Raw genomic sequence first — 278,486 nt, 5'->3', positions numbered from 1 at the left:
TTGTGTGCCTATCCAATGGAGTGTGAGCAATCTACCAGCAAAGTGGAGTGACTCTCCCCTACACCTCTCAGCAGCGATCAACTTCCAATAACTCCCCCAACAGGGGAGGGATTTGGAGGCCCCTCCCTGATCCATGCAAGAATTTTGACTTTATCTTGTGCAGGTCATACGCAGGTAACCACAGTGAATTGCTATAGCCAAGTCAGATCATGTCCAGAAACATAGCACACACATCTACCTGATCTGCCATTCTTTAGCACTCCTCTCCCCAAAATTTTCGTGAGACCTGGACAGTGGAAGATGAATATAGAGGACCCCTTCACTACCGAGCATTCGCAGTTATTCATAGTCACACTCTGAAGGGTTATGAGGGTCTTCCTTAACCACTACCCACTGCAAAATGAAGCTTCTGAAAGCAGCACAAAACTGTAGGCTGACACACAGGCATACAGAGCGCAGGTGGACAGCGTGACCATTCAGCAAAACAACAATCATCTTAGAACCAGACCCAGGGGGAACCAGAAACCCAAACTCTTTATTATTATTATTATTATTATTATTATTATTATTATTATTATTATTATGTGTTTTAAACTTTATACATCAGCCAAGGGTTCCCCTGTTCTCCCCCCTCCTGCCCGCAAGCCTCACCTTCCCCCCAGCCCCTCCCCTCCATTCCCATCTCCTGCAGGATCAAGGCACCCCTGGGGATTCATTTAAACCTGGTGGATTCAGTACAGGCAGGTCGTGTCACCTCCTTCCAGACTAAGCAAAGTGTCCCTGTGTAAGCCCAAGGTTTCAAACAGACAGCTCATGCACTAAGGATAGATCCTGGTCCCACACACTGGGTGCCTCCCAAACAGATCAAGCTATTCAATTGGCTCACTTATCCAGAGGGCCTGATACGAGCTGGGGGCTCCACAGCCATTGGTTCATAATTCATGTGCTTCCATTCATTTGGCTATTTGTCCCTGTGCTTTTTGCAATCTTGGATTCAACAATTCACGCTCTTGCAGACCCTCCTCTTTCTCGACAGTTGGACACCTGGAGCTCCACCTGGCGCCTGGCTGAGGATCTCTGCATCCACTTCCATCAGTTATTGGATGAGAGATCCAAAACGACTGTTAGGGTGTTTGGCCATCTGATCACCAGACTAGGTCAGGTCAGGCTTTCTCTCCACCATTGCCAACAGACTACAGAGGATATATCATTGTGGATTTCTGGGGACCTCTCCAGCACTCTGCCTATTCCTGGTCTCATGTGGTCTTCATTTATCATGGTCTGTTATTCTTCATTCTCCCTTTTTGTTCTTGATCAGCTGGGATCTCCTGCTCCTCTAAGCTTCTTTCCCTCAAATCTTGCCCTTCATTCTCCCACTGTCGTCCAGGTTGTTCATGTAGATCTCATCCAATTCTCTGTCATGGGTGATACTTGGGTCTTTCCTAGGGTCCCGTTTCTAGGTAGCCTCCCTGGGTTGTGTAACAGTCTAGTCATCTTTGTTTTAATCTAGTATCCTCCTATGAGTGAGTACATATCATGTTTGTCCTTCTGAGTCTTGGTTACCTCACTCAGGATGATTTTTTCTAGATCCATCCATTTGCCTGCAAACTTCATGATGTCATTGTTTTTCTCTGCTGAGTAGTACTCCATTGTGTATATGTACCATATTTTCTTTATCCATTCTTCAGTTGAAGGGCATCTAGGTTATTTCCAGGTTCTGGCTATTACAAACAATGCTGATACGAACATAGCTGAGCAAATGCCCTTGTGGTATGATTGAGCATTCCTTCGGTATATGCCCAAGAGTGCTATAGCTGGGTCTTGGGGGAGATGGATTCCCAATTTCTAAGGAAGCACCATATTGATTTCCAAAGTGGCTGTACAAGCTTGCATTCCCACCAGCAGTGGAGGAGAGTTCCCTTGCTCCACATCCTCTCCAGCATAAGCTGTCTTCTGTGCTTTTGATCTTAGCCATTCTGACAGGTGTAAGGTGGTATCTCAGAGTTGTTTTGATTTGCATTTCCCGGATAATTAGGGATGTTGAGCAATTCCTTAAATGTCTTTCAGCCATTTGAACTTCCTCTGTGGAGAATTCTCTGTTTAGTTCTATAGCCCATTTCTTATTGGAACTGTTGGGCATGTTGAATGTCTAATTTTCTTGAGTTCTTTTATATTCTGGATATCAGCCATCGTTCAGATGTGGGGTTGGTGAAGACCTTTTCCCATTCTGTAGGCTGTCGCTTTGTCTTGTTGACCTTGTCCTTTCTCTACAAAAGCTTCTCAGTTTCAAAACAGTCCCATTGATTGATTGTTTCTCTCAGTGTCTGTGCTACTGGTGTTATATTTAGAAAGTGATTTCCGGTGCCAATGCGTTCAAGAGTACTTCCTACTTTCTCTACTATCAGGTTCAGAGTAGTTGGTTTTAAGTTAAGGTTTTTAATCCACTTGGATTTAAGTTTTGTGCACGGTGTCAAGATAATCTCGGCTGGGAAATGACTAATTCTAGCTCATTTTCTGACTGGGTATTGCGCCATTTGTTTACAGCTTTCACTTCATCCTGAAGCATCCTGAACAGCATTGGCCTTCCACTTCAAAACTTTGTGTTTCAATACTTACCATCACTTAAACATACTTATTTTGAAAATGGATTCCGAGAAAGTCCTCTAAAGAATGTCCACCTAATCTATCGTAACACGCTCTCATATAACCACGTCTCCCCTACCAATCAGCAGCCTCCCCCGACAGCCCACACTGACTCTGTTTCCCTCCTTGTCCACGCCATCCCTCTTTCCTCTGGTGGCTAGCTGCTCTCATTTTCCCATCCTTCAAAAACGCCCCCAAATCCCACCTCATCTCAGCATCTGTCCCCCTGCAAACTACCATAGCAGGGGACAACACGGAGACCCATTTGTTGTTGTTGTTGTTGTTTACTTTTAAAGAATTTCAATCCATTTTCCACTTTGCATACAGAAGTCATGTTTTAATTAACATTTTCACTTATTCTTTGAGAATTCCATATAGATGATCAATATATATTGATCCTACCCATCACCCCTCATTTTGCCACTCCAACTCCCCCCAAATCTGCTCAACATGACCCCTTCCCAAATTCATGTCTTCCTTTTTTAAGTCCCACTGAGTCCAATTAGTGCTGCCCATATGCACATAGTGTGGGGCCATCCACTAGAGCATTGGGAATCCAAAAGGGCCACACCCCCAAAGAAAAAACGACTCTCCCTCCCCAGCAGCCAACATCTGCTAACAGCTCCTCAGCTAGGAAGAGGACCTCGGCATCCCTTTCTCATCTGTGATGGAATTTTAACCTAAAACTTTTTTTTTACACTCAGTCTGAACTAGTTTTTATAGTCCTGGCCTTTTGATCTGGGTTTTAGACATAGTAAATTTTGCTCATCATAATACTATAGTGATTGTGTGGACAAACATTTAGGCTTAAACTCTGGGCTACACACTGGATCTGGAAGGTTCCTGGACCCTGTATGTGAAAGACTGAGTCCTAGACTTCGTAATAAGTAGTTGGAAGTAGTGGATCCTTCAAGATGTGAGCTTAGTGGATGGAAGTCAGGCTACCTGGGGTGGGAGCCAGGTGACAAGCTCTTGAAAGGGATATTTTGACTCATTCATTCCTCACTCCCTCTTCCCTTACATATCTTATTTCTCTCTCTTTCTCTCCTCCTCCCCTTGTCTCCATCCTGGCTGCTTGAAGGTATATAGGGGCCTTCTCCCACATGTTCCCACCATGATATGCTGAGCTAACACAAGCCCAAAGTGACAAGGTCTAATGACTAGGACAGGAAATGCTGAAACTTAAACCACAACCTCAAAGCTTTGTCCTTTATTGGGCTGATTACCCCAGATAATGTGTTATAGCAGCTTATGACTAACTAGTACACCCTGGACTTTGGACACATCAGATACCACACTGAAAGGTTTTTTTAAAGTGCCCTTTGATATATGAAGACAATAACAAACAAGAAAGGTAAGGCAGGGCCAGATAAATGTCCTCACACTACCCCTAGGATTTTAAGTCTTACGATTCTCACTCAACCCACTCTCCTTTACTTAGTGTTACTACAAAATGATGATAATAGTCTATCTTTGGATATTGCATTTAAACCTTCGACTCAGTATTTATTTTTTTTAAAAAGTCTTCCAAAATACATTTTATCATAGCTATACATTTCACATAGGTGTTTGTGCTGAATCTGATCTTTTTTATTGGATAAGAGAATTTCAGCTTTGCTCCATCATAATAGTGCACAGGCCTATGGAAAACTATAGATAACTACACCTTTACTTAGAATTAATTCCTTGTGGTAAGTTCCCTGTAATAGAATTACTATATCAAAGCATGTGAGTGCTTTATGAGTTATGATACACATTGTCAATATGAAATGATATGCACCAATAACATTGTTTCTAACAATACAAAGATGATTCCAAGCCATAACAACCTATCAGTGAATGGTGTGCTGTTTGCTTTCTTATAACAGTGAAATCAAATGTTGCTTACTCCTTTATCTAGTGTAAGATTGCTCATATTGTCCTTTGTACATATATTTCTTAGCAATCTGCTTTAATTCTGATTTGTTTGTAGACTTCTTCAGAACATGCTGATAAGCCTTGCATTGGACAAACTGCCTATGTTAGACCTAAATTCATTAATTTAATCATATTCATTATATCAGCAAACATGTGATGATAATTCACAGTATTTCATTCTGTTGTCACTGAGGACACTCAAACAGAAAGGACATGGCTTGATGACACTCATAAACTGATGGTTAGTCATGGAGGACTGATCAAAACTGCAGAAGATCAAGAGCAGAGGAAGACTGTGTCTGGGAGACATTTTCTGCATGGTGACAATGGGATGTTCACTGAACACTGAGTTCTGCCATGGGCTTAACATTCCTAGAAAGAAGAAAGAGAGGGGGGGGAATGGGGGAAGAAGGAGGAGGACAAGGAGGAACCTCGGGAGGGAGGGAATAAGGGAGGGAGGGAGAGAGGGAGAAAGAGAGGGAAGGAAGGAAGGAAGGAAGGAAGGAAGGAAGGAAGGAAGGAAGGAAGGAAGGAAGGGGATGGATCATGGGACTTCACCTGAGATACAGCCTACCATACCCTCTTGTCTCCCAACTACTCAGGGTCATTGAGAGAGCTGGAGTGTAAGGATCTAGGTGGTAGAAGGCTAGCTGACAGTGGGGGCTTCAGAAACGCAGCTGTTGTGTGGCACTGTCTGAGATGGACATCGTCTGAGATGGACCGATGTTTTTCGTGTCTCTCCAGTAGATACACTACAGATCTCAGGAGGCAGAGCAAAGATCATCACTAAAGACTGCCTGTCAGAAAGCTCCAAGGTTCTCTTAAACTCATACAACACCGAATGGCAGAATAGAGGCCCACAGGCCAGGTGTTTCAAGGATTGTGTTTTGCTTCTCCCCAAATACCATCCTGTGTCCCTTCCTTGTAAATTTCATCAAATTGAAAAAGGAAAACAGGTGGGTTGCTCATACAGAGGGGTCCTTTTGTTTAAGGAGACAGACTAAAGTAAGACAGAAGTCCTCAAATAAAACTAGAAAGAAATACAAGGCCTCACCATCACGATCAATTGTAGACTGGAAACCCTAGTAACAGAGGGACTCAGGTTGCCCCAATCTTTGTAGTTTCTGGACAGACCAACCAAGATCAGGCCAATGCCGGGGCGCCACAAGCAAACCACAGAAACTCCTGCCAGCCAGATCAGTCACATCCGACCCTACCATGGGTCCAAACATGTGCAGCCAGCCTAAAAGACAGAGTGCCGAGGAAGGGGCAAAGAATCAAAAAGAAAGGTGGCAAGCCAGAGGTAGCACTTAAAATAATTTGCCATGAGTGTGATGGACACAAGGAAACATAACAGATATGAGAACCTAGCTGTGGGGAAAGGCAAAGAAAAGCAAGTTGGCAGAAAATAAACACCGTCTAAAAGCACAACAAAACATTTTTTAGAGTTTGTTTTACCTAGAATTAATGACAGGAAAACCCCATAAATGTGGCACAGAATGTTTAATGCCCCATTGAAGGCCAACATTCTGCCATTCATCTGTCCTTTCAGGTGTATTATTTCTAGCCCCCAGGATGAAAAGAAAAATTGCTGCCCATAGCTTTTATAGTACTTAAAAATACATATTTCCATGGCTTTATAGCCAGAGATTCTGCTTTCTTCCAGAACCCACAATAACTAATCATGTTACTGCTACCAAGTGTAGGACTCCAGATTAATGCTTGGCTGACAGGAGTGCTTGCCTCCATCCTATGAGTGATCCTTGCTTTAACGACCCTTAGAGTTAGTGATTTCTCCTAAATATTTATTTCTCCCTTAGGGAATGATTTCTCTAAGAACTTGCTCTCTGCCCAGCATATTCACAACTCTTGATCTGTTTTTCTTCTATTTGTCCACTTAGAGTTTTTGCTGGAATCAATTTTACTAATTTCCTTCTGAAAATTAGCAAGGCAGAGTAAATCTTTCCTGTCTTGCCTGCATTTCCCTCTGCTTTCTTGGTTTTTCCTCTAGATGTTAGGTCACCAGAGGAGCCTAGTCCTAGCCTTGCACAGCTTTCTCTCCAGAATGACTCTTCAGTTAAAGCAATGCTAAGATGTAAGAGAGGATCAAAAAGAAGGGAAGAGAGGAGAGGAAGGGAGGAGGGAAAAAGGAAGAAAGGGAAGGAAGAAGGGAGGAAAAACTAAAACAAAATTTGTATTCAAATGTTGCAATCAATAGCTATGCACCCACCATTTCTCTAAATGATGCCCCCTTGACATTTGTAATCCATTTTTCGTAATAAAAGACATTATCACCATAGTACTTGGATCTCTCCTGCCTACCATCAAATTGACTGTTAGGTAAAAGCGTCCAGTGTTGTCAGCCATCTTGGAAGATCCACATCCAATCTGTTGAACTAATGTAACTGTGGTCCAAGTCCAGTTTCAAAGCTGGCAAGGCTGTCCAGGAGCATAGGTGAGTTACTCAAACCTCAGCACCTACAAGTGTCTTCTCTGAAAACTAAACATGCTAGACCAGATCATCTCTGAGAGCCTTCAGACTATATTCCATGTGTATACAGTTTCTCAAGTTGATGATTCATTCCCATTTTACTTTATGAGAACACAATATCCACCCACTGTCCCGGGAATGAACCTCACAATTGAAAAGGTAATAAAAATCAATTAAAGTTTAAAAACTAAAAGCTTTACTAGCCGAACAATCTGTTTCCAGAACCCCAAACCTAGAGATTCGCTTTGAGGCATTCTGTGGCCTTGTTTCCTCATTGGCTGATCTGATGGCAGCCAGCTTGTTAACTGACTTTTATCCTTTGTTTTCACAACAACCTTGAGACTCCTTAGAGCAAATTGCAATGGGCAAAGCATACTTTCTAACTGGCAGCCAGGAAGTCCAGATCACAGCCCAAGAGGAAAGGCCAGCTCCTTAATTCCAGGCTGATGCTGGGGCAGAAGTCACGCCGAGGCTAAGTGACTTATGCAATTATGTGAAGCTAGCCAGCATCCGAGACAGGATCCTGGACTTGCCGCTTCTCCCAGCCGCTCTCCTTCTCTGGCTGTTTTCAGTCTGGCATGATCCACAGATAAAGGAAACTGTGGTTTTCGCATCATGGCGGAAGCTATTTTTCTACCGTGGATAATAAAAGCAGAGTGACCCAATTTGTCGCTTCCAGAGGCTCCCATTCCAGCCCGCATTGTTTATTTCTTGGGCTTTCAACAGGTTTTACTCGCAGATGTCAGTTTTTAACACGTTTGCACAGTTCTGCATTTCATTGCAGGACTCTCTGTCAGAACTGTTTCCCCCCCCCCCCCCCCCCTGTTGAAAAAGAAAACTGTGTCTCGAAGCCAGTCCAACCTACAGTTTAAAAGCTGGCAGGGGCTGTCTTCCTTTTCTCCCTTGGGAGGATTAATTTGCTTCTTTTTTATTCTCAATGTTTTATGATTCCAAATAAAGGATATAATGGTGCCATTGAGAGTTGGGAAACTGTGGAAGATAAATAGTCTATGTGGGAACTGCTTAAAATGAGAATCGGAGTTTTCGAAGGAGGCAGGAGCAGAGACGGTTTTTATCATGTGAGTGAGGCCTATTAATGATAAAGGAAATTTCCTCCTTCTAATGAGTCTCGCCTTTATAGACCAGAGGGAGGACGGAGGGCTGCATTTGTGTCATAAATGTAAAGAAGCTGAAATCGCACTCCCAGGAATGTAGTGTGTTCAATTTCAAAGTTGGGGGAGCAGCCATTTTTAAATGTGTAGTTATTTCTGGACACACAAGATGGAGTGTAGGGTTTTCATCTTGGTTTCATTGCCTGAACCTTTAAGCAATATGCTAAAGCCATTGCAGAAACCTGAATGACCATGGGGAAGTCATTTGAATAAATTCTTTTGGTCATGTTCACCTTGATTAGTTTCTGCCTTGGTAGAAGCCACCTGTGGGATGATCCATTTGAACCGGAGCTCCAAGAGCTCAATTCATCATCAAAGGACTTTTATTAAGGGCCCACTGGAACTTTAGAAAGTAAACTGGCCAAAAGTTACTAACCTCCAAGAGCTCATAATTAAGACCAGTGAAGTAGACATTTACCATCAAGACACTGTGTGCAAAGCACTGTGGGAGGCAGAGCCAACTCAGTCATGATTCCTACTGTCCTGGGGCTCCCTGTCAGTGAGAAAAAAGAGAACATATGCCTTACCTTGTCTATGTTAGTACTATGAGGCCAGGACCCCAGCACTGGTTCATTCTACCAGCAAATGTCTATAGCTCCAGATACATTTGAACTCAAGAGACTTAAACCAAATGATTTATTCATATCTGATTATTTCAGCCCCACTTAAATACTCAATGTTATCCTTTGTACTTTGGACATTGTACCATAGGCGTGACCTTCAGAGCCCTAAAGATGGCCCTTCTTAGTTCTGTGACCTCATCTCCTATGTGTACCCTGGATACATTCCTTCCACCACCTCTGGACTTCTCCTGTCCCTCAGCTTCACTTGCACACTACCTGCCACCTCTCCAAATAGAACAGCTACCTCGAAGCCAAGTGTCCCACTCACCATTTTGATCATTGTTAGCCCCTTAGGGAGCCTTCCTTCACCACCCAGTCTAAATCTCTCCACCATGACTCTGGTTCCCATCACCTTATCTCACTTCCTTTATAGCATAAAGCCCTCTTAGAAGGTATCACCCACATTCATTTACTTTCACTTCGTCTGTCCCCTTCCTGCCCTACCCCTCAAATGTAAAGTCCACAACAGAGAATTTTCAGAGTGGCTAATTGCAGCATCCACGGGACCAGGGCAAGTCCAAGTACTTGGTTATTGTGAAGCAAAAGAGAGGATTAAAAGAAGAAAAAGGTAAGTCCTTTTAGCAATGTGGGAGACACGAGGTGGTGACCAAAGGCACAAAGGTGAGGCTAGTGTAAACAAAACATTGGGCTACTTGGAGGAAGCCAATGGAGATATGATTTAGGGGTAGACTGTGGTCCTCATAGCTACACTTCTCTTTCTACATTTTGGAGACTAAATTTTGGAGACAATGTAAGTTTAATGGGGTAAAAGGCATCACCTCCAGGTCCCTCCAAGTTTGCACTATTTGTTTTTCTTTTTTAACTTATTTTTTAATTTAATTTTTTTCATACAATGTATTTTGCTAGTTTATAAATTCTTTTTGCAGTACTGGCAATTGAACTTAGGACCTCATGTATGCTAGGCAAGCATTCTACCAGTGTGCTATGTCACTATATCCCCAGCTCAAAGTTTATACTACTGATAAAACCCATGTATCTCATCATGAGGTTTTCTGACACATTCAGAAGCCTGTGCCAAATATAGGTCCCTCTAGTCCCAAATCTCTAGGGCCATGTTTTACAATATTGTCACAGGAGAAAGAGACCTTTCATATTAATGGAAAGCCCTGTAACAATCCTGCCATCCTAAGTGTGGACTATCAGATGTAACTCTACAGTGTGTGGTTTCTGTCCTCTGCACTGTATTGGACAAGCCCATCGCTAAGTGCATCCTAAAATGTCAGCCACCACATTTGAGGGCAGCCAGCCATCTCTGGTGGGCCCTCCAAAGGTGGGGATGTTATCAGAAGACCATCGAAGAGCACTTAATGGACCTCCACTCCTAAATAAACACCAGAGGGGGACATGGGGCAAAGCCTACGACCTGGTTGTTTGTGTGTTCCTGTCAGCCTAGTTCATTTCACGGGCCTGTAATTTTGCATTGACTTCCTGCAGCATGAGATTGCACAGATCTGTCTTTGTGGGCACTGGTGGCTAGGATGGAAATGGTTTAATGAATCTCAAGTCAGATTCTGTATATAAAGTCCACATTGCTGGGAGATGGCCAGGCCTCTGCTCAGCACAAGACAATTTATCTTCCTTGGGTTAGACCCTGAACTTCTGCTCCCTCACCCGCCTTTCACACCAATAACAATGTTATCTCATTCCCTAAAGGGCCCTCAGGTCTGATTTGAGGCCCTTTAAAGCCCAGAGCTGAGAGTGTGAATGACACTTTAATTGTACTGGTTGTGATGAGGGGCCAGATTAACTCTTGTAGGGAAATGTGAACAATTTCATAAAGACAGATGACATCAAGAAGAAGGTGCTATTATTGCCTTCGACACTGAAATTCAAATGCCTGCCTGGAACCCCAAAACACTGCATTGGGTCACCCCAGCCCCTCAGCCAGAGTATCTTAGAGAGACCCAACTTGTTTCCCAGGCACTCACTGATGTCTGCCACTTCTCCAAACCTTATTTGGCTTGAGTCTTTATAGTTATCAAACGTTCATGACTCTCTGATGTGGGAAAGCCTGTCTGTGTCTTAGAATTCAGAAGAGGAACCCAGAGTCTGCTGATGTCCTTCCAATCCAGTAAGCCTAAGCTCTAAGGGGTGCTTTATTTACTATATCTCATTTATCTTCCCTGTCTACTACCAAATCCTTTTCCTACTTCCCAAGAAGTGATGAAACAGCTTCTTCTCATTGTATATACTTAAGGTGAACAGCATGTTGCTTTGACTTATGAAGTCCCACAGCAAACCCCAGCTTCTTACTTAGTAAGTTGTCCTACAGATGCGGTGAACACGGCTTGCATTCTCTAGTCTCTCAACTTGTTTTTCCACCATCTCTAGCAGGAATTCACATTTTCATATAACCTCTCTCATATTCAGATACCAAATTATATTATTTTTAATGAGCTTTCACTTCATAGGGACCCTCCTTAGGGAGAAAAATGGGTAGTCCCCACTTCTAGTAGGAATTCTAACTGCCTAGATGTGTAGCTTCATGTCTTACAGGAAAGAGTCTTCATTTGCTCAAATGAGCTTGGCCTAAAGTTTAGTTTTACTTTGCCTCTCTTTGCCATAGAAAGAGTGAAAACTTTAATGTGTAAGAAGTAGACCTGCCTAGATATCAAGATATCAATTACCTACATCCACAATCTAAGCATCACTTTATCTCCATTGCTAAGATAGGAATGTTTCTCACACCATAAAGAGTATATAGCATATAATAAAAGTCATTTTTTCAGGAGGTGAAAGGAATGGTAGGGGTTCAAACTCACCAAAGGACATTTTAGCCATTTAAAGCAGATGCCCGGCTACTTCTAGCCAACTCTACAAGTTAGGAAAAAAATAATAATAAAGTCAAATCTTATGTTTATGTGAAACTAATTTCTAGATGTTAATTTGGTAGTTGTGTAGGTCAGTGCACAAATGCTTCCTTAGATTAGAAAAAGATTAGGGTACAGATTTTAATTAATTTCTTAAAATACATTTCATGATGTTACCAAGTTCTTGTGTCTGATAACTTCTGTGATCTGGTAAGTTTAGAAAACTAACGTAAATAATGTGCAACAAGCTTCCCTTCTTGATTGCCAGTCTACACTAATGTGCCTGGTGAATTCTAAGGTAAATTTTCCTTGACATCTGTGATCATGAAAACCCTTCCTTAGAGGACCTTCACCAAGAGCATCAAGGCCCCAGAACAAGCTTACAAAATGCTGGCCCCAGCAAAGGGACCACAGAAACTGCCCATGAGACTCAAATGGCTGGCTGTGGGCCATAGGTACAAAAGAAGCTGTTTTGTGGTCTACACTAGGCTCACCTGGCTCACCAGGAGACACTGAGACAAAGTCCTTTCTCACGCTGAGGTGTTTAGCTGCTGGGTCTTGCTGGGTCTCCAGTGGGGGCCTCACAGTATGTTCATGTTACTCTTTCCCTCTTTTCACAGTAAGCCTTAGGTGTGGGGGAACAAAGATGTGAAGATAACATTGTATTCTCTTGCAGAAGAACATTATCCTCTGCAGAAGAACAGAGGTGTGGACAGAAAGACTGGGAGCTGCTGCTTTAACCAAGATTTGCACTAAGGAAATGTGGCAAATGAGAGTGGGTTCCCAGACTTGAAAAGCAAGAGACGCTTCAGAAGCTTCAAGTGCCAAGGTGGTCCGGACAGTGCAGTGGCCCCACACCAATGGAAGTTCTCTCCAAGATGCATTCTTTAAATTGTGATGTTTGTAGCATATGTGTGTGTGTTTCTGTGTGTGTACTTGTACACGAATATGTGTGTGGGCATGTAGATGATGATATCAGTGTCTTTATTGCTCCTCATGTTACTTCTTTATTATTTCTTTTATTTTTTGAGATTATAAAACAATTACATCCTTTTCTCCCTTCCCCTTTCCCCCTCCAAAGCCTTCTCTATATCCCTCCTGGCTCTCTTTCAAATTCATGGCCTCTTTTTTCAGTAATTGTTGCTACATTCATATATGTAGAGATACAGATTCCTAAGTACATAAATACAACCTGCTCATACTGTGTGATATTACTTATAGGTATGTTTTTAGGTCTGACCATTTGGTATTGGATAACCAATTGGTGTGCTCTTCATTTTGAGACAAGTTCTTTTATAACACCTAAGTCTTATCAAATGGCTAGACTTACTGTTCATCAAGCATCAAAGGTCCCATCTCCCCCTGTCCACCCCACTGTTAGAGTTTCAGACATGGATTACCATGCCTTGAGCTTTATGTAAGTGCTGGGCCATGTCCACAGCACAGAAGGCACATGTTTGGCACTAGGTGGGTACACTTTCCATTGTCACCATAAATTGGGAACAGATTTGCTCAGAACAGCTGGTGGGTTTACTAATGTCATCCCTGGTAGAAGCCAGAGTGTAGTGAAACATTATATAATGCACAGACAAACCCCCAGCACCAAAATCTCTCCATAGTAAACCATGCTGATCAGGGCTAAGAAACCCTCCCCAGGAAAGCACAGAGGCATGGCGACATCTGCAAGTTTCTAATGATACTTTCTAAAGCTGGAAAGACCATCTCCTTCCCTGTGCAGTCCCAGGGCATGTATCAGCCAGCGAATCACTCTGGGTGATTAAAACACTAAAGGACATTATGTCCTTCCATTCTGGAGCCTCCAGTCTGAGAGGAGCATATTGGCAACACCATTTCCTTCAGGAGCCTTGTCTCATGTGATTCCAGGTATCCTGAATGAGAAATGTCCTTCTTATCTGCTTGGATTTGAACACTTGGTCTCCAGTTGCTGGCACTGTTTGGGGATGTTACAGAAACTTTAAGAAGTACAGCCTTGCTGGGCAAAGTGTACCTCTATGGACAAGCTGGGGAGAGGGGTGGTTATAATTTTGCCCTACTTTTACCTGCTCTCTCTGTTTCTTGTGTGCCCCGAGAAATGGTCTCTCAGCTTTCTGCTCCTACCACTGTGCTTTCCCCCATTTTAACGGCTATATAGCCCTCTGAGGTCATAAGCCCAAGTGAACTTTCTTTTTCAAGCTGCTTTTGGTCCTGGTATTTGATCCCAGCACTGGAGAAGTAACTAATCCACAAACCATCCCTTGGCACTTGAAAGTGTAACTCAAATCTATGTCTCCACCTCCACTGGCTCTTGACTTATTTACCTCTTCCTCCATATCTATAGCTCTTCCTCCTCTGTCTCTTTAAGATGATCTGATTTCATTGAAAGCTCACTTGGTTATTTCAGGATGATCTCCACTCAAAATCCCTGCAAATATTTTTCTAAGTAATGTCGTATTCACAAACACTGACAGGTAGTATTTGAACACACTGTTTCTCGGACCACAACTCAAAGCATAGCAGCAGAGGTATTCACACAGCAGCACAGAGAATCACGCATAGAGAGTGGGAAGGGCCTCTACATAGGTGATAATTCCTACAGTTGTCCTTGGTACTTCTCATTCTCACTTCACTGAGGCAACAAGATGAAATGTTGGGGACATTTCATGTGGGAACTAAAAAATATCTGTGCACAGACTATGTATCTATAAGCTATAAGCAATGCCAACAGAAGAAACCAAGCATGGGAGAGTCAACAAAAACCTCACTTATTTGCATGCTACCCCTTGAGTTCAGTTGTAGATGTCTACTCAGGGCAAAGCCCCCACCTGGACTGTTGGTGGAAAGTCTCATTTTCCTGGGACTGAAGTGAAAGTTGAAAACCTCTCTAAGAACTTCTGGAGGCCACAAAGTACCTCAGTTGGAGCCCAGTCCTCAAAATAAGGAACACTGGGCTTCTGTTTTTAAATTGGGCCCATCACTTTAAATTATCCCTACTTCTTGTCATGACACAACCTTGAAAGCCTGCTGCTCAGACGTGGTTGCATCAAAGCCTCAGTGGTGTGAGATGAGGCATATTTTAAAATGACAGACCTGAGAAAGAAGCCTTCAGTCCTCTAAATGAAGATATTATGAAGAGGGAAATGAATCTCAGAGTACCCTGCAATCCTATGTTTCTCAATAAATTTCCTGTGATAAATTCTCCCCATGTCTAAAGCTCTAATTTGGGGGAAAGTATAAGTATCATGCAACCATAGTGGAGAAAAAAATTGAAATATGAACCAAAGAGGACCTGGGACCAGTGATGCCTTTGAAAGTGACTACGAGGTCCTGTTACCAAAGCAAGCATGGTTACTAAGGAGGGGAGATAAATGGACAATTAAACAAGTGGCTTCCACTGACCTCAAGTTGCTGAAGATGGGCTTTCCCATATCACACAGATACTCTGCTGCCCTGGTGTTTGAAAGGTTGGAAGGCAGGTGGGAAGGCTTTCTGCCCTGAATGGCTTTCAATGTAATAATACTTAATACTATATTTTGAAATTGTTTCCTCTTTTTCTAAATATTTTTTGGGACCATAACCCATTTGTACATGAAATTGGTTGAAAGTGACATTTTGAAAAGTCCAGCAAACATTGCAGCAGACTCTGTTTTCAAGGAATATGAAATTGGGCTCTGTCTGACACCTTGAATGTTCTTGTGAAAATAGAAGGTCACATCTTAGAGGGTTATTTTTGATAGGTTTTCATAAAAATAAAGTAAAATAAACAGACCTCTCCAGGAAAACAGCCTTTTTGTATGCTGGTTGCCATGGAAACACTGGCAATTGTACTTTTTTATGGCATGGTCTTTCCCATGTAGTTTAAAGTCTGGTTGATGAAGCTCAGTTGAGGATCCTGGGCACTGAGAAAATGCTCTTCATCTTCACCAAGCACACACATGACAGATACTGAAGGAGCACCTCTTCTACAAGCACAGGCATCGAAGAGAAGGCATCGAAGTACGCAGGTTGTAGAAAGAAGGCCCCAGTTTTTCATGAGTCATACTGTTGTCATTATTCTTTTTACATAATTCTCCTACTTCGAAAATTCCTTAATTGGATGGAGGAAAAGGAAGAGAGGGAACAATGTAATTATAATCTCAAACATAAAAGAAATTTTTTTTAAAAGAGATCAAGCTTGCATTTATAATCTTGCCCACAAAAGAATTCCACTAACACTTTCTGCTCTTCAGGAGGACAGAGCTTAGCCACTGACCCTTCACTGTGACTTTCTTCTGAAAAACAACAAGTCAAGAGCCCAACCATAACCCTATGGAGGACACCCCTAATAAACACCAGAATTGAAGGTTGCCATGGGCTGAGATAAGCCATTGTGCCCTCCTATGTTCCTTGACACAGTGTGAGACATGAGTTCCTCACATTTACACACTTCTTCCTCCAAACACTCAATCCAATCCAATCATGGAGTTGAGGTGGGGAGATAAACCCTAATTGATGGTCATACTACAAAATATTTTATTAATAATCTTCCAAAGCTGTCAAGATCATAAAAACTAAGAAAATGTAAGACATTCATAGGTCAAAGGAGACATGGTCATGAATAAATTCATTACTTAGATTTTATCTTGTAATATAAAAAGCTACAAAAAAAAAAAAAAAACCTAATTCCCTGACAATAAAAACTGTAGTTCACTCATCAATCTTATACCAATATGAACCATTCAGTCTGGACCAATGAACTGTGCTCTCCTTTATGAAAGAAATGGAAAAACTAATCAAGTTATACATTAGTCAAGTCTCTACTGAGCATATCCAAATCTCAACAATTTAAAAGAAGAAAACATGAAAGCAATCTTATATATGCTGCAGACGAACTGTCACTTTGGACAAGTATGCCATGTTCCTCAACCTCAGTTTCTAATGCAGCAAAATGGTGACAAGCATACTTCCCTCAAAGGGCTCTTGTCAGTATAGGATGATGTGAAAGGGAACAGACGTATAAAGGGGTTAGATATCAGCCATTGTACAACAAAATTATGAAGCTTTCCTGGTTCTTCTGGGGATGGTTTCTTGACAGCATCACAATTCTTTTGATATCTCCATATAATATTCTTTGTCTTTCTTTTATAACTTATGGGCCTTAATGGCTCACATTCTATAATGATGCCTGGTCATAGAATATCCTCCAATAATTTGTGATAATAAATAAATGTCTAAAACATTAAGGAAAAGCATCAATAGTACATCATCTGAGCTGAACATACATACACAAAGTATTGCAATCTGGTCTGTGGAGGAGAGTAACTACTAAACCTTGAAGATGCTGATGAGCACCAAAGAGAAGGGTCTAGAGAACGACCACAGGAAGCTCATGGGACTTGGTCATAATATAAAATTTTTCTTAATACAAGAATGTTCATGGGCTTCTTCTTGTCAATCCAAGAGTCAGTGAGCATCTATTCTGATTATAACTGTTCCCAGCCTCTCCTGAGAAAGGACAGTCTCAGCTTGGCTTGATCAATGGTTTTGGAGGATGGGATAAGAAAATTAACAAAAGAGAAATTGAACCAAAGTATAAGAAGGAATTGTAAGTTGGGCCATTCTAAAGAGTAAAAATGATAGCAGAGAGATTGTGGGGTCCAGGTGGGGAGCAAGAGCCCATGCCATAAGAGGTCTTCAGAGCCATAAGAAAGAATCTAAACTTCTCCAGAGAACTAGTGAAGCCACTGAAGAGATCATTAGATCAGTTACACAGGGAGTGTTATAAACCGGTTTTTTTAGAAAATAATTAATGTGGGAATAAGTCTTCCTCAAGACCCAGTTATACCACTCTTGGGCATATACCCAAGGAATGCTCAATCTTACCACAAGGATACATGCTCAACTATGTTCATATCAGCATTATTGTAATAGCAGGAACCTGGAAACAACCTAGATGCCCCTCAACTGAAGAATGGATAAAAAAAAATATGGCACATATACACAATGGAGTACTACTCAGCAGTAAAAAGCAATGATATCATGAAATTTGCAGGCAAATGGATGGATCTAGAAAATATCATCTTGAGTTAGGTAACCCAGACTCATAAAACATAATATGTACTCAATCAAAAATGGACACTAAATGGGAGGGAAAGGATGGCCAGAATGCAATCCACAACTCCAGAGAGGCTAGCTAATAGGGAAAGACCCTAGGAGGGACACATGGATGACCCTGTGAAGGAGAAGTAGATGAGATCTACATGAGTGGACTGGGTTTGTGTGGGGGTGGCAGAGGGCGAGGAGTGGGGGATGAGAACATAAGGAATGGGAGGTTCAAGCTGGAACAGGGACAGAGTGGGAAGGCAGGGAGGAAGATACCATTATAGATGAGGACATCATGGGAATAGGAAGAGGCAGGGTGCTGGGGAGGCTCTCAGGAATCTACAAGGTTGACCCCACTTTGGTCTGCTGGCAATGGTCCAGAGGGTGCCTGGACCAGTCTACTCTGGTGACCAGCCTAGCAAATAACCTAGCTGTCATCAGAGAGCCTTTGTCCACTGGACTGATAGAGGCAGATACAGAGATCCACAGCCACGCACTAGGTTCAGCTCTGGGAATCCAATTGATAAGAGAGGAGAGATACTGCAGGTGAGGGATGTCAAGATCATGATGGGAGGACATGCAGAGATGATCGGCCACACTAGTGGAAGCTCATGAACTGTGGACTGGTGGCTGTGGAGCCCCCATGGGACTGGACTAGGCCCTCTGGATATGGAAGACGGTTGTTTGGCTCGAACTGTTTGGGGGGCACCCAGCCAGGGGGATCAGGATCTGTCCCTGGTCTATGGACAGGCTTCTGGAATCCGGTGCCTGGGGTATGATACCTTGCACAGCCTTGGTGCAGTGGGAAGGGGCTTGGACCTGCCGAGGCTCAGTGTGCTGGGCTCTGCTGACTCCCCATGGGAGACCTCAATTTGGGGGATGTGGAGATGCAGGGTGGCTTGGGAAAGAGGGCTGGGGGAGAAGGGAGGAGGGGATATCTGTGGACAGAATGTGGAGTGGGTAGAAAATTTCTTAATAAAGAAAAAAGAAAATAATAATGAAAACCTAGAGTTTCTACCTTATGTCTCCCCTAAGTGTGAGGCTTGTAGAATATTGAGGAGGACAGGTGTTAGTGGAGTCATTATGCTCATGAATATACTACAAACGTCAAAACAAACGCCGTAAGAAAGGAACTGGAGCTGTGGTTACTCTGCATGCTCTAAACCAGATACGTGGGACAAACTTCCCTGGCTTGCTGTAATTGAAATGAGAGGTGGAGATATCCTGGTGTCTGCCAGGAATTGTGCTGTTTATCAAGGTACGGGGATTCTATCACACTTTTTCTTTTTAAACATAACAGAGGAGGTGGTGGAAGGTCATTGTATACCTAAAAACAAACACTCATAAAGCTGGGTTTCTAGTTCTTAAACCGCCTTCCTGCCTACTTCTACTATGTGAGCTCCACCAGAATGTCCTTATTAACGATTGAGTACCTTATGTTTTTTTTCCTCAAATTGGGAAATTCCAGGTTTAAGTTAGTGAGAAACTTTATTTTCCAAAGATCAACTGGTAGGTGCCAGCCCTGCCATCACAGTGGCATTGAAATTCTGGTCACCATTCAATGATTTGACCCTGAAGACAAGTGAAACTGAGAAGTTCTCCAACCCTGAAATAACTGGGCCCCACTTTCCTCAGACCTGAGGTACCAGGTATTTTTCCATGTAGAATTGGCCTGGAAATGCAAAGGGAAAGTTCATACAGGGACAGTGTCTGCTTGGCCTGACTATGTAGGGCTGTTTGCCTTAACCATACATTTTTTATTGTCCAGTTAAGTTTTGAGTAATTCTGTTGATGTGACTTTCAGCCCTTCCCATGGGCTGTGACTCATTCCACCATCAAATTAACAGCTTTTTTGGAAAATGTGTTTTCATGACTTGGCCAAAAATTTCCATGGCTTAATTTCATCCCTTGTTTCCCACAGAAACTCTTTGAACAAGTCCCATGATTGTACAAACGAGAAGAGTCTTTATTTCCAGCCATGGCAAATGCCTGACCAACCTATCACTTTCAACTCTACTCAGCACCATGCTTTCAGGCCTTTACCTAACCCTCCTGTTGACCATCAGCTCTCCCAGCAGGGATCTACTTCATGGGATCCTGAAGCCTCTGATACATTACGTTATTGAAAGTCACCTAGAAAAAGTAAAATATGCTCAAGCTGCATGTTATGATGCCTGGAAATTTAACTAAACTGATTTCCCCCTTGCTTCCTTTGTTTAAAAGTTGATGATTTTAAACTAAAGGACTTTCTGTTATCTTCTACCTACAAAGCTGAAGAGCCCAATGCACAAAAATCAATATGAAACAAAGTACAAGTTTGTCTGTAAAGTTCATACCTGGAGCATATGTAAAGCAGTGTTTACTGAGTATACTGGGAAGCAAAATCTTGACCACTAAATGAGAAAGATGTGTGCAATGTCCTAATCAACTGCTTCTTCAACACTATATAACAAGCGAGCCAGGAGCAAGAGACTAGCACCAATATGCATTATTATACTTGAATAAATGTGTCAGCTGCACTTGGCTTCAAGTCACAGGTAAGTTTCAGATTTACCCAGTTTGTCTCTCATTTTTATGGAGCATGGTTTCTTCACAGTCATCACTAGAACCAAGAGCTAAAACAATCTACAGGAGTACAATTAAGCCTCTGCTTACAGACCATCCTCTTATATTCTTTTGGCCAAACTATGCCACATGGAGAAGCTCAACGTCAAAGGGACTGATATACTTACCCCATCCACAGGAGAAGAGCAGTAAATATTTCTGAAAAATCATTTAAACCATTACATATAGCTTTCCTTCTTTGACTGCTGACCTGAAGATAAACCAATTTCTAGAAGGTACATTGTAAAGGAAAAATTAGCTTTAGAAGAGAGCTGGGGATACAGCTCAATGGGAGAGTAATTACCTAGAATGTACAGATCACTGGGTTCAATCTTCAATTGCAAATAATAATAATTTAATAATAATAATAATAATAATAATAATAATAAATAGAGGTCACTTATCTGCCTTAGCTTCTTCAGACAGTTAGTAATGAAATTCTCTGGACTGAGTAATTGATAAACAACATGAATTTATATAGAAGTCCAGCAACAAAGGAGAGCAGACTCAGTGCATGATGAACACTTTCCCTCTGCTTCCAATATGGTACACTGTTCCTGCTTCTTCACGGGCAGTGTGGTAAAACAGCTCCTGTGAACCCTTTAGTAAAGATGCTCTTCTCATTCATAAGGAGCCTTATAGTCACTACTTTCTAAAGTCCCAATCTTGTAATACATTGAATATTTAGGTTCTAACACATAAATTTGATGGGACACCATTATTCATACCATAGCATTACCTATATGACAGTTTTCATGAGACTACAAGTAATTGAACAGCTATGGATAATTACATAATATAACGTTGATGAATGTTGACTATATACCAGGAAATATTTTTTATTCTTTTTCATTCATTATTTTTTATAATAATTTATAAGCTATCTTATAAATACCCTGTCCTGAAGCTTACCTTATACAGAATACCCTGGACAGAATTAATTCTAAAGAGAACATCTATCTCATTTATACCATCCAAAACATGTTGTTATAAAATATTTCATCATTATTGATCAATGTAACTATCATTTGTTAAATTTTTCCAAGACCTAGGTTTTCCAGCAAAGTCTAAATGAAGTATGATTACCCACTTAAGAAGAGTACTCAAAAAAATAAAAATTAGGAAAGATTAAGTGATAGTTCAGAGTGGTGTTAATATGAACTCAGATATGCCACAGGCCAAAGTCGATGTCTTCTCAATATATAATATGCCCTTGGGTATAAATGAGAAAGGAAAGAAAACTGGAATGAGAGGAAGAGGAAGAAAGGATGAGACTATGAATTTACAAAAGCATAAAAATTGAGCAATATATGAAACAAATCTATATGATACACAGCACTTTCAAATAGAAACCAAGGAAATCAAATTTTATTTTCCAACTTTTGAGTAGTATGTGTGTAGATGTTGTGATTTGAAGTGAAATGTGTCCCATAAACTCACTTATTTGAACACAAGGACCCCAGTTGGTGGTGCTGTTCAGGAAGGCTAGGAGCCTTTAAGAGGTGGAGCCTTCATTGAGAAAGCTGATCACTGGGGGCAGGTCTTGAGGCTTTATGGCATGGCTACACTTCCTGTTCACCTTCTGCTTCTGAGTATGAATGCAATGTGACCAATCAGCTTCCTGTTCCTGACACCACTCCTTCTGGGACAACTGCCAAGTCTTCCCATGATAGATTGTAACCCTCCTGGAACTGTAAGCCAATTAAGCCCTTCCTGCCTGCTTAGTCACATTTCTTTTGCTGTGATAAGACACCATGACCAGGGTAACTTAGAGAAGAAAGAGGTTTACAATTTCCAAAGGTTAGAGTCCATGACCATCATGGCAGGAAGCATGGCAGCAAGCATGGCTCTGGAGCAGAAGCTGAGAGCTTACATCTTGATCTGCAAATGTGAAGCAGACAGAGAGTAAGATACTGGGAATGGTAGGAGTCTTTGAAAACTCAAAACCTGCCCCTAGTACCACACCTCCTCCAACAAGGCCACACTTCCCAATCCTTCACAAACAGTTCCATCAAGTGGGAACCAAGCATTCCAACTATGGGCCTGTGGAGGGTATTCTCATTCAAACTATCACAGTCCCCGAAGTTGTGTGGGTTGTTGTTGTTTTTTTCCTCAGAGTATCACAACAGGAAAGCAAACTAAGGCTATAGATTCTTTCGTTCACTGTCCATGCAAGACCCCATGTTAACACAGATCTCTAAGAGGCAGGAAGGTAGCTTCTGTCTGTGCCCACAGCTGACAAATAAGCTTATCCAACTAACCATTTTGTACAAATAGCCTCGGATGCTTTGTCACAAGCCCAGTGCACAAGAACCATACAATTTTGTCCCAGGGTACTTCTTCTCTACCTGCCCTAGGCCCTCAGCACACATTAGTCTTGAGCATGCCCTTCCTCCAGGCTCTGTGTGTCTGTCTGCTTGACCTTTTCTCTACTTGGAATTCATCACTTCCTCTCATCCCAACTTGAAGGACTTCTTGCTCATCTTCTAATGTCTAAAAGAATTGCCTTATATGGCTTAGATCTTAAATGCCCCCTCCTCAAACACGAGTTGAAGGTTGGATGCCAGCCTGTGACACTGATGAAATGTGATAGAACATTGAAAGGTGAAGGACAAGCTATCCTTGGGAAGAAGTGAACATGCTTTTGGTATACCCAGAGGAAGAAACAGGAAATACTGAGAACTTTTTTCTTACCTGCCTAAATTATTCTAATTCTTTCTTAAGCCTTATCTTCTCAATACATGCCTCTACCAGGCTTACATACCTTCCCAAATCTAATATATATATATATATATATATATCCTGACTATCAGGTCAAAGCTACTTTGAAGCCACTCACAAGACCTTGTGCTTGAAGATACTGACCAAAGTTAAGTTACAGTGGCTACTGGTACTAAATCTAATCAGCCGACTGTAGGATGCACAGAAGCTCTTATCTTCTCTTACTCCCACCTCATCACCATAATTGTCAAGCCCCGAGGCAGAATGCAAATCCAATCCATGCCTCACATCATTAGTACCCCATCCCTACTCCAAATTCCTACTAAAGCTTCCTGCTTCCTCTGCTACCTCCCAAAAGCCAAAGTTATAATTGTTTAGTATAAATTAGGATATATCATTTCTCTACTCAAAACCTCAAATGGCATCCAACAGGTTTAGCTTAAATGCAAATCCATATAGTTTCCACTAGGGTCTGGGATGTACAGGCCTGCCTCCTCCTCTCATTTCCCTCTACCTGACAGGGAACACTGGGTTCTGCAACCCTGCCCTTCAATATATTCCTTTCATATATCACACTTGTCTCTAACTCAAGGTCTTTGTACTTGATAATTCTTCTGCCTTTGCTTTCCCAGTCTGCTTCTCAAAGAGGGTTCTCCAATGCTCTAGTGAAAGTGGAAATAATTACATACATGTATAAACACATGAGCACACAAACACATAGTCATATAGACATAAACATATACATATTCATGCATACATACAAATTAACACCTCATATATACCATAAAAACATGCACATTCATATGCACATAAAAAGATAAGTATCCATAGATACATGTGTAAATTCACACAGACATACACACATGTGTACACAAACACACAGCAACATGCACTTATCTACACATATAACATGGGAATTCATAGATGCATATTCGTAGGAATACATCAATAGACGCAGACACACATATCTAAACCATCATAAACATAAAGTTAAGAGTTAGTTAAGCAGTTCCAGGCCAGTTCCTGTTAAACATTCGATATTTAATTTGTTCTCCAAAACTGTATTATCTACTATAGTTTCTCAAGTTCCACATTTCTCTGGAAAGTCTTGTCTCAGTTTAAGAGGTAGGAGAATATTAAGAAGAAAGGTCATTTTTCATTGTTTTGAAGCAGTCTAGAGAGTTGCATCTTTAGCCCAATGCTAAGATTTTTATTTAGTTCTCTGGTCTCTCCCAGAAATGAGAGCTCATGTTGACAGCCTGAATCCTACAACAGCTGAAAACCCAAGGCTTGATTTGAGGCACCTGAGAGCCAGCACTGCGATTCTTACAAACATTACAGGTCTTCTGGAGCCTATGAATCACCTCCATTTAAACTCAAAAGCCCCAGGACACGGTTCCTGGGGACCATAAACCCTGTGATACCAGCCATAACAGCTCCCCTGGCAAGAAGAAGCTTTACATCCTGAGGCCCATAAAGGACCTTGCCTGACTCTTAATATCAATTGGAGCTACATGTGCCTGTGAAAGAAGCACAGGCCTGGAGCCCGGAGAGCCTCAACCCGCCTGGCAAATGCTGCAGATTTGCCAGTCCCTGAAAGCTTCCCCTATCCCTCCCTGGGGTCGCGATACAAAATCCTACCACAAGATCCTATGAAAACTGAAAAGCCAGAAAGGTTCACCACACCTTCCTCAGAACACTGTCCTCAGTAGAGCCTGGGGCAAACTATGATACAGCCTGGCCTTGACGGGAACAAGGAACGAGAGGTACATCAACCCTGCCACATACGAACATAGCTTCCTCCTAAGGAAATTCAAGTTTATATCAAAATGTTTTGTGTTATAGACATTTTATCATTCAATAAAGTTACATTGTGCTACATTTACTATCTAGTAAATATATGGAAGATGAGGATGAGAGCGACTTCATGTATTTATAATAAAAACAAGTCAATTCTCAGATTTGTGTCATTTCACAAATCTTCCAGAGAAATCCTTTATAAGCTGTATCTCATTCTTTCCCAGAGTATTTCCAAAGTTTTTCCTGAAATACAACTAACCCCGAATTTTCCTCAGGAAAAAAATTCTCTCCTAGTTATTTTTAATTCACTGACATATTAATTGGATTATTAATGGAGTAGATACTATCCCACTATGTTTTCTACCCTCTGGTGATTCCTATTCTATGTTCAGGTTGAATTTTACATTCCCTGTAAGATAAAGAACATGTGGTGTTTGTCTTTCAGCGTCTAACTTGCTTCATTTAGCATAATGTCATTTATTTCCACCCATTTTGCTGTAAATGACTGGATTTCATTCTGCTCTCTGGCTGAATAAATTTCTGTTACCAAACAGATCACTTCAGCATATTGGGGCATGTAAACCATATGACAAGTGTGGGAGTGATATATAGAAGATGTTTAGTAACTGTTCGTCAGAGAACTAATGCAAAGTTGGAGTGGACACAGCTTCTGGTTTGACCTAGACAGCATCAGTTCCGAGCTATTGTCCTGGGAAAATTATTAAGAGTGTCTTTTTTTTTTTCCTTCACTACAAACACACCAGACAAAGAGCAAAGTGTGTGTTTATCTCAGCCAATGCTTTCATTTGAAGGAGAACTTGTGCTTCACAGAGGAGGCATTCAAAGTCTCACGCGTTGAGCCTTCTTTGTACTGGGCTCTTCATAGAGAAGAGAAAGGCCTGCTTGTAGCATAGATTCCTAACACATTCCTAACACTTGCAGATTACACAGACCTTAAAATTGCTAGTACTCTCCCTTACTTAAGTACTGTGTGTGTGTGTGTGTGTGTGTGTGTGTGTGTGTGTGTGTGTGTCTGTATTCCCATATTAATTAATTTAAAAGAAGACATATGGGGTAAGTCTTAAGTCAGAATATTCAAACCTCAAACCAACAGGATACCTAAGATACTGCAGAGGTGCCCCTCACCCTTGAGGCTTTCCTTCCTGTGACCTCATCCTATTATCAATTTGAACATTGAAACTTTTGCTTATACTTCAGAGCTCAAGAATGGATCAGGGTAACACCCTGGCCAGGAAGCCCAGTCCTGCCATACTCATTTGCCAGCTGATTGCCAACAAATAAGTAACCACCAGCATCTTTCCTCCAAATTAACTCCTCCTATATCCCTCCCCCATGTAGATGGCAGATCTATATGCCAGTTGTCATAGATTGTCATCACTCTTATTCCAAATGTTAGCTCTGGTCTCTCTTCTGTATGTGCTCAGATTAGAGTTGATGATGAGATGTCCCCCGAAAACAGTGATTTCTACCTTCTTCTGTGCTATCTTGACTCCTAGAGGCCATCCTCCTAACCAACAGAATACCAAAAATATGGTGGACTGCCACTTCCATGCATAGAGCACATGAGAGTCTGACTTCTATCTTGCTGGTGGACTCTCCTCTTTGCTAGTTTTGATGAAGCAAATCACCTATGGAAAGGCTCTCACAGCAACGGATGAAATCTGGCTTTAGGACAAAAGCCAATCTGAAACAGATGTCCAGTCTACAGTAACTTGCGAATTATTGAATCTTGCCAACAGTCACATGAATTAGGACTTGCATGCTTCCTCGGGTGAGCTTTCAGATAAGACTTCAGCCCTGACTGACTCTGATTGCAGCCCCATAATAAAACCCGAGGATACTGCTAATCCATGTTTGAATCTGACCCACAGAAACTATGAAGCAATACATTTCTGTAACTGGCTACAGAGAAAGTGATAGCTAACACAGACCTCGAAGGCAGACCGGCCAGAATGAAACACCTGAGCACATAGTCCTCTGACTCAAACTTTTCTTTCAGGGTCACAAGAAGGAGGAAAAAGGCACTCTCAGAGTGCCTACTACATGTAGCATTCCATATGTTCTTGTTTCATCCACACAGTGACTTATCAAATTCAGAATTATTAATCTCCCTTTATAGGCAGTAAAACTGAAGATTAAGTAACTGATTCAAAATGACAAAGCTAAGCCAAAACTAAGTCAAACTGGGAACAAAAGCTTCAAAACTCTGTTGCACTGTGCATCTGCAAAATCCAACAATGCTGACAGAGAACAAGGGAAGAAATCCCCAGGCCATGAGAGTGAGAACAGGTGGTCCCAGATCCAAGAAAAGTGGGGAGGTCTGCAAAGTAAGGTGAAGAAGAAAACTGGAATGTTTCTGCTGGATCTGACCTCTGGGGTTCTCTTGGTGTCCTTGGGAAATTGGAAGCACAGCAAAGATAAATTTGTTTATCATAAATCCTGGGGCTCTGAACATTGCAGAGAAATGTTTGAAACCCACAGATAAAATTCCATAGGCAGGATTCCATGGGTTGTCCTAAAGCCACACAGCTCTGAATAACTGCCTAAATCAGACCTTCTTAAAACACAGGTCCGTCCACTTACACTGCCCATCTCAGTGTAGGCACCCCTTCATAGCAAAGTCCCACATAGTCCTCCCTTCCCATTCAATGCACACTCTGGCAAAAGTTTGCACCTCCTGAAAGTTTCCCATTAACCTTGTAAATCCCCTCCATTCCAGGAGCTGCATGCATTGGCCTTCAAACACCAAAGGGGAGACAGGGAAAGCTCACGGGAACCCTGCAAGGAGGTTGAGGTGATACAGGCCTGTTCTTAGAGAGGAGCCCTTTGATAAATGAGCCATGCGTCTTTGAGAGAGAGAAAACAGCCAAGAAGTCAACTTCTTCCTCCCCTCAGATTTATGAATTTTCCAGCTAGAGGCAAAAGCATCACTCAGTCGTGATGGAAGTGCAGAAGGGTGAGAAGGCTCGTGAAAAGACCAGAGATTCCCTTGGCGTGGAAGTATGTCTGTTTTATGTAACATACGTGGTCTGTGTTCTAGAGAGCTCATTGCATAGGAAACCCATTTAATTGTCCTCATAAAATAAATACTTCCTTTGCATTAAAAATGCAAAAAAAAAGGATGGATATGCTCCTTGCCTGGATTGCATGAAACCAAGGTTAAAAGTTCCAGTATGATTTTTGCTAGTAGAAAATAACTTTGATTCCTTAGCCCAGAGTTCAGATTTTTCTTGAAAAAAAGTAAACATAAAAATTGAGTGTATTTGCAATATTTGGGTTGCCATGGACTATTGGGCTAAGGTACTTAGTGCATAAGGGTGTTTCTAGTCATTCAAGGCAAAATGGGCTGCAAAACCATTCTGGAAGATAACTACACCAGAGCCATAATTGTTTGCAGAACTTAGCAATGTGTGTTCTGGATGACGCTCTGCATAAATGTCTTGTGATTCATGCACTCCGTGATATTCTCTGTTTAGTACTTATTGGCTGGTGTAGTTGTCATTCCAGAAAAGCTGTTAAACAATGTTGTGATTGTGGAAGGAAGAACAAGGGCCAAAAGACATCGACATCTTAGCTGTGAGGAAAGAAACACACAAAAGGAAGTGAGCAGCATCTCAATGTGCTGTGTGTCTCAGGATATACACTGCAGCCTAATGTGATGTGTGTAAAGAGATGCTCAGCCTTATCCGGACAACCTCATTCATCAATCAGCATTTGCTGACTAGGAAGTACTGACTTGGGGTCTGACAGCATCACTTCAACATAGAGTCTTCTTAGCCTTCTATAAAATAGGACTGATACTAAATGTTTTTCTAAATCCATGTATTTGTTCCACTCATCATTCACTTATTTTGACCACTTTAATTTCCAAGGCATTTGGTACAATGTTAACTGCATCAACAGCCCTACCTGCCCTTAGGAAACTCTTAATCAAGGAGATAAGACATGCACATGGAAAAAAAAATCACAATTTTGCCAAAAGGACTGCCATATTAAGAAGTAGCAAACTGCTGGGGGGGGGGGGGTGGCACACACCTTTAATCCCAGTACTTGAGAGGCAGAGCCCGGCGAATCTCTGTGAGTTCAAGGCCAGCCTGGGCTACCAAATGAGTTCCAGGAAAGGCACAAAGCTACACAGAGAAACCCTGTCTCAGAAAAACCAAAAAAAGTAGCAAACTAGAGAAAATGGCATCACCAAGCTGCCAAAACTTTAGTCACATTAGCACCTTTCTTGCAAAGCACAATATGACACAGTAAATCCCTTCCTGTCAGCCCTAATTCTAGTATATCAGTCTTCCTACTGCTCTATGCTGCTAGACTTAAGGTTTTTGTTCGTTTTTAAGTTATTCTCTCTGGTGATATTTTCTTTTGGTGGTGGTGGTGGTAGTGTGTATGTGATATATATATATATGGTATATGCACACATACGTGAGCTTGTAAGTACAGAGGCCAGAGGAGGACATTAAGTGACCTGTACTGTTACTTAGTCCCCTGAGATCTTATCTGTCACTGGACCTGGAGTTTGCTTTTTTCTGACTATGCTGGTATCTAACCAGCTCCAGTGATGTCTCTTTCTCTACCCACACAGTACAGGAGTTACAGGCATATACAGCCACACCTGGCTCATTATGTAAGTGTTGGGGATATTAATTCAGAGCCTCACACTTGTTCAGCAAGCACTGTTACCCACTGAACCATCTTCCCAGTCCCTATTGTGACTCCAACTCTTTGTAGATCCTTCTTAAAGAAGGAATAATGTATATAAAGGATATGTTAATAACTTAGAGAAGTTGGTATAAATATGTGCTTGTAAAAGGTAGTGGAGTATTGGTGATAATCAAATAAAGGACGGGGCTGGGAGAAGGTTAGTCAAAATAAAGTGTTCATGAAGAAACTTCATGGGAACCTATGATCTTTTTTTAACTAAATATTTTTTTTATTTTCAAATTTTTATTCATTTTTACATAGCAACCACAGATCCCCGGCTCATTCCTCCTCTCGCTCCCACTACCCCCACCAAACTCCCACCCCCAACCCATCCTTCATCTCCTTCTCTGAAAGGGTAAGTTCTCCCATGGGGGAGAAAGCAAAGCCTGATACATTCAGGTGAGGCCGGACCCAGCCCCTCCCCTCTGCCTCAAGGGTGAGCAAGGTGTCCGACCATAGGTAATGGGATCTAGAAAGCCAGGTCATGCAGCAGGGATAGATCCTGATCACACTGCCAGAAGTCCCTCAAACAGACCCAGCTACACAACTGTCTCCCATATGCAGAGGGTCTAGTCCAGTCCCATGCAGGTTCCACAGCTGTCGGTCTAAAGTTCTTGAGTTCCTATGAGCTTGGTTCAGTTGTCTTTGTAGATTTTCTCATTATGATCTTGATCCCCTTGCTCACATAATTCCTTTTCCTTCTCTTCGACTGGACTCCCAGAGTTCAGTCTGGTATTTGGTTATGGATCTCTGCATCTGCTTCCATCAGTTATTGGATGAAGGCTGTATGATGACAGTTAGGGTATTCACCAATCTGTTCAGGCACCCTCACCACTATTGCTAGTAGTCTAATCTAGGGTCATCCTTGTGGATCACTGGGAATTTCCCTAGCAACAAGTTTCTCCCTTACCCCATAATGTCTCCCTCTATCAAGATATCTCTTTCATTGCTCTCCTACTCCATTCCTCCCCCAGCTCAACCATCTCATTTCCTCATGTTCTCATTATTGCCACCCCTCATACCCAGTTTACTCATGGAGATCTCCTGTTTCCCCTTCCCAAGGTCATCCGTACATCCCTCTTAGGGTCCTCCTTGTTTCCTAGCTTCTCTGGAGCTGTGGTTTGTAGTCTGTGTTTGTAGCTGATTATCCTTTGCTTTATATCTAGTATCCACTTATGAGTAAGTATGTACCATATTTGTCTTTCTGAATCTGGGTCACCTCACTTGGGATGATATTTTCTAGTTCCATTCACTTGCCTGCAAATTTCATGGTGTCATTGTTTTTTATAGCTGAGTAATACTCCATTGTATAAATGTACCACATTTTCTTTATCAACTCTTTGGTTGAGGGGCACCTAGGTTGCTTCCAGGTTCTGGCTATTATGAATAATGCTGCTATGAACATAGTTGAACAAGTGTCCTTGTGGTGTGATTGAGCATCCCTGGGGTATATGCCCAAGAGTAGTATCATTGGGTCTTGAGGTAGATTGACTCCCAATTTTCTGAGAAGTTGTCATACTGATTTCCAGAGTAGTTATACAAGTTTGCACTCCCACCAACAGTGGAGGAGTGTTCCCCTTGAGGAACCCATTATCTTAAGACTCAAGTACAAGAATATAAGGGAGGGATAGTAGAACAACACACATGGTATGAAAAATGGGACGTTTGATATGAGAGGTTTAAGTGAGGATGAGGAAGGAGACTGAAAAAGATGGGTGAGAGTGTGGATTAACCAAAACTAAGGATGTGTGATAAAGCCTTATAAAACCCCACTAATTTGTATGATAATTTACAAAATGTTTTTTTGAGGAATTTGAGCATAGGTATCCTGCACAGGTGAACAATTCTGCTGCCAGAAGAATGGGTTACTAAGAAAATCTCAGTGTCAGGCACTGGTTACCTCCCAAGCTCTTGATCAGGGGAGCCCCAAAGGTACCCAAAATAATACAGAGTATTGTCAATGCTCTTTGTTACACACCATAATAGATGGTAAGACCATATAACTAATGACACCATCCACTTTGCTTTCAGAACATAGAGAAATCAATATTGAGATGACAGCATTGTTGAGAACTCCCTTCCTGATGGCTAGTTTTCATAGTATTGGAAGGTATTATGCAGGTTGATAGAGGAGAAAAGACATCAGTGGAAATACTCAACATTGGACTCTGTGCTATACTACCAACCCTCCAGGTAAGATGTACCTACTGGTACAAAAGTGGCAAGAATGTTTACAGGGAAACTGACTGCTCTCTTGAATGAACTTGAAGTCTGATCTGTACTGCAAACACAGTCAAAATCCATGTCTAAGGAAGTCATAGACTCCAAGGAAGAACTTTTGTACAGGGTGATACCAAATAAGTTGTTTACATCAAATCCTGATTTCATAGTTTAAATATGTGTGGTACTTAGTGACTTAGACCTATCATATTGCTATAACAAAATAACATAGATGATGGCTTATGAACAACATAAATATAATACTCACAGTCTGGAGATTAGGATGTCTAAAAGTAAGATGCTGACAGAATCTGGAACTGGAGACAGACTGTTCCTCATAGATGACATTTTCCTGTTGTGTCCATATGTGACAGAAAGGTCAAGGGAGCTATCTGGAGTCTCTGTTATAAGGATCTGAATCCCATTCAGGAAGAATCCATCTTATGATCTAATCACCTCTAAAGGGCTCTACCTCCTAATGCTTAGGGGAAAAGTGATTTCAACAAGTGAATTAGTAAAGTCACATTCATTTATGTCTGTGGAACTCTCTGGCCATGTTTTATCATCTATAGAATTGAGATTCTGAAGAATCAATTCCCAGGATTATGGAGAAACTCAGTAGACGTGCATGTAGAGCAGCTGGCACAGGCCCTACAGAAGAATAGTCCCTCAGAAAAGGTGACTTCTTTTCATTCCGAAATGAGGATACCTAACTAATCCCATCCTCCTTTAGGAAGGGGGAGAAAAACATCTGTGAAAAGAAAATTAAGCAACATCAGGAAAGAGTGAGTACATCTGTATAAGAACCCATTCCTGCTTCTGTAGGTATAATGGAATAATCCATGCCTGCATGCCAGGCAATTAAGTGGCCAGGCCCCCCACCCTCAACCCCCAGACATCCATCTCTGCTTTAGACATGGTGGTGTATATTAAACTTTTAGTATGCTTGGATACATAATTCTAAAGATAAATAAGATTGAACTAATGGTGAAAAGTATAACATTTTAAGTCAAGTTTTGAATGTTTTTCCTAACAGAGCATTTGTGTGCCTCCCTCTCTGTACCTACATATGATCTTGAACCATTGACTCAATTTTTTAAAAAAAGACATAATGGAAAGAAATCCAGTGATAATTGGCAGCAAGAGAAATTTTATTCCCCCTGCCCTTTGCACAGGCATAGAGCCATCAAAGTGTTATTTCATAAAATTTAATTTTTGAGTTTTGAATGATTTACAGTGAAGCAGGGTGTATAAATCAGAATGGTAACCATTGCCATGAATAGACATGTATGTTTTTCCAAAACGTCTAAGTAAAATACTTTGAAACACACTAAAAGACCTGCACAGTTCTCCAAAGGCAGCCATAATTGAAGTTAAACATGCTTGTTTGGGCTGAGAGAGATTTACTGACACCTCCTCCCTCCATCCCCTTGAAATAAAGTGATCAAATTACCATCATCTCTTCTTATGAAAGGAGTTAATCACACCAGTATGCCAAACTGAGCATCTAGCCTTGTCTCCTGTGTTTGTAAAATTTTTCTGATGTTTTTGGGTGTGTCTTTAATTAGATGTGGTTCTTGTACGTTAGGATGTCCAGAGTCACTGCATGAAAGTCCTGTATATTCTACTAACAGAATCTCCCCTTTTCTTCTCTTCCATGTGGCTGGTCCATGTGTTACTGCTGCCTACTCTCTAGTCTCTCCCCCATTCCACTCTTACCAAGACCACGGGTGGACCCTCTGACTGTCCTCTTGACTCCACATGGGGAGTGTACAAGTGAGATACCCCAAATGTAACTTGCATCAAAAGCCTTCTTTCTTTAAACCCTCCCATTGCATAAGCTCTTCCACTGTGGCTCACAGAGCCCCCACCAGCCCACCCACTCAGAACCCTCATCTTCCTCAGTATTTCCTCTTCAATTCTCCCCGTTCTACAAACATATTGCTTTCTATGTGTCCACTAATACAAAACCTGAGTAAAATTCTAAAACTATCAATAGAGACAGATTGAGTTCATATTCTACATCAAAATTATAGATGGTATAATTATCATCATACTAAATGCCTTTATCTGTGGTGGCTAGGGGTTACACATATGTTTATCTTTTCCCATACTAGTCTACCTCTCTGGAATTTATGTTGTTTTAGAACTTAATTTACCTTACTTCAAAAGATTTCATGATACTAGATAATAGACTTAGATATATTCTACAAAATCCCATGGATAAAGAAAGGACTTTCAGATGCAAATTCACAGATAACACCAAGGTTTGTGTCTTTGACTTTGTGCAGGCAGAAATCTGTATTCTACATTGTAGCATTTACACACAGTGACTAGCCAATCAAAAAGTTTATTGAGTATCTGCTCTGAGAGCTCTGTCCTCAAACTCACACACACTAGGAACTCTTGGGACATGGGCCAATGCAGACAATCCACTGCTGAAAGAGTGTAGCCATCAGGAAGCTTAGAAATCATTTGAGTCAAGAATCTGGTGATATTAAGAATAATGACCCAAAGCTTGTGGGAATAACCAACCAATATCTGACTTGAGTTAAGGCCTACTCCATGAGATGGAGCCCATACGTAACATGCTTGTGTGGGCAAAAACCTGAGATTGGATAGGCTATGGGCCTAGGAGAAAACCAAATACATTTGTTCTGCTAATGGAATATAGCAATTAAATGATTCCTAATGACATTCTGCTATACCTGTAGATCGGTATCTTGGTCAGCCCTCACCAGAGAAGCTTCTTTGTACTGTAGATGGGAAATAACATAGAGACTCACAACAGGAGAATGTGTAGAGAGTGAGACTTTGGAGCACGCAGTCATAAATGGGATGTCTTCAGAAAAACCTGTCCCCTCAAAGTTCAGGGACCTACATAGAAAAGGAGACAGAAAAACTACAAGAGACAGTAGTGGTAGATGCTTTCAAGGAAACAGTGTCCTCCAAACACAACAGGACTAATAAACATATAGACTCAGTGACTCACATATGGGCTTCTGAGAACACACAAGTCCTACACAGGTTCAAAGACAAAATCTCAGCAATGAGAAGGGAATGTGGACACAAAGTCCCACCCCTTACCAGGAAGCCATTTGCAATTGATGCCTATTGGGAAAGAGGGAAACCAATTTTCTCCAGTGGAGTGTCACTGGGTATATCAAGCACACGCCAGGGCAGACCCCATGTACAGGAGTAGTTGGCCAGCACAAAATAGATTCCATACTGGGTGAAGTTTTTGTTGTTGTTTTGATTTTGGGGTGTTTTGTTTTTGGTGTGCTTGTTGTCTTCTATTTTTAGTTTGTTTTAATTTTTTCTTTTCTTTCCACTTTTGAGAAAGAAGGGGAAGAATACAAAATCAGGTGGATAGGGAGGTGTGAAAGATCTGGGAAGAGTTTGAAGGAAAAAAAATTGATCAAAATATATCTATGGAAAAAGATTAATTTTTTAAAGAAAGCAATGCTCAAAATTTAAAATCTCTTCAACCATATTATAAATGCCATAGAGACAAATGTCACAGTTTAAATCTCAAATGTGTCCTCACAGTCCATGTGCTACATGAAGTGGTCCCCAGTGCCCCAGTGTTCACAGGTAATTGGATAATGCCAGCATTAACTTATCCATGATAGATTCATAGCTAAGCGAACTGTTAGGAACTTCTGTGTACATCTTTGAATAGGTCCCTGAAATAGTGGACACTGTAGAAGTGTACCTTCATTGGAAGACATAGGTCACTGGAGGATTATACTTGATGGGGTTATCTTGTCCTTCCTCCCCCTTACTCCTCTCTCTCCTATCCTTCTCAATTCTCTCTCTCCTCCTGTCCTTCTCCCTTTCCTCTTCCTTTCTGCATTCCTGTTCCTTAATTCTTTCTTTCTCTTCCTCCCTGTCTTAGTTAGGGCTTTATTGCTGTAAAGAGACACCATGACCACAGCAACTCTTATAAAAGAAGACATTTATTTAGGGTTGGCTTACAATTTCAGAGGTTTAGTCCATTATCATCATGGCAAGAAGAATGGCAGCATGCAGGCAGACATGGTGCTGGAGAAGGAGCTGAGAGTTCTACATCTGGATCTGTAGAGAGTAGGAAGAGAAAGCCACTGGACCTGGCTTGAGCATAGATGAGACCTCAAAGCCTATCTCCACAGTGGCACACTTCCTCCAACAAGGTCACACCTGTGCCAAAAAGGCCATACCTCTTAGTAGTGCCACTCCCTATAGGCCAATTATTCAAAGACATGAGTTTATGGGGGCCATATATATTCAAACCACCACACTCCCTTTCATGTTTCTTCTTCTCCTCTCTCCCCTGCCTCCACTCCCTCCCTCCTTCCCTACCTCCTTTCCTATCCCCATTACCACAATGCTACACCATATACTTCTGCCACATGATGGATGTTCAGCCTCATCACACACCAGAAACAGCAAAGTGAGTGACCATGGACTGACTGGCACCTCTACAATCTTGAGACCACATAAATCTTTCTTGCTGTTATTTGACTTTTGCAAATATTTTGTCACAAGAATGGGAAGCTGGTTAACAAAGCAGGAACCATAGCTATCCATCTTATCTGTCTGACAAATGTCCAGGCAGCAGCAGGGATGGAGTCAGTCCCAACCTCTTGAAGTTACATTGTGATGGGAAGAAAATTTATTATTTGTAGGAGAGGGAGATACTTGATTCTGAGAACTCAAATAGAGGACTCCAAGGGATAGGGTGGTCTCTTTGAGTAGGATACCAAGAAATACTTCCAGTCGTCTACATAAGTCAGGAATATATGAGCCAGCATGTGCCATTGCAGGGAAGAGCCTTACCAGCAAATGTATGGTTGAGGCCAAGTCCCCAAAGCAGGAACAGCATTGGGGCATGAGAAGAGCAAAAGTATCTTCCATGTGACTAACAACATAAAGGAGCTACTTGAGACATGGGAGGGCAGATTATGGAAGGTCTTATCCATCACAGCAGGGAGTTTGTCTCCTTTCTGAGTGTAGTAAAGAGCCATCAGGGCTTTTGAAGAAGGATTATGCGCTAATACAGCTTTTCCGAAACTCCATGGTTAAAAGTGCTTGCTCTTTTAGAGGACTGGAGTTTGGTTCTGAGTAGCCATCAGGGAGTTCAAAAGCATCTGTAACTCTAACTTCATGGTATCCAACACTCACTTCTGGCTTCCACAGGTACACACACACACACACACACACACACGCACACACACACACACGTACACACGCGCACACACACACACACGTACACACACGCGCACACACACACACACACGTACACACACGCACACACACACACACACATACACACGCGCACACACACACACACACACATGCACACGCGCGCACACACACACACACACACACACACACGCGCACACACACACACGCGCGCGCACACACGCACACACGCACACACACACACACACACACACACACACACACACATACACACACTTTTAAAAAGTTAATTCTTTTTGGCTGCATTAGGGTAGGGGATTAGAAAACAGAAAAATACCACTACGAGGCCATGACTAAGATGGTGAGCATTCTAGATAGGATGGTCCTCTTGAGAGAAGAGAAGGACATGGCTGCCAGAACAGAGGTGGATCTGCCAAGATCAGCAATGGGCTAGGCATGAAGAGAGTGAGAACCAAGGCTGACTGGCATAGAGTTTATTCACAGGTGAGTTCTTAGGGCCCTGCTTGGTCCTGATCCTGGACCCTGGACAATCAGCACCTGGCAATTGTGAGTTAACTGATCCAGAAATGCCAGGAAAAATGAGTAGGGTGCTCCTGACAAGCATGGTTGGTAGAAAAAAAATTGACCCACTTCCTGAATTCTAGCTAGACATTCTCTAGGGGACATTAGTGGAGAGGACAAGATGTCAGGCAGGCAGAGTACAGCAACACTGTGAGCTGGAGAGGCTTGAATTTAAGACCTAGTTCTGGCATTAGCTCTCTGTGTTATTTTGCAAGCCTGTATGAGCCTTAGTTTCTCTACCTATAAAATGGAGTTTATTATACCAATTTACGCACCTGCCCTTGCTTGCTGTGCTCTAACTGTGTAATCGTGGGCAAGCCAGTTGAGAATAATTCTGAGACTCAATTTCTTCTCCCATATAATGGAACCACTTGAGACCAAACAAACCACTGTGCTTACCTAGAGCCATAAGTCCATTTTCAGAGTCCTAAGTGTCCATGCTCTGAGTGCCAAGCTCACACGTGGTGGGGCCATATTCCATTGATGTCTATAAAAATGTGAACAGAAATGATTTAAAGATGCCAGCAAGGAAAGGCTGAAGATGCCCAGATGGTCTTTCTGCACTAGCAGTATGAGGAGGAAGCACTGCATTATGGGTGCTGTGGCCCTAATTGAGGATGACAGCTAGATAAATGTACTTACAGATGCAAAACCCAGAGCTTTCTGGTTTGCGCCGGATCCTGTTCTAAATGCCCCACACCTGAGGCCCCCTGGGTAGGCCAGCAGGCAGGGAAGAAGGAACATGAGAGCATTCAGGGCCAAAGGACCAGATATAAATCCCAGAGAGACTGCCTTCCTTAAGTCCAGGGAATACCAGTCAGTTTATACCTCATCATCTCACCCTGCGGGTCTGGTTAAAGGTTTGACCTGTGCCTCCTCTCCCATTCCAAAATCTTGTCCTGTTCCCTCTTAACTTGATTTACTCTATTGCTCCAGCTGCTGACTTTGGCAGCTTTTCCAGCTCTCCACCGACCACTGAGCATGGGCACCATCCTGAATGACTTCCACTGGGCCACGAGGCAAGGGTTCCCGCTAAAAGCTCCAGAGTGCCCGCTCCCATAAATGGCCCTGGAAAAACACACTGCCCCCAGCCCCACCTCTTCTCACTTTCAACATCCAGGCACACTTTGGGGCACAGCATGAAAGGCTGGGCTAAAAGGGACTTGCATTTTTACACTGTATTTGAGTTAGCTGTTTTATCTGGATGTGGACCTGAACAGGGAAATGAGGGGGAGAGAGAGGGGCTTTATGAACTCAAAACCAGAATAGACCATTTAAGCTGGGCTGAGTGAAGTCACTGAATGTGCCCTGGAAAATACTTTCAAGGCATTTTATAAATTTTGCACCCAAAAAACTGCCCAGGCCAAATTGAATGAGCAGCCTTCAGATACTTAAATCCTCCATTTTTCCTGAGGTTTTCCTGACAGTGTAGGGACTTGAGAAAACAATGAGAATGTGTCCTCAAAAGCTACATGAACATGTGAAAGCTCACACTCTCTACAAATCACACACACACACACACACACACACACACACACACACACACACACACTTCTGTCTGCTGAAGTCTTCCCTCAATAATAAGGTGGGCTTGTCCCCACCTCCCATATGGCTGTCCCTGTCTCTGACTCCTCTGTGTATTGCATCCATGTCCCTCCTGCCACATAGTTCTTTCCCTCTTGACTAAGACTGCTGGACCATGCCACAGGAGTAGCCTGGCCTTTGCACTTGCTAGCTACATAGTCCTTATCGAACAGTAGAAACTCCCTACACCTCAGCCTTCTGTACTGTAAAGTACAAGTAACATTTCTCTCTTACAGATATATGAAAATTAAAAATATAAAATGAATTTAAAGCTCTTAGGACTGTGCTCAGTAAGTTCTAGGTGTTGGGAGTGAAAGTTAGTGGTGTGTGGTTTTGCCTAGTCATATAAACGTATGGGATTGCAGTTTATTTTCAATTGTATCACAAGCTTCTTAACACAAAACATACATGGAGATATAGATTCATATAGTCAACTCCCATATACCTTACTATCCTATATATGGGCCCACATATAAGTTCAGACAGTTAATACTCATTTATCTTACTATCCTTGCCAGAAATGATACACACACACACACACACACACACACACACACACACACACACACACATAAGCCAGGCACTGTGTTTGTTATTTTAAATGTTTGTGATGTTCAAGTCCATGTATCCAACATGGTTAGCCCGTAGTACACACCAATCATTCAAACACCAATCTAGACATTCTGTAAACATGATTTCCCACTACAGCCAGTTGCTTTTTATGAAAAGGAAGTTATGAAAACTAATACTGGCTTTGTTGATTGAAAGGTCTTCAAAAGTAGATCTGCGATTTCCCAGAAACAACTTCAGCAATTGACTGTGGTATCCTCTCCTGCCCACGATGTCCAGCATCTCTTGCCTGATGACCAGTCCTGCATTTTAGGCTTGGCTAGCTAAACTTACAACACTGCAGGTCAATTCTTCTCTTTGCAATGAGTGTCTATCTCTTTCTCTCAGCATTTGTATATGTGTATTCCACATAAAACATATATAGTATGGACATACACATGATACATACATTATATATGCAGGGATTTCTGCTGGATAGGTTTCTAAAATGAGTGGAACCTGACATAATATTACTACATTATTTTAGCATGTCTATAAAATAGTATACATGTGATGGTTAATATTATGTGACCATTAATTTTATATAGCTTGATCTCACTGTCATATATGTGGTCACACATTATTCAAGACATGGTAAGAGAGGGTGTTTTTGGAAGAAATTAACATTTAAATCAGTAGACACTAATTCAAGTATCTCTAATGTAGAAGGGCTTCATCTAACCAGTTGAAGGCCTGAATATCACAAAATACTGACCTCAAGAATCCTCAAATCAATGGGAATTTTGCTGCATTGGGGCTTCTTACTACAACATGAGCTATTTCCTGGGTCTCTGGTATGATAGTCTTTAGCCTTAAACCTCACAATTAGCTTTTTTTTCTCAGTCTTCAGCCATCTACCTAGCATCCACCATGAAGACCTTGGATTTTCCAATCTTCAAAGTTGCATGGGGAAATTACTTAAACATTTTTCCCTTCCCATCATCTTGGTTCTGTTTCCCCACAGAACCCTAACCTCCATGCAGTAGTCAAACAGATTTGCTGTTGAGATTGCTAACAGAACAGTAGCTCTTTGTATTTGTACTAGCACAGACATTGGTATCAATGATAGTGCAAGATTATTTCACATCAGTCTTTGTATAAAATCAGGATTAGGGTTAATGTCCTCACCTGAGCGCGCGTGTGCGCGCGCGCGCGCGCGCACACACACACACACACACACACACACACAAAACACTCACAAACACATAAAAACACTCACAAACACACACACAAAGACCCCAAGGTTCACACCTAGAAATCATTTAATGAATTTGAGAGGGTGGAAAATTTGAGTATAGTGGAGGACATACAAAGTCCAGTTTCCTTGCATCATGGAAAATTGAAGAAGACAGACACTTCAGGGACTTTCTTTCCAACAGAGCATGTTCACAAGTGCAAAGCAAGCCCATTAAAATGGTCTCCATTGGAGCAAACAGAAGTCCATGAAGCAGGTACACAAGAGATTCATCCCCCATGTGCTGAAGGTCAGGTTTTAAAAGGATAAATGCTCCAGCAGGGGACATCTGAAATGCAGAGGTTACAGAGGGGCTTTTTGGTAGGTAGACAGTGATGACCAGCCTGAAGTATGGCTGTGTTCATTCATTAGCAATAAACAGCCACAGGAGGCCCCTCCTGTGATAACACAGGGAAGGACACTGTTCACCTTCATTTTCTTAGTTTGCCTTCTTGAGTCAGAAACTTCCCCTTTATGTCAACAAAGTTTATGAGAATATTTAATTTATTATACACCATCTGAAGACCCAAGAGAAAACACCAAGATGAATTTTTCCATGAAATAACTACATCCCAGCTATCAAATTAAATTGAATATGCGCTGAAAAGACAAATAAATCATATTATGATTAATTATGACCTTGGTCACTGTCCCTCCTGCATGGAAGGACAGCCAGGAAAGAGCAAGCTGTTGGCTCTGGTTATGTATTAGGCCTATGATTTTTTTTTTCTTCTCTGATCACAAAATGTGCTGGGCTTCTTCAAACTCAGTTCCTAAGAGTGATTCTTCCAAGAGCATGAGTTGCTCTGCTCCTATTTCTTTATCTGGAGGACATACAATTTTTGAGGAGTCAGTTGTTTTAGATTAAGACTGTCAGTCAAACATTATCTAAGCTTGGTGATGCAAGACAAAACAAAATGCAGATCAGAAAACAATAATTAGCTGTATTCTATTCCCTAGGAAATAGGGAGCCAGGCATTTAGAACAGTGATCTGTTCTTTGCTGGAAGGCTAATTTAACTGGACATTCTATATTTACCTGGGAACGCTCTCCGGAGTGCTTCAACTTGGTCTCTGCTGGTCTTCCAGTTACTCCATTCTAATAGTTCCCCTACACACTTGCACACATTCCCACATATCCCAAGTCCTTTGTTCTCCTGACTTCTTTTGCATTTTCAGGTGGACTGTGTCTACCTTTAGCACCCATAATCACTCATTTCTGTGCGACAGGGAATATAAGAAATGCTTGGTGTTTTGTTGCAGGAAATACTCAGAAAGCAACATAGTATAGTGCCTTTGTATGCTTCCTACTTCCTCCAAGTTCATCTATGCCTTCATGCCCCATCACCTCAAAGGTTAGACCAAATTCAAAGATGCTTTCAGATGCTGAGGTCCTGTCTGGCTTGGGTGAAAGTCCCTATTTCACTGTGATGGTTGTTGGTGACTGTCAATTCGACAGGCTCTGAAATCAACTAGAAAACAAAGCTCTAGGCATGCCTGTGAGGGAATATCTAGGTTAGGTTAACTGAGGTTGGACTCAGCACCTTCACTGTGGGTAGCATCACCCCATGGGCTGGCATCCTGGAGTGGACAAACAGGGAGCTGAGCACCAACATCCATTACTCTCCACTTTCTGAATGGAGATGCAATGCCTCAAACTTCTATCACCATAACTTCCCCACCAAGAAGGCCTGTGCCTGCAAACTGAGAGCAAAACTAAGCCCTTTCTCCTTGTTCTGCTTTTGCCTGGTACTTGTCACAATGCGCAAGTACCTAATACAGGGACCAGAATTTGTCATTTCCCTGCATCTGAGGATGTGCTTTTGAAAGGGATGAGATTGATGTTTAAACTGTGAGACAGAGTGACCATGTATCTCCCAAAACTGGAAAGGAACTATTCAAAACGCCTCCTGAGCCATCTCCCTGCTTTAGCTATTGACCTCTATAATTTACTCATCTGTAAAATAGCAACTTCAGTCCAGAATCTTCTTGTGGTTTCTACACATAGCAAATCAAAGTAGAGTTTAACCATCCCCCATCCCCCTGTAGCCTTGACTCTCCCCAGCACACAGCCAGCATTCTGTTTCTGCTTCTCTGTTCAGTCATTTCCTACTGACTAGAAGTCTCTTCTTCCAGAAACTTCCCTGGATAGTTATTCTACTTTTCAGCAGAATTTGAAGGTCTTGTTGGCCTCCTGTGGCCCCCTCCTCCCCCTTTCCTTTTGTTGTAGCACCAAATCCTTCTAAACTTTTATGAAATCCACTTCTTTATTATATGTCATCTGGAGTCCCTGTCATTACCCATCCTGAGAGAAACAGTTTTGGGATATTTTCTCCTAAACACAAAGGGAAGCAGGGCTTACAGTTGGCACTCCATAAACATGGAAGAAGGGAGAAGCCCAGAGATCTGAAGAGTAATGAGAATTTCTCAACCTCCATGAGGCTACAGGCCTATAGGGGGTGTGAGTGTCTAGGTCTTAAGCAGAGCTGGGCTGACTCCTATGCTTAGGTGGGACATTGAATCAGTAGAGCCAAGGAACATGTGGCTCACTAGAGGCAATCACAGCATACACCAGGTTCTCAATACTGCGCCCTCCAGAGATGACACCTAAAGTGTTCTGAAACTCTAGAGAAGAGTAAACAGAGACCCAGCAATGGCTGAGTAGACCTGAATTCCCGATCAGAATATAAGATGGAGTCTTAGAGCAAATTATGATTAAGTTATAGAAATTAGAGGTCAGTATTTCTTTTCTAAAACAGTTTCCCCTCCTCCTACTCTTTCTAGTTCCTCCTCACTTCCCCTCTCACCCACACCCTTTCTGAAATTTCTTAGAAAACAAACAGGCATTTAAGGAATAATAACAATATAATAAGATAAATAAAAAACAAACAAATCAGTATATGACAAAATGATCAAACACACATTCACATTCAGAGGAAGCCCATAAAAACCCAAAACCAGAAGCCATAATATTTGTGCAAAGGACCTGTAAAGTTAAAAAAAAAAAAAAAGGCCCAGACTTAACACTGGACAATGAAGCAAAGAACTTCCAAAGATGCTGAGTTCCCTTGTGCTGGTCATGGGGCCTACACTTAAGAGTAGTTGTTTCCCCCAGTGAGACTCCCTTGGAGAGAACTAATCATTTGCAAGTGGCTACCAATTAGAGATAGCTTCTGGGTTAGTAATGGGAGAATGTGTCCATTTCTCCTTTTAGCTCTGGTAGAGACCCATGCAGGCCCTGAGCATGCTGCCACAGTCTCTATGAGTTCAGATGTGCACCAGCCCTGTTGTATCTAGAAGACCTTGACTCCTTGGTGTCCTCCATCCTCTTTGGTTCTTATTGTCTTTCTGCCTCCTCTTACCTCTAATTCCCTGAGCCCTAAGGATAGTGATTTTTATGGAGTCCTATTTAGGGCTGAGTCTTCCAAGGTCTCTCTCACTTCTCATATATTATCTGGCTGTGGGTCTCTGCATTTGTTCCTATTTGCTACAAGAGGAAGTTTCTGTGATGATGGCTAAGCAAACGCTTTCCTATGAGTATAACAGAATGTTGTTAGGAATTATTTTCATGCTATGTTCCTCTAGCTGCTAGTGGTTTTCAACCTTCCTAATGCTATGACCCTTTAATATAGTTCCTCATGTTGTGGTAACCCCAACCATAAAATTATTTTTGTTGCTACTTCATAACTGTATTTTTACTACCGCTGTGAATCATTATGTAAACACATGATATGCAGGATATCTAGCATGCAACCCCTGTGAAAGGGTCGTTAGACTCTCAAAGGGGTTATGACTCACAGGTTGAAGACTACTAGATACTAGCAGAATAGCAGTATTTTGTTTTCTCCTAAGTCCCTGGCCTATCTAGTCTCAAGTGGGCTTTAACTTAAATCAAGTAGTGGTCAGTTATTCTCCCAAGCTTTGTACCACTTTTGCACCAGCATACATTGTAAGCAGTCACTCTTGTAAATCCAGTAGTGGACTAAGCCTCTGAAACTGTAAGCAAGGCCCCAATTAAATGCTTTCTTCTTTAAGAGTAAAAGTTGCCTTGGTCATGGTATTTCTTCACAGCAAGAAAAGAGTGAATAAGACAGTACCTTCCAGTACAGTGAATACTAGTCCATAGGGGAGAAGGCTCTAAAGAGGTACCATTTTGATTTCTACAAGTTCAAGGAATTATGTAGGTGTTGTCTTCAGCAATAGGGCCTAACTGTCAATTTGTGGAGAGTCACCAATAACTTTGGCAAAATGTTTGTTTGTTTGGGGGTTCCCATGAGATAGATCTCTTTGGCTAAGAACCTGATTAGATGTAACCCATTCCCAGTACTGGAAGCTTCATTTGGTGGTGAGAAATGTTCATTTGGGTCTCTGTCTTCCTGATTATTTGGTGATTTCATTTAGATTGCTTCCATATATGTATATACTATAAGAAGCTTCTTGTTGCAAGATATTTGATTACATTGTACAGATATGCCACTGTAATTGGTTTAATAAAAAGTTAAATGGCCAATAGCTAGGCAGGAGGTATGTATATCAAGGACTTCTGGAAAGAGAGAGCTCTGGGAAGAAGAAAGGTAGAGTCATCAGACAAATGGAAAGGAAGCAGGACAGGAATTGCAGAGTAAAGGTAATGAAGCCACATAAAAGAATGAAGATTAAAAGATGTGGGTTAATTTAAGTTATAAGAGCTGGTGGGACGAGCCTAAACTATAGGCCAAGCTTTTATAATTAGTAATAAGTCTCTGTGCCATTTTTTTGTGAGCTAGCAGCCCAAAAATAATCTGTCTACAGCTTCTACTGTATTAGGCTTCCAGATTACCTCTCAAATGGCTCTTAATTTTAACTGTCTCTCCCCATATACCCTCTTTTGCCTTCCTTCCCCTCCTCATTTGATCCTCACATTCCAGTCCTTTCTCATCCATCCATAAATATCTATTCTACTTCCCAGTCCTAGGAAGATACAACTTTAGAGAGAGACACTAGTCCCTTACTCTCCACCTAACCTCTATGGTAATACAGACTGTGGCTTGCTTTTATCAATGACTTAACAGCTACCATCTACATATAAGCAAATACATACCATATTTGTCTTTCTGGGTCTGATTTTTACCACTCAGGATATTATTTTTCTAGTTCCATCCATTTACCTGTGATTTTATTTTTTTAACAGTTGAGAAATACCCCACTGTGTAAATGTACCATGTCTTCTTTATCCATTCATCCATTGACAGACATCTATAGTTTTAATTTCTGGCTATTGTGAGTAGAACAGTAATGAACATGGTTGAGCAAGTGTCTCTATGGTATCTGTATGCATTCTATGGGTATATGTCTAAGAGTAGTATAGCTGGATCTTGAGGTAGATTGGTTCCCATCTTTCTGATGAACTGCCACACTGATTTCCATAGTGGTTGTGTAAGTTTGAAGTCCCACCAGCAATGGACTTGTTTTCCCCTTATTCCACCCCTTCAACAGCATAAGCATTCACTTGTTTTCTTCATCTTAGTCATTCTGATTGATGTAAGATGAAATCTCAAAGAAGTTTTGATTTGCATTTCTCTGGTGGCAAAGAATGGTGAACATGTCCTTAAGTGAGTCTCAGTCATTTGAGTTTCTTCTTTGAGAATTCCCTGTTGAGATCTGTATACCATTTTTAATTGGGTTATTGTTTTCTTGATTTACATCTTTTTTATTTATCTATATATTTTGGGTTTTAGCCCACTATTGGATGTGTAGCTGGTAAAAGTTTTCTCCCATTCTGTAGGCTGCCAGCTGTCTAAGTGACAGTATCCTTTGTCGTGCAGAAGCTTCTCAGTTTCATGAAGACCCATTTATTATTTGTTGATCTTAGTGCCTATATTAATGATGTTCTGTTCAGAAAGTCTTTTGCTGTGCCAATGAGTTCAAGGCTATTCCCCACTTTTTCTTCTATCAGTACCAGGTACATTTGTACCTGGTTTTACATTGATGTCTTTGATCCATTTGAAGCTGAGGTTTGTGCAGTGTGATAAGTACAGATCTGTCTGGACTCTTCTACATGCAGCCATCCAGTTTGGCAAGTACTATTTGACGAACATGCTGTCTTTTCCCAGTGTGTATTTCTGGCTTCTTTATAAAAAAAAATTAGGTGTCCATAGATGTGTGGACTTACTTCTGGATCTTCAATTTTTATTCTCTTGACTAGCTTGTCTGTTTTTGTGCCAATACCATGCATGCTGATTTTATTAAATATAGCTCTGGGTAGAACCTAAAGTCAGAGATGGTGATACTTCCAGCAGTTCCTTTATCACTCAGGAGTATTTTAGCTATCTTGGGTTTTTTGTTTTGTCTTGTTTGGTTTTGTTTTGTTTGTATTTCTATATGAAGCTGAAAATTGTCCTTTAAAGATCTGTGAGGAATTTTGCTGAAATTTTACTGGTGATTGCATTGAACCAGTAGGCTGCTTGTGGTAGATTAGCCATTTTACTAAATTAATCCTACTGATCATGAGCATGTAAGATCTTTCCACCTTCTGATATCTTCTTCAATGTCTTAAAGTTTCTTTTTTCAATTAAATGTTTTTAAATGATTATTTGTGGATTTCACATCATGCATCCTGATCTCACTCATCTCCCCATCCCTTTCCATCTGCCCTCAATTCTTCCAACCACACCCCCACACTTTAAAAGAAAAGAGAAAAAGAAAAATCTCATTGTGGAAGCTGTAGTGTGACACAGTAAATCACACAGTATACCCTTTAGTCCAAATATCATTACTTGCAAGTGTTCATTGCAGTTAGTCACTGGTCTAGTTTGAGATCTCTGGGTTTTGCTACACTGTAGATGCTGGGCTCTCAATGGGGCTCTTCTTGGATACCCTGTTGTTGTCCTATGTTATGGAGATCCTGAAACTTTGGGTCTTCAAGGCTAGCCTCTGCATGTGCTCCAGCAGATTATAGATGGGGTGGATGATGGGATGGGTCAACTCATAGCCCTGGTTGTGGGTCAGGATGGTAACTGGGTTGGTCAGCTCGCCAATTCTCCCTCATCTGTAGCATGAATCTTAAAAGGTCTTATTAATAAAATCAAACCTGGGCCAGGTATTGGGGTGAATGCTGGAAGATCAAAGAAGCAGAACAAGCCACAGCTACCTCATCTCGCCAGTTCCTTAGCTAATCCTGTTTCCTCAGACTGGAAGCATCTGTGTCCTCAACCAAATGGGTCTCAGCTGAACTGTGCTGCTCAAAGCCTAAAAGCTTAATCAGCCAAATGCTTCTAGTTTCTGGTCTTCATGCCTTATATATCGTTCTGCTTTCTGCCATCACTCCCTGGGATTAAAGGCATTTGTCACCACGCCTGGCTGTTTCCAATGTGGCCTTGAACTCACAGAGATCCAGAGGGCATGAGTGCCACCATTTTCTAGCCTCTGTATCTAGTGGCTGTCTGGTCTCTGACCCCAGATAAGTTTATTAGGGTGCACAATATTTGGGGGAACAATACCACCACACTCATCTTCAGTACCACCCCAGCTAGCTCACCCTAGGTACTAAGCAGAAAGGGACAGGCCCGATTCTGCTACTTTCATGTCCTCAGAGCTGGCTCACCCACACCTACACACCACCAAAGCTCTACTGTGTTGGGCAGTCAAGGTTTATGGGCCACTCTGCAGAGTGCCACAGCTGGTGAGAGGTAGGGCCAGCTCTCTCACTCTTATGACCTCAGGGACAACTTTCCCATCTGCCACAAGCCATGAGGTATGTGTGGGGGTGCCTTTTCTCCCTTGCCCATGCTACCATATGGTAGATGGGGGGGCAGATCTCTCATGCTTATGTTCTCATGGCCAGTTCACCAATGCCCCCATCAACAGGGTCAGCTCTACTGTGTTGCCCAGGCAAAGTGCAGGGCCTACTCTCCCAAATGCTGTATCTGGTAAGGGACAGGGTTAGCTCTCTCACCTGCCACAGATGGCAAGTGGCAAAGGGGGAGGGCATCTTTTACTTGTCCTTGTCATCACATAGCAGATGAGAGAGGTGCAGGACCCACTCTTCCACTCTCAGGACCTCAAGGGTAGGCTCACCTGAAACCCACCAGCAGGGTCAGTGCTACTATGCTGCCCAGGCAAGGTGTAGGGCCTGCTTTCCTAAGTGCTGCAGTCGGTGAGATGTCAGGCCAGTTCACAGGTTCTTATGACCTCAGGGCTAGTTCTCTCACCTATTACAAGTGGTAAGGGATGAGGTATTAGAGTGAGGAGGGCATCTCCCCCTTGCTCTCAACCACCATATGGCAGATGAGGGATGGAGCCAGATCTCTCCAGCTCACTTGTGTTCTCTAGGCTGGCTAACCCATGACCTGTCAGCAGGGTAGGCTCTACTGTATTGCCCAGGTGAGACGCAGGGCCTGCTTTCTCAAGTGCTACATCTGGTGAGGAGGAGGGTCAGCTATCTTATCCACCACAGGTGGTAAGGTATGAGGTGGAGGATATCTTTCCCTTGCCCTTGTCACCACATGGCAGATGAGGGGTACAGGGCCCACTCTCCCACTCTCAGGACCTCAGGGCAGGCTCACCTAATGCACTGTCAACAGGGTCAGCTCTACTGTGCTACCTAAGTGAGGTGCAGAGCCTGCTCTCAGGGTCAGCTCTACTGTGCTACCTAGGTGAGGTGCAAAGCCTGCTCTCTTCAATGCTGCAATTAGTGAGGGGCTGGATCAGCTCTCATGCCTGCCAAAGATGGTGAGGGGCAAGAAGGGGAGGGCATCTTTCCACGCCCATGGTACCACATGATAGATGAGGCGGGGCAGGACCAGCTCTCCCATTCTCACACCCTCAGAGCCAGCTTGCCCTCACACCTGCCGACAGTCAGGTCTGTCACGCTGCCCAGATGAGGTGCAGAGACCTGCTTTCTCTAGTGCTGTACTGGGTGAAGGGCAGGATCAGTAATCCCTAGTGTTGCAGCCAGTGAGGGGCAGGTCCAATTCTGTGCAGCCCCATTCTCTCAGCCCTTGATGGTAACAGGAGCCACAGAAACCATCACAAACCATGGCTACAGCAGACCCACAGATACAGACATAGCCCTTGACAGCAGCTCAGGCTCATATATCACTGTAGCAAGCAAGCCACCAACCTCAGCCCACTCCTCACTGCCAATACTGTCGATGTTGGCCATGGGCTTGCTGTAAATTGCCGCCTTTATTTTCTTGAAGTATGTCCTTTGTATCCCTAATCTCTACAGAAATTTTATCACAATGGGGTGTTGGATTTTTTTTTCAAAAGGCTTTTCTGCATTAATGAGGTGATCAGCTCTAGAACAAAAAGAAGAAACAACACTCAAAAGGAGTAAATGGCAAGAAACAATCCAACTCAGGGCAGAAATCAATAAACTAGAAACAAACAAAAAACAATACAAGAATCAGTGATACAGAGTTAGTTTAGAAAAACTTTTAGAAAGTCAGTAAGATTGGCAAACCCTTAGCCAAATTAGCTACAAGGCAGAGAGAGAAGATTCAATACACAAAACTAGAGATGAAAGAGAGAGCATAGCAACAAACACAGAGAAATCCAGAGAATCATAAGGACATAAATAAAAACCTGTACCCTACCAAATTGGAAAATCTGAAAGAAATACATCATCTTCTCAATACATAGTTACCGAAGTTAAATCAAGATCAGATAAGCAATTTAAACAGACCTACAATCCCTAGTGAAATAGATGCAGCCATTAAGTCTTCAAACCAAACAAAGCCCAGTACCAGATGATTTTGTACAGAATTCTACCAGACTTGCAAAGATAAGTTAGGGCCAATACTCCTTATATTATTTCACAAAATAGAAAGAGAAGGAACATTGCCCAGTTTGTTTTATAAGGCCACAGTTACCCTGATGCCAAATCCACAAAAAGACCCAACAAACAGAATTATTGATCAATTTCCCTTATGAACAGAGATGCTAAAATTCTCAATAAAATACTTGCAACTGAATCCAAAAACACATCAAAAAGACCATCCATGATGATGAAATAGTCTTCATTCCAGAGGTACAAGAATGATTCAAGATATATAAATCAATAAATATAATCCATCATATAAGCAGACTGAAAGACAAAGGTCAAAATTCTAATTAGCAATGTTGGTGTCATCAAAATTATGTATCTGTTGAGAATTATATGACTATTAAATAGTAAAAATAATATACTTCTGGTATTCTCTTTGTCACTAAAGTGATCCTTGAAAGTCACCTCTCTGGACATGTTATATCTCAGTTATAAGATCACTGGGGGGGGGGGGGGGTTAGCTCAGTGGTAGAGTGCTTGCCTAGCAAGCACAAGGCCCTGGGTTTGGTCCTCAGCTCCAGAAAAAAAAAAATTACTGAGATTGTTCTGTTATTCTAAAGTGACAAATATCCACCCAATCTCAAAGTTCTGAAATGATGAAGATTATTGTTAATCACACTAATTTCAGCAGTCGGGTTCTAGTCATGTCACCAGGAGCCAGGCTAATGGGACAGATTCTTTCTGTTGTTTCTGGAGCCAGGAGATGTGGAGGGCCTCTCAGTGACACAGCACATCCTGCCCCAGAGATAACGGGGTTTTTTTGTTTTGTTTTTTGTTTGTTTGTTTTTTTTTTTAGTTTTTCAAGACAGGTTTTCTCTGTGTAGTTTGGTGCCTGTCTTTGATCTCACTCTGTAGCCCAGGCTGGCCTCGAACTCACAGAGATGCACCTGGCTCTGCCTCCCAAGTGCTGGGATTAAAGGTGTGTGCCACTACAACCCAGCCAACATAGACTGTTTCTTATGGTTCATGCTGGAATTGTCAGAAAACGACATCAAGCAATAATGATAAAGAACAATTATTAGAAGAGGAAAAGACAGAAAATATTTGAATTCTATTGGCTAGGACTGATGGTGAAATGGAGTCATACAGCATGATGGCAGCATACCTGAAAACCCTGTTTTAATACTCTGATATCTTGACAATGTGTTGGGCACACGTGACTTTTTTTTTTTTTTTTTTTTAATCTGGAGCTGAGTACTAAACCCCGGGCCTTGCACTTGCTAGGCAAGCGCTCTACCACTGAGCTAAATCCCCAACCTGGGGCACATGTGACTTAGTCTGTGCTCAGTCTCTAACTCAGTGCCTACAAGGCAAATATTAAAGAATGTTGTTGACTGGAATTCACTGACTATTTACTGTACAGATGTCAGTCCTTTCCCTCCAACAGTTAGTGGGGGAAGAATGTAAACACACAAAATTTCAGCCCAGCCCTAGTCCCATGCTCAATGTCATCAGTATTTTTCCCCAGTTTGGAGCTGTTGAATTCTCTCAACCAAGTAGCACATAAACAAATTTTCATCTTGATGATTACTTTCTTCTGCCCTGTAATCTTTACTAGCATTTAATAAAAGAATATTGGCATATGTAATTAATCATAGTAATATTAGCTCTTCAAAATATTAATCATCTCAAAGCACAAATAGAAACACCTAAATTCATATGACCATTCTTTTTCTTTGGCAAGGCATGCATTTTTCTTTCCCTCCCTACCCCTCCCCACCATGTGTATGTGTGAATAAAGGATTGTATATATTTCTTTTTAGTAGTTTTATATTAGAAATCAACAATTAATTTGCTCTTTGGCAATGATTTTGATGCATACATTCAAGAAACAAGTTAAAGAAACAACATTATTATCCACCTAAAATATGTCAAACCATGTGGCAGATATAAGGATACAGATATTTCTTGTATAGTGGAAGTTTCCTGAAATGTAACCAATATCCATATAGTGATCATCAGTATTTATGAATGTTCCTATGTCCTAGAAAACAACCATACAGCCTTTAGTGAACTTACATCCTAAAGGAAGACCAAGAGGTAGGCAGTACATATTGTAAAAATATACATGTCAGCTTTCTATCTGTTCCTGTTGAGTCCTACTGCTATGAAGAAGATACAGTGTGGTAGGGAATGAGTCTCTAGGGAAGGGAAAGTTGGCAATGAGTTTGCTAGTAGTAGTCCAGCAGCCTGTCCAATAAGAAACTTCCTGGAAAGAAGAGATTGCCATGGAAAAAGTTAAGGAATCAAGCAGAGGAACCAGAAAGTACAGATGAAAACATGAATGAAAAGTCTCTATTTAAAAATTCATTCTGAAAGTATCCTAGTCGACAAAGGGGATATCCAGAACCAGGAAATTTAGAAGCAAGTATCAACAGATCTTTGGTCATGCTAAGTTTAAGTGGCTATTAAAGTTCTAGGTAGAGAGGCTGGAGAGAGAGATCAACAATTAAGAGCTTGTAGTTTTCTTATAGAGGACCTAAGTTCTGTTCCCAACACCCATATCAAACAGTGCATGACTGCCAAGAACTCCAGATCCAGTGAATATGACATGCCTTTGACTTCTTTGGGCACATTCACATACACAGACACACACATGTGCACACAAACAGTAAAAATATTTTTAATTCAGGCATAAACATAAAATAGTGATTGTATGTCAAACCTCTAGTCTAAAGAAGAATTCAGACTAGAGATACAAAGCTGAGAGTCATTTACAAACCATGTCAGAATGAAATGTATTTTTCAGGGACCCTTGAGTGGCCTCCTTGGAGTACATGCTGGCCAAATGTTTCATGAGTCTGATCGTGAAAGAGATGTTGCAGTTAATTCTCTTGGACATGTTACTGCCAAGTTAGATGTTCCACTGTTCCAAATAGTAAACTCAGAACCTGTGAGGAGAAATGTGAAAGGTGGTGTGTATTATCCTACCATGGAGATGTGTGAATTTCTAAAAGGGAAAAATTCAATTATCTGAAGGTGAAGTCCTGTTAGGATAAGTTATATTCTGTTTTAATCACAATCAACATTTGAATGTAAGTGGCTTAAAGAAACAGCTAGTATGTTGTACAATGAGGGTCAGCAGAGAGTTCAGCTCAGTGGAGTCATCTGGAGATTGGGCTAACCAATCAGCCACCATCTCAGAAGTCAAGGGTTTATGGGGGTCTTCTACAGCAAGTGAGTATTCCATCCATTCTTCCTCTGGCAACCCATAAGGTCCTCCCAAGTCACATGGGATTAAGGAGCATAATCCTATCATGCCCATCCCCATGCATTTCTGCCTCTTGCCCTTGTGGTTTTTATAACATTCAGTATTCAGGATGGAGAAAACAGGGATAAATAATTCTTGTTACATAATTCATCACACTCAGCAACAATCCTACCAATGAGCTTCTACCCTTCCATTTTGTACATGCAGAAATGGAAAGCACAGAGACAATCAGGGGCCATGGCAAAGGTCCCACAATGTGTAGACACAAGAGCCAAGATGTCAGAACAGGCATGACTCCAAAGCCATTCTTATTCTTTCCACAACACTACACTGTCATTTATGACCACCTACTTTCCCTTTAAAATGAGCAGGCATTTCATCCTTGCCACAAACACACACCCAAATCAGAGAGTGGACACTTTGTTGGGATATTATGTTTGAATCAGAGAACAGGAATAAGTGCAGCAAATGTTAAATTGGCTCAATTGTCTTTGGCATCTTTTCTTCTGTTAGAGAAAAGAAGAAAAATAAAACAAGAGGAGAGAAGGGACCTCCGAGATCGCTAGGGAAACTGGTGCTTATTTTTAAAGAGTCTGCAGAAATTGGGACATGTGTTAGCCTGCCCAGCCTGAATTTTAGGTCTCATTGTGTTGACTCCATAGCAACCACAAATCGGTTTTCACTTGACCATTCCTAGTTCTATTTGTAAGATATGTATTAGAGAGACTACAATATGATTATGGGATGTTTCTCCAAATAGCCAGAAGGGCAGTAATCTGCATTTCCTGGTATGGGCAGAGTACTTCCTAGTTTATGTTTCAAGTTTATAAGTTTGGGCTTCCTTCATGCAAAATCTTGCACAAGATTATCTTTGGGATAGGAAAGCAGATGTATTTTCCCTGCTGCTTCAGGAATCTGACTTAAACTTTCTATAAGTCAAGGCACTGGATTAAGTGTGTCATGCTTATTTGTCAAAGGCATTACCTTATTACATCTAATCTACATTCCTAATTTCAGCCTGAATCCTGAGAGACATCTGACTCATTGGGCCTGGAACTGCCCTGGTGTCATCTGCTTTCTAAACAAAAGTTCCATTTTTCATGGCTCAAAGATGCTAAATTCTGAAATTTTCCACTATGATGTGTCCTATCAGGTGTTTGAGCAAAGAGAAATAATTGCAATGAGTGGCAACCCCAAGAGGTCTTTCCAGTTAGCAGTGCTCAGCTGAGGTCAAACCTAAACACTACAAGCAACTCATCCCATCTTAAAAAAGAAGACATTTTGGATGCCCAACATGGAGAAGCAGGAGCCTATAATGGAGAAGTGACAGACTTGAGCTGTTCGCTTTATGTTTAGCAACACCAGGCCCAAACTCCAATTCTTTTTGTATGGTAAATACATCCAGCCTGGGAAAGGGGATCAAACTGATAGTTAGTTCCTAGTTGTAAAAGGTCAACACATGGCCTTAGTCCTTAACTCTCTCTGCTTAGGTTTCTTCCTCTAGAAGATTGCATAGAAATATTTACTCCATGGACCTACCTGGCTGAATCATAAGAGGAGACTGTTTTCATGGGACACCTCATATCTCTGATATCCCAGCAACAGGTGAATGTAATAGCTGTGTACCCATGAGTCTACTTGCTTTACCAGGCATATGATCTCATAAATGGGCTTCTACCTAGACCCTTTGTGTATCACAGCTGGCACCAGGCATATATTAGGCAGTCCGATATTTGGTAAAGGAACTAATCATTTGTATGATGCATAGAAATTGTCCAGGACAATCATTTTGTATATCTTTACAGCTTTATCTCATTTCTAACTTAAAATCTTAAGAATCTTCTATACTTTATAATTCTGCACTAGATACCAGCTATAAAACTCTATCTGTGAAACAGATAGAAGCTTTTTTAACAGTGAAAAGTATATAGAGGCCACAAATTCATAGACATTTTAAATAGGTAAATAATGTTATTTTTATTTATTCAAGGTAATTAGAATTCATATTTATAAATTAAGTAACTGTTACATGAGTAGTAAATAAATACCAGTGACCCCTCCACTCACTCATCTACAGCTCCCCCTATCTGAAGGTCACCTTTCCTACTCCTTCAACCCACTGATAGATTCACATTAAGGTAGCCTCCCAAGTGGCATTGTCTATGTCAGAGGGACCTTCTCCAGATAGCCATAGAAGTCTCCTTCTATGTACCATACTTGATTCATTGTTGTGCATTCTTTGCATTCTACACAAATCACTCAGCTGGGACTCAAGTAGCAAACTACCTTCTCAATGTCTCCATCAAGGAAGTCTGTGCCCTCCACTTGATGCCCACTGGCTCAGAATAGTCAAAAGATTATATTAGTACATGCTCTCTAGGGCTCTAGGGAGTAAGACTTAGAACTGACAAAAAGGTGGTGACTGATTGCCAATGCCTATCATGGAAACAGATTATGAGAATAGGAAATTGTCCTGGTTCTCTTTGAATGATGACTAGCCTAGAGTGGAATTCAAAGTGGTGAATAAAGTGTTAACATCGACCATAATCTCCAAGCCTGAGATAGCCCTTATACATGTGCCCATAGACACATGTACACAGCACACACTCATACACACATACACATGCATACACACATATTCACAGTAGTCTCAGAAGCAGCTCATCCTACATTTTTATACACTGAGAATTATACATCCTTATTTTATACATTGAGAAACTGAGATGGGAAACTCCTTTGTTAACAACCAAAGGACATTCCAATTAAACTAGAGGTCAAGGAAATAACTCAATCACTGTCACCAAGTAGGAAACAAAAGAGGTATGTGGTGGGGGAGGGTGTCAAGAGGGCTCTGTAGTAAATAGTTAATGGCAAAAGTTTGAGGGTTTAAAAGGGTATAAGGGTTTTTTTGGGTTTTTTTTTGTTTTATTTTGTTTTGTTTTCATCAGAATAACATGGCAAGAATAGCAATTGGGATAGCAGGCCCTGAGAGCCTCTCACCTTACACACCAGTGTTCTAACAGATTTCCTCTTCATCCAGGCGCTGAGCACCATGGTCAGCCTCCCATCCAAAATCTTCAAATGTGGGGAAAATACTTGGCTGACCAAGCAAGCTGTGTAAGCTATTGTGAGTTGTGCTAAGTGGGTGACCACAGTGACAGGCGGGGGCAGAGCTGGCTGGGGAGCCACCCTGAACTGCCTGCTGAGCAGACACTTGACACATTCAACCCGAATCCTGCTGCTTGCTCTCTGAGTGAGACATTTGGTCTCCTGGTTTGAAAATGAAGTACTCACTCTCATGAGAACCTGGCCCTGCCCTCCCTGTAACTCGATACTCCCACATCTCCACCTTCAGATTCATTCCTGGCTTTGCCTGGTGCAGCATCTTAGCTATGAGAACTTGTGATTTGTACTAGATTTAAAATAAATTGTTTCCTAAAGAGTAAATAACTCTAAAGGAAAATAAAATCTCTGAAATGAAGTCACTTTTAAGTATTCCTCAATTCCCTTTTTTTTCCCTCTCAAGTATCAAGATTAGCCAAGATGCACACCAATAGATTAATTAAAACTAATAATGGTTCATGGCCCCAAACACTGTCAAAATTTTTATAAACACCCAGTTATTTAAGCTCCATGTCAGGCCCATGAGTTGGTTTTTAGTACCCTACCCAGTTCTTACAGATGAGAACAAAAACTCAGAGAAGTAAGTGACATGTCCAGGGTTATCTACAGCCAGACTGCAGTCAGGAAGTGAGACACCTGTGTAGGAAATTTAAGGAGGCATTCACTCTCAGAATTGTGTAAGTACAGGGTTATCACCTAGAAGTGTGAATGCCCCCTTAAATTTTCCATAAGCTTCTCTTACCCCATTTTAGTCTGGTGCCACAGCAGTAGCAAAACTGAGCTTCCCCTTGGCACCGAAGCTCCAGCTCAATGCCACCTGTCCTCCTATAGGATCAAAAAAGTCTACCCATGATGTCTTGCTCCAAAAGGAGCACAAGTATCTTTAATACCTAAGATTGTGGGTGAGTTGCTCCAGCCATCTGAGTCCAATAGGGAAACATGGAGGTGTTGTGTGTGCACATCTTCACACATGCCCACACACAACAGCACACAAATAAACATACACATACCCCTTCTGCTAGAAGGCATCAGCTGTCAATCATGTTAGATATCTCAGCACAATCCAATATACTACAAGAAAAATGTCATTGCATCTGCCCCAAATATAAAGCAAGAAAGTGCTAGAACTCAATCAGTTTTAAGCCTAAGTTACTGACCCTCTTGTGTGAGAAAAGAAAATATAGAACCAACTTCACATAAATGTAGAAAACAGAACCAAAGCCATGACAGAGTTGCATGACCAGTTTCCTAGCCCCAGCTCCACTCTGCCCTGGATTGAACTGTAAAGGGCAAGGTAGACGATGTTCCTCAGAGCAGTAGGCATGATTTCACTGAAGTTCAACATCATTTCTGTTGGGCAGAAAGGAGAAACCAGCTTAGGCCCCTAGTAAACAGCACACTTCCCCCAACTTAAGGGAGCAGAGGGTGGTATGTGGGAATTCCACAGAGCCTGAGTTTGTCAAAATTACTCCAATTATAAGACATATTACCCAAAATAGCTCTTTTCCCTTGCCATCCACAATTTCCCATTGTAATTTTCATTTTCATCCAAAGACCATTTAAACCAAAAGGAAAATGAGATACTTACTGAGAAAATGGGTATCATCCAGATGTTGGACAAGATGCCAGGCCTGTGTGTCCTGATGAGTTGAGTTGGTGTTATCAGACATCTGTTGGAAGCTGCTGAAGACAGTAAAGGGATGGGAAGATATCAAAAGAGGAACATGAGAAAAAGAAAGCTGTGGTATATACACATTTGGAGAAATTCAAAGATTATTCTGGAAAACCTAAGACAACAAACCTTTAAATTCTAATACCTTTTTGTTTCAGTCTAAGAAAGCAAAATTATGGTCTTTCAGTCTAGGGTGTGGCTGAGTTGTAGAATGCTTGAGAAATATTTGTGAGGCCATGGGTTTCATCCCTAGCATCAGAAAAACAGTGACAACATCATAAAGTAGAGTGTGTGCATTCAAGAGTCAGAGGCAAGCTGATCACATTGAATCAGCATTCAAGAAGTAGAAAGCAAAGAGGAAGTAGGGCTAAGCTATGAAACCACAAGGTTTGCCCTCCAGTGATTCACTTTTCCCAACAAGGCTTTACCTCTTTGATATTTGACAACTGTCCCAGTATCACTAGCTAGAGACCAAGTGTTCAAACACAAGGTGAAGCTCCATCCTAAGTATTGTATTTTCTTCTTCTGCAATGTAGCAACAGAAAATGGTGGGATTCCCAAGGTACATAAGGTAACATTTCATCACTTTAATCCATAAAAACTCATTAGAGTATCGAGTTTCCAGATTTCACCTGGGAACTGTTTAGAAAACAAGGTCCCTACTGGTCCAGACCAAATCAATCAGTCTGTATTTCAGCAGGGCCACATCCAGCACAGTAAAAGCTAAAACTTGGCATTCCTAGAAGAGAAGAACAATGACCAAGCAGACACCAAGATTCACATGGACACTCTGGTGTTGTGTGTGTTTGTTTGTTTGGTTGGTTCTTTGTCTTTTGTTTTTTTACAGTGAAAGGAAAACAACTTTATTTTATGGGTTGCTATGTTTAAAGGGCAGAGTGTGGTCAATGCAAGTATCAGTTCTTATAAAGAGCTTTAGAGGTAAGGTCATAGAGCCTGAACATATTTCCCCCAAAAGGCATCTACAGGTATTTTCTTCTGAAGGCAGGTTAATCTATAGAGACAAGTGAATGCCAAGGGGAGGATTAACCGGTTCACTGTCACCCTTGAAAACTTTACAGACACTCAGTGTAGCAACACACCAGGACTCCCAGGTGCACGTTAAAGTCTAAGACACACCATCGTGACACTAAAGCTTAGGGACAGAAAGTAAAGAGACATTAAAAATAATAACCACACTACTGGCACCAAGGCATAACTGACAGTATGCTTAGCACATGCTGTGGGGTTTTCCACAACTTCTCTGTTGATCTTTACAGCAACCTAAAAGGAATGCATTATCATCTCCATTTTACAAATGAGAAAAATGACCCTCAGGAAAGATCAGTAGCTCAACTATGACTCAGTAATAAATGGCAAAGTCAAGATGTTCAAAACCAAAGCCTTAGCTGCTAAATGACACTACCTGTAATTGTGCTTTGAAATGTTCTTAAGGTAAAGAATCTATGAACTCTGGAATTGCTTGGATTTAGGGATGTGCTTCTGGACATTGTATACATCAACCCTCTAGAGACTCTCAAAAAAAAACCATAATTGTCTGTCTCTCCCATATTATAGGCCACAAGGTAATAAATATACTATAACCTATTAAATAAAATGTGAACAAAGAGAAAAATCATTTCAACGTATCAGTCCACTAGAAACTTGGGTATATAAGTTCATTAAACAGTTATATCAGGGTTAGCACTATTAGAACTTAAGCTCATGAACACAAAGCCCTTGCTTCTATCTCAGATCCTATGAGCCCAAGACAGGAAAAATATTCCTTACAGGTTATATGTTCTATTTGCAGTTAAGAATAACTGCACAAAACTCAAGTCCAAGTAGATCTCAGACCTCAACATAAACCCAGACACACTGAGCCTGATATAAGAGAAAGTAGGAAATAACTTGAACACATTGGCATAGGAGACAACTTACTGAACAGATTACCAATAACCCAGACACTAAGATCAATAATTAACAAATGGGACCTCATGAAACAGAAAAGCTTCTGGAAGGCAAAGGATACTGTTAATAGTACAAAAAGATAGCCCAAAGAATAGGAAAAGAATTCCAGCAATTCCACATCCAATAGAGGGTTAATATCCAAAATATATAAAGAACTCAAGAAACTAGACATCAACAAACTAAATAATCCAATTTAAAAATGGATATAGATCTAAACAGAGAGTTCTCAACAGAGGAATCTCAAATGGCCAAGAGACACTTAAAGAAATGTTCAACATCCTTAGCCATCAAATGCAAATCAAAAGGACTCTGAGATTCCATGTTACACCTGTCAAAATAACTAAGATCAAAAACACAAGTGACAACTCATCCTGGAGAAGATGTGGAGTAAGGGGAACACTCCTCCATTGCTGGTAGGAATGCAAACTTTGGAAATCAATATGGCAGGTTCTCAGAAAATTGGGAATTGATCTTCCTCAAGACCCAGCTATATCATTCCTTGGCATGTACCCAAAGGACACTCTATCCTATCACAAGGATACTTGTTCAACTATGTTTATAGCAGGTTTTTTCATAATAGCCAGAAACGAGAAACAACCTAGATGTCCCTAACCGAGGAATGGATAAAGAAAATTTGATACAATTACACAATGGAGTATTACTCAGCTATTAAAAATAATGACATCATGAAATTTGCAGGCAAATGGATGGAACTATAAAACATCATCCTGAGTGAGGTAACTCAAGTCCAGAAAAAACAAACATGGTATGTACTCACTTATAAGTGGATATTAGCTGTAAAGTAAAAGATAATCATGCTATGGTCCACAAGCCTAGAGAGGCTAAAGTAACAAGGAGGGCTTAAGAGGGAGACAAGGATCTCCCTGGGACGGGGAAATAAAATAGATTTTCCTGGTGGACTGGGGATGGGTAGGGTTGGGATCAAGAGAGATCAGCTTGGGGGAGGGTGAAAATACTGGGAGAAACAACTGGAATTGGGGAGTATTTCAGGGGTGAAGTGACAACTTAGTACAGTGGGAACTCCATGGAATCTACTAGAGTAACCCTAGCAAAGACTCCTAGTAATGGGGGACACAAGACCTGAACCAGCCATCTTCTGTAACCATGCAAGGCCTCAAGAGGAAGCAATGGGACACCAACCCAGCCATAAAATATTCAGCCCACAGTTTGTCCTGTCTGCAGAGTGTTCTGGGATTGGAGCCTAGCAGAATCATCTTCAAAGGGACCAGAGAGACTTCATCCAGCAACTGATGACAGCAAATGCAGAATCCCACAACCAAACATCAGGCGGAGCTCAGGGAGTCCTGTAAGGGGAGGAGGGTGAAGAGGAAGGATCAGAGGAACCACAGGGGTCAGGGACACAAAGAGAACACAGCTCAGAAAATCAATTGGTCAGGACTCTTGAGGGTTTGTAGAGATCAGGGAGCTTGTAGGGGTCTAACCTAGGTCCTCTGCTTATATGTTGTGGCTGAGTATCTTGGTGTTCTTGTGAGATTCCTAACAGTGGAGACAGGGTCTGTCTCTGACTCCTTTGCCTGCTTGTGGGACCCTTTTCCTCCTACTGGGTTGCCTCATCCAGCCTTGAGGTCATGGCATGAACCTGGTCTTACTGTAGCATATTAGGCTGTGTTTGGTTGATATCCCTGGGAGGCCTGCTCTTTTCTGAGGTAAGACAGAGGGAGAATAGAACTGGGGTAGAGGGGAAATAGAGGGAGAGCCTGGGAGAGGGGGGGAGAGAGGAGAAACAGCGATTGTGATTTAATATGTGAGATAATCATGATGATGATGATGATGATGATGATGATGATGATGATGATGATGATAGTATAAAGAATAAGTTCCTGTTGTCCTATGTTTGTTTGACCCATCTACACTGGATGTGCTTGATCACATGTAGGTGGGAGGTATGTGGACAGGAAATAGGCCAGAATATACACTTGACCCTGATTGGATATAGGCAGGAAGTACATCAGGATATATGCTTGCACCTGATGGGACCTGGTGTGAAATGTGGTGGTGCCGTAGTTTTGTCTTTTTTAAGCCCCAGTAAAATGCATTTCCTGTGAATTGCAAAAGGGTCCTAGCCAGAGCCCATCCTCTTGGTCAGTATTTAATTAAGCTTGCCTCAAATTTGGCGTAAGATTGTGGTAAAGGTTTATTCTTGACCAATGAGGTTAACATAACAATGTCTTAAATACAATCCCAAAGACACAAGCAGCAAACACAAACTATACATGTGGGATTGCACAAAAGACTATACATCCTGTCTTAAAGTCACATTCAGCACTGTCTAAGAGGCCAAGGATCCTGTGAAGTTCACTAGGCAGCAACCTAACTGAAACAATGAGCTTCAGGTTCAGTGAGAGTGAGAGACCTGTCTCAAGTATAAATAAATAAAAATGGAATGTGATTAAGGAAAGAATTCAACATCAACCTCTATCCTCTACTTCCATATCTATGTCCACACTAGTACACATGCATGTGTATACACAGATGCATACATCCATCCAGACTAACAAGTGTCTACACCATATCAACACATACAATTTAATAAGATAAAATAAAAAGCTAACATGTAACTCAGCATAGTGCTATATACATAGAAAGGTCTAAAGATGCCTTTGGTCTTGATAGAAGTAATGATGCTGACTACCAGTGGTCCTGCCTGATGGAAGTGAGGACACAGAAAGTTCTAGCTCTAAGCCTCTTGACTAAGGCACAGGCATAAAGATGGCACAATGGAGCAAATGTTTATGTTACCCTAAAACTCCTATGTTGAAGTCCTAACATCAATGTGATTATATTTAGAGCTGAGATCTTTACTTGATCATAAAGGTACAGCCTAAGTGATCAGGGTAAGTTTCCTTATTAGAAGAATCACCAATTGAATATTTATACATTCCCCTCTCTCCCTCTCTCCCTCTCCCTCCCCCTCCCCAATTCCACTATTCCCTTCTCCTCAAAAGCATACAGTAAGAGCATACAGCAGTCAAAAATCCACAAGGAAGCCCTTACCAGGAATCAAACTGGCACCTCCAGATTATGAAAAATATATCATGTTACTCTTCTTTAGTGGGTTTTGTGTCATCCCAGGCTGACTAAATACATAGCAACCCAAGGCATAGAACCCAACAAGGAGAACCCAGAGTGTCACCTCCCTCCATCACCCATGCCTCTCATACAGAACAGAAAGGGGAGTGCACTATAGAGCAGTGGAATAAAACCTGGGTGCTTCCCTCGTGAAAGCCAAAACCCACTTTTATGGGCTTCAAGTCATCCTCTCCATATTCATGGTCTACTGAGGTTTAAGATAAAAGTACAAAGGGCAGATTCTTATTGGCCAGAGATCAAAACCAAATGCAAGGCATTTGCCAGTTCTGATCTCTGCCTAGTCTGAGAATTCTTTCCTACCTCCCCTAAGAGAACCTTCTTCTTTGTCTTTTGTGTCCTAGCCACACCCTAGTGGAACTTCAGCTGTTGCAATTTTATTCACTTTTGTCAAAGCTGCAAATGTCAGGGTAGAAGCCCATGCTTATAAGAAATGTGCCCTCTTTTCATAGAATTCAACATAATTTCTACTCTGAACCCATATTCACATCATGAGGCTCATATAGAAATCTCAGTCCCTCTCCACCAGATGTCTTAGGCACAGCTTAGGCTTGACCATAAAGCCAAAGCTTGGTAAGGCTGGAAGCTGAAAGGCAACTAGCCTTGACTGTCATCTGACACACCCCTTCTGTTGGCATGCCCAGCACCTAGAATGAATAGGTGGTCCCTGCAGGTCCCTTCTGATTCTATCATGTGTCCCAAAGGGTGATGTCTGTGCAGGACCCTAGCTCAAATTCACTTCAGAATCACCCCAGATCCATCTACCCAAGTATTCCATGTAGATGTTTCCACTTGACTCATGAAGCTTTTGCCAGGCATGTTCTCCCAGCCCATCTCTGTGCATGCACATGGTTCAGCAGCTCTTACTTCTCCAGCTAAAGCATTGCAAGCCAAGGCCAGGTTCCCTGGCCCAGGAAAGTGAGTGCTCCCAGAGTGCTCACATGGCTAATCACTTAAAACTGAGTCTTCATTGTATCAGCGGTGACCCCTGAACATCTGGTTCAGACATCTCCCCTCCTCCCTCCAGCACAGTCTGAAACGTTCTACCAAATGTTTCAAGAGGGGAAAAAAATTACACCCTAAGTGGTGTTGCAGCTGGCCAGCGATCCAACTCTGTGGACAGACACCCAAGGACAATTCCACATGCAGCAGAGATCTGATTTCAGTGTGTTTGATTCCATGATTCAAAGCTAAACCCCCATCCTACCTTCTCCCTCACAGTCACCCTAGGAGGAGGAGAACCCCACCACCACCACACACACACACTCACACACTCAGTCACATGCAACTAAACCAAAACAAGCAGACTATAGCCCTAGAAACAAACACCAGTGTCCAGAGCTGAGTTGGGGACAATGTATAACTTCCCTGTGGCCGTCCACCAGCACCCTGTTCCATTTGTCTGTTCATTTCTCAAAAGGGCATTATTGGGGTTCACACTGAGTGCTAGGTTTTGCAAGGGAGAACTTCAGAGACAACCTTGGAGATCACCTCTCATAGGCCTCTCTTGTTCAAGATTAGTCTCCAGAGAAGAGGTGTGACCTTGGTACCCTCGCACCTACTTTAGCAATCTATAGCCAGGACTAGACTCTGTCTTTGCTACTTGTTTGCATGTCTGAGGAAACTGAGGCCAGAGATTGGCAAGCACAGGACAAAAGACAGGTGTGAGGGGAAGAGGATGAGTGCAAGGGAGGTCTTGCTCCCAAGGTCACCCAAACTACCTTCCCTTCACTTCTCCCCTCTGCCTGCATCTGCTCAAAGCACTACACCCTCATTGTGTGAGTCCTCTACTTGGGGCGATTTTAGATGAAGGTGCTGGAGCAACTTCTCAGTGGAAGGCATACTTTTTCCTTATACACTCCCATGAAGGCCATCAAAAAATTAGATTAGTGGTTTTGACATTTTTCTGCCCACTTGCTGGCCTAAGTCTCTGTATAGAGCCTCTATAGTCCTTTCTCACAGCCCATCTCAGTGTTTATAAGGTGGGAGAAGTTGTGGGACTTACCTGTCACTGAGCCAAGGTCAGGGGGAGCAAAGCCAGGCTTTATTAGACTTTGGAAAGTTTCCCAATAGGAGGTTACTTCTCACACACATACGTTGTACCAGGAAACACAGTTTGCAACAGTGTCGAACCCTGCTGAAAGCGTGAGCCGTGGCCAGTAACCCACACCTAATACATCACCATAAACCTTCCTCCCATCACCTTTTCTCCTCTCCTCACTCCTCTGCAGTGAGGCACGGGAGGGCACTGGAAGAGGCACAGACCTCTTACTCCAGGAGAGGAAAACGAACATGCTGTACCCTGTGCTGCTTGCTGCTCGGATTTACCACACAGTGGGAGTCATGCCTGTGTTACAGAAGGACCTCAGGCTCCTAGAACCATGGGTACCTTAAAAATCCATCCATGTGTGTCTCTCAGTTCAGAACAGAGGAAGCAGGAGGAGGCAGACAAAGCAGAGAACTACCCTGAGAAGTCCTCTGAAGCCACCACCCACCTGGCTTTGCTCACTGAGCACCACTACCTCCAAACAAAATTGACAGCTCTGTGTAACCAGTGCTGAGATTTCTACAGGATAATACCTACAATGGCCTTTACCCCAGGACCTTATAATGACAGAGTTCATTCTAAGTGAAATCAAGCTACAGTGACCTGAGCTTGCATTCAGAGAAAAACCATCAGCTTGTAGTTTTTCCTTCCTAAGAAGCATATTAGCAGTCTCAGCATGGTAAGGCCAGACTCTGGCCCACTCTGGATTCTTCATCTTCTATATGGGGTTGATCCTCTTTGGGTCCCACATAGTCCTCCCTTGTGATCTGTCACTTCCTTTCCGGCTGCAAGGTCATATTTTAAGCTTTAACGTGTGCTTTCCTCTAAGCGTCTTTGTTATGGCAATCACAGGCCAGTTTTATATTTGAAAGAGAATGTAAAATGGTCAGATGGGGGTGTATAATATACAAGCAGATTAGCCTCATTGGCTGGAAGCAGAGTGACTTGAATTTCCTGTGTAATGTTAATAAACACCCTATGTGGAGTGGTCAGAATGTTCCCTGCTTCACCATTTTATGCCTCTGCTCCATGGAGCGCATTAGCCTTGAGAAATGAGTCTGCAGGGAGCTGTTGAGACATTGGGATTTCTTTTTCAATATAGCCGATCTCATGCAATAACTTTCCGGAAAATAATTTGCCTAAATTAAATGAATGATTTCCCATGGACAGAGTTCTAAATCCCCGTCTAATGAGCTTGGGTCCCTTTGAAGAACATTTAATCTTCCAAATGCTGGATATTAACTCCTTACCCCAAGGCACTTGGATAAAGACTTTCCACCATTACAATCAACAGAAGGCAGAGACAGGCCACCAAAGAGGAGAATATGCCTGCACACTGTACATTTGACAAGGAGTAGATGTCCAGACTATATAAGGAACTTCAAAATCCCAATAGCAAGTGAGTAATTCAATTAAAGAATAGGCCATAGCTCTAAAAACACATCTCCCAAAAGAAGCCTTCTAATTAACTAACAGATATGTGAAAAATTGTTCAACCTCTATAACCTCTGAGAAAATGCAGTGCACAACATGATACTATCTCACCCATTGCCTAATTTAAAAAAAAAAAAAAAAAACTAGCAGTAACATTGTGGAGAAAGGGGATCTTTACATGTTGTTGGTTAGTTTTCTAGTTTCTTTCCTCTGTTGCTATGATTGAAAAAAAAAATCTGACCAAAATCAGCCTTGGGGAGGAGAGAGTTTATTTCATCTTACCCTTTCAGGTCACAGTTCATCTTTGACAGAAGTCAGGCAGGATCCTGGGGGCAGGAACCATGGAGGGATACTGTTTACTGGCTTGCTCCTCTTGGGTTGCTCAGTTGTATCTCGCCTCCCCCCCCCCCCCCCCCGAGCTCAAGACCAAACCCAGGTCCTTGCACTTGCTGGGCAAGTGCTCTACCACTGAGCTAAATCCCCAACCCTCAGTTGTCTTTCTTAGACAGCCTAGGCTGACTTACCCAGGATAGCACTATCCATAGTGGTATGGGTCCTTCTACATAGATTAGCAAGTAGTAAAATGCCTCAAAGACATGGTCTACAGGTCCAGTCTCATCATGATGATTCTTCAGCCGGGTCCCTCTTTCCAGATGACTCTAAGTCTGTGTCAAGTTGACAGCTGAAACTAACTAGAACAGTACGAGTGTAAATTAGTACAGCCATTATAGAAAAATAGCAAGGAGATTTCTCATAAATTTAATAGCAATCCCAGTCCTGGGTATATATCCAAAAGAAATAAAATTAGTAAGTCAAAAATACAAGTGCATTCCCATTTTTTGTGCTGTATTAGTCAAAACAACTAAGAAGCAGAAAGGGCCAACATTCCCATGCACTGATGAACAGATAAAGAGGATTGGTACAGATACTCAATGGAATACTTTTCAAACAAGAAAAAAGGACGAGGTCTTTCTATTTGTGGTAACATGGATGGAACTGGATCATTATTTTATGTGAAATAAGCCAGACACAGAAAGACAGGTGTTATATTATCTCACTTATAATTGAAGCCTAAGTTCAGCACTACGGGTCTGGGGAGAATGCTTAGGGAGAAGGGGTGAGGTGAAGTTGATCAACAGCTATTAAGTTTATATCTGTATAGTGGTAGGGAGTTCAAGCATGCCATTGCACGGTAGGGTGAAAATAGACAGCAATAAAATCCTATATACTTCAGAAACCTAGAAGAGATTTGGGATTTTTTTCACCAGAAAGAACTCCTTGAGGTATGTGTGTTTACACTGACTAAATATTGCACAATGTATACAATACTAAAGTATTATAGGTACAACTTTATAAATCATCTAAAAACAAGTTTTTAAAAAGATTAGTCACAAAAAAAATTTGCAATGCTCTTTCATTCTTAAGGCAAATTAATATAGAATACTATCATTACAAATGGAAAGCTAAAGGCAATATTATATACATTTCAGTAGCAAACTTAGATCCATGCATACATAGTGCTGTGGTTTAGATGTGGAATGTGCCACACAAGCTGTGTCTAAGCACTTGGTACTCAGCAAAACTGTATGGAGAGGTTATGGAGTCTCTGGAACAGAGTCTAACTGATAGACATAGCTCACTGTGAATGACCTTGAAGGTTACAGCCCTGCTATATTTCTGGTCCTAGCTCTCAATCTGTCACTGCCAGTATTTAACCAGACATAAGCTCCCACAACAACAGACTAACCAATCCAACTGCTGCGCCTTCAGGATAGCACCCCTGAACTGAGAGACACAATGAACCTTTACTTCATCACATTACTTTTGTCAGGGATTATATCACCCGCAATGAGAAAAGGAAAGGTATACATATGTCTCTAAGGCCAAAGCTGAGCACTTAACCTTTATACTACAATTCTCAGGAACCTATGGGATAAAACAATGCATCACCTCTACATTGTAATGTGGAGAAACTACCTCCTAAACACAAGCCTTGTTATCTAGAAAACAACATCCCCAGTTCCATCCTCTTAAAAACTGCCTAGTAATCACATGTCTGCTTCCATCTCTAATGTCTCTGAACCATTTGTCTTTAGGTTTTCAAAGTTTCAACACTTTGGCAAGTTCTTGCTAAGTCTTTAGAAGAAAGTAAAATCTTTTGAATGACAAGATTTTCCTTTGAGAAAAAAGGAAACAACATGGGAAAGGAAAGGAGCATTTTACCCTGATAAAAGGAATTCACAGAAGACAATTCTGCTGAGTGTCTTTGAGGCCAACAGGTCCAAACATGAGAACCAGTTTGCTTTTTTCATATGCCTATCAGCCAGGTCTAGTCCAGTTTCCCGGGTCTTACTTTCTATTCTTGGTCCCCACTCCTTACACTTTTCTACCTGATTCCAGACTTTAAACAGTCCATCCTGTACACAGGATGTTTAAAAAAAAAAGTAATTAAAAGATGGAGATTGACATAATGTACTTGATCTGAGACAAAAGACTGAAATATCATGAGGTTGGCATAACATTTGAGATAAGACCTGAGCGATGATGGGGAGCCAATAAAGCATAATAGGACAGAGATGCTACCGGCACTCTGCATGAAGGTTTTGAGACCAAAGTGAAACTCGGAAAACAAAATAGAGAAAAACTGCTCCAGAAGCTGTCTCATATTCTAATAGGCACACACACACACACACACACACACACACACACACACACACACACACGTTTGGTTCCTCAGGTGAGTAACTGCTGGATGGGCCAGCTGACAGGTGGGAAATCCTTGCACAGAGCTATGACAAGGGGAAGTCTGTGGGAAAAGGTGCTGTTATTTAGCTGGCCCACCCCTACTGAGTGAGTCCAAAGTTTCCCTTGGATTCATTCCCACCTGAACTTCCACACTTGTGAGCTAAAAGGTCCTTTCACATTCATGTTTTATACAAAGAGAGAGATGAGGGTGAAGTACAGCTGCTGCTCAGAGTTGGGTATAGAGACAAAACACATACACATACATGTGTGGTTGTAAAATGATTATATTTTTAAAAGAAACTTAAAACCTTCCATCCATGCTTCTCCAAGTTGCAACCCAGCTAAAGAGTGTTGGGTAAGCAAAGCACTTTATGAGAGATGGCGAGAGGAATGAGAGCATGTTCCACAGAGCAGGGTGTTGACTGAGGAGGTGCTAGACCCTTGCCACTGGCTGAGTACCCAGCCCAGAGGCACAGAGTCTGCTTACGCTGGGATTTCATGTTGAAGTGGAACCACTGCCTTGTGGGTCCAGGAAAATTCTTCCTGACATCAGCATTCACTGCAATCATTCATTCAATAAATCACTGCCAAGTACCTACTATGTATGGGTCTGCCCCTAGTTGAATCTACAAATTCATGAGTGGAGAGAGACATATCTCCTATAGAATTATGTTCTGATGGGGCAAAGACAGACAGTAAGTAAACAGCAGGAAGCATGGGCAGTGTGTCAGACACTGTTATCTCCACAGAAACACTGCAGCCAGAAAAGGAATTAAGAATTGCTGAAAGGGCTGCTTCCAGCCAAGGTGGAGGAATAGAGGCCAGGATCACCCCTTTCACTTTAAACAGCTGAAACTTTGAACAACATAAGGGATACAGTGGCCTTCAAGCCACAGCTTACTGCTTGAAGAGTTTCTAGTGTAGTATAAGGAGCAGAAAAAGAACACAGGCAGAGTCCAACATGCTCTCTGACTTGAGAAAGGGATGCTGTGTAGTATCTAGAGAAACTGCAGCAGATTGAGTATTCAGAAAAGTGTGCCAGAGAGGACAGCTGCTCACAGAAAACTCAGAAGGTCTTCAGGGTCCACCCTGAGTACTTAGCAGAGTACTGATCACCACCTACTCATAGGTGATCGTTACTGGGGAAAACATATTCAGACTGGGGAAAAAATGACCTTGAGATGGCAGTGTGCTTGCTATGCTCAAGAAGCCTCGCACAGCTGTAGGGGTCCAAAAAGAATGGTAAGAAAATCAGGGAAGTCATGGAAGTCAGCCAGAGTAGGGACTTAGTAGCATTGGAAGGAGGTTAGCTTTACTCCAAGAGAGCTGTGTTCATAACAGAATCTTGAGGACAGATGTGGCATGACATGACATATTTAGTTTACAAGAGAATTTCCTTGGGTACATGTTAGGAAGAATGTCCTAAAAATGTTCATTGATTCAAAGTTTAGATCTCAGACTGGTGCTACTGAGAAATGCTGTGGCCCTTTTGGAGATAGAACCAACTTGGAGGTAGAATCACTGGAGTGTGTCCTCTAAGGAGACTGTGGAACAAAGTCTTTACTAATCTAGGACTTCAAGAAAGACCATCCATCCTCTCCCCTGTATTTTCTTCTTATAGTACAGGTGTGGAAATATCTGAGACCACAGTTTTACAGAGAAAGCAAAATACAAATAAGAAGTTGTTATTGTCCTCTAGTCTGAATTTTAACTCTTAGGAAAAACCCATGTTCTCTGTGACCCAGAATTCTTCTAGAATTCTTTAAATTATATTGTGATCTTTGTAATTATCACTCATGAACATTTTCTTTTTGGAAATCTCATCAGTAGGATAGTAACAAGTCCAGATAGAATTTAGACATTCTTGGTTCTTGGTTCATCATTCTTGGTTCATCAATATTCCTCTGGAGTCACATCTTATTAATAACAGGGTAGTATTAACATATAATTTATCATATTGATGAACAAACAAATGAGTGTCATCTTACATTTTAAATAGTGCGTAATAATTCATTGTTTATTCTGGACTTTTGTTGTGGTTTGAATGCTCCCATGTTTGAACAGTGGGTCTCCAGCTGATGGCACTGTGAAAGGAAGCTGTGGAATGTTTAAGAGGTTGAAATTCTCTGGAGGAAGTGGGTCAATGGGAGTGGGCCTTGAAGCCTTATGGCCCTTGCCCTACTTCTTGTTCACCCTCTGCTTCCTGGGTGTGGATGCAACATGATCAGCCAGCTTTCTGCTCCTGCCACTGTGTCATCTCGGCCCAGTGCCATGTCTTCCCTGGTGTGAAAGACTATATCTCTCTGGAACTCTAAGGAAAAATCAATTCTTACCCCCTTGAGTTGCTTTTATCAGGATATTTTATAATAGCAACAAAAAAGTAACTAGGACAGTTCTAATTCTTAGTAAAGGTGAACAGAAACCTAATCAGGGTAAAGAAAACTGGTCTTAAAATTGACTAACAGAATCACCCCTAACTGTAGTGCATGAGATGAATTTCTATTAAAATTCACTTTGTCATTCATGTAGAGCTTTTGGACAATGCAATAAGGCTAAACAAAGAAATAAGACTCATAAATGTTTAAAAATATGGAGGCAACTTTGTATGGAAAATATGTTATTTTTATATTAATAAAATATGATAAAGGACTAGGCATGTTTGGCATATGCCTTTAATCCTACCACTCAGGAGGCAGAAGCAGGTGGATCTCGGTGAATTAAGGGCTATTTTGGTCTACATAATAAGCTCTATAATAAGAAACTCCTAACTAAGAAGATAGTTCAGTAATGTGATTTCTTTTATTGCCTGTTTTTAGATGGTTATTTTATATGTAAAACAATGAATTAGAAGTTGTAGCAAAGATGTCTTTTATAACAAGTACAACTCTTAAACTGTTTAATGAATATCCATCAAAAATAAATGTATTCCGTTTATATGATTGGCACTTAAACACTATTTATAGTATTTAGCCTATTGAGAACTTAGCAAACATTGACATTTTAATTACAAAAGTATCTAAGGAATACCAGAAAGTATTAAGGGAGGTAGGTCAGAGGAGAGCCACTGATACAATGCAGGCAGGAGATGGGATGGTGCTGAAGCAAGAAAGGGGCAATGGACACTACAAAGAGGAAAACACTTAGCTAACATTTTAAGATCTAGAATTTGACAAAATGGTTTCAACTAAATGAGACATGAAGGAACCTTTTCAGGATGATGCTGGCCTTCACAGGCCACAAGGGAAGACTGAGAAGGCAAACACAAGGGCAGAAGCTGGAGAAGGAGCAAAGATCTCTCTTCATTGAGACATGTTAGAGCTGAGGTGCTGGGGTATCAAGGTGAAAAGCCAGCACTCTTGATGTTTCATCTAAGCCCAAACTTAAGCAAGCGATGATTTCATTCATTGTACTTACTCAATGAAAATAATCGAGATCTTGGCCATAAATGTATACTTACTGTCATTGACTCCACACTTTCAGGAATAGATGTGAATGGACAAAATGGGACAAGAAAACTGGCCAAAACAAATCTCCAACATTCAGCATCTATGAGGACAGAAGACCCCCCAGGAAGAAACATGAGACTGAGTAATAAGTAGAAGTAAAATGGAAAACCAGTCTGGCTGCCGAACAACCTGTGAGGAGGGGAGGCTCATTGACCTAAGGAAAGGGAATGATAAAATAATGTGAAGTTTGGAAAGAGGGCATTGGGTTCCAAATCCCCAAAGAAAAGTATAGGTTTTGCTTAAATGATTTTAGCATGAATGAATCTAAGAATAAAAAAGAAGAATTTGAGATACAGCTCAGTGATAGAGCACTTGCTCAGCATATACAAAATCCCAAGTTCAATACCTAGCACCACAAAAAGGAGGAAGGGAGAAAGGAAAGGAATAAGGGAGGAGATGAAGGAACAGATACAATGAAGAAAACAAAAAATAAAATTTAAATTTGTTCATGAAAGAAAACTAAACTTCTTACCATAGTATGCAAGAGAGGGCTTTTAGTGGGATAACCATTCCCCTTCAGTGGTGTTAGGGGAATTCTTATCTAATGGTCAGGGATATTCTCTTCCATTTATCGTATCCCTAATCAGGAGATACTTTTAAATATAGAGCAGGTAAATAATTCAGGAATCACAGAGGCATAGCTAAGTTATGGTGAACTAAACAAGAACTGGTGTGAAGATATAGGTGTGTGAGCCTCACAAACTGAGAAGAGAATGTGGGAAATGGTGGTACATCCCATGAGGATTGCAGCAGATGCCAAGGCTAAAAGGTGATTCAGTTCACCTAGGCCACTGTGAGAAAATATTACATAAGATAGTCCACAGACAGCACAGCCTTATTGCCCACAGTCCTGGAAGAAGTGCCACATCAAGGAGATCTGACATCTCATGGAGGCTTATTTTCATTCTCACAGATGGTCCTTTCCCTTGTGAGGCTTCACATGCTAGGAGGGAAAAGCAGGTCCCTGGGGAAAGGACTAACATTGCCTATGTTCTCCATCATGACCTCATCACCAAGATTCCATCTAACACCATTTGGACTATAGCAAATGGGGAAATGTAATGTGTAAACAGAGGATGTGTGACAGATCCATTAGCCAAAGCCTTGTTAGACTGAATAATGCAGAACTGAGAAGATAAAAACCACAGTTCACCTGGCCAAGAAGAAGCCATGATACATTTTTGAGCAGATGAGCAATAAGTAAATACCAGGAAATCTGGAAGCAAGAGGAACTAAAAAAAATAAAAAAATTAAAAAAACAACTAAAAATTTATAAGTCTAGAACATCTAAGCCCAAAGGGATAAATGTGATGTATTCTTAGGTGACGGCATAAAAATCTCTGATGATCAGGCAAAAAGAAAAAAAAGAAAAGAAAAGATAATCATCTCTCAGAATAAAACCCTTCATCTCTTGGGCTTCGTAGATAAATCTCCTTAGTATTCTTGGGAAACTAGTATTATTAATGTCATTAACATGTTTCACCCCTCTAAGTATTTCCCCATATCCACTAGTCTTGATTTTCATAATCACCCTAAGAGGCAAGAGAAGTATTCTACTGTCTTCATTTTAAAGATGGAGACACTATAGTTCAAAGAGGTTACTTGGTTTCTCAAAGTCACTTTGTTAGTGACAGATTTAATCTACCAGGCCTAATCACTACATGATAACCACACCTCTGGTTGTCATTCTCTGATAATGAACCAACAACTTGATTAAAATTACTCTACGGGTTGAATTGGCTTAGAAAGCCCATTGGAAAGGTCACTGTGGCTTGGTGTAAGTTTATTTAATAAATATTTTTCTTATTTGGAGGTTTTAATTTTAAGTATGTGGTCTACTCTTTTTTTGTATGATTATTTGCTCAAAAAAATTTTAGTCAGCAACACACCTCATAAAAATTTAATATGTTTCAGAGCTCCTTTTACTGTTTAAAAAGCACAAATCAGTCATTCTTAAATTCTGAATACACTGCCCCTATAATTAGGCTCTCTCTGAGGAAGGTCCTTCCAAACCCTAAAATGAAATGGCTCTTTTTTTTTTAAGGAAAATAACATTGAAGTCAAGGGTTGTCTTAGATTATTCCTTACTTTACACCAAAGATCTAAACACCTGCCACTCAGACACACTGTGGCTGTCCATCACTTACATATTTATCTCTTAGATGCCATCATGAAGATATCTAGCTTACAAGGATAGCTTTCAGAACAGAAGAGCAATAGCCTGTGACTTGGAGTCAGGATAGCTTTAAGTCCCAATCCTAGTTTCCCAGTATCCTTAAACATATAATCTTAAACAAGTTAACTGTCACCTCAGAGTATCAGTTTCTTGCATCTATCATAAAACTCCAAGTTTGCTATCGCAGCATTTTTTGCATGGATGCAGTAACTGTAAAACCATGAGCCTGGAGGAGTCTTCACTCAATATTTATTACCTATAAAATGAGATTTGCCAGGAAAGCTATCACTGTGCTCACAGCCGCACTTAGTTGTAGGATTAACAATTTGACCTCCCAAGCCATGCTCTTACCAGGCCCAGGGATTTATGTTGATGGATTCTTACCAGTCAAATGCTTTGAGCAATGAGCTGGTAAGGTTTATTCAAAGTTGGAGGACAACAGCCATTATCTTTTCAATTCTTTCAATCAAACATTGTCCTTGGAACTCTTAGCTAATCTGGAAACTGAGAATACTGATAAAATGAACAGTTGTGTCACTCTACTGGGACTAACTTGCAGATCAAGAAATAAGCAAGGAGGAGTCACAGTGATAGGAATCCTGCAAAGTACTGAAATGAGGATCGTGGGTACACATTGGGAACCACTGTGGATAGGGTAAAGTGCCTACTGTGAAAATATGGCATTTAATCTGAAAATCTATTGATGAAGACTGATAAATGTGAAAATCAAGAGAGTGCCAGATCAGAGAAAGTAACTCATGCCAAGACACTGAAAAATGGAATCCACTTGAGTTCTTGTGAATGAGGAAGAACACAGATGTGGACAGTGGGAGTCTCAGAACAAACAGGTAGTGATAAAAGGGGAGTGTGGGGAGGGGGGGAATACTGGTTCACAGTGTGCCAGGTAGGACTGTGCTCTGGGAGGAACGTGTCCATAAGAGCAGTTTCCTAAGCTATGAGCCACAGCCCCATGTGGGGTCATATAAGTGAAAGTTCCAGTCCTTATTGGTGAAATTATTTAGGCCACTCCACATAGTTAAAAGGGAGGTTTATTTTGTGGGGTAACTTACAAATGAAGGGATAGGTTGTAGGGTCTGGCAAAGGTATGGCGCAGTCCGGCGGTGTTCTCTGGAGAACTCTGCTCGGTCTACCTCCTTCGGCCAGCATCCCAGAACCAAGAGAGACCTCTCCTCTCAATCCTGGGTCTTCTGCTTCCTCCCTCAGCCCCGCCTTGTGGGCATGACCATTACTGAAGCCTCAATGGGGTTGGAACTTCCAGGCCAATGCTAGGATGGCTACCCACTACAAGTCCTTATAATTTTGGCAATAGTAAAATTTTTTTCAATATCCAACAAACAAAAATTGATTCAAAATAAAAGGCATAATGAATCCAAGATGTTTCTGGTAACATTCTCCCATAGTTCTGAACACAAGGCATTTTCACTTTGCACTGTGCATAACTTCATGCCACACCAACAAACACTGTCTGAAACACCTTTACTGAGATTGGAGAGTATTGGATGCTATGAATTGTTGTATCTTTACCTTACTTATAGTTTTCTGCTCGTATAGAAACATGATGGTTTGATTAGTGAAAACAAAGACTCAATAGTTTCCTACCATCATCCCTCAGTATGCAAGTACTAAATTAATATATCTTTGGATTTTAGTATTAGAATGTTTGGTTTTAAATTTTTCTGCTTGAATTTCTAACTTAAGCTTTAATTTACTTAAATCATTAAGTGAATTTTGAGGTCAGAATTTCCAACAATTTTTGAAATGGCCCTATACATACTTCTGCCTTTTTTTTCTGTGTATTTATAAAATGTAGAATCAAAATGTCAATATCAACTCTGGAAAATATTGAAGATGCTATATACTCTGAAGCCTCATACACTCAACTGAGGTTTACTTCTTTATGGAAAAGTAAAATAAGCAATCTATTGCATTAGTATGAAAAATTGGCATGCATCTTTAAGAAATAGCAAAATATGTATAGTAGAATTATTTTAAAATAAATTTTGTAATGACTTGCTATTTGCACTGTTTGGCTTGTATATTGTACCTATATACTCGGGGCCATGTAAAACTTTCTTGGGCAAAAAGGAGTCTGAATTAAAGGATAAGAACAGAGACGCATCATAGCTTAAGTGTTTTCAAAGTTGGCTTAGTCTGCTCTTTGGAAGGCAAGGACAGGGTGGGACATCTCTATAGATCAGGAGAGGACCAGATGGGAGAAAAGAGTGAAGCAACAATGGAGGTCGTGGTGGAAATGGACAAGGAAATGGACAAGAGTGGAAACATTCAGAAAATACTTGAGAAACTGAGTTGATAAGAGATAGAAGGCAGATATAATGAACAAACAGCTCAAGACTATCTCTAGAATGATGGTTTGGTCAGGAGGGTGACCACAGTTCTGTTACCAAGGATAGAAATGTGGGGGAAGGAAAATTAATGAGGAGGATTTTAAATTATGCTTTCTGGTTGTTTTACTTCTCTCTCTCTCTCTCTCTCTCTCTCTCTCTCTCTGTCTCTCTGTCTCTCTGTCTCTGTCTCTGTCTCTCTCTCTCTCTCTCTCTGTGTGTGTGTGTGTGTGTGTGTGTGTGTGTGTGTGTGTGTGTGTGTGTGTAAGGAGAAAAGGAGAGGGAGGGGGAGAGGGAGAAAGAGGAAAAGGGAGAGAAGGAGAATGGGAGAGAGAATAAATACCAGGGAGGTCAGAGGGCAACTTTTGGGAATTCGTTCTCTCCTTCTACTATTGGTACCAGGAATCAAACTCAGGCTTGTGTAACAAGCATTTTCAAATGCTGAGCCATCTTGATGGCTATCTGATTGCTTCATTAAAAGATACATGCAAAGCCCTTCTTTTTGTCTTTACAGTCATAGTCTTACTGAACAAATATAAGGCGCCTCGTGTATGTTTCATGTGATGGTGTCACCTACATGCATGGGAAGGCTCTCTCTCTCTTGAGTTAAGCCTTCCAGGAAACACTCAGAGGTGTGCTTCCACTGTGATTCTAAAGACAGCCTGTTGAGAATGAAGACTGACCATCCCACCATGATGAAGCAAAGCCTCTCACCCCATGGACAAAAGTAACATATGCTGTATCCATGAACTATTTAATATCCAATAGTGAAAGTGTCTTACCTTATAAGATTGAAATCACCTTCACTATTCCACATGGTATAATGTAAAAATGAAGTACTCTAATGGGAACATTTTGAATGTTGCCTGCTAGGCAAACATACATTTCATCAAAGGGAGTTCATGTCAGAAGGTAAGACTCACAAAAATAGAGATTCAGCCTGTGCTAGTCAACAACTCAACACTCAGCATTTGAAATGAATACAGGGTGAATGAATGGATCATGCACTTGTAATGGAGTTCATAAACATCTAAATAAAGACCTCAGAACAAGATGAGGCTGGTCCATTGGTTACACATCTTCCTTATTCATCTTCAGAGGTCCATTTCAGCCTATCTTGCAGTGGGTATACAATGGGGTGCAAAGTTTCTGTACACTAGACTGCAAGTCAGCAACAGTGAACTCACAAACACTATTCACCAGCAGTCACATTGCTCAATACTATTGATCACTTCTGGCTTTTATAGGACCTGGAATCTCACAGGAAAGCATCCCATTGCTTAGATCTGACTCATTCACTAATGTGTTCTCAGTAGATGTTGTTACAAACAAACTAATTGATGAATACATATGAAAACACACATGGAGAGTTCATAATGCAAAAATCACATGTTCTTAAGCAACAATTCATAAAAAGAATCTCCAAATTAAAAAGCAGTATATCTAGCTATGTAACTCAATTCCTGCAGACATGGACAGTCTAAAATCTCTCTACATTTGGAATGGCATACAGGATAGGAATAGAGAGAATGAAAGTTGCAAAGCTCCAGCTATCGGTGCTATCTGGAGGCTGCAGTCTACCGTTCTTCTCCCTCCCCTCTCTCTGAACACCCTCTCCAGTTCTTTGTAAGTTGGCATCTAGGAACTCAGGATCAGAAGCACAGGCTCTTTAACTGAGCACATAGTTTGATAAGTTAAAAAAATAGCTCTATAAGGCCCATGTACAGTTTGCATTTCCTCAGCTTTGATGTATCTCTGAAGACACTTATTCATCTTAACATGGGGACTTTCCTGTCATGAGTGCCACAAGGATATTATAACTATATTGGGAAAGTGCTTAATTCTTAATAGATGCAATATTACATTTATAGGTAAATTCTATGGTGACTAATTTAAAGTAATTAAGCAGGGTCTTGCTTTACATCATTAACCTGAGGTAATCAAATTATAAGGTGAAAAGCTTTGTTCATAGTTTTGGAGACTCTTGTCCATGACTATTTGGTCTCAGAAGCTTATAAGGATGATGGGAGCACAGTAGAGCGAAGCCTCTCATCTCATAAACAGAAAATAAAAGAGAGAAAGAGGAAGAGGACATCTTCTATAGTCCTTCCCAAGGTCATACCTCAATGACTTAAGAACATCCCATCAAGCCCATTCTTTAAAGTACTACTATCTCCTAACAATGACACCTTGGGGATCAAGCCCTACCACAGGGGTTCAGGGTCCAAATTACAGCTCCAAGGGCAAAAGAAACTGTGAAAAAAAGTTGAACATGACTGTTCATCTAGACAAGGGGTTTATTGCATAATTTATACATTTGAAAAGCATAACGGTGAAAAGAAATCAAAGTCATAGGAAAGGAATATGCATACAGGAAGACTCTTGAGAAGATGTAATGGGACACATTGTAGGTGCTTGTTTGTATTAAAATCCTATTTAACACTCCAATACATTTATATTACATTATTTATGTAGATATTTGTACCAGTTTACAGGCTGACACATAGGCACACATTTGGCACCCATGCCTTTGAAAATGTGCAGACACTCTTCCTTTCGAGAAACATCAGAAATCATATAACTTAATTCCATTTCAAAACATTGTGTGGGCTCCCATCTAAATTCACTTGGGATCAAGGACCAATCGTGTGCATGATCCAGAGCCCTGTGTTCTACTGTCCATTTCTTTCCAGAATGATGGATGAGGTAGAGATAAAAGCTGTAGCTTTCAGAGTAGTGACACATAGGAGCATTCTCCTGCTACAAGGGTTAAAAGCCTGACCTTCAGAAACTTCTCTTGCTGCACAAAACATCTATTGTCCTCATTGCACAATGGGATACTTTGCTACCAAAGTAGGAGCTCACATACAAAAGGGCTAACATGCTCATCAACCAATAGGTCTTTCATGGTGTGACAAGTGAGCAGTGAGATTTGGAGGACTGTTTATTAAATTTATTAAAATTTCTGATGGTGGGCATTTACTATGCACATTGTCCTTCTTAGCAGATGTTATTTATTTTGTTCCTGTTTTTTAATGGTTTTCTTTTAAGTAACTTGGATTGTGCTTTAAGAAGAAAATGGGAAATGACAAGAAAAGCTTATTTAAATAAACAAGCCACTTTTAGAATGTGTTCTGGAAGCAGAACTCCTTGAAGCCAAAACCGACATTGAGCCTGGCAGGCAGGACAGGACTTAAGGTCTTCATTTTACAGTCAAAGAAACTGAGTCATCAAGTGGCCAGAAAGTAAGAGTCAAGGCCAAGCCCTCAGCAGTTGTAGGAGATCTAACACAGAAGTTTTTCTCCTCTGAACAAAATGAGCTTGCTCCAGAGCCAGGAAGGACAAATGGGGTAAAAGCAGAGGGCATCTTCCATCAGCCTTTCAGCTGGAGAGTGGCAGCACTGTACAGAGAGCATCCCAACCACGTCTATGCAGACAGGGATGACATTTTGAACGCACAGAGAATCTGATTAATTGGGACAGGAGATCAAGTATCAACAGTCTTCTAAGGCTCAGAGCAAGCAGGGAGGCCTCCCTTGAATTTGCCAACCTCTGAAGCAGGCTGGCAATAAATAAGACTCAGGCGCCCAGGACTGAAGTGCTGATATGTGCTTCTTAGGGGGCAAGTCAAGAGTTCTTTATTGCTCACTTATGAGGTGGGAGATTACTATATTAGGCTCTAGGGAGGAGGGGGCATCGACCTGGAGTTTGGAACCTCACATCAGATCTGCTTTCTACAGAGGAAAGGTATTCTGACAGGTATGTGTTCCTAGGGCTCACAGGGTGAGCATCAATGGGCAAGGCTTCCACTAGAATGACAAGAAATGATCACAAACTTGTCCCGGAGCATGGGAATGAGTTCAGATAAATAAACACAGAACCTCTAGCCACCATGATAGATCCTCCTAGGTGTGTTGGCTCATTATTCATTCACCCATCCTCTCAGCAAATAGCCATTGAGTGTTACTCCATGCCAGACACTGGGCTAAGTGCCAGTGGTCAGGATAATTCAACTGGTTCTCACTTACTCATCTGTGAACTCCTTAGGCATTACTGAGTTGTATGTCCTAGTTAGGATTGCTATTGCTGTGATGAAACAGCAAGTTGGGGAGGAAAAGGCTTATTTGGCTTACACTTCCATATTACTGTTCATCACTGAAGTAAGTCAAGACAGGAACTTAAACAGGGCAGGAACCTGGAAACAGGAACAGATGCAGAAGCCATGGAGGAGAATGACTAACTAGTTTGTTTCCCATGGTTTGTTTAATCTGCTTTCTTATACTTGATCTTAGCCAAAGGCCAAGAAGTGATATAATCTGCTTTCTTTCTTTCTTTTTTTTCTGCTTTTTCTTTTTTCTTTTCTTTTTCTTTTTTTTTTTTTTTTTTTGTTTTTGTTTTTGTTTTTCAAGACAGGGTTTCTCTATGTAGTTTTGGTGCCTGCGCTGGATCTGGCTCTGTAGACGAGGCTGGCCTCGAACTCACGGAGATCAACCTGGATCTGCCTCCTGAGTGCTGGGATTAAAGGCATGCGCCACCACCACCCAGCCCAATCTGCTTTCTTATAGAACCCAGAACCACCAGCTCAGGGGTGGCCCCACCCACAATGTGCTGGGTCCTCTCACATCAACCACTAATTAAGAAAATGCCATACAGGTTTGCCTACAGCCTGATTTGGGGAAAACATTTCCTCAGTTGAGGCTTCCTCCTATCTGATGACTCTAGCTTGTTTCAAGTTGACATAAAACTAACCAACACATTGTGGTTGTGAACAGTAAATTTTGTAGATGTGGAACAAGGCAGAATTCATAATTTCATACTTGACCTCAGGGAATTGACCATTTAAGTTCTGAGGGGCATTCTGGAGGCCCATGAACCTTGGTTCTAAAACCTCGCACAAGTACATTGGTTTCTCTGCACCTCAGCTTCCTCCCTAGTAACACAAGGATTATCATACTCCTGCCACAAGGGCGTTGTGAGACATGGGGTACCAATAAATACCCTGGATACGCTCTAATCCAAATCTCATAGGATGGTGACTACTATTCTTGGAGCTGGGGGAAGGGCTAATAAATTCTCTCTGAGCTATTTACCTACAGACAAAGAAGTCACCAAAAAAAGCTGTATCAAGTTACAAGCTAATAAATGAAGGGACGGGGGAATTTTATAAAGAGACCACTGTGAATACAGTGACTTATTGGGTGCAGAACACTGTTGGGGTAGAGCAGAAATCATTTCCAATTATATCTGAATGGCATTTAGGGGCTTACAAAGGCATTTTTGTGCAACATTGAACACCTCCACCAGTACTGCCTTGGCTCAGGTGCAATTCAGCTGCCTTGGCTCAGGTGTGATTCTGTTAGGGCAGGCTCTGCTTACCTTGTTTGCTCACCCTGAAGACAAGGAGCTGGACTCCAGCAGTCCCAGATGCTTCTACCTGATAAAAATTTAAAAAAAAAAAAAAACATAAAAAAGTTTTAAAAAAAGTCACTGAGAATGGCAGAATCTGTTGAGGGAAAGAGCTCTCTGTAGATCTCTATGTACTTGATAGTAAACAATATCTGAATTATGAAAGCGCAGGAGTTGTTGGATTTTTTTTCATGCCATTACCATGTTACAGACACAGCACAGGCCCATTAATAATGGCTTTCTTTGCATAAAGTGAGCCCACCTTCTTGAGACTAAAGAGGAGAGGAAAGGAAGATACCACAGGGTGGAATCCACTAAGATCCACCAGGAAGAGGGAGAGGAAGGAAAAGCCACTTATAAAGTCTCCTTGGGACTTCTAACACTTCTCTCCTACCCCTACCACCCCCAAACAGAATTGCTCAGGGCAAAGGGGGTATGATGTCACCTTGCCTCTCTGCACGGGTCCGGTTCAGTTCCTGTATGATTTTCACCACTTGGATAAGGCATCTTCTACTAGTATGCTCATTATCTCACAATGATCTGTGTTTAATTTGGTCTGCATAGAACAGAAGTTACCTCATTCTGGGTCTGACATGTCCAACTGATGAGAAATTTCTGTCTCTGTTCAAAATCGCTTTTGGTTTATGTCTTTCACTTTTTAGGGTCCTTGCTGCTGTTTGCATAATCACCATAGCAAAACTCCCTGCAATGACAACACTTGAGCACACCTGACGTCCTGCAGATGTTCTAAAAAGACACTTCCTGTGTTTACCTGAAACCTGAGGATGATGACTCTCTGTTCACCCCTGTGGTATAGTGGTGGGAGGCCCAGTATAGGTTCCTCCTTCTTTCTCTACTAACAAAAAGTCTACCTCACAGCATACAACACTTGTTTCCTAAAGACAGAGGGATGACTGGAAGGAATGAGGGAGAAAGAAGTTTTACTTTGTTTGGCTTCCTTTAAAAAAAAAATTATTTACTTCGTGTGTGTGTGTGTGTGTGTGTGTGTGTGTGTGTGTGTGTGTGTCCACGTGTATGTCTGTGTACCACATTCATGCTGGAGCATGCATAGGTCAGAAGAAGATGTTGGATCCAGTGAAATTGGAGTAATAGATGTTGTGAGACCCTTTATAAATGTTGAGAACTAAACCTTCAGCAAGACAATAAGTACTCTTAACTACTCTTTCCAGTCCCAGTTTATGGCTTTCTTGTTGAGAATCTTCTGCCTACCTGTGTGGACCATTTTCAGCACACTGACATATCCTTCCTGTGTCTAGTCAAAACAACATTTAAGTCTACATGCTGGCCAGAAGACTCCAAATCATATGAGATTTTTAAGAAGAAAAGGGAAGGGAGAAAAGATACAAATGGGTCAGCTCATCCTTTCATTGCATCTAATTTTAGGCTTTTTTCATTTGTATATAACTCTGATGCCCATCGTGTTTTGGTCTGTTAATACTCTTCCTAATTTGGCTTCAGCTACCACTGAATTATAAAGTTAACGAATAGCCCAGAAGACCCTGACATTTCAGGGATCATATTTAAGGAGTTCCAGGAAAGAAGTCAGGACCTCACAATGCAGAGAAGAATTATACTAACAGCCTCTATTCTTCAAGGGTTCCTTCTCCAGGTCTCTGTCAGCTTGTCCCTCCCCCATGCAGCCCCCCTGGCCACTTTCCACATAGAAGTTCCCAGAACACTTGTTCACCTGCTCCCCAGAGAAAACAGCAGCCTGATCAGTTTCTCTGAGCTCCTCCATGGACTTCCCATAGTTTATGCAAATATTTCTCCAAAGATGATCACTTCTACCAGAGGAAATCTTTTCCTCCATTACCAGAAGAATGGGACCACAACTAAAAACTGCTCTCCATCCAAGATTCCCGTGGGGACCACATAAAGGAAGAAGCATAAATCATCCTTTTAGGGCTGGTGAGATAGCAGTAAACAAATGCCTTCACATGTGGAGGAAGAGAACTGATTCCTGTAAGTTGTCCTCTGACCTCCACATACACACTATAGCAAGCATGTATACACATACATGTACATAAACACATACACACACACACAAAAAAAAAATTAAAGATGCAGCAATCCTTCCTAAATTCAATACATTTCAAGTCACTTTTCAAATTATCCATATAGCTCAGCAGGTCACAGAAAGTTTCTAAGAAACTTTGACTTATCACCATGGCAGATGTCAAAGGAAGGAAGCAGTATTCCAGCCCCCTCTAGCTCCAAGTCTCAAAGGCTGAGCCCACATCCAGTCTCCCCACTCCCTCCAGCTGCCACACTGACTCACAGCCTCCAGTCCCAGAGTGGGTTTCCTTCTTCAAACTGTTTATTTATTTGCAGGAATTCTCACAAGACTAATGACAAAAAAAAAAAAAAAAAAAAAAAAAACCTGACATTTGTCTAAAAAAGCTCAGATGGGGAGAAAATGCAAAGCCCCTGAAGGGACAGTTGTATGAACAGAAGAAAGGGGGTTTAAAACCCAGCTGTAAACCACAGTAAAAAGTCAATGTTAGAATCTGACCGGAGACAAGTTCAACTACAGTTGATCTATGCAAGTCCCAGACACTTGCAGAAAAAAATGTAAATAAATAGAACATACAACTCCATTTGTTGGCCTGACAGATGAGTTCTCTCTTTTTAAATTCCCTTTGTCATTAACACACACAAAAAGAAAAGAAACCACATATATTCACACATATGTAGTACAGAGTTTCAGATACAACTCTTAAAGAGTTGTTTATAACTTTACAAAGTACTTTATAAAGCTCATCACAGGCCCATTCACTTGTAAATTGCTTACTATGTAAAAGTAACTCCAATCATTATTATTGCAATATTAAGCACAATATGACATTTTATGCGAACATTTCCAGCATGGGATTGGAGACAAGGTTGAAAGGGATTATCCTGGTATATTGAAAGACAACAGAGACAAGAAAGAGTGCCTCCCTCCAGAATAAAGGCAAACTTTGCTCATCTCTAGAGATGGTGTCAAACCAGATTCCAAACTGCAGCAAGGAGCAGAAATGCTTCCTGATCATGATAGAAGACTTTGTCACCCTAAGCCCAGGGTCCTGCTCCTGTAATGCAATTCTCTGTGTATGCAGGTGTCTTCTGGCTCATGTGCATTACCCTATGGGAACTAGGACTGAGGGGAAACGGCACAATAAAGTCAACACTCTGCAACTGTGATTGCTCTGAGCAATAAATTGTCCTTTGTCTTTGCCCAATATGTCTGTGTATCCTACCCACATTCACGAAGCTGTGGCAGCCAGGCTGTTTACTTATGGTTAGGGAGAAATCCAAGTCTCTTAGCTGTTCTTAGCACTGGGATGTAACTGTTACAGTGGGTATGAAGAGAGGAGCATGAAGGTAAAAGATATTGAAGTCACTTTGGCAATAAATTTAAAAATGTATTAAAATATTTTCTCCACCTTTTCAAGAACATTTCTGTGACTCTACTCAATTCAAGAAAGTGGAGAAATGGAGAGGAAAACTGAGAGGAGAAGAAGGCAGCGGTGGGTTTCCTTTCTATCAGAAAGAGTCCAGATAAATCATTAATTTAAGAAGAGAGTGGGGTGGAGACCCTTGGGTTTAGGGATAGTAGCAAACTACATGTGAAGACTTTGGGAAAAGTGCTTTCAAGAGAAAATAGATGAAAAGTTAATCCAGTATAAGAAAAATAGACAGGGGATATTATAGGTAGCACTGGACGGCAGAGATATAGATAAAAAGAGAAACGAGAAAAGCAGACACAAGGTTCACTAGGCATTCTAAATAGGATCTCTTTTGGTTACTTGGATGACTCATTAAAGGTTTAAATGTTTTAATTTTCATTTGTCATTGTTTCCAAACTGCTGTTTTTTCTATGAATCCATTTCAAACTACAGTCAAGAACAGAGCTAATGAGCGGAGACCCATGTGGGTCACAGGTGCAAAGCTGATGAGCGGATGGTTTATGACAGGTGCCAGGTTTACTTTTACAAAGGAGGAATCTGTGACAGCACAGAAGTCTCTGGCTTAAGCATATGATTTTACAGGGTGCCATTTGCCACACTTGATAAAGTATCAGACTTGGAGACTTGTACAGTACAATCTTGGACGTGCTGAGTTGGGAGGGACTAACTGGCATGCCGGGGGGGCGGAGGAGGGGGTAGCCAGGGCTAGAATCAGTAAAATAATATGGCACCTACAGTCATGGGACTAGATGGGAGATTTCTGCCAAATGTAGATCCCTGCAGTCTTCTACAAAAAGACTGAGAAGGGATAAAGGGAGCAAGAACTGGGAGAAGCAAGTTCATCAAAGCCACAGAAAGCGTACACAGCATCAAGAAAGAAGAGCACCTGCGGCCGTTAAAACCCTGGAAGACAAAGACTAGGAATGTTCTGTTAGTCTCCAGTCAAGACAACACTTAATTAACCTTTAAACAAACATTCACCCTTCTCTAAATGGTAAAAAAAAAAAAAAAAAAAAAAAAAAAAAAGCAAGAGGAGATATAATGCAAAACACTTTTTAAAACATGGCCATATTTCAAAAGAAGGTGTATGGCCCTGCACACACCACACATGGGAGAAAAACACCCAGCAATAAGTGGTGGGGGGAGTGAGGCCTGCAGGGCTCTGGGCCAGCAGCCAGCAAGGGCAGCCAGAGGTTCACATTTGAGATGGAAAGAGGCCCATGGAGGTGGATGAAGGGGCAGAGCTGAGCTCAACCTGTGAAATCTGGAGCTGAGCAAGGCTCTCTCAGCCAAGAAAATAGAGAAGCTGTTACTGTGCCCACTGCAAGGGCTGCTGTAGATACCAGAGTGCCCTTTGGGTCAGTGGAGAGCAGACAAGGGCCAGAGGCTGGCTGTGTCCCATGCAGATCTCATGTAACTGTCCTCTCTCCAGCCAGACTTTATTCATCTCTGTCATCAGTAGGGAGGCCCAGCTGCCAACCTTGCACCAAATGCTAAATACATGCTCATTGCCAAGGCCATGCAAGTTCAAAGTCCACAGCTAGCAGCCCCTCCTTATATAAGATGTCCCATCTTGCCTCCACTGGGCCCAGCTACTCTCTAGAAGGTTATGGGAACAGCAAAGACAGTATAACAGTGGCTATGATAATGTCATAAGTGAAGGACATGGAGATCTGAGAAGGGCCCTTCTGGCTCTCCTCCTCTCTCCCCATTTAACTGCCTGAAAGGTTTTGGTTGGCTTTCAGGTTCTTACCCTGAGTATTTACCATATTTACAGACCCCTTGAATCAATTCTCTTAACCTTGTTAGAGAATCAATTCTAAAACCTTGTTAGCCACATGGCATCTTTTGATTAAAAGGAAGTTTCAGGAGGATGTTAGCGGAAGTTCAGTGTTCACAGGCACACTGTTCTAAGGCATCATAGAAGAGAAATAGGAGGTCATTCACAAAACCTAGAGACTGAAGCTATGCCCAGGGAGTGCTGGTGGCTCAGAGTTAGACAGGGTGTTCTGGTTTTCAAAGATCCAAAAGTTACAAAATCTCTATAATTCATAAATATTGTAATTTTAGCAGGACTTAGATAAACAGTATGAGAGTTAGCCAAGCATTAACAAACACAAAATACACTCCATCAATTTAGAGTAGTAGCCATATTTAGGGATTCTTAATCCAGCTCATGTTCTTGTAATCTGTTTGTCCAAATAGCTTCACTTCCCAGATCAGTAGCTTCATATGTTACAATAACAAATTAAACCAAATCCCAGACATTTAACCACACAAATTGGATAGCTACCCCTACACACAAACCGGGTAGGTCACCCTAATGCACACATCCAGAGCAGGTCTGAAGTGAAAGCTCTGCCAGTCTAGTCACTCAGCAGTCCAAGCTTAGTGAGAATTTCAGCTACATTTATACTTACAAATACTGAAAGGGGGTATGGAAAAATCACTGGGTTTTGCATACTCTGTCCAAAAGGAGCACATGACAATTTAAACTTCACTGGCCAAGCCAATCACATGGCTGGGCTGATTTCAAAGCAGGAAGGTAAAAATGTAGTGCAGAGGGAAATATTGAGTGAACAGCTCTAATGATGGCCACATTTCCCTCTAAAACTTACAAGAACGGAAAGGAAAAGAGGGTGTGGAGGCTGAACAACAAGGAAAAGGGGCAACAAAGAAAGAGGAGCAAAGAGGCAGAAGAGAATAGGGGTGGGGTGGGGAGAAGGGGAAGGAGAAGGAGGTGAGAAAGAACAAGAGGAGCAATTAGAGGAAAGGCAAAAGCCATCAAGGGACAAGAAGGCTTATATTTCCACAGAAGATGCGTGATCTGAGTTGTCTACCTCAGCCTGTGAAGAATCCGACTCCTCTCTCTTGTAAAGCGGAGCCAATAGGGAATAGGGTGATGATGGGGATCCAATCCATCTCTATAAATGCTTCCCACACTGGCTGACATGGAGTGGGAAACACAATGAACAGCTGTTGTTAGTGGAATACACATACATGTGTCAGAGTCCTTTGAAGCCTGCCAGTATGTAGTCAGTAACCCCATCACCAAGGCCCGAATCTTACAGATACGCAAACAGAACAGCAAATCACCTAGTGGAGGAGCTGTCACTCACAGGGTGAGGCAGACAAGCAGCCTCCCACCATGGTCTTCTCCTTCTTCCCTCCTTCTCTTCTTCCTTCTCTTTTCTACGTCTACTCACTTCAGCTATGGCTACCTTCAGATCAAGCCATCAGGTAACATTTCAGCATGCTGCGCTGGAACTCGGGGTTGTAAGAGAAAAAGGAAGGGACACGAAGGTAGGAGGGGACCTGTTGGGAGACACCCAGTGGGAGTAAGGGTGGGTGTTGGAGATAGATATGATCAAGATACATTGTATACGTGTATGAAACTGTCAAAGAATGAATAAAAACTATTCTTAAGTTTTTCATTTTGAAAAACTATTAAATCCATGTGTTAGCAAATAATTTTCTAACCATATGATACAGAATATATAATAAACTAATGAATAATAGAATAGAAATTAAAAGTCACTCATGACTAGTGAATATTTAGGATATAGCAATGTGAATGACTAAAAAGTAATGATTGAAAACTTGTGAATTTGGTCTGAGACAGGAGGCCCAACACCTGTGTTAGCAGAAGCTAGTGGAGCTCCTCCAGACATGCTTTGGAACATTTTCTTCATATGTTGGTACAAACCTCATATGTTACACATGGACGGCAGACATCCCAAAGACTCCATGAGTTCACAGGTGAGTTCACACCCTCCCTCCTATGAAAGGAGGTCCAGGAGACCCGGAACCATGCTGTTGCATTTTCCATTCGGTCTATACCACACTGCTGCACTTTATAAATATTGAATACCATTGGCTATATGTAAGAATGAGTTGGAAATACATGCAAATGCAAATATCATTGCTTTCTCCTATAGTCTGCAGAGCCTAAATTGTCAGTCCTGAAGAAAAAGTAGTCATTTCAACAGGGAACCCACACTCCCCAGATGGGCAGATGCCAGTTCCAGCTGTTCAGGGGAAACAAATATCTCCAGACCATGCTGAGTAAAGAATGATTGTCACAATCAGGGTCTGGTGTATACAGAGCCCAGAAAGAATGGGAGAAGCATGGACCAGCCACTTGCTTTTCTTGAGAAGCACATTTTTCTTCTCTTATGAGGCCTCTGGTACCTCTAAGAATCCATCATTGGCTCCCTCTGATGGTCCACATTCCCTCACCTTTTGCCTCTGTCTCTCAGACCTGACAGCTGATATCTTAGCGTTATTCATTGCTTCATGTATAATGGAATGTAAGAAGAGGCATTCCTCCCCATCTCGGATCTGTTAGGTAGCTGGGTGAGGTAAACTTCAAGTGAAAAGACCCTAAATCACTGTATCTAGGAGGCATGCATGATGGTGTGGAGAGACATTTGTGGTGGGAAGTTTTTGTGGTGGGAATTTGGAGGACATCATGCTGGGTGCTGAAGTCAAATTCTTCTCCTTTACTCTCCCATCCTCATTAACTTACAAAGGTCACAAAGTTTACATGCCTAGGCTGGATACATGGCTTAGTAGTTGAGAGAGCCTGCTGCTCTTTCAGAAGACCAGAGTTGTTCCCAGCACCTACATGGAGCAGTTTAAAACCACCTGTAACTCCAACTCCATGGGAATCCAATGCCCCTTTATGGCCTCTGCAGGTACCCAAACATGTGTGAGTACATACACACACATGAATAAAAACACAACTTTAAAATAATCACCAATGTTATATGTCTGATTAAAATTTTTTGATACCTAAACTTACAAAGAAACCAGATTGTTTTGTAACAGAATCAGTACAAATCTAAGTTGGTGTGTAGGTCTGCAGTATCAGAAATAGAGAGGACCATGAAGGGAATGAGAAAGGATTGGTAGACCCTAAAAGGAAGGCTCTAGACTCTTCAAACTGTTCAAACTGAGTCTTCTTTATGCCCCAAGACCTGTTGATCTGCCTTTGTCTGTCTCTATTGAATTCTCAACTAAACTTTTCTGAAAGTGGAAATTAAACCCTAGTTACCACTGAATTGTCACCACTTTAATAACTTTGCAAACAGTAGGTGTTTAATAATTGCTGATGCATTACAATTCTTCATATTTCCCAGATCACTGAAGGCTTGACCATGGACTGAGAAAGTGTGGAAGAGTCACCAAGACCTTGAACTAGAAGGCAGATTGCTTGGGTTTTCATTACTGCTCAGCTGTTTGCTAGTTATACCACCTGGGCAAGAAGACATCAATCCTCTGTGAGCCTCAGTTTCCCCTTAAGCAAAATGGGCATTAAAAAATATAATTAAAAGGACAAAGGAGATGGTTCAGTCAACAAAGCACTTGCCACCGACCTAAATAACAAAGGGACCTAAATAACATCCCTAGCACTTACGTTAAAAAGTCTTGCCTGAGGCGGATTTCTGAACTTGAGGCCAGCCAAAGTAAGTTACAGGACGCCCAGAGCTACACAGAGAAATGGTGCCAGTTCTGGTAAGTGGAGATGAGTGGATCCCTGAGACCAGTCAGCTTTGCCAAGCCAGTGATCCACAGGTTTAGTTAGAGACACTGTCTTAAAACATAAGATGGAAATTGAGTGATCTTCAAAGACCTCTCTGGCTTCCATGTACACACACACACACACACACAATCAGTGTATAGATTCATACAAACATGTACATGTGAATATATCATGTGTACACCATACATAAAAACACAAAAAATTCTAATTAAAAGGCCATTGACATAGCTACTTGATTTGCTGAATCAAGTATAAAAATATTGGCTATGGCTATAGAAGAGACTCATAAATTGCTGTATGAATGATTTTTCATATTTCCATTACACCTGGGAAATTCAGATAGTAAAGGACCAAGTTTCATGAGTCTGTGAGAATGTTCTCAGAGCTCAAACCCCCTCACACATAGAAAGGATGGGTTCCCCCATGCACTCTGCAGGAACAGTCTCTGCCCACCTTCATCCCATCACTGCCTCTCTTGAGACTCCCTCTGTTGGTGTCTGTCTCTGGACCACAGCTGTGTCTGAGCACCCATCTCTCCTGCCCTCCCTTCTTCCATCCTTTCTCCACCCCAGAGGATCTGCTTTACAGCCCTGCTTCTGCCCTCTTCTCCTGCCCTGTCCCCTGCTCTGACCCGGTCTTTGCTGCTCCGTGGCCCTGAATCTCCTCACTCTCTTCAGCTCTCTCTACTCTTTTCCACCTCTTACCTTCTCACTTCTTTCCTCTTTCTTCCTTCTCTTAAAACTTAAGTTTCTCATTTTAAGAAAGTTCAGCTTCCCATTTTTTCTCTCACAGATTGTGCTTTTTGTGTTATTTTAACAAATCACAAACCCAAAGTCAAATAGACTTTCCTGTATTTTCTTTATAACTTTTATACTTTGGCATTTTCACCAGTAATATTTTTGTACCTATAATTAATAAACAAAAAAATCTTAACATATAATGCATATATCTTGAGCCATCTCCCATCTATATGTCTTTCCACATACAGTCTTTGTCTGCTCTGTGAGTGGTCTTGGCTTGTCTCTGGGCCCTCCCTGCTGGGGCTCTCTGTTGTCTACCTTTCCATCTGCCATGCCTCCTGGTCAGAGGTGTTCTTAGAGCCTGAGATCTCATCCACAGAGTACCCATTTTCTTAAAACACCTCCCTGAATTCCTCATGCTCACCATGGCTGCTTCTTACCAGGTCCCCAGATCCCAATAAAAATCCCCCTTGTTTGCTTTAAGCAGGAGCCGGCCAGACTTCTATTCCCTGAAACAGCAGGACGGGAGAGACAGAAGGTGAAGTGTGTAGGCTTTGCTCTGCCTGGAGGAGGAGCCAGGCTCACTTTTCCCATGGGGAAATCAGTTCAATGACGGTCCAAAGCAAGGCTGCCCTAAGGCCCCACAAAACATGTGGACAACATTTATCTTTCATCAACCTCAAGATTTTTTTTCTTTGTGCTGTACTTTTCTGTCAAAATCACACGTGTTCACAGCAGAAAAGAAAAATGTAGACAGTATGAGAAACAGTAAATACTTCGAAAGAAAAGCTATGTAGCCTCTACCTCCGAGGGAGTGACTGCTATCATTGTGCCACACTTCTGCAAGCCTTTATTTCATGCACTTGTACCTTCTCATTAATAAAATCATACTGGATATAGAATTCCACATTTCTGCTCCTCTTAATGTTTTACTACATTTATTTTCCTTTGTCCTTAAAAGTTTTTTAAAGTATGACATTCTTTTGGTGAGATTTGAAAGAAAATAAATCTTTAGGGGCTCCCCAGTTCTCAGGGGGAAATTTTGAATGTTTTAATATGGCTCACCTCCCATGGAGACACCCCCTCTTCCAGCTCCACAATCTGGATGATGGACAGGAAGGTGTGCAGATTCACCTTGGCTTTGTTTTTCTGGATCTAACACACAAGTGCTACTTCTCTTCTGGAAATTTCCGTTGTCCGTTGTCCTGTGGTAATCATGCCCTACAACATCCCACACTTTTCTTCTTAGGAACCTTGTCCTTCTACTTTCCATATTGCCCTCAGTACACCATAACACCCTGAAAGGGTGTCTATTCTAAACAATGTGGGACATGGTGGGTGGGAGGAGGGGGACAGAGCTAGAAAATGTGATTTTTGCCTAATTTCATTTATCTATTGTTAAAAAAGAAACTTCTGCAAAACTCAATGGCTCCAAGCAATAATTCATTATCTTCCATGAGTTGCAAGTTGATTGGGTGGTCTTTCTGCTGCCTATGGTTTTGACTGAACTCTGGCAGTGGCCATGGCTATCTGCAAACCCCAGGAGAAACAAGCTGAAACTTAGACTTCTCTCTCTAGACATCTCTACATGGATGCTTGAGGTGCCTCACTGCCAACAGCTGATAGATTAACCAGAACAAACACTACATGAATGAGGATGCCGACCCTGTCAGGGCAATGAACAGTGACCCTTGCAACCAGTGCAACACTGGGTCTAAAATATGAAAGCCAGAGCAGATGAAGCCTAAGGCAACACAAGAGTCTTACCGGGTACAAACACTGCTAAACTGAGGGTTACACAAGACCAAACCATAGTAGCAATCACTGGACCATGAAGGATATCACTGGTCAAACCAGAGAGTCTGGAATTCTGTGCCAAGGTGGACAAGGCTACAACATACCAGCTATCTATGCGATTGCATTGCAAAACATAAAGAAATAACATGGGTTTTGTTAAAACTTAGAAATTAAAACCTAAAAATGTAATGTTGCTTCTTTTCATTTGAGTTTAGGTACACTTTCTCAGCACTCAAAGAAATGTGATTAATCCTTAGCCAGAAATATCTGAGAATTATCCAAATTGTTGCTCAACTACCCTAACATGGCCTATACCTATGCCCTAAAGGGTATGGATAAGCTACCCCAATAGGCACTGGACTCCAACTGAGCAGGAACTGGCAAGGGACTTTGCTTTAGAGAGATCATTCAGATATTTGATTGGGGTGAGAAACCTGGAGACAGACATACTAGTAGAAAAGATGGAGATGCCAGAGTTGAGAGCCATAGCAAAGCAGCAGAGGAAGATAAAGAGAAGAAATGGACAAAGGGCCCTTTCAAAGATTCACCCAAAGCATTGCATCCCTCACAACAGTACATAATTTGTAAGAGCTGCATGCAGCATGATTGCCATGGTGGCTCAAATGCTTTTATTGATAAGACTTGTTAATCAAGCCATCTTTGTTGTCTAGTTAAAGTCAGATCCTCAGAATAGTCTACTCTCCATATCCCTTAAAATAAACCTTGAATCACCAAATGAGTCATCTTTCCACTACTGTGACTAAATATCTGAGGCAATGGGCTTAAAAAATAGGAAAATTCATGATCCATTGGTTGGTTGCTTTTAGGCCTGTGACAAGGCAGCCAGTGATGGTAAGTAGAGTAGCACATTGTAGAGCAAGCTGCTCCCCCCATGGTGTGGCTAAGCATGAACAGAGAGCATGAGGAGACCTGATATCCCACTGTCCCCCTTCATGGGCATGACCTAACTCTGTTCCAGTAGACCCTGGCTTCTAAAGGTTATCATAACACCCAATAGTGCCAAAGACTGGCGAAAAAGCCTTCAATACATAGATCAATGGGAAACATTTAATATAATTTCCAAATTATATTACCAGAATAGTCTAACAGGTCTCTGTACCTTAAACCCATTAAAATCTACTCAATACTACATTCACCCAGGACCTGTATTCCAGAGAACATAGAAGATATATCTTAAACTTAAGCTGCACTTCTGTGTCCTCCAAAGTGTATCCCAGTTCAGTAATCTGTTATAGACCAAACACATCCAGGAAAACACCTAAGCTTTCTGCCTTAATGAATCCATTAAATGGAAGTTTTGACACTGTCTGGGAGGGACTAGTTGAAGGTGGGCAAATGGGCTCCTGAGGGCTGAGACCTAGAATATCCTCCAGAGCTCTCTTCCAGCTCCTGGTCTATCCCTTACAAATCCACATACAACATACTTTACAAGTTGTCTAATTTTCACTTGTCCTTTGCTCCACATGTGCCAGCCAACTCATATCTGTTTCTGTAAAACTTTTTAAAGACAGTGTAGTATCAACTCAGACTAGGGGGAACTACCAAATCTCAGAAGATGAAATTTTTTAGTGATGATGAGGAAAAGAATTTTAGTAGATACCATAAATCATCTGTTTTCATTTCATCACCTATACTATATGCAACAAGACTTTTCTATATGCCAGACAGTTTCAAAACACACACTTAAGTGTTTTACTTATAGACATTATTTCAAACACTTCTGATTCCAATTCTATAAAGCCAGTGGTATTATTATGCCCAATCTCTAAAAGAGAAAACAGAGGCTCAAGACCACAGGATGGCTATGTAGAAGCATAATTATCACAAGGGTTCACCTTGAAGGCATGTACTCTCCAGCATATCATCCACTGATCTTTGAGCTACTTCTATCACATCATCATAGGATGCATGTTCGCAAGGAAATTTTACACACTTCCTATAGAGCCAATGACAAGTTCATCTCTTCTGTATTTGTTTAAATTCTGCTGGGACACCTGAAAGACGGGTAACATGCCAATTATGATCATGTGAACATGTGGATAATTGGACGTTTAGAATAGTTCTTAGTGCAGAAAAATATATGCATGCATGACACTAACTTCTACAGAAGAAAGGCCTCAAGAGGGAGCTGGAGACCTTGTTCTTTCCTAAGGACTTGCTACCTTCCCATCTATTCTGCTGCCTATAATGACTTAGAAGGCTACACTCAGAGGGGCCAATATGGAAGGGAAAATTATGGAAGAAAGACTTAACGACAAGGAAAGTTCTTCAAATGGCATCCTGAACTCCAGTCACTGCTCCATGGCCTTGAGGTTGCCTCCACAGGCCAGTCTCTTCATCTGGAAAGTGCAAATGATTTTTATAGGTGCTTCTAATCGTTGTCAAGATTGAATAATACATATGGTGCCCTATTTAGTCCATATTAGCTACTGTGATGGTCTGAATGAAAATGGCCCCTACAGACTCATAGGGAGTAACATAATTGGTGGTGTGGCCTTGTTGGAAGAAGTGTGTCACTGGAGGATGAGCTTTGAGGTTTCAGAAGCTCAAGCCATGCCTAGTGGCTCACTCTCTTTTCCTGCTGCCTACTGACCCAGATGTAGAACTCTTGGCTCTGTCCCCCGCACCTTATCTGCTTGCCTGCCTCTTGCATGATGATGATGGACTAAGTCTCTGAACCTGTAAGCCAGCCCCAATTAAATGTCATCTTTTATGAAAATAGCTATGGTCATGGTATCTCTTCCCAGTAATAGAAAATTTAACTAAGACAGTTACCATGTCACTGTCACAAATTTGCTATAGATAATTGTGAAATTAGAAGGTCCCCTATTATTTCCTGTTTGCAGCTGAACATCATTGTTTGGCAAGATTGTGTCTGAGGATACTGATGTAGTTTAACATGAACACAGATCCACTGTTTGGCATTGATAATATCATAATGTAGGATTAAAGCAGGCACAGAAGTTGGGACTACAAATGTCCCCAAAAAGCTCATATATGAAAGGGTTGTGTCTTAGCCAGGGTTTCTATTGCTACAACGAAATATCATGACCTGAAAGCACGTTGGGAAGGGAAGGGTTTATTTAACTTATACTTCTGCAATGCTGTTCATTACCAAAGGAAGTCAGGACAGGAATTCAAGCAGGGCAGGAACCTGGAGGCAGGATCTGATACAGAGGTCATGTAGGGGCGCTGCTTACTAGCTTTCTTCCCATGGCTTGCTCAGCCTGCTTTCTTATAGGACCCAGAACCACCAGGCCAGGGATAGCACCATCCACACTAGGCTGGGCTATTCCCCATCAGTCATAATTATGAAAATGCCTTACAGCTGGATCTTATGGAGGCATTTTCTCAATTCAGGATCCTTACCCTCTGATATTCTACCTTGTGTCTAGTTTACACAAAACTAGCCAGTACATATGGGTTTCCAGTTTGGCACTGTTTGAAGGTGGTAAGAGCTTTAAGAGGTGGGATCTAATGGGCTTCTGGTCATTGGGAATATTGAGAGCTCAGTCTCTTCCTCTTCCTCTTTCACATCCAGGTGAGGAAGGGAGTAGTGTTTCCCCACTACACACTCCCAAAATAGTGTGATTTATCAACACAGGCCAGAGCAACATAACCAACACCTCAGGGCAGCAAACCCTAAAACCACAACCGAGATAAGCCCTTGCTGTTTATAAGTTGAGTATTTCAGGCATTTGTCAGAGTAATGGGAAGCTAGCTAATATAGAGGACAATGGAGAAAAGTCAATATTTTTCTTTTAACAACTGTATTCCCAGGTGCGTGTGTGTGTGTGTGTGTGTGTGTGTGTGTGTGTGTGTGTGTGTGTGATTTTTTTAATACTACAAAATGGAAACAAAAAGTTACCATACCTTTGAAAACTGAGAAATAAAATCAGGTTCCCTATGACCACTAATCTAGGTTGTCAACTTGCTTGGACCTAAAATTAGCTAAGAGACACTTCTCTAAGCAGGCCTCTAATGTGACTTTCTGGAAGAATTAACTGGAGAGGAAGAACCTCCCTCCAGCCCCAAGTGGGCAGCACCTTCCTATAGGGCCATGTAAAGAGGTCTGCAGTTAAAGCAGTGCTGCTTTTCCCTGGCTACCTTCACTCCTTCCTGGTGAGTGCATCCACTCTGATTCTGCCACTGCTGCTGCCATGCTGTGCTAACATGCCAGACAGAGACAGCTGAGGCATCCAGCCCCATAACTGAGCAGCTGTTGGGTCCTCAGCCTATGTAGTGTGCAGATAGCCATTACTATATCAGTTCTGTTCCGCCAGAGAATGAGTACGGCTTCTTTTCACTGTATCCCATTTCAGTTCCCATTTGGTTCAGTGGAATGGAAGAATTGCTAATGTTAAGAACAGTGAAGGTTACATGCACAACAGGCTATGCAAAGTGCACCAGGCATGAGCTCATTTCTACTTGGTGGACATATTGCATGTATTTCAAGTGATAAAATCACATTGCTTTTCTTTTTTTTCTTAAGTAACAAGAATAAGACATTCCTGCCTTTCCGGCTCAATTCTCCAGTTTCCTTATGATAGGTAGGCTGCAACTTCAAGCATCCCCCAGCCTTACTCCCTTTCCACCCTCCCCCTCCTACTTCAAACACACTGAGTGAGGGAGGAAGCACTCACAGCACACGGGAGGCAAAGGACAGAGTTCACCCTGTTAAAAACCATTAATCATCTTGAGGTCACCAGAGCTGAACATGTTTCCTTCCCCAAGGCTGTCCTGTGGGTGATCTGTCTCCTAACAGGTTTTGTAACACAGAGATGTAAAGCGTTCCTGATGAATTATTGTTGGCACTCAGTCCAAAGGCTTGAAGGTTTCAGTCTCTGAGAAGAAAAAGCAGGCCCTGTCTCCTGCGCCTGCTGTCACTGAGGCCAGGGTATGTGCCAGTGGATGATCTGAGGCCTCTCATCCCCATAGCCTGGACTCCTAGAAAAAGGCCTAGGAGTTTATCGCTGTAGTGAAGAACAAGGGTATATAGTAGGTAGCCATTCTTAAGGCCATAAACTCTTCAGAGCATATTTCAGGTAAGGGTAGATGTATGTTCCCTTTTGACAGATAAGGAAACTGAGGCCAGGCCTACAATATGGTAAATCCATATTATTGTGGAAGAGTCAATGTTAGAACTCTCATCTAACAAAGTACCTCTTCTGTCCCTTCCACCACAATGTCTGTCCTGAACTATAAGCTTTCAGAGATGTAGGCCTGCCCAGAGGACCTCAGTTCACATCATCCCTGTCTTGCATCAGCTCCCTACTCTACCCTTTGGGCCTAGGTATTGTTCCCAGACCCTTATATCCGATTCTTTCCTATCCAAGGCCAGTATAAGGCCTTCTCAGAGAGGCTGCCCTGACCACCTGGCCTAACACAGATCCTGGCTACTCTTCATTACAGACTGAATTGATTTCAGTGCACCAGTATCATCCTTTCAGCTCTGGTCTCTGTGTGTCCCCTGGCTGCCCATGTAGTTCCAGCATCTGACTATAAGCTCCAAGAAGGCAGCCAGGAATCTGCCTTGTAATCTACTATGTGCATGAACCTGAGACTATAACCTGCACACTGCAGATGCTTATGTAATCTTTGATTAATTAGATAACCAACACCAATCATTAGTAATATCATACTGGTTTGCAGAGCCTTTCTAAACATATGTGTCTGGGGGATACCTCTCATAGTACTCTCTCACACAGTTCTCTCTCTCTCTTTCTCTTCCTCTCTCTCTCATGTTCTATGGAACTATTTAGCAAAGACTATTTCAGTGTTGGCTCTTCATTTACTTCCATGCAGAAACTGTCCCCTGTCTAGATAATGGGTAAAGAAGTGTCTTAGTGTATCAACCTCTCATTGCACCCAGGAGGTGCTAAGTACTGGCCACATTTCATTGTTTTTACCCTCAGAAACTCAAGGAATCAGGCCCTTTTCTTAATTCCACTTTGCAGCTTGGAAAGTAAGTGAGAGTATGAAAATATGGAGAGATCGTATATACAGGGAAGTGTATGTACTCAAGGAAATGCCCTTATGAGCTTGCAAGAGCTGTAGAAATCTGCTCTGTTTGGTATTTGATTTTCCACCAGCTGTGGGAATTTGATTTTCTACCAACTGTGTCCTGGACTTTCCTCATCCACATCTCAAGTGAGTACATCTGATACTAAGCTACAGACTACCTGAAGCTCTAAGTGCAAGGGATTCAAAGAAATGTAGTTCTTGACTTTTTGACTCCTTCAGTAAGGAGGGTGGAACTGATACTGAGTGCCCATGGCCATAATCATCATTCACCCCATTGTGGGCTGAGTGTAAAGGTTACTTACCTCCACTCCTTCATCCCAGGCCCCAACTCCATCAGACACTCCCTGGGAACCTTGAGGCCACTCCAGCCAGGGAAGTAGGCTAACTGTGGATCTTCACCTCTTCCTCCATTCCTCCACATCCAATCTCCCAATCTCATCCCCAGCTCTGTAGCAGACCACCTGCTGCAGTCTGTCCTTCTCTGACCTCATCTCCAATAGCTCATGTAGAACTTCTCATCCAACCTTCCTTAACCCCCTCATCCCATTATGCCAGCCTCCAACACAGGCAGCCTTTCCCTGGATGCCAGTCAAGCCGGCCAGAGAAGTGAGTGAGGCACCACTAAGCAGGTAGGCAAACTTTAGATATCATTTTTCCTTCTCTCTTCCATATCTAGATCCCCCACCCAGTGTCATGTCCAGCTCTGTAGCAGATGACCTGATATGTCCCCTCCTCACACTCGGCCTCCATTCCCAGGGAACTAAGTAGATCCTGGTAGAACACCCTGCTTTCCTTCCTCCTGTGGACCTCCTCAGTCCCCACCGAGCTCTTCCCCATTTTTGAGTGGCAGCTCCCAAAATCTAGAAACACATTTTAGCTGGAACTCTCAGTGGCCATATCTAACAGGATCCCAGGAGAATTTCTACCAGGCAACATACAGCCAGCAAACTCTCCTAAGAACCACAAAGGGCAATAGAAAGCACAAAACAAAATACCCACCCAACAAAGACAAGACCAGATACCAGCACCTAGAATTACAATCTTCCCAAACCAAGACTCCTAGGAGCCAGAATAAAAACACAACCAACAACAGCCAGGACAATATGTCTCTGCTGAGCCCAACAACCCCATCACAGCAGCCCCGGGGATTGTGACATAGCTGAAGCACAAAATAAAGACCTTAAAATGGCGTTTATGAATATGACAGAGGTCCTTAAAGAGGAAACAAATAAGTCCCTTAAAGAAACTGATGAAACCTCATATAGTTGAAGGAAATGAATAAAACAGTTCAATACCTGAAAGTGGAAATAGAATCAATTTTTTTAAAAAAGCCAAAACTGGTGAGCTGGCTGTTTGGAACCTTGGACTTACACACGGACACTTTGCTCAGCCTGGAAGGAGGGGACTGGACCTGCCTGTACTGAATCCACCAGGTTTAAATGAATCCCCAGGGGTGCCTTGGTCCTGGAGGACATGGGAATGGAGGGGAGGGGCTGGGGAGAAGGTAGGGGCAGGGGTGGAAGGGGGGAGGACAGGGGAACCCATGGCTGATGTATAAAATTAAAACACATTTAAAAAAAAAGAAATTTGGAAATGAAAACCTTAAGAAATTAAACAGGAACTTCACAGGCAAGCTTCGCCAACAGAAAACAAGAGGTTGAAGATGGGATCTGAGCATTGAAGACACGAGTAAAACTGAATACCTTGGTCAAAGGAAAATGATAAATCTGAAAAAACTCCAGGAACAAAACTTCCAAGAAATCTGGGACATTATGAAAAGAACAAATCTAAGAATAATAGGAATAGAGGAGGAAGAAATCCAGGTCAAAGGCATAGAAATATTTACAACAAAATCATAGAAGCAAATTTCTCTAACCTGAAACAGGAGGTACCTATAAAAGTGCAAGAAACATACAGAACACCAAATAGACCATACAAGGAAAAAAAGTCTTTTCAGCACCTAATAATTAAAATACCAAATGTAGAGAACAAAGAAAGAATATTAAAAGCTGCAGGGAAAAGACCAAGTAATATATAAAGGCAGACCTATCAGAATTATACCTGACTTCTCAATGGAGACTCGTAAGCCAGAAGGTCCTGGACAAAAGTTCTATAGACTGTGAGAGACCATAGATGACACCTAAGACTACTATGCCCAACAAAATATTCATTCACAAAAGATGAAGAAAATAAGACATTCCATGATAAAACCAAATTAAAGCAATATCTATCTACAAATTCAGCTCTATAGAAGGCACTAGAAAGAAAGTTCTAACCTAAAGAAGTTAACCACATCCATAAAAATACAAGGAATAAATAATCCAGATCAGAAAATCAAAAGAGGGGAAACACACACCACCACCACCATTACTACCATCAATACCACCTACACCACAACAACAAACATACATAACACAACAAAATAACAGGAATCAACAAACACTATTCATTGTTATCTCTCAACAGTAATTGTCCCAATTCCCCAATTAAAACAGAGAGAGAGAGAGAGAGAGAGAGAGAGAGAGAGAGAGAGAGAGAGAGAGACAGACAGACAGACAGAGACAGAATAATCGCAAAACAAAAGATCCATCCTTATGCTGCAACCAAGAAACATACCTTCAAATCAAGGATAGACATCATCTCAGGTTTAAAAAAATGGAAAATATATCCTAAGAAAATGAACCTAAGATGCAAGCCTGGTTAGCCATTTTAATATCTGACAGAATAGACTTCAAACTAAAGCTAATCAAAAGAGATAGGGCTGTATACTCATCAAAGGAAAAATCTACCAAGAAGACTGTCTTAGTTAGGGTTACCATTGCTGTGATGAAACACCATGCCCAAAAGCAACAGGGGGAGGAGAGGGTTTATTTGCCTTACACTTCCACATCAATGTTCATCACCAAAGGAAGTCAGGACAGGAACTTACACAGGGCAGGAACCTGGAGGCAGTAGCTGATGTGGAGGCCATAGAAGATGCATGCTTAATGGCTTGCTCCCCATAGCTTTCTCAGGCTGCTAAGATGCCAGGACACCAGGCTAGGAATGGTGCCACCTACAATAGGCTGAGCCTTGCCACATCAATCACTAATTAAGAAAACAGGCTTGCCTACATGTCAATCTTGGGGGTGAATTTTCTCAATTGTTGTTACCTTCTGTCAGATAACTCTAGCCTGTGTCAATTTGATATAAAATTAACTTTCTGCAAAACTGACCACATATTCAGAAACAAAGTTAAGTCTCCACAGGTACATGAAAATTGAAATAACATCCTGCATTCTATCTGACCCTAATGTTAAAGCTGGATAGCAACAATAACATAAACAACAGAAAACTTACAACTTCATGGAACAGCTCACTACTGAATAAGAAATGAGTCAACAGAAATTAAGAAAGAAATTAAAGACTTTCTAGAATTGAATGAAAATGAACATAAAACATACCCAAACTTATGGGGCACAATGAGGTGGTTCTAAGAGGCAAGCTGATAGCACTAAGTGTGCACATTAAAAAAACAAACAAACAAACAAAAAAACAACCTGGAGATTTCCTATACTAGTAACTCAATAGAACACCTGAAAGCTCTAGAACAAAAAGAATAAAACACACTGCAAAACACTAGACTGCAAGATAAAATGAAACTCTGGGCTGAAATCAATAAAATAGAAATTTTTAAAAATACAAAGAATCAATGAAACAAAGACTTATTTCTTGAAAATATCAATAAAATTGACAAATCCTTATCTGAATTAACTAAAAGGTGGAGAGGAAAGATCTGAACTAATAAAATTAGAGATAAAAGGAAGGAAATAAGAACAGACACTGGGAAAATCCAGAAAAATAACAAGGACATACTTTAAAATGCTGTACTCCACCAAACAGGAAAAAACGAAAAGAAAGGGATAATTTTCTAGATGCACACCACTTACCAACTTTAAGTCAAGGTCAGATAAGCAATTTGAATAGACCTATAACCCTAGTGAAATAGAAGCTGTCATTAAAAGTCTCCCGACCAAAAAAAGCCCAATGCCAGGTGGTTTTTAGCACAGAATTTTACCAGACTTTCAAAGAGGAATTGGGGGCAATACTCCTTAAATTATTCCACAAAATAGAAACAGAAAGGACAATGCCCAACTGATTCATGCCACAGTTACTCTAATACCCAAACCACATAAAGACCCAACAAAGAAAGATAATTACAGACCAAATTCCCTTCTAAACACAGATGCAAAAATATTCAATAAAATACCTGTAAACTAAATCCAAGAACACATCAAAAATATCATCCATCATGACCAAGCAGGCTTTCTCCCAGAGATGCAGCAATGGTCCAATACATGAAAATCAGTAAATGTAATCCACCATATAAACAAACTGAAAGAAGGAAAAAAAAAAAACAAAAAAACATGATCATCTTATTGTAATAAAATGCAGAAAAGACCTTGTACAAAATCTAAGAACCCTTCATGAAAACATCCTGGAAATATTAGGGATAAAACAGACATACCTCAACATGATAAAGGCAATTTATAGCAAGTCCATTGCCAACATCAACCTAAATGAAGGGAAACTCAAAATATTTATACTAAAATCAAGAACAAGTCAAGGTTGTCCACTCTCTCCATTCTTATTCAATATAGGACTTGAAGTCTTAGTTAAAGCAATAAAACAAATAAAGGAGATCAAAGTGATATAATTTGGAAAAGAAGAAGTCAAAGTATCTTTATTTGCAGGTAATACAATAGTATATACAAGTGACCCTAAAAATTCTACCAGGAAATTCCTACAGCTGATAAACACTTTCAACGAAGTAGTTGGATACAAAATTAGCTCAAAAATCAGTAGCCCTCCTATATGCAAAAACAAAAGAACTGAGAAAGAAATCAGGGAAACTATACCTTTCACAATAGCCTCAAAAAATATGAAAAATATCCAGGGGTAACCCTAACCAAGCAAGTGAAAAACTTGTATGACAAAAATTTTTAAGATATTGGAGAAAGAAATTTAAGATGTCAGAAGATAGAAAATACCCCATGCATGTAAATCAGTAGGATTAATGTAGTAAAAATGGTCCTCCTATTAAAAGCAACATACAGATTGAATGCAATCCCCATCAAAATTCCAACATAATTCTTTACAGATCTTAAAAAGACATTTTTCAACTTCATATAGAAACATAGACACACAAAACAACAACAACAAAAATAACAGTAGAGTTAAAACAATCCTGAATAATAAAAGAACTGCTGGATGTAAAACCACCCCCAATTTCAATATAGAGTTATAATAAAAACCACATTATTTTAGCACAAAAACAGATACATCAATCAATGAAATTGAAATGAAGACCCAGACATATACCCACATACCTATGGACACCTGACTCTTTTTATAAAGAAGCCATAAATATACACTAAATAAAGACAGCATCTTCAGCAATGGTACTGTTCAAACTGGATGGCTGCATGTAGAAGTGTCCAAATAAATCCACAGTTATAACCCTGTACAAAACTCAACTCCAAATGGATCAAAGAACTCAACATAAAACCAGATACCAACTGGACTTGCCTGTACTGAATCTACCAGGTTGAACTGAATCCCCAGGGGAGTCTTGGCCCTGGAGGAGATGGGAATGGAGGAGAGGGAATGGGGGGAAGGTGGGGGCAGGTGCGGGAGGGGGGAGGACAGGGGAACCCATGGCTGATGTGTAAAATTAAAACACAAATATAATAAATAAAATTTGAAAGAAAAAAAGATACACTGAACCTAATATAAGAGAAAGTGGGGAATAGCCTTTAACTCATTGGCATAAGAGAAGACTTTCTGAACAGAACATCATTATCATAGGCACTAAGATCAACAACAAATAAATGTGACCCTATGAAACTGGAAAACTTCTGTAAGGCAAAGGACATCACCATTTGGACAAAGTGGCAGCCTACAGAATTGGAAGTGATTTTTACCAACTGTATATCAATAGAGGGCTAATAATCAAAATATATAGAGAATTCAAAAACTAGATATCAAGAAAACAAATAACTCAATTTAAAAATGGGGCACAGATCTAAATAGAGAATTCTCAAAAGAGGAACCTCAAATAGCTGAGAAACATTTAAGGAAATGTTCCACATCTTTAGCCATCAAGGAAATGCAAATCAAAACTACATTAATATTTCCTCTTACATTTGTCAGAATTGATAAGAGCAATCAAACAGTCACAGCTCATGCTGGCAAGGATGTGGAGTAAGAGGAACACTCTTCCATTGCTATTAGGAATGCAAACTTGTATGTTTATACAATGGAGTATTTCTCAGGTGTTAAAAAGAATCAAATCATGAAATTTTCTGGTAACTAGATAGAACTGGAAAAAAATCATCCTGAGTAATGTAACCTAGGCCCAGAAAGACAAACATGGTAGTATATATTTGCCTATATGTGGATATTAGCTGTTTGTTAATAAAGACCAAGCTATAATCCATAGATCCCAGAGGTTAGGTATAGAGTAAGGGACTGGGTAGGGTAGGGGTGGGGGCAGATAAATAGCATTAGGAAAGGGAAATAGCATATTTAGTTATGGATGGATTTGGAGTATGTGGAATGGATGATCAAGTGGAAGAGAAACAAGGGAAACATAATATAGTAGAAACTTCCTAAAATATAAACATATATGAAGGAGATCCCAGTTAAATGACCAAATAATGGAGGAGACGGAGCCTCTACTAGATGTCCCTTATCACTTAAATGAAGCTTCCAGCACTGGAAATGGATTATATGTAAGTGAGTTGTTGATCAAACGGATCCCATGGGAATCCCCCAAAAACCCAGGCTGCTGCCAAGACTATAGGTTGTTCTCCACAAACTGATGACAAAGCCCCATTGCTGAAGACAAGACCTACACAACTCATTGAACATGGAGAAGTCAAGCTTGTGCCCACATAGAGCCTTCACCTTACATGGTAGTGTCTTTGGTACAGAAGTTACTCCGCAGGCTACAAAAGGAGAAGAATAAACACCAAGACAGCCACATACCCTTTCATCTACAATTGCTTGCAAGATATGTCATTGCTATTATGGCACAAAGTCTATGGGAGCAACCAGATAATATCTGATTTGACTTAAGGCCCACTCCACGAAAAGGAACCCATACCTGACACTGTTTGGGTGACCACAAATCTGAGACTAGATAGCCTAAGGACCCAGGGTAAAACCAAATACTACTGTTCTACTAAATGAACATAACAAAAAAAAAAAAAAAGGACTCCTGCTGCACTCATAGATTAGTCTCTTGCTCAGTAATCATCAGAGAAGCTTCCTCCTGCAGCAGACGGGAACAAATACAGAGAGCATTAGGAAGTCATGAAGCAGAGAGAGACCTTGGAACACTCAGCCTTAACTGGGATGCCTCCATCAAATACCTGTCCTCTGGGCTCAAGGAACCCCACAGAAGAGGAGATGAAAAGAATCTAAGATCAGAGACGACAGAGGACACCAAGAAAACAAGGGCCTCGAAATCAACATGACCAATGCACATATGAAGTCACAGAGACTGAGCAGCGTGCACAGGGTTTGCAGGGGTCTCCCCGAGTTGGGGCTGAGAAGAGAAGCTCAATCACATGTGCCACTATGCCCAGCAAGACTTTATTTCTATAAATGAATATGTCTTTTATTCCCATCCCTAACCTAGAAGCTATCTCCAAACCATAACACCTAGCAAATGGAAATTTGGTTTTCTTCCAGAGAGTCTCCACTGGGGCAATGAACCACTCTCAGAGGTAGGCTGCAAGCCCAGCCACAGAGAGCCAACAGAAGATGAACTCAGTCTTCTTTGGAGGTTCCTTGTCTCTTTTTGTCATGCAAGGGTTTCTCCTTTTTTTCCCTTCAATTCTATTTTATTATTTTTTTATTTTATTTATTTTTTCTTCTCTCTGCTTACCCTACAACTCTTTATACATATATTGTGGCTTCTAGTTCAGTGTTGTTACTGAATTCTTGAGTGAGTAAATGACTGAGTCTCTGTTTCTCATGCCTTCTCTGGGGCTTCTTCTCTTCTGTTTGTTTGGTCTCATATTGATGTGTTAGCTTTAGTTTTATCTTATTATATTTTCTTTTGTTGTTATCACTGAGAAGCCTGTCTGTTTTTTTAATGAGAGACAGAAAAGGGATAGTTCTGGATGGCAGGAGGAAAGGAAGGAGGAAGGAGGGAGGAGCAGAGGGAGAGGAAACTGTAAATAGGACATGATGTGTGAGAAAAATCCATTTTCAATGAAAGGGAATTTTTTTAAGAAAAGTTACTTATCTACTGGATTCTAGGAGTCTGGGCTCTAAGGTTGGGAGTTGGGGAAGAGAGAAGGAATAACACGGGAATGATCTTGGAGTGGGTGTAGCAATCAGTACAAAGCTCCTACCCAGAAAAGCAGCAAGAAGAAGGAAAGTGAGTCCAGATGACAAGTGGGGTGTTTGTGAGCTCAGAAGCTGTCCACTCCTGCTCCACCCAGCACACCACTCTGAGCCTCTTTCTTATCTCTGTGAGACAGTTTCCTTGTCACCTTTTACTTTGTAAAAAAGATTTTGTCTTATTTTTATTTATGCATATGTGTCTGTGTGTGCACAGGCGTGCCTCTATGGAGGCCAGAAGAGGACAATCAATCCTGGAGCTGGAGTGGCAGGCAGCTGTGAGCCCCCTGTTGTGAGTGTTGGGCAATGAATTCTCATCTTCTCCAGGGGCAAGTGCTCTTAACTGTGGAGCAGTCTCCCAGCCTCTTCAGCTGGTTTTGAAGCTCAGATAGGTCACAGTATACAGACGTGATTTGTTTGCTCTTCCAAGATGCACAGATGAGAGAAGCTGAGATCACCTCTCAACCAGAAATGCCCAGTGGTTCCCATTCTGTGTGTCTTTTAGGCTATGCCCATTCAGCTTGGAAAGTCTTTTAAGTGATAAGAGTTATCTTTCATTATAACTTCAGTTTAGAGGAGGCCCCATAATTCCAGATGGTTTGGGTTTTTTATCTAAAGTTATTTCATATTTCATTATTTCTCCCTTTCTTTCTCTTTCTTTCTCTTTCTTTCTTTCTTTCTTTCTTTCTTTCTTTCTTTCTTTCTTTCTTTCTTTCTTCTTGAGACAGGATCTCACTATGTAGCTGTCTATCCTAGAACTCACTCTAAAACTACGCTGGCCTCAAACTCACAGCCACCTGCCTACCTCTGCTCCCAAATGCTGGAATTAAATTGCATGCACCCCCATACCCAATATGATTTCATTTCTATAAATCAATGTATCTCACATTTATAATAAAGAAAAATACATTAGAAATACAATAATCTATATTCTTCTCTCTCTCTCTCTCTCTCTCTCTCTCTCTCTCTCTCTCTCTCTCTCTCTCTCTCTCTCTCTCTCTCTCATGAGCTTGGAGTGGGTGGATTGCTACACCCACTCCAGGAGCATTCCCATGTTATTCCTTCTCTCTTCCCCAACTCTCTACCTTAGAGCCCAGACTCCTAGAATCCAGTAGATAAGTAACTTTTCCTTAAAAAAAATTTACCCCCCACACACGCCTTTCTCATGTACACAAGTATTTTCATAACCCTCATGGTGACTTTGTACTTAGAGTATATTTGAAGGACCATTGAATACTTGAATCAGGACCTGAGAGGTCACATAGCTAAGTTGTATCCAATATAGCTGGAGGAAGCTAGAGAACACATGGTCCACACTTTCTCCTGCGTTCACTAGAACATGTTAGTTTTCATCTATTTTATTTTGGGATTTGGCTTTGTAAGAACTCATTTCTAATAGAAATTTCCCAGCAACACACATACATGAATATGAAAATCAGTGCCAGTGGCTGGGTGCCATGCTATCTCTAGCTTCTGCCAGTTTTCCAGATGGGGCAGCTGAAGCTGAGATGACAAAAGAGCCCACCTATAGTCCTGCAGAGGCAAAAAAAAAAAAAAAACAAAAAAAAAAAAAAAACCACCATGGTCTAGAAGTGGAATTCTGATGCTAATCTGTTTTTCCCTGCTGCAAAAGTCCCAGGCTGAGCGACCCAGACAGACGAGGCTCGGATCCAAGGTCAGATCATGGTTGGTGCTGTTTGTTTGCACAGCGTGTAACATTGTTTAAGTACTGAAACTCAGAGACATCCCTGGCGAGACTTGCTCTCTGAGTTGGCGCCCAACAACCGTGTTGTGGTCTGTTGTGGAGAGAGCCTCAGGCAGCACAGGGTGGCTCTTTGCAGGGGTGGCGCGCTCTGCTGTTCCGCGTCATATCCCTTCGTGGTATTGTAAACATAAGTCCACTGTATGTTTTTAAAATGTGAGAAGAAGCAGGATCCTGCCCTCGTGTTTTGACATAGCCTGCAGGGAGGGAGAATGGGACGAGCGGATCTCCAGCTTGAGCAAATGTAATTGCTTTTTCCCACCTGATGGTTAATATCAGGCAGTCTGGCTGTCGGACAGCAGTCTGGAGCACTGTGGTCCAAAGCCACACCCCCAGCAGAGCTGCACCAGGGCTCAGACTCCTGTCCAGAGCAGTACTGTCACGCCTGTGTTCTGAGGCTTTGGTCCTCATTTGGGAGGTTGGCCTGCTTCTTGGCTTTCAACCATCAAGACAACTCCAGTTGGTTCCATTTAGCAAAGGAGATGTCCTGGTGAGATTAAGGCTGAAGTATTTGCTATTGAAAAGAAGTTGAAAACCCACTGAACTCAGGGTTTCTAATACAGTCAGCCCCATATATAGATTCAACCAAAACAGGCATCAGACAAAAACTGCATCATTACCATATATATATATGTCTACATTTGTTTTGTTGTCATTACCCTCTAAATACTATAGACTAACATGAGGCTAGAGAGGTGGCTCAGTGGTTAAAGGTGCTCGCTGCTCTCATAGAGACCAGTTCTATTCCCAGCACCCACATCACTCACCACACAACTGCCTGGAACTCCAACTCCAGGGAATTCAATGCCCAAGATCCTCATTCCGCCAGTACCTGTACTCAAGGCACATGGCCATGCACACACATTTAAAAATAAAATAAACCATATGTATTATAACATGATTACATAATGCTTACATTATATTGGATATAATAGCAATAATTACTAATGTAATTGTACAGCAGGGTGTATGTATGTTTATATGCAAATAATATACCATTTTATGTAATGGCGTTAGTCATCTGAGGATTTGGGCCACCTTAAGTCCTTGAACCAATGCCTTGTGGACAGTGAGAGATGACTAAAATTTTTTGCTCTGAAACACTTTAATTCAAGATTTAATTTCTCTTCAAGATACTCAGAGATGTTGCATGTCTATCTAAAGGAGGTAAAAAGGCATCTTCACCCTTGGAGATTAGCTAAGTCCTCAGGATCCACTCATTCCCTCACATTTGGGGGCTAATTGCTTTCTCCTCTATCCTGTGTCACAGGACTTGATTGATACTATGTACAATTTATGTTCCTTTGGACCACTCCTGTGCCACTTCTGCCTTCGATCTTCATTCTTTATAAGCTGCCTAAAGCATGTGGCTATGTGTAACTCCCAGTTGAAATCATAGTACCCAGAACACTGCCTGGGACACTGAAATCACACCATAAATGCTTGCTGAATTCACTATTCTGAATAACTGGTCTGACTTTTGAATTCAGCGTTCCAATGTTAGCTTTCAAATGCACATAATTTCCAGGAAAATACATGTAGAGTAGAAGTAATTCAAGCAGGGAATAGACATTGGGCATTAACTATACCCCAAATGCTTCTCTGCAGCCTAGAGATAGTGGAAAGAATAAAAGTAGATCAGTTTGAAGTTCCTGGAAGTGTGTGATGAAACTGGGCATCTAGTGCAAGTACAGGGACCTCAGAGGGAGAGATTTAATCAACAAAGTTTCCTATGGAGACAAGAGCCTTAAGTGGTTTTAGGGTGGCAATGTCAGAAAGCAAGAGGCATATGAGCAACCAGGTCTAGAGCTCAGGGGAGATTTTTGTACTAGTAGTCTTGTGAAGGTAATTTTCCCTGCTGCATTTCTTGAAGCTGGTTCTTTTATGCTGACATCCAGAGACAGGATGAGGAGAGAACAGAACATTAAGAACTACAGGAAATAGTTAGGGGAGTGGCCAAGAAGTGAATTCTCTGATGAAAGGTTTGTCTCTTCTGTGTTTCTGGTGGACCTCCTTTAGGCAGCCATTATACCTCTCATCAAAGTGCCTAGGAAATCCATTTTTATCCTTCTCTTTCCCCTCAATACTGTGAGGTCTCAGAGGGCCCAGCTAAGGCCAAGGCTTAAATAATTCTTGCATCACCAGCAACTAACCTGGTGTTATATAGTAAGTAAAGGGATGAATGGACTGTCAAAACTACAATCAAAAATGTACTATTGGGAAGACTTGCATCAGAAAACTAAGAAAGGACTTTGGAAGATACAGAACACACTCAGTTCAGCACAAGAGCTGCCCAATAATGTAATAAACCACTTGGAGAAGTAGTAGTTTTTATCACAGAGTGCCCATTAGCAGAGATGCAGGACATTCTCCTGACTGCCCAGGGGGTGGAAGACTGACTGCAGTGTCTAAGAGAAGCAGCTCTTAGAGTCTGTGACTTCAACATACCACCTGCGTTTACTGACTTCAGAGAGGAAGAGTACAGCCCACCATTTGAAACACAGGAGAATTATCTGAAGGCTGTGGGTACAGATTTACAGAATTTCCAGGAGGCCCACATATTCAGCCTTTCCCTCAGTGTTCAGGACTCTAGAGTCGAGCCATCTACCTCCCTCAAAACAGAAGTTTATCTGATGACACATACTTGACTTGCATGTGTTCCACTCACAGATTTATCCCAGTCCAATGGCAAGTCCTTTGAGAATAAGGACCAGGATAATGTATTCATTGGTCAGTGGGCAGTGGTGCTCACACAGTGCGGAGATCATGCTATCTTCTTTCCTTAGCCTCCAGCCCAGTTCATAGAAAGGCTGTGAGGATTAAGGAGTTAATAGGAGTACTACTCTATTGTGTAGGATCTGAAAATGAGCTAGCCATTACTATTGTACGCCAGACTGACTTTCTTCTATACCTGAGGTAGCACCAGTCAATAGGTTTTGTTGAACTTTTTAAAAATGAGTATATTTATAACTAAATATGAATGTTCCTGTCCCTCTCCAGGAGATGCTTATTAATCTCTACTACATGCTATATACCATGTGGGATGCTGAAGAAGACTGAAATGGGGAGAAAATACAGTTCTCATTCCCAAAGGTTTTACAATCTAGTGATGAAATCTAGTGATAAACATAATGCTGTTTTTTTTTAATTAATAAGTAAACAACTTTATTTAGCAGTACATACTAAGCACATACTTGATCGAGTCCTAAGTAGTGAGGACTTGAGAATAATCAATGCTTTCAGGGCAAACAAGTGGATTCCTCAGTGAGGGAGGTGTTGATTTTGTCCTACTATTCTACAAGCATCCCTGACATAGTCAACTCAGCGAGGCAAAAAAAGGAGGTGTGAGGAGACACGTGCAATGGAATTAATAGAGTGGTGATGAGTTTCAATTGCTCGTCAATGTGAGATTATTTAAAACAAACCTCAGAGGGGTCAAGCAAGTGTGGCTGTCCCTCTCTTGTCTTACAGAGATGCTTCCCCAGCTTAGGAGGGAGCTCTCAGGACATGAGTCCTCTGACCCCCTGAGGGACAAGGAGCAAACTTTCACAAAGGAAAGACACACAACTGACCTAGCACTGGTGAGTTCTAGTGAATTCATCCTCAGTGTCCTACCAGAAGAAAATACCATCACCATTGACTGCCTTCTAACAACCATTTTACAACACACTTTATACATATGAGGGGGCACATGGTGGGTGGAGGGGGGAGCATTATTATTTCCCTAATGCAAAGCAGCTGAGCCTGACAGAGGTAAAGGACTTTCTGGGTGTGGCGCTGAAAGTTTGTGTTTTCCCGGAAGGTTTTGAGCTAGGGCCAAACCAGACCCAGAAATTCCCATCTAACCCTGTCTCAACACATGATTTTCATTAACAAAATTGTATTGCCCTTTTCTGCAGAAAGTGGTACCATTATGATAATAAAAACATGTCCATTATGGGTCAATTGCCACCTACATGGTGGTGAAGAGAACTCAGGAGGGAGAGGCAGGGAATGTTGAGAACAAAGAAGGGCCTGGCCTCTGGTCCTCCTTTCAGGCCTGGGGCTTAGACAAGAAGGAGATGGATCAAATTGGAGTTGTAGCATGATCAGCCTGGGCTAATCTCCTCCAGTCCAAACTGGGCTCTGGAGAGTTTCATTACAATCATCAACCCTCCCACCTCACAGGTATCTTGTCTGGAGGGCAGAACAAGCAGCACCCATGCCCCACCCCACCCTGCTTCCAAGCCCCCTCTCTGGCCACCTACTGGATTCTCAAAGACTTCCTTACATTGTTTTGCTGTTCCATCCTAACAAATGCCTGCCCAACTTCCAGCTTAATGCTCACTTTTTAAGTTTAATTTGGATTTCTGGGTTGGCCATGGTCATGAAACATACTGACCACTAGTTGATACCTCTGGTATGTTTGGTTGACTTCTATCTGACCAGTATCCACTCTGTGCCCATAGCCAGAAGCCAGTGCACCCATCTTGGCCAGTCACTCCCTGGAAACTCCATAAACAACCGCTTACAGAAGTTTTCTCCCAAACTCTGAAGTTAAATAAAGTGTTTATTGCCTAAGAATAAGAGGAATTTTTGTGCACTGCCTTCATAAATTCTTACTCTATAGGTCTAAATGGGCCAAGAATATCCATTTCTTATGGCAGGTGATTCTAATGTATTAAGAACCTAGATGGTGTTAGAAATCAAAGCATTAAACTGCCTTTATGCACCTTCTCTGGTATTGTGCTTTGAATTTGAAATGTCTCCCGTGAAGTCATATTTGTAAATGCTTGGTCCCCACCTTGTGGTGCTGTTTTGAAAGCTCCCTGCCCCTACTTATATTCCCTGCCCTTTCACTGCTTCCTGTCTGCCAAGAAGTGAAGATCAGCCTCTCTTTGACCTCCTACTGCTATGAGGATCTACCAAGCACCTCGGCTCAATTGACCATCAGCTGACCATCCTGAAACCATCCTTCCTCTTGTAAGTTGTTTCCATCAAATGCTTCACTGCAGCATTAAAAAATGACTAACACATTGAAAATTAATGAACAAACTCAACCTTGGCCAAAACCAGGCAAAAGGGGCATGCTGATCAAGAAAATGACTAGGAAAGTCCCTCCATGACAGCTTCACTGTTAAAATGAACGTGTGTGTGTGTGTGTGTGTGTGTGTGTGTGTGTGTGTGTGTGTGTGTATTTTAATAAAAGAAGATATCAGGAGTGGAGAAAAAAGTTAAGATAATGAGGCCATTAAAGTCACATCACAGCTATTTGGGGCAAGCAATTTTATTCTGAGTCTCATAGAAACCACAGAGGAAAAGAAACAAGGGACTGTCCTTTGTGCTGTAAGGGCAAAGGGGGAAAAACACACACTGAGCTTCAGAAAGCTGAATCTCTATTCCATGTATTGGAGTCATTCCAAAGCCTCATATCATCAGCCATATTCATTAAACAGCAGACCTCTTAATGGGCCTACAAGGCTATCATTAGAACCTCTATAAACAATGGAAATATTACTGAAAATCCAGCAGCATTGGGAGAGAGGATGACACAGCCTCAACTACATCTTTCTGGTGTTTGTATGCAATCATCCTGATAAGGCAGCATGAGTGGTCTCATTTTCCATGAACATAGGCAGTGACCCCTACTATTGAGTTTTTAGTGTCTTCTTGCTGCTCTTCCAAGGAAATTGACCTAGTTCCTGCCTACCTCCTGGAGTGTCCTTCCCACCATTCTGAGAAAGTACTCTAGCACATCAGCCTTCAGAGAAGATGCAAGTCTCTTTTGCATCTCCAAATCCTCACCTTGCTCACTCTACTAAGAGGACCACATTCCAAAACTTCCAAATGACTACTGTCTCCATATTCTGAAGGGCTCAACTGAAAGTCCCTTACTCCCTTGAGTCTTCCCTCATCCATTTAAAACAGGCTTCTCCATGATTTTCAAACTCAGCTCTTACCCCACCCCATCATGAAACCTATTGCAAGCTCTACATCCTGTATCTATGCAGTGTCTCCCCACTAGACAGTGAGAGTAGTGATCCTGTCTGCTTTGTCATGTATCCCTAAGATTCATTATAGACAAGACCTAGCACATAGGTGCTCAACATATACTTGTTCACAAATGGAGAGCTGCTTTCTGGTGAGGCTTGGAATGCAGGTTTGCACCGAAATCTGGCTTAAAAGATACTCCAAGAACATATCCTTCCAAGGAAATCAAAGAACTCCAAAGAGCATTCACTCCAAGGAGAGTCAGCCAACTTCAGCACAAAGATGGCTCACAAATCCCTCTGGCGATGAGGTCAGATTTCTCCCAAGAGCTTCTTCTGGGTCGAGCCAAATGTGTTTCTCCCTGCAGTCTTTGGTCAGGGTGGGGCAGTGCACAGCACAGGGTAGTGGGATTCTTTTCTTCTCTTCCTTCCAATCCAATAGGATGAAAACATTCCTCCAGCCCAAAGGCACTGACGACTACTACGTGGTATAACAAAATAAAGAGACACTGTCTGGACATGAATGAAAAAAAAAAGTCCTTCCCGGCTCTTTTCTGAACTCAGCGCCCACTGGCATGACTGCACAACTCAGGGCACCAGCCTCTCCTAAGCGAAGCTTCCACCCTGAGCCCACAGAGAGGAGCACTAACCGGGGAAGAGGCCACCCACCTGTGCCCGCAGCCCAGACTGAACTGAAGGCTTATTATCACAGGCAGTCCTAGCTGTTCCCTCTGGTTTCCTCTCTCTTTCCCACACTCTTCTACTGCTCCAAACGGGCCAACTGGTATCCAAACCCAAATTCCTCCTCTCCAGTCTATCCTTCTCTGCAGCCACCTGGGGTAGGAACATAACAACCAGCGAGGTCTCCAACTGGATACCAAGGTGGTATGGCTAGAGACTGTGTTCTTGCTGAATCACTCTCAAGCTGTGGGACCCCGTACAAAACTGCTCCTTGCCTTGGTCTGTAAAACAAGTAAGCTGTTCTCATTCATGATTCACCCACGTGATTTTACCACACTTGGAAATTGCTTGTTCTGATTTTAAAGGCATAATTAAAAGTTTATCCTTCTACCTCATACTCCATCAGCCCAGCAGATGCATTTTAAGGGGATAGTGGGTTAATTCAATGAGCTCTTAGATATGTTTTGCAGAGCATGACTTTAAATATAACTCTAAGACACAGAGGAACCAGTCAGTTCATGAAGTTATTAAAAAAAAAAAAAAAAAAAAGTCCCAGGATCCATTGCTGAATGTAGCAGCCCAAAGAAAGAAAGTCCTACTTTTATCAGGATTTGATTTGTCAAGTATTTAAGCCCCTGTGGTGTGGCCAGCATTAGGGGCCCTAGACAGGAAGATTAGAAGACATAGATCTGTAGGTGCAGTAGGTGTAGCAGGAACCAGGTGAGATGTAGCTGCACATTCTTATAATCCCATTGCAAAATAGTAAGAGGAACAGGCTGCAAACTTGGAGAGTGAGGGGGGTGTTACTTTCCCTATCTAGAGTCCCTATCCCTAGAACAGTGCCTAGCATGTGGTGGGGACTTTACTGGCATATCTGCTTAAATTCCACAATGAGCCATCAACTAACTACTCCAGAGGAATAGTGGATGCAAAACTCATTCTACAAAGGGAGAAGCATAGTTCAGCTCATAGCAAAGGTAGTGAGTGAAATTCAAGGAGGAAAATGTCAGGTATCTCCACTTGTTATCACAGTTATCAAAACTGACCAATGGGACTCCTACAACCTGCAAAATGTAAGGTCTGTAAATATGTATCCAAATGTTCATCTGTTAGGTCATGTCTCTTTCTGTTCACAAGCTTTCAATGGCTTTACAAACACCTTTCTGTGGCTTCTGTGACCTGCCTCACTCCTGCAGTGCCTTCCCATCCTTTGGTTTCACTGGAATCATCCTGAATGCTCCTCTTGCTTATTCCACCTCAGTAACCTCGGCTCCTTAAAGCTGATAGAGTTCTGGTCATTCTATCCTCCTCAGAGCTATGACACTGGCTGGTTCTCCTGCCCTTCCCACCCCTACCCCCACCCCCATGTTCTTCCCAAGACTCCCACACCATCATGCCCACCATCTTTTCCATCTCAGTTCAAATGCCATCTCAGTGAGTCCTACCCTGAGGACCATGTTTAAAATGCAACCCACTCGCTCAAACAACCTGAGCCTGTTCTACTTTTTCTCTATAGCATCACTTTTAATACTCTTTTATGCTCATAAGGCTTTGGTCTGTTTTTGTTTTTGTTTTTCTTTTTTGTCCTCCTGAACCATCCTTATGCACATTAGAAGTAAAGCACAAAGGAGGTGAGAACAAACTTGTTCATTTCCTGATTCTTCTCAAGTGTCTCAAAAAGCACCTGCTGCCACACAGAATGCTCAGGAACTATTTGCTGAAAGCAAATGGACCACTCACTTGGCAAGCTGGTAAAGACAATACCTGACACAAAGGATGTGAAGCCATTCTGTGAATATAGGAGAGGAAAATTCCAGGCCTTTATCTCTGATCTTATTTCCTTATTCCTATTGCTTTTGGCTATGACATATTGTTTTATTCAGACCTTATTCTGAAAATCTACATTATTTTAATTTTTTTTAATTTGTTTTGCTAACTTGGTGCATTAAAGAATAAGACAATGTCCAAAATGGCATAGGCATACTTTAAACACACCTCCAAACAAATGGGGTTTGATGTATGTTGACTCTGAGTGATCTCTACTCTCCAAATATTTATTTGGATAACTATGTTTGCATTTACCATAATATATACCATAGCCATATAATTATATGCTGGTGCCTTCTTGAAAAATAGTCAAGAATAGGAGAGGTCAGGGCCTGGAAGATGGCTAAGAAGGTAGCTTGAGTTCCATCTTTGGATCTCTGGAATCACATAAAGGTGGAAGAAGAAAGATAAGTTCACAAAGCTGTCCTCTGACCGCCAAATAAATTGCATGGTTTGCATTCACATATAGTAATAAATAATTACTAGTAATAGTAGTAGTAAAATGATGATGTTTTTCAAACAGTACACATTCTTTTCTACACTTCTTCTACCATGCTACAACACAGAACTTCTCATCTCAGGGGTTCCTGCACTGTACCATGAAATACTTTGTGCCTTCCCAGGTAATTTATGGAATAAAAGCCATTGGCATATCCTAGCTGCAGGCAAGTGCTGCTTCCAAGACTGGAATACAAGCTATAAAAGGTGGGCCAGAGGGAAGCTAATGAGCTCAGTGGGGAAGCACAATTAGAAGTGCTGACTAGCCAAGCTGTGTTTACATTCTGACTGCCAACTCTAATGCCTGAGCTCCTGTCTGTGTTTATTGTAGGCATTAATGCCTGTCAGGTCTTCATTTCTCAACTGGAACCCAAGCTCAGTCAACGTTTTCACAGTACAGCAGCAAAGGTGAACAGTGACAGATGCACTTCTGTGGCTTCACCTCTGACAATCACCATTCCTGTGACTCTACATCTCCGGCTGTGGCTGCTGGACCCAAAGTGGACCCCTGCCCCCACACTACTCATGTCTGAACCAGGAATATGTGACAGTGGTTCGTCTTTGCCTGTAGTTATAGCTGAAGAGATGCAAACTCATGATCTTGAATGCCATCATTAGTGTGCCCATGGCAACTGTACCCCTTGGGCCAGCAACCCATCAAAAGACAACAAACCAGATCTGCAGAAAAACAAAAATGAAGAAAGCATCATCTACATATATACAAGCAACAACAATTAATGAAAAAAGAGGCCATGCATTTGAAAGAGTACAATGAAGGGTAGATGGAAAAGCTTGAAGGGATGAAAGAGAAGGGGGAAATGAAGACTTATAATCTCAAAAATAAAAGTAATTATATTTTAAAACAAAGGAGTGCTCATTATTTAGCTCTTGGCTGCACAGTCCCCACAGGGCTCTGCAGCTACCTAGCTATCTTTTTCTCCCCAATATATCATTTAATGGATTTCTAAAATGATTCATTGTTTTAATGTTCTTTATTTAGTATCATGCCTTTTGTAGTCACTGAATTGCAAGATGGATAAACAGGCAAGGAATGATGTTATATTACTATTCATCTCTAGTTAAGCTCATTACTGATTTAATGACTCTGTTACATGACATTTTCCCCCTTGAGTATATAAAAATTTAAAGAATAATTCTAATACTCCAAGTACTATGATACTAAAATTCTTTTAATTTGTTTAAAATCAGGATACAAACAATCAGGTTTCCCTATGGCACTTTCATACTTACTTTTGCTTGATCCTCTTCTCTCATCTTCCTGTTCCTTCCCAGTTTGAACTCCCCCACTCCTTCCTACTTTCATGGCAAATGTTCTATTACCCTCCCCAACCCCTTTCCTTAAAACTTGTTTCCCCTCTCATGACCATGTTTTGTATGATTTACACCCACTTTTGCATAACTATACATGAAAACTGGGAGCTAGGATGTGTATATGAGAGAGAATATTCAGTGTCTTATCTTTCTATTGATGACTCACTATTGCTTAAATTGGCTCAAACATTTGCGACAAATGGAGCTTGTGCTAAGAACTAAGATGAATGAATCAAATGAAGCTACACTGCCTAAAAGAATTAAAAATAGAGTATGGTGTCACATAACTGTAGGCCCAAACACTCTGGATGCTAAGGCAGAAGTATTAGTTGGACTCAAGGGTGCTTAGGCAATCTGAGAAACAGTGAGAACACTGTCTTAGAGAGAGGGTGTTTAAAATGGGACCTTAGTTAATTTATTTACCCATTCTTTTTCTGTGGATCATTTAATAGTTCTGACATCCTCCATGAAGGATTCTGACTGCCATATCACCCAAGGTTATTGCTGCCCAACTTCCATCCCACCCTATCCTGTTTCTTCCCTAAAATCATGGTTTATCAAATTCCCTTTTAGATGTATAAATCTGACCAAGCCAGTTATCTTTAAGATAAGGGTCAATGGCTCGGGACATACCTCAGCTACACAGCACATGTTGCTCCTGGGTTCCATCCTCAGCAGACGTCATGCATTCACACACACACACACACACACACACACACACACACACACACACACACATTTTTAACTAAAAATACGAAGGTTAGCTTCCTCCTTTTACCTCATCACTTGATGCACATTAGCCTCATTCCTCCCTCTGATCTCCCAAGATTCCCTTACAAAGCCCACTCCCACAATCCAACAGTGGGCTTCTCATGCCCCTGTAAACCTCCAATCCTAATGTGAAACTGCTGTGGCTACAATAACCAGGACAGCTGCTGCTTCTAGCCACATTCTGTGGTTTAGTCTGGAAAGAGGTAAAACTGAACAAAATGAAAAGTCTTCCCTGTCAGTCATGTGAATGTACTTCCAGTGTCCAGTAGACCAGCACTGTTGATGAGTCCGCACTGCTGATGGGACCGCATTGCTCAGCCCCAGTGCTGTAGATGGATTTCATGAAGCTTCTCCAAGGTAGTAGGCTTTGTCCAGCCTGTCACTTTTTCATTCCCCTCTGCCAGTGGGCACCGATACGTGCTTGGTGGAAATCTAGAATGGTTCATTTCTTATTTCCATGGCCTTATGCATCAGGGCTCTAGATTCTGCCTGGCAATCTTTGTGCCTCAATGAGTAACGCAAAATGAAGGAGCAAAATCTTAGTCACCTCCTGATGGCAAATGCAGCTTATAATGCACTTGGTGTTTCTAAACTGCTAAAAATAAAAGTCTTTTTAGATATTTCTCACTACAAAACAGTGTGGAGAACATTAAATGATGATATATGTGTACATTGGTTTCACTTAATCATTTCATGATGTTTGCATACATCAAAACATCACATGGTACCCCACAAATACATAGTTATTTGTCAGGCAAAGATAATACAGTTTTAAGTGCCTGGCCTCAAAGAGCTCTCTGTATTTCTCCCTTCCCCCTCCCCTTTTCCCCCTCTCCTTCCCTATCTCCCTTTTTCCTTCCTCCCTCCCTTCTTCCTTCCCAGAAATATTTGTGAAGCACCTACTATATGCCAGATCTAGTACTAGAAATATGCCTTTGAACAAAATAATCCATCACAAACTCACATTCTAATGAGAGACTAAAAGAGTAAATTATATACTATTACTGTGAGTAATAGTAGAATCTTAGAAGATGACCAAAGCAGAGGAATGAAGCAGAAGGAACAACAACTTTGGCTGTCATGGTAGAGACAATACCGCATGCAGAGACCCTGGAGTGGATGTAGATCTGACACATAACAAAAGTGGTTCTTAGTGCAGTTGTGGGAACCACTGAGGTTGCAAAAATTCTCTCAGGGCATCTGCAAAGGTAAAAGTCATTCTTAACAATGCTGAACTGCCAGATACCCTTTTTAACCCTCATTCTCTCTCAAGAATACAGTGGGGCTGCCCTGTAGGTCCTGTGACACAGCATCATTATCAGGACAGCTAATAGCATGCACTTGGACATTGCTCTTTTTAAATTCCTCAGTTTCCATTTTGAATGGGATAGCTCTTGTTAACATATTATTCACAGAAGCAAAGAAACACTGGGTGGGGGCAGAGGAGGAAGGAATCAGTTATAGGAATGCAAATTAATTCTGAACCCAGAAAGTTTTAGACTAACAGGATAGCCATCCCAGCATTGGCCTGCAAGTTCCAACCCCCATTGAGGCTTCAGTAATGATCATGCCCACAAGGTGGGGCAGAGGAGGGAGCAGAAGACCGAGGATCAAGAGGAGGTCGCTCTCTTGGTTCGGGGACCCTGGACGCAGGAGGTAGACCGAGCAGAGTTCTCCAGAGAACACCGCCGGACTGTGCTATACCTTTGCCAGACCCTGAAACCTACCCCTTCATTTGTAAGTTACCCCACAAAATAAACCTCCCTTTTAACTACATGGAGTGGCCTTAATAATTTCACCAATAAACAACAATAGAAAAAAATTAATCATCCATGGTGCTTAGAGAGTGGGAGACAAAACAGGAAACTGGCAAAGGGGCAGAGAAGAAGTGGTTCAGGCAAGAAGGAATATGTAGGTCATCATAAGGGTGCTTTTTACTAAAGGAAATGGGGCGCCCACGCTTGGAATGTAAGTCAAGGGTCTAGCATGCTGAGTATGATGCTGAACACTGAAAACTCAAGCAGAAACTTCCACCTGCCAGACACTCCAGCACCCTAGGGCACTCAGGAAGCAGAGGCAGGAAGATCATGAGGTCAGGACTCTGTCAAAGCCAAAGGCTAGGGAAGATACTAGAAAAGATTAGAAAATCTGAATCAGATTGAACATTCAAATTTAAAGCCATCTCTTTGGTTCTTATATTGAGAATTAACTCTGGAAGGAGGAAGAATTGATCAATTAACTCTCATAGATGAGGACATGAAGTGATCTGTGGAGTTATTAACAGCTCATCTTACTGGGAAGACAGGATATATGTATGTATGTACATTTTATAAGTATAATATATATATGGTATAATAAACTGGGTCATCAGCAAATATTTCTCTTACAAGGTTGACGTTTGAGCAGAGACCTGAATAAAAGTGGACAGCAACCTTCAGGGATGCCTGCTATCCATGTGGCAGGATCACAGATGTCAAAGAAGAGGACCTTATCCAAAGTCACCTGGTCAACTCTTCAGAACAAAGAATTGGTGGTGAAGCTGGAGCATTCTCCATTCTCATGAGCAGCCCACCCAAAATTCCTGGAGCCAAGATGGTGAGAAAACTTCAATTGTTGCCCTCTTATCTCTATTGGCATCAGTGTCTGGCTTGCATCCATTTTATTGGACAGCTGCAAAGGATACCAATCACTGCTCTTCATCCAAAAAGCACAGCCTGTAACTTGGATCATTCAGAAATTCTTTAGTGATCTCCCACTCTGACTTCATTCAACAAAAAGCTCCTCTTGTAAGCAAGATTCCAGGAGAAACACCTGTTTTCTAAAGAAAACAAAACCTCCCCAAAGTATTAAAGATGCTCACAAGAATACTAGAAAATAGATTTCAGCTTAAATATGACTCTGTAAAATGGAGCCAAAGCCTCCAAGTACACTTCCAGGACTTCCTAGTTGACTCGGTGACATAAGAAGAGTCCTTTCACATCAGCACAAGTGCACCAAGCTGTCTGCTTCTGACAGCTTTGCTGGCATGGAAGAAGAGCACTGCCTTGAGAACTAGAGTCCTGAGTTAAAGGCTAGGTACTTTGTTCTAGCCATGAAATCGCAGAAGTGGGGCTCAGTTTTGTTATGTATAAATTTGTACAAAGTTGAATAAGTAAAAATAAAATAACAGGACACCCTGCCCACACACCCATTTGCCCGAGACTCCAGCCACTTCCTGAGACTCAGAGAGAAACCCCAGCTCCCGTCTACCCTGGAACTCCCATCTGGACCAGAAGTGAGTGCCTGGGGTTATAGCCAGAGAGGCAACTGCCCTTAGGTCCCACCACTGGACACAGGCCACTCTGGGAAGACCTGACCAACTTGGCCCCAGTTTCCTGCCAATCGGCAGGCCCTGTGGGAAGGCTCCCCTTTTCCAAGACTGCAGGCAGACACTGGAGTCTCCACACCCTGCCCCCACACCCATCTGTTGAAGACCCCAGCCACTTCTTGAGAATCAGAGACCAGCCCCAAGCTTCCATTCTGTCCTGGAACTCCCATCTGGACCAGAACCAGAGGAACTCCCATATGGACAAAATAAGGAGACCCCAGAGACTTCCCGAGACTCAGAGTCCAGCCCCCCAGCTCCTATCCGGCCAGCACTCTCATCTGGACCAGTGCTCCCATCTGGCCCAGAGCCTCCATCTGGACCAGAGAGAGGCTCCCTAAATCTGTCAACTCTCTCTGGACCAAGTACACTGATAAGACCAAGAACGAACCCAAGAGGAGATGGGCAGACATCAAGGCAGAAGTACATATAACAAAATAAAGAGCAATACAGCATCACCAGAACCTAGCCCTTCTCCAACAGCTAGACCTGAACATCACGGAATGGAAGAAGAAGAAGAAAACAACCTTATAAGTAACATCAGGAAGAGGCTAGAGCCATATATAGAAGAAATCAAAAATAAAGTAGAGGAACAGACAAACAAAAAATGGGAAGAATGCTATAAAAAACTAGAGGAAAGGACAATTAAAGCAGAAGAAAACAATAAATCCTTGAATGAAAATCATGAAAAAGTAAGGGAGACAATCCAAGACCTGAAGAGGGAAATAGAAAAACATGAAGAAGACACTAGCAGAAGGAATGTTGGAAATAGAAAATCTGAGTAAACAAACAGGAACTTCAGAGGCAAGTATAACCAACAGAATGCAAGAGATGGAAGACAGGATCTCTGATGTTGAAGATACGGTAGAAGAAGTAGATTCATCAGTCAAAGAAAACACTAAAACCAACAAAGTCATGACCCAAAATGTGCAAAAAATTTGGGACACCATGAAAAGACGAAACCTACGAATAATAGGGATAGAGGAAGGACAAGAATACCAACTCAAAGGCACAGAAAATATATTTAACAAGATCATAGAAGAAAACTTTCCCAACTTAAAGAAGGAAATGCCTATGAAGATACAAGAAACCTACAGAACACCAAACAGAATAGACCCCCAAAAAAAGTCCCCTCGACACATAATAATTAAAAACTAAACGTACAGAATAAAGAAAGAAGATTAAGGGCAGCACAGGAAAAAGGCCAAGTGACTTATAAAGGCAAACCCATCAGAATAACACCTGATTTCTTGATGGAGACTTTGAAAGCCAGAAGGACCTGGACAGATATAATGCAGACACTAAGAGACCATGGATGCCAGCCTAGACTAATATACCCAGCAAAACTTTCAATCATCATAGGTGGAGTGAACAAGACCTTCTAAGACAAAACCAGATTTAAACAATACTTATCCACAAACCCAGCCTTACAGAAAGCACTAGAAGGAAAATTCCAACCTAAGGAAGGAAAATACACCCATGAAAACACAGGCAATAGGTAACACTATAGCAGTAAACCCCAAAGAAGAAAAGTACACATGAACTACCACCAAAAAATAAAAATAACAACAGGAACGAACAATCACTGGTCATTAATATCCCTTAATATCAAAGGACATAATTCACCTATAAAAAGACACAGACTAACAGAATGGATACGAAAACAGGACCCATCTTTCTGCTGCATACAAGAAACACACCTCAAATTCAAAGATAGACACCTCCTGAGAATAAAAGGCTGGAAAAAGACTTTCCAATCAAATGGCCTTAAGAAGCAAGCTGGTGTAGCCATCCTAATATCCAGCAAAATAGACTTCAAACTAAAATCAATCAAAAGAGATGATGAAGGACATTACATACTCATCGCAGGAAAGATCCACCAAGATGAAGTTCCAATTCTGAACATTTATGCCCCAAACACAAGGGCATCCACATATGTAAAAGAAACATTACTAAAGCTTAAATCACATATAAAACCCCACATATTAATACTGGGAGACTTCAACACCCCACTTTCACCTCTGGACAGATCGGCCAAATTGAAACTTAACAGAGACATAATGGACTTAACTGATGTTATGGCTCAAATGGACTTAATCGATATCTACAGAACATTCTACCCAAACAAAAAAGAATATACCTTCTTCTCAGCACCCGATGGAACCTTCTCTAAAATCGACCACATACTTGGCCACAAAGCAAATCTCAACAGATACAAAACAATTGGAATAACCTCCTGTGTTCTATCAGACCACCATGGTTTAAAGTTAGATTTCAACAACAGAAAAAATACAGAAATCCTACAATCTCATGGAAACTGAATAATGTTCAACTAAATCACCAATGGGTTAAGGAAGAAATAGAGAAAGAAATTAAAGACTTCCTAGAGATCAATGAAAATGAATACACCACATACCCAAACTTATGGGACACTATGAAAGCAGTGCTAAGAGGAAATTCATAGCACTAAATGCCCACATAAAGATGCTAGGGAAATCTCACACTAGTGACTTGACAGCACACCTGAAAGTCCTTGAACAGGAAGAAGCAATGTCTCCCAGGAGGAACAGATGCCAGGAAATTATCAAATTGAGAGCTGAAATCAATAAAATCGAAATTAAGAGAACAATACAAAGGATTAATGAAACAAAGACTTGGTTCTTTGAGAAGATCAACAAGATAGACAAGCCCTTATCCAAACTAACCAAAAGACAGAGAGAGAGCATCCAAATTAACAAAATCAGAAATGAAAAGGGGGACATAACAACAGACAATGAGGAAATCCAGAGAATCATCAGGTCAAACTTCAAAAACCTCTACTCCACAAAACTGGAAAATCTAAAAGAAATGGATAATTTTCTGGATAGATACCACATACCTAAGTTAACTCAAGACCAGATAAACCATTTAAATAGTCCAATAACCTGTAAGGAAATAGAATCAGTCATTAAAAGTCTCCCAACCAAAAAAAAGCCCCGGGCCTGATGGTTTCATTGCAGAATTCTACCAGATCTTCAAAGAAGACTTAATACCAATATTCTTTAAATTGTTCCACACAATAGAAGCAGAAGGTATATTACCAAACTCCTTCTATGAGGCCACAATTACCCTGATTCCTAAACCAAACAAAGATGCAACAAAGCAAGAGAATTACAGACCGATCTCCCTCATGAACATTGATGCAAAAATACTCAATAAAATACTGGCAAACAGACTCCAAGAACACATCAAAACAATTATCCACCATGATCAAGTAGGCTTCATCCCAGGGATGCAAGGGTGGTTCAACATACGAAAGTCCGTCAATGTAATACACCATATAAACAAACTCAAAGAAAAAAACCACATGATCATCTCACTAGATGCAGAAGAGGCATTTGACAAAATCCAACACCCCTTCATGATAAAGGACTTGGAGGGATCAGGAATACAGGAAACATACATAAACATAATAAAGGCAATCTACAGCAAGCCAACAGCCAACATCAAATTAAATGGAGAGAAACTCAAAGCAATACCACTAAAATCAGGAACAAGGCAAGGCTGTCTCCTCTTCCCATACTTATTCAATATAGTACTTGAAGTTCTAGTCAGAGCTATAAGACAACATAAAGAGATTAAGGGAATACAAATTAGAAAGGAAAAAGTCAAGCTCTCCCTATTTGCAGATGACAGGATAGTATACATGAGTGACCCCAAAAATTCAACCAAGGAACTTATACAGCTAACAAAAACCTTCAGCAACATTGCAGGATACAAGATCAACTCAAAAAAAAAATCAATAGCCCTTCTATATACAATAGACAAACAGGCTGAGAAGGATATCAAAGATACATCACCCTTTACAATAGCCACAAATGTTATCAAATATCTTGGGGTTACTCTAACTAAGCATTTGAAGGTCCTATATGACAAGAACTTTAAGTTCCTGAAAAAAGAAATTGAAGAAGATGTCAGAAAATGGAAAGATCTCCCATGCTCATGGATAGGCAGGATTAACATAGTAAAAATGGCAATCTTAGCAAAAGCAATCTACAGATTCAACGCAATCCCCATCAAATTACCAACACAATTCTTCACAGATCTGGAAAGAATTATACTCAACTTCATATGGAAAAACAAAAAAAACAGGATAGCCAAAAGAATCCTGGACAATAAAACAACCTCTGGAGGCATCACAATCCCCGACCTCAAGAGCTACAGTAATAAAAACAGCTTGGTACTGGCATAAAAACCAACATGTGGACCAATGGAATCAAACTGAAGACCCTGACATTAACCCACACACCTATGAACATACAATTTTTGACAAAGAAGCCAAAAATGTACAATGGAAAAAAGAAAGCATCTTCAACAAATGGTGCTGACATAACTGGATGTCAACATGTAGAAGGCTGCAAATAGATCCATATCTGTCACCGTGCACAAAACTTAAATCCAAGTAGATTAAAGACCTGAACATAAATGCAGCTACTCTGAACCTGATAGTAGAGAAAGTAGGAAGTACTCTTGAACGCATTGGCACCAGAGAGCACTTTCTAAATATAACACCAGTAGCACAGACACTGAGAGAATCAATCAATCAATGGGACCTGTTGAAACTGAGAAGCTTTTGTAGAGCAAAGGACATGGTCAACAACACAAAGCGACAGCCTACAGAATGGGAAAAGGTCTTCACCAACCCCACATCTGACAGATGGCTGATATGCAGAATATATAAAGAACTCAAGAAATTAGACATCAACATGCCCAACAGTCCAATTAAGAAATGGGCTATAGAACTAAACAGAGAATTCTCCACAGAGGAAGTTCAAATGGCTGAAAGACATTTAAGGAATTGCTCAACATCCCTAATTATCCAGGAAATGCAAATCAAAACAACTCTGAGATACCACCTTACACCTGTCAGAATGGCTAAGATCAAAAGCACAGAAGACAGCTTATGCTGGAGAGGATGTGGAGCAAGGTCAACTCTCCTCCACTGCTGGTGGGAATGCAAGCTTGTATAGCCACTTTGGAAATCAATATGGAGCTTCCTTAGAAAATTGAGAATCCATCTCCCCCAAGACCCAACTATAGCACTCTGGGTCATATACCCAAGGAATGCTCAATCATACCACAAGGGCATTTGCTCAGCTATGTTCGTATCAGCATTGTTTGTAATAGCCAGAACCTGGATACAATCTAGATGTCCTTCAAGTGAAGAGTGGCTAAAGAAGATATGGTACATATACACAATGGAGTACTACTCGGCAGAGAAAAACAATGATATCATGAGGTTTGCAGGCAAATGGCTGGATCTAGAAAAAATCATCCTGAGTGAGGTAACCCAGACTCAGAAGGACAAACACGGTATGTACTCACTCATAGGAGGATACTAGATGTAAAGCAAAGATGACTACACTGCTACACAACTCCAGGGAGGCTACCTAGAAAACAGGACCCTAGGAAAGACCCAAGGATCACTCAATGACAGAGAAATGTATGAGATCTATATGAACAACCTGGACGACCGTGGGAGTAATGAAGGGCAAGATTTGAGGGAAAGAAAGCTTAGGGGAGCTGGAGATCCCAGCTGGATCAAGAACAGAAAGGGAGAATGAGGAATAACAGACCATGATAAATGAAGACCACATGAGAACAGAAATAGGCAGAGTGCTCGAGAGGTACCCAGAAACCCACAATGATATATCCTCTGTAGTCTGCTGGCAATGGTCAAGAGAAAGCCTGATCTGACCTAGTCTGGTGATCAGATGACTAAACACCCTAACAGTCGTCTTGGAACTCTCATCCAATAACTGATGGAAGTGGATGCAGAGATCCTCCGCCAGGCCCCAGATGGAGCTCCAGGTGTCCAACTGCTGAGAAAGAGGAAGGTCTGCCAGAGCGTGAATTGTTGAATCCAAGATTGCAAAAAGCACAGGGACAAATAGCCAAATGAGTGGAAGCACATGAATTATGAACCAAAGGCTGTGGAGACCCCAGCTGGGGCAGGCCCTCCGGATAAGTGAGACAATTGAATAGCTTGATCTGTTTGGGAGGCACTCAGTCTGTGGGACCAGGATCTGTCCTTAGTGCACGAGCTGGCTGTCTGAAACCTTGGGCTTATACAGGGACACTTTGCTCAGTCTTAGGAGGAAGTGACAGGACCTGCCTGTACTGAATCCACCAGGTTTAAATGAATCCCCAGGGGTGCCTTGATCCTGGAGGACATAGGAATGGAGGGGAGGGTCTGTGGGAAGGGGGGTGGGAGCGGGAGGGGGGAGGACAGGGGAACCCATGGCTGATGTATAAAATTTAAAACACATAATAAAGAAAAAAAATTAAAATAAAATAAAATAACAGTAACAACCAAGAGTAGAAATTCAATATGTTGTTCCTGTCTTCTTTGTTGTTGTTGTTGTTTTTTTTTAACTGTAAAGGTTGATGATTTAAGTGCCATCAGAATGACTAACCAGTGGGTGGCCCTCAGAAAGCATCTCTTTCTGGAATGTTGTATGCCCAAAATTTTGTCCCTATGGTTTAGAAACTGGTTTAGGACCTCCACTGAGCCCATCTCTTGTCAATACACTAATCGTATCACACTTGTCACTGTGACTATTCCATGGGTGTCCAGACTAAATATTATTTCCATCTATTTCTGTGAGAATGCTTCTGAGATTAACATATGTGGTGGTTTGAATGTAATCCCTATAAGCTCATGGGGAGTGGCAATATTAAGAGGTGTGGCTTTGTTGGAGTAGGTGTGGCCTTGTTGAAGGAAATGTGTCACAACAGTGGCCAGCTTTGAGGTCTCCTATGCTGAAACTATGCCTAATTCAGCTCACTCCCTGTTGCCTACAGAGATGTAGGACTCAGCTCCAGTACCATGTCTGCCTGCATGTTGCCATTTCCCATGATGATAATGGACTAAACTTCTGAAACTGCAAGCCAGCCCAATTAAATGTTTTCATTTATAAGAGTTGCTGTGGTCATGGTGTCTCTTCACAGCAATAAAACCCTAACTAAGACACCATGTGAGCTGTGACTCTGTAAAGTAGTTCACCTTCCATGAGTCTGCAGGGAAAGACGACACAAGAAAGAGGATCTTGCTCCTGGGCTGGCATTTACATCAACTTATTTTGTTCTTACATCTCTGACATCAGGTGGAATTACACCACTGGCTTTTCTGGTCTCCAGCTAGCAGATGGCAGATGGTGGGATCTCTTAGCTCCTATAACCCCAGCAGCCAGTTACTCAGAATAAATCTCTTTCTGTATGTTTTATACACTGTTTATTATGTCTCTCCAGAGAGCCCTGTCAAATGAAAATACTATGTCCTATGATCAAGTTCTTAATTTACAAACAAGCTTGCCACTTTACTGTGATGAAAGAAAAGCAATTCTTCTATATATTTCAAGGATCAGTGGTAAACCTCACCTGTGATGGGTAGTGGCAGCTAGATACAGGAGGTCTCAAGCCACTGCACTCCCTAAGCTGTTTCTTCTTAGGCTTAGTTATATCTTTTCTTTCAGTTGGTAATTTTGTGTGTGTGTGTGTGTGTGTGTGTGTGTGTGTGTGTGTGTGTGTGTGTGTGTCTGTGTGTGTGTTTCGTAGAGCTGAGGAGCTGGCTCATTGGATAAAGCACTTATTACATAACTGTGAGTAACTGAATTTAGACGTCCCAGCACCCACTTAAACATTTGGTAAATCCATCAATGCCAGGTGGATGTTGGACCCACCTGTAATTCCAGCACTCAGAAGGTAGAGAGCGGTGATCCTGGAGCTAAGACCAGCCATATAGGCAAGCTCAAGCTTCGTCTGAATAACCCTGCCTCAGTGATTAAGGTGGAAAGGAATTTGGGAAGATGCCTGTTGTCAGCCTTGGGCTTCCACACTCATGCCCACATATATTCATACACACATACATAAACACACACATGCTAATACACATATAAGCATGCAATCCTATCACATAGACACATGCAAAGTAACAGAAACCAAAGGAAATTTAAATCCTAGATCTGTGCCACTACCTGTGACTCACCCTAAATTCAAATCAATCAAACTGAAGTAAATTTAAGTTCTAGCTCTTTCATCACTGGCCACACATCAAATGCTCAGTATAGAGTGGCTGATGCCTGCCTGCCACATCACATGGTACAGAAGTCCTATAGATACTGTTGTTCCATGTCACCTTGAAGACTGTAACGTCAACAAATGTCACTGAAGGATTTCAGAACCCCAGCTATGACTTGTGATTGCCATTGCATTAGAACTGGACGAGGCCTCCATGACCATTCCTCCATGGACAAATGAACACCTCACTAGTATGCTGAGTGCCCCTGTAGCAGTGACACACTGCTCTAACAGTTGTCACAGCAACACACTGAAGAGAAGCAGCAGAGGTGTAAGCTTCGGCTTTCCAGCCTGACAGCGGAGAGAGCTCCATGGTAACATAAGCAAACATGGAGGCCAGGCTCCAAAGGAGCCTCTGCTTCCTAAGCTGCCCCCAAACTGCAGGAAAGCCTCTGCTTGGTGTGGCTGTATCTAAAATAAGTCCTCTTAGCTGTGGGACAGAGTCTGTCATGTGTGTTCTGCTTGGCTGCTCAGTGACACAGTCAGCCACTTCTTGGAGGCAGAATGCTCTAGGTCACAAGCAGGCTCCATGGCCTCCCCCTAGCCTGGAGAAGCTAGGTCACTTCCTCTTTGTAGACCAGTCAAGTGTTAAATACCATACCACACTCAACAACACTTTTCACACTCAGCCACTTGAAATAAACTATGCACCTTCATTTCTGTCCCAATGAAGAACAGTTCTGCAAGCTAGGAGGGGTGGGGAGAGTGCTTAAACAAGAAGATGCCTATTTATAGAATGATGTTAAATATATATATATATATAATGACCCTCTGTGTCTGTGGATTTCACATTCATGGACTGAAAATACTTTTTAAAATGTGTTATACTGAACAAACATTAACAATTTTCCTGTCACCATTCCCTTGACAATACAGTATAACAACCACTTACATAGTGTTTTTAATGCCGTAGGCATTACCAGTAACCTAAAGATGATTTAAAGTCTGCAGAAGGTTGTGTTGGTTCTATACAAACACTACACTATTTTATGGAAGTAACCTGAGCATCCATGGACTTTGGTGTCTGCAGGAAGTCCTGGACCTAATCTCCATGGATACCAAGGGATAGCTATATCCATAAAGGGGAGAAAACAAACTAGTAATTGTAGGCTTGCACATGCAATGGGGCTTGATTGTTCAAAGAGTGTCTGTCAGGCACCTTCTAGGTGCCAAGCAGAGTTGGATCCTGAGGACAGCAATGAACACAGTAGGCAACCATGGGGAGGGAACACAGTGGGAAACTTCAATAGAGGAGGGGGCAGTAAAAGCAAGACAGTCCACAGTATGTGTGCTGTGCTGACTGCCAAGAGTGAAGTGGTACAGCAGGGAATAGAGCCAGCTGCAAAGGCATGTGTGGGTGATGCTGGAAACAGTGTTCGGGGAGTGAGTACTGGGATAACATTTGAACACTGGTCTGTAGGAGCTGAGGGAGCAACCCAAGCCATGGAGAAGCAGAAATTCCTCCTCTGTCCTGTATCCTTCCCACATGTCTTCAGAGCATCACCACCCACCAAGGATTTGTTGAACATTACTTTTAAGAAGTCACTCTGAAAAAAAAAAAAAAAAACCAATTACCTGAGTTCTTTTCTTTAGTATTGAATGTATGCATAAAATGATGCTATAATACTAAATATGTTCTTCCAGATAAAACAGCTACTGCCCAGAAATGTTCATAGACCCTCTGTCTCCAATATTTGTCTTGTCTAAAGCAATTCTGATGGCAGGTTACAGTCTTACCAAGACTTTTTTGAGACTTGGGTCTTCTGAAAAGAATGGCTTTCCACATTCTCTCTCACTTACAGAGGGTTTGCCTTGCATACCATTAATGGCTGCATGCAAATATTATCTGAAAAGTATACCCTAGGTATTTCAAACATGAAGAGGAATGAGATAGAGACTGATGAGATCTCTGAGTAACAGGAGGAAGCTGGGAGAGCACACACACACACACACACACACACACACACACACACACACTGTCAGGTTCACCAGCAGATCTTAGAATATCAAGAAGATGAAGGCATCACATGAAGAATTCTACTGGTCCCCACCAACAGTAATGAGTCAGGCCACTGGAGGATAACACTGACTAGCTACTTCACAGCCTCACACTTGGGCACACCCACCCCCAACAACAACCTCTCAGTGCTTCCAGGAGAACAATGATACTAACTCTGTCTCTGTGTACCTTCTAAATTGCATCTTATTTGTTTGTCACTGATGAAACATGATTAGGAAATTTGCCTCAAAGAATTCTGGAAAATGTCATTTCTGAGCCTTAGCTCCTGAGATTTAGGAAAGATAGAGAGCTTGTTTATTCCTAGTATATAGGGATGGGGCAGAGGTAACACAGGTTTATAAAGCAAACTGACTTCATGCTCTAATCCCAGTGAATGGTAAACACTGTGGGGTCCATGCAGGGGATGGAGAGTTACCTTCTCACCACTAAGAGGTGCTCGGGTGTAAGGGCCCAGTTTGGACTTTAAAGAATCACAAACCAGATTTGAGTCAGAGGCAAGCTGAGTTGAGGTGTAGAGAGACCAACCATCCACTATAGACATACTCAGGGTCCTAATAAGAACTTCTAGAGAATCACCCAATAAATTCTTCTTCTTCTTCTTCTTCTTCTTCTTCTTCTTCTTCTTCTTCTTCTTCTTCTTCTTCTTCTTCTTCTTCTTCTTCTTCCTCCTCCTCCTCCTCCTCCTCCTCCTCCTCCTCCTCTTCTTCTTCTTCTTCTTCTTCTTCTTCTTCTTCTTCTTCTTCTTCTTCTTCTTCTTCTTCTTCTTAAGGTTTGTCTCATCCAACTAGGAATCAAGGATTAACCAGCCCCATTTCTTCAAGAAAATTCATGAAATAATTCATATAACTTCAAGAACTGATACTTGTAATATCGGAAGCCGAAGCCTTACTGAGTTAACAATGCTTGTTCATCAAGTTTCTTAAATGGTGTTAGGTCTGAACTGATTTCACCATCAAAACCTTCTTTTTCCAATGTGGCAGAGTCACACAGTGAAATGTCAGACACTGGAAAAGTAAATACCATGAGCCATTACTAGCCAGTAACAGCCATCAATGGAAAGTGTAGGGAGAGCTGTGATTCTGAATTAGCTATAGAGAATTCTTTGGCCACAGGATGATGAAGAAGTGGCACTTGGCTCCTATGATCTGAGCTTGAGCAAGGCATTTTCCCTGTCTGAGAAGTCCCCTCTATTTATATAATGAAAAGTCTGGATGGATTTCTAAGGGTTCTTTCACTAATGGATCTGTTAAATTAACCATAAGTGCTTCTCCCATTTTTTATTATAAGTTGAAGCCAAGTAAAAGAAGGAAATATTTCTTCCATGAGCACAGCACTTTGCCCATCCCCCACCTGTGAGTGTTAGTGTTGTAAAAATGAGCTCTGGTTTCTTCTCCACCCAATGAGTTTGCTAGACTAGCATGTGGAGAGTCTACAATAATGCATGTATCTAGTGACCCTTTAGTAGCTGTTCTTTTAGCTTTTCCAAGAAGATACCGAACTCAGTTAAATTTCCTGAGTCTCCCTACAAAGGCTGGGGGATGGATACTTTGATATGGATGTATAAATTTATTAAAAGACAAGGTAAGATATTTTGAGATAAAATGTCAAAATTGCTGTGGGATGTTCAAGTATGTCAAATGTGTTGTTCTGATTGATTAAAATAAAACACTGATTGGCCAGTAGCCAGACAGAAAGTACAGGTGGGACAAGCAGAGAAGAGAATTCTGGGAAGTGAAGGTAGAGGAGGAGAAACTGGCCAGCCAGCTGCCATGACAAGCGAGATGTGAGGTACAGGTAAGCCATGAGCCACATGGCAAGTTATAGATTAATAGAAATGGGTTAATTTAAGATAGAAGAAGTAAATAACAAGAAGCCTGCCACAGCCATACAGTTTATAAGTAATATAAGCGTCTGAGTGATGATTTTATATGTGGATTGTGGGACCATGGGGGCTTGGTGGCATCTGGAGAGAAGATCTCCAACTACACAAAATGTTCTGGGCATAATGGAACACACCTAGTATCCCAGCACTTGGGAGATAGAAGCAGGAGGATTTGGAGTTCAAGTACATCCTTGGATTTATGGGGAGTTTGAGGTCAGCCTCGGTTACATCATGATGAGACCATGTGTTAGGAAAATACCAAAATCCTTTTTTATCATTATTTTCATAAAATGTACATTACAAATTAAAACATGGAAATATGCCTGCATCAAATTCATCTCAAGAGAAAAGTGAGTTGATGAGTGACTGAATCTGAAACCTGGTGCTGTTCTCTGCAAATCAACATGACAAGAACCCACTCTTCATCTAACATGTGCTCCAACAGTATATCCTCAACTGGCATGATGGAAAGACAGTGGGACCCTAAAGAATGCGTTTTTATCAGGGAGAGAAACAACATTATCTTGGTAGGGAAAACTCAGCCTAAGGAGTGTGTGCTGCTTTTTTTTTTGGGGGGGGGGGGGGGGCAGAGACACTGGATGTTTGCAGGAGTAGGAAAAAGCTGAGGAATGCTCATTGCAGGGGTAGAGTGACTCTGGGGACTGTTCATGCAGTCTGTCTAAGCATGTCCCTAAGGTCTATGCACAGGGTTCCTGCCTGATGTGTAATCAAGTTGTTGCTATAGTAAACAAATACAAGTTAGAACAAGACAGGTTCGACACAAGGTTTCCACACAATAGCAAGAGGATATGTCCCTAGAGAACACAAGAATGACAGACCTGCTTCTAGAGATCCTCAGAATTATTCAAAAGACTCTACAGGGAATGAGGGAGGCCTGTGTTCCTCTGGAAAAGCAGATCTGTTGTATTTTCCATCTCATGATGTATGTGCAAAGAGACACTCTTGTGTTTCCTCAAAATGATACAGCCTAGTGATCAGAAGTGACAATAAGGTAGGCCCCATGGAGCTTTGCCCAACAGTGGTTGGAAGATAATTAGTACATGGAACTTTCTACCCTTTCCAGCCCTCTGCCTAAACAGAAGCCAGCTGCCAGGTTTTCAACTCTCCTCTCTTGGGATTCAGAGTGTCTACATATGCCTCTGTGTGCATGGAGACTTTTGAGCGGAATCCATTGATTATCAAAATAATAAAGTAAGATCAGAATAATCCAGGCAGAAACTTACAAGCCTCAGGTTTGAGATGAAGGACAGCAGGAAGGCCTCTTAGCTGGTGATAGAGTGCTCTAAATTCATGCCTCACTAGAACCTGGCTTGTGACCCAAGTGTCTGCACTTTCTTCAATTCAAAGCAAACAACCTTGTAAAAATGGGCAAAGGGATTTGGAGAAATTGATCAGTGTTTAAGAATACTTGTTGTTCAGGTTTGAGGACCCAGGTTTGATGCTCAGCACCCACATGATGGCTAACAACAATCTGTAAACTGAAATTCCAGAAGATCTGACACCCTCTCCTGGCCTTTGTGGGTATTTAACACACATGGTTCACATATATATGGACAGGCAAAACACCCATACACACAAAAATTATTTTAAGAGACTTATTCTTAAATGGGCAAAAAATATAATTATATTTCTCCAAAGTTGTACACATGGCCTATAGTGACAAAAGAAAAAAAAGCCATTCTATGCCATCAACCATTAGGGAAATGCAAATGAAGTCTCATGATCAGCACTCCCCCTCCTGGGCATACATCCAAAGGAGATAAATCAGTATGCTGAGCTGCATGGTCAACTTATCAGAGTACAGTACAGTCGTCAAAATTTAGAGTCCACCTAAGCGTCTACCAACTAACAAGTTAATTTTTTTAATGTGAAATACTATTCATTCACAAAAATGAATTGAATCCTGTCATTTGCAATAATGTAGATTAACTTAAAGGAAATGTAATATATATTTAATAAAAAGAACTCATAGAAGTAGAGAGTAGAATTGTGGTTACCAGAGGCAGGGGTAGAAAAGCACAGATAAGGACATACACACGTTGTTCAAAGAAATGTATAATTACAGTTAAGTGGGAGAGATATGCTTGAGAGATCTATTGTGCAGTGTGATTATGGTTAATGGCAATGCATTGTACGTTTCAATATAACGACATCAAATTGATGAGTACCAGACACAGAAAATGATAATGTGAGCAAGTGCATTTGTTAACTAGAAAAGCTTCAAAGCATTGTGCTTTTATTATATAGATAAAATTTAATCTAAATTTTAATAAAGAATAAAAGGAATGAAGGCAAAAATAAAATGGGATGCTAATTCACAAGATGTACAGATAAATGGAATATGGTAAATATGTACAATGGGATAGCATAAGGCTGTGAAAATTAATAGAAATTAAACTTAGTTGGTGATGTTCATTTATACATAAAAGTTAGCAAAATAAAAGTAGTCTAGATTGAAGAAAAAAATGCACAAACTATAAAAATTGACATAATGCTAACCCCAAATTTCAAAAGAATACATGCATGCTACTCTACTCTTTAAGAAAAAGCCAAGAGTCCAACTCTCCCTACTGAACTACTGGCTAGTGAAAGATTCTGAGGGAGGGAAAGTCAGTATCTTCATATGTGTACATACAAGTGAGCCTACCAGGCTTTAGTGGATATCTCCAAATCCATTGTAGCACAGATTTCCATGGTTAAACTCAGTAAGTCATTAAACAAAAAGGCATAAACACCGGATGGGATCTATAGAAAGGTGAGGCCATAGCAGGAATGACAGGGAGATAAAAGGCAGTAAAAAGGGGATGGGTAAGAGTAATCAGAATGTATTATGTTCATGTTTGAAATTATTTAATTAGTCCTTTAAAAGAATCTGGTATGTTTCTACACAGTACAAAGCTTTATGGGTAAACAATTCTGAAGTTCCACACTTTATAAAAGAGACAATGAAGGGAATGGTGGATATTGTCAACATCTTTATGGGATATGAAAAAAATTCACATACTTTTATCTTGTTCCAATTTCTACCCCTTATCTGTTATCTGGGAGACACCACAAGATCATTTTCATCTTGCATTCTATTTTCCTTATGGTGGCCAACTTGGAAATGATGTATTCCAAACTTGCTATGTGGTATTTCCTGCCTTGTGGAAAAATTCATGTCCCATGGCAAGACCCATGACAGGTATTTTTGCCTTGCACCAGGAGGTCTTTCTTCTTCTATGTACCTCTGCTCTCTAAGTAAGGTACATAGAGAAAAGTCAATGTGTCTGTCTGATGTCTGTGGCCAGTCAAGCTCTTATCCACTATTCTCTCCTGGCCATACCATCTAACCCATTGAAGATCAGTCAGAAAAGATAGAGAGGATACATTTCCCAACATGATTAACTGTGAATTGGGAGGACAGCTATGCATTTCTACCTACAAAGGGAATGATGGACAGCCTCTCACTTCCCTATGCCAAGACAGCAAAGTAAGCACAGACTGTGTGCCAAAAACAGGTTTGGAAACTTAAGGTAAAGCCACAGAGTGAGAGAGGAGGGTAGAGATGGCATGGATCATGAGTGAGCAATGACTTTAACAAAGTGTCTACTTTCCTTCCTGTTGCTATGATAAAACACTGACAAAAAGCAGCTTAGAGGAGGAGAGGGTTTATTTGGCTCATAATTCTCAGTTACAGTTCATCATTGAGGGAAAGTAAAAGCAGAAAATTGAGTGACTACTTACAACTGATCCACAGTCAAGAAGAAGGGGGAGGTATTTCACAAAGCACTAGCTCTGACCAGGGCACTCACTCCATAGTCAAGGAGCATAGCAGAGACCATAGAGGAAGAAAGACTGCTTGCTGGCACAAACAGACTCAAACTCAGTTAGATTCCTTATATAGCCCAGGGCCACCTGGCCCTCTCACAGTGGGCTGGGTCCTATGTCAATTAACAATCAAGACAATTCCTCACAGACATGACTATAGGCCAATTTGATCTAAGGAACTCAATTGAGGTTCACCACTCATGTGATTTCTAGTTAGTGTCAAGTTGACAGTTAATCTAACTAGGATACATAATAAGCCCACCAATTACCAATATAAAATAATAGCCTGTTTTCAAAATTGTATTAATGTATATGACAAACTGTGATATATAGATCCACCTGTGCATTTATTTCCTAGTAGTGAATAACCACATTACTATTTCTCTCTTCTGATATACCTACACCCACTAGATTGTTCCAAATGCTCAAACTTGATTGCCCCGCCCTCCATGCCACCAAGGATGGTCTGTGCTGGCATAACTCTACTCATAAATCTCACAACAGTTCACATCTTTGGCAAAGGAGACTCACAGAAGGGAATGAGTAGGGGATCTAGAGAGGAGGAGATTAGACTGGATTCCCTAGGTGGCCTCAGTATGATCTAAGTACACTGAGAAGGAGGAGATGGCAGGAAGGCAGAAATGCAGTGATGGTACATGGGTTCAACCATCCCCTGTTGCCTGTGCAGCTGCAAGAGTTTCCAGGGCCAAGAATGTAGGCAGTCTCTATAGAGGTTCATGAGAGCAAGATGCCTTCTGCCTCAATGCATCTCCACCAAGGAGCACAGCCCTGCAACCACTCAACATTAGTCCAGGGAGAGTGAGTCTGTATTGCTACTCTACAGAATTGTTGGATAATAAACATGTACTGTTTTCTGCCACTGTTGCTTCTTAGAGGCCTGTTATTTCAGCACCCAAAGGAAGACAATACAGTATCCTTTGCCAAATAAATAGTTAAGTCTTGTCTTTATCCCTTTCCTGCTTGGAATGTGGATGTGAAGGCAGGGAGAGAAAAGCCATATTGCAATCTTGAGGCAATACAGAGGACTGGGGAGGCTTGATACACAAGAAACCAGAGCAGGAGTCTGACCACTACTAACATTTTGTCACATGAGATAAATGGCATGCATCAGTTTTTCAGTTTCTTTTTAATTTTTACTTTATATATTCACTGTACATGGGACAGTGTTAAATAAGAGCACTTATACAAGTATGCATTGCACACTCATTTTCACACTTCTGTTTTTATTTCACTATATAAGGACTTTGTAGAAGGGTCTATTGGACCTCCCATACCTACTGCTTTGGGAGAAATTGTGAGAGTTTACAAAATTTATGGGCAAGTTATTAAATATAGAAGTATTAAAATTAAGCTCCATACTCATTCAATTAAGTAAGTCATATTTTTAAAAAATGGTAGTGTGGTGGTTTGAATAGGTATGGCCCCCATAGACTCATATGTTTGAATACTTGGCCCATAGGAGATGTGGTCTTGTTGGAGTAGGTGTAGACTTGTTGGAGAAAGTGTGTCACTGACTGTAAGGGTTGGGCTTTGAGGTCATATATGCTCAAACTATACTCAGTGTCTCATTTCACTTCCTGTTGCCTGCAGGGTTTTTGTTTTGTTTTGTTTTGTTTTTTTGGGTTTGTTTTTTGTTGTTGTTGTTTTGTTTTCGAGACAGGGTTTCTCTGTATAACAGCCCTGGCACAGCCCTGGCTGTCATGGAACTCACTCTGTAGATGAGGCTGGCCTCAAACTCACAGAGCTCTACCTGCCTATTCCTCCCTATTCCTCCTAAGTGCTAGGATTAAAGATGTGTGCCATCACTATTACCATCTGTGGATCAAGATGTAGAACTCTCAGCTCTTTCTCCTACACCATGTCTGCCTGCATGCCACCATGTCCAGTCACAATGATAATGTACTAAACCTCTGGAACTGTAAGCCACCCCAGATTAAATGTTTTTCTTTATAAGAATTGCTGTGGTCATGGTATCTCTTCACAGCAATAGAAACCCTAAGGCAGAAGCTGGTACCAGGAGTGGGTTATTACTGTAATAAACCTGACCCATGTTTTGGTTAGAGAAGTATGAATTTGGGGATTTTGGATTAGAAAAGCAGTGAAATGCTTTAAGTGGGGCTTAATGGTCCAAACTAGTAGAAGCATGGAAGACATTGGTGCTTAGGGTAATTTGAACTGTGGGTTTGGCTCAAGAGGTTTCAGTACATTGCGTAGAGATCATTCTTGAGGTATTATGGTGATGAATGTGGCTGCTTTTTGCCCTTGTCCAAAGGCTAAAGTGAAGAGATTTGGATTAATTCTGTTGGTAGAGGAAATCTCAAAATAGCCCAGTATGGACCCTGTCATGTGGTTATTAGTGGTAACTCTAATGAAGATTTATAATGAAAAAGAGCAAACTGAGCAAGTAAAAATCTAAAATGTACAGATTGAGGAGAAAATGTGTATCAGGAAGTGGAATGGAGCCAAGTCCTATGTTCAAGGAGATTAAACAGATTAAAGAAGAACAGGATGTTAAATGGAATAAAGGGAGTGGTAACCTCAGGGCAGACCCCATCTAGCTAAGTTTCCAACTTGTGAAAGGGAATTAAAGAAAAGCTTAGAGCCAGGTATTGTGGTACACACCTTTAAACCCAGTACTCAGAAGGCAGAGGCTGGCAGATCTCTAAATTCAAGACCAGCCTGGTCTACAGAGCAAGTTCCCAAGCAGCCAAGTTTAGGCAGTAAAGGAACCCATTGAAAACAGAAAAGCTGGTGAAGATGTAATTGAATGAGGAGGCCAGGTTCCAGTCACAGCAAGCAGCAGAAATTGTCAGCTTTGGCCTTGTGGTTCTGGTTTTAGAGCCAAAGATAGAAGAAAGAGGTTATGAAATCTCTCTCCATAACTAAGGAAAGCCACTAAGGCCAGGCATGTGTCAGGAGTGTCCCTGAATGGGGGCCCAGAGAGGCCATTGTGTGAAGCTGTGAAGTTAAAGCCTGCCTTGGAGACTCCAAGATGTTAAGAAATGCCAGAATCATGGGATACCTGATGAGGAAAGCTGCTAACAGGGATGGGACCTGCTCAAGAGAAAAAGGTATATTGCAGTCAACAAAGATAAAAGGAGTTGGAGATCTGAAGAGAGTTTTGACATCAGACATAGAGATGCAGGGTTTAGAGTTTGGTCAGCTGGTTTTCTATCTTGGTTTGGTTCAGTATTTGCTTATTGTCCTCCCTTTTTTCCATTTTGGAACAGTTCTATATATACTGTGCCATTATATGTTAGAAGTATGTGATCTGCTTTCTTTTTTTTTTTTTTTTTTATGGATTACAATTAAGAGATTGCATGAGTCCCAGAAGAGATTTGAATTTTGGAGTTTAAAACAAGTTTGAGACTGTTATAGACTATGGAGATCTTTGAAGCTGGATTAAATGGATTTTTGTATTATGTTATGGCTACAAGCCTATGGGGGCCAGGGAGTGAAATGTGGTGGTTTGAATAGTTATGGCCCCCACAGACTCATGTGTTTGAATGCCTGGCCCATAGATGGTTGGATTATTAGGAGGTGTGGCCTTGTTGGAAGAAGTATGTCACTGTCGGGGTGGGCTTTGGGGTAATATATGCTGAAGCTATACCTAGTGTCACAGTTCAATTCCTGTTGCTGGTGGAACAAGATGTAGAACTCTCAGCTCCTCCTCCAGCACCTTGTCTTCCTACATGCCACCATGTCCCATCATGAGGATAATAGACTAAACTTCTGAAACTGTAAGCTACCCCCAATTAAATGTTTTCCTTTATAAGAGTTGCTGTGGTCATGGTGTCTCTTCACAGCATTATAAACCTTAACTAAGACAAAAGTTAGCACCCATCACTTCCTTAGTTTACAAGAGAAACCACTCTTCACACTGTTGGGTCTATAGTCTATGCATCTCTTTTGTCTGAGCACAGGAGATGCTTCATCTTACCAACCTCATCATCACTATCTGTAATTCATACCATGTGGATCTCTGTATCTCTTTACAACTCCACACTCAAGAACGTCACTTTGGTGGTGTGAGATCAGCCTTGGGAAGAAACAAAGCATGCGCTGTGGACATAGCAAACATTACTAATGAAGGCTCTATTTTTTCCCCAAAAAGTCTATTATGGCAGCCAAATATGTTAAGGAAATTTTTAAATGACATGAAATGAATGCCTATTTATTAGGTACAAAGGATATTTTGATACATTATTGAGACACTCCTCACATCTGTTCTTTCTCCTCAATGAAAAGATTAAAACTTCTTGTAGCTTTTTAAACTATACATGTTTACGTATGGCCACCCAACTGTGCCATATAGCACACTAGAACACCTTTCCCCTAACTGTAACTTAGCATCCAAACGCAGCCTTTCACTACCCTCCTCTTTTCTCTCCTCAGCCTCTGGTAACCATTACTCTATTCTCAACTTTTAGGAAACCAACCTTTTAAAATTCTCCCATGTGACCCAGGAATCCACAAGGGTGACCCCTGTTAAGACTCCTAGCAATAGTGGAGAGGGTGCCTGAACTGGCTTATAATCAGATTGGTGACTACCCTAATTGTCATCATAGAACCTTCATCCAGTAACTGATGGGAGCAGATGCAGAGATCCACAGCCAATCACTGGGCCAAGCTTTGGGAGTTCAGTGGAAGAGAAGAGAGGTTACATGAGCAAGGGGGGTCAAGAAGATCATGATGAGGAAACCCACAGAGACAGCTGACCCAAGCTTGTGAGAGCTCATGGACTCTCAACTGACAGCTAGGAAGCCTGCATGGGACTAACCTAGGCCCTCTGCATGTGGGTGACAGTTGGTATAGTTTGGTTGGTTTGTGGGGCCTCTAACAGTGGGACCAAGATCTATCCCTGGCACATAAGCTGGCTTTGGAACCTACTCCCTATGCTAGGATGCCTCACTCAGTCTTGATTCAGGGGGGAGGAGCTTGGTCCTGCCTCAACTTGATGTGCCATGCTTTGTTGACTCCCATGGGAGGCCTTACCCTTTCTGAGGACTGGATGGGGGTATAGAAAGGAAGTTGAGGGGAGGGAATAGGAGAAGAGGGAGGGGAAATGTGATTGGTATGTTAAGTAAATGAATGAATGAATGAATGAATGAATGAATGAATGAATGAAAATAAAATTCCCCATGTAAGTCAAGTCATGAAGTTCTATGTAGAAAGGCACAGACAGAAGTAGCTGGGTTATTTCACAGCATAATGGCTTCCATCACATTCATTCCTTGTCAAATGGTATGATTTCATCCTTTGTTACTCAGTAGTATTCCACTGTATGGATAGATGTACCATAGTTTCTTTACCCATTCATCTGCTGATGGACCCTGAAGTTCCTGTTTCATGACCATTATGAACAGTGCTGCAATGAACATGGATGGGAAGATGTCTTTTAACAGTGGTTTCATTTACTTTCTATATATTTCCAATAGTGTGATTATTGAATCAGATGGTAGTTCTATTTTTTAGACAAGTCCATTTACAGTGGGTTTTCCAGTCTCCTTAACTAAGGTAATAGCACTTATAGTAAGATACAGACCTTGACTTCTTACAAATCAAGTTATATTTACACAGAACCAAATACTCTTGGTGGTTCCTTTGAATAAGTGTCTAGGAACTATGCAAGGCATGCTCTTTCTTACTTTTTTTTTCCCCAAAAAAATTCTCATTACTTTCCTTAAGCAGGAATAGCACAAGTGTATTCCTCAGTTGAAAAAGAAATCATGAGATATGCGATGACTTGTGCCTAGTTGGAGACTAAGATAGGACCTGAGCACCCCCTCCTCTCACCTGGAAATATGTGTTTAAACTCCTGCAGCACGTGTTTTGAGCATGGTAGGCAGTGACTAAATATTTGTGGAGTTATTTACACAAGGACGACTCTTCCAAAGAGTCAGGGACCCACTGCTCTGCTTATGTGTAAGGCAACACCCTCTCCAAATATACCAAACACACTGGTATCAGGCTGCTTTCTCTACACATCAAAAGCCAACCCTGAAACACTTATGGTTAGAAGATTAGATTTCATAAACGTATTAAATTTATTTTTTTAACAGCATCACTGGGGGAGGCACCGTGGTTACAATTCTCTCATCTTGAAATAGACAGAGAGCAATTTCCTCCTTTGCTGGCTGTCGGCCTGGCTTCCAAATCATTCCCCCCAGACTTGGCAGAATTTCAATGACTCTAAAATTAATCTGTTGGGCAGAAAGTATGTCCAGTGCCTTGAAATTCTGGGAGCTTTGCTGTGGTCTCGAAGTTGGTGCCGAGATGAGAGGTCAGAGGTGAAATTCCAATACTCTGTCCAATTGGAAAACCCTGTAAACACATTTCTCCCTTGGCTTTCCAATAGGAAACCCTACAAAATATTCTGAATTGGAGTGGACAATAAGAGAGAATAATAAGCCTTATGGATAGTGTTTTTATTAATTTATTCAGCATTTATTTGAATTCCTAAGGCAGAAAGACATGTAAACAAACAAACAATGGGTCTTGTCTAGGAGAAAATACATGTACCAGCTGCTAGGCTCCCAAAGAACCTGGGATGATAAGGCAATGCTTTCAACAATGGGTGAGATATGAGGTTAGGTTTAAAGGGAAATGGACATGTGCAAGGAAATAAGGTGAGGTATTCCAAACAGGGGAAGGATGGGAGGTTACACTTCAGTTATGAAACTTAAGTTGTAAGTCCCAGAGAAGCAGAATAATACCAAAGTAAGCAAGGGCAAGAGGCAGAGGGTAGTTGAACACCATACTCAATGCCACATGCAATGGAACCATCCTAAGTTATATTCATGGGATAATATAGGCACATTTGTGGAGATCAATGAAGAGCTTTTTGGAAAAGCTTATGCAGAAGATGAGGATAAAGAATGGGGAGAAACCAATGCCAGAGCTGGAAGTACTATGGACAGAGGATGGGGAGATTGTTGCCTTGCAAGCCCAAGGACCTGAGTTTGTTTCCAAAATTCTATTTCTTTAAAAAGTGGGTTGTGTTGTGCACACTTGTAATCACAGTGGGAAGCAGAGACAGGGTGATCCTTGAGGGTCACCAGCAAGATACTCCAACAAACTTGCAAAGAGCTTTTAATGTTTGTGGAATAGAAGCATGGGAGTCTGACTAAATCTCAGCAGAGGGTAGATGACAGAAATACACTTGCAATACACTGGGGGGTTAGCAGTGTTTTGTGTGTGATGGGATAACATTGTATATCAACATGAGTAGGCTAAGACATGCCCAGAATGTTGGCAAAACCTCACTTCTGAATGCTTCTGTAAGGATGTTTCCAGAAGAGATTTGAAGTTTGAACCACTACACTCCTCATCAATGTGGGTGGGCATAATCTATGGATTGAAGAAGGGCAGATTCTCCTTTTTCTTATGCTAGGACATCCATCGCTTTCTGCCTACAAACATTAGAGCTCCTGGTTTTTGGATCTTGGGACTTTATGCCTTTAATTATTCACACCTTTAGCCCTGCACTGAATTTCACTACTCACTTGCTTGACTCTTCAGCTTTAAGGCAAAATAATGTGGGAATCCTCTGCCTCCATTATTACATGATCCCATTTCCCGTAAGTCTCTTGTCTCTTTATACCTCCATCCATACTTTGCTATCTAAAAAACCTTGACTAATAGATGCAATGAGAGTGGCTAAGGCCAGAATGAAAAACCAAAGAAATAGTGACTATCTTGAATGAGAAGAGAAGCAATGTCTTAGTTAGGGTTTCTATTGCTGCAACAAAACACCATGACCAAATACAAACTGGGGAGGAAAGGATTTATTTGGCTTATACTTTCAGATCATAGTCCATCATTGGAGGAAGTCGGGACAGGAACTCAGGCAGGGTTGGAATCTGGAGGCAGAAGTTGATGCAAAAGCCATGGAGGGGAGCTGCTTAATGGCTTGCTTCCCCTGGCTTACTCAGCCTGCTTTCTTATACAACCAAGGACCACTAGTCCAGGAATGGCACCACTCATCATGGGCTGGATCCTCTTCCAATGATCACTAATTGAGAAAATGGCTTATAGTTTGATCTCATGGAGGTATTTCCTTAACTGAGTCTCCTTCCTTCTCTGACAACTCTAGCTTGTGCCAAGTTGACACACAAAACCAGCTAGTTCAGCCAACAAGAGCAACCTTTTGAGAACCAACATGGAAGGAGTGGGTAAGAGAGACAGGTGCAAGGAGTTATGAGCTGAAGAAACAAATACTGTAGATAAATGACAAGTGACCTAGGACATGGGTCCACTATAGTATGGAGATACCAAGTCTGACACACACCGAGAAAGGCATCAAGGGTCCTGTGTGACTCTTGCAAGAGCTGCTTTAGGGAGTTGGAGGAAATGGAACTCGGAACTCCTTGTGATCATGAGAGTCAATACAGAGAGAAGTTAGGAGCACTCAAAGTGAAGAGCTTCAGAGAAGGAAATGCATATAATATGACTGAAAACACAAGGGAGATGGGACTGTCTCCTCTAAGATCCCATAGGAGGTGCATGGGCAGAAGACAGCAGAGAGAATGGCCTGAGACACGTGAGTGATAAACAGCAGCTGAGACTGATAGCACAGCAGGCATGAAGACTGACTTGTCAATGTTGAGGGCAGACACTGAACCACTTAATACAGAGCTAGGAAAACCAACTGTGTGAGAAAATGTCAGAAAGAGTATGTAATTTTGACATGTTTACCAAAGAAAACCATCACACACACAAAAAAAAAAGAAGACATGATAAAGTAACATCAAATGAAAAGTTTGAAAGGTGACAAACAATTATTTTTAAAGGAAGCTTCATGAAAGTTTTAGAGCAAAAGTATTAGAAAACCCATCCTCCTGTCAAGGTAGAGGGATTTCTGTGGTTGTTTCCAACATTATACATACATACATACATACATACATGCATGCATGCATACATACATACATACACACACACACACACACACACACACACACATATGTATGTATATATGTATATTGTTTTTGGATAAAGGGTTTCTCTGTGTACCCCTGGCCATCCTAGAACTTGCTCAGTAGACCAGGCTGGCTTTGAATATTTTTATTTGTTTTACTGGATTTGTCTTTAAAAGATTCTAAAAACTAAAGGTAAAAAAGGACAGACTTCATAGTCACCATGTTTTCCATAGGCAATGAATCTTCTATGTTAACTTGGCCAAGAATCTGATTCTGATAGCCTTTTCTCTTCCCTGAAATCTTTCTCCCATCCATCAAATTAACATGTGATGGGACCTTCCCTCCAACCTCATAATTCGATTAGCTGCTGACCTGAGAGCCTTTTGCCCGGGGAAATAAGACATCTCTGTGGTAAGGTACTAACACCAAGGACTGAGGGAAAGAAAGATAAGACAATGGGGATGATGTCTGTGATACTGGTGAGGACAGGACAGAAAATACTGGATGAACTGGCTTCTTACAAAGCTCCCAACAGTTTCCTGGTATGTCTCCACAAACCCCTCCACCCCCCACCCCTGTTCTCTAAGCCTTTTAAAGCTGGAGGCCTCTTTGCACTTCTGTGGAATCTCTGACCCCCACCCCCACCCTACAAGCAGCACATAGCTGAGGTCAGGTGGTGCCACATGAGTTGGGAGGGGTAGGGGGTGGGCTGAACTCAATGGAAAGGTCATCTGGACAAGCAGTGGGGGTGGTAGGTAGGGATTCCAGGACAGGTGGTGGGTGCCATTCATTTTCTTAGGTTGTATATGCTATAAGGAGCTTATCAAGGACTGTTTACAAATTCAGAGACCTTGCTGTTTTAACAGATTAACCATAACATATTGGTTCAGTAACCTGACAGCCCATTTACATGAATGGTTAGTTTACACTTGACTCTTTTCCTGGACAGTAGGCAGATAAAGAGGCCATGGGGTTGATGGGGAGGAGGCTGGCCATGCCGAGAACTTCCATTAAGCAGTTAAGAATGGGATTTGGGTACTCTGTCCACCCTGCAATTCACACAGAACTCACTCTGTCCTAAGTAGAAATAAAAAAAATCTCCTACCCAGCCCTGCCTGGGCCCATTTCCAAACAGCTCCAAACATTGAGGAATTTCACCACTAAGAGAAAGTATCATAACCACCCCATGACAGGCCAATCACATTTTCATATTTGAACTTGAAAAATCTGTCCCCCAGTAAAATTAACTACATGTGCTATGTCTTCATCTGTGTCAGCTGCTCTCACCTCCATGATCTCAACTATGTTGAAACATAAAGTGTTCTAGACAGGCTTGTGTAGAGAGAGCTAAGGGGGCTAAAGTAGAGGAGTATGTCCTGGCTCCTTCCTATATCTTCTCTTCAATGTTTCTACCTACCATGAGTTGAACAGCATGGTCAGTAAGCAGCTATTAGGCACCCTTTGAGAGCTATATACAACTTATCAAAACATATAGTGAACACTTACCCCATACCGGGGAACTTTGTAGAGTGCTACAGAATGCCTTCTCATCTCATTTTTAAAATCACCTAGAGATAAATAGTGATGCCCACATCTTACATATTAGGAAACTGAAGTCTAGAGAAGCTGAGAAATCTTACCGAGAGTGATGTAGTTCCTAAGTGGAAGAGCCAGATGCTAGTCCTAGTCTGTCAGGCTCTCAAACTATTTCCAGAAGGCCCTGTTGTTTCATTTCCTTGTGACTTATGAAGCTCTGTGTGTTCACACATTCACCCAAGTGCTTAACGAAGCGAATAAAAGGCATTTGTCATGGTAATCCCTAATGGAGATAACAGAAATATTAGCAAAGGCCCAAGTGAAAACCAAGTGAGGCCTAATTTTTTACAAGGCCAAAGAATGATTTACTTTATCACAGTAAAGAATTTTATTTGACAAACACATACTTTATCATCTCTGGTCTGCTGAAAATGTAAGTTTACATTTTTTTCCAGCCTTAAAATTATTTTGGCTCCAAAAACTTAAAAGAAATCTCATTCTAGCTTCCTTTCCCTGGAAATGTAGATGCTAAACATGGAACCTGAATAAGCATGAGTACTGTTAGATAGGGCAGATGCTTGTGTCAGGAGAGGTAAGTTCAAATCCCACTCTTGCCTCCTGCTGGTGGAGTGACCTTGGACGAGATATTTCTCTCCTCTAGTTCACAACTTCCTGGTCTATAAAACTTAAGAATCTGGAATCTCACTGCAGCCTAAGGCTAGGACTACATCAGAGGGCCCAGATGAAGTGTATGGCAGGAGTGAACAGTAGAGGTTGGCTATTATAAAAACTGTGTGTATCTAGTTTGGCACCTGGTGTATTATACCTACTTGGTACATTTTCAGTCCCTCCATTCTGCCTTCCTACCTCTTCAGCTGTCTGAAGGTTGGCCTAGAAAGACAATGCCAAATCAAAGTGGGTTCCACCAACTGGTTGTGAAAGAAGTAAGGAAACACTTCCATTTGCTCAACTTTTTGGCAACTTCTTATACCACCATACCTGCCTCGAACCCAGCACAAAGAAGCAACCCAGTCCATTACTGTGCCATTGACTAATTTGGAAGGCAAATTTGGGTAAGTCAGGGCACAGAAATGAGAACAAAAGGCAGGGCTAGTGTAAGAAAATGGTTGATTAAAAGGGGCAGTCCAGAGGAAAAGCCAAGAGTAGCTAAATGTGCTGGTATATGAGCAGTCTGGTGACCTGTTCCTCCCACACTGTGTACAGATGGTTCTACTTCCGTGTGCAGTGTGAGAGTAATGAAACCACCTGGTACCGGAGAGGCAGTCTGCCTTTTCTCACTTTCTAACTCACTAGCCCAGAAAGCTGGTCCATTGTAGGACTAGAAAGAACACAAGTGTGAGGGTCTAAGCTCAGTGCACAAGACTGTCAGTACACACCCAGGGAAAGGGTGTGGGAAGGGGCTGTCATTCTCAGGCGGCCATCCCTTTTTCCCCCTCCTCACCCTTTCCCCTATTCAGGTGAACTCTCTTGCTATACATGGTCCATGTGCCATATTTCCTGTGAATGGAGTCTCAGGAAATCCAGGATGACAGAAGGCCATTCTAGTCCACACGATTCCTCTTCTAGCCCAGGAGTTCCTTGAGGCAGACACCTGTCTGTGTGCCCTATGTACCCAGCTCCAGCCTGAACATTTTGCTTTTTGACAAAGTTTGACAAGTAATTTTTGCTAATGTCACGAGCATTACAGTCAAAGTCTGAAGCTTACAGGCAGAGGGCTGCAACCTGATCTGCAGAGGTTTGGTCTAGGCTACCCATCAGGCCACCATCCATGCACAGCATCAGTGTTGCAGATACTTCACTGGCCCTCCAGGACAGAAAAATGTCTTGTTCCAATAAAGCAGTAAAAAGGTTCCCCAAGAGATGAAAGTAAAATGGCCTGAAAAAGGAATGTGTGTTATCTGCCTTGTATGAAGGATCCATGTGTGCCAGGAAAGGCCTTATTCACACGTAGCTTTTAGTTGGCCAAAATAACTTTTTAAACTGGATTAGAAGGCCTTTATTAATGACTCATCACTACCACTCCTCATTGTCTTAAACTCTTTAGTATTTCTCATTCATTTGTCACAACACTGCAATAGAATGCAACAACACATAAAGTAAGACTTCCATTTTGGGGAAGCAAACATTTGAAAGTTCTTTCCTAGGCCAGGCTCACTCTTCTCCACTTTGTCCCACTTTTCCTCTTTCTGGAAGTATAACACTCTACTCCTAGAGCCCATTCTAATCTATCTGAAGACCACTATCTTGGCCCTCTCATTCTGGCCTTCTCCTTCCATACTAGGTAAGCATAGTCTTCTTTTAACTATTTCATATGTCGTCAAATCCCCTGACCTTACTTGGAATGTGCTGTTCTCCTCTTAAAGAAGAAGTATTTATAAGGGGATAAACTGTAGGCACAAGCTAATCTCTGGCAAATCAAATTACAATTCAAAACACAGCATCATAAGCCTCACTTAAGAGTTTAATATAAATGCAGAACCCCAAGCCCTACTGACCTGCTGACTCCAGACTATCCAAGTGCTCAGACTGTGAATGCAGCCTAAGGTTACACTGATTCTTTATGATAACTGTGCTATGCTATTGGTCCTGTTGTGCCTATCTAAACCCTGTTTTTAACCATACTTCTTGGTAAGGGACAGCTTATCATAATAATGGGTTTATACCTTGATATATTATGCATGTACTTAGGTCTGAGGGGCAAAATAAAGATCTAGCTTCATGTCTGTCTGGGAACCCAAGCAACGACCTCTAGTACAGACCATCTGCTTATACAAGAAAAAAAAATTGTTTTAAAAGAAATAAACATTAGAACAAATGATAAAGGAAAATTGACAAATACTCTTAAACAGCTCAAGGCACAGCTTGATCCCAGGATGCATTATTGCTGACCATCCCTCATCCTGCTTTTATACAGTGAGCCACACTCCTTTCCTCGTGCAGGCATTCCCTTTGTGATCTCAAGAAGGCTGCAAATGTACCTCAGAGCTACATACATTCTTTTCCATCCTACTCCACTGGCTAGGTAGAGTCTTCTGAAACCTCAGGTTTTTCTGTTTGTTTATTTGGTTGGTTGGTTGGTTGGTTTAGATTTTTGTTGTTTTTTTTTTTTTTCTTCTTCTTCTATTTCAGAAAGCTCAGCAAACATCCCCTTGTCTTATTAGTGCTGATAGGAGTTATCAGTTGATCTCTGAGCCAACCACCAATACAAATGGAATCTATATCCTAATGGGTTTAAGGTAATGAAGTTTCTAGAACTAAGAGTGGCTGAAAAGGGGGAACTCCACCAAGTATGGAAGAATTATGGCTGCTGATGGCAGGCCTACATTTCTCTTTCCTTGAATCTTGAAACGTGTTTAGGACATCCAGCATTACAGCCCATATTAGCATAGGTTATGGGAAAACCCTTTTCTATTTTAAACATCACAAACATTTAAACATTGTTTTATTTTATCATGCTCTATCACTGTTTCAGGGATCAACTCTAAAAGGCCCTGGCTTACCTCCTCCCAGAATAATAAGGCAGTCACAGGAATTCTTCAGACCACTCCAAAAACCACTCCTGAGTGGTTTGCCGCACATAATAGAGGGTACACTTGAGGGGCAGCATCCAATGACCAGTTCTGGCGAAAGACGTTTGTGTTTTTCAAAAGTTCAATAAGCAACAGAAGTGACTGTGACCACAATGTGTTTGAAACATTATAGCATGCTCCTTCAAGAGACAAAGTGTCTAAAAACTAGATGGTAAAACTTATAATTTCTTAAATTAAAAACTGTAGACAGGAGAGGTTAACATTCAAAAGTAAAATAGCATGGATTCTATATTATTGTTTCATAAATAACCCTCAAGATGTAAGGAAATTTGGTAATGCAGAATTCAGAAACCTGCATCCTCTGTGCTGTTCTGCATGCAGTTTGTGTTTGCTTTACTTGTACTGGGGTCTCAATTCCTGGTCACTGGTTACACTTAAGTGACATATAAAAAAACCAATGGAGCTGAAGATGCAAGGGAAAAGGGGGCTAATGTATCTTCATCTTAGTGGTCAAGACATGTGCTGCTGCTTAGTATAGAGAAAGTGGATAGAGCCTCACAGGACAATCACCACTTCTCAAAAAAAAAAAAAAAAAAAAAAAACCACTTACACACCACCCTGCTAAGTTCCCACAAATATAAAGCAAGCAAGCATCAGTATCATGTAATTGTTCTCAGTCAAAAACATTTTGTATGGCTCTTGGCTCTGCCGCTTACCAAGGATACTCACACTCAGCTCCAATTTCCTTCATGAAGGGAGATGCTTCTTCTCTCATCAATTGATATAAAAATAAAACAGTTCATGTGACAAGTCCTGGAATCCTCCATGACCGAGCAAGCCTACAAAGGCCCTTCTCTCCCCTCTCCCTGCTTATTCATGGTCAGTTCAGACTTTATAAACACACAACTACAGAATTTTCTCTGTACCACAGACCTTTCTGATTGCTGTCCTTAGATGTTCACAGTGCACATGGAAAATTAAAAACTTCTGAATGTCTTTAAGTTTCCATACACATTTAAAAAACAGCACAAAGGGCCAAAGAGGTACGGCTTATCCCTTAACTGAAGGTGAAGCCTTGGCAAATTTAGTTCAGCCATGGGCTTCAATCAACCATAGCATTTAGAGCAGCACCACCAACAAATATATCTCCTAAGAGTCCCCAAAAATCCTTGAGGGTTCAGATATCATTTATTCAACTTTTTCTTCTCTTAAACCCCCTTACCCACAAACATTAGGCATATGCTGACAGAAATAGCAAGCTGGACAAGAATAAAGGGCTTATCACCTTGAAGGGCTTAAAGGAGTATTAAATTATTTTAAAAAATTGAAATAGCAACCTAATCAGTACAGTCAGAGGTAGACACAGATGTTTCACCAGATCTAGGCCCCACATTCCATCATCTTGAACAAATACCTTTTCTTTCCTCAATTTAGTTTCCTTAGAGATACAGGATATGAACTTTCCTAAAATCTCTAACAGCTCTAAACTTAGGTGTCCAAAGTTTCTGCACACACTGGTAGCAAGTCTCCAGAGATGGGACATTTGCTTATACTGAAGGACATGAGGAAGACGAATCCAAAGCTGTCCTTTACTGAGTACTCTCGTGGCTTATAAAAACAATAGGAGACTCACAGAGATATATAAAGTTATTCCTTGAGGTGCAGGACAGGAAGGGGAAGGAACCATCCTAGAGGTACTGCTGTTAAGTTTTTAGCTGTGGAGTTGAGGCAAGCTTTATGTTTCTGTGGGGAATGGTTTATTCCTACTTCAGTAGCAAGTATGTGCTCTGAACTGGATCTTAGCACAAAACACTGCACAATTATGACCAAGACAGAGCAGGTAGCAGACACTGGGGGAGAAGGGAGAGGGGAAGAAAGGGGGTGGGGGAGAGGAAGGACAAGAGGGGAAGGGAGGATTCCTGGCAGTGAGTAGACTTATGAACCAACAGATAGGAATGAATCCTCAGTTTTATGTGCACAGAGACAACGGTGGCATGAGCCAGGTAGAAAAATGGGCTACAGCTTACTGAGCCCCAGAAATGGCAGACTGTGGGCTCAGGACTATAAACAGCCCAACAAAATAAACTAGGAACTCTTAGACGACTGACTACACACTAGACTTCACAGGATTGCTACCCACATGTTCAAATCTACTTTGTTTTACTGTAACAAAAAGGAAGGTGGATGAATGAAAATTCCAGAAAATGTAATTTAAATAAATTTATTTATGAGAGAAAAACATCTGAACATCAGGTACAGTGTGATCGATCCACAATGATCCAAGGATGTCATGACTCATCTGGAAGCACTCTCATGAAGTCTGTAGGAGATCCGTGTGGAGGATTAGCTGAACCATTTATCAAAATTCATAAAGCCATCTAAGCCAAATATTATAAAATATGCAATGACCATGATACAATAATAAAAATACAATATCAAATACTCACTATTTGTGAGTTATAAACTACAATATAAACAAGTTAGGCTCCTTTTAAAAATGAAAAAAATATTTCTATTACAGCCTCATGTGAAGCACTCACTTTCAATTAAATGCAGCTCTGTATGTTGTACTCTTACTAGCCAGCAAAGGAACACTTTCTTGAGTAACTGCTTCACCATCAGTGCTCTGAAGTACACTTTCACATACGTGCGTTCAGATAGAAAATGATGATCAAAGCTTGGAGAATCTTCTTATCTGGGTAAACTTTTTTATATTTAGGGGAAAAGTAGTGAGGACGTAAAGAAGCAACATGGTTCTTCTGGAGCGAGGAGGTAGTCTCAGTCCAGAGAATTGACTCTCCATTCAGATTTCAAAATGTGTGGTCCCGAAGCTGAATTCCTTCCAGTCCAGGGAGCTGCCCACTATTGTGGGGCAACTTAAGGATGAAGAAGTGGAGCAGGAGGAAAGTGTGAGTTGACTATAGAAATGGTCACTGATAAAAACATGCTCCTACACAGACTGGGCTCAGTCCTAGGGAAGAACAGCCAAAACTATTAATACAGTGTGTGCTCACTGAACTGCACACATGGAACTCCGAGGTGGGTTAACAGTTCTTGACATGGGCTCCTGGTTGTAGTTTACAATATCTGCCTTCACCACCCTCTGCCATGAAAGAAAAGAGATATCAGGACATCAGAAAAAGCTCCTGAATATCTATTATTTTCTGAGCTCTGACGAACTTCTAATAACAAAAATCATAGATGAAACAGGAGTTGGGTATTAAAAACAATTGGTCAGAACTAATAAATAGCCAGGTTTAGGGTTTTCTTATTTGCATTCATTTTTCTTTTTAAGGAAGCGATTCAGTTATAAGTCACCCCTAGTTTTCTTAGCATTAACTGAGGCTATCACAAGTCATATTAAAAATTCACAAATCAATATGATTTAAATCTTGCTTTTAATTTAGTTAAAGTTAAAATCTTTCATGCATATTTAGTAAACAGATAAGACATCAGCATTTCTAAGATTTTCATTACTTTTTAGTCTTTCATGATAATTACACTTTGTGAGGTAGAAAAAGAGATGTGTTTTAAAGGACCCACATATAGAGCAGAAGTATCCTGAGCAACCCCACCGTTAAAAACATTTCCAGTTTTCAAAACATTCCTCTCAAAATACTTACTTCCAAATAGTTCACTATAGGTTATGCATAATGACTCTAATAAAATATGACATAGTGAGAAATTTAGAAAATCACCTCATATCCATGTATATAAATCCATTTAAACCAAGAGATACTTTCACTTTTCCTTCCATCTCATACTCAGTCTAAAACAATGAATTTAGCAAAATGACTAATATTCGTCTCTCAGCAAAAATTGAAATTAAAACAAACCCTCTATTGATTTCAGATTTTACTAAGTCTATGCACACAAACAGAGAAGGGCAGTTCAAGCCTTATTTTAAAGTAATTTAAAATAACCTTTCAAATGCCATCTATTTCAGGGGAGAAAATGGTATAAGAATTACTAATGAAATAATCAACTTCAATCCTCTGCACTGCGTGTGTGATAAACACCCATAAAGATCAATGTGTTTGGAAGTAATTGAAGTGGTACTTTAATTTGTTCTCAATTTCTTTTTTAACTTGTAAGTTTCCTGGCAAAGGACCAACTTTTCAAAATTCTAAACCATGACTTAGGTCATTTTATTTATAGTGTTCTTTCATAAGGAAGAACAGAATAACATAACTAGCCCCTACCCCACTCCCCAAAATGCAGTAATTCACCCATAAGTACCTGCACTATTGTACTGAACAGACTCTACTCTGAGAAGAGTTGAGGTGTTGATTATCTTCTTCCGGGTACTTGACTATTTCTGCCCTGACAATATGCTGTCAATTCCGTACAACATAAACAAGATGAAGGAGAAAGAAAAAAAGAGAAAAGGAGAAACACAAAATGAAAAGCATGTTTAATGACTGACAATAGAAGGGAAAAACAAAATTAAAAAAAAGAAAATTAACACATGAATTTAAACATGTCACAAAAGAATCAGCTGGATGTTTACACATAAAAGGAAAGAAAAGTAGGAGAGCTCCAATAAGCATTACTCTTTATAATTCTGTTCAGCCACTGAAATAGAAGCCCCTTGGACTTCTCGGTATTAAAGAGGACTACAATTAATTATAGGACCTGTCTATGCTAAAGTGAAATGGAAGTGTTTCTTCATTTCCTTTGACAAACATTACTGATGCTCTACTTTGTTAGTCACTGTGTGCTAGGAGTGCCTAAGTAAACCACCTGAAAGATTTATTTACATGTTATTATAGACCTAGTGGGCAAAGACCACACAACCAGTTGTCACACAAATTAAGTGCTTTGATAGTGAGAGAAATGCTCTGGGGACACAAAGGAGTACGGAAACTCTGTTCTTTCAAAAATCAGAGGTTGATACATGCCCTTTACAGCTTTCATATTTATACTTATTACTCTCCCAGGGTGTCCTCTGCTGCTTACTTCCCACTCTTCCTGACCCCATATTTCCAAATTTCATATAGAAATAACTTCAAATGCAGTTGTGAGCCATGTAAAAAAAATCATGAAATATAATATTAAAGTACAACTGTTTCTTTCGAGAGTTTTGCTAACTAAACAAAAGCACGGTACTACACGATAGATGTTCTCTCCTTCGAGATGGGACTCGATGGGATAACTATGTAGAGAGAAGGAATAAGCTCCTCATATCTTCATATCTGAAACCAGGAGTACTCTGCATGACTGCATGGACCTCATTTCAGAAGGTTCTCCCTTCCTAACTTCTTATATGAAAACACATTAACTGGAGTGGCTGTTTGTGAAGACATTTCTTAATAAAGATTTGATGAACACTTGAGAGTAAATGAGCAGGACTCTGTATTATACAAAGGTGTGAAGGTAATTAGTTTTCTAGTGGGCAGTATTAACTTCTGGACAAGATTCTTCACTTCCCAGGCACTTGGTCTGATGCTGCCAACAGAAGCATTGCCAACTGACAGATGAGGTACAAGTAACAGTACATCAGTGCAAGGTATGCTATAATCTGACTCCCTCAACCTAATTGATTCATGACAAACTATGGATTACAATGAAGACAAGGGATTTTCATCACCAACAAATAAGTCATTGATCAAACAAAACACTGTTTTAAGCCCCACTTATAACTATAGCCAGGTTACTGACCTGTTGTAAGACATTGGGGTCAAAGAACTAACTAATGTAAATGACTAGCTTTTATCATCCATTTTGTCAAATTAATTAATAATTCACAAGTAAGTTTTCCTTGAGGTCTTGACTGTTGGACATGAAGCTAAGTGCTACATTTCTAAACCTGAAGCTGCAGTAAAGGGTTTGCAGATTCAAAGCTTTGCTTATTGAGAGTAGAAAAATATCATTTCCATATCATAAACTTCACAGTAGGGGGATTCACAATATATAACTTATTTAACAAATTTTAATGTTTTTAAGAAAAATATTATCTACAAAATCCCAGCATCTATTTTTGGAGTGATAACGCAATTCCATTTCTCTCTGCTTTTGGTCAATGGAGGGAAATAATGAAGTGACCCTAGAAGGAAAGGAGCCACAAGTGAACAGCAGCTTTACCCTATCTCCTCAAAGAGCATTTGCAGGGTATGCTAGACATAGAAGTGTGGCCAATCAAGAGCTTGAGAAAGAAAGCAACCTGAACCAAGGGTCAAAAGTAAAAAGAATATACATGGACTCTTTGGAGAGTGTTAAAGTTAGATCTTGTTAGTTACACAGCTGCATCTTAACCCAGATAATACCATTACAGATGATGAGACGAACACACTGAAAGCTAAAACACTTGCTACTATTACGTATTTAAAAACCAACCACTAGTCTAGGAATTGTAGACATTTACACAAATGACAGGTGATCTCCACTTTTGTGCTATAGAAGTCTAACATAGAAACAGATGTATGAACTTTAAAAACAATTATTTTGTCACACTGGGGACCATACCAAGGGCCTCACACATTCCCAGCCCCTTAAATTTTTTATTAATATAAAGAACATGATTACCATATGATACATGGATATAGCATATTATAAAACAGTAATTTTCATATAGTAAACACTAATGATGTAATAATAAAGCTCCTGTCCTTCTTTCATATAATAGACCACTATATGTAGCCAGTAACACTCACAGCTTTGCACTAAAGTTTCATGCCCTCAGTCTTCATAACCTCCTACTCTATAAAGCATAAGGCTTAGCTACATTGTGTCTAAGATCTCAAAAAAAAATTTAATTGAGATTGGATCTTACTATGTAGCCCTAGCAGGTCTGGAACTTGCTATATAGACCAGGTTGGCCTTGAACAAGACAACCTCCACCTCTGGAGTGCTGGATTAAAGGTATACATCACCACACCCAGAAGTTTTAAAGTGTTTGAAAACATAAATTTAAAAAGTGAATAGAAAAAAATGGGATATGGTGAATATCTACAAGTAAAAGAATGAAAGTATATCCTTATCCTGCACAAAATATCCTACACAAAGTCAATTCAAAATGGAGCAAAGATCTCAATATGGATCTTTGAAGCTGCTAAGGAAAACATATAAGGAAGACACTTCAAGACACAGACAGAGACAAGGACTTTCTGCAAAGAACTCAGGAAATAACAACAAGAATATTAAATGGTTTCTGCATGGTAAATGAATAGCTGAGTGAAGTGACAGCTCACAGAATGAGAGAAGATCTTCGCCAGCTACACCTCTAATAGAGGATTTTTATCTACAACATATTAAAAAACAAAAAGAAACACTCATCAAACAAACAATCCAATTAATAAATGGGCAAGTAAAAACAACATGAAAAAAATGGTCAACATAAGAGTAATGCAAATCAAAACTATGGTAAGATTCTATCTCACCATAGTCGAGATGGCTAACATTTAAGGAAACAAAAGACAATAAATGCTGGTAAGCATGGGGGGAGGGCAATGAACCCATGCACCGCTGGTTGGAATATAAGTTGTTCCAAATGGTCTGAAAATCAGTATGGAGAGTCTTTAAAGAACTAAAAATAGACCTACCATATGATTCAGCTATACTATGGTCCCTAAGGCAATATACTATAAAGATCCCTGTACATCATCTTTAGTGCAGCACTATTCATGGTATAGGGAATTAGGAGTGGAACTGGAATGCAGCATTATACATGGAATATGTAATTAGGTAATCAGAGATATATAAAGAAGTACAAATGACCAGTAAATACATGAAAATGCTTTCAACATCTTTAGCCATCAGGAAAATGCAAATCAAAACTACACTGACATTCCATCTCATCCCAGTCAAAATGGCTACTGATTAAAAAAATAATTCTGGCAAGGATGGGAGTGGATACCTCTATACATTGCTGATGGAAATGTAAACTAGGGAAGCCACTATGAAAATCAATCAAAGAACTGAAATTGAACCTACTATACAATCCAACTATATCACTCTTCGGAATATATGCAAAGGAATCAAGTCAACATACTACACAGATACTTGCACACCCGTGTTTATGGAAGAACTGTTCATAACAGGCATTATTCAGATCAGTCTAAGTATCAAGTAGCAGGTGAATAGCTAAAAAGATGGGATGCATGTACACTTTGTAGTTCAGTTCAGCCAAAAAGAACGAAAGTATGTCATTTTCAGGCAAGCAGATAGAACTGGAAATGAGCATGTGAAGAGGAATAAGCCAGAATCACAAAGATAAATACTACATTTTCTTTCATATGCCTTTCTATATAAAATATTTGGCATGAAATATATATAATATATACATATATATTTATATATACATATATAATATATATGATACATAAGTAAAAGGGGGCTAATGGGAGGGAAAAGAGAGCTAGTTCTAACTGCTTTAATACATATTCACATGGACATAGCCAAGACAGTATATCACAGAACTAATTTATAATATAATCAAGTAAATATTGAAAGATGCGAAAAGGTAACAATTGTTTTTAGCTGTATGAATGGTAGATGGAGGAATTTGGGGAAAATGTTAGTTTATTGCTTCTAAACAGATTACTCTTACTCAAAGTCTTCATTTGATGAAATGTATGACTTACAAAGCAGTTTACATGGCATTTTTAAGCTCGTGACTGCTGATATTTATTATAAGACTTTAGGAATAGTGAAAGAACACAGAAAACTTCAGTAACTAATAATGTTATTAAAATAACAAAATAATATCAAGAAATATTATTACATGTATTTTAAAGATTAACAGATAACCCCAAAGAAGCTTAAAGTACAAGCACGACCTAAAAAGGCAGGAAGAAGCCAACAGAGGCTACAGAGTGAGGTTCCCTCTCAAGCAAGAAGAAATACAAAACAGAATTCTCTGAACCTTAGTCCAGTAAGTAAGAACTGATAAAAATTTTATTCCTTTTTTTCTACCAAAAGGAACAAAATTATAAGACTATTATTATTCTATAAAAATAAATCTTCCCTGGTTTTCAATAAACAGTCATTTATACATATAATCTGTTTCCAAGGTTTTTGGTCATTTGAACATAAGTGGAAAAGAATTGATGCATAAAAAATTAATGTCACAAGAAATTTATTACTTTTTAAAATATAAATTTTAAAATAATCACCTGTGACTGTTCTATTTCTGCTTTGTTTAATTTGATTCCCAAGATTTCTGCAGCAACTTTCTGAAAACACAGGAAGACCTACATAACAAAATAGGTTTAAATGATTTAAAGCAGGCATGCTTAGGTACCTTCAAATACACTGAACTTTCTAAAGAAGGATAAACAACAAGTACTCCAAAAATGGCCCATGTGTCAAATATGGGAAGACATAAAATGAAATCATTTTTAAAGGATTAAACCACACTTTGAAAATCCAAGTAATTCACTGAACTAGTCTAAATAGGCGTTTATTACTAAAAACATTTTTAAAGAATGTCTGAAGATTTATTCTTATGTGTTTGAGTGTTCTGACTCATGTATATATGTACCTGGTGCCTGTCAGAAGCAGGTGTCAGATTCCCTAGAAACGGAGTTTACTGATGGTTATGAGGCACCATGTGGATGCTGGGAACCAAACACAGGTCCTTTGCAAGAACAGTAAATATTCTTTAACAGCTGAGCCATCTAGCCCAATTTTTAAGGATTTAACATAAAAATTACAATGATAAATGTAAAAAACACACCAACATATCTAATAGCATTTAAAAACCCCACAATTCTGAAGAAAATGAAAAGAAGTTCATGTATACTTTATTGCTCTGGTGTCTGACTATCAGTTCTATGCTGATCTCTTGAGCTGGCTTTAGTCTGTTTTAACAGGTCTTTCTCTCCAAACCATTAATACTTTTGGTTCTCTTATCAATGTCAAAACTCTCCATTATTCCCTAAGTAAAACAACTTGGTACAATTTACTGTATTTTATCAGTTTAGGGTAAAGGAGTGATAAAGTCCATTATAGCTATACACTATGAGAATTTTTATAAACAGCCTTTCATATGTGGTTAGCTTTCCCCAGGTCCTCTAAATCTCAGGAGCTTCAGGCCGGACCATTTCTGCTGTATAACTTACCTTTGCTCCATAACTATCCTAACTAGGCTCCTACCCCAATTCATCTCAGGATCAATTACTGAATATAAGTCACAACTTTACTAACTTAATTATTTCTAGGAAACTGAAGAGATAGCTCAGAAGTTAAGAGAAATTATTGCTCCACCAGAGGACCAACGGTCATTTCCGACCAACTACATGGTGGCTTATAATCATAGGTTAACTCCAGTTCCAGCGGACACCATGCCCTCTTCTAGTCTCTGTGGGGTCCTCCTGTGCACACATGGGCCACATAAAAAGACTCAAATAGGCAAACATATACACACAAGTTAAAATTAAATAAATACATCTTTAAATTTTTTAATTCACAGTCATAAGCAAGGCCCTGGATTTGAGTCCCAGCACCAAAAGAAAGGAAAAGAAAAACTAAGTCAAACAAAACGTGGACAGCAGCCAAGCATGCTGGCTCCGGCCTTTATCCCAGCACTCAGGAGGCAGAGGCAGGTGACCTCTGAGTTTAAGGCCAGCCTGGCCTACAGAGAAAATTCAAGGCCAGGCAAAGCTACATAAAGAAATCTTGTCTTGAAAAACAAACAAACAAACAAAAAAATGGACAGTGACAAATATTTACAAGACATGTAATGGTCTGCTATTATCCATAATATGAAATATGGACATAGTATTGTTTAAAACCAATGAAAAGTATATGCTGTTAAGCAGAAAGTGAATAGCTGATAAAATTTTATGAATTTCAATCTAAACTCTCATCAAGAAAATTCAAAATTAGTAGGGTTTTTATTGTTATTGTTGTGTACTTATTTGTACTGATCTACAACTTTAGCAAAGATTTGAAAAAAAAAAATAAATCCCTTAGTATTACAAGGATTTATATAGCAATCTTATAATGTTAAGAAAAGAATAGGTTAATTTAGTCTTTCTAGCAATCATCTGACATGCTTCAATCTCCTGTCATAGTCTATCTAGAGAAAATAAAACATCAAAAGTTATTAACAAAATTTTATAATAAAACTCATATTGAAACTTAGAAAAAACCCTACATGTCCAACAACAATGGTTCATGACTAAGTATATTTTTTAATATTAAATGATATGGGAAATGTTTTGCAGATAAAAATATAAAGTAAAAACAGAACACTACAAAACTATTTCTAGACCAGGATCTGAATGCTTAATAATGAACATTTATTATGGATAAAAATGGTGGACTGACACTGTCACTACTTGGGCTCACAAACTGTATCTCTACCACACAGTATCTATGTAGACTGAGGCCTGTGATGTGAGCTTTAGAAGATACATCTATACAACAGAGATAATCAGAATAATAAAATAACCATCACAAACTAAGCAAATTACAGTGAGTTCTTCAGACAAAGAGCACCAAAGAATTATCTGAGACTCTGAATGGGCATCTCTGGAGGCCAAGCTATGAGTGACTTGGGTATTTTATAATTCTTGTTAAATCAACTATAAAATTAATCTATCCAAAATAAGCATTGTCATTTATTCTATTTATGTCTTCCTTCCAAACATATCCAGTGTTCCTTGTTAGGAAGCAGAAGTGTATTTACTCCCTGGAACATTGGAAGACAGAGTATCACTTACAACACACTCCACTGTTTTACTTACTGAGTCTCCTGTCTTGGCTGAAACAAAGTGGCTACTAAAACCATTTTCCTGGCAAAATCGTAAGTGTTTATCAGGTTTTACTGTTCGCATATGCTCCAAGTCAACTAGAAAAAAAAAGTTAAAGAGAGAAAAATAAATATTAGAATCAATGAAATTATATTTTAAACATGTTTAAATTTGACTTACTTTCTAATATTTCCCACCGTGTAATCCTAAGCAATTTTCTAACTTATTTGTGCCTCAGTTTCTACATTTATAAACTGTGAATAATAAATGTACCTACTTAATATGATATTCCTTCAAAATCACCCCATGAATAGTGAACAAAGACTGGCAATGTGCTCAAAAATATGTACTGTTACTATTACTATAGCATCACCTATATAAATTCACACACCATGACAAAGTTCAAACTCATCTGCTCAATGTAATACATTAAAGCACAGTTATCTGCTAAAGATAGGCTTTACAAGCATAAGAATATTTGGCTAGAAATAGTTTATTTGCAAGATAGTTTAGTAATTAGAACAGTTCTGAAATATTTTATATTACATAGTTCCATTAATTTATTCACAACCAGTTTACTTTCACAAAGATGCAGCTGATTTCCAAACCACTAAGTATTCACTTTCAGAATAATGAGTAAGATATACTTCCTGGGCTTTAAAGCAATGTGTAACAATAATAACTAAAGAAAAAGAATGCACCAAGGCAGTGGTGGTACATGCCTTTAATACCAGCACTTGGGAGGCAGAAGCAGGTGGATCTCTGTGAGTTCAAGGCCAGCCTGGGCTACAAAGAGAGTTCCAGGACAGTTTCTACACAGAGAAACCTTGTTTCGAAAAACAAAACCAAACAAAAAAAAAAAGTATTTAAAAAAAAAAAAAGAGCAACAACACATGAAGCTGAGGTGAAGGGTGTGTTGGGAAAAGGTGGAGTTTGAAAATGATGTAAATACAGTACTCATGTATAAAGTAATGAATCTCATCTTGCCTTCTTTCTTTTATTCAGTCTAGACTCTAACCCACCCCCAGTGGGCACCCCAATTAGCATAATCTAAATAATCCCTTATCAGCATGTCCAGAGGCTTGTCTTCTAGGTGATGCTAGATCCCATCAAGATGGCAAACTAATTATGCAGTATGATAGGTTTGTTATTTAGACTAAAGTAGAGATAGTTTGAACAGTCCAACTTTTGGTATTTGCTAGATTCTCTTTCAATGCTGAAATCAAGGAAACTGGCATACTGTGGAGAAATAAAAATGCTGTAGGTTCTCAACATAGTTTAAAATGAATTATTTGTCTACTTTGACTACGATAAAAATAAATTCTGAAAACATAGCATTACCTTTCCATGAATACCAGAAACCACTGTGTTTTTAAGGCTACTGTCTCTTCAACACAAATTGTTAAAGAAGCTACTCATTGCTCTTCTCTTTTCCCAAGTCAAATTATGAGTTGAACCTAAGCTGTTTTCTCATTATGATCTGTTGTAAGGTTTACTGTGGTGGTATTGTGTTCCCCAAAATACTGTGCACCCTAATAAATTTATCTGGGGTCAGAGAACAGACAGCCACTAGGTTCAGAGCCAAAAATGGTGGCTAGAAAATGGGTCAGAGCAAGCCATAGCAGAAGCTGGGCGGTGGTGGTGCACGCCTTTAATCCCAGCACTTGGGAGGCAGAGCTAGGCAGATGTCCATGTGTTCAAGGATACAGCCAGCTTGGAGACACACGCCTTTAATCCCAGGGAGTGACAGCAGAAAGAGAAAGATACATAAGACGTGAAGACCAGAAACTAGAAGCATTTGGCTGGTTAAGCATTCAGGCTTTGGAGCAGCATAGTTCAGCTCCATAGTTCAGAAAACACACTCAACTTAGTAATAGGCCAATGACTTTCAGGACATTTCTTTCAAGGTGAAAGTATCATCTAAGGCATAAAAGACGGCAGAGAGAATAACTCACAGCCGTTGTAGAATGACTGCCATAAAAAAAAAAAAAATTGTAGTGTTGGTGAGAATGTGAAAAAAACTGAAGCCTTTGTGCACTAAGGTAGAACTATAGAATGGCACAACTGTTACAGAAAACAATACGGAAGATATTCAGAAAATCCAAAGCCTCACTACCATATAATTCATTAATCTCACTTCTGCAAGTATGCTCACAATTGAAAATAGGGTCTCAATTTTTTTTTTTTTACATACTCATACTCATAACAGCACCAGACACAAGAGCCAGGAGGTGGAAATAAACCCAAATGTCCATCAATGGTTGGGTAAACAAAATATGGTAGATATAAAATGGTTATTATTCAGCCTCAAAAAATGAAGGAGCTCCTGTCTCAGTTTACAACATGTAGTTATCAGACTCCTTGAAACATACCAGTCATCAACAGAACAGTAATATTGTATAATTCCAGTTGCAGCAAAAATTTTTATATCCAAACAGATGATCTCTATTGTTGAACTTCATTGACCAAGAAAGATGATACGCTCACATACAAGAAGCCATCTTATTTAAGCAATAACTGTTTCAGGCTGGAGAGATGGTTCATCAGTTAATTGAACTTGCTGCTCTTCTAAAGGATCTGAGTTTGGTTCCTAGCATCCACACTGCAGCTCATAATTGTTTGTGACTCCAAGTCCAGAGAATCTCTTTAGGCACCCAAACATACATGGCATACACAAGGAGACACATGCACATAAATAAAAACAGAAGCAAATTTTAAAAAAACAAAAAAAAAAAAAAAAAAAAAAAAAAAAAAAAACCAACTAATCCTAACTTCCTAATTGTCTGTATTAAAACAAATGTACAGGAAACGTGGGCTGAATATAACATAGTTCTCCCCTGGACATGAAGTGAAGTGTGATAGTAAAAAAATATCCTCTTGCCAGGCATGGTAGCACATGTCTTTAATCCTAGGACTCAGGAGGCAGAGGCAGAAGGATCTTTGAGTTTGAGGTCAGCCTGGTCTACAGAGCAAGTTCCAGGGCAGCCAGGGCTTCATAGTAAAACCCTGTTTTAAACATCAAGGGGTCATCCCTGAAAAACACACAAACAAGTAACATTATTCAGACTGAGCAGGCTGTGCTTACATATTTAGAAACACACACAAAGTCTTTGTGGGTAACATGTATCAGAAAACCTTCAAATGTTCCTGTTTAATTCAAAGCACTTCCACTGGCTACATCAGTGTTAACTGTTTCTAAATTCATAAAGTATTCAGAAGAAAATTATAAATGATAAAAATGCTATCCTCTCACAGATGTCATAAATATTAAACTTTTCTGCTACCATGTTGTATACACAAATGACTGCCATCATCACCTTTAAATTTAAGAGTAGAAGGCAGTGCATGTATAACAGGCAGTCAAGCTTTTTCTTCCTCCTTCAAGTCATAACCATCATACACATTTATCAGTCTAATGATTCAGATTAACTGCAGGCTGTGAAAACACACAGAACAACAAAAATTATAAAAGGTATTCCAATTATTTATTTAAAACAGGTAATACACGGCTGGAGAGGTGGTTCAGTAGCTAAGAGGAGTGTAGTGCTCTTGCAGAGGACTCAGGTTCAGTTCCCAGCACCCTGTTCACAACTGTTTATAACTCTAGTTCCAGAGGATCTAATACCTTCTTCTGTTATCCAATGACATCGGGCATGCACACACATGTATGCAGGCAAAACACTCATACACATAAAATAAAAACAAATAAATTTTAAAAAATGAACAGGTAAATCTATATCTTAAATTTAGTCTAGATTTAGGAAATCAATAGGAGCACCTATTTTGCCACATACTATGCTAATGAACACAAACAAGAAATAGGTGAACACTATAAACATTATCCTTCAGGACTGTGAGAGAAAAGAATGATAAACATGTGTTTCTTATTTAACAAGCCAGTTACATCTACAAATGGCGTCTAACGTGTTGGCAAGAATTTCCACCTAAAACCTGAGAAAAAAGATTCTAAAACGGAGCTAAAAACAGCTTCCTAGTTGTCTCTCTCAAGTTAGCGGCAGCCTGCTGGTTTGAGCTACTATGGCGGGTTCCTGGCGTATATGTCTGACCTGCAGTGTGGCGGGAATGAGGAGTCTACAAGCAGCACTTTGCTCTGCTGCATGGTGGATTTAGCCTTTGCTAGTTAAAAAAAAAAAAAAAAAAAAAAGGTTCTGGGCTATGTGCTGCTTTGATAGAACTGCTTCTGATAGTTGATAGTACACATGGCTCCAGACCCAGAGCTGGTGGTAAACTGTACCACCGCCTGTTGGGAAACTGAGGTGGGCGGAGCCAACAGCGGTGTTTCAATCTTACAAAGATGGATATTACACAGAGAATCTGGTTTGTCTTGTCTTTGGGATTTTTAACTGCAGAAAAAGATTTGATCATAAAAGCTGTTGAGTTAAACAAATATGTAAATTTTAAAGGTACCTTGACTTCAAAATTTGGATATAAGGATATGTTGCTTTGGAAAAGAGTCTCTGCTTTTGTTTCCACAGAAAGCCAGAGGCTGTGGATTTGTTCCAGAGTAAGATACATCAGGTTTGATCAGCCAAGACCACCTGAAAGGTCTCCAATGACACCATGGCCCAGATGACCCAACATCCAGAATGGTTTCAAGGCAACTGGCTCAGAGGTTCACCCTCATGGACTACTCCATAATCCTAAAATTTTCTTTGTGTCCTCATAAGATACAGCGCCCCCCTCCAGCAGGAAGTAGTAAGAAAAACTACGCCCAAATTCCCAGCTGGCTTTGGAAATGGAATTGGCTCACTCCTTCTCTAAACCCAAGCACACTGTTAAAAGAAAAGGTTAAGAGTTTCTTGTGTCCCAAATCAGAAGAGCCCTCTGGTGTGGGACAGAGAAAAGCCAATATTTTTATTTAAAACAGGTTGATTATAAATGTGATCTCTTTCTAAAGAAGTAAAGGGGATATGATATAGATATAATAGGATAAAAGAGTAGTTTAAGGAACTTACTTCTAAAGAGCAACAACTTGTTTAAAATGTTTTACATTTGTATAGATTTTAGTATATTGATACAAACAAAGTTAATTTTGTTATACTGTGTGTATATTTCTACTCTTGTTTAAGGTATTATGTTTATATAGCTCATTTAAAATTGTAATGAATAATTTAAAAATAGATTAATAATTAATCGTCTATGATAATCATACTCGTAGCCATGTTAGTTAAGTCTTCTAGGTATACATAGAGATATTTCAGATAGATAGGTAATCTTCAAATACTTCAAAGACCTACAGAATATGGCATTTAAAATATTTTTAAAATTTAGACTTTCTGGACAATGAGACATGTCTGCTCATGACAACACCAATTTACTTCAGAGAGGAGGATGGGCATTGAAGACACTTCATATCTTATCTTCACCTTGGCAAAAATAGCCATTTGGGCAAGAAACTGTTCTTGCCTAGACTGCCTGATCAACTGGACATCAGGACCCATAGAAAGGTGACCACTAAACTTTGCTTGACAAAATGGTCCTTCAGGTTCCTGCTTCACAGAGGAAACTGCCAGACATTCTACAGGACACTGAGAGAAGTGACCAAGAGACTCTAGCCCTGTGGGCTGAAGACAAATGCCCCAACTTTACAAAGGAACATTAGGTGACTGTCCAGGCTGGCAGCTGTCTCTGTCTACCCTGCAAGACTCCCGAAAAATGCTTCCATCCTTCTCCCGGTTCTCAGGTATTATTATATCTCTCTGAGGTCTTTGATGTGGTTGAAGGCTAGATAGTTATAATTTCCTCAGTTATGATAAAAGATAAGTTAGATATAAAACCTTAGACTCACAAATATAAGATAGATAGGATATCTTCTTTAATATTGTAACTGTAATTCTTGCTTGATAATTGTTTTGTTATATGTAATTGTACTATGTAAAAGTTAAAACCTTCCTTAAAAAAAAAAAAGAAAAGGGGAAGTGCTGTGGATATCTCTCTGTGTAAATAAAGTTCTGATTGGCCAGTGGCCAGGCAGGAAGTATAGGCGGGACAAGAGAGAAGAGAATTCTGGGAAGTGGAAGGTTGCAGCCGCCATGAAAAGCAACATGTAAAGACACTGGTAAGCCACAAGCCATGTGGCAAAGTATAGACTAACAGAAATGGGTTAATTTAAGATAGAAGAAGTAGATAACAAGAAGCCTGCCACGGCCATACAGTTTCTAAACAATGTAAGTTTCTGTGTGCTTTCTTGGTTGGGTCTGAGCAACTGTGGGACTGGCGGGTAAGAGAGATTTGTCCTGACTGGGCCAGGCAGGAAAACTCTAACTACATAAATCTATATCTTAAATTTAGTCTAGATTTAGGAAATCAATAGGAGCACCTATTTTGCCACATACTATGCTAATGAACACAAACAAGAAATAGGTGAACACTATAAACATTATCCTTCATGACTGTGAGAGAAAAGAATGATAAACAAGTTGACATGTAAATAAAGGAAAGACTCTTCTGAGCATGGTGGTGTACATCTGAGATCCCACTACTCAGACAGCTATGGCAGGAAGATCATGAGTTTAAGGCCAATCTGACCTCTACTGAGTAAAGTAAGTATCCTAGGCTTCATATGGAGACCCTCCCCTCAAAACCTACCTAAATAAATGAGGAAATTACAATGGAAGGGCAAAAAGGTGACCAAATAAAAAGCATCATAATGAAGAGAGAAATGAGGTAAGCAATTACAAGAATATATGTGAGAACCATGTCGCTGTGGAAGACTTTCCTTCTTTATCTCAGATCTAATTTATTAAAATAAGTCAAACAAGTTAGAAGGATGGAAGAAAATTATGTTTTATTCACCTTATTCAATATTTCCACAGTAATTACCTACACAGTTATTGATCATTGTGGCCAAAGACCAGAGTATTCAATATAACAGATTTTTAAAACCTAGATATAGAAAATGTAATCAGAGCTATTGATGAAATTAAATGATGTATAATTTTGAAGTCTGAAAATAGTTTATAACAAACTTGCATTATTTTTATCCTGGCCTTAAATTTGGCAGCATTCTGATTTCCTACATACTTCTTTTCCAACAATTCTATCATAATAGAATCTATAATTAATATAACCTTTTTCATTCAAATCAGTTATTACATGCTTTGAAAAAAAGGGAAAGTGCTCTATGATGTTAATTATAGTATTAATGTCCAGTGCCTGTCAAAGACAACATCCAAAATATCAACTATTTTTGCTGCTTATTCCTGCAGCAACAGAATATTCTCTGTGAAAGCTGCCACAACTGAACTTAAAGAAGCAAAAGCAAAATATAAATACAGCACTTGTGCAGATTTTCACAGTAATTTTTAGGTTATCGAGGAAACATCTAGAGTGTTGATCTGGTTATACTCAATTCAAACAAACTACTTGTCACATTAACTACCTCCAGGAAGTTACTCCAAACACAAAATAAACTGTTTATGCCCCTACTCAGATAGATAACATGACAGATTGTTATTAGTTGAAGACAGATGAGATACATTAATTTGATTGTGAACATGTGTTTAATTTTACCCTGCCATGTACACTCTTCTAATGCTGTCTTTCTATGATGAGATAGTAAATCATGCCATATTAGAAGAATTGCTAACTCGTGAAAATAAAAAAATAACCAGAACTTGACTTTAACTTTGCAGCTTCTTAAACCAACCTTCTTACCAAAGTAACAGCCTTGAATATTACTGCATTCCACACGGGGATAAAGCCAGAACACTGAAACATCCAAGAAGCTACATTAGTTTCTAGTACCAGTTTAAAGATAGGAAGGCAATTTAACATTTTTCTTATTCACTCACTTTTTACTAAGATGTCTCTTCTTGCCTGTTTCTACTGGATTGTTTATCCACTAGTTTAAGCACATCTTACAATGATGATGCTTTCTGTATTTATTGCAAGCATTCTCCTTAGATTAAGATCCTCATTTCAGATCATTCACGATACTTTTGTGAAACAAAAATTAAAGTTTCATAAAGCTCAATATTCTTGAGATAATAAGATTGTTAGTACTTCCCACCATGCTTACAAACAAGTAAAAGGATTTCCAAATACAATAACCACCCAGAAAGTATTGATTGGGTGTAAGGGAGAAAGATTCCCTGGCAACCTGTAGGCCACTCCAACCAGGGAAGAAGGTAGACTAACTGAAGATCTTCACCTCTCCCTCCATTCCTCCAAATCCAATCCCCCAGTCTTATTGCCAGCTCTGTGGCAAACCACCTGCTGCAGCTATCCTTCACCTCCCTGCCTCATCCCAGTTTGGTAGCAGAACACCTGCTGAGGTCTCCCCTTCCTCTCAGAGCCCTATCACTAAAGATTACTTAGAACTTCTCCTACAACCTTCTTTATGCCCACTCATTGCATTATCCTTGCCTTCAAATCCAGCAGGTATTCCCTAGGAATATGCCAGCCAGGCCTGCCAGAGAAGCAAGTAGGTGAAGCAGATAAGCAAGCTTCAGATCTTCATTCTCCTTCCTCTCCTCCATATCCAATTCCTGAGTCACATTCTCAAGTCTGCAGAAGACTGTATGTTTTGGCCTCTCCTCACTCTCTGCCCTCATTCCCAGGGGACTATGCAGATCTGAGAGGAAGACCCTGTTTTCTCCCTCCTATGGACCCCCTCTGCTATCCACTAGTCCATTCCCAATACCTAGACACATTTTACCAGGAATCCCTAGTAGGATCCTAGGACCTAGTAGGATCCCAGAATTTCTACCAGGCAACACATAACCACCACACTCTCCCAAGAACTACAGAGGTTAACAAAGAACAAGAAACAAAACACCCACCCAACAAAGGCAAGACCAAATATTAGCACCTAAAATTTCAATCTTCCCAAACTCAGATAGATGCCAGCTTAAAAACACAAGCAGTAACAGTCAGGACAGTATGTCTCCAACAGGACCCAACAACCCTACCACAGTAGGCTCGAGTACTGCAACATAACTGAAGCACAAGAAACTGACTTTAATGTTGCCTTTATGAATATGACAGAGGTCCTTAAAAAGGAAATGAATAAATCCCTTAAAGAAATCTATGAAAACACAAACAAACAGTGGAAAGAAATGAACAAAAAGTTCAAGACCTGAAAGTGAAAAATTTAGGAACTCCAAAAGAACCTCAGAGGCAAGCCTTACCAACACAATGGAAGGAAGAGATGGAAGAGAGAGTCTTAGGCATTGAAGACACAATAGAAGAAATGGATACCTCAATCAAAGAAAATGTTAAATCCAAAAGAACCCTGGAACAAAACATAAAGGAAATCTGGAACACAATGAAAAGACCAAATCTAAGAATAACAGGAAAACAGGAAGAAGAAACCCATTTCAAAGAGATGGAAAATATTTTCAATACAATCATAGAATATTTCCCTAAACTAAAGTGGGATATGTCTATTTAGGTACAAGAAGCATACAGAACACAAATAGATTGGACCAGAAAAGAACATTTTCTTGGCACATAATAATCAAAACACTGAAAAGACATAAGAAATAAAGAATATTAAAAGCTGCAAGTAAAAAAGACGAAGTAACACATAAGGTCAGACCTATTAGAATAACACTTAACTTCTCAGTAGAGACTCTCTGAGCCCAAAGGGCCTGAACAGATGTCCTACAGACTCTTAAGAGACCACAGATGTTAGCTCAGACTACTACCCAGCAAAACTTTCAATCACCAGAGATGGAGCAAATAAAACATTCCATGATAAAACCAAATTTAAGCAATATCTATCTACAAATTTAGCCCTACAAAGGGCACTAAAAGGAAAATTCCAACCTAAAGAAGTTAACTATACTCAAGAAAACACAAGGAATAAATGATCTCAGACCAACCAACAAACTAAAGAGGGAAAACACACACAACAACAATAACAACAACAAAATAACGGGAATCAACAAATACTGCTCATTGATACCTCTCAACATCAACTGTCTCAATTCCCCAATAAAAAAAGACTAACAGAAGGGATACAAAAATAAGATCCATCCTTCTGCCTTCAGGAAACACATCTCAATACCAAGGATAGATATCAGCCAAGGATAAAAGGATGGGAAAAGATATTCGAAGCAAATAGACCTAAGAAGCAAGCTGATATAGTCATTTTAGTATCGGACAAAATAGACTTCAAACCAAAGCTAATCAAAAGAGATAGGAAGGATGCTACATACTCATCAAAATCCATGAAAGAACAAGGCAATTCTTAACATCTATGCCCCAAACACAAGGGCACCCAGGTTTGTAAAAGAAACATTACTACAGCTTAAATCATATATTGACCCTTACACACTAATAGTAATAGTCTTCAATACCCCACTCTCACCAACAGACAATTCATCCACACAAAACTACACAGAAATACTGAAGCTAAATGACATTATAAGCCAAATAGACCTAACATATTTACAGAACATTTCACCCAAACACAAAATACACCTTCTTCTCTGCACTTCATGGAACATCTCCCAAACTGACACACCCTTAGACACAAAGCAAGTCTTAACAGATACAAGAAAATTGAACTATCTCCTTGCATCCTATCAAACCACCAGGGATTAAAGCTAGACATCAGCAATAAAAACAACAGGAAGCTTACAAACTCATAGAGTACTGAACATCTTCTCGCTGTTACATGAAAAACAGGTCAATACAGAACTTAATTCTAGAACTGAATGAAAATGAGAACACAGTATACCCAAACTTATGGGACACAATGAAGATGGCGCTAACAGGTGAGTTCATAGTACTAAACACCTATAAAAAAAATTGGACAGATCTTATACTAGTAAGTTAACAGCATACCTGAAAGCTCCAGAACAAAAAGAAGAAATCATACCCAAAAGGAGTAGATGACAAGAATAATCAAACTTATGGCTAAAATCAATAAAACAGAAAATTTTTAAAAAAGGATCAATGAATCAAAGAGTTGGCATTTCCTTATCTAAATTAATTAAAAGGAAGAGAGGGACTATCCAACTTAACAAAGTTAAGAATGGAGGGGGGACATAACAAAGACACTGGGGAAACCCAGAGAATAAGGGCATGTTTTGAATACCTGTAGTCCACCAAATTGGAAAATCTGAAAGAAATGAATAATCTTTTCACTATATACTACTTACCAAAGTTAAATTAAGATCAGTAAGCAATTTAAACAGATCTTACGTCCTAGTGAAATAGAAACAGTAATTAAAATGTTCCCCACAAAAACAAGCTCAGGGCCAGATGGTTAAACCCATCTTTCAAACAGTTAATGCCATTAAAAAAAAAAAAAAAAAGTGAAGCATGCTGTGTCTAAAGTAATATTGATCTTTTCATTTTATAGGAATGCTATATATGTCTCAAAATTCATGAAGAGTTCCACACCACAATAAGAGTAAATCTCAAATATGTGGTAAGGAACAACAGAATGCAATTTATATGAAATTTTGAAATGTCAGAAGTAATTAATTTTGGTAAATAGTAGATGGATGATAAAAGCAAAGGAGGAGGAAGGGGGAGAAGGAAGGAGGAGAAGGAGGAGAAGAAAGAAGACAACAACTAGGCAGTGAATAAGTACTTTAAAGGGTAGCTATGAATAAAAAAGAAAGGTATCTGATCAATACTGTCAATGAGCTATGCTCGCTCTTTACAATATTCTTTAAACTATATTCATAGAGGCTACAAAGATGGCTCAGCTGTTGAAAGTGCTTATTGCTCTTGCACAGGCAAGGACGCAAGTTTGGTTTCTAGTACAAATAAAGGGTTGCTCACTATTGCCTATAACTTCTTCAGGGAAATTGGAGTCCTCTGGTCTCCATGAACACCTGAATTAAAGAGCACATATCCCTATACAGACATACATATAAACATACTTAAAAATAAACTAAAGGGCTGGTAAGATGGCTCAGTGGTTAAGTGCATTTGCTACTCCTGCAGAGAACCCAAGTTCAGTTCCCAGCACCTACACTGACTATAATTCAAGTTCCAAGGAATTTCACCCCTTTTTCTGGAATCCATGAGTTCCTGAAGACATGGTACATATAATGCACTCAGAAACATACATACACATAAAATAAAGCCTAAAACAAAAAGATAAACTACACACATTTTATATATTTTCTGCACATACCTCACTGTAATAAAAAAAAAAAATGTTGCTGAAATTATAACATTCTTTTAAGATCTAACTTTTTGGGGCTAGAGAGATGGCTCAGTTGTTAAGGGCACTAGGTACTCCTCCGGAGGTCTTTAGTTCAATTCCAGCAACCACATCGTGCTTCACAACCATCTATAATGAGATAGGGCATGCTTCTTCTGGCATGAAAGCATACATGCAGGCACTACACTGTGTACATAACAAATGAAACAGCTAACTTTGCCTATTATCCTGGGCTCTGCCTCCCCAGAGCTGAGATTAAAGGCGTGTGCCACCACCGCCCAGCCATATTATCCTAAAAGAAATCACTATTACAAAAACATTTGTAGTTTTCATGGCTTTTCCCAAGGACCTCCAGTAATCTTTAACCACCAAATCATATTCTTTTGACATATCTATGTCATGAGGCTTGAGGGGTTTTCTCTTTAATTATCTATCACCTAAACTTTTCTGGATCCTCATTTGCTAATTTCATAGACCTAGTGATTCTTTTTAGATTCTGTATACTATGGCAATATTTGCCTAATCAATTTGCACTGTATTCACTTAAATCAGGCCACAGAGATTCTGAGAGGATAACAATGAATCCTCTTAGCTATATGGAGTGATCAAAGTCACCAACAGCAACTAATACAAAGAGGACAAAGAGGAGACTGTGTTAGAATTCCTATTACTTATTCAAGGCATTTAGAATATAGGCTATTTTTGTTGCTTTCTGTAACATTTGTGCCAGAAGTAGGTGCTATATTTCCTGGAACTGGAGTTAACATACTGTTGTTTGCTAAGAAACAAACCCATATCCTCTTCAAGAGCACTAAACGCTCTTACCTGCTAAGCCATCCCTCCAGCCATGTGGTTTTTTTGGGGTTTTTTGTTTGTTTGTTTGTTTGTTTTTTAAACATGGGTTCCAGAGATTTAACTTAGGTCAAATCAAGCCTAAGCAACAAGTGCTTTTACTTTCTTAGCTATCTGGCCAGCCCTTGAGGTCTTGTTTTTATGGCTTTTGTCAATGTAATATTTTTTATGTAGCTAATAATCATCTAAGAATCCAGGAATTTATTTCTACCTTTTCAATCTATGTCACTTACATACATTTTTTTTCTTTCTTTCTTTCTTTCTTTCTTTTTTGTAATGACTAAAACCTTAAAAATGGCAGTGGAGTAATGAAAGTCAATATCCTTGCCTGGTATGTGGTCTTAGGTAGAAAACATTCATTCTTTCACCCTTGATTATGGTACTAAACTACAGCTTTCACACAGATGCTACTTAACAGGTTGAATGTTCCTGCCATTCCTAGTTTGCTGACAGCTTTTTCCAAAAATCAGGTATGGGTGTTCAATTTTATCAAAAGGTTTGTGTGTATCTTTCAAATCATCCTATGTTTTTTCTTCTTTAGCCTATGACAGCAGTGTATTACATTATTTCATATATGAAGCCAGCCTTTATTTCCAAAATACAAACATAAAGCCCACTTGGTTATGATGTAGTACCCTCTTTAAATACCATAGGATTCAATTTACTAATATCTTATTAAAGAATTTTATGTCTATGATCATGAGGGTTATTGGCTACAGTCTTTATCTGGTTTTAATTTGGATTATCACATTAGTATTATAAAAATTAGTTTACGGGAATATTCTACCATCTTTGACTCTCTTTAGAAAGAGTTTACATATGGTATTATATTTTTTAATACATCTGTTAGTGGATCTGTTTTCTTTGTGGGAAGATTTCAAATTATTAGAATTTTTCATTAATATGGCAGATACCAGTCATATCTATTTCAGTGTCTATGTTTGTAGAAAAATCTGTCAATTTAATCTAAACTGTTAAATGATGAAAGTAAGTCTTTCAAATTATCCTACATACCTCTTAATAAATGAAGAATTTGTAATGACTTCCCATATTTTACTCCCGATACTGTAACGCTAATTTTCTTTATAATAGCTACTTTGGTTGGGGGTTTATCATCCTGTTGATTAAATGAATGTGAGTTCTGGGATGAAACTCAGGTCACCATGGTTGCTACAATAAGAGCTTTACCATTCTAAGCCTTCTAACCAGTCACTGTTGTCTTCCTTTCTTTTCTTTTTTCCTTTTGGTTGTTGTTGTTCTTTGCTTTGTAACGTCTGCTATTAACCTTCATTTTTACCTTCTTTAGGCTTGGGGCTTTGTCTTTTTCATGTTCCTTTCTTAAAGTAAAAACAAGATCACTGATTTGCAAAGCCTTTATCTCCTTAAACAGAAGCACTTAATAATGCTTCTTCAAATACTGTTTTAGCACATACCCCAAAACTGGGTACAATGTCTTCATTTTTCAATTCAAATTCAAATTCAAAGTAATTTTTGGTGATTTCCCTATTCCCCAATAGCCTGTTTTGAAGTGCTCAATTTCTGAGTGCTTTCAAAGCACCAAAAAGGGAGTTTCCTTGCTAATTATTTGTAGGTGTTCTATCACAAAAAATACCTTGTGTGAATTTGAAAGCAACATCTATTTAGTTGTGGCATACAAGGTTCTTTTTCTTTCATTCTTGTTTTATTGTTTTTGTTTCACTTTTGTTTTGAAGACAGGGCCTTGCTCTGCAGCACAGGCTGAACTCAAACTGCTGTCAATCCTTTTGCCTCAGCCTCCCAAGTATGAAGATTATAGGAGTGAGTCATTATGTCCAATTTAGAATGTTCTATAAAACAAAACAAAAAAGAAATAGTTCCAGATGGCTGGTGTTATTCAGGCCATCTACATCTGTACTGACTGTCTATGAGTTCTGTAAGTTCATTCAATGATGGCAGAGAACACATACAATGATGGATTTGTTATCTTCTTTCTGTTCTATCAGTGTTTGTAATTTTCAGTTTTGTTTGTGGATACACACACACACACACACACACACACACACACACAATTGTTATGCCTTTTTTCTAAATCTATCCTTTGGCAAAGAAAAGCTTCTCTGATGCTTGAAAGATGCACTAACACAGGGATATAATGAGAACATTATATAAACAAAGTTAGTTTACTACTGTGTCCCATTAGTAGAATCATAGTAGGATGTTCCCCACAAGGCCTATGATCTACCCAGCTACTGGTTCTTGGCCCCAGTAACTGTGCCAGGTATGAGTTTCATCTTGAAAAGCAGAACTTAAATCCAATCAGAAAGTGGTTGATTACTCCTATGGCATGTGTGCCACTACTGCATCACTGGAAATGTCTTTCCAGGCAGGTTATTACAGTAACTTACAGGGATCACTGCTGAGTGAGACTGATGATTACAATTTTCCTCTAATAGTATGTGTAAGCAAATGTGCTGCAACTCTGGAGGAAAGGTATCCTGTCTGTTCAGGAGTCAGGAGACACCTTGAACTTCTAAAACAGCTCTGACAGCTGGCGCTGCAATGGACAACTCAGCCCTGGAGAGGAAAACTGGAGCTGCAATAGTCAGCTCAGCCCTGGGGGAAAGGTATCCTGACTGCTTGAGAGAGTCAGGCAATACCTGGAGCTGTTAGGACAACTCAGCAGGGAAAGGTATCCTGACTGTTTGGGAGTCAGGCTATACCTGGTGCAGTGGGAGATGGTCTCTGTAGACGAATTACTAAACAATCTTATTAATAAAAAAAATTGGAGCCAGAAATTGGGATTAAAGTCTGAGAGAGAGCAGAAGAATAGGAAAAGCCACAGCTAACCTCACCTCACCAACTCCAGCCCTTTCGGTTTGAGGATTGGTAGAGGAAAGAAGTCTCTAGTGGCTGCTGCTCTGCTTCTCTGATCTTTCAGGTTTTTACCCCGATATCTGACTTCTGGTTTTAATTGATAAGACTAATTGGGATCATGCTTCAGTAGCCCATGGTTTTAACAGCTGAGCTATCTCTCCAACCCATATTCATTACTTTTTTAAACTGATCTATATCTGCATTAATGTTTAATGTTTAAGTGGGTTCTCTACAGACAGTATAGAGTTGAAATTGCTTTTTGCCTGATATGCATATCGAAATAATTTTATAAGTATATTTAGACCAAGTCTGTGCAAACATTTTCAAACTATGAGAAGATTAAGTGTGGTTCTGTTCCAATAACACACTATGTATTTTCATACCATTCAGGTATTATAATTGGTATCCTTCTTCTAAGTTTTTTTTAGCTACTTTAACATGTAAAAACCATTCTTAGTGGCTCATAAAAAAATAAAAGAGGTCATAGTTATCCCCAAACCCCCATCCATCAATGCCAGAGACAGGTGGATGAGCTGACCCTGAGGTCATAAGAGCAGGAGGACTGTCCCTGCCCCTCAACAGCTACAGCACTCAGGATAGTGGCCCCTGTACCTCACCTGGACAACACAATAGAGCTGGTCCTGATGGTATAGATGTGGGTAAGCCAACCCTGATGGCATCAAAGCAGGAAAACTACCCATCGTGCATTGCTGCCAAGAGGTGAATTAACTGGGGCGATGCTGGAGAGCTCACCCAGGTGGTGAGAACAGGGGAGAACTGTGTGGTTGGACCAACCCTGCAGTTGTGCAGGCCTAGAACCAGGGTTATGACTTGACCTGCCCCAACATCCACTTCTGTCGCAGGAATCTTAAAAGTCTTATTAATAAAAACAAACCTGAGGCCAATTATTGGAGTAAATGCTGGAAGATCAGAGAAGCAGAAGAAGCCACAGCTACCTCACCTCGCCAGTTCCTCAGCTGATCTTGTTTCCTCAGACTGGAAGCCTCTGAGTCCTCATCCAGAACGGATCTCAGCTGAACTGTGCTGCTCCAAAGCCTAAAAGCTTAACCAGCCAAATGCTTAACCAGCCAAATGCTTCTAGTTTCTGGTCTTCACGCCTTATATATCTTTCTACTTTCTGCTATCACTCCCTGGGATTAAAGGCTGGATTTCTGGGACAAAAGGCATGTGTCACCATGCCTTGCTGTTTCTAATGTGGCCTTGAACTCAGAGATCCATAAGTATTTCTGTGTCTCTGGAATGCTAGGATTAAAGGTGTGTGCTACCACTGCCTATACTCATGTTTAATATTGTGGCCATCCTGTTCTCTGACCCCAGATAAGTTTATTTCGGGGAACACAATATTTCAGGGAACACAACACCACCACACACCTCATCTACAATCTTCTGAAGCTCATGAAGGGACTTGACCCATAGACCCAAAGCTGCAGGATCTTCACAACACAGAACAATAATGGGATATCCAAAAAGAGTCCCAGTGAGGGCCCAGCATCTATAGTTAAGTAGAAATCAGAGGCCTCAAACCAGATCAATGACTCTTTGCAATGAACACTTGCAAGTAAAGGTATAGGGGCAAAAGGGTTTACTGCTTGACTCGCTGTGTCATCCTGCAGCTTCCATGACAAGATTTTTATTCCCCCTCCTTTTTTCCTTTTTTCTCTTAATTTTTGTTTTATTTTTGGAGAGGATGCAGGAGCAGAGGGTGGATGCGAAGGGGCAGGGAAATGAATGGGATCAAAATACATGGTGTAAAAGACATAGAATAAATAAAAAGAAAGGGGAAAAGAGAAAAATCAAGAAAAAAAGAACCATGGTCACAGTTTACTGGCCTTTGCTTTACACTGCTGCTCAAAGAATTCCTCTGCTCAAAAACCTTCAGTAGTTTTCTATAGTTCTCATAGTAAAATACAAACTCTTCCTGCCTTATATCCCACATTCTAGCTATAAAAGAATGTTGTAAATTCCTCTTACACTCCAAGCTGTTTCTTAAACAGGCTTACTCATCCTATACCTCTTCCCTGTGTGTACCTAGTACATCACTCTAAGATAATTCTGTTATATTGTCTCTCTTACCATTATGCTATATATATGAGGCACTCATGAATGAATAAATTACTAAATGAATGAAGAAGTAATTTGTAAAAAACAAGAGTAAACAGGATTTCCTTAGGTTGTAACAGTAAAGTGTGAGATAATGAACATTCAAAAGATACTGCTATCCTCCCAATACACACACACACAAAAAAAAAAATAAAATAAAATTAAAAAAAAAATTGGCTCTTCTAAGGAAAATAGTGATTTATTTAAGGAAACAGCAAAAGGCAATTTTAAGCAAAAGAAAATCATTTTGAAAAAGAAAAAATTAATTTCTGAAGGAACTTACGACTAAGTACAAAATTTCATTTTCACCAATTTATAGAAAAAAAATATAGAATATTTACCAGAAATTTTAATGCTAAGAAAAGAAGATATGCTGAAAAAACAGGCAATTCGATTTTAAGCCATAAAAATATTCTCCTCTGCAAAACCTTCAGTTCACAGTCCCAATATATTAGCATATCAAATTATAACTCTGTGGATATAAAAGGCATTGTGGGGAAGAAGTTAGTATAAAGACAGAAGCAAATTATACTAACCATCTTTGATGTGTTCAGTTTTAAATAAAAAATATTCCTTTTTTTCTTAAGAAAATGGGAGGAGGTTGAAGAGATGACTCAGCACTTAAGAGCATATGTTGTTCTTGCAGAAAATCCAGGCTCAATACCTATTATCATATGATCGCTCACAACTATCCAAAACTCCAGTTCTAGAGAATACAATACCCTCTTCTGACCTCCACAGGCACCAGGCATGCATAAGATACACAGACATACATGCAAGCAAAACATTCATGAACATAAAATAAAATAAATCTAAAATATTTAAGGAAATAAAATGCACATTTTACTTAACTTGTTTGAATGTAAACTAGCCCCCATAAGCTCATAGGGAGTGGCACTATTGGGAGATATGGCCTTGCTGAAAGAAGTGTGTCACTGAAGGGGCAGCCTTTGAGGTCTCCTTTGCTTTAGCTTTGCTCAGGGTCACAGTCCATTTCCTGTTGCCTTTTGATCATGATGTAGCCAGCACCATGTCTGCCTACATGCCACCATGCTCCCCACCATGATGATAATGGACTGAACCTCTGAAACTGTAAACCGCCACCTCAATGAAATGTTTTCCTTTTTAAAACCTTTTTAACAGTTGGTGTGGTCATGGTGTCTCTTCACAGCAATAGAAGCCCTAACTAAGATGGTTTTTTAACAATACCAATTCATTTTTTGCTCATTTTTAGATACCTATTTTTCTTAAAACTGACTAGCCTCTTTATGTTTTAGTTAACCCCAAATTATAAGTAATTCTAAACATGTACTTTAGAGTCAGTCACTACCAGGGACTGTGTAAACTCCACATTCAAGTATTCACTTTCAAAATTTAGTGTTTTGTGTAGAACATCTTTGACTGGCAATGACAATTTAATTTCATAGAAAAAAGTTTTCGCTAAAAGACTTAAAATGTTCTGACTCAGAAGACATGTGGGGCCAAATTCTCAGTACAAGAATATCTGACTTAACATTAGCAGTCTTTCTCTTACTGAGATGTCTTCAAGGAAATTACATACTCTGAGAAGTAGATTCAAATATAGCACACCATGCTCCTCTCTCAGCAAGAAACCCCAGTGGTCTAGCTCATAAATGCAATAGGCTCTCTGAAGCTGAAATAATAAACATGTGGGTTTACACCAAAAAAAAGTTAAAGAAAGCTGTTAGCCTGTTTGGATAGACACAAAGTTAAAGAAACTTCTGAAAACCACAGTTCTTTCAGCCAGTAGCTTTCTCTATGTGTAACCATGTTCTGACACTGCCAGATAATAGATGTCTTTTACTGACCAGTGCAAGAAGAATTTTTTTTCAGAAAAGCTAATAAGCATCTATTAAGTCAAAAATACAATTAGTATTCATGAATAGTATTCACAAATTTCATAATTCATGAGGGAGCAATTACAAGGGAAGTAATCAATTTTGATTCACATTTCTTCTAATTAGTATCTATCCAAAGAATAAAGGGAAACAGCACTCTGGGAATTTACAACAAACAAGTATGATAGCTTTTCTGGTACCAAGAGCAATGAGAATTTTTCACTAAATCACCAATTTTCTCACTTCCTCAGCATACTGAGTGAGGTCCAATACTCACTGAAGTATGGCTCTTAGTTCATTTTCCCCTTTTATAGAACATTGTAAAACTCATTTTAATTCAGAAGTCATCATTTAAAAAAGTAAATTATAGAAAATCCAATCAATGAAACTTTGGGTAGCTCTTCAAAATAATTTCTTAATTTTACATGATAATAAGCTGGATTGTTGTGGCACACACCTTTAATCCCAGCACTCTGGAGGTGGAGGCAGGTGGATCTGAGATGGAGGACAGCCTGACAAAATGAGTTCCAGGACAGCCAGAGTTATATAGAGAAACCCTGTCTTGGAAAAAGAAAATCTACATGGTAATTAAATAATGGGCTAAAAACACTGAGTGAAAACAGTAACACCAGAAAAAAAATTTTTTTTAAAGTTGGTTCTATGCAACAAAACTATGAGTGAATTTTTTTCTTCATCAATGTCTACATTCCCTAGACTTTATAAGCATGTATTGACTGTTCTCTACTTTAAAAATCCACATATATTCCTCCCAGGCCACCTTCAACCTCTTGAGACTCTGCTCACCATGGTTAAGATCCTGGCCTCCCTTAGTTCTTCCCTTTAGTCATTCCATTTGGTATATCTCCAACCCTCACAACAGCTCTCTACCAGGGATCTCACAATGGCCACAGTTGGCTAGAACTCAGACTGGACAACAGCAACCAAAGAACAGGACAACCAACCGACAAAGGCAAGACAAGATACCTCCACCAAGAAACACCACAAATACCGTATCATCAGATACCTAGATCAAAGTGCAAAAGCACACACATGACCCAACAAGAAAATATGCCTGCTGCAGAAGCCAGCAATCTTATTATAAAAGACCCTGTAAAAAACAATTTAGCTGAAGCATAAGGACTTCAAAACAGCAATTATATGTCCAAGGATCTTGTCTTAGTTACATTTCTATGCTATGAGAGGACAACATGGCCAAAGCAACTTATAAAAGAAAGTTTAATTTGAGATTCACAGGTTCAGAAGTTTAGAGAGTCCATGACAATACTAGTGGGAAGCAACAGGGCAATAGGCAGGCAGGCATGGCACTGGAGCAATAGCTGTGAGCTCTTATTAGGATGGCTTATTAAGCCTCACTTACAGCATTCAACTGCTTTCCTACTACAAATTCTCAATCAATGTTTTCCACATTACTCCAAAATACAGCATGTTCAGGTTTGTCATAGCAATACCCCAATTCCTAGTACCAACTTCTGTTTTAGTTACTTTCCTATTGCTGTATAAGAAAATATGACAAAGGCAACTTATAGAAGAAAGCATTTAATTTGGGGCTTACAGTTTCAAAGGATTATTGTCTACGACCATACTAGCAAGGAACATGGTTGCAAGCAGATAGGCATTATACTGGAGCAGCAGCTAAGAGACATCTCACATCTTGAGACACAACCCTAAGGCAAAGAGGGCTAACTGGGAATAGTGTGGGCTTTTGATATCTCAAAGCCCACTCCCAATGACACACCTACTCTAACAAAACCACAACTCCTAATCCTTCCCAAACAGTTCTACCACATAGTGACCAAGTATTCAAATACAGAACATAATGGGGGCCATTATAATTCAAGCCACCACAGACCTTAAAGATGATGTGAATAAAAGCATTAATGAAGACCATGCAAATGCTAACAAAAAGCTGAAATAGTGAAAACAATCAAGGATAAGAAACAAAGAACAAATAAATAGAATCACTAAGGAAACCCAAACTAAAATAAAACTTGAAATGAAAAACCCAGAAAGTCAAATAAAATGCTCAGTGGTAAGCCTCACCAACAGATTTTAAAGACCCAGTTAAGTATAGACCTCACACCTCTCATCAAGGAACCTTCTGTTTACAACAGAGACCATTACAGAAAAACCATGAACTAATCAAAATGCAGTTGTAGAACCCAGTTCCAATGGATACATATACAAAACACTCTCATACCTAAGGCTAAGGGAACACTGCCAAAAAGGAGATTATAAGAGCCTTCAGAAGATCAGGGAGTTTGCTGTGAGACTGTCTCCTAATGTCAGAAGCTACATTCATATACCATTATGACTGCCTAAATATTAGCTGAATAAGGACAACAATGGAAAGCCAAAGGGAAAGGTGGAAAGACCACAAAGCCTCAACCCTACGCAAAAAAACTACAGGCAACTAAAGAATGCTAAGAGTAGGAGAAATAGTTCTCCCTAGGGAAGAGCACACCAATTGTTAACCAATACCAAATGATCAGCCCTGAAAACATACATACAAGTATCATTTATATTTAGGAGGGTGTGTGTTTGTGTGCGCGTGCGCGTGTGCGTGCGCGTGCGCGTGCGTGTGAGAGAGAGAGAGAGAGAGAGAGAGAGAGAGAGAGAGAGAGAGAGAGAGATCCACTATATAATGGGGGGTGAGGAGGAGACTAGGATAAGGAGAGGAAGCAGAAACTGAGATCAGGATGTAATATATGAGAGAAGAGTAAAAAGAGAATAATGAAAAGAAATAATGATGCAACTAGGAATGGTGATACATTTGTAATGCCAGCACTTGAGAGGTAATGGAGATCAAAGGTCTAGAGCGGTGATTCCCAACCTCTGGGTCTCAACTCCTTGGGGTTTGTATATCAGATATTCTGCCTATCAGACATTTACATTATGATTCCAAACAGCAGCAAAAGTACAGTTTTGAAGTAGCAATGAAAATAATCCTATGGTTGGGTGTCACCACAACTTAAAGGTTACAGCATTAGGAAGGTTCAGAACCACTGCTCTAGAGAGATGACTCAGCAGTTAGAGCTCTTCTTGCTCTTACAGAGGACTAGAGTTTGGTTCCCAGCACCTGCATGTGTCACACAGCCAACCATGACTCCCAGTCGCAGGGGATTTGACAACCTCTTCTGACTTTCTCAGGTGCCAGGCAAACATATGATGCACATACATACATGCTGGCAAAACATTCATACTCATAAAATAAATATATCTAATTTCTTTCTTTCTTTTTTAGTGGAAATCAGTGAGCATCGCCTAGCACATGAAAGATGCTTTATAAAAGGGACTGACTTTGAAGAAACAGCAAGCAATCTGCCTAACTACTAAGAAAATTTGCATAGGTATGCCCAATTACTACTATTTATACTTTTACTGACATACAGTTTAAATAATCAAGGAAAATCAAAACTAAGACAATAGCTTTTATCAGAGAAAGAAGTAAATACCTACCATGGACTCTAGTACATCAAATATTGAAGGATTCAACATTTCTGTCTAGTTCCCCCTAACTAGGCCTTACTTAAAAATATTAAAATGCACCTAAAATTCAGTACTTCCAATTAATTGACTAAATTTGAAGTAGACTACTATTCTCTACTATTCTCTAAGTAATACGTTTACAAAGAGCCAGTTCTGAGCTCTACTATTCTCTTAAACTTTAATTTTTCCCCTTAACTTTTTGACATATTTTTCTTCTCAATGTACAATACAATTAAATTAAATGTTGTCTTTCTTTTGCAATCTGAAAGTCTTGCTAGGAAAGTGTTGTACTCATACTAAAAATCTTCTACAACAAGACTTTAAGTTTCCTAAGAGCAGGATTCATAACATATTTCTTTTAAAAAATCATCTGTATTGGACAGTTAAGTGGTCAGCCCTGAAATTATATGTGTGTGTATACATTATATAAACTAAGCATGTTATATTTATACATTTAGGAATATAATATATATAATATGATATAGATATATATAACAACTTAAAAATAGGGGCCATGAACATGGGGGGCAGAGCATGTGAAGAACAGGAGGGAAAAAAGGGAAGGAGGAAATAATATAAATATACTTTAATTTTTAAAAAAATTTTAAAATTGTAAGCCACCTATATACCCACAGAAGTGGTGCTTCATGCATTGGCTTTACTAAATCATTATACAAATCTTTCTATTTCTTTTTCATGCCACTTAATTTAAAGGTATTTTAAATTACAGAGACTGAAAAACATGATCTTAACACACATACAACATCAAAAAAACCTGAAAGATTCTAGAACATCAGCTCACTTAGCATACCTAGTTCTTTAATTATTAAATAAAATGAGACCACATACATATTCTCATTTTTCCATTGTCAATAATATATCATTTTAGTCTACAAAAGTAGACTATCATTCTCTACTATTTTCTAAATGATAATAATGTATTTTCATAGCAGAAATTTGTGCCATTCCTATAAACCAGTAAGCTGCAATGATATCTAAAGGAAAGTTTATTTCACTATAATGATGCTTCCAGGCTTCTCTCAAGTCAGGTAGTTACTTGCAGTTAATGATCTGTAACATACCACACAAGAAGTCCTAAAAAGACTTATTTTCCATTGCATGTGAAACAATATTTGCTTTATGGATGGCTTAATGAATGCAGACCTTCAATGTAACTGTAAAACTAAAATCAAAAGAAAACTTACAAGTAACATGTTGCCTTTAAGTAAAAGGGCTGTGACCATTTTCCATTAATACTTAACCTTTCCTGGAGATTGTACCACAAAGAATACTCAGATCTACAAAGCCCAAGAGCTGTTCTAGGTTAATGCTAACTGCCCCCAATCAAAGGAGCAGTTACTTTTCAGAAATGTGAGATTATCAGTCGCTTTTGTTGGAATCAGAGCCACATCTCAAAATATAACAGTGCCTTACAAAAGAGACGTGATTTATACATAACTGTGGAGAATATTTTAACCAACCTACACACACACACACACACACACACACACACACACACACACACACACACACACACACACCCCTAACATAAATATGCCTAAAATAGTATTATTCTGCACGCAAAACTTGCTAATCTCAATTGCTTGATCTGTCATAACTGCTAGACTTTGTAGGCACTTACATCTTTACCATTTATAATTTTATTCCATTTACTAGACTCAGTTTTGTCCACCACATGTCCACTGTGGATTAACTATTCCCTCAGGTACAATTAAGGACTTTCCATTTGTTGTAAGAAGAGCTAAGTATGAAGGACACAGCCAGAAATAACATTTATAACTCAACCAAACACAGAAGCACATTCAAGCTCAAGCAGTGGTTTGTGCACCATCTTTTTTTTCATTAGACACATGTCTGAATAGCAAAATAAACTTAAGATAGAAATCCACAGAAATAGTACAACAGCTTTCATCATTCAGAGTAGCTATCAAAATTGCATTGCCTCCACAACTGAATTTTTTAAACTAAAAAAAAAAAAAAAACTCTTCTACAAGTTAAAAAGTTTTGGTTTCCAAACATTAATTATAGTAAACATTTTAATCATTACATTTTCAAAGATATTTCACAAAAATGTCAGCTTTTGGCTTTGAAACTTTATATAATAAAAATATACACTGCCTGGACATACAATTCAGTGGCAGAGTATTTATCTAGCATGCATCAGGCTTTGAGTTCAAGCCTTAGCATTGCTCAGAAAGAAAAGAAAAAGAAGAAATACATAAATTCAGCAGAATTGCCTGTTATTGCTTATAAACAGAAGACAGGATCTTGAAGGTAGAATAAGAAAGACAACAATGGTAGCTATATTATATAACAGGAATGATTCTAAGAGCTTTGTGCATTTATTTGTTATAATAATCTCCCTGTGAGTTTAAATGTTATTATTTCCACTGTGTAGATATGAAAACTGTGGTACAAAATGCCAACTTACCATAGTCACATAGTTAATACCTGAGTCCATGTTTGCATCTAAGTGTCTTGATTGTATGTCTGGAACATATACTGCATGTGACTATTAAATATATCATACTATCTATGGCTATTAAATATATTAAAGTGATAGAACATTCTAGGAAATTAATATCCTTAGGGAAAAATATATCTTTCTTCTTAAGGTTAATTGTGTTATTGTTATTTTTGGTTTGTGAAGGAGGCTGAGGTTTTTGGTGATGCAATGGGGTGAGATAAAGTCTCAGTGTTTAGCACAGCACTGAGTAGCCTTGAACACATCAATGTCCACAAACTCACAAAGAAGTACCTGTGCCTCTACCTCTTAAGTGCCAGGGTTAAAGACATTATCATCATACCCAACCTAAAGTTGAATTTATAGTGAAACTTATGATATTTTTTAGGAATAAGAGTTTGGCTACTCTAGCAGAATCATCATCAAGGAGACCAGAGAGACTTCATCCAGCAACTGATGGGAGCAGATGTAGAATCCCACAGCCAAACATTAGGTGGAGTTCAGGGAGTCCTACAGAGGAAGCAGGGTAAGGATCAGAGGAATCAGAGAAGTCATAAACACCACAAGAATATGGCACACAGAATCAACTGACTGGGACTCATGGGAGCTCAAAGAGACCAGGGAGCCTATAGGGGTCTGACCTTAGTCCTTTGTATATATGTTATGGCTCAGTAGCTTGGTGTTCTTGTGGGATTCCTAACAGTGAGAGCAGGGTCTGTCTCTGACTCTTTTGCCTGTTTGTGGGACCCTTTTCCTCCTACTAGGTTGCCTCATCCAGCCTTGAAGTGATGGTATGTGCCTGGTCTTATGTGGCTTGTTATGCCATGTTTGATTGATGTCCCTGGGAGGCCTGTTCTTTTCTGAGGGGAGACAGAGGATGAGGGTGGATATTGGGGAAAGAGGAGGTGGGGGAGAGACTGGGGAGAAGAGAGGGTGGGAAAATTGTGATCAGGATGCAATGTATGAGAGAGAAAAAAATAAAAGAAAAAAGCGAAAAAAGAGTTTGGCTACTAAAAAAAGAATTGCATGTACAATATAAAGCGATTTTTAAATAAATTTATGTGATATTAATAAACTGTATGAGTTACTTTTCTGTTGCTGTGACAAAACAACATGACCAAGGCAACTTAGAGAGAAGAGTTTATCTGGGCTTACAGTCCAGAGAGTTAAGAAAGAGTACACTGTCGTGCTGTGGGATGTTCTGTATGCTGTGAATGTGTTGCTCTGATTGGTTGATAAATAAAATGTTGATTGGCTAGTAGCGAGGCAGGAAGTATAGGCGGGATAAACAGACAAGGAAAATTCTGGGAAGTGGAAGGCTGAGTCAGGAGACACCGCCATGAGAATCAAGATGTAAAGACACCGGTTAAGCCACGAGCCACGTGGCAAGGTATTGATTTATAGAAATGGGCTAAGATGTAAGATCTAGCTAGTGAGAAGCCTAGGCCATTAGGCTATATAGTTTTAATTAATATAAGCCTCTGGGTGTTTATTTGGGTCTAAGCAGTTGTGGGCCTGGGCAGGACTGGAGCAAACTTCAGCTACACCATGGTGGTGAGGCACAGCAGTAGGCAGGCATAGCTCCTGCAGCAGGAAGATGATTGTTCATATCCTCAACCATAAGCATGAATCAGAAAAGCAAATTAGAAGTAGGACAAAACTATATACTCTCAAAGTCCACCTCTAGTGACAAACTTCCTTCAGAAATGCATCTCCTAAATCTTCACACACAGTATCATCAACTGGAGACCAAGCATTCAAATGCCTAAGCCTATAGGGGCATTTTTCATTCAAACCACCATCAAATGTAACTCTTTTTCCTCCAGAATTACTAAGGTATAATTGACAAAATTTGTACAAGTTTATAATATACAACATCATGGTTAACATATGTATATTTGGAAATCATGCTAATTAAAATATCTTGATCCTTTTCTTCTCATGACTCTTAAAACAACTTTATATTTGGCATCCAAAACACCTCACTCTGATTGTCTTCCTTCCTTCCTTCACTAACCCTATTTCAATTTCCTTGCTGGTATCTCTTCATTTTCCAAAATTCTTAAAACATTGTGTCACCCAAAGCTTAATCTTTGGAACCTTTCTTTTTTTCATATTACTAAATTTTATCTAATCTCCTGGCTGTATCATTCACATTCTGATGACTATGGTTTTTATTTCTAAAACACCACTAACCCTGTCTTCCAGACTTCTATACCCATCTCACCTGTTAAATATATTTACATTGACCCTTAGTAAGAACCTCCAAGTTAGAACATCCAAATTCAAACCTTTGATCTTTACCCAAAATCGATTCTTCCCACAATCTTCCTCCTCTCAGTTTAGGTAACTTGGGCTTTCCAGAGGTTTAAATTTACTATTTTTCCCATTAGCTTACAATATTCCTTTATTCCTCTACCAATATGATAAAGCCTAATGTCTTGCCTTTTAAAATATAAGGGGTCCCAAAATGGCAGAGTAGTTAAAACCACTTGTTGCTCTTTCAGAGGACCAGAGTTCTGTTGCCAGCCCTGAGCACACAGTGGCTCTTGACCACCCACAACTACAATTTTATTGGATCTAATGTCTTCTGACCTTCACCGGCACCAGGTGCACATACATACATTTAAGCAAAACACTCAGAATCTAAAAATAACAAAATTCAGAAATTAAACACCCAGAAGTAAAACACATTTCACTAGTTCTGCTGCTATTACACTGGCCTACAGAACCATTGTGTTTCTTCTGGGTTATATTACAGGTCTCCCATCTGGTCCCCCTGCTTTCACTCTTAACCAATACCAAATATTCTCAAATTTTACAGTGTCGTTTTTAAATACTAGCTAAATCACTTTGCTCAAAACCCTCAGTGGTTTGTCTTAGTTAAGGTTTCTATTGGTGCAATGAAACACCGTGATCAAAAAACAAGTCAGGGAAGAAAGGATTTATTTGGCTTACATTTCCATTTTGTAGTCAATCACTGAAGGAAGTCAAGACAAGAACCCAAACAGGGCAAGAACCTGGAGGCAGGAGATGATGCAGAGGCCATGAAAAGGTGATGCTTATTGGCTTGCTCCACACAGCCTGCTCAACCTGCTTTCTTATAGAACCCAAGACCGGCAGCCCAGGGGTGGCACCACCCACAATGGGTGGGGCCTGCCCCCATCAATCACTAATTAAGAATACATTTTACAGCTGGATCTTATGAAGGCCTTTTCTCAATTGAGGTTCCCTTATTTCGGGTAACTCTAACTTGTGTTAAGTTGACATAAGATTAGGCAGCACAGTGGCTATCCATCACACTCAGGGGAAAGGTGTCCTCTTCGTGGACCTTTCTTTCTTAACATTTTAACTTCATTTCCTACCCTATTAATAAGCCACTATCCCCTACACCTAAGTACACACATACATAAACTACTACACTATATAAACATTCACAAATGTGACACATTCACACCTAGCACTTTGTGGTTCCCAAAGGAAATATTACACCCCAGAGCCTCTCTTCTATTTGTCCTTCTGTACTTGAACTCATCTCCAGGCATCAAATGGACTCTTGCTGTAGTATGTAGCCATTCCAGCCTTGGCCTGGAAGTTCCAACACCCATTGAGGCTTCGGTAATGGTCACGCCCACAAGGCGGGGCTGAGGGAGGAAGCTGAAGACCCAGGATCGAGAGGAGAGGCTTCTCTTGGTACCAGGACCCTGGACGCTGGAGGTAGACCAAGCAGAGTTATCCGCTGGACTGCGCCATACCTTTCCCAGACCCTGCAACCTATCCCTTCATTTGCAAGCTACTCCACAAAATAAACCTTACTTTTAACTATGTGGAGTGGCCTTAATAATTTCACCAATAATTGTTGGTATTATTATTGTCATTTAGTGTCATTATATGTCTTTGTTATATAAACAGTCACTTGGATTTCTTAATTTAACAAGTGAATGACAGAACTAGCCAAAGGAGTCATCTGTAGAACTGAGCATGTAACACAGTCTTATAGTACTTGCTTAACACACCTGAAGATCTGCATTCAATCTCTAGTATCACAATAAAAGAAAATAGTCTCATCCCCAGCTATGTAGATGGAAACTCACTATGGTCTCCCTTTCCTAGCCAACATCATCCCCAAAGGATCACAAAGATCTCCTCCAGCCTGCCTTCCCCCAGTCACCCCATTATCCCAACCCCCAACTCCAGCAGACATCCCCTGCTAACCCATAAGCTATAGTTGCCAGAAAACCTGGAAAAGTGCCCAAAGACCTCTTCTCTCTCTGTTCCCCCAGACCTAGTCTCAGCTCTGCAGCAGAACACACATGGCAGAGTTCCCTGTCCCCCTGCTCCTATCTCCTGTGGATCCCACAGATCTTCCCCTTCTAACCGGCTTCCTTCCAATCATTGCTTTGTCCCAGTTTCCAAACAGTCACACCTGCTAACCCAAGGGTGGCTTCTACAAGGACACAAGTAAGCTAAAGGAGGCCCATACCTCTCCTACTGCTCCTGAGATCCAATTCCTTCAGTCTCCATCTCCATTGCTAAAAACCTACTGTGGTCTCCCTTTCCTATCCAACCCCATCCCCATTGAATTGCAAAGACCTTCTCTTCCAAACTTCCCTCCTCCAAATCATCCAATTATCCAGCCTCCAACAGCAGCAAGCATTCCCTGTGAATACACCAGCTGAGCAGCCAGTAAAAGAAGCAACACACAACTATCACTCTCTCCAAAAATCCAGAGAGGAAACAGAAACCAAGGAACAAAATAGCCACTCAACAAAAAGAAAACCGGCACCTAGACTGATAAATCATCCTAAACTCAGATGCCTAGACACCAGCATAAAAACACAACAACAGCCAGGGCAATATGTCTCCAATAGAGCCCAGCTATTCTACTACGGAAAGCACTGAATATTCCAACATAGTTAAAGCTCAAGAAAAAGACCTTAAAACAACTATATGAAGACGATATGGGTCTTTAAAGAGAAAATTACTAAATCCCTTAAAGAAAGCACAAACAATTGGAGGAAATTAATAAATCCCTGAAAGGCAAGAAAACCAAAATCAAACAGTTGAAGGAAACTAATAAAACTGTCCAAGACCTGAAAATAGAAACAGGAACAATAAAGAAAACAAATTATTTTTGTTTCATTTCTGGAAATGAAAAATTTAGGAATTCAAACAGTAACTACAAAAGTAAGCTTCACCAATAGAATACAAGACTTGGAAGAGAGAATCTCAGACAATGAAGACACGATGGAAGAAACGTTAAATCTAAATCAGTCAAAAAACTGTTAAATCTAAAAAATTACAGACAGAAAACATTCAGGAAATTTGGAACACTGTGAAAATACAAAATCTAAGGATAATAGGAATAGAGGAAGAAGAAGAATACAAAATCAAAGGCCCAGAAAATATTTTCAACAAAATCATAGAAGAAAACTTTCCTAACATAAAGAAGGAGATGTCTGTAAAGGTACAATAAGCAGAGACAGACCCTGCAATCTTCACACCCTGCCCCCACACCCATCTGCCAGAGACCCCAGCCACTTCCGGAGACTTAGAAACTAGCCCCCAGCTTCCATTCTGCCCCTGAACTCTCACCTGGACCAGAAGTGAGTGCCTGGGGTCACATCCAGAGAGGCCCACACCTAGGTCCCAGCTCTGGGCACCAGCCATTCCGGGGAAGACCTGCCCAACTGGGCCCCAAGTTCTGGCCATAGGGCAGTACCCCCCCATCTCCACCGGGAAGGTTCCCCCTCTCCAAGACCCTCCGGTGAACCCTACAACCTCCATGCCCTGCCCCCACACCCATCTGCTACAGACCCCAGCCACTTCCAGAGACTTAGAAAACAGCCCCCAGCTACCACCCTGCCCTGGAACTCACATCTGGACCAGAGGTGAGTGCCTAGGATTACAGTCACAGAGGCACCCGCCTCTAGGTTCCACCCCTGGGCACCAGCCATCTCAGGAAGACCTGCCCAACTGGCCCCAGTTTTCGGCCATTTGGCGGGCCCTGCGGGAAGGCTCCACTTTTCCAAGACTGCAGGAAGACCCTGTAATCTCCAGACCCTGCCCCCATACCCATCTGCTGGAGACCCCAGACACTTCCTGAGACTCAGAAACCAGCTCCCATCTGCCCCGGAACTCCCATATGGACCAGAGAGACCCCAGTCACTTCCAGAGACTTAGAAACCAGGCCCCAGCTACCATCCGCCCCAGAACTCCCATCTGGACCAGAGGAGCTCCCATCTGGACAAGATAAGGAGACCCCAGGGACTTCCTGAGACTCAGAGTCCAGCCCCCAGCTCCCATCTAGCCAGCACTCTCATCTGGACCAGAGCTTCCATCTGGGCCAGAGAGAAGCTCCCTAAGTCTGTCAGCTTTGTCTGGACCAAGTACTCTGATAAGACCAAGAACGAATCCATGAGGAGATGGGCAGACGTCAAGGCAGAAGTACATACAACAAAATAAAGAGCAATACAGCATAACCACAACCTAGCCCTTCTCCAACAGCTTGACCTGAACATCACAGAATGGAAGAAAAGAAGAAGAGAAAGAGGAAGGAGAAGGGGAAGGGGATGAAGGGGCAAGGGCAAGAGGAGGAGGATGAGGAGGAAAGGAGAAGGGGAGGAGGAGGAGGAGAAGAAGAAGGAGAAGGAGAAACCTTATAAGTAACATCATGAAGAGGCTAGAGCCTTATATACAAGAAAGCAAAAATAAAGTGGAGGAAAAGACAAACAAAAAATGGGAAGAACACTATAAAAAAAACTAGAGAAAAGGACAAATAAAGCAAAAGAAAACAATAAGTCCCTGAAAGAAAATCATGAAAAAGCAACTAAACAGACGAGGGAAACAGTCCAAGACCTGAAGAGGGAAATAGAAAAAATGAAGAAGACACTAGCAGAAGGAAAGCTGGAAATAGAAAATCTGAGTAAACAAACAGGAACTTCAGATACATGTATAACCAACAGAATGCAAGAGATGGAAGAGAGGATCTCTGGTGTTGAAGATACGGTAGAAGAAATAGATTCATCAGTCAAAGAAAACACTAAAACCAACAAAGTCATGACCCAAAATGTCCCAGAAATTTGGGACAACATGAAAGACCAAACCTACAAATAATAGAGATAGAGGAAGGAGAAGAATACCAACTCAAAGGCACAGAAAATAGATTTAACAAGATCATAGAAGAAAGCTTTCCCAACTTAAAGAAGGAAATGCTTATGAAGATACAAGAAGCCTATAGAACACCAAACAGACTAGACCCCCAAAAAAAGTCCCCTTGCCACACAATAATTAAAAACTAAACATACAGAATAAAGAATGAATATTAAGGGCAGCAAAGGAAAAGGGCCAAGTGACTTATAAAGGCAAACCCATCAGAATAGCACCAGATTTCTCAATGGAGACCTTGAAAGCCAGAAGGACCTGGACAGATATAATGCAGACACTAAGAGACAATGGATGCCAGCCTAGACTAATATACCCAGCAAAACTTTCAATCATCATATATGGAGTGAACAAGACCTTCCAAGACAAAGCTAGATTTAAACACTACTTATCCACAAACCCAGCCCTACAGAAAGCACTAGAAGGAAAATTCCAACCTAAGGAAGGCAGATACACCCTCGAAAACACAGGCAATAGATAACACCACAGCAGTAAGCCCCAAAGAAGAGAAGTACACATATACTACCACCAAAAAATAAAAATAATAACAGGAACGAACAATCACTGGTCATTAATATCCCTTAATATCAATGGATTTAATTCACCTATAAAAAGACACAGACTAACAGAATGGATATGAAAACAGGACCCAACTTTCTGCTGCATACAAGAAACACACCTCAAATTCAAAGATAGACACCTCCTAAGATTGAAAGGCTAGGAAAAGACTTTCCAATCAAAGGGTCTTAAGAACGAAGCTGGTGTAGCCATCCTAATATCCAGTAAAATAGACTTCAAACTAAAATCAATCAAAAGAGATGATGAAGGACATTACATACTCATCACAGGAAAGATCCACCAAGATGAAGTACCAATTCTGAATATTTATGCCCCAAACACAAAGGCACCCACATATGTAAAAGAAACATTACTAAAGCTTAAAGCACATATAAAACCCCACACATTAATAGTGGGAGACTTCAACACCCCACTTTCACCTCTGGACAGATTGGCCAAATTGAAACTTAAAAGAGAAATAATGAAGTTAACTGAAGTTATGACTCAAATGGACTTAATCGATATCTACAGAACATTCTACCCAAACAAAAAAGAATATACCTTCTTCTCAGCACCTCATGCATGGAACCTTCTCTAAAATCGACCACATACTTGGCCACAAAGCAAATCTCAACAGACATAGAACAATTGGAATAACCTCCTGTGTTCTATCAGACCACCATGATTTAAAGTTAGATTTCAACAACAGGAAAAACTACAGAAATTCTACAATCTCATGGAAACTGAATAATGCTCAACTAAATCACCAATGGGTTAAGGAAGAAAGAAAGAAAGAAATTAAAGACTTCCTAGAGATCAATGAAAATGAATACACCACATATCCAAACTTATAGGACACTATGAAAGCAGTGCTAAGAGGGAAAGTCATAGCACTAAATGCCCACATAAAGAAGTTGGAGTAATCTCACACTAGTGACTTCACAGCACACCTGAAAGCTCTTGAACAGGAGGAAGAAGCAAAGTCTCCCAGGAGGAACAGATGCCAGGAAATTATCAAATTGAAAGCTGAAATCAATAAAATAGAAATTAAGAGAACAATACAAAGGATTAATGAAACAAAGACTTGGTTCTTTGAGAAGATCAACAAGATAGACAAGCCCTTATCCAAACTAACCAAAAGACAGAGGGAGAGCATCCAAATTAACAAATTCAGAAATGAAAAGGGGGACATAAAACAGACAATGAGGAAATCCAGAGAATCATCAGGTCATACTTCAAAAACCTCTACTCCACAAAACTGGAAAATCTGAAAGAAATGGATAATTTTCTGGATAGATACCACATACCTAAGTTAACTCAAGACCAGATAAACCATTTAAATAGTCCAATAACCCCTAAGGAAATAGAATCAGTCATTAAAAGTCTCCCAACCAAAAAAAAGCCCTGGACCAGATGGTTTCACTGCAGAATTCTACCAGATCTTCAAAGAAGACTTAATACCAATACTCTTTAAATTGTTCCACACAATAGAAGCAGAAGGTATATTACCAAACTCCTTCTATGAGACTACAATTACCCTGATTCCTAAACCAAACAAAGATGCAACAAAGAAAGAGAACTACAGACTGAACATTGATGCTAAAATACTGGCAAACAGACTCCAAGAACATATCAAGACAATTATTCACCATGATCAATTAGGCTTCATGCCAGGGATGCAAGGGTGGTTCAACATACAAAAGTCCGTCAATGTAATACACCATATAAACAAACTCAAAGAAAAAAAACCACATCATTATCTCACTAGATGCAGAAGAAGCATTTGACAAAATCCAACACCCATTCATGATAAAGGACTTGGAGGGATCAGGAATACAGGAAACATACATAAACATAATAAAGGCAATCTACAGCAAGCCAACAGCCAACATCAAATTAAATGGAGAGAAACTCAAAGCAATACCACTAAAATCAGGAACAAGGCAAGGCTGTCTCCTCTTCCCATACTTATTCAATATAGTACTTGAAGTTCTAGTCAGAGCTATAAGACAACATAAAGAGATTAAGGGAATACAAATTAGAAAGGAAAAAGTCAAGCTCTCCCTATTTGCGGATGACAGGATAGTATACATGAGTGACCCCAAAAATTCAACCAAGGAACTTATACAGCTAACAAAAACCTTCAGCAACATTGCAGGATACAAGATCAACTCAAAAAAAAAAAAAAAATCAATAGCCCTTCTATATACAATAGACAAACAGGCTGAGAAGGATATCAAAGATACATCACCCTTTACAATAGCCACAAATGTTATCAAATATCTTGGGGTTACTCTAACTAAGCATTTGAAGGTCCTATATGACAAAAACTTTAAATCCCTGAAAAATTAAATTGAAGAAGATGTCAGAAAATGGAAAGATCTCCCATGCTCATGGATAGGCAGGGTTAACATAGTAAAAATGGCAATCTTAGTAAAAGCAATCTACAGATGTAATGCAATCCTCATCAAATTACCAACACAATTCTTCACAGACCTGGAAAGAATAATACTCAACTTCATATGGAAAAACAAAAAACCCAGGATAGCCAAAAGAATCCTGGACAATAAAACAACCTCTGGAGGCATCACAATCCCCGACCTCAGGCTCTACTATAGAGCTACAGTAATAAAAACAGCTTGGTACTGGCATAAAAACCAACATGTGGACCAATGGAATCAAATTGAAGACCCTGACATTAACCCGCACACCTATGAACATATAATTTTTGACAAAGAAACCAAAAATGTACAATGGAAAAAGGAAAGCATCTTCAACAAATGGTGCTGGCATAACTGGATGTCAACATGTAGAAGGCTGCAAATAGATCCATATCTGCCACCGTGCATAAAACTAAAGACCAAGTGGATCAAAGACCTCAACATAAATCCAGTTACTCTGAACCTGATAGAAGAGAAAGTAGGAAGTACTCTTGAACACATTGGCACCAGAGAGCACTTTCTAAATATAATACCAGTAGCACAGACACTGAGAGAAACAATCAATCAATGGGACCTGTTGAAACTGAGAAGCTTTTGTAGAGCAAAGGACAAGGTCAACAAGACAAAGCGACAGCCTACAGAATGGGAAAAGGTCTTCACCAACCCCACATCTGACAGAGGGCTGATATCCAGAATATATAAAGAACTCAAGAAATTAGACATCAACATGCCCAACAGTCCAATTAAGAAATGGGCTATAGAACTAAACAGAGAATTCTCCACAGAGGAAGTTCAAATGGCTGAAAGACATTTAAGGAATTGCTCAACATCCCTAATTATCCAGGAAATGCAAATCAAAACGACTCTGAGATACCACCTTACACCTGTCAGAATGGCTAAGATCAAAAACACAGAAGACAGCTTATGCTGGTAGGAATGCAAGCTTGTACAGCCACTTTGGAAATCAATATGGCGCTTCCTTAGAAAATTGGGAATCCATCTCCCCCAAGACCCAGCTACAGCACTATTGGGCATATACCCAAGGAATGCTCAATCATACCACAAGGGCATTTGCTCAGGTATGTTCATATCAGCATTGTTTGTAATAGCCAGAACCTGGAAACAACCTAGATGTCCTTCAACTGAAGAATGGATAAAGAAGATATGGTACATATACACAATGGAGTACTACTCAGCAGAGAAAAACAATGACATCATGAGGTTTGCAGGCAAATGGATGGATCTAGAAAAAATCATCCTGAGTGAGGTAACCCAGACTCAGAGGACAAACATGGTATGTACTCACTCATAGGAGGATACTAGATGTAAAACAAAGATGACTAGACTGCTACACAACTCCAGGGAGACTACCTAGTAAAGAGGACCCTTGGAAAAACACAAGGATCACCCAATGACAGAGAAATGGATGAGATCTACATAAACAACCTGGACGACAGTGGGAGTAATGAAGGGCAAGGCTTGAGGGAAAGAATGCTTAGGGGAGCAGGCGATCCCAGCTGGATCAAGAACAGAAAGGGAGAACAAGGAATAACAGACCATGGATAAATGAAGACCACATGAGAACAGGAATAGGCAGAGTGCTGGAGAGGTCCCCAGAAATCCACAATGATACATCCTCTGTAGACTGCTGGCAATGGTCAAGAGAAAGCCTGATCTGACCTAGTCTGGTGATCAGATGGCAAAACACCCTAACGGTCGTGCTGGAACTCTCATCCAATAACTGATGGAAGTGGATGCAGAGATCCTCAGCCAGGCTCCAAGTGGAGTTCCAGGAGTCCAACTGTCAAGAAAGAGGAGGGACTGTAAGAGCGTGAATTGTTGAGACCAAGACTGAAAAAGCACAGGGACAAATAGCCAAACAAATGAATTATGAACCAAAGGCTGTGGAGCCCCCAGCTGGATCAGGCCCTCTGGATAAGTGAGCCAATTGAATAGCTTGAACTGTCTGGGAGGCACCCAGGCAGTGGGACCAGGACCTGTCCTTAGTGCATGAGCTGGCTGTTTGGAACCTTGGGCTTATACAGGGACACTTTGCTCAGCCTGGAAGGAGGGGACTGGACCTGCCTGTACTGAATCCACCAGGTTTAAATGAATCCCCTGGGGAGTCTTGGCCCTGGAGGAAATGGGAATGGAGGGGAGGGGCTGGGGGAAGGTGGGGGGGGGGGTGGGAGGGGGTAGGATGGGGGAACCCATGGCTGATGTGTAAAATTAAAACACAAATATAATAAATTTTTTAAAAGGAGAGAAAAAAATTTACACAGACCTGAAACAGACCCAGGACTTTTCACATATCAGGCAAGTACTCTACCACTGGGATACATTCCCAAGTCAAAGGCTGTTAATAGTATGAAGAACAGGGCATAACCAGCCAAAAGGAAATCAAAAGGATAAAAGAAATAAAACTGTTCTATGACAAAAAAAAAGGGGGGGGGGTACAATAAGCATACAGAACAACAAACAGATTGACCAGAAAAGAAAGTCCCTTACCACATAATAAAGCAAAACACTAAATATACAAAACAAAGAAATAATATTAAAAACTCCAAGGGAAAAAGATCAAGTAACATAAAAGCACACCTATTAGAGTTGTACCTGATTTCTTAATGGAGACTCTAAAAGCCAGAAGGACCTAAGTAGATGTACAACAGACTCTAAGATACCACAGATGCCAGCCCAAACTAGTATACCTAGCAAAATTTTCACTCACAACAGATGGAAAAAAGGAGATATCCCATGATAAAGCCAAATTTAAACAGTATCTATCTACAAATTCAGCCCTACACAAAATGCTAGAAGGAAAATGCCAAGCTATGGTAGTTAACTACACCCATGAAAATATAGGAAATAAGTAATCTCATGCCAACAAAATCAAAAGAAGGGACACACACACAAAAACTCTATCTGTCTCCTCTCTCTCACACACATACACATACAGGCACACACACACACAGACACAACAACAACAACAACAACTAAATAACAGGAATCAACAATCATGGGTCACTTATATCTCTCAATATCAATAGTCTCAATTCTCCAATAAAAAGATAGAGTACCAAATGGATGCAAAATAAGATCCATCCTTCTGCTGCTTCAAGATATATACCTTAACATCAAGGATAAGCATTACCTCAGAGGGTTAGAAAAAGATATTTGAAGCGAATGGACCTAAGAAACAAGCAGATGTTAAATACTTTAACACCTGACAAAACATACTTCAAACCAAAACTCATCAAGAGATAGGTAAGAACACTACATAGTCATCAAAGAAAAAATTCACAAAAATGGTATTTCAATTCTTAACATCCATGTCGAAAACACAATGGCACCCCAGTTTGTAAAAGAAACACTACTACAGCTTAAATCATATATTGACCCTTACACACTGACAGTGGGAGACTTCAATAATCCATTCTCACCAATGGACAGGTCATCCAGACAAAAGCTAAACTGGAGCTAACAGACATCATAAACCAAATGAACCTAACAGGTATTTATAAAACATTTAACCTAAACACAAAAGAATATACCTTTTTCTCTGCATTACATGGAACTTTTGCCAAAACTGACCAGACACTCAGACAACAAAATAAGCCTCAACAGATACAAGCGAATTGAAATAACTCCCTGCATCCTATCAGGCCACCACAGGTTAAAGCTGAATATCAACAACAAAAACAACAGAAAGCCTACAAACTCATGGAAAATGAACAACTCATCAATGAATGAAAAAAATGGGTTAAGACAGAAAGTAAAAACTTTCTAGAATTGAATGAAAATGAATGCACAACATACCCAAATGGGACACAATGAAAACGGTTCATAGCACTAAGTGCCTACATAGAAAATCTGGAGAGATCTCTCATATTAGTAACTTAGCAACACACCTAGCTCTGGAAGGCTCAGGAACAAAAAAAGGAAAGAAAGAGATGGGGGACAGGGGAATGGGATGAGGGGGAGACACAACTGCATCCAAAAGAACCAGATGGCAAGAAATAACCAAAATCTGGGCTGAAATCAATAAAACAGAAATATATATATATATATATATATATATAAAGAATCAATGAAACAATGAGTTGGTTCTTTGAGAAAATTAGTAAGATTGACAAACCCTTATCCAAATTAACTAAAGGAAAGAGAGAGAAGATCCAAATAGACAATATCAGAAACAAAAAAGGGGAACATAAAAACAGAGAGGAAACACAGAGAAACATAAGGACATACTTTAAAAACCTCAAAATTGGAAAATCTAAAGCAAATGGAAAATTTTCTAGATCTATATCACTTGCTAAAGTTAAATCAAGATCAGATAAACAATGTAAACAGACCTATAAGTCCTAATAAAATAAAAGCAGTCATTAAAAGTTTCCAAACGTGTGTGTGTGTGTGTGTGTGTGTGTGTGTGTGTGTGTGTGTGTGTGTCTCGGGTGGGGTGGGATGGTACTGCATGCCTCTAATCCCAGCACTTGGGAGGCAGAGGTAAGTAGATCTCTGTAAGTTCCCAGCCAACCTGATCTACAGAGCTAGTTCTATGACAGCCAAGGCTACACAAAAACACCCTGACTCAAAAAAATAAACCGAAACAAAAAAGTCTCCAAACCAAAAAGATTCCAAAGTCTGATGGGCTTTCAAAGAAAAGTTAATGCCAATATTTCTTAAATTATTCCATAAAATAGAAACTAAAGGAAGATTATATTTGTTTAATGAGGCCACAATTTGTTAAAGCACAAACAAAAATATCACCACACAACACCTTCCATAATAGCCTCAAATAATACAAAATATCCTGGGTAACTCTTGCCAAGCAAGTGAAAGACTTTGTATGATAAAAATTTCAAGTCACTGGAGAAAGAAATTGAAGAGGCTATCAGAAGATGGAAATTTCTCCCATTGGTAGAATTAACATAGTAAAAATGGCCATCCTACCAAAGCAATAGACAGATTCAATTCAATCACCATCAAAATTCCAACACAATTCTTCACAGACCTTCACAGGACAATACTCAACTTCATATGGAAATAAATAAATAAACAACTAGGGTAGCTAAAACAATCTTGAACATTAAAAGAACTGCTGGAAGTCTCACCACTCCCAATTTCAAGTTGTACTCCAGAGCTACAGTAATAAAAACTGCATGGTATTGGCAAAAAAAAAAAAAAAAAAAAACAGACAAGTTGAACAATGAAATTGAATTAAAGACCCAGACATAAGTCCACATATCCATAGATACCTGCTATTTTATTTTTTTTAAAAAGCCAGAAATACACACTGGAAAAAAGACAAATCTTCAACAAATGGTGCTGATCAATCGTGAGATGTATGCATTTAGAAGAATGCAAATAGATTCATGTTTATCACCCTGCCCAAAACTGAACCCCAACTGGATCAGAGACTGCAACAAAAAACTCTGATACTCTAACCCTGATAAAAGAGAAAGTGGGGGGGGGGGGGATGGCTCAGAGGTTGAATAGCACTGGCTAAGAGGACCTGGGTTCAATTCGCAGCACCCAGATGGTGACTCAACACCATCTGTAACTTCAGTTAAGCAGTATGTGGGCATCAGGTATATACATGGTACACAGATATACATGCAGGAAAAACACCCACACAGATAAAATAAAAAAGAGAAAGTGGGGAATAGTTTTGAATACATTGGCACAGGAGACAACTTTCTGAACAGTACAACAATAGCAAAGGCACCAATATCAACAATTAATAAATGGGACCTCATGAAACTGAAAAGCTTCTGTAAGGCAAAGGACACTGTCATTTGGACAAAGCAGCAGACAACAAAATGGAAGATTTTTACCAACTCCATATCCAATAGAGTACTAATATCCAAAATATATAAAGAACTCAAGAAACTAGACCACAAAAACACTAAATAATCTAATTTGAAAATGGAGTACAGATCTAAACAGAGGATTCTCAATAGAGGAAACTCAAACTTAAATAAATGTTCAGCATCCTCAGCCATCAGGGAAATGTGAATCAAAACTACTTTGAGATTCTACCTTATACCTGTCAGAAGGGTAAAATCAAAAACACAAGTGATAATTCATCTGGAGAGGATGTGGAGCAAGGAGAACACTCCTCAATTGTTGGTGGGAGTGCAAACTTGTACAGTCACTTTGGAAACCAATATGGCAATTCCTCAGACAGTTAGAAATGGATCTACTTCAAGATCCAGCTATACCACTCTAAGGCATATACCCAAAGGATGTTTCATCCTATGACAAGGACACTTGCTCAACTGTGTTCATAGCAGCTTTATTTGTAATAGCCAAAACCTGGAAACAACCTAGATCCCCTCAACAGAAGAATGGATAAAGAAAATGTGGTACATTTACAAAAGGGAGCATTACTCAGCTATTATAAAAAGAAATGACATAATGAAATTTGCAGGCAAATGGATGGAACTAGACAAAAATCATCCTGAGATGATAAACCAGAACCAGAAAGATAAAGTTGGTATGTGTTCACTTTATAAGTGGGTATTAGCCATTAAGTAGATGACAGCCAAGCTACAATCTGTACATACAGAAGGTGTAGATAAAGAGGTGGGGGAGGGGTCCTCTGAGGGAACACATAGCTCTCCCTGGGAGGGGGAAATAGAATATATTTTTGTGGGCAGATTGTGGGTGGGTGGGGACAGGAGTAGGGGGGTTGGGGGGATGGGGTAGAGGGAGAAAAAAAGGAAAAAGAAAATATAGGGGAAAAAATCATCTCTGAAAAAAGATGCTTGCTTGCCTACAACAGTAAGTTAAAATGAAACTCTCCCAGAACTTCAGGACAATAAATGTGCTAAATTGCACCATCTGACAACTAATTACAACAGAATGTGAGGCATCATATCAGTGATGTTCTCTGGCAGGATCTCTGTCTTTGCTCTCTTCCCTCTTATAATTCTTTTAGAGTTATTTATTTTATGTATATGAATGTTTTACCTGTATATGTATATGTACATCTGGTACATGCCTAGTGTCCATGGTGTTCAGAAGATATTGTCAGAGTTCCTGGAACTGGACTCACAGATGATTATGAGCTGCTATGTGTTTTAAGAATGTAGGTAAACTAAGAGGTATCAGCAAATAAATTGAAAAATGGCCAGTAATGGAAGGAGGACAATCAAGGTAAGATATCTATAAGCCAAATGTAACTGTGTTTTAAGAAGAATACAATCTGATGTCAGAGAACACAGGTCCTCTGTAAAAGCAATAAGGCTTGTTCTAATATTGAGCCATCTCTCCAGCCCCCTCACCCTTCTTTTATCCACAAGGATGACTCAAAGTGGTAAGTGAATTTCGAAAGGTTACACAGCAAGGGAAAAATCACAGCACCAAGTTTTTGAAAAAAAAAAATGTCTTGCTCTCCAAGTTTTTGAAAAAAAAAATGTTTTGTTTTCCAGTTTCTTTAAATTAAATTGGATTTGCTCCATAGTTACTACAAATATAAACTATAATAAACTATTAAAGGGACCTAATTTTTATCAGTAAAATGTTCAAATCACCCTTTCACAAAGATACCTGTGTTATAGCTCTCTTTTTAATACTGATCCAATCTTTAATAATTTCTTCTAAAATTGAAATCAGCACTACATTATAAAAGAAACAAAAGGGGGAATAGGATATGGTGGTATTTTATTTGTATGTTAATAAATAAAGTTTGTCTGGAGATCAGAGGACATAGATAGCAGCCATAAACAAAAGACAGGTGGTGGTAGCACACGTCCTTAATCCGATCACATGGCAGGCAGAGTCTGTGAGTTCAAGGACACAGCCAAGCGTGGTGACACATGCCTTTAATCCCAGTACCAACCATAGCAACCTGAAGGTCTGTACAGACAGGCAGTGAGGTGGCTGGGCTAACCAATGAGAAGGCAGAACAGCAAGCCAAGTTTCCTTGGGAAGCTACTGAGGCGTGGTAAGCTAAGGTTAGTTGGTGGCTATTCCTTTTTCTCTGATCTCTACAGCTTTTACCTGTGTATTTGGCTCTGTGTTTCTTATTTAATAAGATTGTTTAGAAATTTGTTTACAATAGGAGATAACTCTGCTAACTCTGCAATTAAGAGCACTTGCTGCATTTCCAGAAGACCCTAGTTCAATTCCCAATACCCATATAGAGCAGCTCACAAATGCCTACAATTCTAGCCCCAGGGGATGCAAAGATCTCTTCTAGCCTCCACCGGCACCCATTAAAAACAACAAAACAAAACAAAACAAATGAAAAAAAAAGAAGCTAGACTATGGCTTGAAATAATTTCACAACTCCCAAAAACAAAGTAAACAACACTAAACACATACTATTTCTTCATATAGGTAATTTGTCACACAGTTCAAATGATTTGAGGCATGTTATCTAAAATCATTACAAAATAACAAAATGCTATCACTGAAGCAGGCATCAGGTAAAAACCAGGTTTGATTGTGGTTATAAAGCAGCAGTCATTTAATGTTCTCATCCCCATACCAATCTAAAGGCATGTTTACAAAGGAGATTTGGAAAAGGAAGTCATCCAAGTAATTCTGAAATGAGGCCAGCATTCCTTGAAGTGCTGTATACATGTAAAGATCCCTGATAAAGGGCTGCTTCTCATTTTTGCTCAAGTACTTTCTTCCAATAACTTCTATTAAACAAATAATCACAACTCTACTTTATAAATGTACATGTCAAGAAAAGAAAAAACAACAGAAACAGAAGCATCAAGCCCACCTAAAATTACACCTGTGTGTGGTGCTCTGGAATTGCTACTATCCAAGAGGGAAAAAAAGCTAAGTATTAAATGAAAGAAGGAAAGAAGCAGTAAGCTTCCGTTTAAGAATTATAAACAGAATGAACTTCACAAATCCTGAAAGTCATGATTTATAAATTATAGCTCTCTTAAGTAAATGTATTTTCTATAATACTGAAGCTGACAAATTTTATAGGAGTTGATATGAACCCTTCAGGGTAAGAATCAAATATTAACTATTTAGTAGTTTTACCTGTTTACTGACCAGATAAAAGAATTTTCAAAGTCTTATCAGATTTAAGTATAGTTAAACATGTTTCTGTAAAATCTACACAGCCATTTCTTACACTCTATTACAAAAAACAAAGGCTCTTAAAAGCCTTGTGATCATTTTATTTAGAGTATCAATACAACTTCCAACCTCAAATGTACTTAATTTTCTAATACATGTCCACTGAGAACAGAGAACACTACTTATAGGGTATGTTAAAATGTAACCTTTCAACTTCCCAATGTAAAACATCACTTCCTGGGCAGATAGTACTCCAGGAACAATCAATCACTGTTAGGAAGAATATACACTCAACGTTGTTAAATAGTCCTGATGCACTCTTCTCTATGCCCTCATCTGTCATGAAGATTGTTTAAAAATCTGAGTTATTAGTCTTTATTTGGGAAAGGATCTGGTTAATATCTTTAAGAGCAGAAATCATTCATCCATCCACTCTCTGCTGGTGCGTGATAATTCCTATCCCCCAATACATGTTCCTGATAACCACTCTACCACCACTAACCAAGAAGCTATAAATCAGTACCAGGGCAGCTCCCATGCAACCCGTTAACTCTGTTTACAGTCTGTCCACCTCAGAATGTGAGCTAGCTGGGGAAGGTGCTAGCTGATGAATCAGATAGTAAGAAAATGTAAGAGATTAAAGATAGAAAATGACAAATTACGATGGTATATAATTAAAAAGTGTAGTTTTAAAGCAATTGTTAAAAAGTTAACATTCCGGGCTGGAGAGATGGCTCAGAGGTTAAGAGCACTGACTGTTCTCCCAGAGGTCCTGAGTTCAATTCCCAGCACCCACATGGTGGCCCACAACCGTCTGTAAAGAGATCTGGAACCCTCTTCTGTGTACATAATAAATAAATAAATCTTAAAAAAAAAAAAGTTAACATTCCTAAGTTTTCATTTTGTTTGCTATAATCTTGCCTAAAGCACTGAAGAGAAATTAAAACTATACTTCAATAGAGACAAAAATTAAAATCTTGAAAGTAAAACCAAAGTATAGGTTTCTAACATCAAAAATTCAAGTTAGGTAATAGCAAACTTTCTTTTTTTATATTTATATAATCTAAGAAATGACATGAAATTTATACTTTGTTTCAAACATGACCCAGCACAATACAACTATGCTGCAGTTTCTAAGAAACTCCCACTGATACTATTCCCTAAGATGGAATCCAGTGGGCCAATTGGCCTTTAAGCCATCTAAAGATATATTTTCTGTATTGAAAAAAAAAACATTTTCATGTTGTATATATGTATGAAGTTCTCAAGCTACTTTTTTAAAGAAAGAATGAAAATCATTTTCCCTGACTAACACCTTGGCCACAAATATTTCTAGTTCCAATAGTCTTCATGAATAGGCTTTTATCCATTATGCAGGTGATGATATTCTTAATTTTCATGAAGTTTAGTTTTGGTGTACAAAGACATACAAGAAACAGTTTCAGATGACAATGAAACTACATGGATAACTGAACATAATGACAACACAAGGGCTTAGGTGGCTCCCTGAGATTGAGTTGCCAAAAGCATTAACTTTAAAATGACTTTTAGGACAGGATGAGTGTGACAAAATAGAATTAACAGAAAGGAAAGATCAGAAGGAAAAGCATTTCATGCAGAAAAAAACTCTAAGGTGGAAATGAACTGGGAATGGCTTATAAAAAGAAAGGCAGAGGAGGGTGTAGAAGTGAGGAGCATGCCTTGAGTATAGGAAACTTATAGATGATAACGTCTGCAAAGCAGGCAAGAGTCAGATTACCTAGACCCAGAAAACTTGGAGGAGACTGGATTTCACTCTAAAAACATTGGAAAAAAAAAAAAAAAAGATTTTTAAATAGGAGCAGCCTACTTTTTCTTTGGAAACTAACTGAACAAAGCAAGGAGAAGGAATACCAGTCAGGAAACTATCTATATGACAGGCATGGCCAGACCCACCAAGGTGCCCCCGTAAGTGAATATAATAAATCAAATACTCCTAAGCTCTGCAATATGGCCTCTTCAAGTAAGAGTTCCCCAAAACTGGAAAAGCAAGACTTTCAAAGGCAGAAAAACAGGGATTAAGCCAGGTGGATTCAGCTCCCTGCCTTTTATGCATATAATTGTTCCCAGGTATAACATAGCCAAAGATCTTAACAGAATCACTAAATACTTCTTGAGAAGTACCTCTGGTTCAATCTTTGAGAAAACTGAGGCAGGCGGATCTTTGTGAGTTCAAGACCAGCCTGGGCTACAGAGTGAGTTCCAGGAAAGGCGAAAAGCTACACAGGGAAACCTTGTCTCGAAAAACCAAAAAAGAAAGAAAGAAAGAGAGAGAGAGAGAGAGAGAGAGAGAGAGAGAGAGAGAGAAAGAGAGAGAGAGAGAGAGAGAGAAAGAAAGAGAGAGAGAAAGAAAGAAAGAGAGAGAGAGAAAGAAAGAAAGAAAGAGAGAGAGAAAGAGAGAGAGAGAGAGAGAAAGAAAGAAAGAAAGAAAGAAAAACAATCTTTGAGAAAACTAACAATGACCAGCTTAATATACGATAGCTAACATTTTAAAGTTTGTTGAATAAATGGCCCCTCCCCCAGCATATAGTTAAAAAAGAAAAGCTATCAAAAAATAAAATCATAGGATGGTGACAAAGGATTTTCTAAGAAACATTCCCTCCCTGTCAGTTTCATAGGACATCTATTTCAGATCTAATAGACTGTAATATGTGATCATCCTGATAGATGCTATGCATACTTCATGCTTTTAAAAAGCTATTATGATTAATACTAAAATAAAAATTGAGTGCTTCCTATACATAAAACGTTCATTACTTTTCATACAGTACTTCATTTAATCTTTAAACTATCAAACAGAAACTACTACTCTCATTTCCAGATGTAAAGAATTCATATTTAAAGATGTAAAAACAAATTTCTACAAAATGTAGAAATTATATTTATTTATAAATAAAGTCTCGTATCCAAAGCCCTGTGATCTTAAACTCCTCTCTATACTTCAGGCTCTATATTAGGTTGTACAAAGAAATATCACTAATGTCTGACAGATTTTTAGAATAGGATATATACTAAAGCAAACTGTTTTTTATATATATTTAAGTCCTGTCTATTGAAAAAAGTATGGTTCTATACGCCAATAATTCTGTCCATTTCCTTAAAACAAGTCCCTCTCTCTGTGGCTATTTCCTTTACTTATTCTACATAGGTAAGTATAAGAATAAAACATAAAGAATAACTTAAGTAGGCAAGTAGTAACAAAATAAAATTTAATTTTCCATAAAAAGAAACCCATAACTAAACAGCATAAAATATTCCTCTATCTTCAGCCCAAATCTCTAAGAGTTTCTTATTTTTGATAAAAAGCAAGTAATCAGATAGTCTAAGGATAAGTTTACAATATGTTATGAATTCGCACATATGCTCTCCCACTGAATTTAGCTAAGTCTTAACTACTGCTGCTAACATTTCCACAGACTATATTTCTTTCCAATATATTCTTTATCTTTAAGTTGTGAGGAACAGAGCACAACAGTGAGTTTGTCTCAAGATGCAGCTACACCACTCTTGGGCATATACCCAAAAAACACTTTATCCTACTGTGGAGATACTTGCTGAACCATGTTCATTGCTTATCTATTATTCATAACAGTCAGAAGTGAGAAACAACCTAGAAGTCTATCAATGAATGAATAAAGAAAATGTGTTACATTTACACAATGCAATATTACTCAACCATTTAAAAAATGGAATTATGAAATTCATAGGTAAATGGATGGAGAAAGAAAAAAAATCATTCTGAGTGAAGTAACCCAGACTCACAAAGACAAATATGGTACATATTCACTTGTACGTGGATGTTATAAGCCCCTTAAGAGGCATTCAGTGGCCAGGCCCCACCTCTCAGAATATTCTAATAGTTAGGCCCTGCCCCTGAGGGCCTCCAACCATCAGGCTCCACCCACAGAACACCCTAAAGGCCATAAAGGCCAGATGCAGGCAGCCAAGCTCCATCCCACAGAATAAAAAGCCTAAGCTCAATTATGGGGATTGAAATCCCACCAATCCTTGAGCTAAAAAATCTACCAATCTCTGAGCTCACTCCAAGGAACCCAGGCTATTGCTAAGGCTATTGGTTGCTCTCCACAAACTAAAAGTAATGCCCTATTGCTAAAGACAATATCTGCACAACTCAAGGAACAAAGAGAAGTTGAGTTGGTACCTACCTGTGGGAGTTACCAACTAATATCTGATTTGACTTAAGGCCCACTCCACAAGATGGAAACCATACCCAACAGTGCTTGAGTGACCAAAGAACCAGAGACTAGACAGCCCAGGGATCTAGGGTAAAAACCAAACACTACTGTGACTCCTATATTTTACTATACTCATAGATCAGTGTTTTGTTCTGCCATCATCAGAGAAGCTTCCTCCTACAACACTTGGGAAAAATACAGATTCATAGCCAGACAATGTACAGAGAGTGAAAGACCGTGGAACACTAAGCCCTAAATGAGATGTCTCCATCAAATTTCTCCCTTCAGAGCTTAGATAACTCTGCAGAAGAAGCAGAAAGAATGTAAGAGCCAGAGGGGATGGAAGGCACCAAGAAAATAAGATCTTCGAAACACTGCACAACCAATGTGTGATATGCACATTAGAACTCAGAGACTGTGGCAACATGCACAGGACCTGCAAAAGTCTGCACCAGATGGGGTCCTAGAAGTGAGGTGATGTGAACACATGCCCTCACCCGTAACTAAAAAGCTAGCTCCAATTGATAACCTCTTGCAAATGAAAAATTAGTTTTCTTCAAGGGAACCTCACTGCGGAAATAAACCACTCTTAAGGGCAGGCCCCATGCATAGCAGTGGATAGCCAACACAAAATGGAAGTCAACAGCATCTTTGGAGGTTGTTTCATAATGTTGTGTCAGTGCTTTTTTTTTTAAACCTTACAGGTCCTTTGTGTTTATATTATGGCTTCTGGTTTTGTGTTTGTATGGGATTCTTATGTGTGTAAATATGTGTGCTTTATTTTATAATTATTCCTTAGATGCCTGTTTGTTTTCTAAGGAGAGACAGACGGGGTTTGGATTGATTTGGGAGAGGAAGGGAAGAAATAGGAAGGGTGAGGGGAGGGAAAACCATAATCAGAATACATTGTGTATATATGAAAAAAAAAAAAAAAAATCTAGGGGCCGAGACATGGGACCATGCCCAGCTCTCGTTGGATGGGAAGCAAACAAGTACGTGGTGGAGAGATTCGAGAGAAAGACAAGCAGAGCCGTTTGTGCACTATGAAAGAGGCAGAAGTGGAGATGTGATGGGAGGTGAGGAACAGCCTGATGAAAGAGGCCTGCACTACCATGAGGCCATGGTGATGTGAGGGTCCATGCTGCTATTGAGGGCCATGCCTGGGTCTGTGGTCCTACTGCAGCCAGAGTCTATGTTGATGTCCACGGCCTGTGCTACCACCAAAAGCTATGAGGAAGCCCTAGGTCTGGACTGCAGCCTAAAGCCATGTTGATGTCCAAGGGCTGCCCTGAGCTAGCCCTGCCCCTTGCCTGGGTGGAAGAACTGGCGCTGATGGCATGAACATTGGAGAGTGGGCCCCGGAGGTGTGGGAGAGCTGGTCCCACCTTACCTGGGTGGCATTGAAGAGCTGGTCCCAATGGTGTGGAGGTGGAAGAGCTGGCAGGCTGACTAACTCAGCTACTGCTCAGGCCCAGATGCAGGGTTTTGAGTTGGCCTACCCCAACATCTTCCCCTAACTATGAGCTGCTGCAGGAGCATGTGAAGGGGCCAGTCCTTCAGATCCATTTCCACAGGATCTCCACTACTCAGGGCAACAGATAACCAAGAGTCTCTATCAGGGTCTAATATTGATGGTGTAGCAGAAGGCAGAGGCCTTGAACTGGACTAATGACACACTGAAATAAACATTCACAAGTAAAGCTGTTTGAGCAAAAGAGTATACTGCTTCACACACCACGACTTCCAGCACCTCTATGAGAGACTATATGATGGAGAAGTAGGGAAGGCAGAGGAGTGGACTGGCAGAATGACGTGGGTGAGAGAGGGGCAGGTTGTTGCCCAGAGGAGTCAGGGAGACAGTCTCTTTGTTTTCTGTTGTTTTTTTGTTTGTTTGTTTTCTAATTTTTCTTAATTTTTATTTTCTTTTGGAGGGAAGGTTACAAAGGCAGAGGATGGATATGAAAAGACTAGGAAATAAGTGGGATTGGGGTGCATGATGTGAAATTCCTAAAGATACAATTAAAAATTATGCTTAAAAGAATCCATTTTCAATAAAAGAAATAAAGAAAAATAAAGAAAATAAAAACATTTCATCCAAAGGTAACCATGTTTAAACAATGTAACAATCCAGTTTACACTCTTAATCTATCATGTTTCTCTTGCTTTGGCAACCTGTGATCTTTTGTGAATTTTACTGCTTTGTAATAAAATTTTATTCCCCCCCAAAAAAATAAATTCACAAATTCACATTACATTAATTAATGTAACATCAATTTGGGAACACAAATTGTAAAATATTCAGCAGATACAGAGTTAAAGACCTAATAGGCTTAACTGTAGAATAATCTTTCACTATATAATTACATGAAATTGGGCCAATGACAGATTATACAGTCAATAATAGCCAGGAAATGTTCACCTATAACCTCTTTGTTTTACATTAATAGTCTTTGTGGCTATATACTCTGCTATATGTCATTCTGAAGGGATATATTATAAATAGATTTAAGAATGGGGTTATCACTAAGGCAAAGATGAAAGGTGTGAGTTTTTGTAATAAAAATAAAAAATCTCAAATACAGCAATCTATTAATTTTCTGCAAAAATTTAAATAACTTACATACAGTTTTATTTTTTATTTTTAATACCTAAGCATAACACCACCAGCTTAGGCCAGTTGTTGTTGACATTAACCAATGGTAGATGTGTCACAGGATAACCTAAACATATAGCATAATGTATACAATTATACACTATGTCATTATCTCAGATAACAGTTAGATTACACTATGAAAGAAATGAAAACAAATCCCAATTCCCCTCTGTCCTCTACAGCTTCCCATATGGAGATAGGAAACCTCCAAGGAAAGTATAAGCAGAATATAAGTTAATGCTTTGGTAACAGGACAACTGACCAAGAAATTATCATCTAAAATGAAAAGCTGCACACAGAAATAGAACCCAAAATGACCAAAACCTATTATTTGGAAGGGAGATTTCAATATGAACTACAAATCATGATTCACTCCAAAAGAATTACTTATAAAACAGATGTGTAATTTTTAGTTAAAGCTAAAGACAAAACACTACAATTTCTACCAATGGTCATGCATTTTGTGACATGTAATACTTTTTTCTAGACAGCTTACAGTATTATTTTTAACTCTGCAGAGAAATGGCTTCACACCTGTTTCATAATGGTTTTAAACTAGGGATTAGGTTTATTAAATGCTCATCTTGGTGTGCAAAACTACATAATGCAGAAACCTAGTTCACCCTTTAGGAAATACTATTTCCTAAATAATTACAGAGAAAATTTATTGCATTTTTCAGACATTTAAAGATAATTCTCTTGGTAGTATAAGTAGGCATTGATTTAACAATGCTTGTACTAAGGAAACAGTTCTAAACTAAATCCTCCATGGTATAATTTGAGTTCATTTTCTCTTTCTCTGACCTCAAGTAACTGGAGAATATCAGATCATACCATAACATTTCATGTATCTAAAACCTCTTATTAATGTCTTCTTTTCAAAATTACTACAGGTCTATGAAGTTGAGTCCCAGGTTCAGATTTATGATTTCTATATAATATATATCATAGTTTAAGAAACTGTTCTCAAAAAATTACTTATCCATACTTTTTTTACTAAGGACTGCACTTTCCCTAATACAATACTCTTCCCCAAAAAAAATTTAGCTGCATTTCAGAAATAAATCCTAAAATTCAGGAAATGTTTATAAAATATGGGAATGAGGAATAATTAAAACTCCACCCATGCACTATTCCTTTTTCTGAATAAAAGATCATTTAATGAAATGTCTCAAAGCCACTGGGACAGAGCTGAAGCTATAATATACTGTCACAAAATCTACAGCTGTGCTGCTGTTCTTACCAGTCCATGTCGCTTCCTGAAGAACACAGGAAGTCAAAACAAACACTATCAGTCTTGAACTTGCTTTTACAAAAGCAGCAGATAAATTAGGGCAGAAGAATCCTCAAAAGTTACTGAAGAGTAAAGGATGTCTTAATTACACTGTAATGCCTGAAATGGGGGTTCAATTCACATGTTTGAAGGTTATTTCTTAAACTGCAATGTGAGCCACATAGTATACTACGAATTTCAGAGAGTAAATGTCACTTATGGAAAAAAAAAATGTTGCTGGATGGTTATTCATATTCATAAGGATTTTCTACTGAAACTCCAAAAACGCTGTTTCCAGATATCAAATATTTTTTTAGGAAAAAATGATCAACAAGTTAAGCAAACACCTTTGTAAAGTTTTAGCTTAGACCACCATTACAAAATGCCAAAGACCAATGAACAAACATTATTTCTTATAATTCCAGGAACTGGTAAGTCCAATATGAAGGTGGCTGTAGATGGTAGTGAGAATCCTCTTCCTGATTTGATGGTCACCTTCTTGCTGTGTCTTCATATCACAGAGAAAAACATCCTCTCTTATGTTATAAGGGTGCTAATCCCATTAGTAAGGACTACATTATTATGACCCAGTGACTTAGCAAAAGCTATACCTTCACTAACCACCACACTGGGAACTCAAGTCTTAAAATGCCAATTGGTGGGACACAAACCTTCTGTCCACAGAAGCAAATAAACTTTACTACACATAAATAAGTAGTACCAACTTACTTTTATTGCCCACCAAAGCAACCAGGGGCTGAGTTTCTGACTCTTCACTCACTGTCTTCACCACAGAATACCAATCTTCTAAATTTTCAAAGCTCTGGTAATTTGTAATATCATATACCAAGAGGATTCCCTGTCACAAAAGAAATATAGAATATTTATAACATACTTCTGAAATAATATTAATAATACTTTTTAATGCTTCAGATATATCAGGTATACTGTACAGTGCAGTTGGTTTTTATATATAAACAAATTTCAACTTAAATGTGTTATTAGTAGAAACAATATCAATGATCCCACTCACAATAAATCCTGAAACAAAGGTATAATTTTATCAAAATTGTAAGTAATTTCCTAATAAGACACCTGAAGAATTCTTAGTAGATTCAGGAGAAGAAAATTCCATTACCTGCTGACTCCCCATGGGAGACCTCGATTTGGGAGATGTGGGGATGCAGGGTGGCTTGGGAAAGAGGGCTAGGGGTGGGAGGAGGGGAGGATCTGTGGATAGTATGTGGAGTGAGTAGAAATTTCTTAATAAAGAAAAAAACAAGAAAATTCTAATACAAAAAAAAAGCTAAGAGGACTAAAATCTCACCTCTTACTTTGACAAGGTCAAACACTTAAAACTTTTCAATAAGTAACCATCTGCTGCTTCTCCAATTTTAAATGTCTTCAAAAATGAGATTCCGTGATGTCCCTTGATGGGCAATTTTAGTGTTTAACACAATTTTCTTTAAATGAAATGTGGATTTCCTTCTTTAGTCCTCTGTGCATTTAGAGAACAACTGGAGAGTATCCTCCTTTTAACAACCCCTCATATACTTGAAGATAGTTAAGTAACTCCTTACCAGTCTGCTTTCCAGAGTAAATAAACTCAGTTCCTTAAAACTGCCTCAAAGGGCCTATTTTCTGTCCCTTTAATCATGGCTGTTGATTCTTCCCAGGACACACCACATAGAGTTTTTTGACATCCTCTTTAAAATGAGCAATGTAAAACTGGACATGATACTGTAATAAGAGTCCAAGAAAAGCTAAATGTAAGAGAGGGGTTGCTTCCTGACTCTTATATATCATATTCCTTTTTAATTTATCCCATTATATTGTAACAGAAGAATGAGAAATATATACATACACAAAAATAACAGAACCACATACTTGATTTTCATCCAGTTTGTGGTGAAATACTTAATACAAAGCTCTGCTTACACGATAAGTCACTCATGGCATTCATGTATAATTGTTTTTGCATCTGTTGTGTATCAAACATAGATCTAGATCATTACACCAGTCCTCACCACAACCTACAGAGATTGGCATCTTTGTCCCCACTGTATTGACAGAAAAGTTATAATAACCAAGATAACCCAGACAGGTAACTGATGGAACCAGGACTTTAGTCAAGGACTAAATGCATTTGTCGGAAGACCCTATACCATGCATTTTACTGACTACTAAGGATATGAATGCTAAACTTCAAGTAACTCAGTCTTTCAGGAAAACTAAATATATAAACAGGTAAGTATACAACACAGCAGTCACAGCAGGTAGTAAGTTAGTAATGAGCTTGGAGTTCCACTGCAGCTGCTATCAATGTGCCATTACTGAACTAGGACACTACTACATACATTTCTACCCTATACATAAACTATAAATGTGACCAACCTTGGGATCCCAGACAACAGAAATTATAGCAATTAATAGACAATTCATTTTGATTACATAACATCTCTAACACTTCTTAGTTGACATGAAAAAATTATCATGAATGTATACAACTGGCTCACAAAAACTGCCCAAAATTAAGAGTTGAGTTTCTAAAACTAGAACAAATTGGCTGCTATTACGATTTTCCAGTACTGAGCTTTTATTAAAACACATTGGCCCTTAAGTCACCTATTTATTGTCTTTAAAAGTAAACTTCTAGAGATTAGAGAGATGGTTCAAGGGCTAAGAGCACTGGCTCTTCTTCCAGAGAACCTGGGTTCAGTTCCCAGCACCCACATGGCAGCTGTCATCACTCCTGTTTCAGAAGTTCCAACACCCTCTTCTGGCTCTGAGTGTACGACAAATGTGATACACAGATACAACATGCAGGCAAAATACCCATACACACACACAAAAAAAAAAATGAATCTTACAAATAGATTTCTGATGGTCTCCAAGATCCTTTTCAATATTCTATAATTTTAAAGTCAGGTGTGGCAGCTCACAGTATAATCCCAGAACTAAAGAGACTAAGGCAGATGGACTTTTCTGAGTTTGAGTCTAGCCTCCACTATTCAGTGAACTCTAGAACTGTCTGGACTACACAGCAACACCCAGTCTCAAAAACTTTTTAAATAGAGTACCTAAGTTTGCCAGGCACAATGGCATCCACTTGCAATACCAGTACTTGGGAGGCAGAGCAAAAAGGATTAAGAGTTCAAAGCCAGTTTTAGTTACATAGTAAGTACAAGACCAGCCTAGGCTAAATGAGAACTTGTATCAAAAAAACAAAAATATAAATGTTGTGAAATTTTACATAACACCACTTTGCCTGATTTATTTTGGTAACAACATCTATTTCTTTCTTCCAAGATTATTTTGGTCATTCACCAAAATAGGGTATCTGAAATAAGAAGTGCAATTTCAATTTCTTAAAGACTATAGCTCCAAAACTGAACTTTAGAGACAGCCAATCCTTACTTTATTGACTCTACCTCCCACTGTAATAGGTGATAGTATTTATTGTTTGCTTGAAAGAGTTCTATCCTTGGATACCAGGCCTGGACTTAATCTGAATAATTATTTTTTTTCTATCTCACTTTTAAAATGTTTAATAAGCCTATATGATTAAGAAAATAAACACCAAACAGATCACTTGAAATTAGTAGTTTATATAACTGTACATGATTTTTATTCTCAATGTGAATCACATTCTCATGGTAACTTTGAGTTATATTAATCAAATAAAGCCCAGACATGTGATAACTAATCCTTGAGGTATTGAACTCTTTTGATTAATTCATGAAAATCTTTACCCAAGGTGGAGTGGAACAATAGCTGTGTAAGACAAAACACAAGCAAGTAGAACATGCATGCCACCATGTACTGATGGCTAGCACAGTGGTGCATGCCTTTTAAACCTAGGATTTAGGAGTCATAGGCATGTGGATCTCCAACAAAGGTTCCAGTGCATATATAGTCCAGATAAGCTTCTTATGTAATTATACTCTTTTACTTAAGAATTATTGGGACTGGAGAGATGGCTCAGAGGTTAAGAGCACTAATTGCTCTTCCAGAGGACCTGTGTTCAATTCCCAGCGACCACATGGTGGCTCACAACCACCTGTACTGAGATCTGGTGCCCTCTTCTGGCCTGCAGGGACACATGCATGCAGAACACTGTATACATAATAAATAAATGAATGAATGAATGAATGAATGAATGAATGAATGAAACTTTAAAAAAAAAAAAATAAACACATCAAAAAAATATCAGTGGTGGCTAGTATTACAACTTGCAGAGCTGACTCACTGCAACAGAGATAATAAAAGCCTGTGAGGCGTCCCTAAAATATTTACATCTAACTTTGCCAATCCCTACTCTAGACCAATGTGTATTTTTCAGCTATTCTTTTGAATCCTTTTAGAGTCATAAGATATACTTCATTCACTAACCTAGCTATCCTTCAACCCAAATATTTCCAACATAATTAAATGTAAAATCTTTCTAATATTTAATTATGTTTTAACATTTATTATTTTGTCTTTTTTCTTATCATAATTATTACTGGTTGTGACCTTCAGTGTTATACTGAAAATCTGATATGACAAAAAGAAAACAAAATACAAAAGAAACTTAAGGAGTTTTGGCTTCTAACACATAATTTTGGTCATCATCTCTGACCTTAAAACATAAAAATCAAGATTCTTCAGGGGATCATCAGAGAACTGAGATTGGAGGACAAATCACTGCCCTGAAGCCTAGAAAGCCCAGTAAATGATGAGAGTACACACAAGTCCTATTTCCCTGGATCACAAGTTGCTGGAAATGGTAATGTAGAACACAGTAATGCTAACAACCTGAAGGAAGTTGTTACCTGGCTGGAGCATGAAGGACTCTCAGCAGCCTAGTCTTCAGATCACCCCCACTTTCACAGGATTTACCTGCAGGAACTTGCAGAGAAAAGAAAAGGTCCACCCCAGGTTCTGACATGGAGAAAGATACACCCTACAAACATTTGATCCCATGGGCAGAGGAAAGTTTCCAACTTCTGACTCCTCTAGCCATCTTCTCATTGAGCTGAGGCCCACTAAAAGACTGACATGTTTTCATTAGAACACAGAACTTTCCCCTTCCTCCATACTTTAGTACAGTATCAACAGAGCTTCAGGAAAAGAGCAACTATAAGCAAATACTTCAACTGAGAAGAGTTCTTTAAAATATCTAAAAAGCGCGGGATGAAATAAAGACACTAGAGGAACTGAGATCTCTGGCATCTATAAGTGTAGGTGAAAGGAAGCAATGTATTCAGTGCCAAAGCAACATAAAACTTCCTAACAAAGGCCCATTTACCTGAATTCTCCTTAATCACTTCATTTTGTCCATCATTCAATAGAAAATTATAAGGCATTTACTATAAGTACTCTTTCCCTGGGGAATATAAATAATGATTTGCCCATCTGTAGGGGGTACCAATGACAAAATAAAGTGCATTCCACTGAAGTCCAATTTAAAGAACCAATGAGCTTATAAGGCTTATGGAGTATGGATGAGGTATTACTTCTAGGATATGTTAGTAGCCCTGAAACAGCCATATTACCAGATCTCCCTCCAGCATGGATGATGACTTCCTCATACTGCATAGATGGAGTGTCACTTCAGTTAATCTTCTACATACTACATACTCTAATACCTTCCCAGACCAAGAGGCCCTGTGCAATTAGGATACAATTGCATACAAATGGCAGGCAGGTATGGAAGGGACCTTCTGGAATTGCATACAAATGGCAGACAGGTGTGAAAGGGACCTTGTGGAATCTCAATTGAGGATCCAGTAATCCTTCTCCTACCCAATTCTTTTATAAGGGGACATCAACACATCAACAGTCAAAAGCTTGCTCTTGAGGGACTCTTCCAAGGAATCACCTCCACTATGGTGAGGATGCTTTGTGTTTGCGGTTGAAGATGTGATCTCACAGCTTCCTGTCCTTGCAACTATGCCTGTCACCTGGGTCATGCTGTCCCACTGTGATGGACTCTTAACCCTCTGGAACCATATGCCAAAATAATCTCTTCTCTAATTGCTTTGGTCATGATAGTTTATCACAGCAACAGAAAAGTAATTAATATAGTGCTTTAGGGTTGAACACATTTCTCATGAAAGAAGAAAAACCAATAATCTACGTTACCATGATAGGAAACCAAAATAAAGGCAATTTCAGACTAAAGCAAATGAAAGAGAGTAGAAATATAAAGTAGAGCACAAATCAATAAAATTGAAAAGAAAAAAAAATAGTACAAAAAGCCAAGATTCTTCAAAAAAGCAATTAGAAAGCAAAGACACAAATGAACAGTAGCAGAATGAATAAAAAGTCACCATGCTAACATCACAGGTAACAAAAGGATATACTATCAACTTTATGGCTACAAATTTAGTAATATAGGGGAAATGGACCAAATGTCTAACATTCAGAACCAAATTTTTTGGACTCCCAGGGTCTTTACCACCAGCCTCAGCCCCAAAAAGCCTCTTAGGTAGTCAGTTCCTCAGGAAGACCCTCAAAGCTGAGTCTCTTGATTTAATCAGGATTCCCTCCAAAAACTATCAGAATCTTCCTGGTCATAAAAAAATACACCTTTCTCAGAAGTTTCATTTTAATTTCAACTCAAGTCCCAGAACAATCCTGGCAACAATGGAATCTAATTTTCTTTGCAAGGCTGTGGCCATCTAAAGCTATCAATCAACATTTCTCCTCTCCCAGTCACCTTTTATCACCCACTGGCCATCTTTCTCCTGTCTTCATGCCCACGCCACCCTTCTGTTTCCCACCCTAATTCAGCCTCCAGCTGCTCCTTTCCTTCCCAAACCTTTCAAATGACCTTTAGAAATCTGATTTCAACTTTAAGAAATGTTTCTTTCAATGCTCCAATGTCTTCATTGTACTAGACCTTCCCTTCCAGTTTCAAGATATGACTACTTCTCTTTGTAACATTCAAGACTCTGCTACATAAATTATAAGGTTACTTTATGCAGTTGTTTGTTTGCATCTGTTTCATGTATTTAATAAGCATGAGTCAGTACATCAAAAGTACAGCATTCTCAAGGAAATAACTGATTGCTGTTTTGAAGTAACAAACAAAAGTGGCAATACCTGATATCCTTAATAAATTTTTTAATTACAATATTTCATATTCTTAATTTTCCTAGTGAATTGCCTTTATTATAATTTTATTTAAATTAAAATAAATATATTAATCTTAGTCTTAATAATTATAAAATATTGAATACATCTTAATCTCAAAAATGACAGGCTCTTTGATCCTTAAAATGCAGTTTTTTTCTTCCTAACCTGCTGTGGATATCGCTCTGTGTAAATAAAGTTCTGATTGGCCAGTGGCCAGGCAGGAAGTATAGGGGGGACAAGAGAAAAGAGAATTCTGGGAAGTAGAAGGCTGGGGAGACACCGCCAGCCGCCGCCATGAAAAGCAACATGTAAAGACACTGGTAAGCCACAAGCCATGTGGCAAAGTATAGACTAACAGAAATGGGTTAATTTAAGATAGAAAAGGTAGATAACAAGCAGCCTGCCACAGCCATACAGTTTCTAAACAATATAAGTTTTTGTGTGCTTTCTTGGTTAGGTCTGAGCGACTGTGAGATTGGCAGGTGAGAGAGATTTGTCCTGACTGGGCCAGGCAGAAAAACTCCAACTACAAATGGTGCCCAACGTGTTGGCAAGAGTTTCTACCTAAACCCTGACAAAAAAAGATTCTAAAACGGAGCTAAAAACAGCTTCCTAGTTGTCTCTCTGAAGTTAGCGGCAGCCTGCTGGTTTGAGCTACTATGGCAGGTTTCTGGCGTGTGCATCTGACCTTGCAGTGTGGCGGGATTGAGGAATCTATAAGCGACACTTTACTCTGCTGTGGGGTGGATTTAGCCTTTGCTAGTTAAAAAAAAAAAAAAAAAAAAAAGTTTCTGGGCTATGTGCTGCTTTGATAGAACTGCTTCTGATAGTTGATGGTACACATGGCTCCAGACCCAGAGCTGGCGGTAAACTGTACCACCGCCATGTTGGGAAGCTGAGGTGGGCGGAGCCAGCAGCCAAAGTGGTGTTTCAGTCTTACAAAGATGGATATTACACAGAGAATCTGGTTTGTCTTGTCTTTGGGATTTTTAACTGCAGAAAAAGATTTGATCATAAAAGCTGTTGAGTTAAACAAATATGTAAATTTTAAAGGTACCTTGACTTCAAAATTTGGATATAAGGATATGTTGCTTTGGAAAGGAGTCTCTGCTTTTGTTTCCACAGAAAGCCAGAGGCTGTGGATTTGTTCCAGATTAAGATACATCAGGTTTGATCAGCCAAGACCACCTGAAAGGTCTCCAATGACACCATGGCCCAGATGATCCAACATCCAGAATGGTTTCAAGGCAACTGGCTCAGAGGTTTACCCTTACAGACTACTCCATAATTCTAAAATTTTCTTTGTGTTCCCATAAGATACAGCGCCCCCCTCCAGCAGGAAGTAGTAAGAAAAACTACACCCAATTTCCCAAAATTATCAAGCTGGCTTTGGAGATCAAATTGGCTCACTCCTTCTCTAAACCCAAGCACATTGTTAAAAGAAAAGGTTAAGAGATTCTTGCGTCCCAAATCAGAAGAGCCCTCTGGTGTGGGACAGAGAAAAACCAATATTTTATTTAAAACAGGGTGATTATAAATGCAATCTCTTTCTAAAGATAAAAAGGGGATATGATATAGATATAATAAGATGAAAAGGTAGATTAAGGAACTTCTAAAGAGCAACAATTTGTTTAAAATGTTTTACATTGGTATAGATTTTAGTCTATTGATACAAACTTAAAGTTAGTTTTGTTATACTGTGTGTATATTTCTACTCTTGTTTAAGGTATTATATTTGTACAGCTCATTTTAAATTGAAATGGATAATTAAAAATACATTAATAACTTGTCATCTATGATAATCATACTCATAGCCATGTTAGTTAAGTCTTCTAGGTATACACAGAGATATTTCAGATAGACAGGTAATCTTCAAACACTTCAAAGGTCTACAGAATATGGCATTTAAAATATTTTTAAAATTTAGACTTTCTGGACAGTGAGACATGTCTGCTCCTGGCAGCACCAATTTACTTCAGAGAGGAGGATGGGCATTAAAGACACTTCATATGGAGTTTATCTTCACCTTGGCAAATATAGCCATTTGGGCAAGAAACTGTTCTTGCCTGGACTGCTTGATCGACTGGACGTACAGGACCCATAAAAGGGTAACCACTAAACTTTGCTTGACAAAATGGTCCTTCAGGTTCCTGCTTCGCAGAGGAAACTGCCAGACTTTCTACAGGACACTGAGAGAAGTGACCAAGAGACTCTAGCCCTGTGGGCTGAAGACAAATGCCCCAACTTTACAAAGAAACATTAGGTGACTGTCCAAGCTGCCAGCTATCTCTGTCTACTCTTGCAAGCTTCCCGAAAGTTGCTTGCATCCTTCTCCTGGTTCTCAGATAATATTATATCCTTCTGAGGTCTTTGATGTGGTTGAAGACTAGATAGTTATAAATTTCCTCAGTTATGACAAAAGATAAGTTAGATATAAAACCTTAGACTCACAAATATAAGATAGATAGGATATCTTCTTTAATATTGTAACTGTAATTCTTGCTTGATAATTGTTTTGTTATATGTAATTGTACTATGTAAAAGTTAAAACCTTCCTTTAAAAAAAAAAAAAGAAAAGGGGAAGTGCTGTGGATATCGCTCTGTGTAAATAAAGTTCTGATTGGCAGTGGCCAGGCAGGAAGTATAGGCGGGACAAGAGAAAAGAGAATTCTGGGAAGTAGAAGGCTGGGGAGACACCGCCAGCCGCCGCCATGAAAAGCAACATGTAAAGACACTGGTAAGCCACAAGCCATGTGGCAAAGTACAGACTAACAGAAATGGGTTAATTTAAGATAGAAAAGGTAGATAACAAGCAGCCTGCCACTGCCATACAGTTTCTAAACAATATAAGTTTTTGTGTGCTTTCTTGGTTGGGTCTGAGCGACTGTGGGACTGGCAGGTGAGAGAGATTTGTCCTGACTGGGCCAGGCAGAAAAACTCCAACTACACTAACCTGCAAGAGAAATAATTTATTTATTTAATTATACAGAGAAATTAATTAAATCATACATACTATGCAATAGCTATAATATAGTATACTTACAACCTACAAAATAACACTACAGATGGACTCTGCACATTGCATTTATATATCTATGCATTTATAAATACATAAGAATAATAATTAAAGAAAAAGAGCATGAATTTGAGAGGGAGCCAAAGGAAGGGGGGATAGAAATGAATGGAGGGAGGAGAGGGAAGACAGAAATAATTAATTAAGTTTAATTTTTAAAACTGAAAAATTTTTAAAAACTTTAAAAAATGCCAGTGCAAGAAAGGTATAAATATAGCTATATCTGGCAAATATCCAATAAAGAAACCATAGTAAAAGATAGCAAAAGGACTCAGGAGTCAACTTTTAGATATAATCTGTCCCTAGTTTTTATGCTGGCACCAAATCATTCTGTCGGTGGTTAATAAGCAGACTCATCTATGTAGGGCATTGATGCACAAGAGTAGTTGTGTTCTACCTCACAAATGACTACACTTCATTGAGTTTATACTCAGTGGAGCAGTGTTTGCAAACCACTTAGATTCCAGGATGGAAAGAGCTACGAAAATGAAACATCCAGTCCTTCTCTGAGGTTTGTTATTAGCCTCTGTTAGCCACAGGTTACAGGGCACTAAACACTATGTACTGTGTATTTGCTCCTAACCGCTAGGAAAAATAGCCTATAACATCTTACTGAAGACTTCTAGACATTTTAAAGTTAATTTAAAATCCAGGCATTTAACTGGGACTTACTTTAATTCTTAAAACTAGCTCTTGTCAAAAATCTTAATTCATTCTGGAGGTCAATTTACTTGGTTTTCAACCTACACTATCTAATCAACTTTTGCTAAAGTTTAATGGCACTAGGAGAAAAAAAAGGAAGAAGGTAAAATAATCAGTTTTATCTAAAGCCTAGTAAACGTCTATCCTTCAAATAAACGCATGTGTAAAGAGTTTATTATGCCCTGGTAAAAAGTAACACTCCCCAGATGCTGGCATCCTTGGCTGAGGGATATTATTTACATATATTTTAACAAAACAGCCTAACTGATAAATGTGCTTTTATGTATTCTACATACTATTTAGGTTTATAATTTCTAGCGATCACAAAAACAGTTATTACATTGTCATTAACATGATAATTTATTTCATCTTCTCAGAATTCCAAGTTTCTTAGGACGATTTTCTCAGAAACACTATATTAACCTGTTATTTAGCATAGTAGGGTTAGCATAGTAGGGTACATGCTTGGTAATAAAATTGTGAATAAAACATCAGCAAAAGAAAAATCGTCAATATGTACCATCAAGGTAGAGCCATGCATAACACATTCTAATAAGGCACCTAATACTCACTTTCTTCTAAGAAATTAAGTTCATTTCATCAAACTGAAGAGTTCTCAAAAAAAGGAAAGATAAGAATTCTAGGCACCAGGCCTAGTGACATATGCCTTTAATCCCAGCAGTTAAGAGGAAGGCAGATCTCTGAGTTCAAGACTAGCCTGGTCTACAGAGTAAGTTCTAAGACAATCAAAACTACACAGAAAAACCCTGTCTCAGAAAAAAAAAAAAAAAAGTAGCCAAAAGCAAACAAAATCCTGAAAGAAATTCTATACACTCTCACATTTTAAGCAATTATGTAACAATATAAAATATATACAGACTTAAGGATATAGTTGCATAATATTATGAATATAATAAGTTATATACCTGAGAATAGTTAACATATTTTGTGACTATCACAATACTTCCTTTTATATAAAAGCAATAAATTTTAAATAATTTAAATGACATATTTTACATGATTTAAAGTAAAGCAAAAATAACAGAATCCAATTCATGTATATTATTTTGTACAATTTTAAAGCAAAGAAGATAATTACTTTTTATATTATCTATCCCATGATGCATAAAGTACTTCTATTGTGTACCATAAACAAAGCTATTCTGGGCTGAAAAGACAGCTCAACAGATTAACCCACCACATAAAGGTGGAAGGCGAGAACAGACTCCACATTGTTCTCTGACCTCCACAGGTGCACAATGGCATGTGTATACACATAAGCACAATGAAATTAAAAACAAAAAAATTTTAAAGCTGCTCTATGTGACACACTGAGTCAAACATCACTAAAAGAGAGACATCTTAATTTTTATTAAAAAGAAAAAAAAGATATGTGCCCTATAGATATATTTTATGGGATAAAGAGGGAAAGATGTGTTGTTTTCAAACACAATTTAACCATTTTCATAAGTAAAACAAGGACTGTGGCTTTCTGCACCTCTCTGCATAGCTACTTCTCTTTTGCTTAATATCAATTTTAAACATAAAAGGTTTACTAAGAGAGAAAAGGGACTGAGGACGTAGCTCAGTGGGATAGCATTTGCCTTATATGTCTAAGGCCATAGGAATGATGCTCCAGCACCACAGAGGAAAAATAAATAAATAAACAGTTGCAAAAAGGGACCAAAAAGAAGAAAGAAAGAAAGAAAGAAAGAAAGAAAGAAAGAAAGAAAGAAAGAAAGAAAAAGAAAATCTAAGCTACAGCTTTAAAAAGTGCATGCATATAAACTATCAGGTCATATAATCACAAATATAAATGTGACACATAAGCAGAAAGACATTACAGAAGAAATAAGATAATGCAGAAAAGACGAAGAAGATAATCTGAGGAGACAAACTTAAGTGAAAACACCTGTCTCCAGAACCTTTCCAAATGATTCAGTACGCTGTCTGACTCATTTATACTTCCCAATATTTTGTAGAAAAGTAGATTCCATTTTCCATTGCAATTGATAAGAGCCAAATTGTGTAAGTAGAGTACTATCTTTATCCTACAGATTCATTTCGTTGACAAGAAACATAGTTTCACTTTAACCAAATTATACTTTCTTTTTGTTTGTTTGGTTTTTGTTTATTTGGCCTTTTTTGTGAGGGTTGGTTTTTTGAGACAAGGTTTCTCTGTTTAGCCCTGGCTGTCCTGGGAACTCACTCTGTAGACTAGACTAGCCTCAAACTCAAAGATCTGCCTGCCTCTGCTTCTAAGTGCTGGGACTTAAAGGCTTGCACCACCACCACTTGGCTCCAAATTAAGCTTTCTATACTTAAAACATCAAACTCCAATAAATAACTATGAACATTTAGAGATTACCCTCCTGTCTCGTGATGATGAAGAAGATGCACACTAAAACCAGAAGCAAAAGCAGAAATAAATAGTACATACACAAGTGCTATGTAAGAGCTCATTAAGTGCCAGGCACTTCTTCACTTGTCCACAAACATGCTACTTCAGTAGACAATGACATAAATAGCATTACTGCATTCCTAAAGTCTCTGTTAAAAAAATAAAAAGCAACCCACCAAAGCATTAAAATATTAATTATTCTTCACTGGATATCTTTAAAATGAAATAATTTCTAAAGTATTTTGCAAGCATGTATATTTTCTATTTAAAAACATAAACTATAACCAGAGATAATGGGTCACAGCTGTAATTCCAGCTCTTGGGAGGCTGAGGCAGAAGGGAACTGCCATAAATTTTAAGCCAGCCTACACTACAAGTGATTTCCAGGCCAGCCTGGGTCACAGTATTAGATCCAGTCTCAAAAAAAAAAAAAAAAAGACACAAGCATAAATTATATCCGTTACAAGCTCAAACTGCCAAAAAAATAAAAAATAAAGAACAGAAGCAAAAAGGCAATTATTCAAGTAACATTTCTACATATATTTTCCTCTGAAAACACACCTTACTATATTAAACTATTACATTACTCCATATACAAAATCATATCTATTTTTCTGGCGCAGAGTAAGGTTATGTATATTATTAGTTTGAATTATAATTATTCAGTAAGCCAATAAATACATAGGTCCAAATGATAAGTACATAGATGTCTTTTGTTCCTTCCAACTTAAAATGAAATACCCCTTCAATATTTTTCATTCAGTTTATTGATAGCAGTCATGTAACCAAATCACTGCATTTATTCAACTAATGACAGTAGTATTTAGTAAGGTAAGTATATGAAAGTTTTAAAGAGTTTTCCAATTCCCACCAAATCATTCCAAATGTAGTCTGGAAAGAATGAAACTAAAGGACTATCACATATAAAATTAATCTCTACATATCAGATAAAAATCAAATTAGCAGGCCAGGAGTGGTGGCATGTGCCTTTAATGACAGTACTTGGAAAGCAGAAGCAGGCAAACCTCTGGGTTCTAGGCCAGCCTGGTCCAGCCAGAAATACACAGTGGTATCCTATCTTGAAACAAAACAAAAAAATAAAATTAATAATAATAATAATAATAATAATAATAATAGCCAACTCTCAGAGAGATAGCACTGGTTGCTTTTCTAGAGGACACAGGTTCAATTCCAGCCCCCACATAGCAGCTCACAACCATCTGTAACTCTAGTCCCAGAAAATCTGATGCCCTCTTCTGGCCTCCTTAAGCACCACATGCATGTGGTACACAGACATACATGCAAGCAAAAAAAAAAAGCCATACACATGAAGTAAAAAGAAAAATTAAAACTCTGTGTTTCTGTGTGTATGATGTGTAACCACATGCTTTGTAAGGAAAGTATTTAAACTATTAGGATAATCACAGAACTCACGTCATACCTGTGCTCCATAGATGTATTTATCCAACATCTTGCCACCTATTGTTTGCCCTCCTATATCCCAAACTTGAAGGGTAACATTCAAATTTCCTAGAATATAAAAATAATACAAAATAGGAATATAAAAGACTAACAATCCAACAACTAAGCACAGAATCACAGAACACTAAGTAACAAGGATAAAATCTAATGCCAAGTTTATTCTAGAAGTTTACAGTCAGATATTTAAAACTGAAAACAATGTTGTCAAACAAATCAAAGTAGGGAAATTTTACCTCATATTTCTAAGGAAACATCTTAAAAATAAAATCCAGTGCCAGGCATGATGATATACTTCTTTAATCCCAGCACTCACAGGAGAATTTCTGTGAGTCGGAGGCCAGCCTGATCTACATAGTATTCTAGGACAGCCGGGACTACATAGTGAGACCCATTTCAGAAAACAAAAATAAAATAAATAAAACACTGCATGCATTAATTTACAAACTTAAGCCTTATCAAAATTAAATATTTTCAGAGACTAAATCAATATAAAGCACATACACAGAGAAAGAAAAATACTTTTAGAATACAAATGGAAGTTTTATAAACCAACCTACCCAATCATTCATTACCTACAAATTGTGCTGTCAGTTCTAAATTCTGTGTTCTAAAATGCACAGAGTAACAGACTATAAAAATGCACCCATAACTTCAACTCAAATGAAACTTTAATTTGAATGTCTATTATTACATATAAAGGTAAACATAATCAACAATTATGTTTTTTATATTTAATCTCTTAAATGTATGTTAGAGCTCTATGCAGAGTCCAACACACTACTTACAAACTAAGTATATTTCTAAACTTTGTGATTCATACCTGTACAGAGCATGATGATTAAAACAAAATTATTATGTGCCCTTCAAAGTCTTTATAATACAGTCTAATGTTCTTCCCCATTACAAGCATTAAAAAAGCATCCAAAAAGACTAGAAGGCAACCTTTGAAATTCATTTATGTATTTTGCAAAATATTGGCATGAATAAAAATTTATTATGCAAACTCTTCTCTCTTAACAATACAACTAATTATTAAACTACAAAAGTCAAAGACTATGTACAATATATATTAGTTGAACATTTCAAATGTTTTCCCCATATAAAATTATATAGTTTTCTCCAAAGTCTGAACTGGTACTTTCTGAAGGATTCCCAAATAGAAAATTTTTAAATAAAAATTTAGAACTGAAAAATGATCTCTCTTCAAAAATAAAACAAATTTTAAAAACCTGAGGTTTTAAACTAATATAAAACACTAAAATCAGAGAATGTCTGTTACACCATTTGACTACAGTGCTAGAAAGCAAGCACGGCAGTGAATGAATCACCAAAGTTTTACACTTCAATTTAGTTTGTGTGGACTTGTATTACAAGATTTCCATTATCTGGATGCAGATTTGTTCCATCTGCCACAGTGCAGAGACTTCCAGAGGAACATCCATTAGCACTAATGACAGCTACTGAAGTTTATCACCATGATCATTGCCACACACGCAGCTCCAATGCTATGAGTAAGGACAAAAATGTTCTTAAAGCTCTGTGAATTTGAAATCCAAATATCATAGATTAAGAATTGGCCAACAGATTGTACAAACCCAATTTCTTAAAATTCTAATTTTTCTAAACACTAAAGTTAAAATTGTCTTTTCAGATGCCATCTCAAATTAATCAGGTGGGACTATGCTACCTAGCTGTCACTAGAGATGTACGAATAAGGTTCTGAAGCCTGCAGCCAACAGACAGGAGTCTATTCATTTTACTTGCAAAACTGCAGTCCTCTGTTTACACCAAAAGACAGTGCTCACCAATAGTAATGCCCAGAGTAATTTTTGGGCCACACATGAATAATTACTAAGCGGTATTAAGTCCCATTCCCTAAAGACCCAATAATACCTGCTTCTTAACCTCACAACCAGATATGAAGCTTCCAACCCCTCTCCCTCTTCCTTTTCATTCTGATGTCCAGAGCCTCTCTGAATTACATAATTCAGGAACACTCTTCAATGTATGCTTCCAAATCCTGGTGACAGTCACTTAAGGACCTAGCTCAGATTCACTGTCTGCCACCTACATTTACATTCATGTATTGAAGGTACTTTTTAAATCTTCATCTTTCTGAATACATACTTTTTGTTATCAGCTTGCATTTTATTTTAAGATATAGATGCCAATAACTAAGAATTCCACTAGAATTATTAGTAATGCACAACTTTGCTTGCAAAGAACTAGCAAAAAATTACTGAGTTACGCCTTCAATGAGTAATATTGCATAGTTATTTCATATACTTAGAAAAATATTTTAACATCTACATTCCAATTTTAGACTTAGTAATACACAAAACTAAAAATAAAATGGTTACTTTCTACTTGAGGACCAAAAATAACATAAAGTTGTGATTCAAACTTATTTTCATTTAAGTATTTGTAGGAACATCATGTGATAGCCATTATACTTTCAATATAACTATAAAGCTATAGAAATATATTCATTTAATCAATGTAACATTTTCTAAAATTAAAAATCCATCTAAACCAAATTTCTAACAAAGAACATTAAACAAATTGTCAGCATTCTAATCTCAAATGCAAACTGCTATACAATCCCTGTCCTCTGTAAGAAATGACATATAACTAGAGAAAAGCTTAAATGAAATGGCATTTGTATTAAAAAGATAAAATACAAGTAAGTTGCATTTGGTATGAATCAAAGACACCACAAGGATTCAACAGTGACCTTGTATAAGTACACTTGGTGGCTTGGTTAATCTTACTTAAAGTGCTACATAGTCATGATGGAACTCAAAACACAAGACTGCCCATTGCTTGTGCCAAAGACTCAGAAATCCTTTTCACAGTAGAACGCTGTTTACTGGACTGTACCACAGCTTCCTGAAGGTATTTTGACTAAGGCTCTTAAGAAGCTCTATCAGCAGAATCTCTGACTAACAGATACACTATTTAAAGCAGCAAAATCTGCACAGTGGTTGCATCCAGACTATACAGCATACCAGATTGTGAAATACACTAAGATGGATGAGCACCAGCAAAATAATGCCCTTGAAAACTTGCACGAAGAAAACGTGAATATACAGAGAGGGAGTTTACAGCCCTAACAATGTGACTAAACTCATAACAAATATTAGGTTCACATGCTATGCTACATTACCATAAATTCCAAAGATGTTTTCTGTAATGTTTTAGTTAACAAATGCGATAAACACTAATCACACCTTAGACATCACAATGGATTGAAATTGGGGTTAGAGTATGCAAAGAACATATTTTACATATTAAATCTTATAATGTCATTATATCAAATCAAATATATTAGTTTTTCAAACTGAAATAGCTGTGATAAATTTTGAGTCCATTAAGTAGCTAAAAAACTATCTTCTAAGAATACATGATTATTTTTCTAGAACTCTGTTCATCAAACTTCATCAGGAAAAATAAAGCATATATTCATTAAAAGCATACATGCCCTAATGCCATGTTTAACCTAAAGTCTATGTCTAAATGTACTATAAATTTGTATTTTAAAACTATCAACAATACTCTGGTAAAAAAGTAGTCACAATTTTTGAACTGATAACATCATACAACAGTTCTGAAATGTCATATATATAAAATGTCCATTAACTAATTAATTGTTTTTAATATTAATATTTGGGTAGGTTTTTGTTCCTTTATTTCAGCCTTTCAACTAAAAAATTAGAAAATTTAAACAAAATTAATGAGATAAGTTGGTGATTTAACTATGTAATCATCCCAACAAAATAGCTGATAACAAAATACTGCATTGAGGCTCTCTGTATCCAACAACTAGCATCACTAAGACAGGCTTGCACAAAGACATTTTCAGTATACATGCTGCACAACTACTAACAACTGCTCTGAATGTGCAGCTAAAATGATACTTTAATCTTGAATACATGAAAAAATATATACAAATGAAACAAAGATACATACACTTCTTATTAATCCTATGAACAATAATTGAGTGATGGAAAAATTAGAATTTAGATTGGTTTCTCATGTTGTATCACCTAACCCAATTATTGTGACTGAGTTAAAAATTTGAATTGAGATCCAAATATAAACCATCACAAAATATAAGAGGGGTAACAGTAAAGAGATATAAAGCATATCTCCAAATACAAAAAACTCTATAAATTCCATAGGAAGTTAATAATAGATTGAGCATTTGAAAGGGGAACTAAATCCAATAATAATGAAACTTATTTACATTTCAGTATAGAAATCTGATATTGTAAGTACAATCATTTAATTCACAGAAATGAGGGTTATAGTTTATAAATTAGTCAAGATAACTACTTTTAATAAAATATTCAAAACATGTAATTTAATCATTGAAATTGAAGAGATACATTTTAAAGCTCTAATTGTACAGAAACTAATCTAAAACATAAACCACTATTTTTGTGTTATTATTTCCCTGTATTTCCCACAAAATGTGCTGCAACTGGCATCTAAATAGTTTCTTTGCATGGTGAACTGAAACATCATGAATGCTCAAACTGTATTTTTATGAGTGCCTAGGGACCCTAAATTTTAGTGGTCTATTAAATGCCAGCAATTTCATGCTGCCTTGCATAAAACAGCATTCACATATTAGAGCACAGAAGTTCCATAGCTACATTATACTTCTGTTCCAAGTTCCAAACAAACAAACAAACAAACAAAAAACTGAAGCAGAAGCTAATCAAAATAATATTTTTAAATCCTTTCAATCTTTTCACATTTAATTAATACAATAGCTGTCAACAAATGCATAGCATTGAATTTTTTAAAAGTCTTCTGGAATTTTATGAGCAACTACTGTTTATACTCAAAAAGAAAAACGCATAGTTGCTAGTAACTGCAATGGAATAGGGAAATGTATAAACGTTTTCTTACCCCATGGACAATATACTCTCATACTTGATGCTAATGATAACTAATTTGTTGTACATAGTCCTGTGAGACTTATGTAACCTCATAGGTAAGGTTTTAGTCTCTTACCTAGAGAGGTTGTTCTGTGAGTGAGACTTAAGCAATCTTATAAGTTTTACAGTCTCTCACCTGGTAAGGTAATCCTTCTCAAAAAGAAATCCAGTCCTACAGTCTGCTTGTACTGTTTTCCAAAAGTCTCTTGAGCAAAACACGTAGCTAAGGAGGTCTAAAAAATAAAAATAAAAATAAAAAAAATGGATGCACAGAATAGAAAAATTAATTTCTTTTCTTAAAAAATATAAACTTATTAAGTAATCTTAACATTTATACACTAAGTAATCCAACAACTAACCTTCTGCAGCTCTAATTAGTTACAAGGGTAGAGACACACTCTCACCAGGAAAATATCACCTGCCTACAACCAGCAGTGCTAACAGTAGACTAGTCTGTCAGTTAAGAGTTCATTAAGTCCCCTGATTTTCAAGCTCCTTCTTGATGGAAATTAGACTCTGAGAATTGTAAATGGGCACTAAAGCAACAATATGATTAAGATCTGAATTTTACATATTGCTTCAATAAAAATTTCAGAGAACTCTTTAAAATTTCCTTCTAAGGTTAAATGTCTGGGGGGAGTTGGACCATTAGCTAATTATAAGCAGCACTGATTAGGGAAGAGAAAGCTATTTGTAGGATCTTTCTGTTTTCCTATAAGAAACGTTGTGAACATTTTTCTCTCTACTTAAGATAGTAAAAATAATTATACAGAATTGCCATGATGATATGTACCATTGAGATAAAAAGGTTAGGATTATGAGATTAGCAGAAAGCAGGCAAAATAATATCCTCTATCTAAAGATAGTGCTAAAAAGTCACAAGATAGTGGAACAACAGATACTCATGTACTTTTTAAATAAAGCTCTAAGTTCTACTCAAGGACTCCAGGGCATTATTTAGAGAGTCATTTCTTATCAAAACAAAAAATCCTAGCAACAACTGAAATAACTCCAAACTCAGAATGAAGCATTTCGAATGCACTGCTCTTACTTCAAAGTCTATCAAATCCCAAAGGAAAGAAAGGAGGTTCCACTAAGCTTCAGGACAGGTTGTACAAGTTAAAAAAAAACAACAACTTGTTTTATTTTAAAAGTCAAAATATAACGTCAACTAGTAAAATAAAGAAAACTAGGATAAAGCTTCCAAGATAGCTCATTATAGTTGATTATGATAAAAGAACAGCAGTTCTAGGACACTTGGCCACATTTCAAGTACTTTTAGCAAGGTGAGTTAAATTTCTTTTATACAAAGGCCATATTTTTCCCACAAAGGACAATTTGCACACTCTAACTCCAAACTTTTTAATATTCCAATAATGTACTTATAATAAATTTCTAAGATTTTGCAACAAGTATTCATTGAGCAATCCCACATGAAAAATATCCAACTAGACATTTATAAATAAACTCACTACATTTATTATATCCTTGAAGTATGTAACAGTATCAAAATGAGAAACCAGAATACAAGAAATAAGCATTTGTTTTTTTAAAGATCTTTTGGTTTTCAGTCAGCTTTAATTATTTCCTTGAGCCTGGGGCTCAGAAGTCTAGAGAAAAACACTACTACCCTACAGTACTGCAAGTATTTCAAATGTTTCACATCTGAATGGTTGAAACATTTAAAAGTCAAGGAAAAGCAAGGCACATGTAACAGCATAATGTTATTTGAGATTTTTTTTCACTTTCATTTAAGATTCTCAAATTTATTATTTTTATATTCATTAATATTCAGAAATGGACCTAACTGCAAGTGGGAGAGCACAAAGCCAGGGAAGAAACAACAAAGCAAATTTTATTTTAAAAATGAAATGAAACCTAATATTTCATTTACTAATAAAATATATATTTGCAAAAATTCTGAGTAAAGTTCTTTCCTTGTAACCAGGACTTCCAGATTTTAAAAGCCCTGCCCTCAAAAATCTGAGGCAAACATAAAGCCTCAAAATCACAGGATTTTCAAAAATAAACTGTTGAGTGTCAAGGTCATAAGCCACACAGAGTATTAATGCAGGTTCTTAAATCATCTCACATTTTGCTGTAAGAACGGAGAATCACCTGGATCTGTAGCAGGCACTTCCTTCCTCTCCAGTGCTCTACCCTGAGTGTCATTTCTCATAGTCAATGATTTATCACGTTACTGTATAAATACTCTTCTTAAAGTGAACAACCAGCCACCATATCTGACACATTTTTATTTGATTACTGATATACATACATACAGGGTATTTGTGTTGGTTTGGGAAATATTCTTTAGCCAAACTATATATTTACTAACACTGAAATGATACCAAAGAGATATCACTGTATTTATTATGACATCAAAAAAAGTTTTGCTTTAAAATTTTTAAGAAAATGTGTAATTAAATAAAAAAATATTAAACAGAACAGGAAAAACATAAAAACACGTGGTATTAGAGGGACAAACCACGCATCTTTTTCAGAACTATTACTGGTCTTCCTTCCCAGTGCTATTCTTTGTTGCTTCTGCCTGTGGGTATAAAAATGCAGAAAACTCAAACAACACAAAAATGACAAAGAGTTAAATCAGGACACAAACGAGAACGAAAATGAGGCTGAGTTCCATAAAAGAAAGAACAGTAAAAGAAACAGAATGAGAATTGTGGTGTTGATCTGAGAGCTGAACTGTTAAAGGGAAAAAAAAGTTTGCTGTATTAATAATGGAACACAGCTAAAGTTCAGCAGTTCATTTCAGAAAGTATATAGCAGGAAAAGTTATGACATTTTAATCAAGAGGATAAAGACTGAGTCTGAGCACTGCAAAAGATTACTCATTCTTCAGTACTGAATGATAACCCTAACTCAACCACACAGAAAAGGAAAATAATTATGCATTGTTCAACATTGGAAAGAACTTTGAACAGATGAAAGCTAATTACAATAAACTAGCAACAAAGGCAAAAATAATGTATGAATGGCTAAATTTTTTAAATATAGATATGAAACTATGAATAAATTTCAGCATGTATTAAATATTGGCAGATAAATGAGCAAAACTTTAAAGAAATATGATCAAATATTAACTATTTTAAATATTGGATGAAATATATTCAAATTTTAAATATAAAAATAAATATACTATGTAGACTTAATGGGTAATTTGGGGGGGTCTTTAAGATAATGTATTAGTATTATTTAGTGTCATGGTCTTAAGTATAAAAAGCAAGCTCAGTTGTTCATTGAATTTACGAGATAAAAACACAATGTGTCCTTCAAAAGAAAAGCTAAGTAATGGACCCTATTTTAAAAAAAATCTAATTTTTGTTGAATGAAAGTTTAGAAATAATGCTGATTTATAATAATTTGCTTATTCAGAAGGTTTAAGTGCACAATATTTCATTCACTTCCTAAAGAGAAGCAGTCAAGTTCTGTTCTTTGCACAAAAATAGAATCACATTCAATTTTTTTCTTCATGGTCGTGCTCTACAGCAAAGTATCCTGGGAAAACAAGAAAGGGATTAAGAGAAGACTCCAAATTTTGCGGGAAAAACAAAAACCTCCCGTAGCGGCCCTAGGAACCCACATTTCAGAACCAAAGCACGAAAGCGTGTGCGCAGCTTGCTTCCAGGAATGATAGATATAAAGGCACTGCTGAAACCAGGTCCCACTACACCAGTCACTGATGCGAGAGAGCAGTTCCCTAGGAAGACTCAGGCTGCGCAGAGGGGAGAAAAACTTGAGCTATCTTCCCCCAAGAGTACGGTGGCTTTAACTGGAGTGACTGGTGTGAGGGCGCCCAGACAAGGGTGCATCACTTTATTTGGGAGGTAAGCCCCCATCCCTCTCCCTAGCGAGTCCCAGGCAATGTTCATCCCATTTCAGGAGTTCACAACTTTTGGTCAAGAACTGCAGTCTAGGTGGTGAGGGTCCACTCTCCCGCGCGCGCCCATTCATTCAAGCAACCAACGGTCACAGGCAGAGGTCCTAGTGTCCCCCAGCATCCTGCCCACCACGGGAGCTCCATAAACAGCTCCTGAATGAACTGACAGGTGCCAAGGCCGGAACTAAAGTGGAATAGGACACTAAAGGGGCAGCTAGGGCGTGCGGAGCGCATGGGCCTGGGCATCGTCACGGTCCGTGTGGTTTTGCAGTGGCCCATCCCAGGAGCTGGTCACGCCTGGCGGGCGGCGGGCACGCGCACAGGGCGCAGGCGCAAGGCAGGCCGCGGCCTCAGGCCAGCCAGGCCAAGTCTTCGGGACCGCTACGGACCAGGCAGCGCTGGACAGCGCTCGGCTCCCCAAGGCCCTGCCCGGCCTGGCCACACCGTGGTTCCTGCAGCCCAGGGCGCCGGGCCTGCCCCAGGACTGACCTTCCCGGAGGTGCCGTCCCCCAGCACGACGATTTTCAGTTGCCGGTCCTGGCTCTCCTCCTCAGAGTCTGACATGGTGGTGTCCCGGGATGCTGGCCCGCCCCCAAGGTGGAGGAAGGAAAGGAAGAGGCCTCCGGGGGCGGGGGAGAGGAGGCCAGCGGGCAGGACGAGCGGGACCCCCGCCCCGGCGTCTCCTCAGCCCTGAAGGGACTCAGGGAGAATCACTCACCGGCCGCCATCTTGCCCTCCTCCCCACCCCCGCGGGGCTCCGCCCCCAGGAAACCCCCGCCCCCGTGCGTCACTCGTGACACGCCCCGCCCCCGGCCCAACCACCACGCTGCAATGGGGGGAGGGAGAACGGGAGATACCGGCTGGGTGTCGCGGTGTGCCCGCGGGGGACATTGGCTAGGAGACAGAAGCAAACATGTCTTTCGAGGGAAATCGAGCCACACTGGAGCAGAGTAGCTCTCAGGCGTTCTGTTCTCCGTCCTTGTTTCCGAGAACTTAACGTATGTGAGTGATTTAGTCCAAGGGGGCGGGGCATGGTGAGGCTCGGTTGCCATGGAAGCCTGGAGTCTTGGAGCCGCGGAGGGGCGGGGTCTGTCTCTGGGCAGCGGGGAACGCTTCGGGCTGCGCGCGCGCGCACAAGATCCGTCCTGCCTGCCGTTGAGATTGAGCACCGGCTAGGTGGTTGGCCCGCCAGTGTGCCCAAGGTTGCTCAGGCCACAGCGGAAGGGGAGACGTGGTTGTCACCTTGGAATGTCCTGCGGCTCTGGTGCTGGGTCCCTGTTTTACCCTCTCACTCTTCGCGATCCTCTCAACAACCAGACTCCAAAGTTCATTAGGAAGGCGGAACTGAGTGAAGTGAGCACCATCATCCTGCTAGCTACACAATCTTCGCCTTCAGGCTGCAAGCATCCAGAGCGTGGGTCCAGAAAACCCTGAGATTCGCCTAAAGTGAGAACAACTTTCCATAGTACGATGATCAGCGCCTCCTTTGCCTTTTTTACCTTCAGGATCTCACAAGTGCAGTTAGTTTCCCTAGAACGGTGTTGCTATATAAAATGAAACTTCGGTTGCGTTATAACAGTATTTTAAAGATCTGTGACAAGTTGAGGGTGTTTAAATGAGAGTTCGAAGATTTGGCCCTTTTTTTTTATAAAGTAAAAAGGGTAAGGATCCTCTCCTTGTATGGAGAACTATTAGCCTTGAACACTTCCAAGGAACAATCTAGAAAAATAGAAAATATGAAAATGTCATTGTGGGTTCTCAGGTACAGTTCTCATGACAGGATCACATACTAAACCTCTTCAAAAGGAAAGAGTTTTGAGAAGAATCCCGGGTATTTTATGAAATCGGGGGTCTTTGCAACTTGAATGCAGACTTTAACATCTTTTCAGGCTTATGCAAACTATTTTAACACTGCCACATACAAGGAGTGTTCATTCGTGAAACACCTAGACTATGGAGGGGTAAGACCTAATCTTTAGAATAATCTCTCCAAGTTTCTCACTGTAAATTCCAACTAGCTATATCCTAATACTGTTGCATGTCTTCTCAAATCAAATATAAACTCCCCACTCTATAAAGATGTTTAAGGTGACTCAATAATGTAATTAGTGAATGTTGTTTTCTTTACAGCTCTTGTAAGGGCACAGAAGTGAGCAAACCCACTAGCACTCTGCTCCTTGGGACTAGTCTAGGAGACAACAAAATGGTCAGATAAAGTTGTCAGGGCATCCTCAGCACATATTAACCTGTTTGGAAGAAGAAACTTTCAGCTATGATTAAATGAAAGACCTTGTGACAAGAAGACTATCTGCTAAGATTTCAGTTCATTCACATGTATCCTTATAAGGGAAAAGGGAAACCTGAGTTGGCTCAGACAAAAGAGGCAATATAACCATGAGACAGAGATGGCAGTGATGCAGCCACAAACCAAGGAATGCTGGTGGCCAGGAGAAGCTGGCAAGGATAGAGAACAAATTCTCTTCTGGGGCTTTCAGAGGGAACACATTACCCACACCTTGAGTTCAGTCCAGTGACACTGATTTAAAACTTCTGTCCCCAGAACTTCAAACAAATTTGTTAGTTTCAACTAGCAAGTTTATGATCATTTGCTATAGCAGTCACAAGAAGCTAGTACAAAAAGGGACACTAATGGTAGATCAACAAAAGATTTTCAGATAGTTTAAAGATAGTCAAACAACTCATGTGTGGGTATAGCAAGAATATTCAGATATTGTTACTCATCACCAATGAAGGTAAAATAATTTTAGAAAGTAGCATTCTTTTATTAGTTTTTTTCTTTTTTAAATTTTTGGACAAGGCCTCTCTAAGTTACCCTTTCGCTGTCTTGGAACTCACTGTTATAGACCAGGCTGACCTTGAACTCACAGAGCTCCATCTGTCTTTGCCTCCCACATGCAAGGATTAAGGAAGTACCACCGTGCTGGGCTTCCTGGGCTATATTCTTAACAACCTAGTGGTTACTGTTGTGATTTGATGCTGAAATGTCTCCCAGAGTACTTGTTCTCAAGCTGGTAGTTATTATTTTGAAAGCTGTGGAGCTTTTAGGAAGTGACACCAGATTGAAAGAAGTAGGTCTCTTCAAGCAGCATGTCTTTGAAGGATATACCCAACCCTGGTTCTGACCTAATCCACCATGTTTTGAGGAGTCTCTACCACACACTCCCTCTACTGTGAATGCCATCACACCTTTCTTGCCATGATGGATGAAGACCCTGTTCACAGAGAGTCAAAATAAATATTACTTTCAGGACACGGCTTCTCTAAGGCATCCTCTAATACAGTTGCCCAAAACTTTCCTTCCTCTTTTTAAAATATAGTCCATAAGAATATGGATTTGAAGGAAATGATAAAACATTGGTGTATGAGGAAAATAATGGCCATGTTCCTAACTTGTATACCTCTGTATCTCTGCCAGAGTCTGGAGATAGAGCTCAGCTGGTAGAGCGCTTGCTGAATATAAACAAAGCCTTGGGCTCAATCTCCAGAATCTCATAAATCAGGCATGATGGCACAGACTGTAATCCCAGCACTCAGAAGTGGAGACAAGAATCAAAAGTTCATGATTATTCTCAGCTACATAGTGAATTGAGGCCAGCTTGGGCCACACAAGATAGATTGATTGTAAATGTACATACATAGAATAATTCAAAATTTCAGCCAGCTCCACAATGCTATCCTTTGATCATTACTTGCTTAGAATCAAGTACTTTCCTAACTCAGCACCAGAGTTGGTTTTACTTGCATTTCAACTTAATATGAATAGATTGCACAAAGTACATACTTCTATATCTAGCTCTTTTCAGTCAACAGAACATCCATGAAAGCCATCTGTGTTGTTTGTGCAGCAGCCATAATGTGTCATTTCCCATTACTATGCTATATTCCATTGTATGAATTTACCACAGTTATCAACTCTATGGTTGAGGGACATATAGTTTGTTCTCAATTTGAGAATATCATGGAGAAGGGTGTTTTCCAGTTTAAGAATATCATGAGTGGATGGGAAGAACATGTAAATGTCTGAGCTCCTGGTTGGCAGCCCTACTTACTCTCTAGGCCCTAGCCCCCAGAGCCACATCACTTGGTGCTACCCCACCCATCACAGCCCCAGGAAACAGACAGCAGCATCCTCAACCCCCACTAACCATCCCCCACAGTACCAGTGACCCCTGAAGCTACAGGCCCCACCTGCACTGATTGAAAAAGTGGGACCCCAGAGGCACAGGCTCCACCTGCACCAGTTGGAGAAAGAAATGGGCAAACAGCAGTGTACGAATATATTCAACAACATAAAAAGCGATATGACACCACCAGAAACTACAACAGCAAGACCTGCACATCCCAACACAGATGAAGCAGAAGAAAATGACCTTAAAAATAATTTTATAAAGATGGTAGAGGCCCTTAAAGAGGAAATTTAAAACTCCCTTAAATAAAGAAACAAAAAATTGGAAGAAATCAATAAATCCCTTAAAGACAGCCAAGAAAAAACAAACAGGTAAAGGAAACAGTTCAAGATGTGAAAATTGAAATAGAGGCAATAAAGAAAACACAAAGTGAGGAAATTCTGGAAATGGAAAATCTGGGTAAATGAACAGAAACTACAGATGAAAGAATAATAGAATACAAGAGATGGAAGAGAAAATCTAAGGTGTTGAAGATACAATAGAGGAAATAGACTCATTGGTCAAAGAAAATGTTAAATCATGGGGAACATTCCATTTAAATCACTGCATTCTACTCCAGTGTTATAGCTACATATTAATCCAAGATGCATTTAGTCCAACTTCAAAAACAGTCCTTTACTGTTAGGAATAATGCTTTTGTACACTGTGAAGATGTGTTTTTGCCAAAGAACCTTCTGATTGGTTTAATAAAAGAGCTGACTGGCCAGTAGCTAGGCAGGAGTTACAGGTGGGAGAGCAAGATACAGAGGATGCTGGGAAGAAGAAGGGAGGAGTCTGAGAGGAGTCACCAGTGAGACAGAAAGAGGAAATAGGAGGTACAAGATGAAAGAGAGGTAACTCCATGTGACAGAATGTAGATGAATATAAACTGGTTAATTTAAGTTGTAAGAGCTAGTTAGTAATAAGCCGAGCATTTATAATTAATATTGAGTCTCTGTGTCAGTTGTTTTGGGAACTGGCAGTGGGGAAAGAAAAGTCCACCTACACTTCACAGTCTCAATACTGTTTAAAAGTCCAAAATCTCCTATGAGACTCAGGGAAACCTCTTTAATTGTAAACATCTGTAAAGTACAAAAGCAAATATTGAACTTCTAATGAACAATGGCACAGAATACATATCATTCAAAAGGGAAGGAATTGGGGCATAGTGAGGAAATAGGACCAGAAAAAGATCAAAACACAGCAGTGCAAATGCCAAATCCTGTACTTCAGGGTGTGATGTCAGAAAACATAGATGGGTCCTCCTGTCCAGCTTTGCTGCCTGGAGAATCCTTTTTCTCTTGGACTGGTTCCATTCCTTGTATTCAGCTCTCCTTAGCAGATATTGCACAGCTCTGGCACCTCTAACATCTTGGGGTCTCCAATGCAATCTAAGCTTCACTTGGACAGCTTCACTCAGCACCCTCTCAAGGGCTCAAGGGCTTTCTCAGGATCTTGATGCAGGGACTGTCCTGCCACACATTTCCTCACCTCAGAGGCTTTTCTTAACTGTAGAGGAAAATTCCATAACCCCTTTATTCATATGCCCTTCATTGTTCTAAAGCTAGAATCATGTGGACAACATCACAAAGTTTGACTGCCCACTTGGGGAAGATCCTGCCCCCAACAAACACATTTACAATAGTGGCTCTTTTTTTCTGCAAACTTTTCCTTTTTACAAGGTGGAAACTTAGTAAGATGGGGTCTTTCTCTGAGGGCATCCTTTCCTCTAGTCCATTTCCAAACATGCCTTTATCTTCTCATCTCTTTCAACACAAGTCTTGGCTCCAACATTAAATTTTCTGGTGCTCTCTTTTTCTTCAATCTTTACATTTTGTATTTCTGTTTGCCTCATTTGTTCTTTTTTATTATAAACGTGCATAGGAGTAAATATTGATAACTACACAACAGAATCATCATAAGGCTATCTTGAAATCTTGTGGTGGTTTGAAAGAAAAATGGCACTATTAGGAGGGGTGACCTTGTTGGAGTAGAAGTGGTCTTGTTGGAGGAAGTGTTTCATGGGAGGGAGGGGCTTTGAGGTCTCCTATGCTCAAGCTACACCCAATGTCACAGTTCACTTCCTCTTGACTACATATCAAGATGCAGAACTCTCAGCTCCTTCTCCAGCACCATGCCTGCCTGCATGCCACCATGTCCTGCCATGATGATAATGGACTAAACCTCTGAAACTGGAAGCCACTCAAATGTTTTCCTTTAGAAGAGTTGCCATGGTCATAGGTGTCTCTTCACAGCAATAGAAACCCTAACTAAGACAAATCTCCTCCACCAAAGAAATTATTTCACTACCTTTAAATTTAGCCTCAGGAAACTTCTTAGGATAAGGGTGGAGAGCAGCTGGATGATGGTGATGCAAGCCTTTGATCCCAGAATATGAGAGACTCAAGTTTTTGACCCTAACATTTGGGAGGCTCAAGCCTTTGATCCCAGCACATGGGAGGCTCACACCTTTAATCCCAGCACTAAGGAGATGGAGACAGGAATATAAGGCTAGTGGAGACAGGATCTTGGCCCATTCGGTGTGAAGATTTGTAGAGATAGAATCCTCCTCATTCAGTCTGAGGAGTTGTAGAGATAGGATTACCCGCAACCCCAATTCAGTCTGAGGATTTGTGGAGGTAAGACATTTCTAGTGGCTGCTGCTCTGCCTCTCTGATCTTTCAGCTTTCATCCTTGATATCTGACTCCAGGTTTTTATTAAGACTAATTTGGATCATCTTTCACATGGTCATGTGGACATGTAAGCTTTTGAGTGGTCAAAATTTATACCTAAGAGTTGTGTAAATATGTATGCATTATTTAAAATTATGTGTGTGTGATTATAAATGTATAGTAAAACTAAATCTAGTGGAATATAAACTAAGTTACCAATCTTGATCAATAATAAATTACAGAGAATGATGGTTTCCTTTATATATATACTTTAGGATAAGATACTTTACACTCAACATAAACGTTACTTAAAATTGGTAAAGAAAGGATAAGAAAAAAATGAGTCAACAATAAAAGAAGAAAAATAGTTAACAATAGCCCTTCCCAGGAGACAGAGGAGAAATATGTGATGTGGTCATTATATACTACTGGTACATAGAAAAACTTGTAGCAATTATAAAAAAGTACCTCTTAAAACTGAAATCTTCTTTATGGCAAAGGACACCAACATCAGACAAAGCAACAGAATTGGAAAATATCTTTACCAATTACACATCTGTTAGAGTTAATGTCTAAAATATATAGACCGAAAAAAGGGATACCAAGAAAACAAATAACCCAATTAAAAATGGGATATATATCTAAACAGAGTGTTCTCACAAGAGGAAACACAATTGATTCAGATGAACCTAAATAAATATTCAGCATCCTTAGACATAAGAGAAATGCTAATCAAAACTACTTTGAGATCTTATCTTACACCAGTCAGAATGGCCAAGATCAATAACACAAGTGACAACTCATGCTGGCAAAATCTTAGAAAAAAAAAAAAAATGAATGCTTACCCATTGCTGGTGGGAGAGCAAACCTGCACAGCCACTAGGAAAGTTTTGTGGTGATTCCTCAAGAAGTTGTGAATAGATTGACTTCAAAATCTCGCTATATCACTCTTAGGCACAAAAGACTCTACATCCTACTGCCATGTACAGAGATATTTGCTCATCCATGTTCATTGCTACTCTATTCATAATAACCAGAAATTGGAAACAACCTGCATGTCCATCAACAGATGAGTGGATAAGGAAAACATAGCATATTTACCTGTTTTTTTGGTTTTGTTTTGTTTTGTTTTTTTGCCAGAGGTGATGACCGAACCCAGAGCCTTGTGCTTGCCAGGCAAGCGCTCTACCACTGAGCTAAATCCCCAACCCCTAACAGTAATTTGAGGGCTGTTTGTTTGTTTGTTTGTTTTGTTTTTGTTTTTGTTTTTGTTTTTCAATACAGGGTTTCTCTGTGTAGTTTTGTGCCTTTCCTGGAACTAGCTCTGTAGCCCAGGCTGGCCTCGAACTCATGGAGATCTGCCTGGCTCTGCCTCCCAAGTGCTGGGATTAAAGGCGTGTGCCACCACCGCCTGGCACATTTACATAATAGAATGTTATTCATCTGTTAGGAAAAATGAAATTTGCAGGAAAATGGATAGAACTATAAAAAGAAATAATCATGAGTGAGGTAACCCAGACCCTATAAGACAAATATGGAATATATTCTCTTGTATGTGGATGTTAGCTTTCAAGCATTCCATAAACATTACAATCTGTATAACCACAGAGATTAGATGTAGAATAGGACTAGTAGGGAGGGAGAATCTACCAAGGAAGGGAAACAGAAGAGTTATGGAGAGACAAGGGATGGAGAGGAAGAAGAGGATTAAACAGTGAGGGAGAGTGAAGAGGAGAGCCTTACTAGGTACATAAACCATAATTAACAGTTGGTCCCATGAACAGCAGTAAATGACCAGCCCAAAACAAACTCAGTAGTGTTTTGTCTTTTTGTCTTATATTGCTTTGTCTAGACTTTTTAATATTACTGGTCTTTTGCTTATATAATATGATTTCTGATTTTGTGTTTGTATGGTGTGTGTGTGTGTGTGTGTGTGTGTGTGTGTGTGTGTGTGTGTTTCTTGTGCCATTTTACTTGTTTATTTTTATTGCCTGTTCGTTTTCTTAAAGAGATGGAGAAGGAGACATGGAGTTGTATGGATGGGGAGGTTGGGAGAATCTAGGAAGAGATGGATGAGGGAAAACCATGATCAGAATACATAAAATACAAAGTTTTATTTAGAAAGAAAGAAATAATTAATATAAATAAATAAATGCTTTCAATAAAGTCAGGAATATGGGAAGGGACCTACAGGGACAAGGAAGGGAGAGAGGAAGGTAAGAGAAGATGAGGTTGAGAGTAAACATCATGTACTATACCTATATAAGAAAATTGTCAAATAACAAAATGAATACAAAGAAAATCTGCGTGGGCCTCATAATTATCTAAAATCTTCTGTCACAAGAGAAAAAGTCATGCTTGTGACAGAGCTCGGGGTGGTTTGGGAGCTTCAACTTCCCAGCTGTCCACAGTTCTGCCTCATTGCTTGGAGGATATGCTTCATCGACTCCCAAAGCAGAGCTCCAGACAAAACCAAAAAATGTGTCGAACAGGAGACTTCTCAAATCAACTCTACAGCTGTGAAAACCAGATCTGTCACAACCCACCAACTAGGCTGGTGTGTTTAAATCAGCTAATATGTGTGCGAGTGTTTTGAAAAATTGGAGTTGGGGTGTAAATACAGAAAAATTCAGATCTTGGTTGTGGGAGCTGTTAGAGTGTGTGTTTCTTTGGGTGTTAAGAACCAGAATAAGGGATTGAGTGACTTCATGGGCACTTCCAGGTTCTACAGGATGGTGGTGTGTTCACAAGACAAAACATCCTTTCCTTTGATCCTACTGAAGCCTTGTTTTATAGAGACCTCCCCATCTGTGAATGTGTCTCCCTTGGTGGCCTCTAGCTATGTCATCTGGACTTCCAGTTTGTCCATGTTGTTAAATTTAACTTTAACACATTCAGACAAGTATGATGCTATTATCTTAACCTTAGGATATGTCTCTCAAAAGAGAGATATTTTGGATACTTGTACCATGGATTGCTTTCCAAGTAGGGTTCAAAGAAAACAAAAGCTGTCGCTACACCACTTTTGAAAAGTGACAGAGTGCAGGAGAATATCTCATACTCTGAGGTGCTACAATCTCTTTGGAACTTTATAAGCTCAATGATCCTTAGATGAAATAACTTGATGTTGCTTGCAAAAGCGCTTCTTTTCCAGGTAAAATTTATTCATATCATCATGTAGTGCAAAAGTGGTAGAAACCATTATTTCCAAGACACTGCTTTAAAACTGAAAAATTCCAGAATAGAAATATTTATTACAAATGATTAAGAAACTGATATCTAGTGATTTATTCATTTCTTTCTTCTCTTGGTTTTTTGAGAGAGTTTCTCTATGTAGTCTTTGCTGGCCTGGAACTCACTATGTAGACTAGGCTGACCTCAAACTCATAAAGATCAGCCTGCCTCTGCTTCTCAGGTGCTAGGATCAAAGGCATGTGCCACCACACCCAGCTTATACCCTCATTTCTAAAGGGTTCATATGCCAAAGGTTTAGTTTCTTCTTAAATCTGTGTGGAGCTCCATTGTCTGATGCACAAATGTTGGTGTCACACAAGATAAAGGACCACTCTGACACAGGCACAGTGGCAAATAGCAGCTTAGTCATGAGTGATCCTGATTTTCATCTGCATCAGGCTTATGGGCGTGAACCATCAATGTTATCTCTGAGTTTTCTAGAGAAACTAGAGTAACAGAGCTTATTTCACATGGCTGGTATGCAGCTTCCTGTGATGGTTTGAGTGGAAATGGCATCAGTAAGCACATCATAGCCCACATACAACATAGTAGCTGGGCTACAAAACAGTCATGTCAAACCAGTGAGGCCAGTGTCCCTCGAACTCAGAAAAGAAACTGAGTCAGAGGGCTTAGCATGAGTTTGAAGCCAGCCTGGCTTACATAGTGAGTTCCAGGTCAACATAGGCTAGAATGAAACCCTGCCTCAAAAAACAAAGAAAGAAAAAGGAAGGAAGGAAGGAAGGAAGGAAGGAAGGAAGGAAGAGAAAGAGAGAGAGAGAAAGAAAGAAAGAAAGAAAGAAAGAAAGAAAGAAAGAGAGGAAGGAAGAAACAAACAAAGGAACGAAGGAAGGAAGAAAAGAAAACTAAAACAATTTGTTTTTCAAATAGAAAAAAGAGGAGGGCAAGCTTTGTGACTAAATATGGCAAAAGGTTTGGTGTAGCCACTAGAGAATCATTATCCTCAAAAAAAATCTAAGTAAATTCAATAAAAAATACTGGATTTAGCCTATACTCTTACTGTGATAGATTAATACTACATGCTGTGTGACAGCTCATTTTCAAAAAATGGGGTTCCCTATTACCATTACTGAAGCCTCAATGGAGGTTGGAACTTCCAGGCCAACGCTGGGATGGCTACCAACTACATCTCCCCCTTTTGTCTAAATAAGAAAGTTCTAACCTAATACAAGACTATATACAAAGAGATGGTAATCAAATATTGTCCAGGAGTAATGAGGGATAATGACCTAGATAGGTTGGAATTACAATAAGTGCAAACAATATCAAGCAAAAAACACATAGTAAAATCCAGAGAAGTCTAGGGCATGGGTAGGTGGCATGTTACAAAGATCATTCCAAAAGGTGTCCTATCCTAAAGAACCTGAGTCTAATACTTAATATATTCTATCTAAGATATTATATATGTATATATGCTAAGTTGTAACTATAACTGTTAATCTCCAACCTCATCAAAGACCTGAGAAGGAATATAATAATACCTGAGAAATGGGAGAAGGACGCAAGCAACTTTCGGGAGTCTTGCAAGAGTAGACAGAGACAGCTAGCAGCCTGGGCAGTCACCTAATGTTTCTCAGCATCGTTGGTGCATTCAAATTGGCTACAGGCCTAGAGTATCTGACAGACCATTTTCAGAAGCAGGAATTCTGAAAGACCATCTTACCCTGTCTTGGCAAAGTATAGTGGTCGCTTTCCTTGTGTCCTGCTTGTCCAGAAAGGACAGCATTTGTACTGTCAGCAGTTGAGGCAAGGGCAGTTCTTTGCCCAGTAGGCCATTTTGTGCCAAGAAGACAAACTTCCAAATGGAAATGTCTTAGAAGCCCAACATTCTCTCAGGATCAAATTGGTGCTGCCAGGAGCAATTGTGTCTCATGTCAACAGAATTCTAAGTTATTTAAATGCCATATTCTTTAGGTCCATGAAGTGTTTGAAGAATACCTGTCTGTCTGACCTATGTATTTATAAATCTGGATAACCTAACTAACATAATTATAGAGATGACAAGCATAGGTGACAATAACTCTGTAAGTCTTATCTACCAAAACAACCTAAGGACTAAGCCTCCTATAAATAAGGCAAACAGTCTATAAGCAAATGTACAGTAATGCCCGGCTAGCTCAGTTGGTAGAGCATGAGACTCTTAATCTCAGGGTCGTGGGTTCGTGCCCCACCTTGGGCGCCAGATATTGGTGTAATTATTAAGGCCACTCCATGTAGTTAAAAGGGAGGTTTATTTTGTGGGCTAACTTACAAATGAAGGGGTAGGTTGTAGGGTCTTCCAAAGGTATAGCGCAGTCCGGCGGTGTTCTCTGGAGAACTCTGCTCGGTCTACCTCCAACGTCCAGAGTCCGGGAACCAAGCGAGAGACCTCTTCCCGATCCTTCGTCTTCCGCTTCCTCCTCCGCCCTGCCTTGTGGGCATGACCATTACTGAAGCCTCAATGGGGGTTGGAACTTCCAGGCCAATGCTGGGATGGCTACCCACTACAGTTCCCTATAGAAGAAATTCTATTTCATGGTGGCCATGATCTAAAAGTCCCACTTGAGTTGCCCACCAGCCCCACAAACTACAGGTATGCCAATATCTACAACCATGTGGCCTACTTATCCCTATACACACACAGACACACACACACACACAGACACACACACACACACACACACACGAGAGAGAGAGACAGAGACAGAGACAGAGACAGAGAGAGAGGTCTGTTTTGCTAGAGAATTCTGATGTCTGCTATGAATGACACAGAGATGAACTATGATTTTATTTGATTAGCATTCTGTAAAAGAATTTCCAAATGCACCTTTTTGTTTATTAAGAAAATTGTTTCATTCATTTTATACACCAATCAAAGATCCCCCTCTTCCCTCCCCCTGCCCCCCCAGCCTCTCCCCCAACCTACCCCTCACTTCCCCCCACAAGAAGGCAAGGCCTCCCATGGGGAGGCACACCCAGTATAGGCAAGTCGAAGCCCTTCCTCCTGCCTCACAGCTGCACATGGTGTCCCATCATAGGTAGTGGGCTCCATAAAGCCCCCTCATGCACCAAGGATAGATTCTGATTCTACCACCAGGGGGCCCCCAAGCAGATCAAGCTACACAATTGTCTAGCCAAGCAGAGGTCCTAGTCCAGTCCCATGCAGGCTCCACAGCCATTGATCCAACTTTCATGAGTTCCCACTACTTAGGTTTGGTCATCTCTGCACGTTTCCCCATGATGGTCCTAATGCACTTGCTCATAGAATTCCTCCCCTCTCTCTCCTACTGGACTCCTGGAGCTCTGCCTGGTGTTTGGCTATGGATCTCTGCATAGGCCTCTAACAGTCATTGGAGAAAAGTTCTATGATGACTGAGTATTCACCAATCTGATCACTGGGGCAAGCCAGTTCAGCTCAGTCACCCTCTCCACTATTTCTAGTAGTCCAATCTGGGGTCATCCTTGGGAATTCCTGGCAACTTCCCTAGCACTGGCTTTCTCTTTATCCCCATGATATCTCCCTCCATCATGGTATCTCTCTCATTGCTTTCCCACTCAACCCCTGCTCCAGCGCAACCATCCCATTCCCTTATGTTCTCACCCCCATCCCCTACCCTTCATTGCCTACCCCCCACCCCCAGTTCACTCATGGAGATCTCATCTATTTCCCCTTCCCATGCATCCTTCTTTGGATCTTCCTTTTTAGCTAGCTTCTCTGGAGTTGTGGGTTGTTGTCTGGTTGTCCTTTGCTTTACTTCTAGTATCCACTTATGAGTGAGTATATACTAAGTTAGTCCTTCTGAATCTGGGTTACTTCACTCAGGACAATATTTTCTAGTTCCATCCATTTGTCTGAAAATTTCATGATGTCATCGTTTTTCTCCGCTGAGTATCCATTGTGTATATGTACCACATTTTCTTAATCCATTCTTCAGTTGAGTGGCATCTAGGTTGTTTCCAGGTTCTGGTTATTATGAATAATGCTGCTATGAACATAGTTGAGCATGTGTCCCTGTGGTATGATTAAGCATTCTTTGTGTATATGCCCAAGGATGGTATAGCTGGGTCTTGAGGAAGATTGATTCCCAATTTTCTGAGAAACTGCCATACTGATTTCCAGAGTAGCTACACAAGTTTGCACTCCTACCAACAGTGGAGGAGTGTTCCCCTTGCTCCACATCCTCTACAACATAAGCTGTATGCAGTGCTTTTGATCTTATCCATTCTGACAGGACACAGTAAATAAGACAAAACAAGACAGCCTACAGAATGGGAAAATACTCTCACTAACCCTACATCTGACAGACTGCTGATCTCCAAAATATATAAAGAACACCAGATACTGGACATCAAAATAATGAATGATCCAATTTAAAAATGGGCTATAGAGCTAAGTAGAGAATTCTCAAAGGAAGAATTACAAATGTCCAAAAGACATTTAAAAAATTGCTCAGCATCCTTAGTCATCAGGGAGATGCAAATCCACCTTCCTTAAGCAAACAGTATGAAGCAGCAGACCCTTTGGTGAGAACCAATAAGCATTACCAAATTTTATAATCTCAGGACTTGGTCAAAAGTAGAGTTAGCTCTTCAAGTATCACAAGCCACAGCTTATAAGTTGCTTTGCAGAACATAAGATCTTAAAAACTGGGAATGAGGGAAGGACATTAAGGAAATGGGGGACTGAAGGAACAGTGGTAGAAAAGAAATTTTTTTTGAAAATTCCATGATGTTCATTCAGTGAACATTGAGTCTGGAGTTAAGCCTAATTAGCTTTTCCCAAAGAAAGGTCTATTTCTATACAATAAAATAAAGCACAACTTTTCCTAATTATCAGCCCTCCACTCCCTCATTTTCATAAAAATTACTATGTGAATATCATGAAAACAGTAACACATGGGTTTCATTTCAGCTCCTATTACTAACTTGGTGGCCCTAGGCCTGCTGGTCTCAGTCTTGTTATGTGTAAAATGGAAATGCATGTGACCTCATGAAAACACAGTGAGTCTCCAATTGGATCTAATTATTTTAAACAGCTCTGAAAACTATCTAAGAATATTCAACTACTTGTTCTTCATTTGAGTGCCTAGCTGTGCCTGCATTTTCTTTATTTCTAAGTTTACTTATAATAGAAGGAAGCTTGAAAAGAAAAAAATCAAATTCCTGTTTCTAATATATTTAGCAAACTATAAACTCTATAAAGTCCTTCTACCACAAACCTAAACTTTGTTTTTTGTTTTTTTTTTTTAATGGAACTTTTAGAAATACAAATTACAATCATTCACATTAAAGCCTCAGTGAATGCATTAAACAGTCCATTTGCAACAGCTCAGTGACCAAGAAATAGATACAATAATGTCACCCAGATATAATAACACAAATACGACAGGATATTAAAAGCATGCACAGAGACTGGGAAATTGGATGAAATGAGAAGATACAATAGACAACTATAGTTCAAAAGAGGAGAGAAGGAATGTAGGAAGACAATATTAACATGAAGCCTTTTTCAGAACGAATAAAAGATATTAAAATGTGCATATAGAAAACATAATATGCTGGGCTGAAGAGAGGATACAGTGCTTGCTTAGCATGTTTGAGGCCCTGGGTTCATTCCTCATCATAGCCAGAAAACACACAACACACACACACACACACACACACACACACACGCACACACGCACACACGCACACACGCACACAAGCACATGCATGTGCAAAGCATGCACAGAATAGTAAAAAATACCTAATTATGGGAATACTTCACAGCTTTCAAAAGACAAAAAATATTTTTTATTATTCTGTATATGCTAACCACAGGCTCTATTTTCCTACAAGCAGGAAAATGCAAAATAAGTTATATTACCATGATAACTTCAAGTGCTAGATTGAAAGCATTTGGTGTTTTTCATACATTTTTTCTCTTTTTCTGTATCAGATCAATTATTTGCTGAAAGCCATACCCTAAGCATTTTTGCCAACTATTTATGTTCCTTCTTTTTTTAGGTAAAGCAAATCCCATACTTTCTCCATGGGGTTAGGGTCAAGACACTGAGGAGCTACTCCTTCCTAATTAGTTCCCCAGACTCCTCTTTTCCCCCTTCCCTTTAAACGGCCACAACAGTCTAGAAAAATGTTTAGAGTCATAATCCCCCTGATAAATGAATCCCCGATCAAGCAGCTGGTTTCCAGAAGGGGCCCCTTGCTGGGCTGCAATTATGCTGAAGCTGAACTCCAGTAGTTCAGGTCACAGCTGAAGTACTTCAGGGAAAAATACCTATCTCCAAGCTCCATTATGCGATTCACCAAGCTAAGAGCCTCCTGCTTCTCCCCTCCAAAGCTCTGTCACAAGATGAGGAGCCTTGTAAATGAGAAAAACACTTAATGAAGTGAACGCAGGACAAAGTCCCCTATTGGTGACCCATGGCAAAAGACTCCCATGTTCAGACAGTACTTAGGACTTAAAAGTTCCTCCTGGAATCCTGACAGCGATTGCCTGTTTCTTAAACAACTCATCTCTGACCTAAGTCATCTAGTAGTAGCCAGTGGGGCCTCATTATTTCTTTGAGACTCCTCAGATAAAATCACTCTAAAGAGAAAAAAATAAATGTATACATGTGAAATTACCCATCAGGCTAAGAATGGGTGGGGGGTGGAAATGAGAGATTAGGAAAGGCTTTATCATTTTTATTGATTTTTATTGTGATTTCCTTTTTGTAATATTTTTATTAATCCTTTGAGAATTTTGAACACAGACACTCCCTCATTCTTCCTCCCAGATCCACCCCTATCTCCCTCTCTCCTTGCTCATTTCTGCAACCCTGTGTCCTTGGAATGGATGCTAAAAATCTTGGTAATGTAAAACACAAGTCCATTCCAGAGCTGGGATATCTTTCCATAATCCTGTAGACGTATTTTCTCTCCCTGATTCTTCTAGGATAATTAAAATTCTGTGCTCATATTCCACATGAGAGTACAGTCTTTTATCCCTTAACATGTCAATAATGTTGGGTTTCTGTTTATGCCAAGAGACCCGTAGCTCCCTTACTAAAATTAATCCTCACTAGTGGTAAGGATCTTATTTTTCTTATGTTGAGACTGCAATAACTCCACCTTTACCATAATTTGAAAAAATAAATTCAAGTTCTTCTGGGAAAAAATATGACATATTTTGGAAACACACACACACACACACACACACACACACACACACACACACACGCGTACTCTGTGTGAGAACTGCCAAATGCTTCTATTCAAATTTAAAAGATAAGAGATAGACAAAAGCCCCTTACAACATATAAAACAGAAGAAGGATAAGCAGAATAAAGGGTTATTAACTCAAAAGAGGCACGCCTTTAATCACAGCACTCAGGAGGCAGAAGCAGGTGGATCTCTGTGTGTTCCGGGTCTACATGAGCAAGTTGCAGGACAGTCAGGGCTACACAGAGAAACCTGTCTTGAGGGGGGAAGAAGAGAAACAACTCTACTTGGATCCTTCTAGGATTTTTCAGAACTTCAATAACAAATTCCCACAAACACAGTGCTTCAGTTGTGGATGTAGGAAGTTACCAGGACAGCTGCCACCCTCTGGCAGCTCTGGGGTACATCCGCCTTCTGTCCTTAATCACCTGGTGCTCTTGTGTTTTCCTAGGAATGGCCATGTAATTCCCTGTCAGTCTCCATCACCTAATGACCTCTCCCTTCTCCAAGTACGTTCCTTCTTTGTGTGTGGCTACATTCAAAGATCATCTAAATAATCTAAGGAGCTGTCCCATAAGTTCTACCCTCAAAGGTGCGTTTTCAAATAACTTACAGGTATATAGGGAAATACCTGGACATGTCCCTCAGGGTATCTCCCATCAACCACTCCACCTGTAAATAAGCTCACAGCTCGAATGGTTCCCTAAGCTTTTGATTTGAGGCACTCTTTCTGTGGCCATACAACATTAAATATAAGAGGTGTGGAAAGAGAGCAAATCATAGTGAATCAGAAAAATGAAGTAGTGAATGGCAATAACTCTATGGGTATAGACAACTTGAGAGCAGATGGCTCACAACTGCCTACAACTCCTGCTCCCGGGAGATCTGATGCCTCTGGCCTCTGCAGGCACTGCACTAATGTGCACATACCACCCCAGTCCCCCACTTACACGTAACTAAAAAATAGAATAAATTACAGGAGCCAAAGTGCATTCACTAAAAGCTCATATTCATACATGGTTTCTTTTCAAACTCTTAAAATGAGAAATCTTTAATCTGATTTGCAAACAAACTCTTGAGACACTTCACAAAGAAGACTTTTGAAGCATCATCTTTTCTATGCATAATTGCAAGAGCCAGAAAGAACAATTGGCATGGTCACCCCTACAAAGAAAAGATTAGAAAATCTAATGAACGCATAAACCTACATATACTTCTGTAGTATATGTAGGTTCTGTACATTTACTTTCATGTTTGTATGCATGTGTGTTCTACAGTATGCTCATAGGGGTCAGAGAACAACTTGAAGTACAGCCCTAAAAACACTTATTTGTTGATTTATTTATTTATTTGTATTGAATGTCTAAGATGTTTTGCCTGCATGTATGTCTGTGCACCACATATATGAAGTGCCCACAGAGGCCAGGAGAAGGCATCAGATACCTTGCAAATGGAGTTAGAGGTGCTTGTGAGGCACGTGATGAGTGGGTACTGAGAACCAAACCTGGCTCCTCTGCAATAGTAACAAATGCTCTTAGCCACTGAGCCATCTCTTCAGCTCCCTAAAAAAAAAAACTTTGTAAAGTTGGTAAATGCAAGATCCATCTACAGCAAGCAATCATATTTATGAACTGCTAAATTAACTAGGAAATATAACTAGAAGGAACAAAGAGAACTCAGGGGAAAAGAACAGAGAGGGAAGGAACTAGACATGATGAGACAGGAGTGTCTTAAATGAAGACAAGAAGGAACTTGGCATCACAAGGGACTTTTGGCTGGACCTAGGTAAGGAAGCTGGTGCACACTCTATCTCTTATACTAGTTTTTCTCTGTACACATTACTCACCCCATTCTCTATTTAGCCTGGCAGTCTTTACTTCCTTCTCCTATTCTGAAAGTCAGTTGTGTTTCCCATTCAGAAATCAGCTGTCTATTGCTGAATGAATCGCTATGCCAAATGATTGACGGACAGCATTGGACTCTCTCTGTCTAGTCCACAGATCTATCCCAGATCTAGTTAACTCTGTGGTAAGGGACAGAGTCCCCAGACAGGATTCTGGAAAATGAGAGACAATGGTCTGTGGAAGGGTGACAAGAAGACTGTTTAAATGGTACACTCTATGGAAACAACATGATAAGTCTCCTTTAACACATTTTTGCCCTTCAAAAATTATGTTTTGGGATCACAGGGATGGCTCAGTAAGTAAAAGCTCTTACCACACAAGTCTGACAGCATTCAGTCCTTGTTCAATCCTTGGAATCCACAAAGGAAGGAGAACATGGCTGTTGAAAGCTGTTCTCTGTATGTGTGGAGGCCAGAAGTGTCTTCCTCAATCACTGATCACCTTGCTTTTCCTTTCTCTCTCTCTGGCCCATCTCACCAAGGATTGTGGGCATTCTGGTCTGAAACATGAAGAAAGGTAATTTGATCAAATTTCACCACCCTGGCCCACATGCCAGAGATGCTATCAATTTGGTCAATTAAAGGCAGTAAATAAGAGCAATTGAGACACGCTAACTCTAAGAAGAGGTGAGCATTAGAGAAGGTGATTGGTTCAGGTTCCAACATGGTTTTTTGACATGGGTGCTCACTGCACATAGAGCAGTGATCTCAAGAGTCCCCAGTTTTATGACAACTGCATAAAACAGAAAGTTCACTAAAGTTGAGTGACAAAGTCTTTGGTCAAAACTGTTCTGTCCTGAGAAAGACGGCCCCAGCATGGCCCTTAAGAGTGTTTACTGTTCTAGCAGAGGAACAGAGTTTGAGTCCCAGCACCCATAGCATAAGGCTCACAATTGCCTACAACTCCAGTTCCATAGGACCCAATACCCTCTGGCCTTCACAGTTACCAGTGTGCACATGGTATACACAAACTCACAAAAGAGCACACACACACACACACACACACACACACACACACACACACTAGCATCTAAAAATAAACCTTTAAAATATAAAAGAGCCAAGCGGTGGAAGTGCATGCCTTTAATCCCAGCACTCGGGAGGCAGAGCCAGGTGGATCTCTGTGAGTTCAAAGTCAGCCTGGGCTACCAAGTGAGTTCCAGGAAAGGTGCAGAGCTACACAGAGAAACCCTGTCTCAAAAAACCAAAAAAAAAAAAAAAAAAAAGATTTAAAAAAAAAAGAAGAGAATTTATCTCTCTGGACTATGGTTGCCTCAATTACATCCTGAGACAACTTCAGCCCAGCCACAGGTATTCATTCATTCTGGAGCAATAAGCCTACCTATACAAAAAGAAGTATTCAGGGAATATGATTGTAATAAAATGTTCAGCAATGAGGAATTACCTGTCAGTATATTTATATGCTCAAATTTAAGGTCATTAAGTATACTTGGCAGTGATTGTGCACACCTTTAATCCCAGCACAGAGGAGGCAGAGGAAGGTGGATCTCTATTGAGTTCGACCCCAACCTGGTCTAAAACACAAACAAAAAAAGGGAACATTAAGTGCCATGCCCTATGTATGAACCAATATGGAAAGCTGCATACTGTATGCATCCTAATGTGGAGGTCTGTAAGTAATAATACAAGGCAAAATTAAAAGCAAATTACGGGTTGGGGATTTAGCTCAGTGGTAGAGTACTTGCTTAGCAAGTGCAAGGCCCTGGGTTCGATCCTCAGCTCAAAAAAAAAAAAAAAAAAAAAAGTGAAGGCTGGAGAGGTGGCTCAGAGGTTAAGAGCACTGACTGCTCTTCAAGAGGTCCTGAGTTTAATTCCCAGCAACCACATGGTGGCTCACAACCATCAGTAATGAGATCTGGCACCCTCTTCTGTATACATAATAAATAAATAAATTTTTTTTTAAAAAAAGCAAATTACATAACAAGTATGGAATAGTTTTGTTTTGTGAAGTAAATCACACAAAACAGAAACTGTGTATGAAAACACACTCCTGTCTGGAAATACAAATACCAAAGCACTATCAACAGCTACCACTGAGAAGGGTCTGGAGCAGACACTGAGGGTGGGGATAAAAGAAAGACTTATTATTTTACAGTATACAGTTTATGACTTGGAATAGCCACACATGAAATTTGGGAGAAAAAGCAGACAGATTAAATTAACATGATAAAATGTAAACTCTAAAATTCCAGCTCTAAAAAATCATATTAGGAACTACTTTCTGTTTTCATTCCAGCCCCATCCTTTCCACAGTTCCCAAGGAACAGTTGCCTCTGTGGGTTCTCTGTGGGTTTGGTTCATAAGCCTCAAAGAATATAAAAATCTGAGGATGTTTGCCAGGTGGTGGTGTCACAGGTCTTTAATTTCAGCACTCGGGAGGCAGAGGCAGGTGGATCTCTGTGAGTTTGAGGCTATCCTGGTCTACAAAACAAGTTCCAGGACAGCCTGTTACACAGAGAAATCCTGTCTCAAATAAATAAATAAATAAATACTCTGAGGCTGCTTAATTGTCTTCTATAAAATATCTCAGTGTTTGCATGCAACCTGCACACATCCTAATGTATGCTTTAAACCATCTATAGATGGTTTCTAAGATCTAACTAAAGGTAAATGCTATGCAATTATTTGACATGATGCTTCTGGAATAATAAAGACATAAAAACAGTTCAGTACAGATCCAATCACAGCTTTTCTTTTTTTCCAATTACACCTAGACAAATTTGCAGGAGTAGAAAGCACACATAGAGAAGGCAGACTGGGAGCCAATGAGATGACTCAGCAAGTCAAGTGTTTGCCAGGCAAGCCTGACAACCCGAGCTTGATCCCTGAGTCCTACTAAGTTGTCCTCTGACCACCATGCTTGTACACATGCAGGTGCACAAGTACACCTGCAAACATACACACACTATGTTTTTGTTTGCTTATTTTCAGGGGCTGGAGAAATGGGTCAGCAGATAGGAGTACTTAGTGTTCTTCCAGAGGAACGAAGTTTGATTCCCCGTACCCACACGGCAGCTCAAAATCATCTATAACTCCTCCAATTTAATTGGAAAAAAAAAAAATAGCTGAGTGTAGTGCTGCATGCTTTTAATCCTAAAACTTGGGAATCAGAGGCAGGCAATCTGTGAGTTCCAAGTCAATCTGGTCTGTAGATAGAGTTCTAGGCCAGTCAGGACTACAGAGTAAGGCCCTACTACAAAATAAAACAAAAAAAATTAATGAAATTCGACTGTATTGAAAAATCTCATTAGAGCAGAAATTGACTTTGGCAAAAGATTCAAGCAGATGAGACAGCAGAAAATGAGAAGCCAGTAATAAAAATATCTTAAAAGTCACTAATTCAGCATGGCAGTGATGACACATGCCTTTAATCACAGGCTGGGAGGCAGAGGGAGACAGATCTCTGAATTTGAGGCCAGCCTGGTCTACAGAGTGAGTTCTAAGACAGTCACGACTATGAAGAGAAACAACCCAGTCTCAAAAAATGGGGGAAAAAATCCCAAAACCCACCATCTTAAAGAAAAACAAAAACAAAACAAAACAAACAAACAAAACCTGTAACTGATAATATCTCTATATTCAAATTGAGTTTCAGTTCTCAAACCATAGCAATATAAAGATGTACCAAGTTCATAATAGCTTCAAGTTAATGTTAACTAATGCAGACATGTCTTTGAACAAGGATTGGGACTTTTAATATGGAAAACAAAGCCTGTCCTTTAAAGATGTAATTACTGGTTTGGTAATCATATTCTTTAAATATAGATAGATTATTGTAAAGCATTCTTGATTTCTTTCTATCATTTTAAGCTTAGGATATTGAGTGTGTATTTAAAATACTCAAAAAAAAAAATAAAACCATTTGAAGGAAGAGTCTATGCACATCTCGAAGGGTATTTTTAATTATAAATGAAAAAACACTCTGATGAGAACACATATACTGGGTTTAAGTTCACGTTGACAATGCACAGCACACTGTAATGCTCTCCAGGGGCTTGCTCAAAGAAAGGAGGATTGTCTCCTCTGTTTCTGCCAGAATGAGACTGTTTCAGGGGGCAGGCTCCTTAAAGTGAAGAAAAGGGTCAAATCCAATTAAAACTGCAAAGGAGACTTTGAGAGGACCAATGCCATTAGCACAAACTGGAATGTGGCCAAAACACCGGGTAATACTTCAACTCTTAGAAAAAGTGCCAGGGGGACATTTAACAACTGCAGGTGGCCAAATTCTTTCTCCCAAGTCTCATCAGGCAAGTCATTTACAGCAACAATGTTCGCCACAGCAGAGTAATATGACTTGACAAACTGCATATTCAATTATCACGTTTAAACTCTGACTCTGGCCAGGTATCAGTTAAAACTGCTTCTCTATAAGATGATAAGTACAGAAATTAAACACTTCTATCATTAAGCAATGATAGAGCATAGGAATGACTACTATTTATGTCTAATATTGGTCTTTCTTTATTTGAAAAGCCAATTATCATTTTGGCCTGTGAACTGAGTCTTGATTTATGCGGGTTTTAATTTCCTTTCTATATTTTGGACCTCTTTATGAAATTTTAACCAAGAGTTTACTCCCCACAATAATTTCTCACTACAGGCTTAGTTTATGTGAATTTGGTCAGTTAGCTATTTTCTGTAACATGACATAAAACTGAGCATGACTTTTTAAATATACAAATTTTCTCATGTTGGGAATTATCACACGATACTATTTCTTATTTCTTTATTAACTTACTTTTTAAATTTCTATAACATTTTATTTCCATTTAACACTCCACCACCCCACCTCCATCAGGGTTGCACGAGAAACATTTTGTTAACTGGGACGAGGAAGGCAATGGAAAATGCAGGCCTGTCAGTGACATAACCCATCCATCTTGGATCCTGCAAAGGATATTATGTGAGCAAATGCACACACTGAAACGGAGAATGGTTCCCGGCTTTTAAATGTTGAATGCATGAGAGTTCTGCTTCTGCCTGCTGTGATTTAAAAGGCTAAAGGCCTCATTTCGAGCCACTAAAATTCAAAGTGACAGAAACCTACAAATTTTTATGGCTGTGCATTTAATAAAATTTACATTTACAAGCTGTCAGTTTGAAATGTTGAATAACTGGTACTTTTGCATGCAGACAAGCAGATTGGTTTGTGCTGTGGGTTCATTACTACCTACTTACACGTTCCTTAAATACTCAGAATAATCCTTCAATCTATGACTTTTGATATCTCTTAATTCAACACTGCACAAAAACACCATTGAGTTTTGCAGCAAGGTCAACAAAAGGAATTTATTGTGCTCTCATAAAGCAGAGTGTAATTAAGAGCCCCTTTCTGCTTGTTTTAATGTGCTAATACGAGAACATTAGAACCAAGGTACAGCCTATTGCTAGGTGTCTGCAGCAGCTGCTTAGATTTTTTGGTAATTTACTTACTCAATTATGTCGACTCTCTTAAGTCCACAACACTGGTGGGTGGTAAGGTAGAGGGATAATAAAAAAACATAGAGTAGGAAACCCCTTTAATGTATCTTTTATGTGCATCTTGGGTAACTTCTTTTTTTTTTCTCTTTTGCTTGTTTGTTTTTGAGAATCAGAATTAAAGGTTGTAATTTTAAGAAACTGTCAGTACAGGAATTGACATACATGAGTCTAAAACACCTCCCAAAATTATGAAATGTTTAATAATCTGTTGATTATGTGCTCTGTGCTGAGAAAGAATATTAAGCTGAATGTTTGACTCGGGACTACAAAAACAAATTATCTAATGGCTTCCAAGGGGGAAATATGAGAAAGACCATTCATAAAGTTACTATGTAGTAGTGAATTATACACACTTCCTCATTCTGCATTAGAACTGAAAGACAAAGAGAAATTCTGAAGAGGATGTGATATCACAGGCTCCTAAGGTCACCTTTGGCAAAATCTCTCTGAATTGTTTTCTAACAAAGCAGATCCAGTATTCTTTCAGATATACATCAAATGAAAATGCTCCTTACACTTACAAGAACACCTAATTCTTCCTAATAGTCAAGACATTTTTAAATGCCAACCTCAAAGTTCTAATTTTTTTTTTATTTGTTTTATATTGAAGTCGAACTGCAAGCTTGCAGAAAAGGCCAAAGCAAAAAGCTCAGCCTGATTTACCAAGACATCACTCCTGCACGGGAAGCTACAGTTGCACCAAATACAAATTAGCAACTTAACCTTGGAAACCCAAATTGTCTTACTTTTAAATTTTATTTAAATTATCTCTAAAATGTGGCCTTTATGTAACAGGGCAAGTCACAATTTGTCAATATGAATTAAAATTTCAAGAAGTGCTTAAGTAATTTATTTTCAAACATTACATTAGTTCAGTATTAATCTGATTTTTTCAATATGTTAGGACCTAAAATGTCTGTGATAAATGAGTGATTTCCATTTTATAGCTCAAAAATTGCAAAAGGATTTGAACATATCAACTTATTAATGTTGGCTGCAAATTTGATATTCTTTCATTTTCCTCACTAAAACTTGGATTCTGCTGAGTGCGTTGTCCTAATTAAAAATGAGAGAAAGCAAATAATCTAGTTTGCATAATTGCCTCTGGGTCATTGTCTTTGCAATAATTTTATGAATATATTTCAGTCTTAAGAGAAGTTCATTTTATTTTGATGGCAAGGTAATTGAGAATATAATATATTATATTATACTAAATTAAACCCCATACAATGGTAAGTTCGCTAATAAAGGTAGTTCCGTTTCTGGAAGAATGTGTTTTGCTTTACTTTCTACTGTTAACTTTCAAAAGTGAATTGAAGTAAATAAATTTGTGAAATTGTATTTTTAAAATGGAAAGTGAAACCTAAAAAGAGCTGAGAGGCTACAGGATGACAGAAAACTGGGTAAAAGTTACTTCTTTTCCCTCTAATAATGAACTCAGTGAGCTGGGGGAACCTAATGAATTCTCCCTGAACCAGCCTCTGATTGTGTGATCATTGCTTGCAATGTGAGTTAATTGATTTGCCTATTCATTAGTCCTTTTGAGAAAGATATGCTAAGAGATAGAGTCAAAATAAAATCTGTAATTTTACCTCTCCACAAAACTAAAATGCACAATTTTGTGACTAAACAAGACTTTATATAAAAGAGCAAATTCCAACAACTCATTTACTTTAGAGTGAAGTGAAAAATGGTTGGTCTCTTTAGGAGCTGGGAGCAAGCTCAGGCTACATACCCCCTTTTCACGCTCACGCTTTCTCAAACACTTAGCTTAACTGTCTGGTAAAATGCTAGGTTTATTGGTGTAATGTATGCATTGAATACATCGGGTCTCTATTAATTTGGCTGCCTGCAAGATAACTGAATACTAAGTAACTAAAATAACATCAATATTAATATAATTGTATTTACTAACCTCTAGCTTCTCTCTCCTGCCTGGCATAAATGTTGGAATTATAATTCAGACAGGGCTGAACGGCAATCTTCAAGAAAATTGCTTTAAATTGGCCTTCATTAGCTCCCAAAGTCCTGAAAAACAACTCCAAGTGCCTGACTATGGAAGGCAAGCCAGTAGCAAAACCTCCCTATTAAAAAGACAGCATATTGACCTGTTCAGCCAGCACTCATCACATTCAATCAATACCATTAAATAATCTTCAACCACAAAAGAATTCTGCTGTTCCTAAGTATTGGGACTATTAAGACTATATTTAAAACCCAGTCTAAATGCCACATATGTTATTGCAGTTTGCTTGTTTTTTACAAGTACAGAGAATTGGAGGCGATAGCTGATCTTTTTAAGTCTTTTATTTAATGTTGCTTAGTTATAACAAATCATCATTACACTGTACAAAGAGCAAAGAAACTAAAACTTTTATAGGAAAGGCAAAGGTAATTTAGATACCAAATACCAAGCAGGAAATCTGTTTCAAAGAGAAGAAAAATGTCTACTGTTCCAGGACTCTGCTTTGAAGGGCGCGTTCTTCCTTGACATCTGCATAGCAAAGAGAGTACAGTTTCCTTGGTCAAGTGTCCTTTCTGAAAAACCCTGCATTGGCAGACTTGCAAATGGAAGGAATTTTTCTGAAGGATTAATTCACAGCTCTTCTTAACACTCAAAACGCTGAATATCTTCAGTATACAAGCCAGGGAATCTGGTTCTTAGAGCTACATATTTTAGCAAACAGTTTTAAAATATTTTCTCAACATAAAACCTATCAGACTTATGCATTATCTGTTATGAAAGCGATATGCGTGTTACCTCCCCCTACTGAGCTCTCTCTGGTTTACAACTTGAAAATGTGCCAGCACTTTTTCTTTCATATTGGCATTTCCATTTCTGAGCCTAGCCACTGGTTTTGTTCCAAAAAAATAACATTTCAAAACAGAACAGTAAAGTAAAACATTTCAGGCCTACCAACGAAGACCACCTTCTTGAAAGCCAGGTAATACTTCTTGGAGTCCAAGTTCATAGCCAATTCCACCATTTTAACTTGAACTAATTTAACTTAGTAAACACTTCTCTATTTTAATACAAGGTTCTGGGAATTAGTGTCTGTTCAGGGAAGCGTGGTTCTTCATGTCAGTGGAGAGATGTAGCTTCAAGTGAGAGCTAAAACTTATGTCCCAAAATCAAACGTTCCCACGTTTAGCATTTACTATATATGTGATGGGAAGCAGTCTATCTATATACACTCTTATCTTTTATATATTTATAAATATAATGCCAAAGACGTTCATTGGAGGGCATGAAGTACCATTTGTAAGGTAATAAGTATGATGCCTGCTATGTGGCAAGCATTTAGCCACATAACTGCTGTTTTCATATTTAATTTGATATGCCTTTAATTAAACAAATAATCTGAGATCAAAATGACAAGCCACATCTTCTAGAAATATTCAATCTAGAGAGCAATTGATTTATCATGGACTGCCTATACTCACTCATCAGTTAATATGTAGACTCTTGAATCATAATAAATTTCTCCTCTCCTCTCCCTGCCTCCCAGAATCAAAAGCCAAACATTTCCTTCTCGAGTATCTGGTGATCTGTTCCTATATCCAGATGGAAAAATGATAATGGTGGTTTTCGGTTTTCTTCAAAGTCCTTTTCATTTTAAAAATAGCTGTAGTGTTTTCCTCCTTCGTTACTTATATTAATAGCATTTTAGAATTTGCTTCAAGATCTGTCTTGAAGATGACTTTTGCTTCTTACATCATCCATTGTCAAGTGCAATTCTAATTTTCTTTCTTTATTCTACAAATAGAGATATCCTCTTTAAAGTATTTTCTATTTTGTGATAGAGAATAAAGAGGAATAAAAATGTAAAGTAGAAGAAGTCACAGTGGCTCATTCTGTGGGGATGAAAGATACTTCCAACTCACTTGCACGAGGGAAAGAACTGGACAGCTAGTTAAGAAAGCAGAGAAGCTTCTTTTTAACTTTTTTATTCATAGCAAAATTGGCCTAAGCAAGCCAATGGGGGAGGAGCTACCAAAATAGTAATGAACTTGCTGTGTTGGTCTTCCAAAAGGGTATGAGATGAAGAAACAGACTCCAACCCAACTTCACACAGAGCAAGAGCTTCCTTCTGTCCTTCTGTATTAGAGCCAAGGCCGTTGTGTTCACTTAACATTAGGCGTATAGAGACAGTTTCGATTTGGCCAGCTTACATTTAGTCTCGCCATTTTCTCCTTGCCTCCCTCCATGTATGGAGGTGGAATCTAGAAGTCAATAGGAGTTCAGGGTAAATGAGTGGGTATAAAGAATGCCCACACAGCTCCCCCAAGCCCATAAAAGCCAGGAAATGAACGAGTTCAAGTTCTCATAGTGTGTTAATGTGCCCACAAATGTACCTCCTTCATATATTTAACAGCTCATGTAGTAATGAAAAATATTGTGTAGAATCCATAGCTGCATGTGCAAGGTGGGCTAATTAATATGCCTATTTGTGTTCCTTAATTGTTTCATTCCTCATATATATTTTTTTTGGTTAATGAAACACTGAAAACTTTTATAGAAATAGTTTATATTATATATGGAATTTCATGTAAAAGAAACCAAGGGGTATGAGCAGGGGAAATTCTAATGGCATTCTTACTGAATTTCATAGGCTGATACCCCACCTTTCCACCTATAAACAGTCAACCCATAACAACAGAAAGAAGGAAAAACTTCATCCGGAATGATCATTCATTAAGCTGGTATAGACAGCTGAGCAGAAGAACTGGAGACTGGGAATTAGTGGGGGTGGGAATCTGTGTCTTTCATCTGGTCATTTCAGTAGGCCATCTCTGATTACAGCCAGGTATTAAGCCTGACATTTGTTTGTCAGTTTTAAAACTAGGGGAGCCTGGAATAAGGACTTGAATTTTTAAGTTTTCTCACTGTTGCTAGTGAGGTCTGGGTTTGAGTTGTTTTTCTAGGAGAAGCCAAAGGCCACGGAAGATGTTTTCCCATAACTTTTTTCATCACTATTTAAGTTAAACATGGGGGGAGGATGGAAAGATGGGGAGGACATGGTTTTCTTTGGGGAAGGAAATTAGAAGTCACCACAAAGAATTCACCTGGATAGGTAAGGGCAAGCAAACAGTGTCTGCTTGTGACTCCCTGAGGATATTGCCTTGCTTTCAAGGGAGGGGCATAGAGCTCCGTTAGAGACCCCAAAAAGAAAGGGCTTTGAGAAGGGACTGGGAAGGGGCATGTTCCAGGTGTGGGTTCACATCCGTACTTGCCAGAGGGCCTCTGCAGGTGGCTCTCATTGGCTGCCAGGTCCTGTACAAACCAAAGTCTGAGCGACTCCCACCCAGACTGGCTGAAGCAATGCCCCAGTTCTCCAAGAGAAAAAAATTGGCCTCTACCTATCGGTTGCAGTCTGCCGTGCTGGACTTAGCGTAAACCGCTGCAAGATCCAAGAAAGGCAAAACTTAAACCCCACACCCTTGTTGCCCATCATTTTCTCTGTGAGCTGCTTGTGGCTTCATCAGGCCTCACCCAGACTGGTGCCTTCAAAGATGCCCTCCAAAGGGCCTGAAGCTAGGCTGTACTGCTCTGAGCCCAGGAAAGCTTATGCCTCAAGATTCCAGGTCGCAAAAGCTCCTCCCAGGCACGCCGGAGGCCAGGCACACTGGCCCAGTGGACTCTAGCAGCTTTGCAAGTGTTAAAGTGGTTTAAAGGCAATCCTGGCCCCAGGGCTGACACCTCCCTGCTAAACCTAAGAACAGACCTTTATCCGAACTTTATATTCTCAACTTCCCTGTCACGTGGCTCCCAGGGGCTGACTTAACTGAGGCCAGAGTCCACTCCACTGGACTTCTCTCCTTACAAATGCTTGCTCCTCCCCGTGATATCTAGAACTACCTACATAAAGAGCATCCTTGGGTGAAAATGCAGACTCCTGGATCTACCTCTTCCGTTAAAAACAAGCAGCACCTCAGGCTGAATTTTCTCACTTGCTGAAGCTAGGCCAAGACGTGATCTCCCTCCCCCTATCCCTCCCCTCCTCCCCTCCGCTCGCCCTTGTCCTGTTTTGGGAGTGCCGCTGTCCATCTCTAGCTTTTCAAGGAGATAGACATTACCGGGACCACTTGACACAAGGACTTGTGACATAAAGGGAACACCCGAAGGCAAGCTGCGACGCAGAAAGCGTCCCATGAGGGCGGGCGGAGGCTCTGACTCCACCAGTACAGAGCAAAGCAAAGAAGATAGCGTGTACTAGCCACTGCCACCACCCTTCCCACGTACTTGAATCTCTTCTCTGCCTCATAATCCCTGGGTTGCTAATATTCGGCTGTGGTTGTTAGAGGGGCGGGGACGGGGGGAGTCCAATGTGGAAGGCTAAACACAATCAGCATCCCCCTTGGACGCTCCTGTCCCAGAGAAAGGAAGGGAGGTGAGGAATAAAGAGAGGAGACACTGGCCCAACTCTCCAGCAACCGCGGGAGTCTAAGCCTGGGCCAGTCAGTCTATTCCCTATTCCCAATTCCATCCCACCAGGACCAGGATGATCCTGCTGCCTGCCCTCTGCAGGGTTCCAGTCTACGTCTCTTACCCATCCACTCCACCTGCTCTGCTTACTCCAACCACCGCAAATCGCAGATCCTTGAGTAAGTCATTTCTGCAGGCAGTGGCTATAGGATTCTGGGATGTGGGATGCTAGGATACAGGGCAACTGATAACTCCCACATTTTAACCTAGAGTGCCCGTGATCTCCTGCACCAGAAGTTGGTTGTGGCCATGACTACCACACATCCAAAGCAACCTCCGAGCTCTCTTAACTTATATGCTTTGGAGATGCTTGGGACGGCTCTGCACCCCCAGAACATGCCCTTTTCTCTTGGCCAGTTCAGTGCCACAATCTAAACCACAGGAGAAATGAGTACCTTCCTCTTCCACAAATCATCCAGAGAAGTTTGCCATATGTCTGGCACTCCTGGGTCCTGGTAACACCAAAGGAGACAGCATATAGTAGTGGTTAAGTGTTGCAAGCTTTGGCTGGAGGTTCAAAACCTGCCCTATCTGACTAGATGGAGAACCACAGAGGAATTCTGTCCTTTGTAGCTTGGTCCCAGAAACTCTAAACCCTCATAGAGTGGGTGTTAAAATTCATTTAATGGGCACAACTTACAACTGCGAATCGCTTCTGTAAGCTTAGCAACTGCCACCATTTTTTTCTTTCCAGATCATTCCAGCAACCTGTTCTTGGGAAAGAATGCCAGAGGAACGAGGCATGCTGCGGAAGGTAACCATCGGTCCCAGGTTGCAACTCCAACTCGGGAGAAATGATTTAGGTCTGAGTTCTGACACCACGCAGAACAGGGAAGTCCCACTTTCTAGAATTGGTAACAACAGGGCGCAGCGAGGTGGAAAGAAGCCTCAGATGCTGCAGCAGGAGAGGGCGTTCTTCCCAACTGTGACAGATACCTCCACTGGAGCACTGGAGCAAGCGCCCAGAGCCTTCTCGGGCTACCTTCGAAATTCTAGTAGCAAAGGTCTCAAGGCCCTACGGCATACTTCAGTGAAATGGATCCAAGTTGTTACACCGTGCTTCCAAGACTTTTCTGGGAAGACTTAAAAATACACGCGTGAACTTTCTCTCAGAAATGTCTCAGAAGGTTCTGTTTAGCCCTTTAGTTTCAGGCGTTTGGGGTTTGGCTTAATCACAGGGGCTTCCAGTTTTTTAGTAACGTTTGCCAGATACATTGTCAACAATTTGGATGCTGTAAACCCACGCCTATAAAATAGCAGCATACAGGCTGGAGAGATGGCTCGGAGGTTGGGAGCGCTGACTTCTATTCCAGAGGTCCTTGGCTTCGGTTCCCAGCGCCCACATGGCCGGCCATCTGTAATGAGATCTGGCACCCTCTTCTGTATACATAATAAATAAATAATTTTAAAAAAATAGCAGCATGCAGCGAGCAATTCCTAAGATGAAGGCAGTGACCTGGAGTCCGGATCAAGATGGCCTTCCCAGAAGACACATTTGTGAACCATGGAATTCTGTCTTTCCTTCTACAGGCACTTTTAAAAAGACCAAATACCAAATGCCCTCACTTGATTATTTTTCTTTTTAAAGGCCGTCCTGTCCTCGAACTCCTTACACACTTGAAAATAGCCTTTCTGTCCCACCCAAAGACCTAGGGATTTACAACTGGAGCATTTGCTTAGCATTTGAACTTTTTCAGGTGCAGTGGAAGTAACCACAGCAGAAAGCAGCTACTGGGACTACAGGGACACATCCAATCTAATTGGAGAGATAAGTTTCCAACTACCTTCTGTGCCCCAGAGCCCTTGCTACAGAGACTTTGGCAACTAGATCAGATAAGCTGTAACTGATGCCACCCAGCGAGTGAGGGATCTTGATCTCAGATAATTCTGAAAAGCCTTGACTCTTAGTAATCTCACCAGTTACCAGAGAATTGACCAATCTGTTTACCTTCCATTATACTGCCAATATATGCAAAAGGCAGTTTATGTACTAAAAAGGGACAAAAGCCAATAATATTGAGTTCTTACTGAGTGTCAGGTGTGGAAAAAATGCTTCACATGTGTCTTTTTAAAAGCAAACACAAAGCACTCACTTTATGCCATGTATGGTTTTAATGGACTGCGAAGGGGTTCATAAACCTACATACCTAACTGAGAAGCTATGGACAGTTGATGTCTTCTGGGAGAGGGAGAGTCAGTTTTCTTTAAGGGTGTGGCTACTATACTTAGAAGTTTATGGACAGCACAAATTGGAGTTGAAGGCTTATTAAATAAAAATTTAAAAAGGATACAAAATCATGGCATAGGGAGATGGGTGCAGATCTGGGAGGAATTGGTGGAATACATTGGTGAAGATGATCAAAATACATTGAATGAAATTATCAAAAAAATTAATGAAATAATTTTAAATCTTTGCATGTACTTATTAAACTTCAAAATAACCTTCTTCTGTTGACTTGCTATCCTTATGTTACACAAGAAACAGAGGCCAAAAAGGGAATTCCCTGTTAGTTCAATGTTATCTGGCCAGTATGTGTCCAGCTGAGGTTGACACCCAGACCTCTGGCTGGGGAGGCCTCCCTTCAAGTTGCCATCCTAAAGCAATCCAAAGGGCCCCTCTCTGCAAAATCCCTTCAGCCTCCATAGGTCCCTGATAGTTTCAGTCTGTGTTTGCTTGTTTGAATCTAGTCAAAGACCTGCCTTTCCTTTCCAGGTTTTGCTGTGGGATCTTCTAAGGATAGTAAACACACCATAAGTGCTTTCTATGTGCCGGATCTCAATAATAAGTAATTACTAGATGTTGGATAACATCCTAAGCTACTTGAAAATTTAACTTGTTTAAACCCATAAGCAGCACCCTATGGAATAAATTCTATTGCCATCCAGAATTTCCAGGTGAGCAAGCTGACACCCCAATGTCACACAACCCATAAAAGATAAAGTTGGTGCTGGCTCCCAGGCTGAATGGCTGCAAAGGACTCCACACCAGTGAAACTGGAGGCCTCTTTTGCTGGAAGGCCTGTGGAACAATACTTCACCTTCTTTTATTTGTCCAACTTACTGAAATAAATGCCTCTGATGGAATTTTCCTTCTGAGCTA

General features: G+C 39.9%; 1 protein-coding gene across 6 annotated transcripts; it reads right to left on the bottom strand.

Annotated features, from left to right (window-relative positions):
* Window positions 1–35,889: 35,889 nt before the first annotated feature.
* Window positions 35,890–244,961, bottom strand: Rab28 (RAB28, member RAS oncogene family). 6 transcript variants are annotated; one of them, XM_036200442.1, is made up of 10 exons: window positions 244,690–244,961; window positions 240,436–240,532; window positions 235,313–235,401; window positions 221,303–221,432; window positions 167,368–167,471; window positions 164,791–164,868; window positions 83,576–83,633; window positions 58,748–58,842; window positions 37,994–38,081; window positions 35,890–35,905 (listed from the first exon to the last, which is right to left on the bottom strand). In XM_036200442.1, exons 1-9 carry the CDS (start codon window positions 244,762–244,764, stop codon window positions 38,022–38,024), a joined length of 786 nt encoding a protein of 261 aa, XP_036056335.1. In that variant the 5' UTR covers window positions 244,765–244,961; the 3' UTR covers window positions 35,890–35,905; window positions 37,994–38,021. The 6 variants fall into 6 exon arrangements, 5 of the variants coding, with proteins under 5 accessions (XP_036056335.1, XP_036056337.1, XP_036056338.1 ...); XM_036200444.1 differs by having other exon boundaries at window positions 58,748–58,839; XM_036200445.1 differs by lacking the exons at window positions 35,890–35,905; window positions 37,994–38,081 and adding an exon at window positions 56,019–58,509.
* Between the last annotated feature and the right edge of the window lie 33,525 nt (window positions 244,962–278,486).

This window comes from Onychomys torridus, chromosome 10, assembly GCF_903995425.1.
Source record: "Onychomys torridus chromosome 10, mOncTor1.1, whole genome shotgun sequence".
NCBI lineage: Eukaryota > Metazoa > Chordata > Mammalia > Rodentia > Cricetidae > Onychomys > Onychomys torridus.
The sequence above is the reverse complement of the archived record's forward strand: the minus strand, read 5'-3'. Positions and strand labels throughout refer to the sequence as shown.

Excerpts from the sequence above, each read along its gene's own strand:
- Rab28 (XM_036200442.1), bottom strand. The coding sequence starts at position 244,764 with ATGTCAGACTCTGAGGAGGAGAGCCAGGACCGGCAACTGAAAATCGTC. Across the intron at positions 164,869-167,367 it reads CAGCCAAGACAGGAGACTCA|GTCTTCCTGTGTTTTCAGAA; the intron begins GTAAGTAAAACA and ends TTTGTTATGTAG. Across the intron at positions 83,634-164,790 it reads CAGAAATAGAACAGTCACAG|GTAGAAGCATCTGGGACTGC; the intron begins GTGATTATTTTA and ends AATTTTTATCAG.